At 37.7% G+C, this 253,781-nt stretch overlaps 1 protein-coding gene and 1 pseudogene across 50 annotated transcripts; both read right to left on the bottom strand.

Annotated features, from left to right (window-relative positions):
- Window positions 1-14,645: 14,645 nt before the first annotated feature.
- Window positions 14,646-20,327, bottom strand: LOC127528134 (general transcription factor II-I repeat domain-containing protein 2-like; annotated as a pseudogene).
- Window positions 20,328-47,348: 27,021 nt separating this feature from the next.
- Window positions 47,349-191,732, bottom strand: LOC114659757 (mucin-2-like). Of its 50 annotated transcripts, none has more exons than XM_051934965.1 (57): window positions 191,638-191,732; window positions 190,744-190,770; window positions 183,891-183,911; window positions 182,317-182,337; window positions 181,999-182,031; window positions 180,075-180,306; window positions 177,902-178,031; window positions 174,661-174,724; window positions 174,397-174,497; window positions 165,565-165,793; window positions 165,197-165,316; window positions 161,715-161,835; window positions 161,455-161,593; window positions 161,224-161,313; window positions 159,596-159,665; window positions 158,634-158,771; window positions 155,966-156,118; window positions 154,780-154,874; window positions 153,419-153,545; window positions 148,340-148,583; window positions 143,087-143,130; window positions 140,661-140,746; window positions 140,381-140,535; window positions 140,161-140,299; window positions 135,801-135,905; window positions 135,525-135,716; window positions 133,902-134,138; window positions 133,616-133,772; window positions 132,784-132,909; window positions 128,906-129,050; window positions 119,206-119,237; window positions 112,731-112,766; window positions 111,406-111,441; window positions 108,370-108,405; window positions 107,039-107,074; window positions 104,378-104,413; window positions 101,716-101,751; window positions 99,057-99,092; window positions 96,020-96,055; window positions 85,960-85,995; window positions 84,257-84,292; window positions 82,927-82,962; window positions 81,596-81,631; window positions 79,890-79,925; window positions 75,306-75,341; window positions 73,975-74,010; window positions 67,374-68,000; window positions 67,044-67,276; window positions 65,661-65,847; window positions 62,959-63,289; window positions 61,263-61,444; window positions 58,041-58,110; window positions 56,546-56,655; window positions 49,898-49,929; window positions 49,078-49,225; window positions 48,510-48,624; window positions 47,349-48,052 (listed from the first exon to the last, which is right to left on the bottom strand). In XM_051934965.1, the coding sequence occupies exons 1-57, from the start codon at window positions 191,681-191,683 to the stop codon at window positions 47,875-47,877; spliced, it is 6,372 nt and encodes a 2,123-aa protein (XP_051790925.1). In that variant the 5' UTR covers window positions 191,684-191,732; the 3' UTR covers window positions 47,349-47,874. The 50 variants fall into 50 exon arrangements, with proteins under 50 accessions (XP_051790925.1, XP_051790921.1, XP_051790959.1 ...); XM_051934961.1 differs by lacking the exon at window positions 111,406-111,441 and adding an exon at window positions 110,078-110,113; XM_051934999.1 differs by lacking the exon at window positions 107,039-107,074.
- Between the last annotated feature and the right edge of the window lie 62,049 nt (window positions 191,733-253,781).

Raw genomic sequence — 253,781 nt, 5'->3', positions numbered from 1 at the left:
CGTTTATTTGACAGTATGTAGATCGTGGTAATTACATTCATGGCATTCGTTTTCTGAATCACAATCTGACTATATGGGTGGTTACCTGCCAGGTAACGCTTGTGGTTGGTCAGGAAGTCGCCTTACATCCGCCACGTGCCCTCTTTCTGTTTCCAGAAGCTGATCATAGAATGGTTTTAATAGTTTACTTTCAAATAATGCAAAGAGTATGCTACACGTGTTTCTCCCTAATTCTGGGCTCATACACACTCACTGCATCCCCTCTCGTGAATCGAATCTCTATCGTCAGCGCCAGAGTTGAAGCCCCTAACGTTGCGGTCAGCAAGTCGGCTAACATCCGCCATGTGCCGTCTTTCAGTTGCGAGAAGCAGATCATAGAATGGTTGAAACTGTTGCCCCTAACGTTGCGCCACGGCGTGTGGTTCGTTTATACCTCGTGTCTTCTCATTAAACTTTTATCTCGCGAATATGTTATTGCAATCCGCAGCGGGAGCGTTTCTATAAACTTAATTTAAACTTACGTTTTACACCGTGCTTTGTTTACCTTATGAACATGCTTGTATGCTTCACTCGCTCCCTTCTCAATTGTTTAATGAATTTTTTGCTCTTCGCTGTTTGCGGCTCTTCCTTAATTTCCCCCTACTTCGTTCTTTTATCTCGCGAATATGTTATTGCAATCCTTAACGGGAGCGTTTCAATAAACTGATTGAAAATAGTTTTGCATTTACCTTTTTAGTAAAAGGCAAGCTTTTAAACCTGAGAAATCACCCCGTAAATGCACACGTTTAATTGCACATGTGTTAATATGTATGGTTACACAGTATTAAAAGACAGTGAACAACGTCAGTTACCTTTGTTCCCGCGTTTGATAAAAGGCGAGCTTTTAAGCCTGAGAAATCACCCTGTAAATGCACACGTTTAATTGCACATGTGTTAATATGTATGCTTACACAGTATTAAAAGACAGTCAAAAATTAACGTCATTTACCTTCGTTCCCACGTTTGACTCGTGCTGTAAATCTCTTCCTTGTTTTTAGTTCACGTGATTACGTAGGAGGCGTGATGACGCGATACGTGACTCCGCCTCCTCCATTACAGTATATGGACAAAAAATATGTTCCAGTTATGACCATTACGCGTAGAATTTCGAAATGAAACCTGCCTAACTTTTGTAAGTAAGCTGTAAGGAATGAGCCTGCCAAATTTCAGCCTTCCACCTACACGGGAAGTTCGAGAATTAGTGATGAGTGAGTCAGTCAGTGAGTCAGTGAGGGCTTTGCCTTTTATTAATATGTATAGATTATCATGTCCTAGCACAGCAGTAGCATTTCGGAAGGGGTTAAAGGCAGAGAATGATAGTCAAGACAAACAAATTACCTTAGATATGTTTTCAGAGAGGACCCAGGTGCCGAATCTGTTTGGATGCAGGCCATCTCACAAGAAACAAAAGATTTTCTATTAGGGCATGTGATATGTGATATTGAGGTTTTTAACAATAGAATCACCTACCACTATTACATCACCAGGAGCTGAAGGCGAACTGGGGACGCTTAGAAGGTTGAACCGGTTCTGAGTCACGATGCTTGCCTGTGCCGATGGAGGTGTTCTGGCCTTGAACCCCCGCCTGCATAGCTGAAATACACCGAGGTCATCATCGGTGTCGCTCCTACGAGGCGCGGGGGTGAATTTGACTTAAGCGGCACAACGCGGGGTTGATGTTACGCTGATAACAGATGGCAAGGACGGTTTATCCAACAGCCGAGCCTTCAGATCTCTAAGGTATCTTCGTCTGGACAGGAGTTTCTGAATCTGTTCGTCGAAAGCCTGGGGTTCCTCTACTACCACTGCAGTGCGATCCATCTCACTATCGGCCATTGTCTGCTTCTGCTTCCGCTTCGTGCCCTAGGAAGAATGAGAGAGAGAGAGAGGTTAGAGCATGTTAAGATGCAGTCCTTTACGTCTTGAGTGGTGGCCATTGTGGCGATCATTACCTTCAGTTCGGACAGATCATTTCAGTCTTCATTCTCCACAGGTGAAGTGGCAATCCCAGTTAGAGTCGAAGTTCCTGGCTTGTGAAGAGTAGATGACAATGCGGAAGGCAAGGCCAGTTTCAGTTTGAATTAATATTCTGGAATCGATGAGCTATCGTGACCTAAATCACTTGCACATTCTCTCCCACTCGCTCTCGGCTGGAGACAATGCAGCTGTGCCAGGTCCCAGGAAATCTGTGCTTTCACCTATCTGTTCCAGGTCAGTCTCTGAAAGGCTGTACCTTGAACTTGGACTTGATGCCTGTCTAGGCTTGGATGAAGCTTTAGCTTTCTTTTCTGTTTCTTTCTGAGCCGCTTTCCTAACGCTCATGTTTATATATACTTGCATATACTGTAATAGAACCTCCTCAGGTTGGGTAAATACAGGATACCACAAGATGATAAAAAAATAACAGAAAAAATAACACAATAACACTGCAAACAGAGTTCCACTTCAGACGTTCATCTTCCGTAGCGGATGAGACCAGCTTTTATGCCAGTTTCTCCAGGTAGCCCCTTCCTCCTTGGACAGGTCTCGACCACCTGAGAAGCGTGTGTCAATTAGGTCAAGACCCAGGGGCACTGCACTGTTAGTTCCATGGCACATTTGTGTAGAGTTTAATTATCAAGTTGTTGATGGTAATGAACGATTGAGTATAGTATTTGTGGAGTTTTAACACAAGGTTTAATATGCCCATTTAAAAGATGCTTATTATTTCAATTAAATCAGTCTTCAGCAGTGCATTCCAAGTCAACAGTCTTTTTGATCATTTTATACTTTGACACGTCTGTGTCTCATATGCTTTGATAATTTGAGAATGAATACATTGGCCTCACTTTCTCATTGCTTTCTTTTCAACTTGCCTTTAAGAGAGACATTTAAATTTATGTTGTGCTTGCTCAAGAATTATTTTGTTAACAGTTCAGGTTTAAGGTCATTGTTTAAGTTTAAACTATTTCATTAATTTTTTAAATTCCCAGGCAAGAATGCCTGCCCAGGTTCCCAGATAAAGAGTGTGTGACAGATAGGGGGCGCTATCATCCCCTTGAACCCTTGGACAACACGTACTGACACCAGATAAAAGTCCAAATTATTATTTATTATAATAATAGTGTGCACCAACCACCTCCACTCCACAATACTCCAATAAATCAATAACAATTACAATTACAATAACCAATAACAAATTCTCCATTCCTCCCAGCAGCTCTGTCGCACTCCCTCCCAACTCCAGCTCAATCTGCTGGGGTTTCCCAGAGTCCTTTTAAAGTCTCTGATCCAGAAGTATTTCTTCTCCAGGTCACCAACACATCTTGTTTTATCAATCATCCCGGAAGTACTGTGGGCTTCCGTCCTCGTGACCCCGAAGTACTTCCAGGTTGACGTCCTCATAATATCCCCCTGGATCTTGGTGAGCTCCACCTGGCAGCCCCCACTGTACCCAACAGGACTGAGGATATGGACTCCATGTCCCATGCTGCCCTGCAGGAATCTGAGGAGCCATTTCCATCCAGGGAAGATGCCATCTAGCGTTCTGGGGCATATAGTGTCTTGAAACGGTTGTTTCTTTCAGTTGAGGGATGTCCTGGCCAGACTGAAATGCCGGCTGTCCCTCACAACTGGAATAAGAAAGGGAAGTAAAATCCTCTCCAAATTTTCTTAATTTCTCTGGGAACCACCATAGAACATGGCTGTTTAACTAATATACTCCATTACAACATTAGAACAATCTAGATGAGAACAGGCCATTCAGCCTAACAAAGCTCACCAGTCCTATCCCCTTAATTCTTCTAAAAAACCAAGTTTAGTTTTGAAAGTTCCTAAAGTCTTACTGTCTACCACATTACTTGGTAGCTTATTCCAAGTGTCTATGGTTAAAGAAAAACTCCCTAATGTTCGTGTGAATTTTACCCTTAACAAGTTTCCAATTGTGCCCCCATGTTCTTGGTGAACTCATTTTAAAATAACAGTTTCGATCCACTGTACTAATTCCCTTCATAATTTTAAACACTTCAATCATGTCACATCTTAATCTTCTTTTGCTTAAACTGAAAAGGATCAGCTCTTTTAATCTTTCTTCATAATTCATCCCCTGTAGCTCTGGTCATTAGCACTAAAACATAAGTAATGTGATTGGTGCCACTACCCACCTGCCAATTGGTTTTGCCTGCCTAAGGTAAAGTCATCTCTGATGGAGGATTGCAGGAATCATCGGGTAGACAGGTTCTTTCATTGGATTGGCCGGCCCAACACTGTCTCAGCTGTGGAATGGCCAATTGGGGGAGGCAGCTTGATGGCTGAGGTACATACGCACAAAATGTTGTGTACTCCCATTTCCATGCTGAAATCACAAAGTATAAAACCTAAACTTGGCATAAAGCCACACACATTTTCTCGCCAACTAAATGCTTGGCATACGCAAGTTCTCTGCAAGGCAGAACTTATCGTTTCACTTATCAAGGCAGAACAATATCATTTTTAAGATGAAATACAGCAAAATATGTTTATTACATTATACAGATAAAATGTTAATACCATTTAAATAATCTATATTGTTAATAATTAAACATGTGAAGACACGGTGGCAGAGAATTAGCGACGATCTGGTGCCCCGTTCAAAGATTGTTCCTGCCTCGCGCTGTATGCTTGCTGGGACTGGCGTGACCTTGGATGGACAGATGGATGGAATAATTAAACATGTACTACAAAGATATTTCAATGTTCCTTAAAAGGTTTGAAGAATCGGCGTTCTAAGCTTACAGATGGCTTAACATCTATTACAGAGCTGATTGTGTGGTGATTGGTTAATTGGAGAAAGAAAAGGAAGGACAGGAATTGAAGGTTAGTACGTTTGAAAGAGACAGTTACCTAGTTTTGCCACCCTCTCAACTCTCAGCATGAGCATGTATAAGGTTACCCCTTGATAAATTGGAACTCTGTGGACTTTATGAATTCATCAGAGTTGAAAAAAATAACTACCCTGTATCCTGTTACTCCATGGAAAGGGCATGACTGTTGCTTCTTGATTGCAATCTTGTATTATTATTATTAGTAATTGAAGAAGTAGTATTAGTATTATCTACTTATTATTATATTATTTGTGGTGCAGCCTTGACATTACAATTGTCATAATGATTGGCAGTTTGCGACTTGGGGTGCCATAAAATCGTGACGTCATTTATTCTCAAATGTGGTCATTTACTCCTTCTTGGGACTGAGAGTATGATGCTTTGTAACTTTTCATGTTCTACTCTGAAGTAGGAGAAATTCTTATCCTAGTCAGACTTTTAGTGTAAATAGTAGAAGTAATTCTAAGAAGCTTGATAAATTCAAGCCCAGGTACTGTTGGACTGCAGGTTTTCATTCCAGGGGACAGCTATGGCTGCGGATATAACAGACTTCTTTTGTGTTCATTTAAGTGACTTACTTTACAAGATTAAGAAATCTTAACTGTATTCAATGATGAAATAAACATGATTCAATGCAATCCAACAGATGACCAGCCAAGTTAATTCCATTTCAATTTGTGTGTGCATTGTATAATATCTGATAAAAAATATGAAAAAGAAAAGTTGACAATATCAATCTGTTTTGAGTATCAAAACATTTTGATGGTACTCTGAGGAAAATCATCAGTTTTGGAAATGTTTACTGTGGCAAAACAAGAACACTAACTAGTCATAGAATAAAATAGCATATTTCATTAGCAGTGAGAAATGGGTTTCAGTTAAGAAATTTGTTGCAGCAAGAATGGTGGCCCTCTTTGAATTCACCTTGAGAACTCTGAGTTAGCTGGTCATGTTTTTGTTCATTTTCCATTTAATTATTGTGTAGCTGCTGGTTAATGAAAAACAAAAACAATTAAGGGTCTTAAAAGTAAAGGCAATTAAATTGAAGAAGAAAAAGAGTGTTCCTTTAGAACCAGGAACTGATTGTTGATTGAGAAAGTGTCTGGGATGAAAACCAGCAGCCAACAGGGCCCTCCAGAAATTGAGGTTGACACTGTTGTATTAGAATGTAATATTATGAGGCAAGAAAGAAAAGAAACTGTAGTAAATACTTTGGAATAAATTATGCAAAAGATAAAGTTTATCGAAACTAAACTGAGTAAAAATGACAAAATCAGATTAACTCTGACTAAGTGTTTCAGGAGTATAGTGACAACTCTATAAGACAGGTCAATGTGGGCTTCCAGTTCTACCCCGAACCTGTACTGGTTGTCACAGTAAGTTTGATTAGTTACTGAATCTGGCAGCACATTTCTGTACATTCAGAACTCTGGTGGAAGGCAACACAGACTAGTGTGTGATATATGAGGGGTCTAGGGGGGATCTGGGACTACCTAATTAAATGTTAGGTAGAAAATGAGAACAATAAACTAGTGAATTTGAAATAAAATATTATAATAGTTGGCAGATGACTTGGTGGGAAGGCAGTGAACTGTGAGCAATTCGTAGACTGAGTGGGTCTAAAAGAAGGTGGATGCATCCATTGAAAAGTTTAGGAAGGATTGAAGAAAGTGGACAAAGACTATGAGAAAAAATTCTAATTGCAGCCCCACTCATCTGGGGCTTCTCTTGGGCCCAGTGCTGCTAAAGAGTTTGATGGTGGATAGTATCAGAAGTGATACCTCCATTGTTAGTGACGATGATACTGATTATATAAGCAGTGGAGCACTACTTTACCTTTAAAATGATGTGCTTCTGCCTCTTAACTATCTAGAACTGCAAATATGGTCTGTGGCACATTGGCCCATTGCACACATTTACCTTTGTCAGAAGGATGAAATGTCATTTTCTCTTACTGCACACATCCCAATTTTTCATGATCAGAAGTATAAGGTGGCATGGCTTCTTTTTCCAGGTTTCCTATCACGGTGTATAAGGTGATTTGCCTACTGAAGATACACATATCCTAACTGATAGTATTCTGTATAGCTAATTTGTTGAATATTTCATAATGCTGGAGCTAGATTTCAGTGTTGAGTGTGGACGATCACTTAGACAAGACAGCAGGTGTGGTCATATAGCAGCTTTATTTTCACATCGTCACAGTGAGCAGGTTTCAGAAAAGCAGGCAATCAATATTACATGACAGCATCAGGGCTCTTCTGAACAACTGTTTGTTGGGTGGTTTGGGTGGTTGGTTGGGTCATAAGGGATGTTTTATCAAGTTGCTCATGGATACCTTCAACAGCTTCTTTAGTAAAATTTAAGAATCATTGTTGATTGTAATAGAGGTAATTAATCCAATGAACATTTTTGTTTATAGTAACCTGAGGAAAAATAGACTCAAATCCGGCAGCAACTTGGTCCCGTGCCTTGAACTTATCAGGGACTCCACGAGGGACCCCAATGGAATCAAAATACACCCCAGGGCCATGTAGGGAAAACTGGGAAGGGTCCACAGAATGGGGTCGACAACGTCGACCAGAATTGGTCGACACACGGGAGGCAGTTAAAGGGAGAAGTCGGAAAGACATAATAAGTTGTATTAAAGCACAAGTGCCAGTCCAGTCAGGCGGAAGAAACGTCAAGCAATTTAGACTTACAGCACATCCACCAAATATCGGCTCGTGGAGTATTCTGAGTAATCAGAAAAGTTGATAATTTGGAAGCTAAAGAGGAAGAATTAACCGGAAAAGTTTGGAAACAGAACGAGAACGGGATATTACCAACATTAGTGACACGGGAGGAAATGAGGTTTCTAAAAAAAAAACGGTATAATTACCTTCATGAGGCTGGTACATCGGGGGAGTCATATGAAGAATGGGGGGAAAGAGAAGGGAAAGTGTAATGCAATTAGAGTCGGTTGGAATGGAGGAAGAGATAAAAAGGGCAAGTAGGCAAGGAAGGCCAGTAGGATCAGATATGTTAGAAATGGGAACAGGGACAGTGGCCAAATGTGGCCTAGCAGTAGCACAGGCATAACAATCAGATTGATTTACTTGTCTAGCCGAATACAATACCCATTGCAGCCAACGGTTTTGATTGCCATACCCAGTTTCAATCGAAAAAGTGGAAGAAAGTGTGGAAATATTCATGACCTTGACAGGGGGTGGGTCTGGACCAGGAGTAGGGGAGATGGGTATGTGTGTGGAGAAATGGGAGGTGTTAGTAACTGGGTTTTCAACCTTAATTTGAAATCTCCCTAGAGGATCTGTTCCAGATACATATGCCCCTAAGATATAGGTTCCTGAATCATGTAAAGAGGGGTTCTTCAGAGTAATGATCAAGGGGTTACAATGGTTTTCGGCACATTCATGAGGGGCATGTCCTTTTATAATAGAAAACTGATATTTCAGACCATACTTCTGGGCCTTATAGGGTTGATAACCCCAGTCATCAGTTCCAGTATTAGCAAAAACCCATTCCCACTCATCACAGTTACTTCCGAATCCAGAGTTTGTAACAGTTACACACACATATTTGTCAGACCAGGTCCACTGGACTTGATGACCAGTCCCGCAGTCAATAATAGAACAGAAATCAACCTGAACTGATGTGGTGATTCCGAAAGGGAAGGTCAAGGTGACCAGGGCAGTCGACAAGGGGGCAAGGAAAGACATAGTAGTACCACAATCAAGGGTGCCATCTTTTGCAATGTGAGACGTGAATCCAGACAGGCAGTCCCTCAACTTTAACAGCGTGTGGTGTTGACAGCAGAACTTGGAATGGTCCTTTCCACCGAGGTTGGTGCCAATGTTTCCTTCGAGTATCTCTAACCAGAATCCAGGTTCCTAACGGAATCGGGGAGTCCTTTGATGGAGGATTAGTTCTTCAGGCCTGATTAACCTGCTCGTGGACTACCTTCAGAGAAGCTCGGAGACCTGTAAGACCACAAAGAGGATCATTGTCCACAGTATGCAGTGTAACATTACCTATGACTATGCCGACTGGCATGGGCCGTCCGGTCAGAATTTTGAATGGCGACAGCCCTAATTGTCGGTGTGTCCTCCCTCTTAATCCCATTAAGGCCAGGGGTAGAGCATCAGGCCAAGTTAAATTTGTTTGCTCACAGATTTTAGCCAATTTAGATTTCAAGGTACTATTGCATCTCTCTACTATACCCCCACTTTGAGGATGGTACTTGCAATAGTGATGTACGTTAATTTGGAGCCAAGTAGGCAATTCATTAATTACAGAATTCACAAAATGACTGCCATTATCAGTCTGCAATTTCTGTGGTATTCCCCATCTTGGAATGATTTCCTTTATCAAAGCTTTTGCCACAGTTTTGGCGTCTGCATGTTTGGAAGGGAAGCTTCCACCCATCGGGAGAACACATTAACAATTACTAAACAGTATTGGTACCCCTTTGATGGTGTTAATTCAATGAAGTCCATTTGAAGGTGTTCGAATGGACCCATTGGGTTAGGTGTAACGGTGGGACTTACCTGAATACCCTTTCCTACATTAAATTTCTGACATACTGGACAATGTTTGCAGAATTGCTCTGTGTATCTAGAGAAGCCTACTGCTTCCCAATGTCTCTCAACCTCTTGAACCATTGCATCCTTTCCAGCGTGATCCAGGCCATGTGCAATACCTGGAAAAGAAGCTTTTGGGAGGAAAGGTTTGTTATTTTGCTTATGGGTTCAGACTCCATCATAGAAGGATCCTTCTTTGGACCATTTTCTCTTTTCTCTGTCCGTGGCTGCACTCTGTAAAGAGTTAATTTGATTATCAGGGTCTTTGTCATCTTTCTGTTGAAATAAAGAGATTGGTGTGTTATTATAAGCAGCCTGTTTAGCAAAGTGATCAGCTAATTCGTTTCCTTTGCTGACAGGGTCCTGTTTCCCAGTATGGGCTTGGCATTTAACTATTGCCAGTTTTGATGGCTTGGTTATAGCTTCTAAGAGGGATTCTATTAGTTTTTGATGCTGAATGGGCTTGCCAGTACTGGTCTTGAATCCCCTGAGTTTCCATAATGCCCCATGATCATGGCAGACTCCAAAAGCATATCTAGAATCAGTATAGATAGTTACACTTTTTCCCTCTGACAACTGACAAGCTCGGGTGAGAACTATCAATTCAGCTGCCTGCACGCTTAAACTTGAATAAATTCGGTTTGCTTCCAGCAGTAGGTCACCTTTGACCACTGCATACCTGGTTGAAGGTGTTCCATTTTCCAATCGTAAAGAACATCCATCCACAAAAATTATCTCCCCTGTACCTAAGGGTGTTTCCTGTAGGTCTGGTCTATGTTTTATAACCTTAGTTATTTCATCATGACAGTTGTGGGGCGCCCCTTCCTCTTCAGTTGGAAGAAGAGTAGCTGGATTTAAGGTGGAGCACCTTTCTATGGTAACGTTTGACAACGTACAGAGTACATTATGATAGTGTATTGCCCTAGCAGTAGTGAGATGTGAGGTTTTAGCCTGTACTAAAATGGAGTGTACGGCGTGAGGCACTTTTACCACTAGGGGGCTCATGAGCACTATATCTGCACTGGCTAGCATGGCCTCTGTTGTGGCTGCAACAGGTCTGAGACAAGGTGGAAATCCTGCAGCCACTGGATCCAATTTTTTCGAAAAATAGGCTATTGGCCTTTGTTTTTCTCCATGGAGTTGTTAGAACTGCATTCATTCATAGAACTGCATTCATTCATATATATCCCCCCTTTTCGTCCACGAACAGAGTGAATGGACGAGAAATAGTCAGGGAGAGTAGTGCACTTTTTAAATCACAGAGAGCCTTCTCAGCCTGGCGGCCAGATGGCAGTGTTAGCTAGATTTTTTACAGGCTGTGCTCTTCCTGAAAAATTTACAATCAAACAACTTCTCAGGCTGCAAGCTGGTACTACTTTTAAATTAGGAATTCATCTTACCGTGGTTTTATACGCGCTAATTTCCAGATCATGAAAAAGTCCGTGGCAGAACCGGGTCAGCAACAAACAAGGAAACACTAATTTCCGTGGCGACCCAAGTTCCAGCGACAAATCAAAGACAATCCACTTCGGGAAATCACACAGCACAACTCCACAACAAGAAAACATTCCCATCAAAAGCTATGCAGCCACAGAGAATATCCTGACTTAACCTGTTGTTTTGTGACCGGTCTTGGAAGGTTTTGAATGGTGGTTATACGGCCGCTAGAGAGAGCTCTTGTATCGCAAGAAATGTCATGACCTAAATATTTAATGGTAGTGGGCGGAAGGAAGATTTTGGGAAAATCACCAGTGGCTCACAGTGTGCTATCCTTCCATAATCATTTTTCCCCTGGGACCACAGTGCCAAGGAAACATGGGGAACCGAATCTCCTAAATAGAAAACGCTTTGTGAATATGTGAGGTGAGCTGAAGCAACAACTTTAGTAGATGAAACAAAAATACATGGAATGTGCAAAGTTTCAGGGCATGTGCTGGAGGAAAGAAAAGATTCTAACCAAGGTGTGTCCACTTCAGCAGGGAAATACTGGGCAGTATAATGCTGGGTGTCCGGGACTTGTAAGTGGGGAAATAGGCATGAGGGGAAAGAATGAAGGGCTTTCAAGAGGAAGGTGTGCGGGGAGATGTTCAGGGTCCAGGCTGCAAAAGAGGGCTTGGGGTGTGTAGTTTGGCACAGGAGCTTAGGAATAGAGCAGTAAAATCCTTGTTTAGTTAAAGAAATTGAGACTGACAATTTAGTCATAAGATCCCATCCCAGCAGTTTCACAGGGCACAAATGATTTAACAGAAAGCAATGAGTCAATGATGAACTGTCAGTGCTGAGCTGTAATTGCAGAGGGTTTGAGACCAGCAAAATATGAGGCTGTCCCGAGGCAGTAAGCACTGTTACTGTATCTGTCGAGGCAGGGACCTCCTTCAGCGAAAGGGTGGAACGCGTAGCTCCAGTATCAACGAGAAAAGCAGTTTCAGTGCCATTCACCAGCAAAGTCAATAAAGGATCTGTGTCCGCATGGCAAGTGAGCAAAGGCAACTGAAGAGAGTGGCTGGGGGTCCCTGCGAATTCGTAGGACCAAGGAATGTCATTAGGCGCAGGGAGAGGGGGTGGCGGAGGGCGCTTGTGTGGGCAGTTGCGTCTGAAATGTCCAAGTTCACTGCAGCCGTAACAGGCATATGACGCTGGCGTCTGCTCCGAAGGGTTAGGCATCTGAGCGAAAGGGTTATTAGGGTTTGATAATTGGAACCCGCATCCTCTTCCGCGCCCTCGCCCTCGACCTCCAAAGAATTTTCCGCGTCCTCTCCCCCTAGCCGGGTCAGTTCTTCCAGTATAGTAATTTATTTGTGCAGCCAAAAGTTTGGTCTGTGTGTCTGACTCTTTTAATTTAATCTGTCTCTCAGCATGCTCTGCATGACGCTTGACTTCTTTGAACGTTGTGGTCTCCCAGCCTTATGCAGGACGTACAGACTTTGCTTTGAATGTCACTTCTCAGTCCCGAGACGAATGGAGGCACTGCAGCATGAGTTCTATCATTTGCATTGTCTAGCCCAGAGTGATTAGCCATCAGATCTTGCAATCGGTGAGCCCATTAATCCACTGTCTCATCTTTTTTCTGCTTAGCGGCTGAAATTAGTGACCAGTCTGTGCCCTTTTTATATTTTTCTGCCAGGGCTCCTTTCAAAGGCTCTCACTGGGCGAGGAAAGGACCTTCATTCCCGGAGCCTCGGGGAAGAGCTTCATTCCAACGCCAAGGGGCACCGTTATGATCACCATAATTTACAGTTGCCCATGTGGTGCCCAGCTGTCGGCGGAGCATTTGTTTTATACATGTTATCTAGCTGCTGTAACGGCTCCACAAATTTCAGTCCACCGACCGCTTTGGGGTCAGGCAGTTCAGACACCACATCTTTTAATTCTTGAATGTCCCAATTTCGGTGAATCATTACAGTAGTGGGATTATTATTGCCTGGAGGTTGTGCGGGATCATGTCGGGGGTTGGGGACTTCAATGACGGGGCAAGAGAATGTCGAGCCAGAAGGCTTAGGGGAGCCGAAGGGGGACGTAAAACCGCTCATAGGTTTAGAGCGGAGGGTCTGACTTCTCGTGCGCTGGGAGACAAAGGACTCTTCTGGTTTCTGCCATTGGAACCCAGTAGCACCTTGTGAATGATCTGAATTATCTTCCTCAGGGTCAATATATGAGGATGGGTCATAATGGTATTGTTCATCGTAAAAACCTGCTCCAGACAGTTCATCTGTTAACAGGGTTGCAGTTGGAGGAGAGGGTGCAGGAGGTGGAAGCAGGGGAGTTTGGTAAGGAGGAGGTGGACAGATTACGGGGTATAGGGGGTCTTTCTTTTCGGTCTGCTTTCTTTTACTTTCAGGCTTCGGCGCTGTCTCTACCTTCATTTTCTGCAACGCTAGCAATAATTCTTCCTTTTCTTTTCGTATTTCGACCTCAGCAGCCAGCAGGTCGTTACGCCTCTGCGCCGCTTGCAAGGTCCTATCTTTTATCACCAATTCCCATCTGTCAAACATGTCCATTCGATATGGACCTTTCTTATTCCACTTCTTACATGCCTTTTTAAAATCCAACCCAGTCTGCTTCTCTATTAACTTTCTAGGGGACCCGCCTTTCAATTCCGACGGTGTACTAGGAGCCTGGTGATTCTCTGAAAATAATCCTTCTAACATTAGGTTTTGAGGACCCTGGGGGACCTGTTTGACTGGCTTGCTATTTGTTTTTTCCATAGTGAGCGGCGGGATATCAGCAGAAAATGACTCAACCCTCGTTTACTCCCCGTTCTACCCGCTGTCCACTCCTATCCCCGGATTTCAACTTCAGGTGACTTCGTTTATTCGAGTCAGCAGAATCCTACATCAATACTCAGTATGGCATCTGGACTATGGAGGTTTATACCCCGAGTCCTTCCGCTAAACACACCTTGTATGCGTCAATCTGCCAGGCAGGGACGGATTTTCCTATAGGCTAACTAGGCTTCAGCCTAGGGCCTCACGATCAAGAGGGGCCTACATTCAAATTGTTAGCAAAATTTTATTATCTCTCATGTAATTTACAAACTTAAAAATGGAAGGTGAAAGGGCCTCATAAGTGGAATAGCCTAGGGCAGGGGTGTCAAACTCAAATAATGAGTGGGCCAAAATTTAAAACTGAACAAAGCCGCGGGCCAAGGTTGAAAAAAATTACCTTTTAATTGGCACCCAAACAAGTTTTGCGTTGAAAATTGAACAAGCAAGGCTTATATAACTTTATAATGACATGCAAACCCGAGTTTCATGTTTAAATATAAAAATTGAATGCCTCTTTTCTATTTGCAGCCTTCTGAGGTAAATATCAAAATAAACTTTTTTCCACAGGCTAATAAATACATTTGAAAACAAAATAACAATAATGAATGAATCAAACATTCAAGCCTTGAAGTAGCAAGAGAAGAGTGCATGAATAAAATGTTTTTGCTCAGTTTGCTACACTGATTTGCTTTAACACTGAATATGGAACAAGCCATGCTTATAGCTTAACTTAACTTAATAGTGCAAAATCAACTGTCAAAGAACAAACGAAGAAACATCAATGGCATATTAAATAACATTTAAATAAAAAATGAATGCCTCTTTTCAATTTGCTAAATATCAACATTAACTTTTTCCACTGGCTAATACATAAATCAATCATTCAGGCCTTTTTACTGTTCAGTTTGCGACACACTGATCTAACATGGTGTGTTCAAGCCAGACACCTGGCATCTTTTCTTGGATGCTAGTTCATCAGTGTCGGGGCTCAGGCTTTGAGCTGAGGCAACCTTCATTATCGAACGAAGGTGTTCATCAGTGAGACGTGCCCTGTGAGATGTTTTCGTCATCTTCATTGAGGAGAAAAGTTGCTCACATAGGTAAGTGCTGCCGAACATGGAGAGCAATTGAGCAGCTTGGGTGCGGAGCTGAGGCATTGTGTCAGGGATGTGTTGTGGAAACTGTGCGGCGCCAACAGCATCATACTTTGACTTCAGCGTGTCATCACACTGGAGTTCAATCAGCTCCATTTGAATGTTAGTTGGTGCTTTTTCCACATCGACTGCGAAGGGATTACTAAGCAGTTCAAATCTCCATTTCTGACCATCAAAGTCACCAAATCGTCGGTTAAACTCAGCGCCGAGTACACTGAGTTTTTCAGCAAACTGTGCGCACACGGCGGTAGAGATCTGCGTATTTATGGTTTGGCAACAGGGGAAATGGCCAAGGTTTCCTTGCAGCAGCTGATTCTCCCACAGGCAGAGTTTAGCTTTAAAAGCTTTCACTGACGAGTACATCTCGGTGATGATGCGGCCCCGCCCCTGTAGCTGCAGGTTCAGCGCATCAAGATGGCTTGCGATGTCAGACAGAAAGGCCAGCTCACACATAAACTTTTGCTCCTGGAGTTCTGCTGTGTCCTTCCCTTTGCTTTGCAGAAACTGACATATTTCTTCACGCAGCTCGAAAAATCTGTTCAGTACTTTTCCGCGGCTTAACCATCTCACCTCTGTGTGATACGGCACGTCTGTGTGTTCCGAACCAAACTCTTCCAGAAAAGACTTAAACTCGCGGTGATTCAGACCTTTGGCTCTTATAAAGTTAACAACTTGTGTTACTGTGGTCATAACATATTCCATCTTTAGGGCTTTAGCACACAGTGACTCTTGATGTATAATGCAGTGATAAACCGATAGCTCACCTGCACAGTTCTCTTCCCGCATCTTTTCACGCATCCTGCCCACCAGACCATTCTTTTTACCACTCATCGCTGGCGCACCATCAGTGGTTAATCCCACGAGTTTATCCCACGGCAGGTTTATTTCAGTTACACATTTGCAAACCTCCTCAAAAATGTCCGTCCCTGTGGTTGTGCCATGCATGGATTTAAATCCCAAAAGCTCCTCCGTAACACACATTTTTGAGTCGACACCGCGGATGAAGACTGACAGCTGCGCAGTATCAGACGCGTCAGTGCTCTCGTCCACAGCGAGGGAAAAAGAAACAAAATCTTTCCCTTTTCCATCAGCTGGTCATGCAGATTGGTGGCAAGATCACATATGCGCTCCGCTATTGTGTTCCTGCTCAGGCTTACATTTGAAAAGGCCTGTTTTTTCTCTGGGCACACTTGGTCACAAACTTTCAGCATTATCTTTTTAATAAATTCTCCCTCATTAAAGGATCGGGTTGATTTGGCGATTTCTTCTGCCACGATATAACTCGCCTTTACAGCAGCCTCGTTTTGTGCTGTGGCTTTTTTGAACATATTTTGTTGTGAAACCAACCCTCTCTTCATCTCCTCTACTTTCTGGCTCCTTTGAGTCGTGTCCAGGTCCTTGTACATGTCCTGATGTTTCGTTTCATAGTGTCGCCTAAGGTTGTACTCCTTAGGTACCGACACGTTGGCTCCACAAACGAGACAAACAGGTCTGTCTTTCAGATACGTAAACATATATTCTGTCTCCCACCTGTCCCGAAAAGTTGTTTTCTCCCTTCCTTTTCGTCATTTTTGGTAGGGGTAAAACAGTGACACCTAGAGTTGTAGTATTGGGCCGCAGCACGTCTGGAAAGAACGCTGCTTGCTAGAAATCTACTGACACAAAGCTGGCGCGCCAAAACAACCGCAGAGCATTATGGGATTTGTAGTATTCGCAGTGAATGCGGTGTTACAGCAACACCGCCGCTGTATAATACCGGTGGGCCAGCTCTAATGTTAATTTGATATTGCCCCACGGGCCAAATGAAATTACACGGCGGGCCAAATTTGGCCCGCGGGCCAGAGTTTGACACCTGTGGCCTAGGGCCTCTTTTCATATAAATCCGGCCCTGTTGCCAGGGTATAGTCTCCGTCACCTGAGTAACCCGTTGAGACAAGAGTATGACTAGACAGCAGATGGAAAACTCGACCTCCCGTTTATTTAGACACACACTTTTAACTATGCCCTTTCACCCCCGTTCCTCTTTATTATTTTAGGAGCGTGCCACTCGCCCCTTTCTATTCCACTCACAATGGGTGACTTGCTAACATTCACACTGTGCTGTCACCTTCTGTGAGTCCCAAGAACCCTCCTATGGTTCTGATACAGTATGCTTTCTATTCTTTTTATACTTCTATTACTTCTGGCACACCAGTCAAACCAACGGGAATCCCCCCGATCTACTCACTGTGACTCCGTCCACCTGCCTGGAAATTCCCGTCAAGTCGTGCATCGTATTGGCTAGGAGGAGGTCAGGGACTCCCCACGCAGGAAACGCCCAAGGCAGGCCAGTCCTAACTTTTACCGGAGCTGGTCCTGGATCCGGCCGGAATCGAACATCCTCTGGACAATCCTGCTCGAGGAGTCGTCTGCCCGTCTCCTGCCCCACGTTTGGGTGCCAAAACTGTGGACGATCACTTAGACAAGACAGCAGGTGTGGTCTTATAGCAGCTTTATTTTCACATCGTCACAGTGAGCAGGTTTCAGAAGAGCAGGCAATCAATATTACATGACAGTGTCAGAGCTCTTCTGAACAACTGTTTGTTGGGTGGGGCAAAGTTTTTATACCCCTAGAATTCGTGATTTAATATTCATTATGAAATGCAACAGTTGACACTTTTATTTTACACAATCCTTGAGCCCCTTCAACAACTTGATTTTCTTGGCCCCTTTGTTATGGCGTTCAGATGTAAACTAAGGGAAAACGTGATAAGGCAGTCTCAGTGTGGAATGCTTAGACCTTGAGTCCTTTTGACAAATATTTTTCTGTTTGCTCAGCAAAGCATGTTTTTAAAGCTTACTTCTGCTTAACTCTTTAGACAAGGATTAGTACAAGGGAACGAAGAGAACATTCATCTTCCACATGAGTCAACTTTTCTGTCTGTTACTGAACTTGGTGCCCAGGCATCAACAGGAAAAAATATTGCATGTTCTGCTATTATGTCATTTTAAATCTGTTCTAAATACTGTGTGTGTATATTTTATAAAATATATTTATTTACATATCTACCAGTTTATTTATTTATTTATGTAAAGAGCTTATCCAGTATAAAATCAAAATACATTGGAAAATCCACAAACATGCTTTAAATAGTATAATCTCAATTCTAAAGATGCATATTTGATTCTAAGCATCTTATTTAGTTTCCAAATAAAAATACATATTTACTAATTTTTTGTACTAATGGATACAAATGACCTCTAATGTAAAATCAGCATTATTTAAAAACTTGTGACAAAATAAAATAAAGATGTATGGTAAGATTGGGTACACTATTGAATAACAAGAGACAAATGAAATACAGCTGAACTGATAATGCTATAATGGGTGATATTTAATTGGGTACTATTAAATAGAAATCATTAACAATAAAGCATGAAACTGTTTAAAAGTGGATTTTTTTTGGTTAGAGAAAGTGTAGGACATGCTTATTGATAGTTGTAAAATTCCAAGTTAAAACTTTTCCTTTAACTGTGTAAGCATTCAATATTGACTTAGCATATGTCATGCAAAATTGGAAGTGTATTTTTTGTCAGAACAAGCTTAACTAGTGTGCGTTTTAAGCATGACACCCCTGATGAATGCTGATCCAGCCAGATTAAATAAAAGGAGTTCTTTGGTTTCCTCAATAGACCCGGATGAAGCAGGATGTAAGTTGAATTTAACTTGATACAGAAACAGAAGTCATTGCCCAAGTGCTACTTTAATTGAAATCACAAAAATGTACACATAGTTCTCACAAATGGCACAATGTGTTTCCACATGTTCGTGGAGGAGCCAAACTATAACAAGAGTCTCTGTCTGCAGTGCTGCAAACTATTGCTCATTTATGAAGAATTGCAGAGGATTGTGAAGTGTTTTTCATACTCTCCAATAAAATGAATCCCACATTTCTCAAATTTTCTTCTCGATAGATTGTGTTATCTGTTTTACATCTAGTCAGGTCATGTTCTCTGTGTATAGCTCTCTTCACTAAGGGAAGGCTTACTGAGCTGCAACAAGTTTACAGGTAAAGTACAAATTACATGATATGCATTCATAAAAATATAAATTACATTAAATAGTCAGTAAAACAAAGCAATTTAGAATTAATAAACTTAAATGGATCTTAAAAATATATGTACTATTAATGTTATCATTGAGAGTAGGGTAATTGACACCAAAGGAGAGGAAAACAAAACCTTGGATCAGTAGCATCCCAGGAAAAAAATAAACCTTTGGGTGTACACAGTCATCTATAACAGAAAACATCAAAAGGCAAGTAAGGAGACAGAATGATTTCATGCTTGGATTCCATGGCTTCTAGTGTCTCTGGTGTATCCCATGGGCAGGATCATGAATTATTTTTTTCTTTTCTCCGCCTCGATTTCTTTTATAGCTTGTGAGCAGGGAGGCTGAACTCACTCCTAGAAGACATGGACGCTCCTCAAAAACCCCCTCTTAAAAACACTGATAGACTACCTTCACATTGCTCCCTTACTTGCGACTGCTCTGTCGCGTTATGTGCTTCTCGCACAGCGCTTCGCATACTTAAAAGCCTGAACAGCACCTGTCCTTTTTGGCTCTTTGCTTTCTCTCTCTCTCTCTCTCTCTCTCTCTGTCATCCTCCAGACTTCCACTGCCCCTGTTGGGGGTCCCACTCCTGATGCGCACCCCTTTGAAAGAGAGAAATGTTTGTTTGAAGTGTTTGAATAAAGTTCCTGTCTCTACAATCTCCTATGTTTCTGTGCAAATCTGTGACCCAAGCGTGACAAGTTATATTTGTTCTTCAAAATATTTTAATAAGAGGGCTTATTTGAAGCAGTGGTTATTCTTAGAAAGGTACATATTAGAATACAACACAAATAAAAATGTAAGTAAAGCTGAACAAAATCATTATAGCTTATATCCTTCTCCACCTGGATATTTCCTAACACTCAAAACCTTGACTTTGCATATATTAATATTTCCCTGTTTAAGTAGTCAGATCAAACTGAATTTTTGTTTTATCCATCGCGGCATTCACAAGTTTTTACTTGTACGGGGATTTCTTGAGCCTCAGTTGAACATTTGTAGCCTGAGACCTTGAACTATCTCACCAAGTGGTACAAGTTTGATAGTTTCCAGTCATTTTTCAATTTTTTATTGAATTTAAGGTATCCTTGTAAGGCACAAATTAAATATTAATAAAGCAAACACCTGCAGTTGCCCATGAAGCTGCTTCATTTGCATGATGGAATGCCAGCACATTTTGCTGGTAACTCACCTCCAGGCTGATGCAACTTGTCAATGCTGTTACTTAGCCCTCCCTCCAAAGTTGCTGTCCCCAGAGACAACTGACAAGTTTTTGAAATGGTGCACACCTCTTTGAAGTAGCACTGTGGTCTTTGTTTCTGCTTCAATTGTTTGGCTGGTGAGCAAAAACTCATCAGCAAAGGTCTTGTGTGCTGCACTGCCAGATTTTTTTTTGCATATATACTTTGTTAATCCCTGAAGGGAAACTGTTTTTTTGCATGAGTCAGTAGGTTCAGCAGAGGTGTTAAACACTGCACTTCTGTGTGGTAATAATAATAATACATTTTATTTATACAAGGCGCGTTTCTGAGAACTCAAGGACACCGAACAAACAATACATAAATAAATAAAAGACATTATAAACAATTTAAAATATCAGAAAATATAAAAATTGGTGATGTGTTGACTATAAGTTAGTAAGCAAACCTCCTCATCTGGAGCTGCAGAGGTACTCAACTATTGGCTCTTTTTAACTTCACTAAACTGACACTCCAGGTCTGAATCTCAACTTTGAAACTCTCCCTCTATGTTTACACTGTAATACATCTACGATCAGTCTTGTCCTTTGACTATGCAGTTTTACCACCAGTCCTACATCACACAGCTCACCTGAGGTCAGTGGCAACTCATTCTGCCACACTTTTTCCTATATACATAGATAGATAGATAGATAGATAGATAGATAGATAGATAGATAGATAGATAGATAGATAGATAGATAGATAGATAGATACTTTATTAATCCCAGGGGGAAATTCACATACTCTAGCAGCAAAAAATATTAAAGAGTAATAAAAAATGCAGGTAAAAAACAGACAATAACTTGAAGAATGTTCAATGTTTACTCCCTCTGGTGGAATTGAAGAGTCGCATAGTTTGGGGGAGGAATGATCTTCTCAGTCTGTCAGTGGAGCAGGACAGTGACAGCAGTCTGTCGCTGAAACTGCTCCTCTGTCTGGAGATGACACTGTTTAATGGATGTAGTGGATTCTCCATAATTGATAGGAGCCTGCTGAGTGCCCGTTGCTCTGCTACGGATGTCAAACCATCCAGCTCTATGCCAACAATAGAGCCTGCCTTCCTCACCAGTTTGTCCAGGCATGAGGCATCCTTCTTCTTAATGCTGCCTCCCCAGCACACCACTGCGTAGAAGAGGGCACTCGCCACAACCATCTGATAGAACATCTGCAGCATCTTACTGCAGATGTTGAAGGATGCCAGTCTTCTAAGGAAGTACAGGCGGCTCTGTCCTTTCTTGCACAGAGAATCAGTATTGGCAGTCCAGTCCAATTGTCCAACATGACATTGCCATATCCAAGAGCAGATAAAGAAGCAATGGTGAAGCTGCAAAAGTAGCAGAATCTGAGCTATTTTCTTCCCTGGATTCATGCTGCAAACAGAATACCAGATACTGAATCTAAGCCTTGATACTCTCCAGCAAATTCACAGAAGAGCAAAACAAGTCCATTGCAGGACTCTGCAGCACTTTACTAAATCAGACAGTACATCTTATCCTCAACCTGCTTTTCACACTAATGTAGCGCCAGCACTAAACAAAAAATCATGTTTAATCACCTTTAGTCAGAAGTGCAATTATTTCAAGGCATACTGAAAGCATAAATAGGCAGGTCACCCAGTGTAATGGTGTATGGATTCATGACTGAGAATGCATAAACGTTCAAGCATAATTTCTTGGAGTTACTTGCATTGTTGCTTGCACTGAAGGTAAAGTTTATGTTTATAATGCAACTAGTACTTAAAAATTAGTAAGTAGTGAGAAGGCAGATGATGATCTTCAATCATACTGGCCTAGCAGATTCTATAATTTCAAGGAGGATATCAAACTGGTTAATGATGGGATCCAAGTGTCAGTATGGCCGTCCATGATGGTAGGAAATACTTCTTCAAACAAGTTCTCTGAGGGCACCAAAGTGAAAGAGAAGTCACATGGACTGGTGAGATATCAGAAGAGCCTTGTAGAACCTGTCCCCCTACACTCCAAGTCGTAGTCTTAGATCTACTTATAATTCCAAGAGCTAAACTTAAAAAAAGTGGTGAGGTGGCCTTTTGCTGTTATGCACCTACAATCTGGAATATATTACCAATAGAAATTCACCAGGCTAATACTGTGGAACATTTTAAAAAATTGCTAAAATCCATTATTTTAATTTGGCTTTTTCATAGCTACATTTTCGTAGCATTGAAAAATACAACAACAACAACATTTATTTATATAGCACATTTTCATACAAAAAGTAGCTCAAAGTGCTTTACATAATGAAGAAAAGAAAAATAAAAGACAAAATACAAAATTAAAATAAGATAACATTAGTCAACTTAGAAAAGGAGTAAGGTCCGATGGCCAGGGTGGACAGAAAAAACAAAAAAAAAACTCCAGATGGATGGAGAAAAAAAATAAAATCTGCAGGGGTTCCAGGCCACGAGACCGCCCAGTCCCCCCTGGGCATTCTACCTAACATAAATGAAATAGTCCTCTTTGTAGTTAGGGTTCTCACGGAGTCACTTGATGCTGATGGTCATACAGACTTCTTGCTTTTAATCCATCCATCATTGTTGGAACATCATGGAGCTTTGGGTAGATGGTGGTGGCGCAAGCCACCACCAAAAGGACACCGGAAAAGGAAACAGAAGAGCGAGTAGGGGTTAGTACAGATTTTGAATGAATAGTTATTATAATGAATTGGATATACAGAGTATCAGGATTAAATTACAGTGAAGTTATGAGAAGGCCATGTTAAAATAATGTGTTTTCAGCAAATGGACTGTATTGGCATAGAATGATCATATTCTTCAGGGATCCATACTCTTTACTAATCTCTACTATTCTCTGCCATCTTTTTCAGTTCTTCTCTGGTGGTAATCTGTGCGAACACGGCCTGATCAAGGCACCACAAAGCCACCTGAAATGATGGAATGAAGGTTTGATTTAAGAACATTTATGTTAGGTAGAATGCCCAGTGGGGGTTAGGCGGTCTTTTGGCCTTGGAAGTCCAGCAGATTTTGTTTTTTTCTCCAGCCTAAGTGGAGTTTTTTTCTGTCCTATGTGCCATTTAACTTTCCTTATTTGTTGGTACTTTTTTAATATCATTGCCTTATCTTAATTGTTTTTCCTTTCTTGTAACTTTTTCTTTGTCATCTTGTAAAGCACTTTGAACTACATTGTTGTATGAAAATGTGCTATATAAATAAATGTTTTTGTTGTTATTGTTGACACACATACTACACAATATTCTCTTTCCAGTCTGCTATGAACCTACAGCTCCAGAGAAGATTCATCCTTCAACATAACAATGACCCTAAGCATAAGGCCAAAGCAGAAGGGGGAATATTTTTGAATGGTCAAGTCAAAGCTCTGATCTTAATAATAATGAGAATTGGTGTCTCTCTTTGAAAACTGCTGTCGAGAGGTGCCATCCCACCAACCTAGACGATCTCTATAAATTCTACCACAAAGAATGGGGAAGAATCACCCCTGAACAATGTGCAACACTGGTAAATACACCAAAAGAATTAAGGCTGTTATTGCATCAAAAGGGTTCTCAACAAAGTATTAATGTGTAGGGTTTAAATATTTATGCAAACACTAACTTTTGAGTTTTCTTTTTCAGTTAGAAATCTACAGAAGATAGTTTATTTTGACATTGGAAATGTTAAACTAAATAAAGAGAAAACAGAAATTTTAGTGATTGGTAATAATGGATATAATGAGGTAATTAGAAATAAACTTGATGGATTAGGATTAAAAGTCAAAACGGAGGTAAGGAATTTAGGGGTAACTATTGACTATTGAATTTTAAATCACATATTAATCAGATTACTAGGACAACATTTTTCCACTTAAGAAATATAGCAAAAGTTAGACACCTTATAACATTGCAAGATGCTGAGAAATTAGTTCACGCTTTTGTTTTCAGTCGGCTAGATTACTGTAACACACTCTTCTCAGGACTACCCAAAAAAGACATCAATCGATTGCAACTAGTGCAAATGTAACTGCTAGAATCTTAACTAGGAAAAGAAAATCCGAGCACATCTCTCCAGTTTTGATCTCACTACATTGGTTACCTGTGTCATTTAGAATTGACTTTAAAATCCTGCTTATGGTTTACAAAGCCTTAAATAATCTCGCTCCATCTTATATTTCAGAATGTCTTATACCTTACACTCCAAATCATAACCTTAGATCTTCAAATGAGTGTCTGCTTAGAATTCCAAGAGCTAAACTTAAAAGAAGTGGTGAGGCGGCCTTCTGCTGTTATGCACCTAAAATCTGGAATAGCCTGCCAGTAGGAATTCGCCAGGCTAATACAGTGGAGCACTTTAAAAAACTGCTAAAAACACATGGCTTTCTCAGAGCTCCATCTTAGTTAAATCTTGATACTCACATTCAATTAATTATCATTATTATTCTTGGTGGCTCCAAAATCCATACTAACCCCTACTTTTTCTTCTGTTCTTTTTCCGGTTTTCTGTGGTGGAGATCTGCGCCACCACCACCATATCAAAGCACCATGATGTCCTTACATTGATGGATTAAAGGCCAGAAGTCCAAATGACCGTCATCATCAAGTTCTTCCATGTGAACCCTGAATACAATGAGGACTGATTGAGGTCATTTATGTTAGCTAGAACAGGGGTGGGCAGATTCAGTCCTGGAGGGCCGCAGTGGCTGCAGGTTTTTGCTCCAACCCAATTGCTTAATAAGAAGCCCTTATTGCTCAAGTAACACTTCAGCTTCACTTTAATTGTCTCGCTCGTTAAAATTTTGAACCCTTATTGCTTATTTTAGTCTTAAACAGCTGTATTCTTGGTTTTTAATTGCTCCTAATTAGCAATAACATGCAAATGACAAAAGAGACCAGCATTTCTCCATTTAGCTTGTTTTCATTTACACCTGTGTGTATTTATCACACACTATTTGGTTTAATTAAATACTTGGAAGGAAAGTGAAGAGAAAAAAGTGAAGCACTGAGAATTACTCATCTGTTTTAGACTTAAAATCATTTGGATTATATCCTTAGAAAGGAAAACAAATCTAGGATATGAGAATGACCTGACATAGCAGAGTTAAAGCACTAGCAAGCCATGAAATTAAATAATTGACAAGGATTGGTTTTTAATTAAGCAACTGGGTTGGAACAAAAACCTGCAACCACTGCGGCCCTCCAGGACTGAATCTGCCCACCCCTGAGCTAGAATACCTAGAGGAGGCTGGGTGGTCTCATGGCCTGGAACTCGTGCAGATTTTATTTTTTTTCTCCAGCTGTCTAGAGGTTTTTTTTGTTTTTTTCTGTCCTCCCTGGCCATCGAACCTTACTTTTTTTTCTATGTTAATTAGTGTTCCCTTATTCTAATTTTTATTTATTTTGTCTTTTTTCTCATTCTTCACCATGTAAAGCACTTTGAGCTACATTATTTGTATGAAAATGTGCTATATAAATAAATGTTGTTGTTGCTGTTGTTGTATTGTTACAGCATAAGAGTTCACACTAAAAATACTGAATAAATGAATATGGATATTGTTTTACATGCCACAGTATGTAATTGCTTCTTAATTTTTTTTTTATATATTTTGAATGGCAGAGTTTACGTCATCCAGACAACTGACAAAACAACGTGAATCCATAAAACCAATGCAATATAACCAAGCAGTGACCACTCTGCTCCTGTTCACCCACTAAGACCCTCATATTCTGGCAAACTTGTTGTGCTCCACATTAACCTGCACTCTGTGGGTGACAAGGCATTTAGCTGTATAGCACCCAGACTTTGGAATGACATCCCTAAATTAATTAGATCTGCTGACTCCATTCATTCTTTCAAAAAACAACTTAAAACCCATCTGTTCAGGGAGGCGTTTAACTTTACCTAACATTCTGCCCTTGTTTCAGTTTATCTCTGTGCCCAGAAAGATTTGTGTTTTTACCCCAAATTATGTTTTATGTTCAGGGTTTTCTTGTATTTTTGTATTTTATTCTGTGTTATTGTCCCAATTCTATTTACTTTTCATATCATGTATTTATCATTATTTAGTATTTTATGTAGATATCATTTATATTTAATGTTGCACATGCCCTGTTGTTCGTTCTGAATTTCTGTGAAGCACTTTGCTCATGGAAAAGATGCCATATAAATAAAACCAGTGCAGCCAGAATAAATTAACACTTGACCATTTGAACAAGTGGTATGTCAATATCGCCATCATGTATTTCTTCTTTGTTACAACACAAACTAGAAGGATGTGAGATTATGAAGAAAATGTCCATGGAGGCGTGGAAAGAATGTGCACACTAAACAAGGAATGCAAACAAACCAGGAAAGAATCTTCTCTCCCCGGAACTGTGGGGTAACATTGCTAGCCACCGCACATCTTAAATTTCAGCAGGATTCCTTAAAAAAACAGCTGTAAGACTCTTGGTTATCAAGTATGTAGTTCTCCTGTAGACATGAGATTATCCCAATTGGATAAAAAGAAAAAAGTGGTCTCGTAACGTAATTATACCTCTCCTTGTACCGTGTATTGTACTTGGGGGTAAACACTCTTGTTTCAGTGATGAAAAAATTTTTTAAAAATTCCCTAACATTTAATGTGCAAGATAATAGTTTATTCACTCTACAGTCTCTCTGAAAGAATCTTCTAGACTAGTCAATTATTTATTATTTGGATGAAAGATTTTCATTGTTCAGTTCCAAGAAAAGCTTGCAAAAGTCCTCATATTTATATTTCAGCTACTTGGAATATCAAAGATTCATTTTCACATCAAAAATAAAAGGAAAGGTTCCTGCCCTTATCACATTCCCAGTCCCTGACTAATTCCTGTATCCGATAAGATGATAGCAATATGCTTTGGACCATGACAGTCTTTGATCACACAGATTTTTATTACAGTGTGTCTTTGAAGTCCTAAAAAAATCACAAAACCAACTGAGGACTTGCACATTTCACCTACTCATGTATTGGATTACATAAGCTAAACTTAAGTCACTGGAATCCTTCAGATGAGCTGATACCATGAGGATCAGCCAGAGAGCTGGACTTGGACTTGAACCCAGCATATACTGGTTTAAAAAAGAAGAATATCCAAATAATAAAGACTTTATGACTGACACCTTCCGAACCCCACCTTACTAACCTCCCCTACAACCTCCCCCTCCATCCCCAGCCTTAACCAGTGTAAAAACATAAAATGATGTAATTGAACAAAATGTATGTAAGTACAGAAAATAGAACAGAATGATCAAACTTGTTTGTGTTTTGCGTACGTGACAAAAAGCATATATACTTTCTGGAAGTTTTCTTTCAATGATGTGTGTGACAAGAAAATATACCTTTAGGGTAAGGACTTTACAAATTGGAGTAATACAAAATGAGTCAGGACGCTATTTTTATTGCTTACGTGGTCAACGATCAGGAGACTAGAAAGATATAAAAGAGCAAGGATATCTGCGCTCGAGGCAGATGAAGTGCGGTGTCCTAGGACTGTGTTTCTCTGTCATTTTACCCTTGCCTGGTATGTATCAATAAAAGGTTTTTACTAATTTTAATTTTCTTCTCTGTCTTCAGTCACAAAAAGTGTCCACACCAGCTATATATTGCCCTATTTTAAGATAAATTACTCATTTTCTCCCTTTGTGGATCTGTAGCTACAAATGTGTGTGTGTATATATATATATATATATATATATATATATATATATATATATATATATATATATATATATATATATTTGCAGTTGGAGACCCACAAAGGGAGAAAAAACGAATCACGTATCATAAAATAGTTTTATTCCTGAGCTTTCAACCCCTATCAGGGGTCTTCATCAGAGGATAATGCTTAGACTTACAAGAATCAAAGGCAATATATAGCAACACATTCGGGGGGGGGTGGGTGGAGGTGACTAAGTCTGTATGATCAAAAAGGGGGGGGGGGGTTTATCGTTAAATTAAAGTGCATATGTCCTTCTTAAGTTGGCATATGCTGGGTTTATGTCCAAGTGTCTGTTGATGGCATTTTCATCTGATAGCCAAGACTCGGCCAACTCTCTGGCGCTTTTTGTACTGGCCTTAAATTTTACTTTCACGTTGTCCCAGTTGAATGTGTGTCCTGTCGATTTAGTATGTGCATAGATCAAAGATAGTGCGTCCTTTCTTCTGACAGCGTTGCGATGTTCCTGTACACGTGTTGAAATTCTTTTTGACGTTTGTCCTATGTATACAGCTGAGCAAGAATTGCATGGAATACTATAAACTGCGTTTCGTGTTTCGGCTGTCGATTTCTTGTTTTTAGCATTAAACAGGACCATGCGCAGATTGTTGGTGGGTTTATGTGCTATTTTGATGCCCCACTTGGTCAGGGTGCGTGCCGTGCCTTCTGACACATTATGGTGGTATGGGAGTGAATGCCAGGTGGTGTGGGGGTTCTGATGTACGTCGCTTGTATGCTGATTCCTTTGGCGCCTGCTGTGTAGACTCCGATTAATGAATGATTTTGAGTATCCGTTCGAGGTGAAAAGTTGAAACAGATAGCGTCTCTCATTAATTTTTGTTTCCTTGGTATTACAATGCGTGTGGACTCGTTTAAATAGGGTTTTCACGCAGCTCCGTTTATGAGATACCGGGTGATTGCTGGCGAAGTGTAGAATCTTGTCTGCGTGGCATTGTTTGCGGTAAACACTTGTGGTCAGGGTGGCGTCACTATTTCTTTTGATGTAAATGTCCAGGAAATTGATGTGTCGATTATTTTCTTTTTCCATTGTGAACTGGATTGCAGGGAATATTGTGTTAATATGATTGAAGAATTCATTCAGCTGGTTCTTTCTTAATATGACGAATGTGTCGTCTACATAGCGTATCCAAATTTTGGGTGTAATCTGGGATAAAGCTATGTTTTCAAATCGTTGCATTACCAGTTCAGCTAGGAGTCCCGATAACGGTGATCCCATCGGCATGCCTTCTTTCTGTGTGTAATACTTGCCGTTGAAATGAAAGTGCGTTTTTTATATATATATATTGCAACAACACCATGAAAGCATTAAAATCAAAATTTGGGGCAGTTCTTGAAAAAACATTTAAAAAAAAAAATTCAAAAGCATGTTATGGTGGCCATTAGCCATACCACATGCTTTTCAGAACAGGTCATCCACCTGAAGCTAACCATGTTCAGGCCCAATCAGAGACCATCTAGGAAAAGCTGAAAGAGGTGTTGGTGAGTCCAGCAGGGGGTGCTTACCCTGTGGTCTGTGTGTGGATCCCAATGCCCCAGTGCAGTGACGGAGACACTGTGTTACAAAATAGGGTGTTATCCTTCAGAAGAGTTGTACAGTCACGGTTCTGACTCTCTGTAGTCATAAAAGTTCTCTGCGTATCCTGTGTAAAAAGCAGGGTGTATCCCGATATCCAGGTTAAATTGCTCACCATGGCCTAGTCATTCCGGCCCTCTAATCATTCCCTGTCCTTTGCTGGTAAACTATCTCTCACCCCTTCATCATCTAACAGTTAATGTGGGGTGAGTGTGCTGGTGCAAAAATGGCTGCTTTTGCATCAACCAGGTAGATGCTACACATCAGTGGCAGCTGAAGTTCCTTCCCACCCACTACGTAAAGTGGTTTAAGTAGTGAGAATAGGGGTATATAAATGTAAAGAATTATTATTATTATTATTATTGTAAATCTCAAAGGAAAATATGCACAAATATAAATTTGGAGGAAGGTCAATTGTAGGGGAATTTCCCTTTATTTTATCCTGCACATAATGGCATGTTTCTGACCTCTGAGCTGCAGTTCACAGCACACAGTTACCTTAACTAGTATGATGAAACAGCCATTTTAACCCAACTCCATCTGAAACAGAAAAACAAAACAAAGTTCTCTCATCACAAATTTTGGATTTCCTTTTAAAAATTCAAATAAAACAACAAAAATCGCCCAAATGTACTGCAAGCAGTACTGCTACAGTATGTTGAGGGAATTGTTGGCATCTGCTGTTCCACACAAGTATGTTCAAGTTATTCATGTACAAAGTAGTAGCATTCTATTGACATAATAGATACTAAGGTAAGCTTTCAGGGTTCACACAACGCTGGACTAAGACGACCCCTTTATTACCATGGAGTGTTTCACACAATGAGTTTTTACAACAGCATTTACATCTATTTACTCATTTTCTTCATTCATTAACTTTATATAGCACCTTCATCACCTTTCTTTTAATCTGCCATTTTGTGTCTTTATTTATTAAAGGTTCCCAATAAAATCGAGTACAAGGGACATTCAATAATTTATCTTCCTCAGTAGGAAAGAAAACAGTTTTCAAAAGATGTGTTTTATTTTTAAATATAGTCCTCTGATAGTTCCATCCACTTCATCCACTTTTCCTGCAATCAATTTAACCCCTTTGAAAAATAATCTTCTGTTTGACCTTCACACCAGGACGTCACAGCTGCTTTGATGTCTTCATCACTTGAAAACCACTGTCCATAGAAACAGGAAATAATCTGAGGGAGCCAGGTCAGGACTGTAGGGACGATGGTTTAGCTGCTGGAGCCCATATTCTCAGATGGCAGCCTGTGACTGACGTGATATGTAAACCAGCACATTGTCGTGAAAAAGCAGCACGCCTGCTGTGAGTTTTCGCACAAGGACTCTCCTGATATCCTGTCTGTTGGAATGTGAGACTCACACTGAGCCACAACTGTGCATGAGTAACCTTGAGACATGTCACATCAGGCCCAGACTTGTTTCAACATGCTTGCTACTTTTTTCATACTCATGTAGTTAAATTATTGAACACTCCTCGTATGTGCCCCAGTGTACCTGCCTACCTTTGGCATCACACAAGCTGATACTGAAATATAATTTGATACTTATGGCATTCATAATACTTGAAGGGTTAACATAAACCTACCCTTTCCATCCATTAAGAAACCTGCTGGTTTGTGGGATCCAGGGGTTATGCTGTCACCATCCGATACAAGGTAGGAGTCAAGTGTGAATGGGGCACCAGATCATCGATTACGCAGGGAGAAGCTGTAAACTCCACAAAGGTGACGAATTAAGGACTCGGGAGATGTGAGGCAGCAGTGATAACCACTGCACACATCTGAGTTCTTTATAATGTTCATAATTGTATGTGTATTCCACTTATTACACTGCTGGGAGATATACCATATTTATTATAATTAATTTATTTTCCTTTTCACAAGCTGCTTGCCTGCCATTTAAAGTTTTTGGATACTCTTTAAAAATGAATTACTTTTATTATTGTATCTTTCAGTATTATTGATTTTTATGTTTTATGCACAATCAAAATCTTTTTTTTTTTTTGCTTAAAGCCAATTGATTTTAATCTTGATGAATGAGCACAAACACGCAATTTATTCTAAGAGTAAGAAGTAGAAAAGCAGGAATATCTAAATAAAGATCCTTTACATATTAACATTCTTTTTTCATTGTGTAATTTCTCAAGCGTGAGAATTTGACAAACATTATAGTATGACTGCCATCATTCCTATCTGCTGTGACTTTTAGCCAGGAGCATAAATCAACCGTGACAGAATTATTAAAGTGTTGCTCAGTGTACTTTAAAGGAAGTTCAAATATTAGCTTATTTGAGTCATACTGGACATGATTTGCTTATTCTGGAGACTTGTTTGACAACTCTGACATGCAACTTATCTTTACTATTGACATCTTTCATCAATTTCTGGTTCATTTGGATGCATCTCATCCACGGTTTGTTCCACTGTTGCTCCTCAGGAAAAAACAGATTTAGAAAAAGGGTGGTTGAATATTTTAAGACATATACCCAGTCATCCTATGCTATGCATTATGAAATTACAACTGAAATATTATGTGCAATTTCCTCCACTGTTCATCAGTTTTACAAAATTTTAAGTGTCAAAATAATATGCAGAGTGGAAGTACAGCTCTACATAATACTTTTTAACATAACTCTGTTTCATGAAGGAGCAAACATGCTTCATTCCTAAGTATTTACTTAACCAATAAATCAAGTTTTATTTTAATTTATATTGTGGCAGCATGTACACAAAACTCTTCATTGAACAAACAAGGCCACAGTACCATATTGAAATGAAAAACTAATAGATCTTACCACTAAAATTAGGGATGCCAGGGGCTGGCAGCAACAAGCCAGAGCAGTAACAAACCCTGAATAGAGGACCAAAACGACTCTAAGGGAGGTCTCAAGACTATCTTTGTCCCTGAGCACTTCAGGAAGAAATTGAATCTGAAGATGAGCTCTTAAAACATTTCTGAGTGGATTTGGGAGTTTGTAGTGGCTCATCCAAATTTGTAGAGTTGAGGAGAGAGAATGAGCAAAACAATATAAATTAATAAAGAAATGTTTTGAAGTAATGTTCAGGAAACAGTTTTTAATAGCTATAGCTCGTGCAGGTTTATTTAGTTAGAACTGGAAAGCTTTATCAATTGCACAATGGAAGACCTCCATAGAAAACAATCGGCTTACTCCTAGATATAGCAATAGTTAATCATAAGCCCACACTCTAAAACATCAGCATCTTGTAGAAGAGTCTATGTGTCTGGGTTTCATCTCTCTATGTTCATGAAAAATCTCACAGCTTACTTTAAAAAGAGCAGGAAATATGTTAATGGTTACCATCTAAAACTCTGTATGTGACCACTCATTCTGACCACCTAGCACAACTTTTTGTTTAGGTCACCATCCACATTGACACAAGCTGGTATCTGCAATTGCTGATGTGGAGACAGATTGGTGAGTGAAATGAGTATACCTCATGTACTATTTAGTTTATCACTCGCTCAATCTATATCTTTTGAGAACAGGATCAGCAAAACCTCTGATGCTTGTGGCTTGTTCCCTGTTTTCACATCTCTCCTCAACCTTATCTACACTTCCACCCCAAACCTCCTTGACTGTTGGTGACTTTGCAACCTTTTTTCAGGAAAAGGTGGCTGTCTTCTGCAGTCATTTCTTATCACCCATAATGGCCAGTTTGCTCCCCCCTAAACACACAACAACATTCCCAACTTTCACCCTTCTCTCCATCACTAATGTTTCCAACCTCCTCTCTTGTTGGCCCACTGTCTGTCCACTTGACTCAATACCCTTACATGTCCTTCAGGCTCTCTCTCTCCCTCACTCATTTCTACAATTACACACGCTATCAACACCTTACTCAGCACAGGTACCTACCCTATTGTGCTCAAACAGGCCCTAATAACTCCATTTCTCAAGAAGCTTACAATTGACCCATCTTATATAGGTAATTACAGACTAGTCTATTTACTGTTGTCAACACATACAGCTAGCTAGAGCTACCAACATATCATTTTGCCTCATCCTGTTTGATCTCTCCTCTGTCTTCAACATCGTCAATTATCAGATCTCTCTGGCCACCCTTTCTGAGTCTGGCATCACTGGAACTGCCATCAGAAGGCTTAAATCCTACCTCTTGGCCAGATCATACCATGTGTCCTGACAAGGAGAGATTTCAAGGGTGCACCAGACCAATGATATGCAGCTATGCCTGTAGTTTCCTCCAGAGGATATTGCAACCTGAATGAAGGAGCACAATCTTCTGCTCACCTGGCAGAAACAGACTTTCTTTTTATCCCAGCTCTTTCTGTTCAGCTTTGCTCATTATCACTAACACGTGCCAAGTCTGCATGCAAACTTGGGATGGTGATGATGATCAGTTGCAGCTGGTACTCTTGGTCTTGCAGAGTCACTCTACAGTATATGATGTCCACAAGATCTGGATGTATCTGACAGAGTATACAGCAGAACTCCTGATCCAGGCTTTGGTGTTATCACACCTTGAATACTGCAACTCTGCTAAATCCATTCATCCATCCATCCATCCATCCATCCCGCTGAATCCAAAACTCTGCTAAGTCACTGCAGATAATTAAAAATGCAGTGGCGCATCTGGTGTTCAACCAGTTCTGAAGAACTGACTCCATCGGATGACTTAATTTCCAGTCCACTCCCGATGATCTCACTTCCGCCTTTCCCCTGTGTCACATCTCTGGTTCATCACTTCCATTACGCATGTCATTTCCTATCTGTCTGCTATAAAAATCCCCCTGTTTCACTCATCATTGTCTCTCTTGAAAGTCTGTTATGTATTTGGTATTAGTGCTATACAATTACTTATCAGAGACCTAAAGTATATGAGACGGGGTCTCAAACCTTCACAAGTATCTCTTATATTTTTGTATCTTCAGAACATATACCTGTCCATCTTATGTCCAGATGGACTTAAGACCAGTCTGTCAGAACCTAATATGGTCATAAGTTGTTGACTACCTGTACACTGTATTTTTTTAACTGCTCCCACTGATTGTGATCGAACAATTAAGGGGAAGGTTATTGGTAAGGCCAGCAATGAAGAATGGAGCTGAGACGTGGGTAGTAAAATAGAGCGCATGATAAAAAATTAGGTGTGACAGAAATGAGAATGTTGAGAAGGATGTATGGAGTTATTAAAAAGAAAGAACAAAATAAGTAATGAGACAATCAGAGACACAACAAAAGTGGAAGAAATATCTACAGGAAAGTAGGTTGAAGTAGCAAGGAAAGACAATAAATAAGTGGGCAAAAGAGTGATGGGAATAGAAGTACAGGGGAAGCGAAAGCAAGGGAAGCGAAAGTGGAGGTGGATGGCTAAAGTAAAAGGAGATCTGAAGAAAAAGGGCTTGACTGGTGAGGAGCTGCATGGAGAAGGCTGATCAAGCACATTGACCCCACATTGAAGTGGGAAAAGATGACAGGGAAAAAGAAGCCTGATTGATTGATACAGTTTCACTGACTCCATGTCTTTATTAAAAATGTAAATTTTTACAAAGCTTGTCCTTGGCGGGAGGGCAGAATTAGGTCTTGTGCCTAATGACTGAATGTGGAATGTAGTTCCTGTCATACCACACATGTCGCTAAGTTTGAAGGGGTCCCACAAGGTGTTGCATTTCTTGTGCTTTCCTATTTTTATAGCAATTCAAATGTCATGCAGTTGTATTTCTCATTAGAGTCTGTCGCTCCTGTCATTTTATCTTGGTTCATTTTTTTGTTCAGCAACGTATTTACAACTTTAAAATGCATGTTAAAACGAATTCAAGAAGAGGGCAACATGAAATATATTAATTTTTAAGAATTTAAAAACTTACAAAACCATCTTCACATTAATTTGCTCTTTCTACAGGAATTTTACTCAATCTGACATGATGAGAAAGAAAAAAAAAGATATCTGGATTGAACATTCAGATAACATCACTTGTAGCTGCTGGTAGGTAAGGCAGGATCAAGCATGGGCCAAATGTGTGCCGAAAAAAATCTCTCAGTCCAAAAGTTAATTTTAAAAGATTTAGTGAAAATTAAAAGCAAACAGTCCACACAAAAATAAAGGATGTTACACACATTGAATAAAAAGCAAAAAAAAATGTGAAAAATTGTCTCTTAACTTTTCTTGTCAAGCTTCATTTGTTTCTATACTTAAAGATGCTTTACTTCACCTACAGTATGCTCTAAATGTACGGCACTACATTCTATTGGGCACGTTAAGGCACGGTTTAAAACCGTGTGCCATCCAAGCCTTACACACGACAAGACAGGTCACAAATTGAGACTAATCTATAGTCAGAGAGACAAGAAATGGTTAGAATATACCAATTCTATTCAGCCTGTGGGGGTTACAAGAACCTCCCATAGTCTATAAACTAATATATAGGCAAACATTTAATATAACTTAAATAACTAGCAAATTGACATCACTTCCTACCAGATCATTTCTGCTTCCTTTCAGTGTCTCATTTCCTGCCATCACTCCATAAAAGAACAATGAAGAAAATGTTTGTTGTCACATGCCAGTTTATACAATTTTGACTGCTGAATCAGACATTCAAGACAACTCAGTCTGCCAACATTATGTGGGAAATTTCCCCAGCTCTAAACCCAACAGTCAGATATGCAGGCACAGGGTAAAAGCACAAAAAACATATTTAATATTTTTCGTCTTTAAATAGTGCTCCTTCAGCACCACAGCCACCAATAAAATCAAGTAAATTAACAATAAATCACTACAATTCTCTCCTTCACACCTCCCAGCAAGCTCTGTGCTACTCCTCCTGACTCTGGCTCATTTGCTGGGTTTTTAACAGTACTTTATATAGTCCTTGACCTGGAAGTACTTCTGTCCTTCCATCCACGTGACTTGCTAGCACTTCCGGGTCAAATGGAGAGCTGGCTTTTTCTTCAGCCCGGAAGTACTTTGGGGCTTCCAATAATCTTTCAGTATTATTGATTTTTATGTTTTATGCACAATCAAAATCTTTTTTTTTTTTTGCTTAAAGCCAATTGATTTTAATCTTGATGAATGAGCACAAACACGCAATTTATTCTAAGAGTAAGAAGTAGAAAAGCAGGAATATCTAAATAAAGATCCTTTACATATTAACATTCTTTTTTCATTGTGTAATTTCTCAAGCGTGAGAATTTGACAAACATTATAGTATGACTGCCATCATTCCTATCTGCTGTGACTTTTAGCCAGGAGCATAAATCAACCGTGACAGAATTATTAAAGTGTTGCTCAGTGTACTTTAAAGGAAGTTCAAATATTAGCTTATTTGAGTCATACTGGACATGATTTGCTTATTCTGGAGACTTGTTTGACAACTCTGACATGCAACTTATCTTTACTATTGACATCTTTCATCAATTTCTGGTTCATTTGGATGCATCTCATCCACGGTTTGTTCCACTGTTGCTCCTCAGGAAAAAACAGATTTAGAAAAAGGGTGGTTGAATATTTTAAGACATATACCCAGTCATCCTATGCTATGCATTATGAAATTACAACTGAAATATTATGTGCAATTTCCTCCACTGTTCATCAGTTTTACAAAATTTTAAGTGTCAAAATAATATGCAGAGTGGAAGTACAGCTCTACATAATACTTTTTAACATAACTCTGTTTCATGAAGGAGCAAACATGCTTCATTCCTAAGTATTTACTTAACCAATAAATCAAGTTTTATTTTAATTTATATTGTGGCAGCATGTACACAAAACTCTTCATTGAACAAACAAGGCCACAGTACCATATTGAAATGAAAAACTAATAGATCTTACCACTAAAATTAGGGATGCCAGGGGCTGGCAGCAACAAGCCAGAGCAGTAACAAACCCTGAATAGAGGACCAAAACGACTCTAAGGGAGGTCTCAAGACTATCTTTGTCCCTGAGCACTTCAGGAAGAAATTGAATCTGAAGATGAGCTCTTAAAACATTTCTGAGTGGATTTGGGAGTTTGTAGTGGCTCATCCAAATTTGTAGAGTTGAGGAGAGAGAATGAGCAAAACAATATAAATTAATAAAGAAATGTTTTGAAGTAATGTTCAGGAAACAGTTTTTAATAGCTATAGCTCGTGCAGGTTTATTTAGTTAGAACTGGAAAGCTTTATCAATTGCACAATGGAAGACCTCCATAGAAAACAATCGGCTTACTCCTAGAAATAGCAATAGTTAATCATAAGCCCACACTCTAAAACATCAGCATCTTGTAGAAGAGTCTATGTGTCTGGGTTTCATCTCTCTATGTTCATGAAAAATCTCACAGCTTACTTTAAAAAGAGCAGGAAATATGTTAATGGTTACCATCTAAAACTCTGTATGTGACCACTCATTCTGACCACCTAGCACAACTTTTTGTTTAGGTCACCATCCACATTGACACAAGCTGGTATCTGCAATTGCTGATGTGGAGACAGATTGGTGAGTGAAATGAGTATACCTCATGTACTATTTAGTTTATCACTCGCTCAATCTATATCTTTTGAGAACAGGATCAGCAAAACCTCTGATGCTTGTGGCTTGTTCCCTGTTTTCACATCTCTCCTCAACCTTATCTACACTTCCACCCCAAACCTCCTTGACTGTTGGTGACTTTGCAACCTTTTTTCAGGAAAAGGTGGCTGTCTTCTGCAGTCATTTCTTATCACCCATAATGGCCAGTTTGCTCCCCCCTAAACACACAACAACATTCCCAACTTTCACCCTTCTCTCCATCACTAATGTTTCCAACCTCCTCTCTTGTTGGCCCACTGTCTGTCCACTTGACTCAATACCCTTACATGTCCTTCAGGCTCTCTCTCTCCCTCACTCATTTCTACAATTACACACGCTATCAACACCTTACTCAGCACAGGTACCTACCCTATTGTGCTCAAACAGGCCCTAATAACTCCATTTCTCAAGAAGCTTACAATTGACCCATCTTATATAGGTAATTACAGACTAGTCTATTTACTGTTGTCAACACATACAGCTAGCTAGAGCTACCAACATATCATTTTGCCTCATCCTGTTTGATCTCTCCTCTGTCTTCAACATCGTCAATTATCAGATCTCTCTGGCCACCCTTTCTGAGTCTGGCATCACTGGAACTGCCATCAGAAGGCTTAAATCCTACCTCTTGGCCAGATCATACCATGTGTCCTGACAAGGAGAGATTTCAAGGGTGCACCAGACCAATGATATGCAGCTATGCCTGTAGTTTCCTCCAGAGGATATTGCAACCTGAATGAAGGAGCACAATCTTCTGCTCACCTGGCAGAAACAGACTTTCTTTTTATCCCAGCTCTTTCTGTTCAGCTTTGCTCATTATCACTAACACGTGCCAAGTCTGCATGCAAACTTGGGATGGTGATGATGATCAGTTGCAGCTGGTACTCTTGGTCTTGCAGAGTCACTCTACAGTATATGATGTCCACAAGATCTGGATGTATCTGACAGAGTATACAGCAGAACTCCTGATCCAGGCTTTGGTGTTATCACACCTTGAATACTGCAACTCTGCTAAATCCATTCATCCATCCATCCATCCATCCATCCCGCTGAATCCAAAACTCTGCTAAGTCACTGCAGATAATTAAAAATGCAGTGGCGCATCTGGTGTTCAACCAGTTCTGAAGAACTGACTCCATCGGATGACTTAATTTCCAGTCCACTCCCGATGATCTCACTTCCGCCTTTCCCCTGTGTCACATCTCTGGTTCATCACTTCCATTACGCATGTCATTTCCTATCTGTCTGCTATAAAAATCCCCCTGTTTCACTCATCATTGTCTCTCTTGAAAGTCTGTTATGTATTTGGTATTAGTGCTATACAATTACTTATCAGAGACCTAAAGTATATGAGACGGGGTCTCAAACCTTCACAAGTATCTCTTATATTTTTGTATCTTCAGAACATATACCTGTCCATCTTATGTCCAGATGGACTTAAGACCAGTCTGTCAGAACCTAATATGGTCATAAGTTGTTGACTACCTGTACACTGTATTTTTTTAACTGCTCCCACTGATTGTGATCGAACAATTAAGGGGAAGGTTATTGGTAAGGCCAGCAATGAAGAATGGAGCTGAGACGTGGGTAGTAAAATAGAGCGCATGATAAAAAATTAGGTGTGACAGAAATGAGAATGTTGAGAAGGATGTATGGAGTTATTAAAAAGAAAGAACAAAATAAGTAATGAGACAATCAGAGACACAACAAAAGTGGAAGAAATATCTACAGGAAAGTAGGTTGAAGTAGCAAGGAAAGACAATAAATAAGTGGGCAAAAGAGTGATGGGAATAGAAGTACAGGGGAAGCGAAAGCAAGGGAAGCGAAAGTGGAGGTGGATGGCTAAAGTAAAAGGAGATCTGAAGAAAAAGGGCTTGACTGGTGAGGAGCTGCATGGAGAAGGCTGATCAAGCACATTGACCCCACATTGAAGTGGGAAAAGATGACAGGGAAAAAGAAGCCTGATTGATTGATACAGTTTCACTGACTCCATGTCTTTATTAAAAATGTAAATTTTTACAAAGCTTGTCCTTGGCGGGAGGGCAGAATTAGGTCTTGTGCCTAATGACTGAATGTGGAATGTAGTTCCTGTCATACCACACATGTCGCTAAGTTTGAAGGGGTCCCACAAGGTGTTGCATTTCTTGTGCTTTCCTATTTTTATAGCAATTCAAATGTCATGCAGTTGTATTTCTCATTAGAGTCTGTCGCTCCTGTCATTTTATCTTGGTTCATTTTTTTGTTCAGCAACGTATTTACAACTTTAAAATGCATGTTAAAACGAATTCAAGAAGAGGGCAACATGAAATATATTAATTTTTAAGAATTTAAAAACTTACAAAACCATCTTCACATTAATTTGCTCTTTCTACAGGAATTTTACTCAATCTGACATGATGAGAAAGAAAAAAAAAGATATCTGGATTGAACATTCAGATAACATCACTTGTAGCTGCTGGTAGGTAAGGCAGGATCAAGCATGGGCCAAATGTGTGCCGAAAAAAATCTCTCAGTCCAAAAGTTAATTTTAAAAGATTTAGTGAAAATTAAAAGCAAACAGTCCACACAAAAATAAAGGATGTTACACACATTGAATAAAAAGCAAAAAAAAATGTGAAAAATTGTCTCTTAACTTTTCTTGTCAAGCTTCATTTGTTTCTATACTTAAAGATGCTTTACTTCACCTACAGTATGCTCTAAATGTACGGCACTACATTCTATTGGGCACGTTAAGGCACGGTTTAAAACCGTGTGCCATCCAAGCCTTACACACGACAAGACAGGTCACAAATTGAGACTAATCTATAGTCAGAGAGACAAGAAATGGTTAGAATATACCAATTCTATTCAGCCTGTGGGGGTTACAAGAACCTCCCATAGTCTATAAACTAATATATAGGCAAACATTTAATATAACTTAAATAACTAGCAAATTGACATCACTTCCTACCAGATCATTTCTGCTTCCTTTCAGTGTCTCATTTCCTGCCATCACTCCATAAAAGAACAATGAAGAAAATGTTTGTTGTCACATGCCAGTTTATACAATTTTGACTGCTGAATCAGACATTCAAGACAACTCAGTCTGCCAACATTATGTGGGAAATTTCCCCAGCTCTAAACCCAACAGTCAGATATGCAGGCACAGGGTAAAAGCACAAAAAACATATTTAATATTTTTCGTCTTTAAATAGTGCTCCTTCAGCACCACAGCCACCAATAAAATCAAGTAAATTAACAATAAATCACTACAATTCTCTCCTTCACACCTCCCAGCAAGCTCTGTGCTACTCCTCCTGACTCTGGCTCATTTGCTGGGTTTTTAACAGTACTTTATATAGTCCTTGACCTGGAAGTACTTCTGTCCTTCCATCCACGTGACTTGCTAGCACTTCCGGGTCAAATGGAGAGCTGGCTTTTTCTTCAGCCCGGAAGTACTTTGGGGCTTCCGTCCCCGTGACTTTGGAGTACTTCTGGGCTATGCAGACAATAAAAACTCCCAGGTCCCCCTGCAGTGTCTCCTGGTGGCAAACACGGTACTCAGTAGGACTGTGAAGCCGAACTCCAGATCCCATGGTGCCCTGTGGTTATCCGGGGCACTGCTATGCTGCAAGGAAGTTGCCATCTAGCTTCTTGAGAAAGACAGTGTCCCAAAGTAGCTGCCTTCCCCCCTCCTTCCAGTCTTTGGGCGTCCCAGCCGGGTTGGGCTGCCGGCCGTCCATCACAATATATGTATTATATATATATGTAATCAGAGTGACATCAAAAACAACAATTAAAAAAAAGAGAATCACAGAGTAATCACGAAAGATTATGTCCAAAACGGGACTGTTGGGAATCTGAAGAGGTTGGGTTTTTATAGAGGAAAGGGAGAAAGAGGCGCATCTACTGTGTTGCCGGATGTGATGTTAGAGCCTGTTTGTAGTTGTAATCTGGAAGTGGAGTCTGTGAAGGAACTGGTTGCAGAATTAGAGTGGCTTACCTTCTGGGGATCTGCTAGGGAAAGAGAAAAAGCATTTGTGCACCCAGTCAACCCCTGTCTTGGCATACAACATTCAGTTTAGCCCGTTGACTGCCTTCTATCTGCACGTGTGTGACAATATAAATAAAGTACACACACACACACATTACATCCATCCATCCATTTTCCAACCCGCTGAATCCGAACACAGGGTCATGGGGGTCTGCTGGAGCCAATCCCAGCCAACACACGGCACAAGGCAGGAACCAATCCCGGGCAGGGTGCCAACCCACCGCAGCACACATTATATATATATATATATATATATATATATATATATATATATATATATATATATATACATAGTACTGTGGAAAAGTTTTAGGCAGGTGTGAAAAAATGCTGTAAACAAAGAATGCTGTCAAAAATGGAAGTGTTAATCATTTATTTTCATCAATCAACAAAATGCAGTGAATGAACAAAAGAGAAATCTAAATCAAATCAATATTTGGTGTGACCAACCTTTGCCTTCAAAACAGCATCAATTCTTCTAGGTACATTTGCACACAGTTTTTGAAGGAACTCAGCTGGTAGGTTGTTCCAAACATCTTAGAGAACTAACCACAGATCTTCTGTGGATGTAGGCTTCCTCACATACTTCTGTCTCTTCATGTAATCCCAGACACACTCGATGATGTTGAGATCAGCTCTCTGTGGGGGCCATACCATCACTTTCAGGATTTCTTGTTCTTCTTTACGCTGAAGATAGTTCTTAATGACTTTGGCTGTATGTTTGGGGTCATTGTCCTGCTGCAGAATAAATTTGGGGCCAATCATACGCCTCCCTGATGGTATTGCATGATGGATAAGTATCTGCCTGTATTTCTCAGCAGTGCGAACACCATTAATCCTGACCAAATCTCCAACTACATTTGCAGAAATGCATCCTCCAAATGTTCAAGGAACCTCCACCATGCTTCACTGTTGCCTGCAGACACTCAATATTGTACCGCTCTCCAGCCCTTCGACGAACAAACTGCCTTCTGCTACAGCCATATATTTCAAATTTTGTCTCATCAGTCCAGAGCACCTGCTGCCATTTTTCTGCACCCCAGTTCCTATGTTTTCGTGCATACTTGAGTCGCTTGGCCTTGATTTCCACGTCGGAGGTATGGCTTTTTGGCTGCAACTCTTCCATGAAGACCACTTCTGGCCAGACTTCTCCGGACAGTAGATGGGTGTACCTGGGTCCCACTGGTTTCAGCCAGTTCTGAGCTGATGGCACTGCTGGACATCTTCCGATTTCGAAGGGTAATAAGCTTGATGTGTCTTTCATCTGCTGCACTATGTTTCCTTGGCCGACCACTGCATCTACGATCCTCAACGTTGCCCGTTTCTTTGTGCTTCTTCAAAAGAGCTTGAACAGCACATCTTGAAACCCCAGTCTGCTTTGAAATCTTTGTCTGGGAGAGACCTTGCTGATGCAGTATAACTACCTTGTGTCTTGTTGCTGTGCTCAATCTTGCCATGACATGAAACTGTCTTCCACAACCTCACCTTCGTAGCAGAGTTTGGCTGTTCCTCACCCAGTTTTAAGCCTCCTACACAGCTGTTTCTGTTTCAGTTAATGACTGTGTTTCAACCTACGTGTGACATTGATGATCATTAGCACCTGTTTGGTATAATTGGTTGATCATACACCTGACTATAATCCTACAAAATCCCTGACTTTGTGCAAGTGTACCTATAAGAATTGATGCTGGTTTGAAGGCAAAAGGTAGTAACACCAAATATTGATTTGATTTAGATTTTTCTTTTGTTCGCTCACTTTGCATTTTGTAAATTGATAACAATAAACAATCATTATTTATATTTCTGAAAGCATTCGTTTACAGCATTTTTTCACATCTGCCTAAAACTTTTGCACAGTACTGTATGTATATGGTGCAGTGAAAAAAGTATTTGCCCCCTCCATAATACCCTCTTTCTTTACACAATGAACTTACATCAGAGCTTCAGACAAAGTGAAATATTAGAGAAAGGGAACACACAATACATTGCCCTGAAGCACCTTTAGCAGTATTAATTGCAACAAAATATGTTCTGTCATTTTAATACACTCCTCTTTGCTTCAATTCAAATAAATTTTAAAATCTTGTTTATTTTTAAAGCCTTGCATGGTCTCGCTCCAAAACATATCTGTTACCTCCTTCACCCCTATGTGCCACCAAGAGCACTGAGGTCATCTGGACGACTGCTCCTTGTGCTGCCAAGATCTCGGCTGAAGTCAAGGGGAGACCGAGCTTTTTCAGTTGTTGCTCCTTGGCTTTGGAATGACTAATCTCTGCACATCAGGTCTTCATCCTCGATCGAGGTTTTTAAAAGTCAGCTTAAGACCTACTTGTTTTCTTCTGTCTTTCACTGTGTGTGATGGGTTTGTGGTGGATGTTACAATTGGTTGTTTTATTAATCTGCTTTTGCATGATTGTTTGTATTGTGTTTATTTTAATGCCTTTTTGTACAGCACTTTGGCACAACCTCTGTTGTTTTAAATGTGCTTTTATAAATAAAGAATCTAATCTAATCTAAATTGGCAGGTTTGAAAGTGTAAACTGTTCATGTCAAATCATGACACTACATCTGGATTGGGTTCAAGGTAAGAATAGGCCACTCCAAACCTATTTTTTTTCTTCTGAGCCATACAGTTCTAAATGTGTTTTTGTACTTTGAATTATTGTCCTGCTGCATAAACGAATTACTCTTTAGTTTCAGATCACAGACAGATAACTGGACATTCTCCTTAACAACTTCTCTACAATTCAGAATTCATGGTTCCTTCAATAATGGCAAGTCATTGAGTCAGCCAAGCCTTCCCATACCATTATATCCCCATGTTTTATTGTAGGTATGATATTCTTACAGTCGAAGGTGAGAAGTAGTGGGATGGGTATTATCCAAAGAGTTCTGATTTTAACTGGTCTGTTCGTAAAAACATTATTTGAAAAGGCTTGGAGATCATCCAAGTTTTTCTTTGCAACTGTAAAACAAGTACTGATGTTACTGTTGAATAGCATAAGTTACTGTCTTGCTGTTTTCCCATGAATCCCAATTTTCTTATCATGCAGTCATGAAAACTGGCTAGAGAGGCCTACAGTTCTTTCAATATTCTTCTGGGATCATCGCTGACTTCTTCAATGAGATGTCTCTGCATCCTAGGTGAAATTTTGGCAGGTTGGCCTTTTCTAGGAAGATTCACTACAGTTCCAAATGTATACATTTGCTGTCCAACAGTATTTAGTGTTTGGGGCACTTTTGGTGTTATCTCAGTAATCACATCCAGAGTTTCAGTATTGCCATCTGAACTTCCTGAGGCCAACCTCTTAAAATGTCTCCTACTGGCACTTTGACTCCCTTGCAGTCCTACACCACAGCACACTGTTAAAGGCCTTGACATGGCCAAAGATATCTGGCCAACATTAAACATAGTGGAAGACAATGCATACCAGTGACAGACCCCCATGTTGCCCCAACCAAACTGGGCATATTCAGTTAATTGGTTATAAGTCCTCCATTGTTCTCTCTCTCTTTCTCTCACTGTATCCCTAATGCTCCTGGAATAACAACAGCATGTGGATGTCCTATAAATGTGTGCTCCAGCTTCCTCTCAAGCAGTACTTACTTATGCCGGTTTCCCCTCTTGGATTATAGGCCACCAACAAGAGCTCTCCAGGCATCTCTGTCATGGGCCAGTATCTCCAATTGTCTCCAAGTGTGACCCTTTCTCTTTGCATTGACTTTCTGGTCCTGGTACCAGATGTATCTTGGCCAGCCTCTTTTTCTCTTTCTCTGGGTATTTCTGGTCCTGGTGCCATGTTATGCTTGAGACTGGCTTACAATGGATGTGGGCTATCCACCCAAATGTCATTGAAAAATCTTTTATTCTACCGCCTTTTGTCTTGTCTGCAGACACTTTTTTTTGGTTGCTGATGGTATCAGGCCAGCTAATCCAGAGGTTCTTTCTCAGACAGGTGTTAATAAATATCTGAAACATTTTGGTGGTGGTTGCTGGGGTTCTCTGTGTCTCAGCTCAATAGAGTAGGACTGGCTTCATGTTGGAACTGAACAGCCTGATCTTGGTGGCGATGGACAGGACCTTTGATCCCCAGACGTTCTTCAGTTGGGGGAAAGCGGCCCTTGTCTTGGTGATTCTTGTCAATGATACTGCCAAAGTAGGTGCAGCTTGCCACATCTTCTCACGCTTTGCCTTCCAATGTCATCAGGATTGACCTAACAGAGTTGAATTTGAGGACCTAGCTGTTCCTTCTATGGATGTTAAGTCCCAGGTAAGTGGAGTTGTCTGCAATGACACTAGGCTTTTCCTGCATCTGTTGGGTGTGGGAGAGGAAGGCCAGGTCATCCACAAAGTCAAGGTTATCCAGTTGTCCACTAGATCCTGTTCAGCTTCTGTGCTATGGATGTCTTAATAACACAGTCTATTACCAGCAAGGTGACAGCAAGCAACCCTGTCTAATTCATGTCTGTACTGGGAAGGCATCAGTGAGTTGACCACCCCATGCTTCCTTGCAGTTCATCCCCTTGTAAGAGTTCTGGAAGATGTCTGTGATCTTCTATGGCACTCATAGTGTCTCAGCAGCTTCAAGAAGGTATCCCTGTCCATTTTATCAAGGCCTTCTTGTAGTCAATAATGAATAATCCTTCCATTATATGGGGCCTCCTGGCGGGGCAGTGTTCCTGGATATAACCCAGCTGGGATGCCGGTGTATTCATTCTGGCATTGGCATCCCCTGCCTGTCTTCTGGGCAAGACAGATTTTTCTTTGCCCAGTTTCTTGGAGTGGCATCGGGCTGACCTCCTGTATTATCTTGCCTGAAGAAGGGGCCTGAGTTGCCTCGAAAGCTTACATATTGTAATCTTTTTTTTAGCCAGTAAAATGTGTTGTTTTGCTTGACTTCTCACTACATCCAATGGCTAACACGGTACAACACCGAAGTATTACTTACAAAAAAATAGGGTATACAAAAAGGTTTATGTATTCTATGTATTAGGATCTCCCAGTAACATAATAGAACAAACAAAAATAAATAAATAAATTAAATTACTGCCTTTTCCTTTCTGGACATTGTCAGCTTTTGGTTTTCTGCTTCATCTCTTCCTTTTGTGTCTTTCAGTGTTCTCTATTCCAGTTTAATGTACTGTTGCCCATTACCTTGACATGTGACTCTTTGAGTTGAAGGAGATAAAATGTTGCAACACCAAAGCCAACAATTTTTTATTTGGTTCATACATTTAAAGATTATCACACTGCACAGTTAGCATATGCATGAAAATTTATTGAGTTTTAATCAATATCTATCACCTTTTCAGAAATTTTCACAAGAATCATGTAAACGGCTTTAAGAAGTTACACTCTATAAAATAAAACCATACAAACAAATGATCAATCTTCTCTTTACCATGTCCAACAGTACACACTATAATAGCCAATAATATAAGCATAATTTGCAAATGTATCTGTACTTTATGATATGCATTCTCTAAATGTTTTTAATAAAGTGACTATGTATGTTAGGACATAACCTACTATAATGCTAAATCATTAAACCTTACTGATGATTTACATTCTTGCTATATATTTACTTGTATGTACTTCTTATGCAAGAACGGACAAGCAAAGCCATAAAAGGATTATTAGAAAGATTATTAAAGAATGTGATTCAAATTTAGCATTTTCAGATCTACCACGTATAGAAAAAAAAAACAAAACAGCAGGTGTTATAGGCTCTTAACTTAATTCTGATACACTTTGAAAAATTAAGGGCAAAGCCTTCTTTTTCTTTAGGATTTGTTCTTCACAGAACACAATGAACATGAACAACTTTTAATGTACGTGTAATTGAAGTGTTGGGATTTGCTGTTAGCTTGGTTGCAGGTTAAGGTCACATTTCTCTGCTCTGTTTTAAGAGCCTGACAACACATGCAAGTAGAAGTCATAGTTCCAGAAGAAAGTGAAATACTAAAAAAAAAAAAAAAAAAGGAAATAATGAGAGGCATATTCTTTAGATGTATGGATTATTTTCTCTAATGTTTTTGCGTTAAATGTTATTGTTATACAGTATTTGCTACAAACCTCAACATCGTGCCAGCAAACTGCAGAACACCATACAGATTTAATGGTGTTTGGTAACTGCTTATCATATGTGACATACAAAGTGTACTAAATCAAGTTTATCTCTTTGTTACTCAAGTTACCAAAATCAAGTTACTAAAGTCTAAATCAATATACAAAATGAATAGCACAATGTCAAATAACTCATTTTAGGAAACCATGCTCTAGATGGGACTCGCATGCATCCTTAATGATTTACAGCCACTAGTTTTATATTTAGTGCTTGTTATTGTCCAACCGCTTGGTATTTACTGCACTTTGGCATTAGAGAGCATGAAAAAGTAAATAAAAAATGCATCACTACCTTGTCTCAGATGAACAGTTTCCTTTACAGTTTGCCACTTCAAATTCACCATAGCACGCACCAGTGTTGAATGTTACATTTGACACTATAACATCACATTGTTGTGGTGGTGTTTCTAGAAAATAAAGAGAATGTTTTGTAACTGATCTTGATATTTTGTTGTCGATTCATTGATTTTTGTGACATGTTTTTTTTATCTAACTTGGTATTCTATCGACTGCATCCATCCTTTTTCAAATCTGTTGAATGCATTTATTACAGATTATTCCACCTATCGCAGCAGCAATGGGCACACAGAAGGAGGCAACTTAAGGCAGACTCATTCACACACTTAGGTGTCAGAATAAGTAACACTTTCATAATTTTGTATTGTTTTGTTTTAGTTTTTAATTAAAAGAAACCCTGTCCTCTATACTTGTCTCTTCTGTTATGTATAGGTGGGTCAGAGCCATCACGAAAATAGATATTACTCTTCAGTGTTCATGTTAAAATATTGAACTTTTTAATTTAACACTTCATAAAGTAAATACTTGTTCTCAGACTGACAAAATACTGAAAATTTCCTTACCACAAGTATAACAGCAACCACTGGGATCTGGTACAGGAATTTCATCCTCTGTACAGTTTACATCGCAGATGAACGGCTCACAAACTTCTGTTAGAGTGACGGCATCACATCTGCAGTTGTGACAGTTGGATTCCCATGTATCTCCAACCTAAACAAAATTTAAATACGATCAACAGTTTGAGCCTCAATCTCACCTGTAGGACCATTTATAAATATTTCAAAGATTGTTTATAATATGGTAGTCAATTATTAATCACTGTGTTGAAAGCCTGTATTGGTAATTGGTTATGACTGATAAATATTACTTGACACCTTTATTGTATACTTAAAACCGTTCAAGTCTTTAACACAAAAGAAACAGTCAGTCGACCACATGTGTTAACTTTAAAGCAACTAAAAATAAATTAAAATTATTAACGTATTTCATTAAAATAAGCCAAATATTTTTATTACAAAAATTAGCAATGTAGCAAACATTCCATCCATGTTGAGAGATTTACATTCAGTTTCTAAAGCTTTTTTTTGTGTGTGAATTAAACATGAAAGCTTATTTCCTTATAATAACTGCCTCGTTAGCTCATATTGTGAAATATGTAATGATCAATGCATTTAACAAGTACTGAATGTAACACTGCATGTAAGCCTTCCCTCCAAAAAACATCAGCATTAAAAGTAATTTTTGGAGATTTTTTTTTCTTTTACCTCTAATTTGAATACAAAAAAAGAAAAAAATAAGATAATGTCAAGGGAAAAACTGTCTTAACTGACACCTATTCTTAAGACTGAATAAAAATATGGAGATAATTTATCATTATTTTACCATTTTGGGTTCTCCCAATGGACCTTTGCAGTCTAAAAGAGGAAAAAAATATGTTGATTATAAAAAGTGTGGAATGCACAAATACTCTATAACAAGCATTTAAGTATTTCATTCTATATCAATATATAGAAATATCTCTTAACAGTAATTTTAATTAATAACATAAATATAACAGGAGAGTAGTAATTTGGAAAAATAAATAACACACAGTAGTCAGAGGTCACAATCAGTTTACAGTATGTAAACTGAAGGAGGGAGTCATTTATACATTGTTCTTATTTTACAAAATGCAATTAGATAAGCGGAAAGACGAAAAAATGAGCTTAGTCTACATTATGTTAAGGGAAATGATTTCTGTAGGTTTACTCCTATGTTTAGGTTTAAGAAGGTACATTTGTCCATCCATCTTCCTAAGGTGGAGCCCAGCCAAGCAGTCATCATGCACAAGGCCTGAACAACACCTGGGCAGGGCACCATTACACACGCACACACACTTGGGCCATTTCATCTAAATTGCATGTCTTTGGATTGTGGGAAAAAACGGGGCACCTGGAGGAAACCCATGAAGACATGAAGAGAACATTCATACTCTACAGAGGGAGCACCTAGGAAATTAACCCTGGTTTCCTTACTGTGATGAAACAGCACTACCAATAATAAACCGTAGTGCCAACCAGGTACATTTGTAAAAATATAAAACAGAAACAGTAGATGTTATCAAAATATTAGCCGCATGTAGTTATGAGCAAATCTGATGTTAATGTAAAGTAACAAACGTAATATAGGGGAATGGTAATTTGAATAAACGCAAGAAAAAATCTCCCAAACTGAACTGTTAAAAGATATTAGGGAGCTATGCAACAAAGTCACACCTTTTCTGATCGGTTTTCATTTCAACTCCATAAAAATCATTTCTGTTATGTTGGCAACCTCTGCAGTTTATTTTAGATAATATTTTTTAAGATTTCAATTTTTCTTTGCAGGTGTTTCCTGTTTTTTTCCTATGGCCCTTTACATTTTTGACAAAAGTGTATCTTTTCTGTATCTGTTATTTAATATTTATGATTTGTCTCTTAGAATAATATGTTTACATTACCTCTCAATATGTATAACAGATTCAAATTGGAAATACATTTTGACACTGGTGGAAAATGAAGCAAAACTGAAAAGGACAGAGATCAGAATGATCAAATGGATGTTTGGAGTTTCACAGAGTGCAAAACAACATGAATGAATGATGAGACAAGAGAAAGACTTGGTGTGGGAGTGGTGGTTTAAACATGTGGAGAAAAAGACAGAAAACGACTGGGTGAGGCAGTTAACCAAGACAAAGGTGAAGGGGATGAGGCCCAGAGGAAGATCATAGAAGACATGAGTTGTCAAATGATATGAAAACAATTTGTCTCAAAATGTGCTCAGGATCAATGATTTGGTGAACAATTGGCTAACCTGTGTAAACCCAAAAAATGACCATGAAACTGGTGATGACGATGGTGAATCCCCTCTATAGAAAAACATGTTACTTCTTCTAGGTGGATATTAATTATGTCATTAAAGAATTGCTTCACTTTCATAGTTCTGTAATTTCAATTAAATATACTATACTCCTCACAAAATTAAGAGAACACTTTTTAATCAGAGTATAGCAACAAGTCAATGAAACTTCTGGTACACTGATCTGGTCAGTTAAGTAGCAGAGGGGGTTGTTAATCAGTTTCAGCTGGTTTGGTGTTAATGAAATTAACAACAGGTGCACTAGAGGGGCAACAATAAGACGACCCCAAAACAGGAATGGTTTAACAGGTGGAGGCCACTGACATTTTTCCCTCCTCATCTTTTCTGACTGTTTTTCGCTGGTTTTGCATTTGGCTACGGTCAGTGTCACTACTGGTAGCATGAGGCAATACCAGGGGCCTCATGTATAAACAGTGCGTACGCACAGAAATGTTGCGTACGAACCTTTCCACGCTCAAATCGCGATGTATAAAACCTAAACTTGGCGTAAAGCCACGCACATTTCCACGGTAACTCATTCCTTGGCGTACGCAATTTATCCGCCCGGTTTTGCAGACTGGCGGCACCCAGTGTCAAAGCAGTGCTACTGTTCCTGTGTGATCACTCTTTCTTTCTTAAATCCACATTCCTGGCGTGGCTTTATAAATACACTGAAATTAACTGCATATTGTTTATTAGTGTAATGCATCTGATTGTAATTAACCTGTAGCAATATAATGGTCCAGGGAATAGCCATAGTATTCCAAATACCATAACTGCTTTAGCGTTGTAACTCTCACTGCATCTTCTTTCAGCTGCTCCCGTTAAGGGTTGCCACAGCAGATCATCTTTTTCCACATTACTCTCATTGCACCACTCAGAGTATTTATATTACTGTATCTGAGTGGGAAATCACAGCAGCAGTTGATTGTAAAGAGAATTATCGGTATACAGAATGAAGCAGATGCTGCCTGAGCCACAGCAAACGCTTTAGTCCCTGTACGGACTTCGCGGTTTAGAAACAGTTTCATCCCAAGAACTCTAAACACTAAATCAGTCCATCAACTGCTCCTTATATAATTGTTTACTTATAAGTACAATCACCTCACTGTAAACTTGCACTACAGTTATAATATTGCACAACCTGCGCCACTTTATAAAGCGCGTATTTACATGTGATGACGGTATTCATTTCTAAGACGAAATGCAGCAAAACATGTTGATTATATTATACAGATAAAACTTTAACTTCATTTAAATAATCTGTATTGTTAATAATTAAACATGTGAGGACACGGTGCCGCAGCGCTAGCTAGTTCAGTAATTGTTCCTGCCTTGCGCTGTATTATTGCTGGTGCTGACGCGACACTGGAAAGATAGACGGATATAATAATTAAACATGTACTACTAAGATATTTCAATGTTCCTTAAAAGTTTTGAAGAATCGAAGTTCTAAGCTTACAGATGGCTTCACGTCTATTACATAGCTTATTGTGTGGCGATTGAGTTTTTGGAGAAAGAAAAGTAAGGACAGGAATTGGAGGTTAGTACGTTTGAAAGAGACAGTACTGCTGTGATAAATTATTTAACTGAAGGTTGCGCATGGCGCAGCAAGCCTCTTGCGTGAGACATGAACAAGCACTGCGCCACCGTGTTCCCATGTTTAATAACATGCTTTCATTCCTATCATCATGAAAAAGATATCACGTATACATCTCAGTATTTTAATTATTCAGAGAGCTGTAATATCAAGAATGTAATGGAGTATGTGTCCTGTCGGAGAAAGAGAAAGCCCGTTTAAAAAGCAGGTAGTGATTCATACACATAGAGCACATAGAAGATCAAATACAGAACAAAGCATTTAACATGCCACTTTAGTTACAATAGGATTTGAGAAACTAGTAAATTAAACGATTTTAAGATGAAGTTTAAGATGTTCTACTTTAATGGCAAAATAAACTACGTGATTAAAGTGGAAATTTCGAGATTAAAGTTGACATTTCGTGCTTTTTTCCCCACTGTGTGCCTTTTTTTTTGTCTGTACCCTAATAAGCTTTCATATGACACTCAGACGGTGGGCTACGACTCGCTTTTTCACGGCGACTTTGATATGTGATTTCTTTTTTATTTCGGGCACTGTGCGACTTTGTGAAGTTGAGCCTTCGAGTTTCTCCGACACTCTGTCACTCGATCAGCTTTCTTTTGTTGATTATACCACTGTTTAAACCAACAAATAGTACGTTTTTCCTTTGCCTCCACTTGGTATTCGCTGAAATTCTTATATTTTCTCCCGTGCTTTTCCCATTGTCTTTCACAGAAGGCTATTTATATTGATTTGCATATTCAAAGAGGCGTAATTCTGGGAGGAGTTGGGGCGGGACAGAAGGCGCGTGCACGTGCGTTACTTTTCACGCAAATCGGGATTTATGTAGTAGAAGAACGTGAAAGTATGCGTGCGCACAGATTCCTGCATCTGGATTTTTCTGTGCGTACGCACAATCCCGCTTTTGTGCTTACGCCATGTTATAGTGTGAGTTCTACGCACGGCGTTATACATGAGGCCCCAGGACCCTACAGAGGTTCCACAGGTAGTCCAACTTCTCCAGGATTGCACATCAATACGTGCCATTGCTAGAAGGTTTGCTGTGTCTCCCAGTACAGTCTCAAGGGCATGGAGAAGTTTCCAGAAGACAGGCAGATACTCTAGGAGAGCTGGACAGGGCCGTAGAAGGTCCTTAACCCATCAGCAGGACCGGTATCTGCTCCTTTGGGTAAGGAGGAACAGGATAAGCACTGCCAGAGACATACAAAATGACCTCCAGCAGGCCACTGGTGTGAATGTCTCTGACCAAACAATCAGGAACAGACTTCATGAGGGTGGCCTGAGGGCCCGATATCCTCTAGTGGGCCCTGTGCTCACTGCCCGGCACTGTGGAGTTTGATTGGCATTTGCCATAGAATACCAGGATGGCCTGAGGGCCCGATATCCTCTAGTGGGCCCTGTGCTCACTGCCCGGCACTGTGGAGTTTGATTGGCATTTGCCATAGAATACCAGGATTGGCAGGTCCACCACTGGCGCCCTGTGCTTTTCACAGATGAGAGCAGGATCACCCTGAGCACATATGACAGACGTGAAAGGGTCTGGAGAAGCAGTGGAGAACGTTATGCTGCCTGTAACATCATTTAGCATGACCGGTTTGGTGGTGGGTCAGTGATGGTCTGGGGAGGCATATCCATGGAGGGACGTACAGACCTCTACAGGCTAGACAACGGCACCTTGACTGCCATTAGGTATCGGGATGAAATCCTTGGACCCATTGTCAAAACCTGTGCTGATGCAGTGGGTCCTGTCAAAACCTGTGCTGATGCAGTGGGTCCTGGGTTCCTCCCGGTGCATGGCAATGCCCGGCCTCATGTGGTGAGTCTATGCAGGCAGTTCCTGGAGGATGAAGGAATTGATACTATTGACTGGGCTCCACACTTGCCTTACCTAAATCCAATAGAACACCTCTGGGACATTATGTTTCGGTCCATCTGACGCTGCCAGGTTGCACCTCAGACTGTCAAGGAGCTCAGTGATGCCCTGGTCCAGATCTGGGAGGAGATCCCCCAGGACACCATCCATTGTCTCATTAGGGGCATGCCCTGACGCTGTCAGCCATGCATACAAGCATGTCCATACAAACTACTGAGTATGATTTTGAGTTGCTGCATTGGAATTTCGGCAAAATGGACTAGCCTGCTGCACCATTTTTTAATTGATTTTCAGGGTGACTTTGAATTCAGCCCTCTGTAGGTTGATAATTTTCATTTCCATCAAACGATGTGGCATCCTTTTGTTCTTAACACATTAACCAGTCCATGACATGATTAAATGGTGTGACTCAAACCACCTACACCTGAACACCAACAAAACCAAAGAGCTGGTGGTGGATTTTAGGAGGCCAAGACCCCTCATAGACCCAGTGATCATCAAAGGTGACTGTGTGCAGATGGTGCAGACCTATAAATATCTGGGAGTGCAGCTGGATGATAAATTAGACTGGACTGCCAATACTGATGCGCTGTGCAAGAAAGGACAGAGCCGGTTATACTACCTTAGAAGGCTGGCGTCCTTCAACATCTGCAATAAGATGCTGCAGATGTTCTATCAGACAGTTGTGGCGAGCGCCCTCTTCTATGCGGTGGTGTGCTGGGGAGGCAGCATTAAGAGGAAAGACGCCTCACGTCTGGACAAACTGGTGAGGAAGGCAAGCTCTATTGTTGGCATGGAGCTGGACAGTTTAACATCTGTGGCAGAGCGAAGGGCGCTCAGCAGGCTCCTATCAATTATGGAGAATCCACTGCATCCACTAAATAGTATCATCTCCAGACAGAAGAGCAGCTTCAGCGACAGACTGCTGTCACTGTCCTGCTCCACTGACAGATTGAGGAGATCGTTCCTCCCTCAAACTATACGACTCTTTAATTCCATCCGGGGGGGTAAACGTTAACATTTAACATTATACATAGTTATTGTCTGTTTTTCACCTGCATTATTATCATTCTTTAATTTAATATTATTTATTGTATCAGTATGCTGCTGCTGGAGAATGTGAATTTCCCATTGGGATTAATAAAGTATCTATCTATCTATCTATCTATCTATCTATCTATCTATCTATCTATCTATCTATCTATCTATCTATCTATCTATCTATCTATCTATCTATCTATCAGTATAGATATCCAGCATTATGTTTCTCATTGAGATCTGATGTGTTTTCAAAGTGTTCCTTTAATTTTTTTGAGCGGTTTCTATATTTCAGTGCTTTTTATAAAAGAAAGAAAGTGTATTCCTCTTTAAATTATTTTTTAGATGTACAGTATAAATCAGGTCAGTTTAAATTGTAGGAAGAAATACTGCAAGGCCAGGGATGTGGCCTTGACTAAACAAAAAACACAACCTTTAAGGCAGTATCAAAATACATAATCCTGGAGATTAGATGGGATACTTTCAATGGATTTAAACATTTCTAAATTATAACTTGTTTTTCCAGATATGATAAAATCAAACACCATATATTTATGTAACAGACTTATTTTGTTTTGTCCCTGGCCTGTGCTTCTCCAATGTATACATTTCTGACAGAAAATTATCTTAAAATACTTACTGGGACATTGTGTAATACACTCTTCTTTGTATATTTCTGCTCGCATTGAGCCATCTGGACAAAAACACCCAGAAGTCATTGTTCCCAAGTTGGTTCCTGAGATCACCTCTCTGAAATAATGACAATAAATGTAATTTATAAAAGTCATTATAAAGGTTGCTCATATACCTGAATGATCACCATGTTGTACCAAAAATTATACTTTGATATGGCATGACATGATAGTTTCTATTTATTTTGGTAATTTTTCTCTTTTATATTCCACAGAAATTCTCTCCCGGTGAAGGTACCTGGTGCCATGATTTCAGTCACAAATCAGGCTTACAGGGGTCTGGGTAAGGCAAGCGAATGTGTGGTGTCAGGCGAAGATTTTCAATAATAGGCGTAATTGTGGAGCCATTAGAGGCCAGCAGTTGCATTAATTGAAGCATGCTGGGACACAGCCATCTAGAGTTAGACCAAGATCTAGCAGGTGATGTTTCTAAAGGGTGCCAAGAGTTAGGGGTTTTAATCCTAAAATTGAATCTTACCCCATTTTGATGCATTATGGGTCACTTCCTATTTGGGAATACTAATGAGCTGAAACCAGGAGGCAAATGAAAAAGACCTCTGGCTGGATGATGAACAGTTGAATTTGCTAATTAAGGGCAAAGACTGTGTTAGTGTTTCAAGGTGGTCAGTGGTGAAAGTTGGGTGGGCAAATGGGTGATTTGTTTAGTCCTAGGAGTTTTTATCTGTCCCTTTTTAAATTATCTTTGATGAAAAGCCATTTTTGAAGATCTTAAAATTTGGAGCAATAGTAATCAGAATCTTTGACCATGTTGATTGCAGGCTCAACATGACAGTGTGGTATATCAATGGAAAGTCGCTCACTATTGTGCATTTTTTTAAGATTAGTTAGAACCATATGTTAATCTGTTCTGAGAAGCAAAGAAGCTTATGGACTGCCACACTGCTTGAGTTTAAGTATCATACACAACCAACCACTGGATATTGGGATGAGGACAATTCAATGCAGGTCAACATGACCCATGATGGTTCAGTGGTTTGCACTACTGCTTTACAGCTTCAAGGACCTGGGTCTAATTCCTGGCCCAGTCACCGTCTGTATAATTTTGCACATTCTCTTTGTACTGAAGTGAATTTTTTCAGAGATTTCAGCCTCCTACCACATTAAAGAAATTTATGTCTGTTAATCCAATAATTTATTTGTGTGTATTACTGAGTAGAAGTAAGTGTGTTAGTGTAATTTTCAACAGAATAGCATTCTGATGCCCCCTAGATGGATGGCATTATGTTTTAATAATCAAAGCATTTGATGAAAAGGAATAGATGAATGGATATATATTTACAGTGCACTTACACTACTATGAGAATGGGGTTTTATTATACAAAAATAACAAATAAAAAGTGCTCACATCTATAACAAATTACTACATATAATGTAAACTTTATTGCCTGTTATGATCCACTTGCTTTTGGACATAATACATACCCAGCCTGACAGTAATTATCTGTGTATAACTGACATTCATTAAAAATGGTTCCATTAGGACACTGCACATCTGAAAATAACAAAAAGACATAAAAAATTCATAACCGAAAAATCATAATCACATATTTTCATTGATTAATATTTCTGAAATATTAAAAACAAATGTAGACATCTTTAGATAAGTGACTGAAAGATACGGTTACATGTTTCTTATTTATAATTGGGCATTTTGCACAGTCATGAACGCTCATTTAAAGCATGTCAGTGGCCTTTTACATGACGTGTGTCTAAAATTCTTTACATTAACTCAAACCACCAAACATGTCTAAATATAATTTACAATAGATAAAAATACGCAGAACAAGCTGACATTTGGCAGAGAAAAAAAAAAAAAGATGAAACACGTTATGGTAAACTGGGCTTTTCAGTATTTACGAGCAGATCTCTCCATTAAGTAAAGGTGTTAATCAAGGCAAAGTAACATTTTGCTAGTTTTCTACAGACTTCAGATGTAAGCAATAAGAAGAATGACCCCAAACTCAGCTTTCTAAGACCTGATGGATAATCGTAAGCAAAACATTTCACCAAAACTACTTGAGTTATGCAAACTAAAGAATCAAATAAGACTTCTTTTACTACCATTTTCATTATACGTGCTTGCTTTCTTTACTTGAGCTTGGCATCTTTTCTCCTATCCCTGCCCTTCTGCAGATGTCTTGCTGCCGAGGGCACAACCCTCAAGAAAATACTTGATAACCCCTCTGTGATTCTAGTGTTTAGGCAGCAGACGTGGAATAAATTGAGTGGAAATAAAACATAAAACTCAGTTTAAAAAAATGATCTGTAGTTGATCGATGACACCATTTGAAAGCAAGGAAAGCAGAATACAAACAAAATAATTAATCAGGATTTTAAAAAAAAACAATGCTTTGAAGAAATGTCCAACACCTGCAGTTCCAGTTAGTTCAGAATGCAGCAATGAGAATCTAAATCAGAAAAAGAACATTTGAGCACATCTCATTTGTCTTAGCTTTGTTACATTGGTTACCCGTGTCATTTAGAATTAACTTTAAAATGCTACTAATGGTGTATAAAGCCTTATATAATCTTGCCCTTTCCTATATTGTGGAATGCCTGACCCCCTAAATTGTTCTAATGGTAGAATGCGTATCATTCTAAGAGACTCAAAAATCAAAAATCTGGCATACTTTACCAATAGAGATATGGATCATTTAAAAAAAACTCTAACAACCCAGTTTTTTATTTTGGGTTTTTGTAGGTATATTTTAGTTATACTCTTAATACACTTTTAATTTGGCTTTTTCATAGCTACATTTTAGTTTCACTTCTAATAGACTAATCATGAAGATTTTTCATATCCATCAATGAAACTGTAATTATTAACCTCTTCTTTTCTTTTATGGGTTGTAAAACACCATCTGATCAAAGCACTGTGCAGCAGCCTGTGATGCTTAAATGAAAGCAGATACCCCATCATGTATCCGTTAGATCTCCTGCATCTAATCTCCAAAGATGAAGCCTAAAAATCAATAAGGAACTACTTTAGAACATTTGTTCTAAGTAGAATACCCAGTCTGGGCTGGGTGGTCTTTTAGCTTTGGAACCCATGTAAATTTGCCTTTTCTCTCCAGTATTTTATCCTTGTGCTCATTTTTAAAGACTTATAAAATGATAGTATATCTAAGGACTTCCCTTTTGTACTAATTAGATATCTGTTTTTTGTAAGTGCATATTGAGTAATTTTTTGTATGTTATTATTTATTATTATTACCTAATTTAAATTGTATTTCTTTCCTTATAATTACTTCTTTGACTACTTGCAATACACTTTAAACTATATTCTGTGTATAAAAATATGCTATAGAAATAAATGTTGTTACAATGCATTTAATACTTCTTTGTTATGTCACAGTCAGAGGAATGAAACAAGGTGTCTAAAATTAATACAAAATGAATATAACAAATTCACATGGCTTTGCTTTCATTCCCTCCTCCATATAAATATTCTTTGATGGCCATCATAGTGTATGCATGGGTAGGGTTGCAGGTACTATTATAATCTTTCAATTGTTTATTTTATCAGCTTTTGTAATTTTTGTGGTGAATTCATATGGGAATTTGAATAGACATTTCAATTTATTCAAATCACATATTATTAAATGTTAATTGTGGATTTACTTAATGATTACATGGTTCCCATTTCATTATTAGTTATCAGTTGGGTTTTTTACATATATTACATTTCTCTTATGTAATTTTTTTATAGCATCTTCTTATATTATACTCTACCGTGGCTGTCCGTTTGTCTGTCCAGGATTTTAAGTCACCAGTAGCTCGCAAACCGTTTGACCTATTGACCTGAAAGTTGTTACACATATACTACGTAATGTCTACTATCCACTATCAGGGTGATGATTGACCTCCAAACTCAAAGGTCAACCCAGGAAGATCAAGGTCAAAAATCAAATAACCTGTAGCCTGAAATTTTGTACACAAATACTACGCTGAAACTCTGTACTACAGCTTTATATTAAAAGCAAAGAGTTTTGGAATTATTCCTCTTTTTATTTATATTTTATTTTATTGTAGAATCAACTCACTGGAGGGCCACCAGGGCAGCCCTGCACTGCATGTGTACGGGTGCCGTTCTCATCCCCTACTTTACCTTCGCCATCACCTCCCCTACGTCTTCACATCTTAAATTATTCTAGATGCAGATTGAACACTTAAGTTCCAGCTTAAGTGAAAAATTAAGAATAAACGTACTAAGTAACTGCATCACAAACACTGACTTAATCAATTTTAACGGAACGAAAGAAGAGAAGAAGCAGGCCACTATGGTGGAGAAAAGAAGAGCTGCTCAGGAAGCAGAAAGTGCATCAACCTCTGAGCAAACGAATGTTAAACGTACAGGGAAAGAAAGTCAAGTGTGCGCCTTTAAAGGTAATTTTATAATTAGTATAATTTTTTATAATTGTACAATGTTAATGGATTGTTCTTTCTATACTAAATAATTGGTTTGTATTTTACATTTTCTTCTTGTTCAGTATACCTATTTGTGTTAACCTTCCTGCTTATTGTTGAGAAGTATGATTAATATGAATCCAGACCGTGGAACAGGTGAATAAATTATTCATTTAATTTATAATGAAATGCACAATTAAATCAATTTCTCTGTTTAAATATATGAAGAATACCTACCACATATCCCATCTACATATGGTCTCCAGTTGACACAGACTCCGGCCTGTTTGCAAAGTGACACAGCTTTTGAAATACTGGAACAGGCCACGTCATTACTGTTTGTTAAGCTGGTGTCAAAAAAGCAGGCACTCTCATAAGGCGTAAGATTTACTACATTAGTACATTCTCCAAAAAGTGTCCTAAAAAGTAATAAATCAAAGACAATATATTTTACGTAACAAAATATATTTCAGTACTGTTAATCCATCCATCCATTACCCAACCCGCTATATCCTAACTACAGGGTCACAGGGGTCTGCTGGAGCCAATCCCAGCCAACACAGGGCGCAAGGCAGGAAACAAACCCCGGGCAGGGCGCCAGCCCACCGCAGCAGTACTGCTAACAATTGTTTCAAATTAATTTGGAGAAAAAGTTACAAATCCACAATGATCCAATATATTTAAGTGGAAATGTAAATCTGGCTGTTTCATTTATTGCATTCCATGTAATGTAAAGATACATTTGATATCACTTTGACATTATCAATCTTAGTTTTTGAAAATGTTACCAGGCCTAAACTAAAAAAAAGGTATATTGTATTGCAGTGATTGTCTGTTATATTTGCTATGCACAATGATATTTGTGGTAAGACAACAATGGCCCTCTTCTGACATGCATTTCTGTGATGTTTATTGTTTCCCAGAGAGAATGTAATATACTACAAAAATAAAAACAATCATCCAAAAATACTGCATGGGCAAGTGGCACAGAATAGTAAATAAGAGTTTTCTTAAAACTTTGTGGCATATCTTGGTATATCACAGTGTCATTCTTTTGTAAACAACATTGATTTGTTTCTGGCCATTACTGAACTGAACTCACACAGATAAAGCCTTATAATTCAGCATCTTCTCTTCACACCTTAGGTCTGGGCCATGTGTTGTTAAGATTAGTTAGAATGTGAATGCTAAAGTCGGACATGAGGAAGCTCCTAAAAAAATGAATAAGCAAGATTCTTGCACACAATTCATAATTAATCATGGAACTGAAAATTTTCATTTTTATCCTGTACAATGTTTACTTTGAATTATCTGCAAAAGAAATTTACATCGTGGCTGGTTTGATTTTTTTTTTTTGCCATTTTGCTTTAACAAGCCAAGTTACAAGCATGCTGCATCACCGAAGGCTTAAAAAATAACACCCGCTTTAGGAATTTGAAAGAAAAATAAACACAGTACCAGTCATTTACTCTTAAAAGCAAAACAATTGAATGTTTTTTATCACACACCTGCCATTTTGAAATTGGAATATTTTGATGGTGATGTGAGCAAAAACATGCTAGAAAAATGTTACCATTTGTTAAAGTATACAAGTAAAGAAATGGACATAATACCTGTCTGTGCACACGTAAAGCATAGTGATTATGTTATAAATAGTTCCATTTCATACTTAAAATCTGAAAAATTCAAATGTAATTGAAATATTTACATAACTAATAGAAAGACTGGATGGGTGGAGAAAGCTTTCTCCACTAGTTAGGGGAAACTGTGCTCTTTTTTTATAATGCTGTGAGGACATTTTCATTGCCTTCACCAAATCATCTGGCTGCATCTGTAATATGATTTCATTTTTATATTGTATTTAAATGGAACATTTTTTAAAAACACTTAATTGTTAATATTTGCCATTTTTAAAATGTTGTTGGAAACTTACGTATTGTAAAAGATACTGCAGATTGAACGATTATTTAATGGTGCCACTGGTGGAGAGGTTGTGCTGCCTGTCCTTATTGACATGCTAGAAGAGGAAGGTGTGAAATTTGTTGAATGATTTGTCCATTTTGATGATGTTGAACTTGATTTAGATGATGATGAAGGTCTTGGAGTTAATGTAGTTGATGAAACACAAGGATTATATGGAGGATTTGGTACACAAGATTTTTTTGAAGAGTCATTCGTTATCCAGTCATATGCAGTTATTCCACAGCACGTTTCAGGTTCTGCTTTGCCATTAGGACGTATGCATGAGTTCCCACCACATTCTCCTTAAATAAAAATAATTAACTTGTTCAGAAAAATATTTAGAATCTATTGGTTCCTAATAAAATATAAACATTGGTTTCAGTTTAGATGCCTACTAATCCTGCTATGCACACCCTGATCCTGTACATACACTAGTAAAGTCTATAAAATGATCTTACATTTTTTGTTTCTGATAATGTATATTTGTATATATTGCAGCATGATCACATCTAAAATAATACATATTTTTTAATCAAAAAAATGACTGACAATCTGGGAAGCACAATGGTACAGCAGGAGGGTTCATGTCCTGAGTCCTCCTTGCGTGGAGTTCAGGGGACAATTATTGCCTTGTACTTTGTGCTTGCTGGGATAGGCTGCAGTTTCCCTGTGACCCTGCTCATAATTAAGTGGAATTAGGAGATGGGTGTAATAATGGATTGAGGTTTTAACATGTCTACTCTTTACCTAGTTTTCCCGAAACAATTATATCAAGAATAATGACACTATACAGAGAGAAAATGGGACTAGTTTCTGAAAGTGACATCGCTCGTAATGAAAGGCTTTTCACTGTTTCCTCTTAGTTAACTTTTTCAAATGATGACCGGCTAATAAAAAACAGTAATTCCCTTTTTGTTAAAAAGGGCAATTATTCAGATAATTAAATTATCTTATATTAGAACATGAAGTGGGGACAAAAACATGCAAATATAAATATTTACATAAGGCATAACATTATATATGACATAATATTTAGTTGTTTTCTCCTTATCTCTGCTGAAGAACTTGTTAAAGTAATATTTAGCACTTCTCTTACGTCCTTTAATGCAATTCTAACATCTCTTAGTTACTATTTTGCCCAACCTAAACTAAAAACATTCAGCTCCTTCTTTCTTTTCTAATAGTTTATTAGTCTAATGTGTCCTTTCTTAATTTTCTTTGGCATTGCTATGTCTTTCTTGTAATACAGATATCAAAACTACACACTTTGGTTCATATATTGCCTTATAATGTAAGTGCAATTTAAATAATTTTCTTGATTTGTACTCCCACAGCATGTGTATAACCCAGAATCTTTTTTACCTGTACATTTGTTCCTGTAAGAATAAGTGTGTAGTATCTCTAACAACTTTGCAATATATAAAACTTAACTACAGTTATTTATACTGTTTAATTTGCTATACTTCCCAGATTTCAGTTTTTAGCTGCCCACAGAAATCCTTCATCACCTGCAAATTCAAACATTTTTGACAGATGTACGTAACTTAAAAAACTGTACTACAGTAAAAAGGACTGTTGGCCCTAGCACTGGTTCTTGCAGGAATCCACTAATAATGGTCCTTAATTCATAAAGGTATAACACATTGTTTTCTCTGGTTTTAAAGGCTTTACTTATCTGCATTGTGCACTTACTGCAAAACCCTGAGGTGTGATGATTAGTGTCTCATAAGGAAGCTTATCAAAAATTTTTTGAGAGTCACTACAGTTAATGTCATACATATATCCTAACTTGGGCGAATGCATAAACGACCTGCTGGCTGTGTCTTAATATACCTGCAGTAGATAAACGCTTTTCTGGTTTTCTGATTACTAAGGTCTCCACAATTTCCTTCTTATTAACATGCATTTGGACTATTATTCTTCCAGTACCTTTTGGAAATTTGTAGTACTAGGGTGTTGTACTGTGGTAGCCATTGTGAATGTAGTGAAAAGTCAAGCAAAATGACACCTTTTATTGGCTAACTAAACATCTTGCCTGAAGAAGGGGCCTGAGTTGCCTTGAAAGCTTGCATTTTGTAATCTTTTTAGTTAGCCAATAAAAGGTGTCATTTTGCTTGACTTTTCACTACTTTTGGAAATTTTAAATTTTAAATGTACTCAAACTATACACATGAAGTATTTTTTTTTATCATCTTTCTTCTTCAGTCAGGTGCTGCATTAGTGACTGTATAATTAATCATGTATCTTATTAAGTACACCCCTTTTCACTTTATTCCTGTCCTATGACATTTATGGTTAAAATGTACCTTTTTTAAATTAAATCTATTTTATATTTTTTTCCAGTTGTCATTCCCATAGAATTGGGCAATAATTATGGTAAAGCGACTGCTTTTAAATAGTTCAGTTACATGTACATTCCAAATTCAGCCATAATTACTTTGATACATGTAGTTCTTCCTAATCTAGAGAATTAGCAGTCCTCCTAGAAATGCTCTCTTCTATTACCAGTTTCCTGGTTTTGCTATGGAGATGGTGCCCAGCATCCCATTACAAGAACTTCCATATGGCCACTTGCCCTCAAAATCTCATTCTTATAGTCATTACATACTCTATGTTAAGTGTTTTTCTTAATTTTACATAAGATAATCATGAAATGAGAATAATTTTACTTACCGCATTGACCTTGTGTATTTTTCCCAAAATACAGTAATGGAACTATGATGTTGATAGAACCATATATATTAAGAGACAGTTCACTATAAATCTCACTAATGAAAACATCTACTAAAGTCCCTGTTGATTGCAAATTGATTCCATTCAGACTGTAAGGAGCCTTCACTGTGTTTCCATTAAATGTACTCTGAAATAAGTTAAAAAAAATTGTTATTTGTTACATCCAACAATTAAGATATTCAACGTGATCATAAATATTATTAAATAATTATCCTGGTTGCCTTTTATAACTTAAAAATTAACATGCATAAACATGTCATGTCATTTTCCAACCTGCTTAATCTAGACTAGGGTTAGGGGAGGGAAGGGGGTGAGCTTAGGGGACAGCTGGAGCCCAACCGAGGCTAGTATAGGACACAAGGTAAGATCAAACCATGGACTGGGAGCCAGTCCATCGCAGGTCGAGCATAATTGCACACATCTACACACACCCAGGCCAATTTAGCGCCACCAGTTCAACTAACCTGCATGTCTTTGGACAATGGGAGGAAACCAGAGGACCCAGAGGAAACCCACACAAACACAGGGAGAAATGAAAGCTCCACATAAGAAGGACCCAGGACATGAACCCTGGTCTCCTTAAAGTGAGGCAGCAGTGCTACCACTGCGCCACTATGCACAAACCTGTCCCATTTGATATCTTTATAAATCAGTTCCTTGTCAAATTAGTATGTAATTCTAGTTTAATTGTTATCATGTCTATTGTGCTAAGATCACCCAGTTAAACAAATGTCACTTTAGAGTTGCATTATTGTTTAAATCACTTAGGCAAAAACTGTAACTGGTAGAAAGAGTTTGATTTATGAATGATGCAAGAAAGACTGAAATATCAAAACATTTTCAGGATAGGTTTTGATTTCCTACAGCTCAGTATTAGAAAAGGGCTTTGCAAAATAATGTATAAATCTGATAAGTTTCCATACTACAGCTAATGTTTTTACAATATACAATATCTTCTTGTGTTGTTGGCATGGCTGTATAGAGCTTAGTTTAACGGCTTCATGGATCTAGTGTCCTGGGTTCACATCCAGCAATTATCTGTGTGGGGTTTCCATGTTCTCTCTGTTTCTGTCCACACGTCCAGAAGGTAGTCTAGATTTCTTCTGACATATCTAAAGATGTGTAGGTTTGATTAAATGGTAACTCTGGATTGACCTAGCTCTAGGTGTGCCTGAGGGTCCCTGCAATAGACCAGTACCCTGTATGGGGCCGTTTCCTGCCTTGAACCCAGTGCTACTGAGATCCTGATGTTGATCTTTGAAATGACTTAATTATTGCTTGTTTACCAAAAAATATTCCACAAAAAGTAAAAGCAAAACTCACAATTATTTCATTGTTATTTTGTATGGCGAGTTTCACAGTGTTGTTGCGGAATTTTATTATAATTCCTCTTGCACAAGAAGCTCCTACTAAACAGTAGTAATTGTCAACTGCAACAGAAAACCCATACACTGGATTTTTTTCCTGTACTAAAATATAAGTACAATCCTGCAAGAAGGCATACTGAGTGCCAGTGAATGTTATGTAGTGGGGATCACCAAATACTTGACACTGACCTGTAAATATATGGAAAATAACAGTCAATATATAAAGAATTACATTAAATTGACTTGAATATGTAAAATCAAAATGTTTGAATAATATTGTACTCACAGCCACAGTCCCATGTTTGACAACAGCCATTTTGGATCAATTTTGGAGGCAGCTTATTAGCACATTGTGGTTTTGGATTTGGAGGACAACTGAAAGACATAGACTGAATTGAGCCACTTGGAGTGCAGGTGTGGTTGGCACAGTTTGCATACCATGATTCACCACAAACATAAGTGCTGTTTCCTGAAGTGCAAGTGCAAACTGGAGAAGTAGGTGGAGGAGTAGGTGAAGAAGTAGGTGGAGGAGTAGGTGAAGAAGTAGGTGGAGGAGTAGGTGAAGAAGTAGGTGAGGAAGTAGGTGAAGAAGTAAGTGAGGAAGTAAGTGAGGAAGTAGGTGAAGAAGTAGGTGGAGTAGTAGAAGGAAAAGGACTACAACAAACCCGAATTTCATAATCAGCACATATGCTCATGTCATTTATAGGAATCTGGTCTTCATTTTTGCAAACTAAACCTTGCTGTATGTTGCAAGTTACTTTTTGATTATGATAACTGGGATGTAAAGATTGGCACTGAATGTTTGTAACATTGTAAGGACACAATCCTTCCACTTTTTCGAAATCTCCACCATTTTGTAGACTAGGGCGAAATTTATTAATCCAACTTGTCCAGACTCCAGAACAAGGAAATTCTAAAAAAAAAAAAAAAAAAATTAAAAATTTATTTGCTACTAAATATTCTTACATTTTTATTGTTTATGCATATATATATATATATATATATATATATATATATATATATATATATATATATATATATATATATACTGTATATACGACATACTTTAAAATATATATTAATAATCTGAATTGATAAAAACAGATATGTTCCAAGATTTTATTATGAGAGTTAAATTTAACATAGGAACAGAGATATGTATTGTAACAACTTGGTAGTTTTGGGTGGGTGCTGTAGGTTCATGCCATTTGCCATTACCATACTTGGCTGCCCTATAAGCCTGTGTGACACATGGACACTAGCAGCTTCTCACGTGTGACTCCAATCACTCACATCTGTCCTGTTCACTGCCTAGACATTCATGCCGTTGGTTCCACCTCACATCTCACTTGGGCTCAGAGGCAACATCATTTGCCTCACTTTCCTCAACTTTGTGTGATGACCCAAGCCAAGATTCTTAAGACCATTTACAAATTATTGTACTTTAGCAAAAGAGAAGATTTGCTGAAGTGCTTTCTACCTAACCCCCCATGCTTTGTACAACCTTCTTGTATAAATGACTCAGACGTCGCTGCAAGTGGCAGCTATTCCAGCAGCTCCGTGTATGACTTTATTTTTCTACCTTTTTCTATATTTCACTGTTAACTCCTACCACTTTCTTTTACATGGACTTGTTCCCTGGACACTTTTTACTACTTGATATATTAGGATTAAAAGTCAAGACGGAGGTAAAAAGCTTAGGGGTAACTGTTGACTGCAATCTGAATTTTAAATCGCATATTAATCAGATCACTAGGACAGCATTTTTTCACTTAAGAAACATAGCAAAAGTTAGACCTCTTATATCATTGAAAGATGCTGAGAAATTAGTTCACGCGTTTGTTTTCAGTCGACTAGATTACTGTAACGCAGTCCTCTCAGGAATACCCAAAAAAGACATAAATCGTTTGCAACTAGTCCAGAATGCAGCTGCTAGAATCCTAACAAGGAAAAGAAAATCCGAGCACATATCTCCAGTTTTGATGTCACTACACTGGTTACCTGTGTCATTCAGGTCTGACTTTAAAATTCTGCTTATGGTTTATAAAGCCTTAAATAATCTCGCCCCATCTTATATATCGGAATGTCTGACATTTTATATTCCAAATCGTAATCTCAGATCCTCAAATGAGTGTCTCCTTAGAATTCCGAGAGCAAAACTTAAAAGAAGTGGTGAGGCGGCCTTCTGCTGTTACGCACCTAAAATCTGGAATAGCCTACCAATAGGAATTCGCCAGGCTAATACAGTGGAGCACTTTAAAAAACTGCTGAAAACACATTATTTTAACATGGCCTTCTCATAACTTCACTGTAATTTAATCCTGATACTCTGTATATCCAATTCATTATAATAACTATCCATGGTAGCTCTAAAATATGTACTTTCCCCTATTCTCTCTTCTGTTTCTTTTTCCGGTGTCCTTTTGCCACCACCATCTACTCAAAGCTCCATGATGTTCCAACAGTGAAGAATTAAAAGCCAGAAGTCTGCATGGCCATCATCATCAAGTCCTTCCATGAGAACCCTAGACACAAGAGGACTGTTTCATTTACGTTAGGTAGAATGCCCAAAGGGGACTGGGCGGTCTCGTGGCCTGGAACCCCTGCAGATTTTATTTTTTTCTCCAGCCGTCTGGAGTTTTTTTTTGTTTTTTCTGTCCACCCTGGCCATCGGACCTTACTCTTTTTTTATGTTAACTAATATTGTCTTATTTTAATTTCTTATGTTGTTATATATTTTTTTTATTTACTGTTCTTCATTATATAAAGCACTTGGAGCTACTTTTTTGTATGAAAATGTGCTATACAAAAAAATATTATTATTATTATTATTACTTGGACATGGATATTTACACGCGTCATTCGTCTATTCAAGTAGTCAACTTCAAGCGCTGAGAACAAATGCCTGCGCCGGTGTGGTTCCCTATTTACCTGACAAGGTAAGAAGACGGTATCGTGGCAACAGAGCCGGTGTTAAGATAAAGGCCAAGCGTTTAGCGATAAAGTGGCGCTACAATCCTTTAGTGCCTTCTGTGATCCTGGGAAATGTGAACTCACTACCAAATAAAATTGACGAACTGGCTGCGCTGGTGAAAAATGTGAGGACCTATAGAGAATGCAGTTTGTTGTGTTTTAGTGAAATGTGGCTAACAACTAACATCCCAGATGCTAACGTGGAGCTACCCGGGTTTACCACAGTTAAAGCGGACAGAGACGCAAATACCTGTGGGAAGCAGAAAGGAGGTGGACTCGCACTCTACATCAATACAAGATGGTGCAACTCTGCACATGTTAACGTTAAAATCTCCACTTGCTGCAGGGACATCGAACTGTTGGCCGTAAGTCTGCATCCCTATTACTTGCCCAGAGAGTTTGGACACGTCATTGTTGTTATTGTATACATCCCTCCTCGGGCGGACGTGGAGATAGCGGGTGACATCATCCATTCCGATGTGGCTAAATTACAAACACAACAACCCGAGGCACTTGTACTAATCGCTGGAGACTTCAACCATGTAACGCTTGACAAAACATTACCTGCCTTCTCCCAGTATGTGGATTGTAACACCCGGGGAAATAGGACTATTGACCTACTGTATGCAAACGTTAAAGACACATACAGCGCCACCCCACTGTCTGCACTTGAGAAAGCAGATCATAACCTGGTTCTACTTTAGCCTCACTACAAACCAAGAGTGAGAGAGCTACCTACAACCACACGCTCATTCAGGAAGTGGTCCCCTGAGGCAGAGCAGGCTCTGAGAGACTGGTTTGGAACTACGGACTGGGATATCCTGCAGGGATCTTATAGTGAGAACATTTAGGAGGCTGTTGACTGCACTACTGACTACATCAACTTCTGTATGGACATTGTAGTTCCAGTAAGAACAGTATGCTGCTATGCTAACAACAAGCCATGGATTACAAGTGACATCAAGGGCCTTTGGAACCAGAAGAAAAGGGCTTTTAAAAGTGGTGATCAGCATGAGCTCAAGTGCGTGCAGAAGGAACTCCGAGTCCAGCTCAAGGCGGTGAAGGAGCAGTACAGGAGAAAGCTGGAGCAGAAGTTGCAGAATAACAGAATGAAGGAAGTGTGGGATGGGATGAAGATCATCACTGGCTGCAGCTCGAAGCGGGGTGCCACCATTGAGAGAGACGTGGAGAGAGCAAACCAGATGAACAACTTTTTTAACAGGTTTGACCACCCTAACCCACTCTCACCTCGGAGTACTGCACCCTCCACCCATCCTTCTGCTGATACCAGCATAGGAGAGAGTCTACCCCAACCCACAATCACAGCAGCCCAGGTAAGCAGTGAGCTGAGGAGACTTTGTGCCAGCAAAGCAGCGGGTCCAGATGGAGTATCACCACAACTGCTGAAGGCCTATGCGTTGGAGCTGAGGAGTCCTCTACAGCGTATCTTCAACCAGAGAACAGGGGAGAGTCCCGAGGCTTTGGAAAACATCTTGCATCACCCCAGTCCCAAAGGTATCACATCCTAGTGAGCTGAATGACTTCTGGCCTGTCGCTCTGACGTCGCATGTGATGAAAACCATGGAGCGGCTGCTGCTTCACCACCTGAGGCCACAAATCCATCACGCTCTCAACCCTCTGCAGTTTGCATACCAGGAGAAGGTGGGAGCGGAGGATGCCATCATCTACATGCTACACCGATCCCTCTCCCACTTGGTCAGAGGCAGTGGTGCAGTAAGAATTATGTTTCTGGACTTCTCTAGCGCCTTCAAGACCATCCAACCTCTGCTCCTTAGGGACAAGATGACAGAGATTGGAGTAGATTCATACCTGGTAGCATGGATCGTGGACTATCTTAAAGACAGACCTCAGTATGTGCGTCTCGGGAACTGCAGGCCTGACACTGTGGTCAGCAACACAGGAGTGCCGCAGGGGACTGTACTCTGTTCAGCCTATATACATCAGACTTCCAATACAACTCGGAGTCCTGCCACATGCAAAAGTTCGCTGACGACACTGCTATCGTGGGCTGCATCAGAAGTGCGCAGGAGGAGAAGTATAGGGACCTAATCAGCCTCCTTTGGGCAAAAATGACCATATCGCCATTTTTCAAAAGCTCAGATATAAACAAAAGTTAAACCAAGAAAATCCAGTCTCTCATGAGATCAAACACTGGATAGACCAATCATAGACTGATGATGAGATCAATGTGATTATGGAAGCTGTGATTTCCTATTTTGGACATCTTGCAAATGAAAGAGCATAAAAAGTCATTATCAGGATTTATCCAGAAACCATACATGATGCACTAAACACATGTCTGTGAATATGGAGGATTACAAAGCTGCTTTGTACAATCTAAAGAGAGTTGCAAAAATGAATAAACCTTTTCATTTGTGAATTTTTCTAAAAACAACACAATTTCTAAAAACTTCAGTAAGTCAATTTGGGAAACAATATCAAAACGTCATACTGCATACATTAGATAACAGCTGTTTCAGATATGAAAAATACCTAGAGTATACAATGAAAGCAAATTAAACAAAAAAAGTCAGTATCACAGAAATGGTCTTTGTTTTCCATTGCTACACAGTAGCCATTAAAACATTTTATTTCAATACATAATTTAAATCATTTGTAGTAACTCTACAGATGTAGACACACTCCAAAAAATGATAAAAAGAAGACCTGTTTTACTCTGACAAAAGGAGCAATAAAAGGAAAACTTTAGGATAATAAAGAGATAATTTTAATTCCTACATGAATGGTATATGCTGCAAATTCAAATGTTGTTTATGGGTGAAAAGGTAAATTTAGGCTAAAGATTACACAATATCGAAGGCTATGCTTCTTTCTTGTCTTTCTATCTACACTGACAACTGAAGAGTATATTAGAGTGTATCAATGTTAATTTGCTGTTGCAAATATAAAAAGTACTGTTTCTCAAGTTAGATGTTTAATTTGATACAGACTCCAAATAATGGAAGATAAACAGAAAATAGAGAAAATAACCTAATTTGTATGAGACTAAAGGGTGCTACCGTTCTGACCGATGTTTTTCATACAACACTTCAATGATCTGATTAGTGACCGTTGTGCAATGTCCGGGGAAACTGTGCAAAAATTGGTACTTTCTCTTTGAGACAAGTTGTTAACTCGATGACTCGCATAAGTACAGAGACGTATTTGTTTTCCATTGTTACAGAGTGCCAATTAAAACATTTAATTTCAACGCGAAATTAACGTAATTTGTAGCAGTTCTACTGATGTAGAAACACCCTGAAAAATGATATAAACAACTCCTGCTTTACTCTGACAAACAGAGCAATAAAAGGATAATTTTAATTCCACCATTCCTACTTGAATGATATATGGTGCAAAATTAAATGTTGTTTGTCGGTGAAAACGTAAATTTAAGCTAAAGATTACACAATATCAAAGGCTATGCTTCTTTCTTGTCTTTCTATCTACACTGGCAATTGAAGAGCACATACCAATTAGAATATATCAATGTTAATTTGCCGTTGCAAATATAAAAAGTACTGTTTCTCAAGTTAGATGTTCAGTTTGATACGACTCCAAATAATATAAGATAAACACATAATAGAGAAAATAACCTCATTTGTATGTTTATCTGGAAAGAACATCTTTTGTTACACCTTCTGTAAGTCAATTTGGGAAAAAAGTTGAAGACGTGATATATGTGGGAAATGTTTCAGATTTGAAAAATGCCTAAAGAAGAGTTTACAATGAGAACTAAGAAAAAAAACAAAACGGTGACAATCACAGAAATGGTCGCTAAATTATTAGTTCATTGATAAAGACGGATCTCAGAAATTCATCTATGTTTACCATTTCGATGAAAGACATATGCAAAATGATCTTGATTATTTATTTAATTGGAAAAAGTTTACCTGTTGTTGTCACTGCTGAAGTTGTGGAGGGGGGTTCTGTTGAGAGGACAAACAAAAATGCTTTAAAAGGAGCATGAATGGATCTTTGAACATTTTCAAAGGGAAGTGAACAACATGTGGTGCAGTTTTACTTTCTATTTAGTCTGTCCTAAAGTAGATGTAAAGTGAAGTGAGAAATGTTGACTATCAAGATATCTGACAGAAACATATGAGACTTTTTCTGTTTTCAAGATGTCAATATTCATAAGGACAGTAACTAAAAAACCTCACTTCCAACAGTACTTCGTATTCTTTATCAATATTGCTAAAGATAATAGAAAACACTGAACTATAAATTGCACGCTGTGGAAAAAAATGAAAGGATCTTGACAGGCAGCTGTGTTGTACAAATGTACTCTAAAGGTAAGCAGGTTGTCCAGAGTCCAGTCAAAAGTCTGCCGAGACTAAAGGGTGCTACCATTCTGACCGATGTTTTTCATACAACACTTCAATGATCTGATTAGTGACCGTTGTGCAATGTCCTGGGAAACTGTGCAAAAATTGGTACTTTCTCTTTGAGACAAGTTGCTAACTCGATGACTCGCATAAGTACAGAGACGTATTTGTTTTCCATTGTTACAGAGTGCCAATTAAAACATTTAATTTCAACGCGAAATTAACGTAATTTGTAGCAATTCTACTGATGTAGCCACACCCAGAAAAATGATATAAACAACTCCTGCTTTACTCTGACAAACAGAGCAATAAAAGGATCATTTTAATTCCACCATTCCTACTTGAATGATATTTGGTGCAAAATTAAATGTTGTTTGTCGGTGAAAACGTAAATTTAAGCTAAAGATTACACAATATCAAAGGCTATGCTTCTTTCTTGTCTTTCTATCTACACTGGCAATTGAAGAGCACATACCAATTAGAATATATCAATGTTAATTTGCCATTGCAAATATAAAAAGTACTGTTTCTCAAGTTAGATGTTCAGTTTGATACAACTCCAAATAATGTAAGATAAACACATAATAGAGAAAATAACCTCATTTGTATGTTTATCTGGAAAGAACATCTTTTGTTACACCTTCTGTAAGTCAATTTGGGAAAAAAGTTGAAGACGTGATATATGTGGGAAATGTTTCAGATTTGAAAAAATGCCTAAAGAAGAGTTTACAATGAGAGCTAAGAAAAAAAACAAAACGGTGACAATCACAGAAATGGTCGCTAAATTATTAGTTCATTGATAAAGACGGATCTCAGAAATTCATCTATGTTTACCATTTCGATGAAAGACATATGCAAAATGATCTTGATTATTTATTTAATTGGAAAAAGTTTACCTGTTGCTGTCACTGCTGAAGTTGTGGAGGGGGGTTCTGTTGAGAGGACAAACAAAAATGCTTTAAAAGGAGCATGAATGGATCTTTGAACATTTTCAAAGGGAAGTGAATAACATGTGGTGCAGTTTTACTTTCTATTTAGTCTGTCCTAAAGTAGATGTAAAGTGAAGTGAGAAATGTTGACTATCAAGATATCTGACAGAAACATATGAGACTTTTTCTGTTTTCAAGATGTCAATATTCATAAGGACAGTAACTAAAAAACCTCACTTCCAACAGTACTTCGTATTCTTTATCAATATTGCTAAAGATAATAGAAAACAGGCGGCACGGTAGCGCAGTGGGTAGCGCTGCTGCCTCGCAGTTGGGAGATCTAGGGACCTGGGTTCGCTACCCGGGTCCTCCCTGCGTGGAGTTTGCATGTTCTCCCCGTGTCTGCGTGGGTTTCCTCCGGGCGCTCCGGGTTTCCTCCCACATTCCAAAGACATGCTGGTTAGGTGGATTGGCGGTTCTAAATTGGCCCTAGTGTGTGCTTGGTGTGTGGGTGTGTTTGTGTGTGTCCTGCGGTGGGTTGGCACCCTGCCCGGGATTGGTTCCTGCCTTGTGCCCTGTGTTGGCTGGGATTGGCTCCAGCAGACCCCCGTGTTCGGATTCAGCGGGTTGGCTGGATGGATGGATGGATGTCGGAACATTTTCAAAGGGAAGTGAACAACATGTGGTGCAGTTTTACTTTTCTATTTAGTCTGTCCTAAAGTAGATGTAAGTGAAGTGAGAAATGTTGACTATCAAGATATCTGACAGAAACATATGAGACTTTTTTCTGTTTTCAAGATGTCAATATTCATAAGTAACTAAAAAACCTCACTTCCAACAGTACTTCGTATTCTTTATCAATATTGCTAAAGATAATAGAAAACACTGAACTATAAATTGCACGCTGTGGAAAAAAATGAAAGGATCTTGACAGGCAGCTGTGTTGTACAAATGTACTCTAAAGGTAAGCAGGTTGTCTAAAGTCCAGTCAAAAGTCTGCCGAGACTAAAGGGTGCTACCATTCTGACCGATGTTTTTCATACAACACTTCAATGATCTGATTAGTGACCGTTGTGCAATGTCCTGGGAAACTGCAAAACTTGGTACTTTCTCTTTCAGACAAGTTGTTAACTCGATGACTCGCATAAGTACAGAGACGTATTTGTTTTCCATTGTTACAGAGTGCCAATTAAAACATTTAATTTCAACGCGAAATTAACGTAATTTGTAGCAATTCTACTGATGTAGCCACACCCAGAAAAATGATATAAACAACTCCTGCTTTACTCTGACAAACAGAGCAATAAAAGGATCATTTTAATTCCACCATTCCTACTTGAATGATATTTGGTGCAAAATTAAATGTTGTTTGTCGGTGAAAACGTAAATTTAAGCTAAAGATTACACAATATCAAAGGCTATGCTTCTTTCTTGTCTTTCTGTCTACACTGGCAATTGAAGAGGACATACCAATTAGAATATATCAATGTTAATTTGCCATTGCAAATATAAAAAGTACTGTTTCTCAAGTTAGATGTTCAGTTTGATAAAACTCCAAATAATGTAAGATAAACACATAATAGAGAAAATAACCTCATTTGTATGTTTATCTGGAAAGAACATCTTTTGTTACACCTTCTGTAAGTCAATTTTGGAAAAAAGTTGAAGACGTGATATATGTGGGAAATGTTTCAAATTTGAAAAATGCCTAAAGAAGAGTTTACAATGAGAGCTAAGAAAGAAAACAAAACGCTGACAATCACAGAAATGGTCGCTAAATTATTAGTTCATTGATAAAGACGGATCTCAGAAATTCATCTATGTTTACCATTTCGATGAAAGACATATGCAAAATGATCTTGATTATTTATTTAATTGGAAAAAGTTTACCTGTTGTTGTCACTGCTGAAGTTGTGGAGGGGGGTTCTGTTGAGAGGACAAACAAAAATGCTTTAAAAGGAGCATGAATGGATCTTTGAACATTTTCAAAGGGAAGTGAACAACATGTGGTGCAGTTTTACTTTCTATTTAGTCTGTCCTAAAGTAGATGTAAAGTGAAGTGAGAAATGTTGACTATCAAGATATCTGACAGAAACATATGAGACTTTTTCTGTTTTCAAGATGTCAATATTCATAAGGACAGTAACTAAAAAACCTCACTTCCAACAGTACTTCGTATTCTTTATCAATATTGCTAAAGATAATAGAAAACACTGAACTATAAATTGCATGCTGTGGAAAAAAATTAAAGGATCTTGACAGGCAGCTGTGTTGTACAAATGTACTCTAAAGGTAAGCAGGTTGTCCAGAGTCCAGTCAAAAGTCTGCCGAGACTAAAGGGTGCTACCATTCTGACCGATGTTTTTCATACAACACTTCAATGATCTGATTAGTGACCGTTGTGCAATGTCCTGGGAAACTGTGCAAAAATTGGTACTTTCTCTTTGAGACAAGTTGCTAACTCGATGACTCGCATAAGTACAGAGACGTATTGTTTTCCATTGTTACAGAGTGCCAATTAAAACATTTAATTTCAACGCGAAATTAACGTAATTTGTAGCAATTCTACTGATGTAGACACACCCTGAAAAATGATATAAACAACTCCTGCTTTACTCTGACAAACAGAGCAATAAAAGGATAATTTTAATTCCACCATTCCTACTTGAATGATATTTGGTGCAAAATTAAATGTTGTTTGTCGGTGAAAACGTAAATTTAAGCTAAAGATTACACAATATCAAAGGCTATGCTTCTTTCTTGTCTTTCTATCTACACTGGCAATTGAAGAGCACATACCAATTAGAATATATCAATGTTAATTTGCTGTTGCAAATATAAAAAGTACTGTTTCTCAAGTTAGATGTTCAGTTTGATACGACTCCAAATAATGTAAGATAAACACATAATAGAGAAAATAACCTCATTTGTATGTTTATCTGGAAAGAACATCTTTTGTTACACCTTCTGTAAGTCAATTTGGGAAAAAAGTTGAAGACGTGATATATGTGGGAAATGTTTCAGATTTGAAAAATGCCTAAAGAAGAGTTTACAATGAGAGCTAAGAAAAAAAACAAAACGGTGACAATCACAGAAATGGTCGCTAAATTATTAGTTCATTGATAAAGACAGATCTCAGAAATTCATCTATGTTTACCATTTCGAAGAAAGACATATGCAAAATGATCTTGATTATTTATTTAATTGGAAAAAAGTTTACCTGTTGTTATCACTGTTGAAGTTGTGGAGGGGGGGTTCTGTTGAGAGGACAAACAAAAATGCTTTAAAAGGAGCATGAATGGATCTTTGAACATTTTCAAAGGGAAGTGAACAACATGTGGTGCATTTTTACTTTCTATTTAGTCTGTCCTAAAGTAGATGTAAAGTGTAGTGAGAAATGTTGACTATCAAGATATCTGACAGAAACATATGAGACTTTTTCTGTTTTCAAGATGTCAATATTCATAAGGACAGTAACTAAAAAACCTCACTTCCAACAGTACTTCGTATTCTTTATCAATATTGCTAAAGATAATAGAAAACACTGAACTATAAATTGCACGCTGTGGAAAAAAATTAAAGGATCTTGACAGGCAGCTGTGTTGTACAAATGTACTCTAAAGGTAAGCAGGTTGTCTAAAGTCCAGTCAAAAGTCTGCCGAGACTAAAGGGTGCTACCGTTCTGACCGATGTTTTTCATACAACACTTCAATGATCTGATTAGTGACCGTTGTGCAATGTCCGGGGAAACTGTGCAAAACTTGGTACTTTCTCTTTCAGACAAGTTGTTAACTCGATGACTCGCATAAGTACAGAGACGTATTTGTTTTCCATTGTTACAGAGTGCCAATTAAAACATTTAATTTCAACGCGAAATTAACGTAATTTGTAGCAATTCTACTGATGTAGCCACACCCAGAAAAATGATATAAACAACTCCTGCTTTACTCTGACAAACAGAGCAATAAAAGGATAATTTTAATTCCACCATTCCTACTTGAATGATATTTGGTGCAAAATTAAATGTTGTTTGTCGGTGAAAACGTAAATTTAAGCTAAAGATTACACAATATCAAAGGCTATGCTTCTTTCTTGTCTTTCTATCTACACTGGCAATTGAAGAGCACATACCAATTAGAATATATCAATGTTAATTTGCAATTGCAAATATAAAAAGTACTGTTTCTCAAGTTAGATGTTCAGTTTGATACGACTCCAAATAATGTAAGATAAACACATAATAGAGAAAATAACCTCATTTGTATGTTTATCTGGAAAGAACATCTTTTGTTACACCTTCTGTAAGTCAATTTGGGAAAAAAGTTGAAGACGTGATATATGTGGGAAATGTTTCAGATTTGAAAAATGCCTAAAGAAGAGTTTACAATGAGAGCTAAGAAAAAAAAACAAAACGGTGACAATCACAGAAATGGTCGCTAAATTATTAGTTCATTGATAAAGACAGATCTCAGAAATTCATCTCTGTTTACCATTTCGAAGAAAGACATATGCAAAATGATCTTGATTATTTATTTAATTGGAAAAGTTTACCTGTTGTTATCACTGTTGAAGTTGTGGAGGGGGGTTCTGTTGAGAGGACAAACAAAAATGCTTTAAAAGGAGCATGAATGGATCTTTGAACATTTTCAAAGGGAAGTGAACAACATGTGGTGCATTTTTACTTTCTATTTAGTCTGTCCTAAAGTAGATGTAAAGTGAAGTGAGAAATGTTGACTATCAAGATATCTGACAGAAACATATGAGACTTTTTCTGTTTCAAGATGTCAATATTCATAAGGACAGTAACTAAAAAACCTCACTTCCAACAGTACTTCGTATTCTTTATCAATATTGCTAAAGATAATAGAAAACAGGTGGCACGGTGGCGCAGTGGGTAGCGCTGCTGCCTCGCAGTTGGGAGATCTAGGGACCTGGGTTCGCTACCCGGGTCCTCCCTGCGTGGAGTTTGCATGTTCTCCCCGTGTCTGCGTGGGTTTCCTCCGGGCGCTCCGGTTTCCTCCCACATTCCAAAGACATGCTGGTTAGGTGGATTGGCGATTCTAAATTGGCCCTAGTGTGTGCTTGGTGTGTGGGTGTGTTTGTGTGTGTCCTGCGGTGGGTTGGCACCCCTGCCCGGGATTGGTTCCTGCCTTGTGCCCTGTGTTGGCTGGGATTGGCTCCAGCAGACCCCCGTGACCCTGTGTTCGGATTCAGCGGGTTGGAAAATGGATGGATGGATAATAGAAAACACTGAACTGTAAATTGCACGCTGTTGAAAAAAATGAAAGGATCTTGACAGGCAGCTGTGTTGTACAAATGTACTCTAAAGGTAAGCAGGTTGTCCAAAGTCCAGTCAAAAGTCTGCCGAGACTAAAGGGTGCTACCGTTCTGACCGATGTTTTTCATACAACACTTCAATGATCTGATTAGTGACCGTTGTGCAATGTCCTGGGAAACTGTGCAAAACTTGGTACTTTCTCTTTGAGACAAGTTGTTAACTCGATGACTCGCATATGTACAGAGACGTATTTGTTTTCCATTGTTACAGAGTGCCAATTAAAACATTTAATTTCAACGCGAAATTAACGTAATTTGTAGCAATTCTACTGATGTAGACACACTCTGAAAAATGATATAAACAACTCCTGCTTTACTCTGACAAACAGAGCAATAAAAGGATAATTTTAATTCCACCATTCCTACTTGAATGATATATGGTGCAAAATTAAATGTTGTTTCTCGGTGAAAACGTAAATTTAAGCTAAAGATTACACAATATCAAAGGCTATGCTTCTTTCTTGTCTTTCTATCTACACTGACAACTGAAGAGCACATACCAATTAGAATATATCAATGTTAATTTGCTGTTGCAAATATAAAAAGTACTGTTTCTCAAGTTAGATGTTCAGTTTCATACGACTTCAAATAATGTAAGATAAACACATAATAGAGAAAATAAACTCATTTGTATGTTTATCTGGAAAGAACATCTTTTGTTACACCTTCTGTAAGTCAATTTGGGAAAAAAGTTGAAGATGTGATATATGTGGGAAATGTTTCAGATTTGAAAAATGCCTAAAGAAGAGTTTACAATGAGAGCTAAGAAAGAAAACAAAACGCTGACAATCACAGAAATGGTCGCTAAATTATTAGTTCATTGATAAAGACGGATCTCAGAAATTCATCTATGTTTACCATTTCGATGAAAGACATATGCAAAATGATCTTGATTATTTATTTAATTGGAAAAAGTTTACCTGTTGTTGTCACTGCTGAAGTTGTGGAGGGGGGTTCTGTTGAGAGGACAAACAAAAATGCTTTAAAAGGAGCATGAATGGATCTTTGAACATTTTCAAAGGGAAGTGAACAACATGTGGTGCAGTTTTACTTTCTATTTAGTCTGTCCTAAAGTAGATGTAAAGTGAAGTGAGAAATGTTGACTATCAAGATATCTGACAGAAACATATGAGACTTTTTCTGTTTTCAAGATGTCAATATTCATAAGGACAGTAACTAAAAAACCTCACTTCCAACAGTACTTCGTATTCTTTATCAATATTGCTAAAGATAATAGAAAACACTGAACTATAAATTGCATGCTGTGGAAAAAAATTAAAGGATCTTGACAGGCAGCTGTGTTGTACAAATGTACTCTAAAGGTAAGCAGGTTGTCCAAAGTCCAGTCAAAAGTCTGCCGAGACTAAAGGGTGCTACCGTTCTGACCGATGTTTTTCATACAACACTTCAATGATCTGATTAGTGACCGTTGTGCTATGTCCTGGGAAACTGTGTAAAAATTGGTACTTTCTCTTTGAGACAAGTTGCTAACTCGATGACTCGCATAAGTACAGAGACGTATTTGTTTTCCATTGTTTTAAGAGTGCCAATTAAAACATTTAATTTCAACGCGAAATTAACGTAATTTGTAGCAATTCTACTGATGTAGACACACCCTGAAAAATGATATAAACAACTCCTGCTTTACTCTGACAAACAGAGCAATAAAAGGATAATTTTAATTCCACCATTTCTACTTGAATGATATTTGGTGCAAAATTAAATGTTGTTTCTCGGTGAAAACGTAAATTTAAGCTAAAGATTACACAATATCAAAGGCTATGCTTCTTTCTTGTCTTTCTATCTACACTGACAACTGAAGAGCACATACCAATTAGAATATATCAATGTTAATTTGCTGTTGCAAATATAAAAAGTACTGTTTCTCAAGTTAGATGTTCAGTTTGATACGACTCCAAATAATGTAAGATAAACACATAATAGAGAAAATAACCTCATTTGTATGTTTATCTGGAAAGAACATCTTTTGTTACACCTTCTGTAAGTCAATTTGGGAAAAAAGTTGAAGACGTGATATATGTGGGAAATGTTTCAGATTTGAAAAATGCCTAAAGAAGAGTTTACAATGAGAGCTAAGAAAAAAAACAAAACGGTGACAATCACAGAAATGGTCGCTAAATTATTAGTTCATTGATAAAGACAGATCTCAGAAATTCATCTATGTTTACCATTTCGAAGAAAGACATATGCAAAATGATCTTGATTATTTATTTAATTGGAAAAAGTTTACCTGTTGTTATCACTGTTGAAGTTGTGGAGGGGGGTTCTGTTGAGAGGACAAACAAAAATGCTTTAAAAGGAGCATGAATGGATCTTTGAACATTTTCAAAGGGAAGTGAACAACATGTGGTGCATTTTTACTTTCTATTTAGTCTGTCCTAAAGTAGATGTAAAGTGTAGTGAGAAATGTTGACTATCAAGATATCTGACAGAAACATATGAGACTTTTTCTGTTTTCAAGATGTCAATATTCATAAGGACAGTAACTAAAAAACCTCACTTCCAACAGTACTTCGTATTCTTTATCAATATTGCTAAAGATAATAGAAAACACTGAACTATAAATTGCACGCTGTGGAAAAAAATTAAAGGATCTTGACAGGCAGCTGTGTTGTACAAATGTACTCTAAAGGTAAGCAGGTTGTCTAAAGTCCAGTCAAAAGTCTGCCGAGACTAAAGGGTGCTACCGTTCTGACCGATGTTTTTCATACAACACTTCAATGATCTGATTAGTGACCGTTGTGCAATGTCCGGGGAAACTGTGCAAAACTTGGTACTTTCTCTTTCAGACAAGTTGTTAACTCGATGACTCGCATAAGTACAGAGACGTATTTGTTTTCCATTGTTACAGAGTGCCAATTAAAACATTTAATTTCAACGCGAAATTAACGTAATTTGTAGCAATTCTACTGATGTAGCCACACCCAGAAAAATGATATAAACAACTCCTGCTTTACTCTGACAAACAGAGCAATAAAAGGATAATTTTAATTCCACCATTCCTACTTGAATGATATTTGGTGCAAAATTAAATGTTGTTTGTCGGTGAAAACGTAAATTTAAGCTAAAGATTACACAATATCAAAGGCTATGCTTCTTTCTTGTCTTTCTATCTACACTGGCAATTGAAGAGCACATACCAATTAGAATATATCAATGTTAATTTGCAATTGCAAATATAAAAAGTACTGTTTCTCAAGTTAGATGTTCAGTTTGATACGACTCCAAATAATGTAAGATAAACACATAATAGAGAAAATAACCTCATTTGTATGTTTATCTGGAAAGAACATCTTTTGTTACACCTTCTGTAAGTCAATTTGGGAAAAAAGTTGAAGACGTGATATATGTGGGAAATGTTTCAGATTTGAAAAATGCCTAAAGAAGAGTTTACAATGAGAGCTAAGAAAAAAAACAAAACGGTGACAATCACAGAAATGGTCGCTAAATTATTAGTTCATTGATAAAGACAGATCTCAGAAATTCATCTCTGTTTACCATTTCGAAGAAAGACATATGCAAAATGATCTTGATTATTTATTTAATTGGAAAAAGTTTACCTGTTGTTATCACTGTTGAAGTTGTGGAGGGGGGTTCTGTTGAGAGGACAAACAAAAATGCTTTAAAAGGAGCATGAATGGATCTTTGAACATTTTCAAAGGGAAGTGAACAACATGTGGTGCATTTTTACTTTCTATTTAGTCTGTCCTAAAGTAGATGTAAAGTGAAGTGAGAAATGTTGACTATCAAGATATCTGACAGAAACATATGAGACTTTTTCTGTTTCAAGATGTCAATATTCATAAGGACAGTAACTAAAAAACCTCACTTCCAACAGTACTTCGTATTCTTTATCAATATTGCTAAAGATAATAGAAAACAGGTGGCACGGTGGCGCAGTGGGTAGCGCTGCTGCCTCGCAGTTGGGAGATCTAGGGACCTGGGTTCGCTACCCGGGTCCTCCCTGCGTGGAGTTTGCATGTTCTCCCCGTGTCTGCGTGGGTTTCCTCCGGGCGCTCCGGTTTCCTCCCACATTCCAAAGACATGCTGGTTAGGTGGATTGGCGATTCTAAATTGGCCCTAGTGTGTGCTTGGTGTGTGGGTGTGTTTGTGTGTGTCCTGCGGTGGGTTGGCACCCTGCCCGGGATTGGTTCCTGCCTTGTGCCCTGTGTTGGCTGGGATTGGCTCCAGCAGACCCCCGTGACCCTGTGTTCGGATTCAGCGGGTTGGAAAATGGATGGATGGATAATAGAAAACACTGAACTGTAAATTGCACGCTGTTGAAAAAAATGAAAGGATCTTGACAGGCAGCTGTGTTGTACAAATGTACTCTAAAGGTAAGCAGGTTGTCCAAAGTCCAGTCAAAAGTCTGCCGAGACTAAAGGGTGCTACCGTTCTGACCGATGTTTTTCATACAACACTTCAATGATCTGATTAGTGACCGTTGTGCAATGTCCTGGGAAACTGCAAAACTTGGTACTTTCTCTTTGAGACAAGTTGTTAACTCGATGACTCGCATATGTACAGAGACGTATTTGTTTTCCATTGTTACAGAGTGCCAATTAAAACATTTAATTTCAACGCGAAATTAACGTAATTTGTAGCAATTCTACTGATGTAGACACACTCTGAAAAATGATATAAACAACTCCTGCTTTACTCTGACAAACAGAGCAATAAAAGGATAATTTTAATTCCACCATTCCTACTTGAATGATATATGGTGCAAAATTAAATGTTGTTTCTCGGTGAAAACGTAAATTTAAGCTAAAGATTACACAATATCAAAGGCTATGCTTCTTTCTTGTCTTTCTATCTACACTGACAACTGAAGAGCACATACCAATTAGAATATATCAATGTTAATTTGCTGTTGCAAATATAAAAAGTACTGTTTCTCAAGTTAGATGTTCAGTTTCATACGACTTCAAATAATGTAAGATAAACACATAATAGAGAAAATAAACTCATTTGTATGTTTATCTGGAAAGAACATCTTTTGTTACACCTTCTGTAAGTCAATTTGGGAAAAAAGTTGAAGACGTGATATATGTGGGAAATGTTTCAGATTTGAAAAATGCCTAAAGAAGAGTTTACAATGAGAGCTAAGAAAAAAAACAAAACGGTGACAATCACAGAAATGGTCGCTAAATTATTAGTTCATTGATAAAGACGGATCTCAGAAATTCATCTATGTTTACCATTTCGATGAAAGACATATGCAAAATGATCTTGATTATTTATTTAATTGGAAAAAGTTTACCTGTTGTTGTCACTGCTGAAGTTGTGGAGGGGGGGTTCTGTTGAGAGGACAAACAAAAATGCTTTAAAAGGAGCATGAATGGATCTTTGAACATTTTCAAAGGGAAGTGAACAACATGTGGTGCAGTTTTACTTTCTATTTAGTCTGTCCTAAAGTAGATGTAAAGTGAAGTGAGAAATGTTGACTATCAAGATATCTGACAGAAACATATGAGACTTTTTCTGTTTTCAAGATGTCAATATTCATAAGGACAGTAACTAAAAAACCTCACTTCCAACAGTACTTCGTATTCTTTATCAATATTGCTAAAGATAATAGAAAACACTGAACTATAAATTGCACGCTGTGGAAAAAAATGAAAGGATCTTGACAGGCAGCTGTGTTGTACAAATGTACTCTAAAGGTAAGCAGGTTGTCCAAAGTCCAGTCAAAAGTCTGCCGAGACTAAAGGGTGCTACCGTTCTGACCGATGTTTTTCATACAACACTTCAATGATCTGATTAGTGACCGTTGTGCAATGTCCTGGGAAACTGTGCAAAAATTGGTACTTTCTCTTTGAGACAAGTTGCTAACTCGATGACTCGCATAAGTACAGAGACGTATTTGTTTTCCATTGTTACAGAGTGCCAATTAAAACATTTAATTTCAACGCGAAATTAACGTAATTTGTAGCAATTCTACTGATGTAGACACACCCTGAAAAATGATATAAACAACTCCTGCTTTACTCTGACAAACAGAGCAATAAAAGGATAATTTTAATTCCACCATTTCTACTTGAATGATATTTGGTGCAAAATTAAATGTTGTTTCTCGGTGAAAACGTAAATTTAAGCTAAAGATTACACAATATCAAAGGCTATGCTTCTTTCTTGTCTTTCTATCTACACTGACAACTGAAGAGCACATACCAATTAGAATATATCAATGTTAATTTGCTGTTGCAAATATAAAAAGTACTGTTTCTCAAGTTAGATGTTCAGTTTGATACGACTCCAAATAATGTAAGATAAACACATAATAGAGAAAATAACCTCATTTGTATGTTTATCTGGAAAGAACATCTTTTGTTACACCTTCTGTAAGTCAATTTGGGAAAAAAGTTGAAGACGTGATATATGTGGGAAATGTTTCAGATTTGAAAAATGCCTAAAGAAGAGTTTACAATGAGAGCTAAGAAAAAAAAACAAAACGGTGACAATCACAGAAATGGTCGCTAAATTATTAGTTCATTGATAAAGACAGATCTCAGAAATTCATCTATGTTTACCATTTCGAAGAAAGACATATGCAAAATGATCTTGATTATTTATTTAATTGGAAAAAGTTTACCTGTTGTTATCACTGTTGAAGTTGTGGAGGGGGGTTCTGTTGAGAGGACAAACAAAAATGCTTTAAAAGGAGCATGAATGGATCTTTGAACATTTTCAAAGGGAAGTGAACAACATGTGGTGCATTTTTACTTTCTATTTAGTCTGTCCTAAAGTAGATGTAAAGTGAAGTGAGAAATGTTGACTATCAAGATATCTGACAGAAACATATGAGACTTTTTCTGTTTTCAAGATGTCAATATTCATAAGGACAGTAACTAAAAAACCTCACTTCCAACAGTACTTCGTATTCTTTATCAATATTGCTAAAGATAATAGAAAACACTGAACTATAAATTGCACGCTGTGGAAAAAAATTAAAGGATCTTGACAGGCAGCTGTGTTGTACAAATGTACTCTAAAGGTAAGCAGGTTGTCTAAAGTCCAGTCAAAAGTCTGCCGAGACTAAAGGGTGCTACCGTTCTGACCGATGTTTTTCATACAACACTTCAATGATCTGATTAGTGACCGTTGTGCAATGTCCTGGGAAACTGTGCAAAACTTGGTACTTTCTCTTTGAGACAAGTTGTTAACTCGATGACTCGCATAAGTACAGAGACGTATTTGTTTTCCATTGTTACAGAGTGCCAATTAAAACATTTAATTTCAACGCGAAATTAACGTAATTTGTAGCAATTCTACTGATGTAGACACACCCTGAAAAATGATATAAACAACTCCTGCTTTACTCTGACAAACAGAGCAATAAAAGGATAATTTTAATTCCACCATTCCTACTTGAATGATATTTGGTGCAAAATTAAATGTTGTTTCTCGGTGAAAACGTAAATTTAAGCTAAAGATTACACAATATCAAAGGCTATGCTTCTTTCTTGTCTTTCTATCTACACTGACAACTGAAGAGCACATACCAATTAGAATATATCAATGTTAATTTGCTGTTGCAAATATAAAAAGTACTGTTTCTCAAGTTAGATGTTCAGTTTCATACGACTCCAAATAATGTAAGATAAACACATAATAGAGAAAATAACCTCATTTGTATGTTTATCTGGAAAGAACATCTTTTGTTACACCTTCTGTAAGTCAATTTGGGAAAAAAGTTGAAGACGTGATATATGTGGGAAATGTTTCAGATTTGAAAAATGCCTAAAGAAGAGTTTACAATGAGAGCTAAGAAAAAAAACAAAACGGTGACAATCACAGAAATGGTCGCTAAATTATTAGTTCATTGATAAAGACAGATCTCAGAAATTCATCTATGTTTACCATTTCGAAGAAAGACATATGCAAAATGATCTTGATTATTTATTTAATTGGAAAAAGTTTACCTGTTGTTATCACTGTTGAAGTTGTGGAGGGGGGTTCTGTTGAGAGGACAAACAAAAATGCTTTAAAAGGAGCATGAATGGATCTTTGAACATTTTCAAAGGGAAGTGAACAACATGTGGTGCATTTTTACTTTCTATTTAGTCTGTCCTAAAGTAGATGTAAAGTGAAGTGAGAAATGTTGACTATCAAGATATCTGACAGAAACATATGAGACTTTTTCTGTTTTCAAGATGTCAATATTCATAAGGACAGTAACTAAAAAACCTCACTTCCAACAGTACTTCGTATTCTTTATCAATATTGCTAAAGATAATAGAAAACACTGAACTATAAATTGCACGCTGTGGAAAAAAATGAAAGGATCTTGACAGGCAGCTGTGTTGTACAAATGTACTCTAAAGGTAAGCAGGTTGTCCAAAGTCCAGTCAAAAGTCTGCCGAGACTAAAGGGTGCTACCGTTCTGACCGATGTTTTTCATACAACACTTCAATGATCTGATTAGTGACCGTTGTGCAATGTCCTGGGAAACTGTGCAAAAATTGGTACTTTCTCTTTGAGACAAGTTGCTAACTCGATGACTCGCATAAGTACAGAGACGTATTTGTTTTCCATTGTTACAGAGTGCCAATTAAAACATTTAATTTCAACGCGAAATTAACGTAATTTGTAGCAATTCTACTGATGTAGACACACCCTGAAAAATGATATAAACAACTCCTGCTTTACTCTGACAAACAGAGCAATAAAAGGATAATTTTAATTCCACCATTCCTACTTGAATGATATTTGGTGCAAAATTAAATGTTGTTTCTCGGTGAAAACGTAAATTTAAGCTAAAGATTACACAATATCAAAGGCTATGCTTCTTTCTTGTCTTTCTATCTACACTGACAACTGAAGAGCACATACCAATTAGAATATATCAATGTTAATTTGCTGTTGCAAATATAAAAAGTACTGTTTGTCAAGTGAGATGTTCAGTTTCATACGACTTCAAATAATGTAAGATAACACATAATAGAGAAAATTATCTCATTTGTATGTTTATCTGGAAAGAACATCTTTTGTTACACCTTCTGTAAGTCAATTTGGGAAAAAAGTTGAAGATGTGATATATGTGGGAAATGTTTCAGATTTGAAAAATGCCTAAAGAAGAGTTTACAATGAGAGCTAAGAAAAAAAACAAAACGGTGACAATCACAGAAATGGTCGCTAAATTATTAGTTCATTGATAAAGACAGATCTCAGAAATTCATCTATGTTTACCATTTCGATGAAAGACATATGCAAAATGATCTTGATTATTTATTTAATTGGAAAAAGTTTACCTGTTGTTGTCACTGCTGAAGTTGTGGAGGGGGGTTCTGTTGAGAGGACAAACAAAAATGCTTTAAAAGGAGCATGAATGGATCTTTGAACATTTTCAAAGGGAAGTGAACAACATGTGGTGCAGTTTTACTTTCTATTTAGTCTGTCCTAAAGTAGATGTAAAGTGAAGTGAGAAATGTTGACTATCAAGATATCTGACAGAAACATATGAGACTTTTTCTGTTTTCAAGATGTCAATATTCATAAGGACAGTAACTAAAAAACCTCACTTCCAACAGTACTTCGTATTCTTTATCAATATTGCTAAAGATAATAGAAAACAGGTGGCACGGTGGCGCAGTGCGTAGCGCTGCTGCCTCGCAGTTGGGAGATCTAGGGACCTGGGTTCGCTACCCGGGTCCTCCCTGCGTGGAGTTTGCATGTTCTCCCCGTGTCTGCGTGGGTTTCCTCCGGGCGCTCCGGTTTCCTCCCACATTCCAAAGACATGCTGGTTAGGTGGATTGGCGATTCTAAATTGGCCCTAGTGTGTGCTTGGTGTGTGGGTGTGTTTGTGTGTGTCCTGCGGTGGGTTGGCACCCTGCCCGGGATTGGTTCCTGCCTTGTGCCCTGTGTTGGGCTGGGATTGGCTTCAGCAGACCCCCGTGACCCTGTGTTCGGATTCAGCGGGTTGGAAAATGGATGGATGGATAATAGAAAACACTGAACTATAAATTGCACGCTGTTGAAAAAAATGAAAGGATCTTGACAGGCAGCTGTGTTGTACAAATGTACTCTAAAGGTAAGCAGGTTGTCCAAAGTCCAGTCAAAAGTCTGCCGAGACTAAAGGGTGCTACCGTTCTGACCGATGTTTTTCATACAACACTTCAATGATCTGATTAGTGACCGTTGTGCAATGTCCTGGGAAACTGCAAAACTTGGTACTTTCTCTTTGAGACAAGTTGTTAACTCGATGACTCGCATAAGTACAGAGACGTATTTGTTTTCCATTGTTACAGAGTGCCAATTAAAACATTTAATTTCAACGCGAAATTAACGTAATTTGTAGCAATTCTACTGATGTAGACACACTCTGAAAAATGATATAAACAACTCCTGCTTTACTCTGACAAACAGAGCAATAAAAGGATAATTTTAATTCCACCATTCCTACTTGAATGATATATGGTGCAAAATTAAATGTTGTTTCTCGGTGAAAACGTAAATTTAAGCTAAAGATTACACAATATCAAAGGCTATGCTTCTTTCTTGTCTTTCTATCTACACTGACAACTGAAGAGCACATACCAATTAGAATATATCAATGTTAATTTGCTGTTGCAAATATAAAAAGTACTGTTTCTCAAGTTAGATGTTCAGTTTCATACGACTTCAAATAATGTAAGATAAACACATAATAGAGAAAATAAACTCATTTGTATGTTTATCTGGAAAGAACATCTTTTGTTACACCTTCTGTAAGTCAATTTGGGAAAAAAGTTGAAGATGTGATATATGTGGGAAATGTTTCAGATTTGAAAAATGCCTAAAGAAGAGTTTACAATGAGAGCTAAGAAAAAAAACAAAACGGTGACAATCACAGAAATGGTCGCTAAATTATTAGTTCATTGATAAAGACGGATCTCAGAAATTCATCTATGTTTACCATTTCGAAGAAAGACATATGCAAAATGATCTTGATTATTTATTTAATTGGAAAAAGTTTACCTGTTGTTGTCACTGCTGAAGTTGTGGAGGGGGGTTCTGTTGAGAGGACAAACAAAAATGCTTTAAAAGGAGCATGAATGGATCTTTGAACATTTTCAAAGGGAAGTGAACAACATGTGGTGCAGTTTTACTTTCTATTTAGTCTGTCCTAAAGTAGATGTAAAGTGAAGTGAGAAATGTTGACTATCAAGATATCTGACAGAAACATATGAGACTTTTTCTGTTTTCAAGATGTCAATATTCATAAGGACAGTAACTAAAAAACCTCACTTCCAACAGTACTTCGTATTCTTTATCAATATTGCTAAAGATAATAGAAAACACTGAACTATAAATTGCACGCTGTGGAAAAAAATTAAAGGATCTTGACAGGCAGCTGTGTTGTACAAATGTACTCTAAAGGTAAGCAGGTTGTCTAAAGTCCAGTCAAAAGTCTGCCGAGACTAAAGGGTGCTACCGTTCTGACCGATGTTTTTCATACAACACTTCAATGATCTGATTAGTGACCGTTGTGCAATGTCCTGGGAAACTGTGCAAAAATTGGTACTTTCTCTTTGAGACAAGTTGCTAACTCGATGACTCGCATAAGTACAGAGACGTATTTGTTTTCCATTGTTACAGAGTGCCAATTAAAACATTTAATTTCAACGCGAAATTAACGTAATTTGTAGCAATTCTACTGATGTAGACACACCCTGAAAAATGATATAAACAACTCCTGCTTTACTCTGACAAACAGAGCAATAAAAGGATAATTTTAATTCCACCATTCCTACTTGAATGATATTTGGTGCAAAATTAAATGTTGTTTCTCGGTGAAAACGTAAATTTAAGCTAAAGATTACACAATATCAAAGGCTATGCTTCTTTCTTGTCTTTCTATCTACACTGACAACTGAAGAGCACATACCAATTAGAATATATCAATGTTAATTTGCTGTTGCAAATATAAAAAGTACTGTTTCTCAAGTTAGATGTTCAGTTTCATACGACTCCAAATAATGTAAGATAAACACATAATAGAGAAAATAACCTCATTTGTATGTTTATCTGGAAAGAACATCTTTTGTTACACCTTCTGTAAGTCAATTTGGGAAAAAAGTTGAAGACGTGATATATGTGGGAAATGTTTCAGATTTGAAAAATGCCTAAGGAAGAGTTTACAATGAGAGCTAAGAAAAAAAACAAAACGGTGACAATCACAGAAATGGTCGCTAAATTATTAGTTCATTGATAAAGACAGATCTCAGAAATTCATCTATGTTTACCATTTCGAAGAAAGACATATGCAAAATGATCTTGATTATTTATTTAATTGGAAAAAGTTTACCTGTTGTTATCACTGTTGAAGTTGTGGAGGGGGGTTCTGTTGAGAGGACAAACAAAAATGCTTTAAAAGGAGCATGAATGGATCTTTGAACATTTTCAAAGGGAAGTGAACAACATGTGGTGCATTTTTACTTTCTATTTAGTCTGTCCTAAAGTAGATGTAAAGTGAAGTGAGAAATGTTGACTATCAAGATATCTGACAGAAACATATGAGACTTTTTCTGTTTTCAAGATGTCAATATTCATAAGGACAGTAACTAAAAAACCTCACTTCCAACAGTACTTCGTATTCTTTATCAATATTGCTAAAGATAATAGAAAACAGGTGGCACGGTGGCGCAGTGGGTAGCGCTGCTGCCTCGCAGTTGGGAGATCTAGGGACCTGGGTTCGCTACCCGGGTCCTCCCTGCGTGGAGTTTGCATGTTCTCCCCGTGTCTGCGTGGGTTTCCTCCGGGCGCTCCGGTTTCCTCCCACATTCCAAAGACATGCTGGTTAGGTGGATTGGCGATTCTAAATTGGCCCTAGTGTGTGCTTGGTGTGTGGGTGTGTTTGTGTGTGTCCTGCGGTGGGTTGGCACCCTGCCCGGGATTGGTTCCTGCCTTGTGCCCTGTGTTGGCTGGGATTGGCTCCAGCAGACCCCCGTGACCCTGTGTTCGGATTCAGCGGGTTGGAAAATGGATGGATGGATAATAGAAAACACTGAACTATAAATTGCACGCTGTTGAAAAAAATGAAAGGATCTTGACAGGCAGCTGTGTTGTACAAATGTACTCTAAAGGTAAGCAGGTTGTCCAAAGTCCAGTCAAAAGTCTGCCGAGACTAAAGGGTGCTACCGTTCTGACCGATGTTTTTCATACAACACTTCAATGATCTGATTAGTGACCGTTGTGCAATGTCCTGGGAAACTGCAAAACTTGGTACTTTCTCTTTGAGACAAGTTGTTAACTCGATGACTCGCATAAGTACAGAGACGTATTTGTTTTCCATTGTTACAGAGTGCCAATTAAAACATTTAATTTCAACGCGAAATTAACGTAATTTGTAGCAATTCTACTGATGTAGACACACTCTGAAAAATGATATAAACAACTCCTGCTTTACTCTGACAAACAGAGCAATAAAAGGATAATTTTAATTCCACCATTCCTACTTGAATGATATTTGGTGCAAAATTAAATGTTGTTTCTCGGTGAAAACGTAAATTTAAGCTAAAGATTACACAATATCAAAGGCTATGCTTCTTTCTTGTCTTTCTATCTACACTGACAACTGAAGAGCACATACCAATTAGAATATATCAATGTTAATTTGCTGTTGCAAATATAAAAAGTACTGTTTCTCAAGTTAGATGTTCAGTTTCATACGACTTCAAATAATGTAAGATAAACACATAATAGAGAAAATAAACTCATTTGTATGTTTATCTGGAAAGAACATCTTTTGTTACACCTTCTGTAAGTCAATTTGGGAAAAAAGTTGAAGACGTGATATATGTGGGAAATGTTTCAGATTTGAAAAATGCCTAAAGAAGAGTTTACAATGAGAGCTAAGAAAAAAAACAAAACGGTGACAATCACAGAAATGGTCGCTAAATTATTAGTTCATTGATAAAGACAGATCTCAGAAATTCATCTATGTTTACCATTTCGATGAAAGACATATGCAAAATGATCTTGATTATTTATTTAATTGGAAAAAGTTTACCTGTTGCTGTCACTGCTGAAGTTGTGGAGGGGGGTTCTGTTGAGAGGACAAACAAAAATGCTTTAAAAGGAGCATGAATGGATCTTTGAACATTTTCAAAGGGAAGTGAACAACATGTGGTGCAGTTTTACTTTCTATTTAGTCTGTCCTAAAGTAGATGTAAAGTGAAGTGAGAAATGTTGACTATCAAGATATCTGACAGAAACATATGAGACTTTTTCTGTTTTCAAGATGTCAATATTCATAAGGACAGTAACTAAAAAACCTCACTTCCAACAGTACTTCGTATTCTTTATCAATATTGCTAAAGATAATAGAAAACACTGAACTATAAATTGCATGCTGTGGAAAAAAATTAAAGGATCTTGACAGGCAGCTGTGTTGTACAAATGTACTCTAAAGGTAAGCAGGTTGTCCAAAGTCCAGTCAAAAGTCTGCCGAGACTAAAGGGTGCTACCGTTCTGACCGATGTTTTTCATACAACACTTCAATGATCTGATTAGTGACCATTGTGCAATGTCCTGGAAAACTGTGCAAAAATTGGTACTTTCTCTTTGAGACAAGTTGCTAACTCGATGACTCGCATAAGTACAGAGACGTATTTGTTTTCCATTGTTACAGAGTGCCAATTAAAACATTTAATTTCAACGCGAAATTAACGTAATTTGTAGCAATTCTACTGATGTAGACACACCCTGAAAAATGATATAAACAACTCCTGCTTTACTCTGACAAACAGAGCAATAAAAGGATAATTTTAATTCCACCATTCCTACTTGAATGATATTTGGTGCAAAATTAAATGTTGTTTCTCGGTGAAAACGTAAATTTAAGCTAAAGATTACACAATATCAAAGGCTATGCTTCTTTCTTGTCTTTCTATCTACAGTGACAACTGAAGAGCACATACCAATTAGAATATATCAATGTTAATTTGCTGTTGCAAATATAAAAAGTACTGTTTCTCAAGTTAGATGTTCAGTTTCATACGACTCCAAATAATGTAAGATAAACACATAATAGAGAAAATAAACTCATTTGTATGTTTATCTGGAAAGAACATCTTTTGTTACACCTTCTGTAAGTCAATTTGGGAAAAGAGTTGAAGACGTGATATATGTGGGAAATGTTTCAGATTTGAAAAATGCCTAAAGAAGAGTTTACAATGAGAGCTAAGAAAAAAAACAAAACGGTGACAATCACAGAAATGGTCGCTAAATTATTAGTTCATTAATAAAGACAGATCTCAGAAATTCATCTATGTTTACCATTTCGAAGAAAGACATATGCAAAATGATCTTGATTATTTATTTAATTGGAAAAAGGTTACCTGTTGTTATCACTGTTGAAGTTGTGGAGGGGGGTTCTGTTGAGAGGACAAACAAAAATGCTTTAAAAGGAGCATGAATGGATCTTTGAACATTTTCAAAGGGAAGTGAACAACATGTGGTGCATTTTTACTTTCTATTTAGTCTGTCCTAAAGTAGATGTAAAGTGAAGTGAGAAATGTTGACTATCAAGATATCTGACAGAAACATATGAGACTTTTTCTGTTTTCAAGATGTCAATATTCATAAGGACAGTAACTAAAAAACCTCACTTCCAACAGTACTTCGTATTCTTTATCAATATTGCTAAAGATAATAGAAAACAGGCGGCACGGTGGCGCAGTGGGTAGCGCTGCTGCCTCGCAGTTGGGAGATCTAGGGACCTGGGTTCGCTACCTGGGTCCTCCCTGCGTGGAGTTTGCATGTTCTCCCCGTGTCTGCGTGGGTTTCCTCCGGGCGCTCCGGTTTCCTCCCACATTCCAAAGACATGCTGGTTAGGTGGATTGGCGATTCTAAATTGGCCCCTAGTGTGTGCTTGGTGTGTGGGTGTGTTTGTGTGTGTCCTGCGGTGGGTTGGCACCCTGCCCGGGATTGGTTCCTGCCTTGTGCCCTGTGTTGGCTGGGATTGGCTCCAGCAGACCCCCGTGACCCTGTGTTCGGATTCAGCGGGTTGGAAAATGGATGGATGGATAATAGAAAACACTGAACTATAAATTGCACGCTGTTGAAAAAAATGAAAGGATCTTGACAGGCAGCTGTGTTGTACAAATGTACTCTAAAGTTAAGCAGGTTGTCCAAAGTCCAGTCAAAAGTCTGCCGAGACTAAAGGGTGCTACCGATCTGACCGATGTTTTTCATACAACACTTCAATGATCTGATTAGTGACCGTTGTGCAATGTCCTGGGAAACTGTGCAAAACTTGGTACTTTCTCTTTGAGACAAGTTGTTAACTCGATGACTCGCATAAGTACAGAGACGTATTTGTTTTCCATTGTTACAGAGTGCCAATTAAAACATTTAATTTCAACGCGAAATTAACGTAATTTGTAGCAATTCTACTGATGTAGACACACTCTGAAAAATGATATAAACAACTCCTGCTTTACTCTGACAAACAGAGCAATAAAAGGATAATTTTAATTCCACCATTCCTACTTGAATGATATATGGTGCAAAATTAAATGTTGTTTCTCGGTGAAAACGTAAATTTAAGCTAAAGATTACACAATATCAAAGGCTATGCTTCTTTCTTGTCTTTCTATCTACACTGACAACTGAAGAGCACATACCAATTAGAATATATCAATGTTAATTTGCTGTTGCAAATATAAAAAGTACTGTTTCTCAAGTTAGATGTTCAGTTTCATACGACTTCAAATAATGTAAGATAAACACATAATAGAGAAAATAAACTCATTTGTATGTTTATCTGGAAAGAACATCTTTTGTTACACCTTCTGTAAGTCAATTTGGGAAAAAAGTTGAAGATGTGATATATGTGGGAAATGTTTCAGATTTGAAAAATGCCTAAAGAAGAGTTTACAATGAGAGCTAAGAAAAAAAACAAAACGGTGACAATCACAGAAATGGTCGCTAAATTATTAGTTCATTGATAAAGACAGATCTCAGAAATTCATCTATGTTTACCATTTCGATGAAAGACATATGCAAAATGATCTTGATTATTTATTTAATTGGAAAAAGTTTACCTGTTGTTGTCACTGCTGAAGTTGTGGAGGGGGGTTCTGTTGAGAGGACAAACAAAAATGCTTTAAAAGGAGCATGAATGGATCTTTGAACATTTTCAAAGGGAAGTGAACAACATGTGGTGCAGTTTTACTTTCTATTTAGTCTGTCCTAAAGTAGATGTAAAGTGAAGTGAGAAATGTTGACTATCAAGATATCTGACAGAAACATATGAGACTTTTTCTGTTTTCAAGATGTCAATATTCATAAGGACAGTAACTAAAAAACCTCACTTCCAACAGTACTTCGTATTCTTTATCAATATTGCTAAAGATAATAGAAAACACTGAACTATAAATTGCATGCTGTGGAAAAAAATTAAAGGATCTTGACAGGCAGCTGTGTTGTACAAATGTACTCTAAAGGTAAGCAGGTTGTCCAAAGTCCAGTCAAAAGTCTGCCGAGACTAAAGGGTGCTACCGTTCTGACCGATGTTTTTCATACAACACTTCAATGATCTGATTAGTGACCGTTGTGCAATGTCCTGGGAAACTGTGCAAAAATTGGTACTTTCTCTTTGAGACAAGTTGCTAACTCGATGACTCGCATAAGTACAGAGACGTATTTGTTTTCCATTGTTACAGAGTGCCAATTAAAACATTTAATTTCAACGCGAAATTAACGTAATTTGTAGCAATTCTACTGATGTAGACACACCCTGAAAAATGATATAAACAACTCCTGCTTTACTCTGACAAACAGAGCAATAAAAGGATAATTTTAATTCCACCATTCCTACTTGAATGATATTTGGTGCAAAATTAAATGTTGTTTCTCGGTGAAAACGTAAATTTAAGCTAAAGATTACACAATATCAAAGGCTATGCTTCTTTCTTGTCTTTCTATCTACACTGACAACTGAAGAGCACATACCAATTAGAATATATCAATGTTAATTTGCTGTTGCAAATATAAAAAGTACTGTTTCTCAAGTTAGATGTTCAGTTTCATACGACTTCAAATAATGTAAGATAAACACATAATAGAGAAAATAAACTCATTTGTATGTTTATCTGGAAAGAACATCTTTTGTTACACCTTCTGTAAGTCAATTTGGGAAAAAAGTTGAAGACGTGATATATGTGGGAAATGTTTCAGATTTGAAAAATGCCTAAAGAAGAGTTTACAATGAGAGCTAAGAAAAAAAACAAAACGGTGACAATCACAGAAATGGTCGCTAAATTATTAGTTCATTGATAAAGACAGATCTCAGAAATTCATCTATGTTTACCATTTCGAAGAAAGACATATGCAAAATGATCTTGATTATTTATTTAATTGGAAAAAGTTTACCTGTTGTTATCACTGTTGAAGTTGTGGAGGGGGGTTCTGTTGAGAGGACAAACAAAAATGCTTTAAAAGGAGCATGAATGGATCTTTGAACATTTTCAAAGGGAAGTGAACAACATGTGGTGCAGTTTTACTTTCTATTTAGTCTGTCCTAAAGTAGATGTAAAGTGAAGTGAGAAATGTTGACTATCAAGATATCTGACAGAAACATATGAGACTTTTTCTGTTTTCAAGATGTCAATATTCATAAGGACAGTAACTAAAAAACCTCACTTCCAACAGTACTTCGTATTCTTTATCAATATTGCTAAAGATAATAGAAAACACTGAACTATAAATTGCACGCTGTGGAAAAAAATGAAAGGATCTTGACAGGCAGCTGTGTTGTACAAATGTACTCTAAAGGTAAGCAGGTTGTCCAAAGTCCAGTCAAAAGTCTGCCGAGACTAAAGGGTGCTACCATTCTGACCGATGTTTTTCATACAACACTTCAATGATCTGATTAGTGACCGTTGTGCAATGTCCGGGGAAACTGTGCAAAAATTGGTACTTTCTCTTTGAGACAAGTTGCTAACTCGATGACTCGCATAAGTACAGAGACGTATTTGTTTTCCATTGTTACAGAGTGCCAATTAAAACATTTAATTTCAACGCGAAATTAACGTAATTTGTAGCAATTCTACTGATGTAGACACACCCTGAAAATGATATAAACAACTCCTGCTTTACTCTGACAAACAGAGCAATAAAAGGATAATTTTAATTCCACCATTCCTACTTGAATGATATTTGGTGCAAAACTAAATGTTGTTTGTCGGTGAAAACGTAAATTTAAGCTAAAGATTACACAATATCAAAGGCTATGCTTCTTTCTTGTCTTTCTATCTACACTGACAACTGAAGAGCACATACCAATTAGAATATATCAATGTTAATTTGCTGTTGCAAATATAAAAAGTACTGTTTCTCAAGTTAGATGTTCGTTTGATACGACTCCAAATAATGTAAGATAAACACATAATAGAGAAAATAACCTCATTTGTATGTTTATCTGGAAAGAACATCTTTTGTTACACCTTCTGTAAGTCAATTTGGGAAAAAAGTTGAAGACGTGATATATGTGGGAAATGTTTCAGATTTGAAAAATGCCTAAAGAAGAGTTTACAATGAGAGCTAAGAAAAAAAACAAAACGGTGACAATCACAGAAATGGTCGCTAAATTATTAGTTCATTGATAAAGACAGATCTCAGAAATTCATCTATGTTTACCATTTCGAAGAAAGACATATGCAAAATGATCTTGATTATTTATTTAATTGGAAAAAGTTTACCTGTTGTTGTCACTGCTGAAGTTGTGGAGGGGGGTTCTGTTGAGAGGACAAACAAAAATGCTTTAAAAGGAGCATGAATGGATCTTTGAACATTTTCAAAGGGAAGTGAACAACATGTGGTGCAGTTTTACTTTCTATTTAGTCTGTCCTAAAGTAGATGTAAAGTGAAGTGAGAAATGTTGACTATCAAGATATCTGACAGAAACATATGAGACTTTTTCTGTTTTCAAGATGTCAATATTCATAAGGACAGTAACTAAAAAACCTCACTTCCAACAGTACTTCGTATTCTTTATCAATATTGCTAAAGATAATAGAAAACACTGAACTATAAATTGCACGCTGTGGAAAAAAATTAAAGGATCTTGACAGGCAGCTGTGTTGTACAAATGTACTCTAAAGGTAAGCAGGTTGTCCAAAGTCCAGTCAAAAGTCTGCCGAGACTAAAGGGTGCTACCGTTCTGACCGATGTTTTTCATACAACACTTCAATGATCTGATTAGTGACCGTTGTGCAATGTCCTGGGAAACTGTGCAAAAATTGGTACTTTCTCTTTGAGACAAGTTGCTAACTCGATGACTCGCATAAGTACAGAGACGTATTTGTTTTCCATTGTTACAGAGTGCCAATTAGAACATTTAATTTCAACGCGAAATTAACGTAATTTGTAGCAATTCTACTGATGTAGACACACCCTGAAAAATGATATAAACAACTCCTGCTTTACTCTGACAAACAGAGCAATAAAAGGATAATTTTAATTCCACCATTCCTACTTGAATGATATTTGGTGCAAAATTAAATGTTGTTTCTCGGTGAAAACGTAAATTTAAGCTAAAGATTACACAATATCAAAGGCTATGCTTCTTTCTTGTCTTTCTATCTACACTGACAACTGAAGAGCACATACCAATTAGAATATATCAATGTTAATTTGCTGTTGCAAATATAAAAAGTACTGTTTCTCAAGTTAGATGTTCAGTTTCATACGACTCCAAATAATGTAAGATAAACACATAATAGAGAAAATAACCTCATTTGTATGTTTATCTGGAAAGAACATCTTTTGTTACACCTTCTGTAAGTCAATTTGGGAAAAAAGTTGAAGACGTGATATATGTGGGAAATGTTTCAGATTTGAAAAATGCCTAAAGAAGAGTTTACAATGAGAGCTAAGAAAAAAAAACAAAACGGTGACAATCACAGAAATGGTCGCTAAATTATTAGTTCATTGATAAAGACAGATCTCAGAAATTCATCTATGTTTACCATTTCGAAGAAAGACATATGCAAAATGATCTTGATTATTTATTTAATTGGAAAAAGTTTACCTGTTGTTATCACTGTTGAAGTTGTGGAGGGGGGTTCTGTTGAGAGGACAAACAAAAATGCTTTAAAAGGAGCATGAATGGATCTTTGAACATTTTCAAAGGGAAGTGAACAACATGTGGTGCAGTTTTACTTTCTATTTAGTCTGTCCTAAAGTAGATGTAAAGTGAAGTGAGAAATGTTGACTATCAAGATATCTGACAGAAACATATGAGACTTTTTCTGTTTTCAAGATGTCAATATTCATAAGGACAGTAACTAAAAAACCTCACTTCCAACAGTACTTCGTATTCTTTATCAATATTGCTAAAGATAATAGAAAACACTGAACTATAAATTGCATGCTGTGGAAAAAAATTAAAGGATCTTGACAGGCAGCTGTGTTGTACAAATGTACTCTAAAGGTAAGCAGGTTGTCCAGAGTCCAGTCAAAAGTCTGCCGAGACTAAAGGGTGCTACCATTCTGACCGATGTTTTTCATACAACACTTCAATGATCTGATTAGTGACCGTTGTGCAATGTCCTGGGAAACTGTGTAAAAATTGGTACTTTCTCTTTGAGACAAGTTGCTAACTCGATGACTCGCATAAGTACAGAGACGTATTTGTTTTCCATTGTTTTAAGAGTGCCAATTAAAACATTTCATTTCAACGCGAAATTAACGTAATTTGTAGCAATTCTACTGATGTAGACACACCCTGAAAAATGATATAAACAACTCCTGCTTTACTCTGACAAACAGAGCAATAAAAGGATAATTTTAATTCCACCATTCCTACTTGAATGATATTTGGTGCAAAATTAAATGTTGTTTCTCGGTGAAAACGTAAATTTAAGCTAAAGATTACACAATATCAAAGGCTATGCTTCTTTCTTGTCTTTCTATCTACACTGACAACTGAAGAGCACATACCAATTAGAATATATCAATGTTAATTTGCTGTTGCAAATATAAAAAGTACTGTTTCTCAAGTTAGATGTTCAGTTTGATACGACTCCAAATAATGTAAGATAAACACATAATAGAGAAAATAACCTCATTTGTATGTTTATCTGGAAAGAACATCTTTTGTTACACCTTCTGTAAGTCAATTTGGGAAAAAAGTTGAAGACGTGATATATGTGGGAAATGTTTCAGATTTGAAAAATGCCTAAAGAAGAGTTTACAATGAGAGCTAAGAAAAAAAACAAAACGGTGACAATCACAGAAATGGTCGCTAAATTATTAGTTCATTGATAAAGACAGATCTCAGAAATTCATCTATGTTTACCATTTCGAAGAAAGACATATGCAAAATGATCTTGATTATTTATTTAATTGGAAAAAGTTTACCTGTTGTTGTCACTGCTGAAGTTGTGGAGGGGGGTTCTGTTGAGAGGACAAACAAAAATGCTTTAAAAGGAGCATGAATGGATCTTTGAACATTTTCAAAGGGAAGTGAACAACATGTGGTGCAGTTTTACTTTCTATTTAGTCTGTCCTAAAGTAGATGTAAAGTGAAGTGAGAAATGTTGACTATCAAGATATCTGACAGAAACATATGAGACTTTTTCTGTTTTCAAGATGTCAATATTCATAAGGACAGTAACTAAAAAACCTCACTTCCAACAGTACTTCGTATTCTTTATCAATATTGCTAAAGATAATAGAAAACACTGAACTATAAATTGCATGCTGTGGAAAAAAATTAAAGGATCTTGACAGGCAGCTGTGTTGTACAAATGTACTCTAAAGGTAAGCAGGTTGTCCAAAGTCCAGTCAAAAGTCTGCCGAGACTAAAGGGTGCTACCGTTCTGACCGATGTTTTTTCATACAACACTTCAATGATCTGATTAGTGACCGTTGTGCAATGTCCTGGGAAACTGTGCAAAAATTGGTACTTTCTCTTTGAGACAAGTTGCTAACTCGATGACTCGCATAAGTACAGAGACGTATTTGTTTTCCATTGTTACAGAGTGCCAATTAAAACATTTAATTTCAACGCGAAATTAACGTAATTTGTAGCAATTCTACTGATGTAGACACACCCTGAAAAATGATATAAACAACTCCTGCTTTACTCTGACAAACAGAGCAATAAAAGGATAATTTTAATTCCACCATTCCTACTTGAATGATATATGGTGCAAAATTAAATGTTGTTTCTCGGTGAAAACGTAAATTTAAGCTAAAGATTACACAATATCAAAGGCTATGCTTCTTTCTTGTCTTTCTATCTACACTGACAACTGAAGAGCACATACCAATTAGAATATATCAATGTTAATTTGCTGTTGCAAATATAAAAAGTACTGTTTCTCAAGTTAGATGTTCAGTTTCATACGACTCCAAATAATGTAAGATAAACACATAATAGAGAAAATAACCTCATTTGTATGTTTATCTGGAAAGAACATCTTTTGTTACACCTTCTGTAAGTCAATTTGGGAAAAAAGTTGAAGACGTGATATATGTGGGAAATGTTTCAGATTTGAAAAATGCCTAAAGAAGAGTTTACAATGAGAGCTAAGAAAAAAAACAAAACGGTGACAATCACAGAAATGGTCGCTAAATTATTAGTTCATTGATAAAGACAGATCTCAGAAATTCATCTATGTTTACCATTTCGAAGAAAGACATATGCAAAATGATCTTGATTATTTATTTAATTGGAAAAAGTTTACCTGTTGTTATCACTGTTGAAGTTGTGGAGGGGGGTTCTGTTGAGAGGACAAACAAAAATGCTTTAAAAGGAGCATGAATGGATCTTTGAACATTTTCAAAGGGAAGTGAACAACATGTGGTGCATTTTTACTTTCTATTTAGTCTGTCCTAAAGTAGATGTAAAGTGAAGTGAGAAATGTTGACTATCAAGATATCTGACAGAAACATATGAGACTTTTTCTGTTTTCAAGATGTCAATATTCATAAGGACAGTAACTAAAAAACCTCACTTCCAACAGTACTTCGTATTCTTTATCAATATTGCTAAAGATAATAGAAAACACTGAACTATAAATTGCACGCTGTGGAAAAAAATGAAAGGATCTTGACAGGCAGCTGTGTTGTACAAATGTACTCTAAAGGTAAGCAGGTTGTCCAGAGTCCAGTCAAAAGTCTGCGGAGACTAAAGGGTGCTACCATTCTGACCGATGTTTTTCATACAACACTTCAATGATCTGATTAGTGACCGTTGTGCAATGTCCGGGGAAACTGTGCAAAAATTGGTACTTTCTCTTTGAGACAAGTTGCTAACTCGATGACTCGCATAAGTACAGAGACGTATTTGTTTTCCATTGTTACAGAGTGCCAATTAAAACATTTAATTTCAACGCGAAATTAACGTAATTTGTAGCAATTCTACTGATGTAGACACACCCTGAAAAATGATATAAACAACTCCTGCTTTACTCTGACAAACAGAGCAATAAAAGGATAATTTTAATTCCACCATTCCTACTTGAATGATATTTGGTGCAAAATTAAATGTTGTTTCTCGGTGAAAACGTAAATTTAAGCTAAAGATTACACAATATCAAAGGCTATGCTTCTTTCTTGTCTTTCTATCTACACTGACAACTGAAGAGCACATACCAATTAGAATATATCAATGTTAATTTGCTGTTGCAAATATAAAAAGTACTGTTTCTCAAGTTAGATGTTCAGTTTCATACGACTCCAAATAATGTAAGATAAACACATAATAGAGAAAATAACCTCATTTGTATGTTTATCTGGAAAGAACATCTTTTGTTACACCTTCTGTAAGTCAATTTGGGAAAAAAGTTGAAGACGTGATATATGTGGGAAATGTTTCAGATTTGAAAAATGCCTAAAGAAGAGTTTACAATGAGAGCTAAGAAAAAAAACAAAACGGTGACAATCACAGAAATGGTCGCTAAATTATTAGTTCATTGATAAAGACAGATCTCAGAAATTCATCTATGTTTACCATTTCGAAGAAAGACATATGCAAAATGATCTTGATTATTTATTTAATTGGAAAAAGTTTACCTGTTGTTGTCACTGCTGAAGTTGTGGAGGGGGGTTCTGTTGAGAGGACAAACAAAAATGCTTTAAAAGGAGCATGAATGGATCTTTGAACATTTTCAAAGGGAAGTGAACAACATGTGGTGCAGTTTTACTTTCTATTTAGTCTGTCCTAAAGTAGATGTAAAGTGAAGTGAGAAATGTTGACTATCAAGATATCTGACAGAAACATATGAGACTTTTTCTGTTTTCAAGATGTCAATATTCATAAGGACAGTAACTAAAAAACCTCACTTCCAACAGTACTTCGTATTCTTTATCAATATTGCTAAAGATAATAGAAAACACTGAACTATAAATTGCACGCTGTGGAAAAAAATTAAAGGATCTTGAGAGGCAGCTGTGTTGTACAAATGTACTCTAAAGGTAAGCAGGTTGTCCAAAGTCCAGTCAAAAGTCTGCCGAGACTAAAGGGTGCTACCGTTCTGACCGATGTTTTTCATACAACACTTCAATGATCTGATTAGTGACCATTGTGCAATGTCCTGGAAAACTGTGCAAAAATTGGTACTTTCTCTTTGAGACAAGTTGCTAACTCGATGACTCGCATAAGTACAGAGACGTATTTGTTTTCCATTGTTACAGAGTGCCAATTAAAACATTTAATTTCAACGCGAAATTAACGTAATTTGTAGCAATTCTACTGATGTAGACACACCCTGAAAAATGATATAAACAACTCCTGCTTTACTCTGACAAACAGAGCAATAAAAGGATAATTTTAATTCCACCATTCCTACTTGAATGATATTTGGTGCAAAATTAAATGTTGTTTCTCGGTGAAAACGTAAATTTAAGCTAAAGATTACATAATATCAAAGGCTATGCTTCTTTCTTGTCTTTCTATCTACACTGACAACTGAAGAGCATTTACCAATTAGAATATATCAATGTTAATTTGCTGTTGCAAATATAAAAAGTACTGTTTCTCAAGTTAGATGTTCAGTTTCATACGACTCCAAATAATGTAAGATAAACACATAATAGAGAAAATAACCTCATTTGTATGTTTATCTGGAAAGAACATCTTTTGTTACACCTTCTGTAAGTCAATTTGGGAAAAAAGTTGAAGTCGTGATATATGTGGGAAATGTTTCAGATTTGAAAAATGCCTAAAGAAGAGTTTACAATGAGAGCTAAGAAAAAAAAACAAAACGGTGACAATCACAGAAATGGTCGCTAAATTATTAGTTCATTGATAAAGACAGATCTCAGAAATTCATCTATGTTTACCATTTCGATGAAAGACATATGCAAAATGATCTTGATTATTTATTTAATTGGAAAAAGTTTACCTGTTGTTATCACTGTTGAAGTTGTGGAGGGGGGGTTCTGTTGAGAGGACAAACAAAAATGCTTTAAAAGGAGCATGAATGGATCTTTGAACATTTTCAAAGGGAAGTGAACAACATGTGGTGCATTTTTACTTTCTATTTAGTCTGTCCTAAAGTAGATGTAAAGTGAAGTGAGAAATGTTGACTATCAAGATATCTGACAGAAACATATGAGACTTTTTCTGTTTTCAAGATGTCAATATTCATAAGGACAGTAACTAAAAAACCTCACTTCCAACAGTACTTCGTATTCTTTATCAATATTGCTAAAGATAATAGAAAACACTGAACTATAAATTGCACGCTGTGGAAAAAAATGAAAGGATCTTGACAGGCAGCTGTGTTGTACAAATGTACTCTAAAGGTAAGCAGGTTGTCCAAAGTCCAGTCAAAAGTCTGCCGAGACTAAAGGGTGCTACAGTTCTGACCGATGTTTTTCATACAACACTTCAATGATCTGATTAGTGACCGTTGTGCAATGTCCTGGGAAACTGTGCAAAAATTGGTACTTTCTCTTTGAGACAAGTTGCTAACTCGATGACTCGCATAAGTACAGAGACGTATTTGTTTTCCATTGTTACAGAGTGCCAATTAAAACATTTAATTTCAACGCGAAATTAACGTAATTTGTAGCAATTCTACTGATGTAGACACACCCTGAAAAATGATATAAACAACTCCTGCTTTACTCTGACAAACAGAGCAATAAAAGGATAATTTTAATTCCACCATTCCTACTTGAATGATATTTGGTGCAAAATTAAATGTTGTTTCTCGGTGAAAACGTAAATTTAAGCTAAAGATTACACAATATCAAAGGCTATGCTTCTTTCTTGTCTTTCTATCTACACTGACAACTGAAGAGCACATACCAATTAGAATATATCAATGTTAATTTGCTGTTGCAAATATAAAAAGTACTGTTTCTCAAGTTAGATGTTCAGTTTCATACGACTCCAAATAATGTAAGATAAACACATAATAGAGAAAATAACCTCATTTGTATGTTTATCTGGAAAGAACATGTTTTGTTACACCTTCTGTAAGTCAATTTGGGAAAAAAGTTGAAGACGTGATATATGTGGGAAATGTTTCAGATTTGAAAAATGCCTAAAGAAGAGTTTACAATGAGAGCTAAGAAAAAAAACAAAACGGTGACAATCACAGAAATGGTCGCTAAATTATTAGTTCATTGATAAAGACAGATCTCAGAAATTCATCTATGTTTACCATTTCGAAGAAAGACATATGCAAAATGATCTTGATTATTTATTTAATTGGAAAAAGTTTACCTGTTGTTATCACTGTTGAAGTTGTGGAGGGGGGGTTCTGTTGAGAGGACAAACAAAAATGCTTTAAAAGGAGCATGAATGGATCTTTGAACATTTTCAAAGGGAAGTGAACAACATGTGGTGCATTTTTACTTTCTATTTAGTCTGTCCTAAAGTAGATGTAAAGTGAAGTGAGAAATGTTGACTATCAAGATATCTGACAGAAACATATGAGACTTTTTCTGTTTTCAAGATGTCAATATTCATAAGGACAGTAACTAAAAAACCTCACTTCCAACAGTACTTCGTATTCTTTATCAATATTGCTAAAGATAATAGAAAACAGGTGGCACGGTGGCGCAGTGGGTAGCGCTGCTGCCTCGCAGTTGGGAGATCTAGGGACCTGGGTTCGCTACCCGGGTCCTCCCTGCGTGGAGTTTGCATGTTCTCCCCGTGTCTGCGTGGGTTTCCTCCGGGCGCTCCGGTTTCCCTCCCACATTCCAAAGACATGCTGGTTAGGTGGATTGGCGATTCTAAATTGGCCCTAGTGTGTGCTTGGTGTGTGGGTGTGTTTGTGTGTGTCCTGCGGTGGGTTGGCACCCTGCCCCGGGATTGGTTCCTGCCTTGTGCCCTGTGTTGGCTGGGATTGGCTCCAGCAGGACCCCCGTGACCCTGTGTTCGGATTCAGCGGGTTGGAAAATGGATGGATGGATAATAGAAAACACTGAACTATAAATTGCACGCTGTTGAAAAAAATGAAAGGATCTTGACAGGCAGCTGTGTTGTACAAATGTACTCTAAAGGTAAGCAGGTTGTCCAAAGTCCAGTCAAAAGTCTGCCGAGACTAAAGGGTGCTACCGTTCTGACCGATGTTTTTTCATACAACACTTCAATGATCTGATTAGTGACCGTTGTGCAATGTCCTGGGAAACTGCAAAACTTGGTACTTCTCTTTGAGACAAGTTGTTAACTCGATGACTCGCATAAGTACAGAGACGTATTTGTTTTCCATTGTTACAGAGTGCCAATTAAAACATTTAATTTCAACGCGAAATTAACGTAATTTGTAGCAATTCTACTGATGTAGACACACTCTGAAAAATGATATAAACAACTCCTGCTTTACTCTGACAAACAGAGCAATAAAAGGATCATTTTAATTCCACCATTCCTACTTGAATGATATATGGTGCAAAATTAAATGTTGTTTCTCGGTGAAAACGTAAATTTAAGCTAAAGATTACACAATATCAAAGGCTATGCTTCTTTCTTGTCTTTCTATCTACAGTGACAACTGAAGAGCACATACCAATTAGAATATATCAATGTTAATTTGCTGTTGCAAATATAAAAAGTACTGTTTCTCAAGTTAGATGTTCAGTTTCATACGACTTCAAATAATGTAAGATAAACACATAATAGAGAAAATAAACTCATTTGTATGTTTATCTGGAAAGAACATCTTTTGTTACACCTTCTGTAAGTCAATTTGGGAAAAGAGTTGAAGACGTGATATATGTGGGAAATGTTTCAGATTTGAAAAATGCCTAAAGAAGAGTTTACAATGAGAGCTAAGAAAAAAAACAAAACGGTGACAATCACAGAAATGGTCGCTAAATTATTAGTTCATTAATAAGGACAGATCTCAGAAATTCATCTATGTTTACCATTTCGATGAAAGACATATGCAAAATGATCTTGATTATTTATTTAATTGGAAAAAGTTTACCTGTTGTTGTCACTGCTGAAGTTGTGGAGGGGGGTTCTGTTGAGAGGACAAACAAAAATGCTATAAAAGGAGCATGAATGGATCTTTGAACATTTTCAAAGGGAAGTGAACAACATGTGGTGCAGTTTTACTTTCTATTTAGTCTGTCCTAAAGTAGATGTAAAGTGAAGTGAGAAATGTTGACTATCAAGATATCTGACAGAAACATATGAGACTTTTTCTGTTTTCAAGATGTCAATATTCATAAGGACAGTAACTAAAAAACCTCACTTCCAACAGTACTTCGTATTCTTTATCAATATTGCTAAAGATAATAGAAAACACTGAACTATAAATTGCATGCTGTGGAAAAAAATTAAAGGATCTTGACAGGCAGCTGTGTTGTACAAATGTACTCTAAAGGTAAGCAGGTTGTCCAAAGTCCAGTCAAAAGTCTGCCGAGACTAAAGGGTGCTACCGTTCTGACCGATGTTTTTCATACAACACTTCAATGATCTGATTAGTGACCGTTGTGCAATGTCCTGGGAAACTGTGCAAAAATTGGTACTTTCTCTTTGAGACAAGTTGCTAACTCGATGACTCGCATAAGTACAGAGACGTATTTGTTTTCCATTGTTACAGAGTGCCAATTAAAACATTTAATTTCAACGCGAAATTAACGTAATTTGTAGCAATTCTACTGATGTAGACACACCCTGAAAAATGATATAAACAACTCCTGCTTTACTCTGACAAACAGAGCAATAAAAGGATAATTTTAATTCCACCATTCCTACTTGAATGATATTTGGTGCAAAATTAAATGTTGTTTCTCGGTGAAAACGTAAATTTAAGCTAAAGATTACACAATATCAAAGGCTATGCTTCTTTCTTGTCTTTCTATCTACACTGACAACTGAAGAGCACATACCAATTAGAATATATCAATGTTAATTTGCTGTTGCAAATATAAAAAGTACTGTTTCTCAAGTTAGATGTTCAGTTTCATACGACTCCAAATAATGTAAGATAAACACATAATAGAGAAAATAAACTCATTTGTATGTTTATCTGAAAGAACATCTTTTGTTACTCCTTCTGTAAGTCAATTTGGGAAAAAAGTTGAAGACGTGATATATGTGGGAAATGTTTCAGATTTGAAAAATGCCTAAAGAAGAGTTTACAATGAGAGCTAAGAAAAAAACAAAACGGTGACAATCACAGAAATGGTCGCTAAATTATTAGTTCATTGATAAAGACAGATCTCAGAAATTCATCTATGTTTACCATTTCGATGAAAGACATATGCAAAATGATCTTGATTATTTATTTAATTGGAAAAAGTTTACCTGTTGTTGTCACTGCTGAAGTTGTGGAGGGGGGTTCTGTTGAGAGGACAAACAAAAATGCTTTAAAAGGAGCATGAATGGATCTTTGAACATTTTCAAAGGGAAGTGAACAACATGTGGTGCATTTTTACTTTCTATTTAGTCTGTCCTAAAGTAGATGTAAAGTGAAGTGAGAAATGTTGACTATCAAGATATCTGACAGAAACATATGAGACTTTTTCTGTTTTCAAGATGTCAATATTCATAAGGACAGTAACTAAAAAACCTCACTTCCAACAGTACTTCGTATTCTTTATCAATATTGCTAAAGATAATAGAAAACACTGAACTATAAATTGCATGCTGTGGAAAAAAATTAAAGGATCTTGACAGGCAGCTGTGTTGTACAAATGTACTCTAAAGGTAAGCAGGTTGTCTAAAGTCCAGTCAAAAGTCTGCCGAGACTAAAGGGTGCTACCGTTCTGACCGATGTTTTTCATACAACACTTCAATGATCTGATTAGTGACCGTTGTGCAATGTCCTGGGAAACTGTGCAAAAATTGGTACTTTCTCTTTGAGACAAGTTGCTAACTCGATGACTCGCATAAGTACAGAGACGTATTTGTTTTCCATTGTTACAGAGTGCCAATTAAAACATTTAATTTCAACGCGAAATTAACGTAATTTGTAGCAATTCTACTGATGTAGACACACCCTGAAAAATGATATAAACAACTCCTGCTTTACTCTGACAAACAGAGCAATAAAAGGATAATTTTAATTCCACCATTCCTACTTGAATGATATTTGGTGCAAAATTAAATGTTGTTTCTCGGTGAAAACGTAAATTTAAGCTAAAGATTACACAATATCAAAGGCTATGCTTCTTTCTTGTCTTTCTATCTACACTGACAACTGAAGAGCACATACCAATTAGAATATATCAATGTTAATTTGCCATTGCAAATATAAAAAGTACTGTTTCTCAAGTTAGATGTTCAGTTTCATACGACTCCAAATAATGTAAGATAAACACATAATAGAGAAAATAACCTCATTTGTATGTTTATCTGGAAAGAACATCTTTTGTTACACCTTCTGTAAGTCAATTTGGGAAAAAAGTTGAAGACGTGATATATGTGGGAAATGTTTCAGATTTGAAAAATGCCTAAAGAAGAGTTTACAATGAGAGCTAAGAAAAAAAAACAAAACGGTGACAATCACAGAAATGGTCGCTAAATTATTAGTTCATTGATAAAGACAGATCTCAGAAATTCATCTATGTTTACCATTTCGAAGAAAGACAAAATGATCTTGATTATTTATTTAATTGGAAAAAGTTTACCTGTTGTTATCACTGTTGAAGTTGTGGAGGGGGGTTCTGTTGAGAGGACAAACAAAAATGCTTTAAAAGGAGCATGAATGGATCTTTGAACATTTTCAAAGGGAAGTGAACAACATGTGGTGCATTTTTACTTTCTATTTAGTCTGTCCTAAAGTAGATGTAAAGTGAAGTGAGAAATGTTGACTATCAAGATATCTGACAGAAACATATGAGACTTTTTCTGTTTTCAAGATGTCAATATTCATAAGGACAGTAACTAAAAAACCTCACTTCCAACAGTACTTCGTATTCTTTATCAATATTGCTAAAGATAATAGAAAACACTGAACTATAAATTGCACGCTGTGGAAAAAAATGAAAGGATCTTGACAGACAGCTGTGTTGTACAAATGTACTCTAAAGGTAAGCAGGTTGTCCAAAGTCCAGTCAAAAGTCTGCCGAGACTAAAGGGTGCTACCGTTCTGACCGATGTTTTTCATACAACACTTCAATGATCTGATTAGTGACCGTTGTGCAATGTCCGGGGAAACTGTGCAAAACTTGGTACTTTCTCTTTGAGACAAGTTGTTAACTCGATGACTCGCATAAGTACAGAGACGTATTTGTTTTCCATTGTTACAGAGTGCCAATTAAAACATTTAATTTCAACGCGAAATTAACGTAATTTGTAGCAATTCTACTGATGTAGACACACCCAGAAAAATGATATAAACAACTCCTGCTTTACTCTGACAAACAGAGCAATGAAAGGATAATTTTAATTCCACCATTCCTACTTGAATGATATTTGGTGCAAAATTAAATGTTTGTCGGTGAAAACGTAAATTTAAGCTAAAGATTACACAATATCAAAGGCTATGCTTCTTTCTTGTCTTTCTATCTACACTGGCAATTGAAGAGCACATACCAATTAGAATATATCAATGTTAATTTGCCGTTGAAAATATAAAAAGTACTGTTTCTCAAGTTAGATGTTCAGTTTGATACGACTCCAAATAATGTAAGATAAACACATAATAGAGAAAATAACCTCATTTGTATGTTTATCTGGAAAGAACATCTTTTGTTACACCTTCTGTATGTCAATTTGGGAAAAAAGTTGAAGACGTGATATATGTGGGAAATGTTTCAGATTTGAAAAATGCCTAAAGAAGAGTTTACAATGCGAGCTAAGAAAAAAAACAAAACGGTGACAATCACAGAAATGGTCGCTAAATTATTAGTTCATTGATAAAGACGGAGCTCAGAAATTCATCTATGTTTACCATTTCGAAGAAAGACATATGCAAAATGATCTTGATTGTGCGCCATGTACATGACATGTACAGTTCAAATTCTGTTGGAACAAAGTGCACAGAACCGGATTATAATAATCCCTCATTATAATGGGGATTTCCTTAAAATGGAATTGGCACATAGTGTAGTCTTTCAGCATGTACAATTGGCTGCAGAATTAATGGCTACATCTTTTTTCTTTTTGCCAATCAATTGCAGTGAAAAGCTCCAACTTTTTATGTAAAGGAAATTGCTCTCGTCAGTATGGACCCTTATGGAGCCCCATGGTTTGTTCTCTCATTGTCCACAGAGTGCAGCAGTTAGTATTATTAGACTGTGAGACTGTGAGATATATTCGAGTTGGTGGACCCCTTGTAGTCCAGAGCATGCGCCACTTTAGTTACAAAAAACGACACCGTTTGATTGTCAGAGCACGTGCCCCATAACTTTCATAAGAGGCCCCCAAACAGCAGCCTTTGTCGTCTAATGCAGCATTTTCCAACCTCTGTGCAGCGGCCAAAAAAAAACTGCTCCGTTGATCATGCCCAATTCACCACAGTAACACTGCATGGGGGGACACTGCTAATGACCACCCCCTGCTTTGACGATCATACTCGATTCACCAAAGAGAACAACACTCTGATGATCGCACTTGATTCAACGTGGAGGCACCACAACCGTTCCAGAGTGACTTCTCCCAATCAACACTGCAATGATCATGTTTGATTCACTGACAGAGTCTGGCTACAAATCCTTAGAGCTTTGCAAGTCAAATTTGATAGACATTTATTCTGGCCCTAGATCCGCCCACAATGTCTCCAGTCTGCTGCAATAGCCTTCTTGAGTTGTGCTCTTTTTTAAGTATGTGATGAATGTTGAGTGAACAAACGTGGAATCCAATTGGCTATTCAGCAGACCTCCTGAATCAAGATTTTTGGACCAAAGTCAGAAGCAAATACCATGTTTTGGAAAATCATTTTTCCATAATGAAATTTGCAGATAAAACTGACTTCACTGTAATGAGCTTTTTTTTTTTTTTACATTAGTTCCATAAGAAATTGGCCAGGACAAAAAAAAATCATTAAAGCGGAGTTTGTTCTAATGGAATTTAACATGTATTCAATTGCAGAGTAGTAATGGAAAAAAAACTAATTTTAAAGTCTTCATTATCATTATTTGTGGCATTCTTCAAAAGCCAACAGTTTTTCCAAAATACAGATAAGAAAGAAAAAGTCTGTGTGAAGGGAAAAATGGATGGTGTGAAAAAAAGATCAAAGGATCGACACAGACTGCTGTGTTATACAGGCATTGTGCAAAAATCAGCAGTTTTTAAAGAATAGAGTCATATGTTAGTCAAGAAAAAAGTGTGTTTCAGGTGGTAAGAATTTCTTTCATACTATAATAGAGGAGCATTGAATAACAGATGTCACATACATGCGCATGGGAGGCAGCTAAAGGGCTTGAGTAAGGGCAATTCCGAATCAGACCAGGATGTGGCAGAATGCACTGATTCTTTTTCTTACTTTCCTGCAGAATATCCATGGGAGATTCCACCTGGCCCTGTTGACGTCACTTCCGTGTCCGAGCCTATGGAGGAAGACCTTGCCAGCTCCGGACCCTTTGATGTCACGTCTGGGCTCGAGCCTATGGCTGAAGACTCTTCTGAGCCCACAGCCCAACCCCCCTGGCTTCACTTCCGGTCTTTTCCTTTAAAAGCCTCCACCTTTTCCTTATTCCCTCAGTTCTGTTTTGGACTCGGTTTTGTGCACATCAGTCCTATCATTTACTTACAATTTGCAGCCAGGAAACCAAATATACGGGTGGCTGCACCAAACTTTGCTATGGCTCTTTGTGGAGTTTGTGACACAGGTTACATGCAATGACAAGATAGAAAATGTGCAAAGAGTAACACTGGCATTTCTGTTTGTGACTGGAGGCCATTAGTTGGATCCCTTGTAAATGTACAGAGATGTATTAATTTTCTAATGTTACAATGTGGCAATGCAAGAATACCAATTTAACTGAATCACTGACATACTTTGCTGTTATTCTTTAGGTTGAAGACTGCTGGCACAGAGTAAAAAAATAATCATTTAGGTTGTGTGATTAATGTTTAAGAAACACAGCGTTTCACCTCTTGTAAAATTTACTGTTCTTTCAAAGATTACTTTATCATGTCATTCACCAAGGTTTGTAAAGCTATATTTATCTGTGACAAATACATGCGCTTAAAGTGTAGGAGATTTTACTGACAGTGATGTTTTGAAAAAATGTCATTTTGCCTAATTGAAAACCACATTGATCACAGTCCAGGTGTTTTTATTAAACAGACACACTTCTGCAATACTTTTTAGTCCTACCTAGTACAAGTCTAAAAAGGTTAATTTGATATGTAGATAGTAAATGGAAATTCTTTAATTTATTATGCTTATTAATATGAATATTTATTTTTTATTCGTGTTTATTGCATTTTAATTCTATTATTCTATTCTAGTTTGTCGATATGACCTCTGTTTCACACTGTTTATTTTACAGTGCTGATTCTTGTATATTCTGCAAAGGAGAGTGTCACATACTGTATAAAATAAATGGATTTCTTTAGACAATGACCAGTTTGTCACTCTGGGATATGAAGCTGTTAGTAGTGGGTTGGTTCATGATTTATTATTTTACCTATTGCTTAAGCATATATTGGTTCAAAACAAGGCTAGCATTTTGTTTAATTGTACTCAATTAGGTAAGCAATTCATGAGAGTAATTAATCAAATTCATTTTGTGGTTTGCTGTTCACCAGTTCTCTCATGGACTTAAACAATAGGAAATACTTCCTTGCTCTATTTTATGCGTTAAGTTGTGAAGGAATCATGCATATCTTGCTATTGTTTGTTTTAAAAATTCTAACTTATCAGCAGTTAAACACTGCATGATATAAGGGGGATAGATTTGGGAGAGGGGTCTTAGAACTTTTAAATTATAATTTACAACATAGAAGGTTGTTCAAAACTTATCTTTGATAGGAGCTGAATCCATCCATTCATCCATCCATTTCACAACACGCTGAATCCGAACACAGGGTCACGGGGGTCTGCTGGAGCCAATCCCAGCCAACACAGGGCACAAGGCAGGAACCAAGGGTGCCAACCCACCGCAGAGTTGAATTCATCAATGTTTATTAAGCCTTCTATTTATTAATTAACTTAATATAGCTCATTTTGTTTCCACAATATAGCTTTCTTACATATTCATTTCATTTTGCACTTCTTTATGAAACAGACATTTGTTGCAGTGAAGTGGCAGAGCTTATAACAGCATCACATATCTCAGTGTAGTAACAAGCCATAACTGGGACAACATTCCTTGAGAGTTTACTGTCATACATCACTCCCTTTGGAGGAAAGTGAACTTAACCAGAAAATTTATTTTTGGACATTGGCCCACTAAATATTTTAAAAATCTTTGCTGATTGACATATTATTGATTTGTGATACTGGTTCATTCAAAGGATACCATATTAAGGTATGGAGGTAAATTCAATGATACCATGTAGTATCATATAACGATATTATAAGAGACGTATTTTAGCTAATTCCAAATCATCATGAATATGATCCATTAACAGCTGTTCCAATTTATTAGAAGTATTCTAAAATTAAGAATAAAGAATTCTGCCAGGGAGAACAAAGGCAGATGCAATTTTAAGGACCAGGAGATGGAATTGCAACTGGGGAAAAACAGACAAGACCTGAAAACTGGAAAAAACAAAACTCAGCACCTTAACAGCCATACACATTTCTAGTAGATTATTTGTTGTAGGATTCTAAGCTTTAAAGTCAAAAATACAGTGCACCAAGGTCAAAAGTATGTGTTAAAATTAAAGCTTTAGAAAATAAAGTAAAAACTAAAGAAAGCATATAAAAGTTTTTGACTTATCCACAATCTTGGACAACCTTAGAATACACATTGCTTACTGCAAGGATGACATCATGTGCCAGACAAGGAAAGAAGGTGGCACCCACAGAGAAAAACTCTCATGATAGTGATGCCAACAATAAAATGGAGGAGTATAACAACAGAAATATAATAAGTCAAAACCTAATCAAAAGTAAAACATAACAGAATTAAACATAGTACTAAATCCCTAATTATACCACAGGTTGGCAACATACTGTAGGTGGACGAGAGTGAGGTGAAACAAGATGTTAAAATTAATGAAAGTAATAAAAAATCAGATTCAGGGGTTTTTTGCTTTGAGCTGAGCTGACACCTTTAAAACTGGGAAGAGTATGTTGACTCATAGTTCTTTGTAATAATAATTTAGAAATCTCCACATCTACAGCCCAAGAACCATCCTGTGTATTTCTGAAACAAAAACTAGTGAAACAGTGATAATGCTTTTGCTCAAGCTGACCAACAATATATGTCTGTGCTCATAACACATTTGCTGTGTAGACATTTTTGCCTGATATTTCAATAATTAAATTGAAAATATTGAGTTCTGCTTGTATTTGTCTAACATGTACTTAATTATAAACTAATAAAATGTACACAATACTTCATACAATAAAATTCAGATACATACAGCTGAAACCAAAAAGTGTGTCATATACAATATATACATAAACATATCAAGGTGTCTGTTGATGAGCTAGCATAACTGGAAATCATCTAGGCTCATTTCAGTAAAGCTAATAAAGGCTCACTACTCTGTTGTGTTAATTGATTAAAATATTATATTCCTTTACAGTTAGCATATGTGTAAGTATAAATACAACATACTGACTTCTTATATGTAAATTATGCTGGTTAATCTTCAAATAGTAATAATATAAGTAAACAGGGATGTAAAGTGCCAGTGGCAAAAGAATAAAGGAAAAACCAAATTCAAGACTGCACTGATTGCAGAGAAAATAAAACTGAGAGGTTTAATTTCATAAGGAAAAGGCAAACCATAGTCTATCTGACCCTGGATAGCTGTCCACCCTGCCCAGGCCCACCTTGTTCATCCTGTACAATACTATGGGGAAGACAAGTTTTGGTGCTATAGGTTGAATACCTGAATGTATACCAAGTGGGACAAAATCAAAATAGTGACTGTTTGATCAAGAGTTACTAGACAGTTTAAAAATTAAATAATAATTTTTATAATATCTTCCTTGTAAATAGGATTAATGAAGAAAGCAAGTTTAGGTAGTTAACTTACCAACACAATACATTCTGCCATCTATGCATTTACTGAAAAAAAAAAACCAGAAAGTTAGTGTTATAAGCATTTTGTTTATATTATCTTCTCCCATATTCCATAACACTTATTATCTGTTAAAGAAAGGTTAACATCTCTGGAATAATTAATTACAATTATTCAGTGTTTATAATGTAAATATCAATTTATCCAATTTCTGTACTGTTTGGCAGGAAAGGTGGCATACACCTGGACAGCCTGATTCATTGCATAGCACAGCATCCACAAAATACTACTGCATTTGTGTCTTCACTATAACAAAATCCTCATAAGGATTTATGGGAACGATTCTTGTTTTAACTTTCTAATTTCATTTCATCTTTTGGATTTTGACTTTTATGAAACATCAGCCAGAATTTAGCAGTATTATATCATGTATTATATCCTTGTTTTTTGACCATTCCCTTGCCCATTCCTTTAAGTGAACCTTGGCTAATCTCTGTCTGATTGGACAAGTCCATTTGTTAAATTCAAACACAAGAAATGCTCAAGATGAGGGGACTCAGAAATTAAACTTACACTTGCCAACCTGAAACAGTTAAAGAATGAAATGGAAATGCAGCTGGCTCAAGTTACTGTGCTTGCAGCCACTGTGCAGAATCTTTGTTATGTTAAAGCCAGGGTATTTCAGACATTTAAAAGTATTTTTCCAATTTTCAATCTACCGTCTCATTTTAGGACTCTGCAGGTCCGAAAGTCTGTCACTTGAGTTTAAAGTTAGGCTGCCTTGGGTGAACCCTTCCTTGGGTCAGGCTAGTGAGGTCCTGGTTTGGCCTTTTTTTTCATCATATTTGTATTGCATTCTCGCAGCAAGCTTATGTAATTGTTAAGAACAGTAAATGTTTTATGCCTTAAGATTAATTTCTTCTGGTCATGGGACTTTAATATTTCAAAAGCAAATTGTACATGATTCATTTACTTGTGTGTTTTTAAATTAACATATTTGTTTGATAAATATCTAAGCTTTTTTGTTTATTCCTAAGTGTTTCACGCTGGAATTTTAGAATTTGAAGTAAATTGGTTGCTAGTAAGCATTGAATTGTTGCTAGAAACCATCCCATGAGGCTCCACAATTCAAGTCATGAAAACTTGCACAGCAGCATTAGTACTTTGTCTAAGAATACAGATTTTGAACTGTGAATTAGTATTGGGTTTACTGCTTTAGGTTCTCATTTTCAGGTAATGACTCAGGTTGAATTATTTTCCTCTTGTTGATGACTCTTGACATTTCTCGTTTGGCTATGATAATGGTTAAGCCCTCTGGTGTCTGATAACAATTGTCATGTATGTGCATTGGAGGACCTCCTCACAGGCTCAGCAAAGGTATGTAATAACCTGCTGAGATGAGAGAGGGTGGTTGCTCTAATGTTGCCATCTCCTTCTTTCCCTGCAGTGCCGAGAAGCCGCCTGGTGACAGTGTTAAACCACACTCTCTGGTCCAGCTGCCATAAAACCCCAGGTATCCTGGAAGGAGATGTTTTTACTGGCCAGAGCAACCTGCTGGATGAAGCTCCACTAAGAGACAACTGCATTTGTTGAACCCCTGCAGATGGTCTGCACACTTACAAGTGTTATTTCTTTCACTTTTAGTTTTTCCATTGTCCACAGGCAAAAAAACGGACAACCTGGTTGGGGCCCCAGAAATTCTTCTCAGCATCACAGCTGTCATTCCCGCACATGACTACACAATCCAAGGTCTATTTAGAAACCTGTTTGTTGTTGTTTCTGTCTTAACACTAGAATCCCTGAAGCCTACAAAAAAAACTCATAATCCCAGGCCACCTTAATTTCCTTCGCACCTCTCCATTAGCGTCTTTTGTTTTGCAAATGTGTTGATCAACACAAGCAGCCTGCTATCCCAACCCCCCACCACCACAGCTCAGGCAAAACATTCTCCCAGCTGAAGTCTGTTTATCTGGGTGAGAGGTGCCTGGAGTTGTATAGGGTAAATAATATATAGTTATTTGGAACACATGCATTTCATGTGTGTTCCGTGCCTTCATTAGTCTATGTGAATGTAGGATGACAGGAAATGTGAGGCAAGAAATGTTGAACACATACCTAAAATAGAAACTTTTTTTATGTACTAATTTCAAAATTTTGACATGAAGGGTATAATGTGTCAAGACTGAAGTCCAAATATCAAATAAACACTTTCACAAAAGGTAAAAACAGCATGTAGCTCCTGTTCTGTGGCTAATGACATCAAGCAGTTGCTCTCACTCATTTTATCAGCGGTCTGTTCAAAAAATGGCAGATGGAAATTAAGAGTCAGGTGGAGAATGTCTGCATTGAGGCCCAGCCAAGTCACCTGAAGTATTTGCATTGTACATAACAGTAAATATGACTGCAGCACCACAATCAATTTTGATAAAGAACTTCAACTGCCACATACTGGGGGACTCAGATTGTTGCACAAAGTTTTGTAATGAATTGTTATAATTTGGAACTCTTCTTCTGTGTGTTAGCTTGATCTATTGCAGTGGTTCCCAAACTTTTTTAAGGTACAACACACTTTTGGGCAAGAATTTTGTTTGTAACCCCCCACTACCATACTCAACCCCATTTGTGAACAAATAGCAGCTGAGCAGCCGTAAAATAGGTATCAAATAATAGAAATACTGGTGTCATCTGTTTTCCAGTAACAGATTTTGTTTGTCTTTGTTTTTTGTGTTTACTGGACTTCCCACCATTGTTCAAAAAAGAACATCCAAATTATTTTTAATCCCTGCATCGTTGCTCGATGGCACTGGAGTCTTCTGGAAATTTCAATTTGGCTTTATTTATATAAGCAGCGAAGTATGATGAGGAACCATTTCCAAGCTGTGCGCTGTGCTGTTGAGTGAATATTCAACAATAAGTACATGCCCATTTTGCTAAAGTTGGATACATTTTTAAAAAGATAATTGGAACCTTCTGTGTCTGCCAGTGACAAGAGTAAATAGAAAAATAGATCATATGGTGATGAATATCTCAATTATGGTTTTACTGTTATTTTTACAGGTTGCTTCCAGTATCACAGTGTCTTCTATCTGATATTTATAATTGGTATTTCTTTTGCCCATGTATGGCACTTTGCATTTTTCTACATTAAACTGCATTTTCCAGTTTTTTACCCATTTCTAAAGGTTGTCCAGGTCATTTTGAATTCTTTTTGCTGCCCCCAGAGTGTCTGTGAATTTGACATATTTACTAACTATACCAGAATTAATGTCATTAATATAAATACAGAAAATACTGATATCCTTGCTCCATATGAAAAGGGCATTACTATCAAGTTATCGAGTTGCATTTCACATTGCAAAAGGCAATAAGCCATATACAATTACCGAAAATCTGATTTGTTTATGTTTCTACATTCAAAATAAATATTTGTTAAAAATGCATTTTTTGTTTTATTTTAGAAATCAGTTGTGACCTCCCAGCTCTGAGGGGTTACAACCCATGCTGTGGAAACCATTGATCTATTGTATCACTTCTCTATGTTTTTTTGGGGGTTATATCTAATAGAATTTGATCCTTTCATTAATATGTTGATTTAAGCTGTTTTTCTTAAATGCTTAATATTATTTCAGGCCTTAGTGTGCTGCCGTTTTGTTTTCTCTCAGCTTCAGCATTTTGTGGTTGTGTTGCTATTAAGCATGTCAGGTATTGTCATTGGTACAGAATTTACATCATCCAGTATTGTGGATTCTTATTAAAAATCTTTTGCAGTGCTAAGGGGTTGTATTAGTGTTTCAGGGCATAAAATATGGAAGGTTTTTTTTAATTAAATTTTAGGATTACATTTTGGATTTGGTTATTTTACGCAAAGTGACTTTCTGTATTGAATCCAGCTTGTTTTGGCCACAATTTTGGCTGTTCCTCTCTTAAAATTTAGTAGAAAATGTTTACTTTCTCCTGCTATTTGTCATGAACACAGAATTATCTTTCATTTACAGCCAAATGACTTCATTAAATGTGTGAAAGAAAAATTAACGGCTTGCAAGCTACTAAGGGTTAAAAGCTGACAAAGCTGTTTTGCTATAACGGCAGGTTATTCATACAGGCGTATGTCATAATACAGGGTGCAATAAGCTGACCTAGGACAACGTCCTCTTTAGGAACATGTCTGTTAGACACAGGAAAGATAACCTTTCCTTCTTTAGGACCTCCTCAGACACATACATAAAACAGAAATGGTTAGCCGATTTGCACAATATAAAATGAAATGCTTAGGTAAACAATATTATGCTTTTTTATAAGTAAGGAGAAGGGTGAGGTAGAAAATTTTAAAAAGCTGACCAAAAAGCAGAACTTCGCTCTTCTGCCTTGCAATGCATGAATCCTATGTACTCACTGGTGAGTGAATAAAGACTGATTGATTGAGCTATTCCTGTCTTCCTCAGGTGTTACTTCCACAGATGACAAGTATAAAAATGCTTATGCAACTTCTCTCTTAACCACAAACTTCTTAAATAGGTGTCTGCCCTGTATGATAAGGGTCTTCCCTTTAGTTCTACCTGTGAGAGTCTTTTAACCCAATGACAGCCACAGTGACAATAGGTCAATTTGTTTCTGACACCACTGTAAAATCAGGCTATTATTTTAATATACTAATTAAATGTGTTTTGTTACTGAGCAAAACTCACAACAGAAATGTATTTTCTCTATAATTCAAGTTAACTCATGGTGCATGAACTATAAAATTCTTCCAACCTGTAGTTGCCACTACATGGTATTTAGAGTGGTGTAGTAAAACCCAATAAAGGCCATTAATGGCTACTAGACATTTGATGAATTTAAAACAGGGCAGCTTATCATTTGGGGAGTTTTCGTATTATAACTGTATAAAACTGTACAGGGAGACACTGTGTAGAATAAGGCAGTGTTCATTTTTTACTTTCAATAATGTAATGTTTGAGAAAATGGAGGATGAATTGACAAGTCTTGGTTAAACCCGGGATGAGGTGATTACTTTGAATTAACAATCAGTTATCCATATTTTGAAAAGGAAGTAGGAGAGTAGTCCTCAGGCAAGTTAAAGATAAGGACAGGACTATTTCAAGTGAGCTGGAATTTTTTATTTAAAATTTACCATACCATCTTCTAAAACTGCTTTATTCTGTGCAGGGTCATGGGGAATGGAACTTATCCTGGCAACCAAAAGGTATGCATTTACATTTATTTGCCTAGCAGTTGCTTTTGCCAAAGAGTTTTACAAAAGAGGTCAACATAATCATGTAACATTTGTCTGGGGACTGTATGGGGACAAGTGTAATAGGACAAGGGTACAAAATTGATAGTCACAAGCGAAGAGCTCAGAACAAAAAACAAGTGACTTACAAGTCCCAGATTTACAAAACCTAACAACCAATATCAGTTAGGTAGAAATTCACCAAACAAGAAAGTCGTCAAATGCATCTTGAACACATTCAGACAGACACAGGGAGAAAATGCAAACTTCATGCAGGGATGACTTATAATAATAGTAATAAGTTTTATTTATGTAGTGCCTTTCATACACTGAAGGACACTTTACAATTCATTAAACACATTAACAAGACAACAGAAATTACATACAAGAGTATGAATAATACTCATTGAAAAGATGTGTTTTTAACAGGAGTTTGGAATGAATAATAGATTTTTCCTCATGAAGGCTGAGAGGAAGAGCATTCCAAATTTTAGGGGATTGCACACTGAAAGCTCTGCCACCCATAGTTACTAACCTGTATTTAGGTACAGTTAGTGTCTGATTATCTTACTGCATGGGCAGGATAGTAAGGAAGCAGCAGCTGAGACAAATAATAAGGGTCTGAACCATGAAGGGCTTTAAAGGTGAGAAGAATAATTTGATTCTTGAAAAGACTGGTAAGAGAAGAATAATTTGATTCTTGAAAAGACTGGTAACCAATACAAATCATAGAGGACAGATAAAGTAGACGAGCAGCAGAATTCTAAACATACTGTGATGTATTGATATATTTAGTTGGGAGTCCATAAAACAAAGCATTGCAATAGTCCAGACGGGTAGTAATAAAAGCGTGAATGAGTGTCTCAGTATCTTTCACACTGAGGAAAGAATGCAGATGAGCAATGTTGTGGAGATAAAAAAGCTGTCTGTACTATTGAGCTAATGTGTGGTTGAAAAGTAAGAAGCTGATCAAAGATGAAACCCAAATTACAGACTGAAGCTGAGGGTTCAACCAGGATCCCATCAATGTCAATTATTAGTCCACAAAGGGTAGAGAGGACAGATTTGGGATGTGAACCCTGGCCATGTTACTGGAATGCAGTAGCACGATGACTGTGCCATTTAATTAATTTTTTTCTAAAAGAACCAAATTACTAGAAGTCGTTTAATGTTTTTATAGTTGAGGAAATAGCCATTTAATAAATAACTTTACAAGGCTAATCAGTTAAACTCATATTTAGGTCCTTAAGATTAGATTTATTTGTCCCAGTAAACACATTATTATTCAAGCTTTAATTGATTTTATTAGTACTGCATTTTTCTGTTATTTAAATATGGTCAGTGTCCCCTTAAAATACAACAGTAGTATAAAAATTATTGATGGCAGACCCATTGGAAGAGAATACAGACATTCTAGGGCTTCCTGTGGAACTATTAATAGGAATTTATTTATATTTATTATATCATTTTAAATCTTTGATTCATCATTTCTGAAATACTGGGGTTTCCTTGGTGGTAGCCATATAACCTGGGACATAACAATAGAAGTGACATTCAACGCCTCTTTTCAATGTTTTCACAGAACTTGGAATACAAAGTACACTTCCAGCATCTATTTAAAGTGGGGAAAAGAGAACATGTGAGGTGGCACATTGTGGGTGGATCATGCTGCATGTAAAGAGCACAGCACTGGATAGTGACTTTTTCACATTTCCACAGACACTGGATACCAGAAAATGTATGAAAATGCAAGACTAAACAGTCTACCAACATTATACCACTTTTCCAAGAATATCCCTACCAGATCTGTAAATAACGTTCTTGTGCCCTGCAAAGGACAGGCATGTTGCTGCTTCTTGCCTTACACACATGCAGACCCTTGAAGCATGAGTCAGGAATGCTGGCTTTGTGCTACCATATGCCTCTAACTTTTATTCAGTTAGTGTCCTTTGATTGCAAGATACTTGCTTCCTTCATTTCTCCCCCATGCATATGCCCAATGTAACTAGCAGCAACAAATTGCTTTTTGCCTTTCACTCACTGGATTCCCTGAGACTATATTGTGTGGATTAATTTTTACCTCTCAGCACATGTAGAATTAAATGGAGTCTTATTACTTTCGTTCACTTCTAGTCACTTGATATGGAAAAATAATTTGAGTATATATTTGAAGCATATACTGTATTAGGCACTTAATCTAGGTATATATCTGAGTAAGCTAAGTATACACTTGACTATGTACTTTTAAGATGAGCACTGGAAGTAATAATTAAATCTGGAAAATGACACCGGAGATATACTGTATGAAACTTAATTACCTGATTATATACAGTTACTCACTTCCTGGGTCCTCCCTGCGTGGAGTTTGCATGTTCTCCCCGTGTCTGCGTGGGTTTCCTCTGGGTGCTCCGGTTTCCTCCCACATTCCAAAGACATGCAGGTTAGGTGCATTGGCGTTTCTAAATTGTCCCTAGTGTGTGCTTGGTGTCTGGGTGTGTGTGGGTGTCCTGCAGTGGGTTGGCGCCTTGCCCGGGATTGGTTCCCTGCCTTGCGCCCTGTGCCGGCTGGGATTGGCTCCAGCAGACCCCCGTGACCCTGTGTTCGGATTCAGTGGGTTGGAAAATGGATGGATGGATATACAGTTACAGGTATTTTTTAGATTTATTACAGATATTGTCTTACTTATATGTATATTTTTATATGAACACGTTGAGCACTTTGATGAGCAGATAAGTTTATATGATACTTTTTTGATGCTACTTTTTGAGCACTGTTGAGCACTTGTTATATTAAGTACTTATTATATTTTAAAAAAAGGGAATTACTGGATTTGGCAACCAATATCAAAAAGCCATTAGAAACTGGCAGAACTAGAGTTAACCTCCTAAAATATTACCCCAGAGGACCGGGTGAAGGATTAGCAATAAGGGTGTATGGTTGACAAAGACAGGAGACAAAGGTGGCAAGCTGCCAAAAGGTGTTGATTATCGGCATAAGGGGTGTAATTATTCTGTGGGTATGGATGAGCAAGCAGGGGATAATAGTGCTGAAAGGCATTGGTCATTAGCACATGAAGGAATGGCCAGAATATTTAATGTGAAGTCAATTCTGTATAAAACATGCTACTCTGTGTCACCGTGTTGGCTGTTTTCATGAAACTAGTATGGCTTTATTATGTGTTTATTGAAGTCTCACTGAAACCAAATGCCTCCTGTCCTGGTGTCAATTACTGGCTAAGAATATTCCACAATATTGATAGCACATGTGCACATCCTTAATGTATCCATGACTAGCCGTTACAGGATATGCAGATCACCTACATACACAATAATGCCAACCAGATTAGGCAAAATGTTTTGCATAATAATGCAATACTTTTCAAAAATAATGGAATACTTTTGTGAAATAAGCTTAACTAAGCTAAAAATAGCCCTAGACCGGGTGGCAGTTCATTTCAAGGTTCACCAATACTCAACTTGGACCAATCTGGAATCATCAGAATGTCATGAAGCAAATTTACGCAAACACAAATAGAATGTCAAATGTAGCATAAACACAGGAGAAAAGAAAGCACTACAGAAGAAAAATGGTGTAGGATGGTTGGTTTTCCAAAGTGTACGTAAAACTTGCTCAGGTTGCTCCATCAGCTTGAAGCAGAGTGTGTGTGCAAGTAAACGGAGAAATGTTTCTGTACAACTTCAAATACAGATTCAAATTTAGCTTGAGGGGGATCACAGTATTTTTCTCTTTTACAAGTTGTTTAGCTACTCCTGTCGGCAAACACATCCTCAAGCAGTCTGAGCTGTTGAAATGGCCGCAATGTTGCATGCACACTGCAAACAGCAGTGCAGCGGTCTGAGCAAACCTATATCTCAAGTCATATACACTCCTTTTACAAAATATTTATCAATCAAAATGTCTCTTTGATGAAGAAAATATAAAATTGAAAATGCTTTGACTGTCCAAACAGTTAGCCAAATCCCAGAATGCAACCGAAATTTTATACCATGTGTATATTTTCTAACTTTCTTAGAAATAAGAAAATAAGTATTTTGCCACAATTACAAAACATTGACAAACTTAAAAGAAAAAAAATCAACATTTCCTGTCATTTAAATTTTGCTAAGCTGTACTTGTGAACGTTTTTGTAAATTTCAAAGTTTTAAACATGTCAATTACTGTAACATAAGTGAGGTTTAGTTTATACTGTAATGTTATATTACAAACAATTTATGATATTTGACTTGGATTATGATGTAAATATGTAACAATACTCTGAAAAGTGCAATCATCTTGTATGGTTTGTCTGCGCCACTACCGCTAGCCTAAAACTCTGCTCATGCTTAGTTTCTATACAGCCCTTGGCTAGATTAAGTGGATTCAGCAAATGGACAGATAGATGAATGGACTTTAACATGGATTTTACTGCAATATAAAATGGCACTTAATAAAATATCCATTAAAGAAAAACACCCCACGACTCACCAGGTTGTATATGCAGAAGTCGGCATCACTTGGCCTGACCCATAAACGTTTCCGTTGTAGGAACAGGTACAGTTTTCCAGACTTGTACATGTCATTGTATTTTCATCAAGATAGGATGCCTCATCTGGACACTTTGCATAGCAGCCTGTGAATCAGTGAATTTTATAAATTGTTAATGAATTTGTGATCTTAAAAATTGAAAAAACAGAGCAAATTTATGCAAACACAAATAGAATGTCAACTGTAGTATAAACGCAGGAGAAAAGAAAGCACTACAGAAGAAAAATGGTGGAGGATGGTTGGTTTTTCAAAGTATAATGAAAATATTACTCATTCATTAATAGAAAAACAGATCTAATGACAGGCTGTACTCTAGTGACCAGGATAAAAAAATGAATTTCCAATTGGATGAGTTTATTTTTCTTTAATGTTTTCTATTGGGTATATATGTGTGGTGTGAACATGCAAGTTAAAACAATGAACAAAAAAATTTAACTAAGCAAGTCCCTCCTAGACATTAGTGCTCACCTGTGAATCCAATAGTTTACTCAAGAATTATTTACCCACTTCATCTTTGCACTCTTCACTGTAACATTGTAAAACTGCACGTTTCCCTAAATCACTTACTGACTAAAGCTCATATTAATGTTATTATGCATACTTCTTTGAAGTTTCATGATCAGTTTTTGGTCACAGTATCTCAGCTCACATCAGGACGTTATACTGTAGACTTTGTTGTCCCCCTGTTACCATGGAGGCTTTGTGTGTTAATTTTCAAGTAGCCTCTATAATCCTCCTTGAGGATATATTTTACTGATTAAAAATATGTTGTTAATTATTGCTCCATATTGTAGATGTTATTTTACAATTATGATGTTTACCTGTTTAATTACTACTTTAACAGAAAAGCTGTCTCCAGAAACAGTGACAAAGGATCAAGAAAATACAGTATATAAATGAGTGTTTATTTTATATCAAAACACACAGGACAAACGTGAATAATGAAAAAACAGTACAAAGCTCAATGGAAAAGACCAAATAATAAACCTGCAGCACCTATAAAAGATAGTGATGATCCTATCGATTGGCTGCTGATTACAACTGGTTGTTTTTCACCCCAAATAACTTATCTTTTTTTGTACTGTTCATGGGGTGTTACAATATTTAACATGAGGTGTTACAGTATTTAAGAAATCAAATGTGATATTTTAGTGCCAATTTTTTTGTAAGCAGAGAGTGAAGGCAGGAATATTGGCTTTTACATTAAGCAAAGTGGAGTAATAAACTGAGAAAAGGGAATCTGAGTAGTTATCCTGTGCATGGAGAGGAACGACAGGGTGTAAGAAAAGAGAGGCACATGTTCAGCAGAACTGAAAAGCCAAGAATGAGTTCAGACCTTTTAATGTTGTCATGTAATTAAAATAAACATTACTTGTGTCAAAAGTGGGCAAGCTTGTGTTTAGTACAGGAGTTTACATTTTTAATTATAAAAAGGACAGATAAAGAGAAATTTGCCTTATATTAAACAATAGTTGTCAGCTTAAGACAAATGTCTTGATTTTATGTGTAAACTTGTTAAGTATGTTAGCCTTGTATCTTGTTGAGAAACATGAACATTTTATTAGAATTGTGGGTTGCAATAATGACAAGAAATGTGTATTATAGATACATATTTATGTTTTGGTATGTTTTAAAGGGGTTTTAATTTATTTTAGTATTTTTGTGGTTACTGAACAATAAACCTACAGAATTTTGTGGTCTATAGTTTAATTACAAGAATATCATTTTAATGTAGAACATATTGTTTCTACATGGCTGGTTTTGCAGGAGCTCAGTGTAAAAAAAAAAATCAAAAGGAAAAAGAAAACAAATCAGCATTGGTATTGGAATCATCCAGTTCTAGTAAAATGAAATCAGCTCTACAAAAACCTGATCAGAGCATCCTATGGCTTAATCTTTGTCTAGTCAAATGTTTCAGTCCAATATCACCAGCCATTCATTAAGGCCATCCTTTCTCACATCCTACCGCTCCACTCTTTCCATCATGACATGGAGTAGTTTATAACCCTTTCCTACAGTTACTGTTGAGGAACAACAGTTTTTGTTTGTTTGTTTTTTTGCATTTTGCTACAGGATACCAATTCCTTTACTCTTGAGTAATATGAGTTATTTGCAGTGCTCAAGGGCCTGTCCATTCCTAAGTAGAAGGTCAGATATTCCTGACCATTGCTGAGTTGTCTAAAATTCTGGGGGAGATCTTTTGTGATTCTTCTTTTGGCCTGACTCTCTTCTCTATCCCTCTATCCATCTTTTTCTGCTTATCAGATATATTTTTCAACTATGGAAATTCACAAAAGAAGCAATAGTGATTACAAAAAAAATATAGACAGAAAAATTGGGCTTCACTCAAAATTCAAATATCGAGATACATTTGCCTCACTAACATATTTTTCCTATTTTATGTTAAGTGATGTTTTATAGTGCGGGTATGTATATCACAGTATGTTAGTGACCATTGCTCTTATTATACTGTTTAGAGTATATTTCACCATACTAATATGTAGCAAGGAAAAATAATTAAAATTCAAATTATACCCTCTCACACATCATCACTTTTTTATATACAATTTTATATTGTTAATATCAGCAAATAGAATATCCCTTGCATGTAAAAGTTAATATTTTAAAATGGATTAAAATAAAATACATTTTCTTGATAAATGCATTTGAAAAGGAAAAAAATATAATTTGAAGACACAATAATTATACCCCTTCAAAGTTCAGCATTTTTAATATTAACTTCAGTTCTTAAGAATAAAGTTATTTTCAATGTAAAAAATCAAGAAGCCATAAAATATTGAAAAGTCACGGGAATGAATGTGATGAATTGCTACTACCCATCTATCCTTCTATTTTCTTATATTTAATCCTAATTTAGTATCATTTTGGCCAGAGGCTAAAGGTAGAACTCGTCCTATACAATAGCCACTTGCTTGTCAAGTATACACTCATACAGACATGTATGCTACACCAATTATACAAATAAACTAACACACGTTTATTGGATGTGGGAGGAAAACTGTAGTAACTGCAGGAAAATATATGGAGAAAGATGGAACAAAGGAAAATGGAAACTCCATTTAAGTTAAGAAGAACAAGTATTTAACTTAAGACTCTGAAGCTTTTAGCAGCAGCCCTAGAAATTGTGACATTGTGCCCAACAGGCATTATTAATAGAAGAGCAAACATTTTATTTGTACTTTGATAAAATTGAGGTATATTGACATAGCGATCAACACAGCAGTCAAAACCAAATTTACCAGCCCAGTACTGCGATCAGAAAAACAATTCTTATTCAGAAATGTTACTATTGCCTTTCTTTTCACCAAAGTGAAAAATTCAATTTTTGCTTGTTTTAAGATGGTGGCTGCCTTAAAGCACAAAGTGCTTAGTTTGATACCTAGCCCAGAAACACTGTCAATGTGTAGTGTGCATGTTATCTCTGTGTTTGTATATTTTCTTTGCACACCCGTCTTATACATCTCAAAATATGAGCAGGTTAGGTTAATTGGCCATTGTATATTGGCCTATTATGAGTGAGTTTCTGGATTCCCATCAAGATTCATTTCATTGTGCCAAGTACTGAATAATTCTGGAATAAGAACTTATTGAACATGCAGGATTGAAGGGGTGTTTGTATAAAATGACCCCTTCTTATTTGAATGTGGTGATATACAAAGTCATAAGTAGTACATTTACAATATACTGTAAAGTTTTGCATAACTTTATAATACCAGCAGAACTGTGAAATACTATAATTTTGCAACTAAGCATTGACATTTCTGAAACTGTGTTGAAAATAGAAAAATATACATTACCTTCAAGTTTTGATGAATAGAACATATTGGCACTGTTACCGCTACATGTCTTCACTGGTAATGTTCCACAAGGTTCATAATGCCAACTGAATCCGCCAGGCTGATTGTAGTAGTCACAATACACAGCTGCAAAGGAAAGCTTATATGATTTCTAAGCACTGAGTTCTTTATTCTAGAAGATGCTAATACAACCACTCTTTCTTTGTACAGTAAGACATTAATAACATTTTGTATTTATTAAAGATATATCATTAAATTCATGTTCTGTATAAACATAATAATTTGTTGAAAATTAAAATGTTGTCTTTGTACAGTCAAGTAATGTTTTTATTCCAGAATACAACAATATATCTTATAATAAAAACATTTCCTTTTTAATATATATGCCTTATACTCTACATAATGTACAGTTAGGCATTGTCTTGCATTTTATTTGGCTGCATATTCAACTACTGTAGTGCTCCGTTGCAACTGATTCCTGAATAGCTAATGATGTAAGAGACATGTAGGTGTCTCTTTTACTTTACTCTTTGCTCTTTTCAAGAATGTTACTATAAATAATTTAAAAAAGATTATTGTTTAATAAAGAAATTTTTTCCTGGTGGCAAATTATTAGATAAAAACCCTATACCCTTGCTTTATTTGTCTTTACTTCAATTACATGTTGGCATGAAATGTGTAAGGATGGTTTTTCACATTTTAAATTATGTGCATGGAATTTCTCTTTATTTTGCACTGATTATTAAATGACCTAAATATGAGTGTCTCTACTATGTTTGTACAGTACTATATTAATGATGTTTTTGCATTTTTCATGCTATGCTGTACATACGGCAGAGGTCAGGTGTTCTCCAGTTCACACAGACATTTGCTTCATTGCAGGCCTCAGCATATGCAGCCACAGCAGTGCAGAACCCCAGGAACCTTCCTTCCATTTCACATGCACATGACTCTTGTACACACACATCATAGTATGGCTGAGGATCCACCTAAATTTAACAAAATGCGGTTAGTTTGGTGCATTTTTGTCATAAATGAAGTAGAACAATTTAGTAAACTTAACTGAAATAAACAGTGACAAAAATTCAATATTTATCAATTGGTATTTTTTGTTTTACCTTTGAATGACATTCTTGAAAGGTTCTTTGGTTAATAATGCTGCACCTTCTCTGGGCCCAGGCAGAACAATACCAGTGCTTCTCACAAGGAAATGTTTGGTTTACAACGTCAGAACAACTTTCAACTTTCCAGCTGTTTCCAAATTCCAGGATATTTGCCACCACTGAGTTTGATCTGGTCTGAAGTTCATTCTTTGAGTTTCCATCAAAATTACCACAGAGGCCGCATACTTTATTCTGCAACCAAACCAAATATTATTATTATGCTAAAGTTTTTGACAGTAGTGAAAAATATATTCCAGAAAATTTTCATGATACCAACTTGTTTTCATTCTCTGTAAAGGTAGCTGAATCAAAATAAAACATTGTCCAAGTATACAATTTTGTGATGCCGTCTATCATCAACAACTATTGTATGACTTCTAAATTACCATATGTGATTCATTTCTGTTACTGATGAAACTCATCACTAAGTACTGATTTGTGCAATATAAAACCATTCTCTCCTTAATTATTTTTTGGCTATGAATAATAGTGCCCAACAAATGCTCCCAATTTATTGTACCTCCTGTGTATCACAGACTTTATCTTATCACTGTGCTTCTTTCCTAAACATTCATACTATGAATATGAATAGAGGTAGAACGTTTATCTGCTCCTTATTACAAACAAACATATAAATACAGAATTAATACACTTGGTTATCACTACTTTAGAATTGGAAGGGCTCAATAAATGGATTGTTCTTCTTAAATTCATTAAGAGAGAAATAAAAACTATGAAAAATATTTATCTCCTTAATTATACAATTACAGAGTATGACAAAGTGTATCCTCTGGACAGATTCAATATATTTTTCTGCCTAACAGAAATTTGAACAGTACCTGTCTTGATTTACTATGATTTAAGGTCGGTTTATGGATAAAGGTGAACGTTATGCATAAATAGAGGCTGTATCACCCAGAATATCAATAATGTTATAATTATATCTCAGCAAGATCTTGAAAAAAACAAAATCATCCATACACAGGTATGGATGCTGAAATAACAAAAAGTCAAAGTAAGGCCATCCAGTCCTCCATTATCAAGCCTATCTTGTGCAATGAAGCATCAAGGTGACCAGAATCTATTCTGGCAGCATCAGAAACAAGACAGAAAAACCAGTGGTCCATTGGGTCCATACTCATGAACACACCAAAAATCCTCACTCCAGGCCAAATTATGCTTAGCAAGTAACATGACATGCAGATTTTTGGATTGTAGGGGAACTAGAGAAAACCCAGCAAATACCATAAAGCCAGTGAAGGGATCTGGGAAAGTTTATGAGTTAGGAAACCTCATGAAAATCGACACAGAATTTTACATAGAAAAGCTAAAAATATTGTTAAGGGAATATTCTACAAATGTACTAAAAATGTTCCTGCAAATGGGTAACACCGTGATAAATGTCTGTATGTAAAATAAAGTACTGTAGGTTAAACATCTATAGTAAAACACAAATTACTTAGCTATGTGAGAGAAGGCGTATGGATTGACAATTTAGTTAATACTTGTTACTTTAAAATACAGTACATTTACAAGCCAGCCAATAATGATTAATACCACAACAAAACTGTCACTTACCCTCCACTGAGACTTTAGTATAACTGTAATTCGTGTGTGCTTGTCCCATATTAGTGTTATTCCATTGGAGATCGTGACAATCAGATAGAGCCCAACCGTGTCAACAGAATAATTTATGATTCCTTCTGAAATGGTGTTCTGACCAGCTGTCTTCTCTGTCAGATTCAAGTCTCTCAGGACTAGTTCTGTGTTCTGTATAGATATTTATAACCATATTAATGTAACTGTATTACTTTTAAACACAGAGCTTAATGTGGGTTTCTAAAGCATCCTTACCTTGAATGTTATTTTCACAGCTCTGGAACATGTCAGTGCTTCCTCACAGCAAGGAACGCTTTCTACTGTTATCCGGAATGTGCCATTTAAGTTTCCACAGTAATCCTATACCAAAACATGTGTAGTGATGTTAATTATTTCACATTATTTGTTTAAGGTTACACAATTTTAAATTTTCGTTTCAAGGTCTCCACACAGCAAGAAACCATCATTGGGTTGTGGAGCATGTCTTCATATATATTTCCCATTGGTACAAACAGTGAAGTGCAAAACAGAAACTAGTTTTTTTAATAGGATGCCATGTATGATGTTAGTAACCAAACCACATTTATTAGGTGTAAAGAGGATTTAGTTGTGATCTCCCTTTGTCCAGGGGTTTAATCCTGAGCATGAATTTTATATGTTTCAGCTTGCTTGTTTAAAATCAACTGTTTAATAAAATATCCTTAAAGTTAACTTACAGCTTATTTGGTCACTTGTCCTCCTCGGGCAGTAGAACAATTTCTGAACCCTCCATATTTGCATTGTAGTGTCTCATGTTTAAGTGTAAAACGCTGAAATCAAACTTAAATCTTCAGCATTTGTTTTTTGAGAGTAAATGATGAAGGAAAGCAGCTTCATCTGAGGACTTTCTTCAAAACTATTAAGAACATTCTTCCCACAAGCAAAAGACAAGACTTTTCCTTTCAGAAACTTGTCTCAGCTACATTCTTTCTGTCATTTAATTTCTCCTTAATCTGTTTCAGTTAGATTCTCCTACTACTTATTTCACTGCCCTTGATCCTCTTCTGTCTCACATCCTTCAGAGGTGTAGCTAGGGTTTTCAGCGCCCAGGGACAACAGAAGATTTCGCGCCCCCTCCTGTTTGCCAAAATGCAACGGGGAAGGGAAATTTGGTGCCCCCTGGATGCTGCGCCTGGGGACAGATGTCCCCCCTTGCCGCTCCCCCTAACTACGCCACTGTCATCCTTATGTCAGGGACTTTACCCTTAGATCACATTATTGCCTCTCTTTTTTTCAGATCTTGGTTTGTTCCCTTCATCATGGATACAATCACTTTCTCTTCAGTTTAGCTCTGTTCTTGCTGCTCTCCATCTTGTGAGAGTTGTCCCAGTACTGAGGAAACCAACAGAGGATCTATTTGCAGGTTTTTAGCATCTTTACAATCTGCATTGCACCCTGAAAATAGCACCAAAGTTCCCATTGTCACAATTGTAAACAACTTTCGCTTCAGTGCTGATAGGGTTTGACCTTCTGCAATGCTATTTGTTGGTTTTATTGGCGCTTTGGATCACTGAACCTTTCTGGTACACTGAAAGAATTACATTACACTAACATAAGCCTGCTGCCACTAGATGTCATTTTACCTCCTGTAGCATGTAGTCCATTGTCTTAGCAGGTGAATTCACCTCCTTGTAGGTTCTCCCACATCACATTTTGTGGCTACATACATCTAATAAACCCGTTAGACAGCTAAGATCTCATTACAGTTCTAAGACCCTCAGAGGCAAATCTTTGAAAATCCTCATTGAGAATGTGGAACTTTTCTCTCTGCAACTCATTTTCTAGATTTTGTTGCTGACATTCAGTTGATGTCTGCAGACACACCTGTCTACTCTCTCTCTCTCTTCTACTGCTGTCCATTTTTCTACTATGCATTGTAATAGTAATGTTAGTTTCATATGGTAAAATTATAATAATGTGGACTGCTAGCTTTGAAAGCTCTCCCTATACTTTTCAGTGTACTTTTTCCTTGCTACTGTGTCTGTACTCCTTTGTAGTTTTATGCTGTAGCTGATCTATAGATATAGCTCTTTAACAGTCACTATTTAAAATCTTTCAAATGTGCAGTATTATACCCCCTGGTGTTTTTATTAGACTGCTCATTTTTTTACATTTGACACTTCATTATGATCATGTTTGCTCTACAAAATGTTTTGAGATGGAGCATGCTCCTGAAGGCAGTCTGTAAAATAAAGACTGATTGATGATGCTCACTAACATCTTTCAGTTGATTTTGCCACTAAAATATGATAGTCAAAAAAGAGTATTTTTGCAGCAGTAAAAATTCAAGTAAAGGTTTATGAAAGGCCGAGTTGAATAATATAGTCATATGAAAAAGTTTGGGAACCCCTCTTAATTCTTTGGATTTTTGTTTACCATTGGCTGAGCTTTCAAAGTAGCAACTTCCTTTTAATATATGACATGCCTTATGGAAACAGTAGTATTTCAGCAGTGACAATCAGTTTATTGGAGTAACAGAAAATATGCATCATAACAAAATTATGATGGGGTGCATAAATTTGGGCACCCCAACAGAAATATTATATCAATACTTAGTAGAGCCTCCTTTTGCAAATATAACAGCCTCTAGACACCTCCTATAGCCTTTGATGAGTATCTGGATTCTGGATGGAGGTATTTTTGACCATTCTTCCATACAAAATCTCTCCAGTTCAGTTAAATTTGATGGCTGCTGAGGATGGACAGCCTGCTTCAAACCATCCCATAGATTTTCGATGATATTCAAGTCAGAGGACTGTGATGGCCATTCCAGAACATTGTACTTCTCCCTCTGCATCAATGCCTTTGTAGATTTCGAACTGTGTTTTGGGTCATTGTCTTGTTGTAATATCCAACCCCTGAGTAACTTCAACTTTGTGACTGATGCTTGAAACATTATCCTGAAGATTATTTGTTGATATTGGGTTGAATTCATCTGACCCTTGACTTTAACAAGGGCCCCAGTCCCTGAACTAGCCACACAGCCACACAGCACCACAGCATGATGGAACCTCCACCAAATTTGACAGTAGGTAGCAGGTGTTTTTCTTGGAATGTGGTGTTCTTCTTCTGCCATGCAAAGCGCTGTTTGTTATGACCAAATAACTCAATTTTTGTCTCATCAGTCCAAAGCACTTTGTTCCAAAATGAATCTGGCTTGTCTAAATGAGCATTTGCATACAACAAGCGACTCTGTCTGTGGCGTGAGTGCAGAAAGGGCTTCTTTCTCATCACCCTGCCATACAGATGTTCTTTGTACAAATTGCGCTGAATTGTAGAACGATATACAGATACACCATCTGCAGCAAGATGTTCTTGCAGGTCTTTGGAGGTGATCTGTGGGTTATCTGTAACCATTCTCACAATCCTGTGCATTTGCCGTTCCTGTATTTTTCTTGGCCTGCCAGACCTGGGTTTAACAGCAACTGTGCCTGTGGCCTTCCATTTCCTGATTACATTCCTTACAGTTGAAACTGACAGTTTAAACCTCTGAGATAGCTTTTTGTAGCCTTCCCCTAAACCATGATACTGAACAATCTTTGTTTTCAGATCTTTTGAGAGTTGCTTTGAAGATCCCATGCTGTCAATCTTCAGAGGAGAGTCAAAGGGAAGCACAACTTGCAACTGACCACCTTAAATACCTTTTCTCATGATTGGACACACCTGTCTATGAAGTGCAAGGCTTAACAAGCTAATCCAACCAATTTGGTGTTGTAAGTAATCAGTATTGAGCAGTTACATGCATTCAAATCAGCAAAATTACAAGGGGACCCACATTTTTGCACAGCCAGTTTTTTACATTTGATTTAATTTCATACAACTAAATACTGCTTCACTAAAAATCTCAGTTTGGAAAACACCCCAGTACTCAGGTGTTCCTAGGAAATGAAAGACATACCGCTGTTATCTTTTTTGTTGAAAGGAGAGTATATTATTATGCAAGCTGAGAGGGGTTCCCAAACATTTTCATATGACTGTATATTATGAATTATCCCCCATAACCATTCTCAGTATTAATTAGGCTTAGAAAATGGTATGGTATATTATGGATTAAGTATTAAACAGTTGTGTTTAAAGTGCTTTGCAATACTAACCTTAGCAGTTTTTGGGGCTGCTTGTATCCTTTTGCTATTATTTTAAAAAGTTCTATTAAACTGACAAAAATATGTAAGGTCTTTTTATATGCTAAAAATATTTCTTAGGTATATTATTTTGGTGTGCTGTATACAGTAAAAAAAATAATTTAACTTTATGCTTTCATAAAATATTACCCTCACCCTGTAACCCTACACAGGATTAAGCAGGCTAGATAATAGATGGAAGTATGGATTTTTGGAAGGAAGTATGGATTTTTTGGGTGGGTTACATTTATATATTTGCTTAATGATCCATTTATTCTTAAACTGCACAGCTATCCATTTTAATTGTATATTTCCTTTTAAAGAGAAGCAGAAAGAGAATGACGTTTATGAGAGGGAAACACAGTTAAGTCCTGAAAATAAGTAGGACTAACGCTGACCCAGTGTTAATAGTGTGGATATTTCTCATATTCCTAAATATCTCTGCTGTTCCTTACCTCAACAAATGTGTATTCACAGTTTCCATCAAAGCTGTACCATTTCATATCAAATGTTTGATAATGTCCATCACCATAAACCTGGCATTTTCCTGGGCAGTCATTATGAGTGCAACTCCAAGATGCATTCATGCAAATACTAGAGACCAAAAAAGAAATGTAATTTACATTTAATTAGTTTTAATGTTATGAAGTACTTATGCACATTGTTTGTTCTTACCATGTATTGCAGTCAACTTGAACACTGTCACCAGAGTTGTAGACTTGGCCTCCAAACATACACGGACACTGATCTAGTGGGACACAGTTGCCAGCATTGTCCTTATAAAATCCATCTTGGCAATAACACCCACTTACACATGTGAAAGACACATTCTGTGAGCATACAAATAAATTTGTATTACAAAATGAGTAGACACATAATTAACGCAACTTTTAAAAGAAAATAAATTATGATTAAAAAGTGGTGGTTAATGCATTTTTAAAACTTGTAAACTTACAGATATGGACACTGAGGAGCATGTTCTATAAAACTGGAAACTGGGTGGATTCATGCAATCTACATATACTTGGTTTTCCTCACATACTAAGAAAAAGAAAATAAAGCAGTTTGTCTAAACTATTAACATCAATTTGTATAGCCTAAAGCAGCAAACAAAACAATTTTTTCTGTCTATAGAGCAAAAAACAGGCAACGATTATGTATTTTGGAATGCATTTAACAAATATGATATATACAGGGCCCTTTTCAGAAATCTGAAATATATGGAGTCAATTTTGAATCTACAGATCCTTGCCATTCCATTTAGTGAAATATCACATACTGTATAGTGAAAAGTCCAAAGTAGGCAAAAACACAACTTCTTCTTCTTTTGGCTGCTCCTATTAGGGGTTGCCACAGCGGATCATCTGTCTGCATATGGATTTGGCAAAATTTTAGGATGCCCTTCCTGACATAACACATCAAATGCTTTAAATAAAAGGTACCTGTATAAACCTTGTGTTATTTTGAATCAGACATACCACTTTGTAGTAAATCTAACACAGAAATTTCTTTCTGCAGATCCCTGATCCTTGAACACAGAGCCCTGATTTTTTTAAATTTAAAGTTTGTCAAGAATGCAGTTGTTCTGATAGATAGACAATGAACATCATATCCAATGCCACATGTTTTGCACTTTGAGCTTAATATTAATTTATTGTATCATGTAGCATGAGGGAGAGGTGAGGTCATTGCTGTTAGTCACACAAATTTACTGGCAGCAGGTTTGTAAATTAGCACACGACCACCTTTGAGGGGGACATTTGGGAGCAGAGAAAACACTACCGTGGATTAAGCTCCAATTTTTTTGGCCAGGTATCAATGAGGAGGTCCACTGCTTTTGCAGTTCCTGTCCAGAATTAAAACTACATCATTTGGATTGCATTGGGCACCGGTGACCTTCCAGCTTCTGGTGGATAGAATGCTGCATCCCCACCATACCTATAGTGTTGCCTACCCGGATTACATCGTCCTGTGTCCCAGAACCTGGGAGGAACACATCTGGCAGGTGCACATGGTGCTCCTGACACTAAGTGAAGCAGGTCATTGGATCAACCCAAAGGAGGGTAAATACTTAGGCTACTTGGTGAACAGAGGTACAGTATGACCACTCCCCCTCCCTATTCCCCTGCTAGCCTGCACGCACACAGCACAGTAACATTCCGGGCCCAGGCATGCTTTTGTCATCACCATGCGAATTTGTGTAATGCCAAAACAAGATCTGAACACAAAGTGACAGCATACATGTCAAAATAATTTTCCTTATTTTGTGTTTATTTTGCAGTTGTGTAGGGCTGGATAACGCTCTACCCTCTTAAAGATTTATTGAGTGTGCAGCGTTTTGCTATTAATCGTGCTTCACGTACGAGAAGATTCTTACAGAATCAAATGATGTTAAGTGACGAATCTGCAACTTTTCTTGCCAACTACAGTTCACGTTCATCAGTAAGGTGAGAATAAAAATCTATTTTTAACTCAAGTGGTATCAAATGGAATGATGTTGCATCATTGACGTTATGACTGTGTTCAGTGCTTGGGCACATTTAGCGATCACACGGTTCCTGAATTCTAGTAGGCCAGGGCATGGTATGGTTGGCCCAGCACAGAGCGAGCCCACTAGAGTAGACCGTCCAACCCCATCACTGATCTCACTACCAGGTGCTTCACTAAAGACACGCCTCTTTCTGCCTCCCCTCTATAAAACTGCCACTCCTCTTTTTCTCCCTCAGTCACATTTTGGGACTCAATCACAAGAAACTACTCATTCTATACTACTCTTTAAATTTTGAGCACTATTTTTTCAAGTATACGGGGTGGATCCCCAAACCTTTATCTTGTCCTTGTTTACTGTCTCATTACAACATATTAATCTACACATGCCATATGCCAAACACAAGTTGCTTCATCCAGTTAAATGAAAAGAGCCTACTTCTAAAACAACTTCCTCTAATATTTGCATGTGTGGCAGGACTGGTAGCAGTAAGTGCCTGGAAACAATAAAGTAAAGCCAGTGAATCTAAAACACAACAGAAGTCTATTAAAACAGACAAATATAAATAAATCTTTTAAGTTTACACATTAAACTTTATACAGTATACACTGTATATTCAAAACAGACAACACATTTTTTAAATTGATTTGGACTTTACATATTCAGAATTAACTCCATATATAAAATTTAACTCTATTTATTATAAAATATATCCTATGTGCCTGGTTGGAACCCCATAGTTCTCTTAATGAATACACATTCACAAATCCACATTGGACACTTTTATGTTTTGTAAGAATCTTCCACTGAACATATAAAATAGTTTAAACAGTTAAACCAGAAAAATGCCACATTTTTCACAACAGCTTTGTCAACTAAAATGGGACACTTACCTACTACTGGCTGAGGACATGAAAGAGCTCCATATTGACAAACACTTCAAAAGAAAAAAAAATATATATTTTTTTTAATTAATCCAATTTATCACCTTCAATGCTATGCTCAAACATATTTCATAGGTGTTATTTAGTGAGTGCTTTTTAAAGCTACATCTGTGCAGGCCCTGCTTCTGATTGTAGCGCTTTTTACTGCTAACATTTGGTCTAAACATGCAGGCTGTTTCAGGAATTTACCTACTAACTGCTAGCTGGTGACATTTGCAAGTAAAAGGTGGTCTGAAGTTAAATTATTCTCCTGATATCTACTGCCTTGATTTTTATTTAAACAAAAATTGCTGGGTCAAGCATGCAAAATGGCTTTATGTTGGTTTTGCTGACAATATTGTGAGTAAACCATTTACAGCACATAAGTCTGTGAATAACGTACGAGTTTTAACAAACAAATGTGCAAGGATAATTATTAGATAAATAACTAAACATTAGATAAACTCTGAACTACGGAGTGGGAGTCACCATCCATCATTGTTAATTCTGGTTTCTGCTGGGGGCAGCAGAGTAATGTCAGATTCACAGCTACGTCTACAGAAGTATGGTAACTGCACACATCTTCCACAACAAGGAGTGAACCTGTATAAAATCTACACTGAACCTGGTTTGAAATAGGGCTTAAAGTAATTTTTCTGGAAAAGTAAAAGATGCAATGATAAAGATTTTCAAATACTTGCTTTTTCTAATTTTACTGTGTAGTTTTTCATCCATAGTTGTGTTGGGTTTTAAATACATTATGCAAAAAAAATGTCTTTGTCTGGGATATGGGAGTAATAAGAGAAATGCAGCACTTGAATTCCACTGCTCACCAATTTTCTTTTTGGCAAAAGTGATGTTTGCAAACCTTTACAAATCTTTCAGGACCCCCATTCCTTTCCTGGGACTATTATGTATGAACTTTATTATTTCTCTCCAATAAGAATGAGAAAATGTGCCTTCAGCTGCATAGACTGACCCAGCTGCTGCTAGCTACAATTAGGATGAATAATTAAGAGAATAATTATGGGGTGCCCAATTCCAGAGGGTCTCGTTGGCTCAGGTTTTCCTTCTAACCATTTTTCTAAATAGTGACTAGTTATTTCTGCTAATTAACTTAATTTAATTGATGAGCTTTTTAAGACTCAGACCCTTTAAATCAGGGATGAGTAATGTCTGTCCTGGAGGGCCGCTGAAGCTGTAGGTTTTTGTTCCAATCCAATTGCCTCAGGAGAAGTCATTTATTGCTGATGAAACACTTACTTCTCAAGTGACACTTTTCTGCTTCATTTTGGTTGTCTTGCTTGTTAAGATTTTGAACTTTTAATTTCTTATTTTAGTTTTAAATGGCGGCACTCACTGTAATTTCTCCTTATTAGCAATAAGATGCAAATGTTAATGGAGCTGGCATGTTTTCTATTTACATTTGTATATTCATAATGTACTATTTGGTTTAGTAAAATACTTAGAAGGAAACTGAAGAGAAAAAAGTGAAGGACTAAAAATTACTCATCCATTTTAGGCTTTAAACCATTTGGATGATATCATTAGAAAGGAAAATAAATCTATGATTTAAGAATGACCTGACATTTTGTAGTCAAAATACTAACAAGCCATCAAATTAAATAAGACCTTTTATGGGCAAGGACTGTTTTCTAATTAAGCCACTGGGTTGGAATGAAATCCTGCAGCCACTGTGGCCATCTAGGGCTGACACTGATCACCCCTGACTTGCAGTATCAAGTGTTGTAATTTTATTTTTCACTTCTTGGTCTTTGACCTACTGTGTACAAATGTAAGTTTTCTTTAGTTCTATGGCCAGTGTTGTTTAGGTTGTTCAAGTTCTAACTCCTGCATCTTCTAACCATTCCTATGTTTACAAGCTATAACACAATTACTGGGAAGGAGATTGACCTCAAACCAACATTAACAGAGACAACTCCCATGTGGCCTTATGTAAAAAATCAAACACACCCAATGTAGTTATTAACTGCATATAGTGTTTTAAGAAATCTGATTTTCCTTATTAAAACTAGACAGTACTGCCTTTTCTGTAATGCTGTCTTCAGGGCAGAATCCATCTGTTTTAGTCTCCAAGACTGTGGTTTTAACGCTGAATTGGGAAAAGACAAGTACTGTATTTGGTCTCCCAAGTGGTTTGAGGACATTTGTGTCATCATTAATAAACATCTTGAACCAATGCACTATGACTATAAGGAACAAAAGATGATTTTTTTTCTTTTTGTGAAAGGCTCTCACTAATTCACAGTTTGGATCTTTTGCTGGTTACATTTTAGATAGTTTACCACTAGATGATCTTAGGGAATGATATGAAATGGATTTGTCAGTCTGAAAAAATAATTAAAATTCATTTCTCTTCAATTGGTGGAAAGTATGCTCTAATTAACACTAGAATTAACAAAGCTTACAAAAAAACTTGTAAATCCAGCACACCTTAAATCCGCTTGCACCTCTCCGTCGGTGTCTTTTGTCTTGTAAATGTGTCGATAAGCCCAAGCAGCAAGCTGCCTGTTACCTTGATTTATTTACTTATCTTCCCACAGCGTAAAGTCACAAGTAGACCGCAGAGCTTCCTCTGTTTGATCGACAAGGGCATGCTCACAAATTACACGTGCAATGCCATGAAAAATGCCAGCTGACACTTCAGTACGCGATCAATGGTATGAGAGTGCAGTCAGACTTCTTTTTTGGGCACATACACTATCCAGATCTAAACACTAGCATGGAGAGTCATTCGTGTACTGACGAGTCTATAGCTGCAGGTGGAAGCTGCCATCGGAGTTTTGCAGTCACTGTACTTTCTATATAAAAGTCAAATCGAATGTTATTTACCTTAATTTATTTACTTATCTTCCTACAGCGTAAAGTCACAAGTAAACTGCAGAGTTTCCTGTGTTTTATCGACACGGGCACGCAGACACAGTACATCTGTACTGAAGTGACTTCAGCTGCAGTTGAAAGCGCCTGTCGCACCCTACGCAACTGTGTTTGATCTTATTCAGAAAAAGATCCCAGTCGCCCCACGGGAGAAAGACTTTCTGAGACTAAGGTCATAAAGCTTATGAAACCGTTTCTGGACAAATGCAGAGCTGTAACAACAGTTGCATGGAGCTTCCACCTGCAGCTAAAGTGACTTCAGTACACATGTACTGTGTCAGCGTGCCGTGTCAATCAAACATGGAAGCCCTGCAGTTTACTTGGGACTTATGCTGTAGGAAGATATGTAAATAAATCAAGGTAAATAACATTCGATCTGACTTTTATATACAAAGTACAGTGACGGCAGCTTCCACCTGCAGCTATAGACTCTTCAGTACGCAAGCAACTCTTCACACTAAATCAAGGTAAATAACATTCGATCTGGCTTTTATATAGGTAACATATAAATGTTTCCTATGTAAAGACCATCACAAAATATAATCACAAACAGAAGTTTGCACGATACGTTGGCGAGCTCTGTAAGCCATGCTGTTTCGTTGAAGGACAGGTGTGGGGCAGACTGACTGGCAGGATGACACCCGACCTTTACACCTGGTACAGCTGCGTTGTTCTTATATGTGAGTGGACATTTCTTGCAGGGAGGGCTTCTGTTCTCTTTCTCTGATTTGCAGCTCGTCTTTATGTGAAAACAGCAGTGTCAGATTGGGGTGAGCGTGAATGCGACTGAGAGAATAAAACTGAATTTAAAAAAAAAAAGCTAACCTTTACAAGGACCATACATTTACACCGGCTGTTACAGACTCAAATCAAATGTATGGTTTTTATTGTATAATAGTAACAATAAGTGCAGCTCACTACTCAAAACGTATTTTCCAGGACACATGAAGACTGAAACCAGCGACCTCTTGAATAGGAGTCAGCAGCTCTTACTACTGTACTACCAAAGCAGTCGCTACAAGGACATACACTAACACAATTTCTTTCTCTCTGGTTATAGTCTTGAATAAAAGCGCACTTGTTCTGTTATATTTGTACCTTTTATGAAAGTGCTTATTTGATATTTGGACTTCAGTCTTCACACATTGTACACTTCATGTCAAAATATTGTCGTTAGTACTAAAACATGAAAAAAGTTTGTCTTTCAGATATGTGTTCAACATTTCTGTCATGCTACACTTACATAGACACAGAACACACATGAAATGCATGTGTTTCAAATAACAATACATTTTTTAGCGTATACAGCTTTAAGTACCTGACTCCCTGATAAACAAGGCTTCAGTTGGGAGAGGTTTTTGCTTTTTCTGCAGTGGTGGGAGGATGGCATAGTAGGCTGCTTGCTGCTTGGGCTTATCGGCACATTTACAAAACAAAAGACTGAATGGAGACGTGTGAGCGGATTTAAGGTGGGACAGATTTACAAGTTTTTTGTAAATGGACATTACTAACTTTGTTATAGACCGACTAAAATGTGACGAGTAGAAGATTCAAATTGGGAATGATCTCATCAAGTATCCACTTCCCTGAATCATATGTTTTAAGAATGCTCTACACTTACACTATGCCATTTTGCTTTCTCAATTTTTGCATATCTCTCATATAATCAAAGAGCAATATACAGAGTAACACAAATTGGGATAACTTTATGTAATAAAAATGTAATATTCTATTACCTTTACAAATATTTATTTTCAACTGAAAGTGTACTAAACTGGCTCACAGAAGGCATAGAAGAACTCATGTCTTATACTAACATAAAAACAAGGAAAACAAAAATACCCTGTGTGAGAAACAGTTCAAGACTCTAGTAACTTCTAATCACTTCTACACTTTGTTTTGCTTATAAGATGATCTCCTTTACGTCTTAAGCTTTGGATTTCTTGCTCAAGTACTCTGACTCCAAAGTTTACTTAGCTATTTCGTTCTTAGATTTGTTAATGTAACAATGCTGCTGTCTTTCATCTGCCTGTGGAGTTGTCTACATATTGATTTGTAATCTGTTTTACTAAATCCTGCAGTTGGCTTTATTGTAAAGTTCAAATCTACACCCTTTCAGATGATGCACATGCTCAACTCATAGTGAAATTCATGAATTTAATGAAGAAGATATATATGCAGGTTTAAACAGTAGAAATAATTATGCAACAATATGACAAATAGGTAATATATTATAAAAGGAACATTTTTTTTTCTTAATTTGTTAATATTTAAATGTAAAAAAAAACAGATTTTAATTGCAAATTATGAAATGCAACGACTTACCATTCATATCCATTAATTTGTGTCATCCCTGGATTCAGACTTTTTCCTTTATAGTAACATGGACATTCTATATTTGATACACATGTTCCTTCATCATTCATATATTGTCCATTCAAGCACCCACAGCCATCAACTGGATGGCCCTTCACATCACAAGAAATGTCATACTCTGATAAGGACTGGCAGGTATGGTTGCAGGACACCATGTTGTAAATGAATACCTGATTGGAAGGGCACTGTGGAACTGGGAAGAAAAATGAAAATTTGTTAAAATGAATAGACTGAGAGTAAATACTTTTATGTGAATTTAAGATATTTGTAACATTTTTAATAATTACAGTAATCCCTCACTCTGGAACGTAACCCCCGCGATAGGTGAAAATCTGCGAAGTAGCGACCTATATTTAATTATTTATACATATTTTAAGGCTTTATAAACCCTTCCCACACTCTTATAAACCTTTCTCACTCTCTTGTTAACCTTTCCCACACTCTTATAAACACTTCCTATGCTCTTAAACACTTTCTACATTCTTAAACACCGCAGACCAACACTGCACGCAGCAATCAGACGTCAATGTGTCTGCACTCGCTTTGTGAAGGGGGGCAGCTGAACTCACACTGAGCAGAAATGGACTTTGTGCTGCTTCTGCCAAAATGCCTGCTTGTCGCTCTGCGCGTTTGGAAGGAGGAGGAGTGTGTGTGTGGGTATGTGAGGGCTGAACGCACGTTAGCTCAAACCCCCCTCCCCGGAGGCGCAGTTCGCATTATCAAGGGGGTGGGGAGCTGAATGAACGCTAAGGAGAAGTGGACTTTGTGCTGGCTTTGTGCTGCTTGTCGCTCTGCCTGTCAATAATTTAAAAGCCTGTACATCACCAATTTTCCTGTCTGTGACTGTCTTGTCTTGCGTGAAGTTAAAATGTTTTATAATAGTGAGATGTTACTCATATCCTTAGCCCGACATCCACATATCATATGTGTTAACAAAGTGTGTTTTATAAGTTTACATGTGTTTAAAGCATGTGGGATGGGTATTTTAAGGCTTAAACTATAAAAATGTTTATTTATATGGTCTTTCTATATCGCAGATTTTCTCCTGTTGCTGATGGGTCTGGAACATAACTTCCGCGATAGGCGGGCAATCACTTGTATTTAAAAACCCGCGAAGTCGTGAATCCGTGAAAAGTGAACCGCGAAGTAGCGAGGGATTACTGTATAGTAATATTTGGAATCCTTCAGAAAAGAATTTTGGGTCACACTACCAACAGTCTGGAGCTTTTGAGGACATAATTCACCAAAATATATGACTGAAAGAGAGGATGTGCAAATGCAAATATTAAAAGAGGTTGTATTGCTGGGTCCTTTAATACTGTGTAATAAGATTAGGCTCTGGCCTTTTCATATTTTGTTGTAACACAACTTTGATTTTGAGTGGATTTAATTTAGTTTTTTGACACTGATCAACAGAAAAATATTCTTTAATGTCTAAGTAAAAACAGATCTCTGCAAAGTGATCTAAAATAATTACAAATTAAATACAAAATAAAAAGGGAACCCATTTGTAAGGGATTTCAGAACTTGGAAGGATGCAGAGGTTGTTCTGCTTACTTTGATTTCTGACACGCTGAACATGCCTCTGAACATTAAAAGGAAAACTATGAAGAACAGAGATACCCATGATGGTCTTCAGGGAAATAAGGAGACCTGTCTCTTGCAGTCACGTAAATCTTACTTCAGGCATCAAAGAATGAGAGCGGGATTTAACGATAATAATTCACAGATGGTCACAGGAAGTGACAGAAGTCTCAAGAAGGGTGGGTTTTGCTTAACTTTTGTTTCTTTTCCACTACCGGTAGAGTCTCCCTCTCTGCTAACTAGGATTAGACTTGTTAGGTTGTCAGAATTCAAGGAATAAAACATTTCTTGTGTTGCTTTTAGTTTTCTTTATTTTACCATTCTTTTTGGTGGTATCTGATTCATTGCCATTTTGTAAAGCTGGGGACTAGAACACTGGATGTTGCTGTGCATGTGGGCCCCACACAGTTTGGAATGTGACATCATGTTGGCCACCCTTTTTAAGGTGAAGCTGCTTGTTTATACGCATATGGATTTTATTTAAAATAAAGGAAAGACTAAGCAAAATAATTTCTTAAGAAATTCATTTCTAAGGGTTAATTAGGTTTAGGTCCTTTGATTGTTTAGTGACTTTAAATTGTGTTTTACCCTGTGTATTTGTTTGCTGATCTCAGTCTTTTATTATATTAATCCCTGATGTCATCTGATTACCCTGTTGGCTGTCTTTAATAAATCTTCACCACTTGATTTTCTTATCTGTGCCAATTCTGCTTCTCTTTTGATTAAAGTGAACATTACAGCTTTTACTTTTCTGTTGTCCAGCAAGAATTATCCATCCATCCATTTTCCAACCCGCTGAATCCGAACACAGGGTCACGGGGGACCGCTGGAGCCAATCCCAGCCAACACAGGGCACAAGGCAGGGAACCAATCCCGGGCAGGGTGCCAACCCACCGCAGGAAACACACAAGCACACCCACACACCAAGCACACACTAGGGCCAATTTAGAATCACCAATCCACCTAACCTGCATGTCTTTGGACTGTGGGAGGAAACCGGAGCGCCCGGAGGAAACCCACGCAGACACGGGGAGAACATGCAAACTCCACGCAGGGCGGACCCGGGAAGCGAACCCGGGTCTCCTAACTGCGAGGCAGCAGCGCTACCACTGCGCCACCGTGCCGCCCCAGCAAGAATTATGTTAACTTTAATTTGTTTTGATATAATGTAGTTATATTAGCAGTAGTTGCACTAATTTGGTTCCTCTTAGATAGTCGTCGCCAACTTAATATCAGAACAATATTAATTGCTTAAAATAACCTGCAGCAACCCATCACGAGACACTTTAAAAACTCTACATAACCCATTCCCATTAAAAACCATACATGACCCAACAGCAGCAAACCACAACCCATAGATTAAAAAGCTTTGCTTTGATCATCTGGAGTTCTTTTCTTGAGTAAAGTTACCCCTGTAATGTGATTTAACTCAAGAATAGACAGAATTCATTTCAAATATATACAAGATGGTTAATAACAAATTTGAATGGGGGCCAGACAAAATATGAACCATTTATTATCATCATAATAGAAATAAAAAGAGTGCAAGAGGCAGAAGAATCCACACACGTAAGAAATGCACATGGTCCGTAATACAGTTCCGCATTCAGTTGAATACTCCAAATTTTACTTTCTCACTAATTTCCTCTCAAACACTAGTAAGATGCAAAACCCAGTATTAGAGGTGCTTGGTGCTGGTATAAGTCACAGAGTGACAATATAACCTGTACAGTTGTCTGAGTTTCCTTTCCGGAATGCATTAAGATTAATACTGAATTAAGCTAAAGCTCTCCTTAGAAAAGATCAAAGGGCTCTGTTGAAATCACCATTGATAACTCTGCTACTTGGAAATGAAGTATATCCATTTTAGAAAACTAATACTAGAAGCTACAGAAACATATGGAATATTTAATCTTTATGACCTGTTGACCAGTTTTCAATATCTGCTTATGTATTCGATGAAAGAAACTTAAATGAGATACAGATTAAGATATCAAAAAGCTTCATATATTTACTGCTTCAACAATCCCTCACCAAGTCCTGCAGGTGGTTTCACATTTCTAAAAAGGTTTTTGGTTTCGTCAGTGTGTTAATATAAAGTTTTTGAGAAATAGCTTGGATGTACTTTCCTGAATCTCAGTATTGTTGGAACAACATTCTTCCTTCAGATCAGTATAAAAAGTCCTGCTGGTTATTCATCTTTTCAATTAGTTTTTTTGGTTCAAGCCACCAATATCAGCAGTAATTTCAGTATTCTCATTTCATCCAAGTGTCACCTTAATCCACAACTCAATGATAATTTGAGTTTATAAGAACAAGATGAAGACCTGGATGTTCAATAAATGGTTCTTTAACAATACATGCTAAAGACATCATGAATATATGGTGGGTCAAAAAGTTCTCTCTCTCTTTAAGGACTTTGGGCTGAAAGGTCCATCCTTAAAGCTAACCCCAAGGCACATTAGATCACGTAGGATTGTGAAACAGCAAGAATTTGTGGTTTATTGGTTACATTCACCTTTTTTTTATCGTGTTGTGGCTAAAACCAAAAATAATGCATGTTTTTTGCATCATAAGTCTGTTCCTCCCTAGTGAAAACTGATGATTCCCTAGACTAAGGTTCAGAAAATGTCAGAATTAATTCAAGAAAACTCTCATGTTCAGGATTTGGCACATTAGTGGAAATATGGCTGGAAAGATCAAGCCTTGGTACAAAATAGTTCTTGGTATAGAATAGCAATAGCAATATGATTTGCATTTGTTTTTCTTCATCAGAGCTGTTTCAGATGATTTAGTGTCCTTTCTGTCAAGATGCTCAGTGTGGTGTAATTCCAACTGGAAATGGGTAACTGTCAATACTGTATACACAGACCATTGATTGCACAGTTTTGCTCTTTTTGACAACACCAAAAAAGATAACAATGTGGAAGTATTATCTCCAGGAAAGGATTGATATTTAAAGAACAAGTTGTTTTATCAGTATATTCTATAGTTGCCAGAGTGAGAACAAGATAAAAGAAAGAAACTGTGAAAGAAAATCAAAATATTTTGTACTAAATTATGAATGAAGAATTAAAGACTCACAATCTAATGGTGTTTACTCCTGCTATTGTGGATTAATAGTTGTAGTTAATTTCTTTATTCAAATCATGCTTGGTAGCTCTTGCTGTCTTGTTTACAAGTCAAAATCTTTCTGTTGCAAAGGTCTTGAATTGCATATTAATACACATTTTTTCTTAACTCATAATTGCAGAGGTTGTTAGATGTACAACAGTGTAATCTCTGAATAATGCATGACACATTTTCCTTTGTGCTACTGTAAGATGAAATGAACACTTAAGTCTTTTAAACTTTTACCTTGAGGCTGAAATTATAGTATTATAGTATTTTTAGCTGTTTAAGCAAAAACTGCACCATAGTTAGGGACCAAAGTGAACCACATACCACACTCTTCACCCCTCCAGTGTGTCACATTCTGGCCATTTGCAGAGCAGGCTTTTACATAGTTTTCCAAAGCAGCACACATGCATTCTTGAGGCTTGTCACAGAGGCAGGTTCTGGTAATGCATTGCTAAAAGTTGAACAAAGCATATGAATGGTTTATTTAAAAGATAAAAGTTCTTAATAAGAATTTGTTCTTCAAGAATTTTATGAAGGATATCTCTAACAAGCGAGGACTGGTACTTCTTTCCTGTACCAGTGATTGTTTTCTTCGTGTTTTGACTTGCATTAGGATTATTACCAAATTACTAAAATCAACAAAACACACTGTGAGAATAAAATCTTGAATAACTGTACAGTGATTTGTCTTAATTGTTGGCATAGCAATGTGTGTTAAATATACAACAAATCAAAATAAGCTATTTGATAATTATCAGTTTCAAAAGATGTAAAAAATTCAGAAAGCCTTCATGCATTGTGTCATAACAGACACCTGCCCTAAGGACTGGTTTGACTTTAAGGCTGTGACTTCTCGGTCTTGTCTAAAATAATGCAGTTTTTAAAAAAATGTTGGAAATCTTGGGTGAGTCTCAACATTTAAGTGTTAAAATGAAACATAAAAGCTGCTGGTTTGTGTGAAGTAATTATATTGTGTAATGACTATAATTACATTAGAGCTTGTTTATGTATGCAGTTGTACTCCAGCTTTCAAAAATATACGTTTCTCAGAGAATATTGGTTTCATGTTTCTTTTTAGTCTCCACCCTAAAACGATTTTGTATGTATTCCCATTTCTGTTTCAGAAATGATTAAAGGTGTTGTAAAACTCTTTTAGTTATTTTTCATACATTATTAGATTTTACAATTTTAAATAATACTATACTTAGAACACTCAGTTATTATGGTAAAATCTGCTCAAATGGTCAATGGCCATTAAGGTTCAGTAAAAGAGCAAAATAGCTCAGGTTATTTATAAATGGCACTGGTGATGCCTCTGTGTGGCATCAAACCTCAATCCAGACCCTTTTCATGTGTAGCTCCTAGCTAGTGGAGCAAGCCTCTCACCAAAAGCGCCATACACATGTAAAGAACTATTAATTTTTAATATTACCTGAAGAGTTTCTTGTTTGGTGAATTTCTGCCTGACTGATATCAGCTGGGAAGTTTTTGTAATCAAGGAATAGTAAAAACTTTGTATTTTGATCTGAACTTTTCACTTGTGAGGATCAATTTTGTGCAAGAAATCATGTCCTGTTACAGTTCTTCCCAAACAATACCCCTGACTGATGTTTACTTAATTCTGTTGACCTCTAATAAGCAAATATATGTACACTAAAGGTAAAAGTGAAAATCAAGGTACTTACCTTATAATAATTGTCATATTCAACAAAGGAGTGGCACTGGGCAAATAATCCTAGGGGATCCTTGAGCACAGCACAGTGTTCCTCGGCATATTTTGCTATAAAAATATTTATAATTATTTATTGAACTATTCATAACATTGTTAAAAACAGGCACAGAAAATGTAGGCATTGTATACTACAAGCATTACATACATCCATTCATTCTTTTCTTTTGTGAAGGAGCATCAGGCAGTCTAGGGAGATGTATCTCCTGTGATGTATACAACAGTGTATGCTGTCTCACAGAGTCAGCTATAGGCTCAAACTTATTAATCTTCAAGAGAGCGCTATGTTAATATAAGCCCTTTTATTAAGTGTACTTTCTTTGTTTATTATTATCTATTGTGTCAGTCACAGCGATTTGTGCTTGGCCCAAAATAATGGTAACATTCAACTATTGAATTATCATAATGGCATACCAATCATACCCATAACATAAATGTGAAATGTAACTTAATTATTATTTCCTTTTGTATGCTTCACATCTTGATGGTATAAGGTATTTTTTTGTGCAATTTTTAATAGTTAAAGCAGGATCCAAAGTCATAATATTATTAAGTGGGAACCCCTAAATATGAGGTGTATTTTCATATTGAGCAATCTACTGGATGATCCTCCTTAAGTACAGTATTTGAAGTTAATAATTGTATATCTACTCTATGTATATGAAATCCTAAGCCTAAAAGTGCAACCATTTTGTGCAACGATTTTATGTGACGTTTTTATTCATTTTTTTGTCACGCTTTAAATTGGGCTTATTTTAAATCCTACATATATATGTTTGGTATCATTCTTTTCAGAATTTATCAAACTTTAATGTGATGTTGTTAGATTTTCAGATTCTTATTCCATTTTTAACTTATAAACTAAAAAACATCAAGAACTCTCACCCTGTGAGATGAGACTTAACCAAGAGTGCCAAGAGATTTAACCATACCCTGGCAGTTTAAAGCACAAGGTTGACGACAACATCTAATAGGACATCAGTATATCTTGTCCTTCCTGATACACACAAAATGTAATTACTGCAGTCACCTATCTATCAGTAAAGCCACTATCTTTCAAATAAAATGGTTAGCACTGTTGATTATTACTTGAATTAGAATGTGTTTAATATACATTCTGAAAAGAAGAAAAAAAAACTTACCATAATCTGATCTGGTACACTCTGGGAATATGTTTTGGCATTGCTCAGACTGTGTTGCCCAAGACATGGCAAAGGAATCAGCAGTTGGTTCTAAAATTCCACTGCTTGCCATGAATTCATCTGTAACTATGTCATTGTAGTTGCCACAGAGGCCTGTAAGTAAATAAAAATATGCCAATGAAATATGCTTTGAAATGCCATTTTCTTCAAATCCAAAGGAATACCCTGTTTAATCTACATTCAATCAATCAATATTTATTTTAAATAGCATCAACACATTACTGAGCAAACAAGACTACAATGCAATATCAAATATAGAAACTGAGTGTTAAATATTAAAAATAGTGTAATGCTAGGTATCAGGATTCTGGAAGCATTCTTGATAAATTTTAAACAATTATGTTTAAAGGAGCTATACATGTCATGCACAGTTACAGTATAGAACTTCAGGAGTATAGACAAGAGCATACAGTATAGACCCAAAATTGTGACTGAAAAAAGAAACTGAATGCATTGATAATTATGGACAGGGCTTTCAAAACATATATTGAGGTAGTGACAGTACAATTACAATGAGTAGCTGCAGGTCTGGAAACTTGTAAATGTAGAGATAGCAATTAAAAAGTCAACGTGAACAGGTAAGAGTTCAGGTGGGACATACAGAGCATCATGAATTGACCAAGAGACAGAGTTGTTTCTGATAATGGAAGCCACAAAGCTGAATGAGCATTTACCAAGAGCTGGGTAACATAAAATGAAGGAGGACAGCATTACAAGATCTAAACTGTCTGATGGATTTATTTGGTGTAGCAAACATACTATAATTTTATAGAGTATTAAAAGAAATAGCTCTATTTGTTGTAATACAGTTATAAAGTAGATTTTGATATCTGATAGAAATCCAAAGTAGACAAGTGACAGACAACTACTGTGTTTCTTAGTGTTTAATTTAAGTGTATACTTTGGCAACTGTCTGAACCTGTTGAGAATCTGCACAATAAGACAGAAAAAGGAAATAGCAGTAGTTCATTCAGTGAGTGATAAAGGCTGGGCAGAATACTTCAGTTGAAATACCAAGTCTGTTGTTTCCTTTCATATTGAGCAGGAATGGTACTGCTACAACCCCAGCTCTCTCTCCCTATTTTGAACAATCTAACATTCGGTGAATTCTGTTACACAGTGCTAGGAAGGTCCAACCTCAATGGATCAAGAAGCTATGTCACTATGTACACTTGGCCACCACAAACCAATTACTTCCATAATAACTTTTTAAATACCTTTTGCCTAAAACAAAAAAGGATAAAGGATTGTGAGGCTTCCCTTTTTACAAGCTGCACTCATACTAAAAATCAAGATTAAGATGTTCATCAAGATCTTTTCAACAATGATGTGTTCAGCAGGATTCAGGGAGAGTAATAGTGAACAAAGGTTTACCGAACAGCTCTTTCTTGGGGGATTAGTAAAAGAGTTGTTAAAATTCGTTCGAAGTATCGTTACACACAGAAACTTTCCTTAATCTTTCAACATGTTAAACAACATTCCTAAATTCTTTAGTAACAAAAGAAAGCAATATTTATATATTTTGTTACCTAGCAATATGACACAAAATGATGGTGCCCATGGTTACCTGGGGGACAATGTACTGTAGATGTTTAAAGGAAATGCCAATGCACAAAATGGTGACATAATAATGTAATCTTGTAATGACAAAGATGTCAAAACAAGACAAAAACATCAAAAGACAATTAATTGCTAATGTTTTCCTGACACTGGGTGGTTTCTGGCCTTATTGCTATCATTTTAGGACACTTGTGTTATGGTGTGACAGACGGCCTACCCTGTCAAACGTCACTCCAGCATCCTTCTTGGAGCAGTTTGCACACAAGAAACAAGAGTGCTAAATGGATTCCCCTCCTATCTCACCTAATGACTGAGAAAACAACAGGATGATGTCTCTTTCATGAAAAAAATACATTTTCACTACAGAAAAGATGCAGAATTAAAAAGACAGCTACAATCATGTGAACGTCCAGTGCTGACCACAGTGGAATACTTAAAAAACGGATGATTATTATTCAGTCTTCTTAAAAGAACTTACTCTTTATTAATAATCACACTAAGTATTGTGACCACAAGGAGGCGCCAAAGAGGCCCAAACCCTAGACACAGTAAAGCACCAGACGTTTTGGAATAAAAAAAAATGAATTTTATTCTTCACAAGCACCTCTTCACAATCCTCCAATAACCAGATACAGTAATATTACAAATAAATTCACCAATTTTTCCTCCTCTCTACTTCCCACTGAATATTTCCGGGCATTTCCGGGTTGTGTGGAAACCAGGGCAGTCCTCCCCCATGGCAGCTCCTTCTAGTGGTCCACAAAGACCCCAACAGGGCTGCATTTCCAGATTCCAACTCCCATGCCACCTTGCAGGTGACCTGATCAGGTTTAATTCAAAGGGATACTGCCACATGTCATGTGGGTGAGGGTGATCTGCTCCCGGCAGTCTGTTCGCCCACTCCTTCCATTATGGCCTCCTGGCCAGGCATAAATCCTTCCTTTATCCCAGCCAGGATGCCTGCCCTTTGTCTTTCATATTTACAGTATAAAGTACACAAATGAACAGAAAACACAAGTAATTCTGTGTGGCATTAAAGGTGATCTACCTTTGATTAGGCCCTTTGCTTCCACAGGTAACGTCACATAGAGCTGCATGACTGGAGCTATCTGAACCTGTAGCTTCATAGCAAAGGATGTTTGCACATAAATATATTGAGAAGATTGCCAGAAAATGGCCACATCAGCTGAAAGGTAAAAAAAGTAAGGGATTAATCCTTAACTATATTATTACTATAAAATTATGTTTAAGGAAAAGAGGTTTGTATCTGACCTAAATAATGAAATCTTAACCATTTGTTAAAATGTAAACATTAACAATACTTTTAACTGCATTTCTTTAAAACCTTATACAAAGAATTAAAAAAATGCCCATAATATTTGTATAAGATTTCATTAATTACCTCACTGCTATTTGGTGGAGGTTGAAGTGGTCCCCCACTGTCTATTTATAGTGCTCTGAGTAGGTTAGAAAAACACTGTTTAAATTTAATTTATTATTATTATTATTATTATTATTATTATAGTTGACCAATGTAGTGCTAACTTAATTCAGATATGTTAATGAGCTACAATAACATGGAAATTGCTTTAAATGTAAGACAGAAGTAGTATGGCTGAAGTTTAATGCAACATATTTTAAGAAGAACACACTAATGAATTCCACTATACTACTGTAGGTAAAATGACATATGTCTATTGTGGAACAATCTGAAGAAATTGTATTGTATATACTGTATTTTGACAGAAATAGACCAGCTCATATAATATCTAGTAATGCTTGTAAACTCATTGATAAATTCAGTTGTTTTGTAATTTTGAAGAGGCTTACCTGATACTATTATTAATAACTTTGACCATGTACATAACTGAATGTGATGTATTAATCACTTTTGGCATATACCTGAAGACAATTCATCAAAATTGTATGTACATATGCGGATAGGTAAACATGACAAAAAAAATTAACTTATAGATATCATGTTATTTGTAACCCGATTTTTTTTTTTACCTGATTTGTAGTTACTTGTGATTATTGTAGAACCAACTTCAACTTTTTCACTAGAGAAACTGTATGTAATCTGTTAAAAGAAGAGTGACTTTTTATCACATAATCATATTTCTGAATGATGAACATGCTGCTTCACAGGGCATTTTTAAAAGATCAATCAGCATGGGCTCAGATGGGGGTATTCAAAAACAAGCATTTCAAGTTATGGATGATGCATTCACAAAGGAAGAAGTTCTTTAACAAGGCATATGAAGAATCAGAGCAACAATTAAATCATTAATATTATTAAGATACATTAACACTGAGAAAGGAAAAATGAACCAAGTTAGAGACATCTGAAATTGTGATTTGAAGTAACACTAAAAGGATCAATGAGCAGGACTGTGAGAGTAACAAATACTTTTTGATAAATGGTAAATGAGACAGAGAAAAGAAAGGCCTGTACCTTCTTGAATCAATCTAGTGAGAAAATTCAATAGGACTAAAAGATAACAAAGATGTTAAGAAATGTCATAATAGAAAATGGATCATCTTGAATTCTGCTCTTCAAATAGAACACAAGTGAATGAACACAATAACAACTGCTATATCCTATTATATCTAATCTTTCAATTATCCTTTCTTTCACCCTGTCACTTTCTAAAGCTCCTTTTTCCAGTCGGTTTCATAGAGAGGTGGACTCTATATAATGGCAAAAATGGACAAAGATCAAGAATCGGCATAGGAAATCACTATACTTACATACATGCCCATTGACAGTTGTGTAATGTATTACTGCCTTAAGAGAACATTTTTTTAACTAATGGAGAAAGCATAAATGACTAGATGATATCCACATTAACACAAGCGCATCCTAATTCCAGACACACTGTACCCTACCCTGGAACTAAACATTTAACCAAACACTGAAATAGATGTCATAGTACTTAATCCCTAAAACCCAATGGCACACATCATGTTTACTGTATTATCTACTGTGACGGATGGCCAGAAACATTACCTGGCTTGGACACCAGCTGGTTGGAAGGCCCAGGAGAGAGAGCATCCACAAGGCATTACTTTCCCCAAGACGCTAGAGGGCAGCCCCCCTGGGTGGTTGTGGCACCACAGATTCCCATAGGACACACTAGGAGTTGGAGCTTGAAGCAGTCCTGTTGGATTCCGTGGGGGTCGCTAGGGGGAGCTGCAGAGACAGCAAAGCCCTGCTATGTTGGGCTTTCACCTCACCTGGGAGTGATTCTAGGCCTAGCTAACGAACCACCTGGAGCATTCCCAGGTGCAGCATGAAAGAAGCCACCTGCCTTCATTTGGGGCCAGAGTCGTGAGGAAGAGGATGAAGCTCGCTAGAGAGGAGTGGAAGTGCCAAAAGAGAGAAGATGAAAAGAAAGTATTGTGTACTGTGCTTACTGCTGTACTGGGCTGTGTTGCAAAAAGCTCTTCCCTCAGGAATAAACATGTGCTCTACCTGGAACTCATGTCTCTGCCTATCTGTGTCAGGTTGGAGTGGTTCACACCACCATGGTAAACGTTAAGAAATATGTTGACTGCAATTGCAATTTTTTTTTTTTTACTACCACTTGAAAACCACCAGCACTGTATATATGTTATAGAAAAAGTTAAAAACTTACTGAATTAAATGAAAGTTGCACCCCTGTGAGACATATGCTCTGGCCACACTGATCCAAAGTACCAGTTAGAGTCCACACGTGCTCCAGGTTCTTCATTTAAAACACAACCATTCAAAAAAATCAAGTGATCAGTGAGGATCTATAGTACAGCGCTAAATATACCAAACAATGCAACATATAATTCAGTAATCTTACATGCATATTGTGATAACATTTGTTTTTCATACTCACTGTTGCAATTACATACGTGCAGATTCCATTCACTGTGTAGGATCTCCCATCAAAAGTTGTGAAGAAGGAGCCACTTTCAATTTTACAACGAGATGTGCAGTTTTCCTGTACACATTCCCATTTTCCACTTCTGCACAAACTATAAATAAATTTTAGCAGAGAACTGTCATTAAATCATAATGTACTTACTTTGTAATGATTTAATTAATCTTTAAACCACTTATTCATTATTATATTCATTTTGTTTATTTTCTACTTACCATGACTCACATAATGATTCACGGCTTTCTCCGGATTGATAAACAACACCGTTATATTCACAAGGACACTGTTCTATTGGCACACACTGGGCTTGTTCTTCAAGGTCATTAACAATTGTGCCTTAAAAAATAAGTGTCCACAAATTAATGATTCAGCGTGAATGGAATTTGATGTTTACTGGCTAGTAAATAACACTTTATGTTAAGTAAACTTCATAATTTGGTGTATTTATTTATATATTTGCATTACACAGAATAATTAGTCCAACTATAAGGACCCAGGTGACAATGAGCTGTAAAGAATTTAGCATTCCTCAGCCTAAAGAAATGAGCACAATTTTTAGTAAGTGGTCTGTCTAAAGGTGTGTGGAGCAAGTATGGGAAGGGATGCCACATTCTGAATAACTGGATTCCCTGAAGCAGATTCACAGGGGTCCTCAAACTGCTGTATGTATGGCAGGGCATAGTGTCAAAAGTATTCTTAGTTTTTATGCTGCTGAATAAGGTAGCTCAGCTGATTATCTTTTCCCAGAACATTTTCTTTTCTACATTCTGTCGGTCAGTTCATCATTATGTGATAAAGAGAGAAATTTACAAAGAGATTACAGGGGTCCTGATACCCATAAGGTGAGACAAGCTGCCCAATTTCCAGGTAGTGTACAATTTTAAAATGACGGCAGTATACACCAGCACCATATGCAGGTAACATCAGGTTCAGAAGGCAACCCCATAATCTTGCATACATAACAACAAGAATAGCTGTTTCTTAGAACTCTTGTGTGTTTTACTGTTTTGTACTGATGTTTCTGCACTCAATTTATTTGTATCTTTATGTATTTATAAGCTATAAAAAAGTTACAAAAAAAACATAAAACATATCCCATGTGACACGCATTTAGTATTTTTATGTTTATTATGTCAGGATTGTGAGATCCAAATGGGAGTGCATTCTAGTAGTGATTAAATTACTCTGAAGGATAACAAAGCAAGCATGAATATGTGAACTATCTCAGTATCCAGGAGATGTGGCTTAATAACTGCTCCTTCAGACTTGCAGTTTTAGAAAAATGATCAAAAACAGAAAAATATATAATACTATAGCATAGTGTGATACTATTTAACAATGGCAGTAATTATGATTTATGATAGTAATTTCCACGGTGTATAATAAACATGCAAAGTATCCACAAGATAGACAGGGACTCTGTTACAGAAAGTTCAACTGTGTCAAGTAATGTGTTTTTAAAATATTATGGCTTTATTATTATTTCTCTTTGAATGTGAATTTGTTAGTCTCTGTAAATTTCAAAGTGAAATAACAGAACAACTGAGTGTGGCTTCTATCCATTGGCTGTAGTCAGAATTAATGGTTCAGCCATCTAATATCCAGGAAATGCACAAGTTACCCAGTTGATCTTAGCATTACAGAACTGCACTATAAAAAGAAGGTTTGCTGGTAATATCAGAAACAGAATCAGAATTCACTTTATTGACCAGTTAAACTAATGTAATAGGAATTTGTCTTGATAGTATTGGTGCAAAAGGCTTTGATGATGCACTGCAAATTGGTCTTAGTCTGAACAGAGGCAGCACCAAACCAGCCCGTTACAGATGAGGTCACAATGGAGTCAATGATGGCTGTGTAGAATTGGACCAATATTTCTTGTGGGGGATTGAATTTCTTCCACTGACGCAGAAAGAACATTCTCTGATGGGCTTTCTTAATAATGCATTTGATGTTATTGACCCACTTAAGGTGTTGTGACGGCACAGTGCCCAGAAACGTAAATGATTCTATCATCCCAATGTCTGAGCCATTTAAGGCAAGTGATAGGGGAGCAGGTGTCTGTTTCCTGAAATCTATCATCATTTCCTGATTTTTTTGAATGTTAAGGTTCAAATTATTATGACTGCACCACAATGTCAGATTCTTCACCTATTGTCCGTATATGGACTCATCATTGTTTGAAATGAGGCCTATCAGTGTGATGTCATCTACAAATTTAAGAAGTTTGACAGACGAAGCTCCAGAGTTACAGTCATTTGCATAAAGTGAGAACAGTAGTGGGGAAAGCGCACATCCCTGCAGTGCACTGTTTATTAACTGTAAGAAAGTCTTTGATCCAATGGCAAGTTGAATTGGGTGAGTTTCTTATCTTGGAGCTCTGGGATGATTGTATTGAAAGCAGAGCTAAAGTCCACAGACAAGACCCTCACATATGCCCCTGACTTATCAAGGTGTTGGCACATAAAGCTCAGAACTAAATTCACTGCATCATTCACAGACTGGTTTGCTCTGTATGCAGACTGAAATGGGTCCAGGAGGTCTTTTGTAGGTTGAGGTAATTCAGAATAAGGCGTTCAAAGCTCTACATTACCACACAGGTAAAAGCTACTGGTCCGTAGTCATTCAGGCATTTTTGTTTAATAGCATGATGGTGGAGGTCTTGAAGCAGGCAGGAACACTGCACAGATGCAGAGATTGGTTGAAAATGTCTGCAAATACTGTAGACAACAGTGGAATGGGAAATAACAGTACAGTGCCTGAGTGTGGAATGGAAAATAAAGTCTGGGCCTGGAGATTTTTATGATATTTTTGATTAAGCTGCAGACATCTTTTGCAGTGATGACAGGAGGGAGAAACTGAGGAGTGTAGAGCAGTAACACTGAAACCTTCAGGTAGATTTATGTCCTATTGTGTTTCAAAGTGGCAGCAAAAATGATTTAACTGATTGGAATCAGCAGAACCGTTTGTTTGTTTCTCGTAATTAGTGTCCTGTTTAACACCTCTCCAAACTGATGTGCTGTTGTTTGCAGACAATTGTTCCTGTAGCTTAAATGAGAACTTTGTTTTAACACCTTTGATCCCTCTCTCCGAGATATACTTGGCTTCATGTATTCCTCAAGATTGCCACATCTGAAAGCACGCATTTTTGCTCTGACGCAGTTGTCAAAGCCCTAGGGTGAGCCAAGGCTTATCATTTCTAAACTTCACAATTGTTTGTTGGAATGCAAACATCTTCACAAAAAACTAATATATGAAGTTACAGCATCGGGACATTCATTTATATTGGAGTTCGCTGTTTTGAAGGCACTCCAGTCTATACAGGCACAGCAGTCCTTAAGCTCCTCTATTGCCTTGCTGGTCCACTTTTTAACTGTTCTTTTTACTGACTTTACAGTTTTCAGTTTTTGTTTGTAAGCAGGAATTAGGTGAATGATAGAATGGTCAGAATTACCAAGGGGGTCATGGGAGAAGGCATAATAAGCATCCTTAATAGCTGCATAGCAGTGATCTAGAATATGTCTAACTCTGGTAGGGCAATTTATTTACTGCTGATATTTAGGAGAAACCTAGTTAAAACTGACAACATTAAAAACACCCAAATTAATGATTTGTGAGTCCGAGTTATCTTTTTAAATCCCTCTTAGACTAAAATAAACAAATACACAAATAACATTTTTGTCCTTTTTCCTCTTACCATCAGGACATTGACAAGATATTGTTTCTGTTATATCAGAAGGTGACGGGTTGGAGCAAGTTGGGGGTAGTGCAGGGCCTGTTTCTGTAAAAATCATGTCTCCAGGGCAAGAAGGAGTTGCTGCAAGAAAAAAGAAAAATGATAGCACTAAATTAAAACTGTACAATTTAAAAGATTCCAATCAATATTTTATATTAAGCACAAATATATTTAACTGAGGAAAAAAATGAAATAGTTGTATAACAAGATTGAGTTATTTTTGCATTTTACTGACTTGACATTGTATGTTTTTATTCAGATACATTAAGAATATTTCAGTGACTATAATGAAATACAAATATGGTTATAATAATTAAGTTATCTCTTACGGCAGTTGGCTTCTTCTCTCCAGTTCAATGGGATACTCTCATAAAGGGCTGTGAGATGTTCAAGAGGGCACTGACGAACTACTTCTTCAAAGAATGCACACAATGCTGGACATGGAGTTTGGTCAGCACAATTGCAAGAATCTACTGCACACTGATTTTCATAAGCCTCTGCTTGTGGTGCTGGTATGCAGAAGTTAATGAAAAACTCTGAAACAATCATTCTACATGTCTAAAAAAAAAAATGTGAATGATATGAAAAATCAATGTAAGACATAGTGTGTTACTTCACATGTACAAGTTACAAACTATATTTGGAATATAATTTAAAACTTTCTCAGAATAAATCCTCATATACTTTCAAGTTTAACAGCATGCATTGATCATAATATTTGCATTTGTTAATGTGGAATGCAGAAAATCACAAACCTCTTCCCTTTGCCTGTGGATGAAAGACAGCTTACCACTGAATAGGCCTAAACAACTAAGACAACTAAGATATATACATAGAAGCTCTGTAAATAAATAAATGGATAAATAAATAGATATACAACACATAATGGTCTCAAAACACACCTGAATGACTAATGGCACACACATTCACATATATATATGAATATTCCAATCATTCTGTATCCCTGATCACTGATCTGCATTCACAAGAAACCGGACAGCCCCAGTTTTCTCTACACAAAGAGGGCCCATCCTTTACCCCTTCCTGATCTCGACCACTCTTAAATGAAACACAGCCAATAAGGAATAACAGAAATCACTGCATGGCTTTCTGTCAATGATAAATTAATGTTTCATGTAGAGAATAAGCGATCACCCTTGGCAGATACATGTGTGTGGAAGTGATTTCTCTGTGTGATGTGTCTCTTAAAATCAGAAGAAAGAAAAAAAAAATGAGATTGTGATTGAGGTATTTGGTGAATTGGTACATTCAGTTAGTACAGACCAACTAACGATGATTTCTGAATGCTGATCAGTGATCAGGAATACAAAATGATTAGAATATTTCTGCTTCACAAATAACTAATGTTTATTTCTGTATATTATATTGTAAACCACCCCCCCCCCAAAACACAAGCGCCAATAGACACACACAGTAAAAAGTAAGTGATATCTTGCATTAAAGTGAGAAGGAAAAAGTAAAAACCCAGAGTGGTTATTGTCATCCTTTACTTACTTTTCAGAATCCTTTTTGAGTGTAGCATATACAGGAAGAAACTTGTCGCCTTTTATTAACTACCATTTTAATATTTTGCTTTATTCTGTTGTACCGGTTTGGATATATATTTTTGTTCAGATATACAATATATACATCTGGTTGAATATATATACATTGGTTTGAATATATTTATATGTCGGTTCAGTGGGTACTTATTAGTCCTTTCTCATGTTAACACAAGGTGGCTATGCCATGCCTGCGAGTAAAACCATTCTATTCACACCGATGTATATATCTGAACCAACCTGTATATCCAAACAGATGTATCTCAGCTGATGTACAGAATATATCAGAACAGATCTTTGTATCTAAACTGATCCTTTAAAGCCTAACAGACCTCAGCAAACAGTGTACTCCAACTCGTTCTCCCACCACACTTACCACACCCTCCCTTATCATTGTGGCGTGTCTGAAAGTACAGCAGGCGTACTGTCCAGATCTGGGATTAAGATAGCACACAAACTAGCAAATACTTCACAGACTGTCCTTTTCAATGCTTTTTTTTTTGTCTGTTTTTCACTTGCATTATTATCATTCTTTAATTTAATATTATTTATTGTATCATTATGCTGCTGCTGGAGAATGTGAATTTCCCATTGGGATTAATAAAGTATCAATCTATCTATCTAAAAAGCAAAAAGTCAACCACAGAGACAAGAAACGTAGTTTACAGCATTCCATGCAATGCATGCCCAGCGGTATACGTGGGACAAACATCTAAAAGACTTGTGACACGCATCCAGGATCATTGCAATGCTATAAGAAGGAAAGATGCATGGTCGCTGATTTACACACATAAGGTTTCACCGGACACACGTTTAACTGTGAAAGTAAAATTCAGGGCCAGTACTAAGAGTTCCAGAGAGCTGGCTGAATTGTGGCTCTCTACTGAAAACACCATTAACAGACAATTGGACTTGAACCCAGCTTATGCAGGCTTAAACAGAAGAACATCTAAATAATAAAAAAGACTTTATGACCAAACCTTCCAAACCCCACTTTATTAATCCACCCCCCCTTACAACCTCCCACTCCACCTGCTATATACTGCCTTTGATTCCTGTATGTCTAATCATTTTCCTCTGATGAAGACTCTTGTCAGGTTTTGGAAAGCTTAGAAATAAAAAACTAATTTTGTGACTCATTTTCTCCCTTTGTGGATCTCTAGCTACAAAGATTCAACCCGTATCACAGACCTTCTCTTCCATATATATAGTGGCAGACAGCCAGGATCCTTGTCCTGGGGAGAGAGCATATTCGAGACATTACCTCCCCCGGTACACTAGAGGACAACCCCCCTGGCTTGCAGCGGGGCCATGGGTTTGGAGCATGGAAGATTAACCCTACTGGGGCCTGTGGCACCTGCCAAGAGGCGCCTGGATGATTGCTGAGCCATTGGTTGTAGCACTTCCATCACGCCCGGAAGAGCTGCCAGAAGAAGGTCATGGAGCACCTGGAGCACTTCCAGGTGCCCTATAAAAGGGGCCACCTCAATCCATTCAGGGAGCCGCAGTTGGGTGGAAGAGGATTAAGCTTGCTAGGAAGAGGGGAGGCACACGTGCAAGTAGGAGGACGTTGTATGGATTAAGCAAAGATAATTCCATGCCAGGCCAGGGGGTGGTGGGGTGCACTAAATCTTCTGTTACCTCTACAGACCAGCCATGGGAAAACCTGTTTGATTCAGAGCTGATGATGTCGCTTCTGGCACTCAGCATGATGTCACTTCCAGTTCCGGCACCCAGAAGAATATCACTTCCGGCGCACAGACTGACATCGGAAGAACATCACTTCTGGTTCCCTTACATCACTTCCAGTCTGATTCCTTAAAGCCGCCATCTTTGCAAACCCTCGGCAGTTCTGTTTTGGGCTCAGTATTGTGAACATCTCTGTGCTATTCAAACCCATTTTGCAGCCAGGAATATTATAAGGGAGGCTGCCCCAAACCTTTTTAAGTGTGTGGAATCTGTTCATTTCCACAATAATATATATATATATATATATATATATATATATACATACATACATACATACATACATACATACACTGCTGAAAAAAATTTAATGGAACACTTAAATCAAACATCAGCTCTCAATAAACAAAATATTGAAGTGGAAAATCTTTACTGAGTAATACTGTGTAATTCGTTGAGAAAAAATGACGTAACAACAGTCAAGGGCTGGATTCAACATCACACTGAAAGTAAAAGTCAAAAATTGAAATCACAGGCCGATCCAACTTGCATGAATTTCTGCACGACAACTTATAATGTGACTCAGTAGTGTGTATGGCCCTCAAGTGCCTGTTATCTTTCCCAACAATGTCTGGGCATTCTCCTGATGAGACGGTGGATAGTGAACTGAGGGATCTCTTCCTGGACCTGAATCAGGGCATTATTGAGCATGGGAGCATAGGTCCCACTAGAGGACATCAGGCCCTAAGGCCACCCTCATGAAGTCTGTTTCTGACAGTTTGATCAGAAACATGCACACTAGTAGCCAACTGGAGGTTATTTTGTAGGACTCTGGCAGTGCTCCTCCTGTTCCACCTCACACAAAGGACCAGATACCTCTGCTGATGGGTTGATGCCCTTCTACGGCCCTGCCCAGCTCTCCTCATGTAATGACCCAACTCCTGGTATCTCCTCCATGCTCTTGAGACTGTGCTTAACCAAAGCTTAACCAATGTATTGAAACCAATGTATCTGAACTGATATATATTATACATATATGAACCAATTTATGTATTTACATGCCAAACCTTTTACCTGAACAGTGCTACGAGAGGGAGTGCAGTGGAGTGTGTACACCTGATGAGCCCAGAATGAGGGCAAAACACGTGTCGTGTACTCTTTGGATTTATTTGACAGTAAACTATTTCAACCATATATATATATATATCTATATATATATATATATATATATATATATATATATATATATATATATATAATTTTATTTTGTTATTTTGGTAGTGATTATAGGTTTTTGTGATTCTACAGTCACTAGTATGCTGCCAATGTATTGTCACATTCACCTTGTCATTTAACTGACACTATGTAGTTTTTCCAACATACTTGAACACTCCTAACTCACAACCTTTTTTAATACACTAAGTGTTACCGCTGTCATTGCTGCTCCAGACCAGTGATTAAGCTGTAAAATGTTATAGTATAATATCGGCTCTAGAGACCTGACCTTCTCTCTCTCTCTCTCTCTCTTCCTTTCTTTTCTAGTACACGAAGCAGAAGCAGACAATGGCTGACAGTGAGATGGAGTGCGTTGTCGAAGAACTCCAGGCCCTCAGTAACCAGATCCAGAAACTCCTGTCCAGATGGAGGAAATGAGGGAACTGAAGGTTCGTCTTCATCTGAGATTGTCACAGCAAATCACATCTCAGTAACCTCAAGTCCACACTGTGCCTCTCACTTTCAAGGCCAAGCATTGTACAAGATCTAAACATTTTATTGCCCTAAACAGAAATCTTTTGTTTCTTGTTTTCCCATTGCTCATGTTCAAGAGGTTATGAGAAGAGTGGCGATAGTTTGAGAGATTCAGAAAACAGGGCAGTGGGATCCATCGCAATATACGCCAGGGTAAACAATATGAGATATCGACAGTCGGAGATTCTTAAGGCGGACTTCATGGCACTTGCTAATGCCACGAAGGAGTGGAACCCGGCTGCAAGAATCTTCATCCCGGGTCCCTTACCTCTTATTAGAAGTTTGAATGAGTACTACAGTCATCTGCTGGCATTAAACATCTGGCTGAAAGGCTTCTGCGAGGGACAAAACATCGGGTTCATGGACAAATGGGACCTCTTCTGGGAGATGCTGCGTCTCTTCAAGCAGGATGGTCTGCACCCTAATAGATTTGGCGCCCAGGTCCTCTCTGAAAACATCTTTACGGTAATTTGTCTCTACTGACTATGTACTTTTAATCCTAATTCCTTTTATAATTTCTTGCTAGGACATGATAATTCTGTAACGAAATCTTCCTCAAAAGTACACTGCATCAATACTCTAATAACTAACCTCAATTCATGTAAAAAATCTAGAGAGTGCGGCATAAATGCAAATAATTTAATTGCCATTTCACCTCTAGATGAGCACTTTAATAAAACTATAACAACAGACTATAGATTAAATAAAAAATATGGACAAAGCGGTGCAAATACGAATAATTTAATTACCATCTCAAACACCCATAATGCTCCTATAATTCAGTGGTCTTCCAAGACCTTAAATATAGCCTTATTAAATGTTAGAGCATTAACGAACAATACATTTTTCATTTATTGTATTAAGTGAAATGTGGCTTAGCTGTGATGGTGCCGCTGTTTTAATCAAATCTGCACCTCCAAATTACAGCTTTACTAATGCGGATTGCCAAGGTAAGAAAGGCGGCAGTTTAGCAAATATTTACTCGAGCCAGTTAAAGTGTAAAGATGTTGGTTTTGGTACATTCAAGTCCTTTGAATATCTTGCCATTGTTATTCAAGGAGTTTCTCAGTTTCTAGTATTATCCATGTATAGACCTCCTAAATACAATATGTCTTTATTTGAGGAATTCTCAGACTTAGTGTCAATTATAATTACGAACTATGACACGTTCCTAATAGTTGGTGACTTTAATTTTCATATCTATAATCAATGTGACTTGAAAGCAAAATAATTCATTAACCACCTTCACTCTTTTGACTTGAGCCAGCACATTAATCAGCCAACACACAAAGCAGGACACATGTTTGGTTTAGTGATTACTAAAGGATTCAAAGTTGATGTGAGGCAGATCGTTGGTATTGGTCTATCAGACCATTTTCTCTTACTATTTAATATAGAAATAATGATAGAAAAAATTAATGAGAAGCGTATTGTTATAAAACGCTTCCTTGATTCATCTGCAGCTTCAAAGTTTACAAACATTTTAAGCAACCAGTTCATTTGTAGTGCTTACTACAATAGTAAGAATAATGTAAATAGTAAGGTGGAAAATTTAACTACTAAAGTGAGAGCTGACATAGTCGCTCATGAAAAGACAGTTAAAAAATCCTCCAGCGCTGTTACACCATGGTAGAGCCAAAGAGTGTCTGATCTAAAGAAAATATGCTGGAGAGCTGAGCAAAAATGGAGGAAAACTAAACTGATTATCCACTATGAGATATTGAAGGCTACTGTAAAATAATAGAATACAACAACATAGTTTGTCTCAAGAGGCAGTGCTATTTCTCTAAAATTATAAACAACAATGCTAGTAATCCAAGAGTTTTATCTTCTACAATTGATCATCTACTAAACTCAGGTCACTCAATGGAATGCCTCCAAAAAACTTCCAGTGAAATGTGTGAGGCTTTTACTATATTTTTTAATCACAAAATTAATGATATTAGAAATAATATATTACATCTCCCCAATATCCTTTTAAACCCCGGTACTCCATAATAAACAAATTAAATTCTTTTACCAGGATAGATTTGCCTGATTTATATAAAATAATTTCTCAACTGAGACCCTCCACCTGCGTCCTTGATCCAATACCAAAAAGTTTTTTCAGAAAAGTATCTGATGTGCTAACTGAGAGTGTTCTTGACATAGTAAACACATCATTAGACACGGGGGGTTTTCCAGACTGCCTTAAGACTGCTATTGTTAAACCCCTGCTCAAGAAAAATAATCTTGACTCCTCTGCTTCTGAAAATTTAAGACCTATTTCTAACCTGCCTTTCTTAAGTAAAATCCTAGAAAAGGCAGTCATTATGCAGCTAAATGATCACCTGAATAAACATTCTGTTCTTGACACGTTTCAGTCAGGTTTTAGAACAAGTCATAATACAGAAACTGCGCTAGTTAAAGTAGTAAACGACTTGTGAGTAAATGTAGACAGAGGCCGTTTATCTGTTCTCATCCTCTTAGATCTGAGTGCCGCATTTGATACCATTGATCACAATATTCTTAGAAATCACCTTAGTCAGTGGGTGGGCCTCTCTGGCAATGTCTTAAATTGGTTTCAGTCTTACTTAACAGGTAGAAATTTGTTAGTTATGGTAATTTTATTTCGAAGACACCTGATATTCTATATGGTGTTCCACAAGGATCTGTCTTGGGTCCACTGCTCTATCTACATGCTTCCATTAGGTCAGATTATCTCATGGCAAAGCGTGAGCTACCACAGCCATGCTGATGACATGCAACTGTACTTATCAATAGCACCTGATGACCCCGACTCTGGTGATTCATTGACACAATGTCTTACTTGTGTTTCTGAATGGATGAGTAGTAATTTTCTCAAACTAAATAAGGAGAAAACAGAATTCTTAGTGATTGGCAAAAATGGATATAGTGAGGGGATTACAAATAAACTTGATCCATTAGGCTTGAAAGTTAAGACAGTTGTAAAGAATTTAGGGGTAATTATTGACTCTGACCTAAATTTTAAATCACATATTAATCAGATTACTAAATCAGAATTTTTTCACTAAAGTTAGATCCCTTATAAATTTTCAAGATGCTGAAAAATTAGTTCACACTTTTGTTTTTAGACGACTATATTACTGTAACGCACTCCTCTCAGGACTACCAAAAAAAGACATCAGCCGATAGCAACTAGTGCAGAATGCAGCTGCTAGAATCTTAACTAGGAAAAGAAACTCCGAACACATCACCCCAGTTTTGATGTCACTACACTGGATATCTTTGCCATCTAGAATTGACTTTAAAATACTGCTTATGGTTTACAAAGCCTTAAATAATCTCGCTCCATCCTATATCTCGGAATGCCTTTCACCTTACATTCCAAATCGTAACCTTAGGTCTTCAAATGAGTGTCTGCTTTAAGTGGCACCTAAAATCTGGAATAGTTTACCGATAGAAATTCACCAGGCTAATACAGTGCAGCACTTTAAAAAAACTGCTAAATACTCGTTATTTTAACATGGCTTTCTCATAGCTTCATTTTGGTTTATTCTGTATATGCATTTAATTTTCATTTTTTTTAATGGTTCCGAAATCTGTACTAACCCCAACTTTCTCTGCTCTTCTTTTTCATGTTTTTTGCGGTGGCAATTTGCTCCACCACCATCCCATCAAAGCACGGTGCAGTCCCTACATTGATGGATTGAAGGCAGGATGTCCACATGACTGTCATCATCTAATTCTTTCATGTGAAGCCTGTAAACCATGAGGACTGATTGAGGTTATTTATGTTAGGTAGTTAGGTAGCCCAGTTGGGGCTGGGCGGTCTTGTGGCCTCGGAACCCCTGCAGATTTTGTTTTTTCAATTCTCCAGCCCTCTGTTTTTTTTTGTTTGTTTTTTCTGTCCTCCCTGCCTATTGGACCTTACTTTATTCTTAGTATTGCCTAATTTTATTTTTATATTTTTCTTTTTTCATCCTGTAAAGCACTGTGAGCTGCATGTTTTGTATGAAAATGTGCTATATAAATAAATGTTGTTGTTGAGCTACTTGTCTTGCAAGTGATCCTAAATTGTTTGTTCATCCATATTTCCTCACAAAGTAACACACATATCAAAGTCTATTCATTACGGCAGGCAAAAGACCAAAAAGAAAAATTATTCATACAATTAGAGCATGTTTACTAGTTTAATCTCACCATTTCAGTTTGACAGCTGGATGGTTCAGGTTCGTTTGAAGTAACACAGTAGCTTTCACTGGGAAGTTTACTCTGCTGAAGTAATTCTGCAACATTATGATCTACAAGAAAAAATGTAACAAAACAAGAATGCTTTGTTTCTAAATACACAGTCTGAAATGAATGCTGCAATTCTGATGAATTCAAACATTTCCTTTCCATGGTCTGAGTGCCTACTATGATTATAGAGTATAAATGACTAACAAAGTGTAAAAATATATTTACCATCTTCATTGTAATTTCCACACAATCCTGTTGTTTTGCCACGATAATCCTTACGAAGCTGCACCTAAATAAAAATATGAAACAAGATGAGTAAACACTTCTCTTTTGCACTATGCATTTCATGCTTGTGTACTTCATTATTCCATACAGGAATTTCATTCAAATAAATCCCATTGCTAGGTACTATTGTATAATGAATAAAATTTTGCATTATGATAGAGCAACTATTGTTTATAATTGTATACTTAATCACTCTGAAACATGAAGCTTTAGATAATCCATCCATTATCAAACTTGTTTAATGTCTATTTCAACAGTTTTGAGTACAAAGCTGGAACCAACCCTTGAGAAATAGCCGGTCCATAGCAGGACACATCCACATTCACTTTTCTACTTAGAGCTGTCATTTAGCCTAAGCTGGATGTTCCTGAAATGTATGAGAACCTCTTGACAAAAACTTCATTCTGACATGGAGAGAACATGCAAACAGATTTTAATAAGAACATTTTTTAAGCGATAATGAATATATTGTCACTACCAAAATATATAAAAATTAATGTATAAACTTTTAAATAGCTCATTTTTCTGAAGACCAATTATTTTAGCATAGCATACTCCTGGCAGAGCTGATAGAAGTTATTGATATTGCTTTTTAATTAACTATATTAATTTATTGGCAACTACTAAGTCTTAGTTCTGTTCTTTTACTTGCCTGTGTTTTGGTGGCACTAGGTCAGCCTTGGACTGGCTACAAATGATGGACCTATTTTCAGCCATCTTCATATATATATATATATATATATATATATATATATATATATATATATATATATATATATATATATATATATATATATATGCTACCTGTGTACACCATGCTGTAAAAAGCCTGGGCTCTCCTAGAAACCATGGATTTTGGCACTTCAATCAATCAATTGCATCGGTTGTGTATTAGTGGCTAAGCAAATTTCTCTTTTCTCTGTGCTTTCATTTTGGCGACGGAGTCGCTTTCTTTAAACTTCATGCTGTAGCCTCGCACTTCCGGGCTGAACAGACAGACACACACACTTCCACTCTTAGACGTTTATATATAAGATATATATACTGTATGTGTATATATATATATATATATATATATATATATATATATATATATATATATATATATATATATATATATATATAAAAGATGACAGCATGGTAACACAATAGGTAGTATTTGCCTGTGGTGACCTCACAGATCTAGCACCTTCGGTTCAAATCTCATGGCCACTGTTGTCTGAGTGGAGTTTATGTGTTGTCTCTCTGTTATGGGTTTTTCTCTGGGTGCATTGGTTTTCCTTCCAAATCTCCAAAGATGTATAGTTTTAAGTTAACTGCAGATTCCAGACCGGTCTAGTGTGACTGTGGGTATGTGCATGAACTGCCCTGTCATGGACTGGCACCCCATTCAGGTGTTGTAAGGATAGGATGTGCCCTCTAAGATCCTGAACTGGATTAGCAGGGTTTGAGAATTATATTTTTATACACAATTGTACAGTTTTATACACGGTATATTGCATAATGTCCAATTGCATTGCATCCTGGACTCTTCAATATACATGATAAAAATATATTAAAACTGAAAACTGAAACCCTTAGCAAGCAGTTATTTAATTGTATTTAAAATTATTCATCCATCCTGCTTCGTCATTTCAAAAACATAAGGGAGCAATGGATGTCCCAGTAGCACTTAGTACAAAATACAACTCAGACAATTCAAACTCACACAGTCATTCTATTAGGGGGTTAGACAGAAAAACAAAGTATCTTGAGGATAGACATATAGAAAATGGGAGACTATGCAAGCTCCACAATCTGATTTGAATATAATACTTGCTAGTCATGGCATTGGTGGGTGGTGACATGTTGAATGTTGGTTAGATAGATAGATTAATAAAGTATCTATCTATCTATCTATCTATCTATCTATCTATCTAACCAACATTCAACATGTCACCACCCACCAATGCCATGATTAGCAAAGGCATGCAAATGAGAATTTTACTGTTCTATATACATGCAACAGAATATTTCGATTTGAACTTGGATGTTTAAAGCTGTGAGGCAGTAACACTAGCTGTGTTGATTATAAGCTACAAAATTCAACATCTCCGGTCATGGTAATCTTCTTAAACATGTAAAAGTTTGGACTCAGTGATGAGCTTAATGAGACAATAACATTATAAATACCCAAACAATGTAGTTTTTGATAAAAGTTTAAAAGTAAAATTGTTTAGCATATTTATCATGTGTCATAACCAAGTAAAAATCGTAATTCTCTAAATGAGTGGCTTTCAAGTTCAGTTCTGGGTCCGCTTTGGCGGAATGCTTTTGGTCCAACCAATGCCTTCTTTTAATTGGACCCCTAACCAAACCTGTTTGATTTTATGTAAATTAGACAATAAAAGGAATTAAAAGTAAAAATAACTCATTAATTGTGAAAGTGGTTGGGACAAATGTTTGCAGCCAAACTATTACTATCTCAAACTATCTGTTACTTTTACTTTATTTTCTCTCATACATTTGCCCCAAGGAAAGAGGTCAGCAAGGGAGCCAACAAAACTGTGAACTCTTTACAAAACAAAGTCTACATTGCACACTTCCAGACCAGGAGTGACAGATTTTTTATTTAAACACCAAAAAATCATTCTTTTAGTCAATATTTTGGACTTTCTACCAAGATCATTGAGCAACTTTAGACTGTTCCCTTCGATCTTGGAGTCACTTCTGGGTAAATGCTGGCCTCTTTTTAAAGTCACTTTGAATAGAAGCAAAAAAAATGTAATTGGAATATGGAAGAAAATTAATCTAGGACTAGGCATCACCATAAAAATGCAGAAGATATCATACTACATCTCTTTATTGCAGCTATTCAGCTAGAGTCATCTGGCTTTTGTACAAATGGCCAGGCACGTATGATTGCTCAATGACTGTTAACATGGTAAACCTTCTATGCTTCCCACTGTACTTCTCTCTTAAGTGTGCCCCGCAAGCCAACACAGACACTCCGATGTCACATCTATTTTTGAATGAACTGCCCAAACACACATCTAGATGTTGTTCTTCTCTTGCCAATCAAAACAGGCTTCCCTATTTTGCCCTTTCTCATTTTGCTTACTGGGTTATTGCTTTGGTCTTTGAATTTAGATCCACATTTTGGGTTGGGTAACTTATGACAAAGAGCTTAATGGCGGCTTACCCAGACTTTATCTGTTATGCTTCCTTGAGTTTCCCAAAACACTGAGAGAAATCCTCTCCTACTTTGCAGTCTGGTGAAAATACCATACTTATGAATATGGATGGTCTTTTGATCATAAGGAAGAGAAATGCTGCAAAATAAAATATACTGTATATTAAAAGATGTATTGTAAAATGATGCAAAATAGATAATCACAATAAAAAGTTGTTTGTTGTATAAAGACAGCAAGCAAAATATAGCATACTAGTCATTTAGCCCGTTACAATAACGGGCGCTAGAACAGTAGTGCATAAACATTAGTAGGAACAGTCTATATTAAATGGCAAGGGACTTTGACCTCATTCTTTTTGTTGGTCGTATTTTTCTTTCTTTCAGCCTTTCTTTTGTTGATGTTTACTTGCTGAGCTGACCGTTCTTCGTGGGCTGCCGCCGTGTATTGTGTGTCTTTAATTTTCTGTGACAGTAATACTGTCTTATACGTCAGCTGGCTTGAACGTCCGTAATATACCTTTGATTTTCTCTGGCGGTAATACAGGCGTGCCTTTAATCTCCTGTAACAGTAATACTGACTTGTATGTGGCTGTAATATGAGTCACTGTATTGTGTACCTTTAATTTCCTCTCGAAGTAATACTGGTTTGTATTTCCGTAAAACGCTTGTAACTTTCTCTGACAGTAATATCGCGCATAGCACCGTGCCTCGCGCATGCGCACTTCACTAAAAGACACACACACACGGACACCTGGACGCACACAGGGATTTTATTAAAGAGGATTAAATAAATATAAACTCATCAATGCTTTGTAATGATAAAAGGTAATGTAATTATCTGGAAAAAAAATAAATCTCTACACCCATATAAAAATGCAAAAATGCAATAAGTGACATATGCTGTTAGGTGTTTAGGAGGTCTGCCTAATAATAAGTAAATATGCATTATAAATTTTGGAAAAATTGGACTTCATTATCTTCACTTCAAATGCTCATTTGTAGCTGGGCACGTTCCGTTTTCGTTCATGAAAGTGTTTTCCAGAAATTACTTATTTAACAATATCTTATTAAAAATACATATGTTTGGAATGTTGTGAGCATATGACTGGATGACTTCACATTGAGATTATACGACATGGATGTTTTGATATTGTTTGTTGTTGTCCAGCATTGCTCACCATTAACTTATATTGCATCAGAAACTTTTTTTTTATCTCCATTCTGCAGGATACAATTACATAATTTTTTTCTCACCCATCCGTACAAACAATGGGGTAAGTAACATATAACAAATATTTTCAGGTGTAGTATTCCTTTAAGGTGATATTAATTATATGTCTTCGAAAAGGTCTGACTATTCTTCTTTGCAAATATAAAAACAACATAATAAGACATGTTAATAGAAATGTAAAAATTCCTGAAGGATAAAAACATTTTAAGAGGTAGCCACATCTCTGAACTGGTATTACACAACTTAATGCAAAAAATAAATAAAAATGCAACATGTACCAAATACCATGTATTTTGGTACTAAGATGGTAAAATTACAGCTTATGTTTTCACGGCATGTACTTTCCTTTAGTAATCGAATCCAGACAGCTGAATGTGTGTTTATGTGTTTTGAACCCAACTCTGCCAAATGCTGTACAGATTCCTCATTTACGCAGGGGACAATCACAGACCATGTTTTGTTCTGAACGTTTTCCCCTAGGGAATTTTATTTAGTAATCACACATGCACTTTATCGGAGAAGTGCCCCAATAAGGCATTTGTGGGAATTCGCACAGGGAGGCAAAGTTGACCCCCACAGTTGGTTTAGTCAGTGAAGTTTTGATTGTACAAATTGTTTTCCCTCTGAGCAATTTATTTATTGACCAAAACTCCACTTATTCATATACTTGTTCTGGGTACTCATGCTAGTAAATGATAAAACTCCATTTCTCCTATCAGCATTGCCTTAGCAACAGGAGCCTAAAGTGGTTGACTGTTTTTAAGATACGGGTAATATTAATAAATCATACAATTTTTCGCTAATATTAAAATGATAGCATTCCACATCAGAAGTTCCTCCATATTATATTAAGTAGTGCTTTAATGTAACTAGTTCTTTCTTCCTCTTAAATAATGCTATTTTTTAACATGCCTTCTTATGAGTTGCCCAGAAATAAAATTCAAGATTTACCTTTGTCCATCAACTGATATTGTACCATTTTCAATTTCTGTGTCAACCTTGTCCACGGTAATCATTATTTTGATGAAGTGGCCATTCTGATCTCGCTGAATATTGATGTTAAATTCAGAATTGGATTCTGGCGATTGAAAACGGCTCAGCGTTAAGTAGCAAGTTGACGACAGGTAATAGAGAGTTCCTTGAAAGGTTTGGTAGGAGCCAGTTCCAAAGGCACTGCATTCATCTAAGATCAGAGCAAAAACATTATATGAGCAAAGTGACTTTAAATTTAGAGGGATGTTTTTGTTGTTTTTCTATTTTTCAGTGTGTTTACTTCATTGGTACATTTTTGCTTCTTTATTTCCTAACTTAAAGCTGGAGAATCTGTGGTGGAGAGGTACTGATAATATTCTACAAAGAGACAGCAACATACAATGATGACAGATTAGAATATCATATATTAGTAATATATGATATATAATAGTATAACTACAGGGGCCTCATATTAATTGAATTAGCAGGGTAGGACTGGCAGAACATTATCTGAATTCTTTCAAGTCATGAGAATGTAGCTGAAAATTAAAACATGGAAATGCTGGGATTATATTTGTTATGGTGGAGTGGCCAAATCAGGGTGCCCAGCACTTTAAACACGGATCAAAAGTCAGGACTGCAGTGCTAGTGGAGGGGTACAAAAACCTCACCCATTACTCCAAAGAAAACACCTGATAAGGTTTAAATTATGGCACCATGCCAGCGTTTCATACATCTAAAATGGTGATAAAATGGGATGGTGTGAGGAGACTTGAGTTAAAGAGAGAAACTGCAGCCCAATTTACTTAAACAGAGAAAATGGCGAGTGCACCAACAATTTCACATTGATCTGTGTAGTCATCCCTTCTTTATCTTCTATGTAATAGAGAGGCTATTTTTATAGGCAGCCCAATTTGCAATAGGTTTTTGTATGCAATTGCAAGCCACAATGGCAATTAAAGAAGTCCTGTAAAAATCAAGTTGAAATTCAAATTTATTGTCATGTGTACAGAGTACAGCCTATGCAGGCAAACTGAGAATGCCAGACAGTGGTACCTCTTGTACATATAATCTCTAGGTGCATCAGTTTTAAAATGTATTAAGGAGGGTTAGCAGGACATTATTAGAATTTATCTCAGCCACTAGATGGTGGGATATAAATCCAATGAGACTTAGTTCTCTGGATCTCTGAACAATAAGCAAGACCTGGAACCATTAAGGGACTTCACTGATCAAAGAGGCTGATAACACCAAGGCAATCTGAGAATGGTTGCTGCAGAATTGACCTCATTCTGGTATAAAGTTCGCCCCACCTTGCTAGCTCTAATTTAGTCTAGGGTCAAAAGGCTCTGTAACTTTAGTGAAGGTTCACTGATGGGAAGTTAATGCTGCAGGACAAAGAAAAAGTGATGAGATCAAATATTTTTTGGTGTTTTTGGATATGGACGTGAGAGGTTACCAACCCTTGAATGTAATACTGGCTTTTATGTCTGTTAAGGACTTTATTTACCTTCTTATTATCTTCTATCCTTTGTGTTTCTTCTGTTTAATAACATTACTTATAAGTTGATGTAACTAATAAGAGGCACTATTTTATTATACAGTATAAAGGTCTTTTAGCGACTAGTCTAGCATTATTAGTATATTTTGAGAGTAATGTAACTTTTTTCTCCTGTCTATTTGGTACTGTTGGTCGCTGGTGTAGTGCTGCCAGAAATACCTGACCACATGTCTACTCTGATTACATTGCCACCACTTCATATTCTCTTTTGGATTTATCAGTCTGCAGCAAAACCCACTGAGTCACCCATACATTAAATTTAGCATCTTAAAATGAAGAGATTAGTAGACAAACAAACAAACCCATCTGGTGCATGTAAATAAAGATTTCCTTAAACCTTACCAAAGTCAACAGCTTGTGAGGTACTGCCAGTAGCTGAAAAATAAAGATTGTAATGTTAATCAGTGAACATGACAGCATAGACCTATGGGTATTCAAAGATGCTGTAGACATACTGTAAAAGCAGAAGACAGTTAAAGGCACTTGTTTAAACAGTCATAAAATTCTATACATTATTATTTAATGCAACTAATAATTATTCAATTAAAAAAGCTTCAAAAACAGATGTTATATATTTAATAATTATTGAACAAAATAAGTAGGAGATTATCTTATGAGGTTACAGTAAAATAATAAAGAAAAATATACTGCTGTACTTACAGTTTGTACTGGAAAATTCACCTATGATAAACAAAGTTCAAGTATATATATTACATTACAGAGAAAAGTACAAAATGTACAACCTAAAACTAGTCAAATCACCTATTATTTTTTTATAATTTTAATTGTATATTAAAGCTCAAGTTTACAGCCATGTCTACATAGGACAATGAAATTCTTACTTCTCAAAATGTTTAACAATAATGCAACTTCAAAACATATATATGAACCACTTTATATATTTATGAACTAGTCTTCTTCTCCTGAATGGCACCTACTGTACATATATATGATTATATGTATATATATCATCAGTAACCTGATCACTTGTGGGTAGAAACTGTCTCTGACTGTTGGTATGAGAGCCATTGGTATTGTGCCCTTTGCCAGAAAGAGCGAGAACAGCAGCTATGCAGGAAGGGTGAGGTCTTTAATAATCCTGTTTGTAAGTCATCAAATGTTGTGTATGTCTTGAACTGAAGGCAGTTGAGTGCTTGTAGTGTTCTGTGCTGCCTTCACCATCCTCTACAGTGCGTCATGTTCCTGAGTCAAACAGGTGCCTTTCTATGATGTGATGCATCCAGTGAAGATAGACTCAAATGTGCGCCTACTGAAGTTTCTGACCACAAATGAAGAAATGTGAGCTGCCTCCAGACATCTGAGAAAGTAGTGGTGCTACAAATCTTTTGGGGCATAAGATAAAATGCGTTGTGTTCATCAGTGACATGTGTTCAGTTCGTCTTTGAATGGTGGTAGCAGTAGTAGTTTAAATTAATTGATCATCTTTTTGAAATGTGTTACTAAATGAAATAAAGTATTTTACTCAGAATTACATTCTAGTTTTTAAATTTTAATTAAGATTAAAGTGCCTATAATATGCTGAGATATATTTTATATTAACATTATAAACCCTCATAAGTGAAAATTATTTTATCTGTGGCAGTGTTTTATTTTTCCCTATTTACTCCTGATATGTGATCACTTCATATTAAACAGTGTATAACATTTTATGTTATCCATTTTTATTTCAGAGGATAAGCTTAATAGCTAATGTATCTCTATGTCAGTAAGGCATTACGCTAAAATATAATCTAAGAATAAGATAGAGAAGTTAACTTGTTTGATATATAATCCCATTAAGATGGGTACTGAATGAGATGCTTTTTACTGAGCATCTATGTACAGTATAGCACATGTGGAAATGCTTTTGAAAGTTAGGCTCATTTGTATATGAAGAAAGTATGAGAACTATAAAACACATTATAAGAGGGTCACGGCACTGCATCCTTTGCAGGTCATTCTGTATTTGGCTCTGAATTACCTCCTGGATGGTGGAATTCAAGTGACGATTCTTGCAGAGCTGTAGAACTTTCCTTTGGCTCTGTCAGCTAGTATTGTACTTCATTTGTGCGAGAGTACACATGTCTTTGTACATCGGAAACCCTTAGTTATCTCCTGATTAACTGATTCAACTTATGCATTCCCTTATTTATACAAAATAGTCATTCTAAACACATTGTATGACACTCATTTTAAAACTGAAATGGCAAACTACATAATTGTCAGAAACTTACCACTGCCTCCATCAGATTCTTCTAAAAGAAAAAAAATCACAACCAGTAAAGTTATCTTCATGTTTACATGATAAAGTTTTCAGTTTCTAAAATATCTTTGATAATGCAATATGGACATATGCTTTATAGTTATCTAATCATTTAAACATGGCTATTCAATAATGTAATAAATTTAAATTAAAAAAAAGCATAAGAAAAAATAAAAATATATCTGTATGTATAGTAAAATCTTATATATGGAAAATAAATCATTCTTTATTAACACCATTGTAAATGGTAGAAGATGATTTAATGGTGAATGAGGCAACATTCTGGTATCATAGAATTCAGATCAAAGTTAAATCAACTGTGTTGAATATTCCTGATTTTTTTTTACAGGCAAATACAGTATATACAGGTAATGTTTTGATGTCAAACAAACACCACTCAGGCTAGGAAAGCAGACCTTAACATAAACATCGGGACATAAACACAGAATACAGATGCATCTTATTCTCTGGTGTCCTGGTACAACCAATCAGTTGTTTACTATGCTGGCATTGCAGACATGCTCTTTAATCCAGGGATGTAACTATTTGTTTTTGTAGTTCTTCTCCACTGTAAATATGGCTGTCTTTACAGGAGCATTCAGTGTTCCTGCTTGAATAACAGGCTCCAGCCCCACAAACCCTGAATTGGAGTAAGTGGATTGAAGGATGTTATTTTATGTTAATAATGATGTACTAGTAGTACTGACACATGTCATATGATATACTAATCGTTTATTATTTGAAAATCCAGTGAAGAAATTGACTGTAATTAATAAGTACATTGTAACCTACAGTTTGACTTCACATTAACAAAATATTTAAATATATATTTTGCAAATTTCCTAATAATTTTCATTGACTGTTACTTTCACATAACCTGAATGACAGAACATACATTTCTGTGAAGTCACATTTAATTCTGGTGTAAGTTTATCAGTCAGCAGTTAGCTGCCTTCTGTGAGTTGGAACATTTCTCGTATGTGTACAGCGGCTGGTGAAGGAGGGCGGCTGTTCACACATCATTTGCGGTGACAGAGCAAGCTGAGTGCGGGTGCGTAAAGCGTGTGAAATAGAAAGCGATTTGCGTGCTGCCTTTCTTTGTGCTTGTTGTATATCAAGATGTACTTCAAATGGCTGAAATCAGAATATGCTGGTCAACAAAACGTTTACCATATGGACAGAAAAATCATGAGTGAGTAACGTTTCAGTGTATTTCCCAGGTGACTGCTTTTTGTTGACAGCAATTCACCTGCCACTTCGCACAGTAGAAATCGTTTTTACTTTCTCATATACGAAATATATAGAAAGTATAGTAATCATGAAAAAATTCTACCTCGATATTTTGATGAATCTTGACATTATAGACTAACAAGTGTCCAACAATATTGTGTTTTGTAATTGTGTGAGTGTGTGTGTATAAACGTGATAACTCAAAAATGCAACTAGATAGATGGATAAAATTCGGCATGTGGCTGTTACACCACAATTGTAGATCTGTATTAACTTTTGGGCCAAATCCATCACCCAGAACTGGTACTTTAACTGAACACGTACTCGATTTTTTTTTTTTTTTTACAGCTGCAGAGTCCGATTTATTCAACTTTACTTTTATAATAATTGTTCAATATATTATTAATTGGAATTGTTTGTTGATGGTTCCTTAATGTACATAATATAAAAATATAATCATTGTCTTGTGATTTACTCCTCAAATATCCATCCCCATATCTGAGTATACAAGAAAGTCGAGGGGAGGCCACTCCCGGTTTTTGACAATAAAACGGCACTGATCGAGAGACTGACTAGGTCATCATACAAGATCAGCATATTGTTGCTGACCAATCACTTTTGCTTTAAAAACATTGTTTAACAACGAAGCGATACAAACAAAGGTAGAGAGTCTGACGAATGATGAAAAACTAAACATACTGATGGGTTTTTGTATTTGTTCCATATTTATTAATCTATCTTTTTTAGTTCATATTCACAACTCAAAATACCTGATATTGTGAAAGTAATCCATTAGCAGAATTATATTTTAAAATATTTGTCTCCCTTTTGTCAATGTTTTTCTCTCTCTCTCAAAATAGATAGTTGAAATAATAAACAATTCTTTTTGTTCTTAACATCAGCCTTATCATACATATTGCACACCAGGGATTTTTCCTGCCTTGCATCCAAACCTGCTGCTGTAGACTCCAGATTTCCTGCAATCCTACTCTGGGTAAACAGGTTTAGATAATGTATACTGTATGTTGTTCTTAATTTCAGACGCTGTCTCTCTTGTTTTATGCCTGTCCGTACTCCTATTACCTGCTCTTGCTCTGCTCATTAAGGGTTTTCTGTCCTTTATAGTGGTCTATTCAAGACTCACTGCCCCTAACCTTGACACTACATGCTTGTTGTTCTTTGTTTCCCTCAATACAGCTAGATAGATAGATAGATAGATAGATAGATAGATAGATAGATAGATAGATAGATAGATAGATAGATAGATAGATAGATAGATAGATAGATAGATAGATAGATACTTTATTAATCCCAATGGGAAATTTACATTCTTCAGCAGCAGCATATTGATACAATAAATAATATTAGATTAAAGAATGACAATAATGCAGGTGAAAAACAGACAATAACTATGTATAATGTTAAATGTTAACGTTTACCCCCCCGGATGGAATTAAAGAGTCGTATAGTTTGGGGGAGGAACGATCTCCTCAATCTGTCAGTGGAGCAGGACAGTGACAGCAGTCTGTCGCTGAAGCTGCTCTTCTGTCTGGAGATTTTACTATTAATTGGATGCAGTGGATTCTCCATAATTGATAGGAGCCTGCTGAGCGCCCGTCGCTTTGCCACAGATGTTAAACTGTCCAGCTCCATGCTAACAATAGAGCCTGCCTTCCTCACCAGTTTGTCCAGACGTGAGGCGTCTTTCCTCTTAATGCTGCCTCCCCAGCACACCACTGCGTAGAAGAGGGCGCTCGCCACAACTGTCTGATAGAACATCTGCAGCATCTTATTGCAGATGTTGAAGGACGCCACACTAATTCAAGTCTAAGAGTCTAAGTCTAAGATTCAAGACTCATTCAAGTCTAAGAGCCCTGTTCTTCCTAAGCCCCTGTGATTTTCATGAGAAAATATTTTTAAAATTATAAAATTGTGTAAAATTGTTCATATTCAGTGTCTAGTTTTGATTATGCTTGTTTTTATCAGACAAAAACAAAACCAGATAGTAAACCAGGCAGTGTAGTAAGCTTCCACTAACATTAAACTCATATCCAAATCTGTTACAGTTGTACAGTGTACAGTTCTGTCTGATTGTGACACAAAACTAACTCCGTAGGCGCTCCATGCCATAATTACTAAAACTAAAACTGAAACTAATATATATATAAAAATAAAATAGAAATGTCTTTGTGAAATAAAAACTAAACTAAAACTAAAAATACACGATGAAGGAAAACTAAAACTAAACTGAATTTCCAAGTAAGGTCAGAGAAAATATAGAAATAAAAACTAATATAAAAAGGCAAAACTATAATAACCTTGGTGTGAAGTACTATTGAGACGGTTTTTCCTGTAGGTGAACTGATGGTTGTCAAATCCAGCAGGGATGGCATCCTTGATGTACTTTAGGAGGATTCTCTCAAAGCACTTCATTATTACTGGGGTCAGAGCCACAGGGCGGTAATAATTAAGGCAGGTGACTGCTGATTTTTTAGGCACTCCACGCAGGGAGGACCCGGGAAGTGAACCCAGGTCTCCTTACTGCAAGGCAGGAGCAGCGCTACCCACTGCGCCACAGTGTCGCCCTATTAAAAAGAGATTTTTCTCTTCTACTTCTAATAGATTATATGTGCATTGCAATATCATATACTTCATGGATGTCCCATCATTATTAACCCCTACTTTTTTCTGTTTTCTTTTCCAGGCTCTCTGCGGTGGCATTTTATGTACCACCACCTGATCACAGTACTATACAGTATAGCCACTTGTGATGATGGAATGAAAGTACATACTCTAATTGTCTATGAGACTCTCTGCATTGAATTCTCTAAAATGAAGATTAAAAGTAACAAGGCTGACTTTAGCACCATTATGTTAGGTAGAATGCCCAGTGGAGACTGGGTGGTCTTTTGGCCCTGAACCCCTTTAGATTTTGCTTTTGTTTCTCCAGAATCTAAGTTTTTGTTTGTTTTTTCTTTCCTCCCTTGCCATCTGAACATAGTATCAGACTTATCATAATAGACTTTAAAAACTTATCTTCTTTCCTTGTTCCTTCCAAGATTTGCTTTGCTGTCTGGCTGTCCGCTCTTTCTTTTTTTCTTTTGGGTGATTTTGTTAACTTTGGTTTGATTGTATGAATTGTTATTTGCTTGTAATTAAAATTAATGAAGAAAAAAAAAACTTATCTTAAAATTAGAATTATACAAGTGCATATTGATTCTTCATAAATTATTTTTATATATTTATTTAGCTAAATAAAACAATCTATTTCTAACTTGCTGTTTTTTCCCTTGTAACTCTTCTTTTATATTGTGTTAAGTACTTTGAGCTACATTCCTCGTAAGAAAATGTGCTATAAAATAAAAAAAATGTTGTTGTTATTTACTGAGACAATTCAAAGGCTCCAGTTAGAGGAAAGTTGGAGAACCCATAACAGAACCCACACCACCACAAGGAGAAAGTGCCAACTCCACCTGGACCTGGAGTCAAACTTAGAACTGTGGAGCTGGGAGGCATCAGCACTATCCACTGTGTCACCCAAAAGCTACAAAAACCACCGGTTGTCAGTGAAGATTTGAAGCTCTTCTTGAGCTTGTCGTCTTTCATTTGTTTAATGTGAAATTATACTTATATTTTGAACTTTTCTACGGGTGTAGGTAATTGATTGATAATGACTGGCTGATGATATCTATGTTTACATATATATGTCATGTATGTATGTCTGAAAGGTTTATCTATCAAAATATATATAAGCTTTCCTTTGCTTGCTTACTGTTGAAATAGATCAACAGAGTCACTTTTGATTATTAAAAATATGTAAACATTCATTCATGGCAGTCACCATGACCATCACTTCACGCCCTTTTAAGTTGTCTCATTGTGCTGTATTACTTAAAGCTTTCAACAAGCATTAGTGTATTTATAAACATGTCAGTCAAACACAAATTTTTAAGGTTGAGTTGGAGTTATATTTGACAGTTGCATTTTATTTATTTTATTCATTCTATGAATCATCATACAATGAGGGAGACAAGGATTCATCAAGAAATCAAATAACACTACTTCTGCACATTTAGATTCAAATCAAATAAGTTCAACAGCCAGTGGGAGAGCAATGGGAACAAAAAGCCCAAATATATTGTAGTTTCTCCAATATGTTGTGACATCAACAGAGACCCTGCTTGTTTATTTTAGTATAGAAATTTAGATTTTTTTTCTTGATTATAAGTAAAATCAGATATCCTTCTCCCACTGAGTTTGGGAGGTTGGCATAGGATTTACCCAAATGAGTACAATATGATGATAAGAAAGTGTGTAGTGTAAGATGCCACAATGGATTCTTCATTAATAAAAGTTGTTGTGTCTTAGAAAAGTGTTATCCCAGCATTTGGAGTAAATGCAAAACTATCTGACAAACAAGTGTTTTTTTCAGAATAGGATTTAAATGATTTAAATGTGCCCAAACAAATGTCCTAGTAAGGCAGGCACATCTCACCTTCATTCACAATTCAGAAATTGTCCAGGGTATATTTTGGTCAATCTTAAAATAGGTACTTGCACTGTACCATTTTTAATTGGAAAACACATTGTTTACACAAGTTGGTGGAGAATATGTTGTTAGTAGCTAAATTTCATTCTTAATCTGCCTCATCTATGGGTGCAACCTTTGAAAAAAGTTAGTAAAACGTGCAGATATTACTTATGCCTTCATTATCACTAAATAGAAGGTGCAGCCATGGATATTGAAAGAGATTAGGAAAGTGGGCTGGCTACTCTTAAAATAGTTCCTAACTTGCACATACTGTAGTAAAAGTAGAGTCCTACTGGGAGATTATATCTGACGCGTAAACTGTTATAAGGATGCAAACATATTTCCAGTATATTGGTCTCTAAAGGAGAAGAGACCACGCGACTTCCACACATTAAAAGTTGTAAAGTTGATAAATGTTTGGTGTCGGAGCAACTGATAGCTTGTATTGGCACCGTATTTTGACTGCATGTTACACCACCAAATTAATTGCTAATTGGCAATAATTAGTAAATCCGGCAGTGCAAAGCAAGGCTTACAGTGAAAAGTTTGAAGACGTAGTCATTCCCTTGTCTAAAAAAAGATGACACATTTTTACTACTTTCTGCTTCCTTGCATTATTTTAAAGTATACAGTACACATGACCTGGTGACAAAATCAAAAATATGGTAATGCCATGTCCCCATTTGCTTTAGGTCTTTGACTTTTTTTATATGTGGCCTTCTTGCATTAAAATGAATGAAGTAACATTTGCATCTAATAAAGAAGAAAAAACAAATAGCATATACAGGAATACTTTGAAAAATATATAGAAACTGGTGGAGATATTAATTTTAACAATATTAATTCTCTCTACTTATGTTTCCACAACCTTTTTATGGATGTTTGTATGATAAATGAGAAAATATTAAATATGACTAATTTTTATATAAGTACATCAAGTATTGTGTGGATCACCTAGTGCTGGTATTATGAGTCAAGTAAATTATGATAATCACTGGTTAAAATAAAATGGCAGTCATCATAATAGCTGTTTCACAAAAAGTAGCATATGTTTGCAACTTACCGCCATTTCCACTCTGAGAGTTGATTCCTAGTGTAAAAAAATATTTAAAAATATGATGTTGTATTATAAAGTGTAGTATATTTAAGAAGAACTTTAACACAGAAAAAACATAATATCTAAAGTGATAATGAGAATATTTTTCTACTGACCAAATGAATAATTAGCACAGTTTATTCTTTGTTAATTAAGCTTGACCAATACTGAATTTTCTGGCATCAATGTAAGGATCAGAGAATGCATACCATTGCAGTAGAAAAGAAGTCAATTAAATTGTTTTATAATCAAGAAGACAGGCACTAAAGTATATTTATAAAATATAAACTTAAGAAAACAGAAGAGACATGCAGTTGTGATATCTCCAATTGACAAAATATTCTTTGAGCTCTGTGGCTAAATTTATTTCAGCATAAGTTGCAATCACTGGTTGAGAAGGATAGAGCTGTAGCTAAAAGATAAAGAAACTGCTCCTGGGCACAAATAGTAAAACACAGTTTAACAAAAAAGAAACTCATTATGACATTAGGAAATTCTTTAGCACCGCTTCCTCATCAAGAATAAACTGCAGCATCTGAATACCATCATCTAGGAGGTATATAAGTACCATGATACAAATAAAAATATTTCCCTTCAGTATTTCATAAAAAAATTAATATAATTCAGTACAAAGATAGTACCTTTATATTAAAGTGCAAAGTAAGAGCAGAATAGTGCTTCAGCATTTCATAACAAATAGTCTTAAATAAATTGTCAGATGGAGCCAGGAAGATGCTCTTTTGCATACATATATATACACATATACATATACATATATATATATATATATATATATATATATATATATATATATATATATATATATAAAGACAATGATTAAGAATTTTTGAACTTGTTTACCTGTGATCACAAAAACCCCAAGGAGAAGTACAAGTGAATACCTCATGTTGCTATGAGGTTCAACTTCTAGGAGAGTCAAAAGTACTGCAGCACCAAGTTGTTGTTTATATATATCTCATCATCTGTAACCCTCTTGTTAAAAGCATGAGGAAGTATATGACATAATGTATGCAATACAATGTAAAAGGAAGTTGCAGACTTTTTACCTTAAAGATGTCAATTTGATTAAATATAAGGAAATCCCCAGATTTGTATTTATTGGCTAGACATTTTGGACAGGATTCGGATGGCTAAAGATAATTAAAGATTTGAGATGCTTCAAATTCTGATTGAATACTTCATTTCCATGGAGATTTTTATCTGTATTATACTTACCATTCTGAGTTTAGCAATTATTTATCAATGCAATGCCATTTTAAATTACCCTTTCAATGTCAGAGAAATTGTGAAATTTTAGCTCCTGCTACCCCAAACATTACAAACAGAAATTTTTGCTAATGAGCTGCAAACCACAAAAACACTCTTGAAATCTTATATGGGATTATAAGTGAACTTTATTAACTTCATAGGCTCCATTTACTAAAGAGAATATTTGACAAACACTGTAGTGATGTTTCCTTTGAATTCCTAAAACAAAGAATTTACAGAGTTTCACACAGCATACAACACTATAAATGGAGGCTGACAGGTTTCAGCAGAATTTTGTACAGAAATGCGATGTCTAACACAAATCAGGTAAATGACAGTCACCAAAAGGGAGTAGAAAATGCAGAAATAATGGAAGGAAAACAAAATCATATTTGACAATGCCCAATAATTTACAAATAAATTGCAGTAATGAACAACAGCAGCTGTGTTAGTGACTAATCAGAATGAGTTTAGTTGGGGAAGATGGCACAATTGGCTTAAACACAGAAAGCAAAGTGTGAGAGAAAGGACGCTTGTGAAAATTTGCGGCTGTGGTGGTGCTCCTCAGGGATTACTGTTGCGACCCTGTGCTCATGTTACAAATGTTACTGCTCAAAAGAATTAAAGGAACAATTTTTTTTTTTATAGTTTATAGGGTTTTTATTTGTCACAAGTACAGAGTACAGTGAAATTCCTATTTGCATGTGTTTTTTTTTATATTTTATCATATTAAAATCAAAAGACATTCCATGCATGCAAGTCAAGTTTAACAAAACTGGTTTGAAACAAATTGACTCCCACCCATGAAAATGAGAGCTAGGTCAACAGAGTAGCACTTTAATAATAGTAAAAATATGTAAATAAATAATTAAATAAAAATTGAATAGAAAAAAGAGGAGAGAGAATCAATTTCCTCAATTTAAAAGCTTATTCTAAAATGCTATTGATTAGATCCTGCCAGGTTTTGAAAAATTTCTGCACAGATCCTCTAAGTGAGAATTTGATTTTTTCCAATTTCAAATAGTATAAAACATCAGTTACCCACTGACTTAAAAGAGGAGAGTTAGGATTCTTCCAGTTTAGCAAAATAAGTCTGCGTGCCAATAGTGTAGTGAAGGCAATCACAGTTTGTCTGTCCTTCTCCACTTTAAGCCCATCTGGAAGAACACCAAACACAGCTGTTAATGGGTTAGGAGGGATTGTGACACCAAGGCTATCTAAAAGGCAATTTAAAATGTTTGTCCAGAATGATGTTAATTTGGTGCAGGCCCAAAACATGTGGCCCAGTGAGGCTGGAACTTGATTGCAACGTTCGCAGGTTGGATCTTGCCCTGGAAACATTTTGGCCAGTTTTAAACGAGACAGATGTGCTCGATATATAATTTTGAGTTGAATAATTGTATGCTTTATGCATATGGAGCTCGAGTGAATTCTCTGCAATGATATTTTCCATTCCTTTTCTGATATGTTAAGTGAGAGATCCTTTTCCCACTGTACTCTGGGACCTTTGAAAGGGAGGGAGTATAAAATGTTTTATATGTTACAGAAATGCTGTTTGAGTCCTCAAGACTGATCAATATTTTTACGGCATAGAGGTAGGTGGGATGTGAGGAAAATTGGGCAGGTTCTGTTTAACAAACAAAGTTTCTAATTTGAAGGTAGTGAAAGAAATGTGTTGCTGGAAAATTAAATTTGGAAAGTACTTGTTCGTAGGATGCGAAGACGTCTATGTACAGATCTAATTTAATCCCGAATCTTTTCCAGACATTAAAAACTGCATATGTTTGAGAGGGTGGAAAAAGGTGGTTCTCATACAGAGGTGCCACAAATAAAAGATTCTCCATCTTAAAATGCTTTCTACATTGGTTCCATATTCTGAGTGAGTGAAGTACAATTGGGTTGTTAGTATATTGGCGAAAACTTGTACTTATTGGGGCATAAAGCAAAGAATATAAAGAAGTACTGCAGGATTGTATTTCTATTATGGACCAAGCCTGTGTATGTTCATCTATTTGTGTCAATGTTCAGGTTTTTATAGCTTGTATGTTTGCCACCCAGTAATAAAATTGAAAGTTAGTTAGAGCCATGCCACCTTCTTCCTTAGGTCTTTGTAGGGTTGCCTTTTGGATATATGGATGTTTTGAATTCCAAATAAATGAGGTTATGGTTGAATCTAATTGCTTAAAAATTATTTATTGATGTATATTAGAATGCTTTGAAATAGAAAATGAAGCTTAGGAAGGATATTCATCTTAACAATGTTAATTCTTCCACCTAAGGTTGAGATGAAGGGTTGACCATCTATGCAATTCTTGCTTAATTTTTTCCATGCAGGCAGCAAAATTTTTCTGATAAAGAGCTTTATGTTTACTTGTGATGTTTACCCCTAGGTATTTAAACTGATCTGCGATGATAAAAGGGAAGGTGTCCAATCTAATATTGTGTGCTTGAGAATTCACTGGAAAGAGCACACTTTTGTTCAAATTAATTCTGAGACCAGAAATCTTTTTAAATTCTGTAAGGAAAATGAACACTTTTTAATCAGAGTATAGCATCAAGTCAATGAAACTTCTGGGATATTGATCTGGTCATTTAAGAAGCAGAGAGGGCTGTTAATCAGTTTCAGCTGCTTTGGAGTTAATGAAATTAACAGCAGGTGCACTAGAGGGGCAACAATGAGATGACCCCCAAAACAGGAATGGTTTAACAGGTGGAGGCCACTGACATTTTTTCCTCCTCATCTTTTCTGACTGTTTTTTCACTAGATTTTCATTTGGCCACGGTCAGTGTCACTACAGAGGTTCCACAGGTAGTCCAACTTCTCCAGATGGCACATCAATACATGCCATTGCCAGGAGGTTTGCTGTGTCTCCCAGCACAGTCTCAAGGACATGGAGGAGATTCCAGGAAACAGGCAGTTACTCTAGGAGAGGTGGACAGGGCCATAGAAGGTCCTTAACCCATCAGCAGGACCAGTATCTGCTCCTTTGGGCAAGGAGGAGCAGGATGAGCACTGCCAGAGCCCTACAAAAGTACCTCCAGTGGGCCACAGGTGTGAATGTCTCTGACCAAACAATCAGAAACAGACTTCATGAGGGCGGCCTGAGGACCCGACATTCTCTAGTGGGGCCTGTGTTCACTGCCCGGCACTGTGGAGCTCGACTGGCATTTGCCATAAAACACCAGGATTGGCAGGTCCACCATTGGCGCCCTGTGCTTCTCACAGATGAGAGCAGGATATCCCTGAGCATATGTGACAGACGTGAAAGGGTCTGGAGAAGCCATGGAGAATGTTAGGCTACCTGTAACATCGTTCAGCATGTCCGGTTTGGTGGTGAGTCAGTGATGGTCTGGGGAGGCACATCCATGGAAGTACAAACACAGACCTCTACAGGCTAGACAACAGCACCTTGACTGCCATTAGGTATCAGGATGAAATCCTTGGACCCATTGTCAGACTCTATGTTGGTGCAGTGGGTCCTGGGTTTCTCCTGGTGCACGACAATGCCTCATGTGGCGAGAGTATGCAGACAGTTCCTGGAGGATGAAGGAATTGATATCTTTGACTGGACCCCACTCTCGCCTGACCTAAATCCAATAGAACACCTCTGGGACATTATGTTTTGCTCCATCCGCTGCCACCAGGTTGCACCTCAGACTGTCCAGGAGCTCAGTGATGCCCTGGTCCAGAGCTGGGAGGAGATCCCCAAGACACCATTCGTCGTCTCATTAGGAGCATGCCCCTATATTGTCAGGCATGCATACAAGCATGTGGGGGCCATAAAAAACTACTGAGTATGATTTTGAGTTGCTGCAATTAAATTTCGGCAAAATGGACTAGCCTGCCGTGTCATTTTTTCACTTTGCTTTTCGGGGTACTTTGAATTCAGCTGTCTGTAGGTTGATAATTTTCATTTCCAAACAACGATGTGGCATCCTTTCATTTCTAACACATTACCCAGTCCATATCTGTATAGATATCCAGAAGGATTCTTTTCCCATTGAGATCTGATGTGTTTTCAAAATGTTCCTTTAATTTTTTTGAGCAGTTACACCATATATATGGATTCTTTAAATTCTCTTAACAAACAGGATACATGGTTAATTTAAAAATTGTAAAGAGGAGGCCACCACAGTGTCAGTCCAGTTGATATTTGAATTCATGGACATTTGCTTCCACGTGGCCTACATCTACAGTAGTAGAGAGGGCAGCCATTTTGCAACAACACATCAGATTCACTGTACTTGAGAGGAAAGTAACTAGTCTTTGCTGCCACGGAATAACAGAAGATTTTAAGTGGATGCTCGTTCCAAAAAAAGTGTGTACACCTAACATGACACAAGGGAAATATCCAGTTTGGTGAGGTAGGTAAAAGTAAGTCACAGAAAGCAAAAAAGAGAAAATGCATGCTTGTACCTTGAAGAGGTGGATGGCAAACCTTTGTGTCATGGGTGGTATGCAAGAACAATAAGTCCCAGGATACAGACACGTTAAAGTGGATTGGCACTACCAACAAGGAATATTGTATTTTCTGTAATCTTCCTGGTGCACCCAAATTGGTGCAAATGCTGTCCTTAATGTCCACATCTGATCAAATGACATTGATGTAGTAGGCCAGGTTCTTCAAGGCAAATTTAAAGAGGTGGGTGTAAAACAAGGTGGTCTTCGCTGATATTCTATCTGTACAAAAATATCAGCCCAGGAAAGGCTGAGGAAAGGAGAAGAGAAGGTTTAATGTGTGGTTTAAATCTTGGTGGATAAAATGGAACTGGTTTTTGGAATATTGGGGTGCATGTCAATTACCTGTGAATTAGAAGGGCACTGTTGTACTAGAACAGTACATGTAGAATATGTTGTGAAAGGGTGCGTCCCGCACACAGACAGGCAGACACGTTCCAGTCCATCACCACACGTTTATTTACACAACTCACACTATATACAAAGTCACTAGTGCACCTCACCAAACCCCCACAGTCTCTCACAGTCCTCGGCTCTTCACAGGCCGTCTCTCTCTCTCTCTTCCAACACACAACACTCAGGGCCTTTCCTCGCCCCCTCTGCACCGGCCTTGTCCACCTCCTACCCGACTCCAGCCTTGATTGTAGGGAGGCAGCTCCTTAAATAGGCAGGTGGCTGCAGACCACACCCAGCCACCTGCCACAATGTTAATGACTGTTTTAAGAGTTTTCAGAGCAGAGGTCTCAGGATATACTGGGCTTGCCACTCTCAACAGGGAAAGATTTACAAAGACAGAAAGACAAAAAAAAAATTTACAATCTACGGGTAATAACCAGACATAAAATAATTAAGAATTGCATGATTAAATGCAAGTATTACAAATTAGAGAAACATTCAATGGAATTATTTAGTGATGCTTATAAATGTGATAAAATGTAGAAATATACTGTATAAAAATAATAATAATCGAAATTGGCTGAATCATAGGGACAGGATTTTTTTTTTAATATACCCTAACATACCATTCTCAAACCTGCTTAATTCAGTTTAGGATCATTGAAGGCCTGAGCCTATCCTGGCAGTACCAGGCACAAAGCAGGAAACAGTCCTAGACAACATGTTAGCCCATCACTGGGCCCACCCATATACATACCCACACTCAACATCACAAATATGCAACTACCAACTAACCTGCCAGTCAAGTCATTCAGGAAGTAGGAGGAAAGCTGAAGTACCTGGAGAAAGACCCACTAAGGCATGGGCAATGTTCAGAGGTGGGATTCAAACTCAGGATACACTGAGCTTATTTATAAGGTGGCCACACTGTTCACTGCACCACTATGTCACCCACCCATTTGGCCACCTAGCTGCCTTTTTAAGTAATGTGTTTTATTGCATTTTAAGACTGCATTCCAGTAACTAATTTACAGGAACCTAATTTGAGAGTATAATAAATAGACAGGAGAAATCAAAAAGATGGAGGAATGACTACATATTTAGAAAAGATATAAGAACGATTCTGCCTAAGATAGGGCAGTGATGATGTTTGGGTTAGAATATAAAAAATTAAGGACAGACTCTTGAAATATGTTATAGACCCTGTCCCACCCCTGTAGTTTTATTAACTTGGTTAAAAAAATTGTGTTGCTGCCTTATATATTTACTTTATTTAGTAAGTTTCTGTTTTAACCCGCTGATTTATAGCCTATAGGTATTTCATTTTTTATGTTATCTTATTTTTAATTTGTAAAAGCTGCTAAGTATATCATATTAACACATCACATCAATGACCAAACATAATAAATTTTTTTAAATATCTCAATATAAAAACATAATGTGTGCCGCAAGATAAAAATACACATTTACCTAGTACTGTATGCATAATTATTTAAAAATATTATCTGCCAATGTGGCCTGCAGTTATGAGTAATAAACCTTAATATAAGCAACTCTGATCATTATTCTGACAGCTAAATTGTAAAAAAACAACATCAAGAAAAAAATATTCTAGCAGCACACACGGACTGATTACAGAAACTACCTTGCCACAGGCTCCAGTTTACCTTCACATCAACTCACTTTATAAGTTTCAGTTTTGTTTTCTGCCCCAGTCACAATACAGAAACAGCATTGACATACATTGTCAGTGTGCCATTCTAGTGCCTTCTGAGGATGAAAAGGATACGGTTATTATTATTATGTTACAGAATTCAAGAAAAGCCTTCTGACACCATTGACCACTCTGTTGTTTTACACAGGCTTGAAAATTCTTTTGGGCTCTCAGGCATCATCTTTTTTGGTTTAACTCACACCCATTCAATTAAATTAATAAACATCATTAAGATGTTAAAAGTAGATATGGAGCTCTCCAGGCTCAGGATTCAGACCTTTGTTATTCTTATTATATGTGATGCTGCTGGGAGATACACTTAAAAAATGTAACATTCGCTTTGCTTCATTGTGTTTTTGTGTTTTTGAATTATCTTTTGAATTAAAAGAGCAGATAACTACTTTCTTTTGAATACAGAAAAAAACAAAAGTGTTATTAATTGATGGAAACATGCAAACAGCAACGAGGTCCTGACACTTTTTCAGTGAGTTTTACTAACCCAGCATGTAATTTAGCCATTAAGCACAAAACATCAGTCCATGTTTTAAAGCACTTGTTACAACTAAACTATCAAAAACTACTTTTTCCAGCTAAAAATATAAGTTAATTAAAAAAATTAGTCTGTAAGTAGGATTGACAGAAATTCACGCATGCTTTTATTTCTAGTAGAACTGATCAGTGTTATTCCCAGGCTGTTCAAACTGTTCTGTTTGTAGCCTTCAGTTAATTCAAAATGCTACAACAATAATTATAAACAGAATTAGGAAGTATGACCAAATAACTCCATTCCTTTAGTCAATAATACCCTAGTTTCCATGTAAATTTAGACCTAATTTTTCCCTCACATTTCAGACACTTCCACTTTAGGTTGATACGATGACCTTACATAAATGAGAATGGTTGTACGCGACTGCCTTTTGATGAATGGACTACTTGCTTACGGTTCATTCCTCCCTTTCATCCAGTATTGTCAGAATATTTTCTGTCTCCTCCAGCCCCATTAAAATTATTAGATCTGGAAAATTAGTAAATTTGCATAGTTGCACAATGTGGTTTCTACATTTACATTTAAAATCACATTTTAAAAACTCTTCTTTTTAATTTTCCTGGACAAGACACTAGTGTTCGGTAAACTGAAGTATTCCACCTAGTGGAAGTGTTTAAGTACAATCAGGGTCTTGTCGATTAATTAAGAACTATCGGATTGGGCAAGAGCTACAGGACAGTTGTATTGGACCACTGTAATGAAATGGAGTTGAAGTTATTAATAATTTACATACCCATCTTTATATATGGTCATGTGGTTGGAAACAAAACGAATAAGACTGTATATGTCTCTTCTCCATATGGTTGCCGTGTTTACTTTATCCATTCAGCCATCCATTTTCCAACACTTATCCAAAGCCAGGTTGCAGGGGCAACAGAATTAGCAGTGAAGCCCATACGTCCTTTTCCGCAGTCACACTTGCCAACTCCCAGTGAAGTATCCCAAGGCATTCTCAGGCCATCTGACAATATAATCCTCCCAGCAAGTCCTGGGTCTTCCCTGGGGTCTCCTTCCAGCTGGCCAAAAAAACACTAAATGGAGGCATCCATAACAGATACAAAAGCCACCTCATCCTTTGGGTCAATACCCAAAGCTCATGACCATAGGGGAGAGCAGGTACATAGATCGACTGGTAAATCCAGAGCTTTGGCTTCTGACTCAGTTCCTTCTTCCCCACTACAGATCAGTGTAGTGATCACATACCTGTGCTCTCCGCCCCAATCCATCTGTCGATCTCACCATCCCTTTGCTCCTCACTTGTGAAAAAGAACCCAAAGTACTTAAACTCATCCACTTGAGATGGTAACTCATCTCCCATTCTGACAGGACAGTCCACCTTTTTCCTACTGGGGACCATGACCTCAGATGTAGAGGTGCTGATTCTCATCCCTACTCCTTCACACTCTGTCACAAACCGTGTCAGTGCATGCTGGATTTCACAGCTCAATAAAGACAATGGGATCACATCATCTGCAACAAGCAGTGACATGATTCTAAGGCCAATGAACTGGATTATCTTCCCTCCACGGCTGTGCTTCAATATCTTGTAGACAAAGCACATAATTACTGGCATTGAGACCCATCACATGATCACTGTCTAATTAATTCTTTTTTTGGTTTGGTAAATCTCCTTGTTAGTTCTGGTTTCTGGATGTTTGCTGCAGGCTTTTTGACCTTTGATTTTTGCAACTTAATTTGAAACTGACGTAAGTTAGCTTTGCCTTTTTGTTAATGACCTTAACCTACCATTTGACCTCAGTTTAGCTTTCTTCCCATTAACAATTCATCTGCAAGTCATCTCTTTATGCATGTGTACACATTTTTTATCCATAGTACACACAAAATAAAGAACTAGAGTACAAATGGATTTATTTAGTTTTTAAGGGGTGTGTTTTTTAATGGCTGATCCAAAAGAGTAGTCAGTCAGAATAATCAGAAAATGTTAAATTTATTAAAAGAGATAATTAGAAAACACAAATTCTTTAGGAAGCAATTTATCAAAATCAGAAGAAAACCTGAAAACAAATGAAATTGTATAAGAAGCTAAGCTGCTAGTTCCAATAAAGGCCATGTTACATTATGTGACTTTTCCAGTGATTTGCAATCATAGCTTTCATTTACATAATCTTAGTGAGTGGAAGGAAGATGGCAGTGGGCTTCCATGAAACCTGTTTATTATGTTGATCTGTGAATCAATTTCCATACAGGAAGTGGTAGTAGGAATTAGAATGTTTGCAGAAGTTGTTCAACAAAATGTGTCTATGATGGTTCAAGTAAAGAGTTACAAGTTTTCCAAACAAAGTGTTGCTGAGTTATTTGCGCCAACAATAAAAACAATACACTGGTCGCCTAATGTGACATACCCAGCGACTCATTCCAACAAGCCTATGACTCACTCTGATAAAAATCAAACAGTTCTGATTCTGTCTTTAGTTGAGGAGACCCTGGAGAGGTGGAGATATGCTCTAGAGAGGAGAGGAATGAAGGTCAGTAGGAACAAGACAGAATACATGTGTGTTAATGAGAGGGAGGTCAGTGGAATGGTGAGGATGCAAGGAGTAGAGTTGGTGAAGGTGGATGAGTTTAAATACTTGGGATCAACAGTACAGAGTAATGGGGATTGTGGAAGAGAGGTGAAAAAGAGAGTGCAGGCAGGGTGGAATGGGTGGAGAAGATTGTCAGGAGTGATTTGTGACAGACAGATATCAGCAAGAGTGAAAGGGAAGGTCTACAGGATGGTAGTGAGACCAGCTATGTTATATGGGTTGGAGATGGTGGAACTGACCAGAAAGCAGGAGACAGAGCTGGAGGTAGCAGAATTAAAGATGATAAGATTTGCATTGGGTGTGGCAAGGATGGATAGGATTAGAAATGAGTACATTAGAGGGTCAGCTCAAGTTGGACAGTTGGGATACAAAGTCAGAGAGGCGAGATTGTGTTGGTTTGGACATGTACAGAGGAAAGATGCTGGGTATATTGGGAGAAGGATGCTAAGGATAGAGCTGCCAGGGAAGAGGAAAAGAGGAAGACCTAAGAGAAGGTTTATGTATATGGTGAGAGAGGACATGCAGGTGATGGGTGTAACAGAGCAAGATGCAGAGGACAGAAAGATATGGAAGAAGATGATCCGCTGTGGCAACCCCTAATGGGAACAGCCGAAAGAAGAAGGTGGACAACCAATGAATGTTCATCAATTCATATAATGCATCAATAAGGAATAAGAAACGCAGGTGTTTTGGACCTCACATACAGGAAAGAGACTTGTCCCTTTGATGAATTGTGTTTACCACGGCAAAATGGAAAAGGAAAAAAAGGGGCTGAGATTGCAGCTGAACTTGCCATACCATTTAACCCTTCATACAACTCCACCTTCATCAGGCAGTACATCATTGGCTCTCACAGAAATGGGTGGCCATGACTGCGCTGAAAGGTCAGAATGCAATCACTAGACATGACATGCCTGAGAATTTTCAGTTATGTAAATTCACATGGTCCAGTAATGAGATCAGCAACTGCAATCGGTACATCTGACATACCCTGCAACTAGAATTAACAAAATGTGACATCGGCTCAGGTTGTCTTCATTGCAGAAAGTCAGTGTAGACACTTTTTGAGTATGTCACCCACTTTATGAAGAGGTTTGCCATGACCACGTAACACATATATGTAGGCCACAACCTCTAATGACATGTGGCATAACACAAAATTTATGGTGGATACATCATTTACCACAGCACCCAAAAAAAATTACTTCATTCTTGACACTATAAATAAAAAATATTTATCTATTTGAATAATTGCATTCATGCAATTTATACTCTATTTTGTACTTGTTACAAGTACATGTCCAAAGCTAAATAAGAACATTTCTTCGGAGCTGCTTTAACCTCCTTAGTATTAGACCCGAGCATCACTTGGGTTGTATGAGCAGTGCTAAAAGTGTTTGGGCAACCGTATAGACGTATCTTGCATAAGCGTTAGACCTGAGGAATACTTGGGCTGTAAAAGTGCCAATAGTGCTTGTGAAGCTCGGGAAGTGATGTATGTGTGTCTTGCATAAGAGACAGGCCTGAGCGTTACACAGGTATTAGTGTAGACACATTTTCTCCTAGCATCATCATGGCATCTCGTAAGAAATGTTTTTCAGCAGCCCAGGTGTTGCAAGCTCTTGTCAGTGATATGAGCAGTGATGAAGAACTGAATCTGTCTTCAGGCAGGAAAATTGAAATGGAAAAGTGAAACAGAAAGTGATTCTGATGAATCTGAAAGTTGACGCTTGTGTCAATCACACTTGTGCAGTGTGCTGTTGAAAACTGATCAGTTTGGAAAGAAAATCCACAAAGAATCATTTTTATTATTATCAGTCATTATTATCATTTGTATCATTGTTATACTTTCTATGTTTTGTATGAGATTTAACAAATGTGTAATTTTTCAAGCCAAAAAAATGCAACACTAAGGAGATTAATTTACACCTAACTCATTTCAGATGACTTAACTTGGCCCTCGCTTACACTTTTGCCTACTAGGCTTCCGCAGTCACCATTTTGTGCTCTCACCTTGTCGTTCTCTCTTTTGCGCTTTCCTAACAGATTGTCCTAACAGTTCAGCATCATGTCACACTTGTAGGTATACTGACTTTAATAAATAGAAACCTAATAATGAATAATTGAGAAAAATATGTATTTATTGTATGTTGGTTGCCATTAGTATTTCATTGGATTATGGCTGTGCTGTTTTTTATATCAGAAAATTGATTATGAATCTGAGGATCAAATTCTTACCTGTTGACTTTATCTGTTGCTCTGTTTTGCCCTTGTAAGGATTGCAACTGCTTTTACCACAGGTATTTTGAAAATGATATGTTTTTAAGGATCATTTTACTATCCTGAAGGTTGTTGTTTTTTGTGGTTACAATTGAGAATGTATTGTTTATTTTGGGGTTCTCCTGTAACACATTTTGAGTGCTTTTATTTGGTTGTTGTTATGCAGTTTCTAATGTCAGAAGTTACAAATTACGTGATTTTGGAGGTCCTAGTTTTTGACTTCCATTTATCTCCCACTTCTTTCATTCTTTCTGAAGGCTTGCTTTTTTATGTCCTGCCTTTCATTCTCTCTGTTTTGACTAATATTTTTTTTTGATTATGAAGATATAAAGATTTTTTCATTTGAAGTTTGTTTTTTCTCTTCTTAATTTTTGTGACGTTATGGTTATTTTGACCTTCTAACAACTTTAGCCTCAATTCTAGGACCGTACAGGCCAAAGCCTTCATTTTGAGCAGCAGTTAGGCTGCCGAGGGTGAAGCCTAATCCAATGAGTCAGCCTGAATTAAGGACAGTTCTGATGTTTCATGTGGGTTTTTGGAGGCCTGCTCCCCTTGTTGTGCTTTGTTGTGACAGGAATTGACAACAGGAGATAGCTGTACAACTATGATTGAAAGGAACAGCCTGCTTGTTCCGAATCCGAGGGGTGAACTGTTTGTGGATTTCTGTGGTAGACAGGGATTATCCACAACTAACACCATGTTGGAACAAAAGCTTTATCGTATGTATACCCGGTTTACTTAGTTCGAAGGTCAAAGACTATCTTTACAGATGTGTTATCTGATTTAAAGCTATATGGTCTGGATGCTTGAGCAGATGACTGGGTCACCCAGTAGACGGACCTAGAAGACCCAAGGTAGAAATTATGGAAATGGCTAGCATATGTGTCTGATTAAATAGAGGTTAACCCATGGTTTTGGAAGAACTTTGGAAGAGATTTTTCTGTGATTTGGTAGAAGTCAGGGCAGCCAGTGTGGTGTAGTGGTTAAGGCTGTGAACTTCAAATCCTGAGGGAGGGGACTCATATCCCGCTGCTGACACTATGTGACCATGTGCAAGTCACTTGACCTGCCTGTGCTCCAATTGGAAAACCAAAAGAAATGTAACTAATTGTATCATAAATGTCATAAGTCAACTTGGATAAAGGTGTCAGAGAAACAAGTAAATGTAAATGTCAGGGACACAAAATGTAAATGGACTCTGAGCTGTGACCAAAATGTTGTTAGCACCTATGATGAAAACAACGTCTAGAACCTGTTTGTGAATATGTGGAGTAAAAGCAAGTATCCAACTGAAAAGGTTTTCCGTGGAATATTTTCAGGAGGACCATGTGATGATGCGGGTTTGCTCCACACTCCCATCTTGCTTTTGAGAGCCCTTAAACCCGACACCGTCGGTAATGTCACCGATGAGCTTGGCAGTGAGGCACAACAATGAAACAAGGGGATGGTGCAAAAGTGCCAAGTGCTTTCATTTTAAAACCAACAAAACAACAAAACAGTGTCCAAATAAATAGTGCAGTGCATCGATTCCTTAAATAAATAATCCATAAAAACAGAAGTGAAAGTGGATGTTAAAATCCAATAGAAGAAAGCCTTTCAAAAAACAACGATGAAGTTAAAACAATGGTTGGAAGCAGTCTCTTTAAAAACACAAAGCCCGGTGCCTTCTATTACTGGTGACTCCCCCGTTTCTCCTATCCAGGCTATGCACCAGGGGAGTCCCCCTACATGCAGCTAACCTTCTTTGCTGTACTGGTCTGGTGGCCTTCCAATTCCTGGCTCCGGTCCTGCTCACCCAGACCAAGACTTGGGCTCCCCAGCGACTAGAACGCTCACACTGGGGCTTCTATTCCAAATCTCCGATTCCCGCTGCCTTCGCTGCGGCTAGCCAACCTTCTCCCAGTCACTCCTGCTCCAAAGAATTGCTCAGCAGGAGCGACCACTACCATCGGCCCTTGGGTGCCGGCCAAACACCCCACTCAGACTCGCCTCTCCCAGCTGCTTGTTATTGGTGCGAGCCTGCGCTCGCTCGTTCTTCTTCTCTCCTGCACCTGTTTTCTCTCCCTCCTGCTTCCTGCTGTCTTCTCCTCCCTAACCTCCGTCTTTCTTTTCTTCATTTTTTTTTTCTCCTCCCTTACTAGCCGCCTCGCACTTCTATATATCACGGGGACGTGGATCAGCTGTGGCAATCAGCAGCTCCTGGGAACAATTACGGATGCGGACGTCTCCTCACCTGTGCACTTAAATGAGAACCGTCCGCATCATGAATTCCCCGGGAATAGCTCGGCCACAAACCACCACGCCCCCCTCGCGAAGCCGTGATTGCGGTGATTACTTATTTTAAAAGTGGCCTTTTTGACTTGAGCTGTGGACCCGCTACACCACAGACTACTGATTTGAACTGAGAGTTTTTCTTTTGAGGTGAACAGGAATGAATTTTGGACATCCTCAAAAAGATTTTGCTGTAACGTTCAATGACTTAGGAAAGGTAGGATTTGGACTATAAATTTCAACTTAATCATGAACTTGATGGTACTATGAAATGGTGTAGAATATTCAATATCAACTGTGGATATCTTTGGGAGGAGTGAAGAAGCATTTTGAGGAACTCCTAAACCTGGTGGTAAACACTCATTGGAGCAGGCAGTACCAGAAAATTGGTTGGGCTGAGTTGGGTCTATCTCCATGGCTGTGGGAAGGCCTTAGGGGTACTGTATATGAAATACGAAAAGCAGTGTAATTATGAGAGTATTTTGACTAACATGCTTTTGCAGTATTGGCTGGAACAGATGGCGACAGTGCTTGTGGGCTGCCAGAATGGAAAAGGCACAAGTGGTTTTGTTCCAGCCATCGAGGGATCGCACTGCTCGGTCTATCTGGGTAAACAAGTGCTGGGGTACTGGAAAGTACACATCTGACTGTATTTAGCTTGTATAATGTTTGTTTTTAGTAGACAATATTTTCTCATCTCCCATAAAACAAGTCAAAGTTACCATGCTACTAAGAAACAACAAATGGTTCCAAACTCAAATATCACTTAGTTTATGTTAAGCACCTAAATATTACCTAATTCAGCATTTCTTAGACTTTATAGGACTGTGGAGCTGCATACAAAAAATGTTTGACCCATGGAGCTACTATGAAAATATAAAATAAGAAAAACAGAAAATTAGGCAGTTATGAGAATATTTTAATCAAGAATATATTTCTAAATAAACAGCATATATATTGTGACGAGCGGTAAGGAGGCAGTGAGTGGCAGGGAAAAGTTGGGGTACCACCCCGGTAACCCCATTTAATTGAAACGAAAGTCCAACAAAAAGCAAAACAATTGTAAAATAATGTGGGTAAAATAGAACTGAAAAGAAGCTGAAACCATGTCAGGCTGCTGTCGATCCTGTGTCTTTTCTCATTCTATCGGTCACAACATCTTGTGCTCAGGATTGGTTTGAGAAAAAAAAAAAAAAAAAAACGCCATCTTTCTGGCTCACTGTTTTTTATGGTGAACTGACCAGAAGGAGAGTGACTTATTTGTGACGTCACAGGCGTTTGTGTACACCCACACCGTGGGCTGTAGAAAAAGAAGAGGATACTGTTAGTGACAGCACGCCCTCTTGCCCATGAATGATAGTGCTTACCTCAGTTGAACTTGTCAGGGGACACATGTGTGACAATATTTATACAAAAAGACATAATGACAAAAAACTATTAATGTAAATGAGAAGGATGTGCTGGTATTGTATGACAGAAGTCTTCAATATGTGGTGTAAGGTTTGTTAAAGATAGCCTTTATGGAGGTGTCCTATTTTGATATCTTTTTCTTTTCATTGCAGTGCCAGTCAAAAATGTTTCACATAAGCATGCACAAGCAATTAAGAACCTAAATGCTTTCTTACTAATTTAAAAATGCACGTTCACTGTATTTTTTATCTAGAATTTATCAAGAAGTAAACTAGTCTTCAAACTTTTTAATATAACATATGATGACAGATCATTCAACATATCTGCTTCAGTTGTAGGCAGATCACTCTTTACTTGTTTACAAAGATTAAACAGATCCAGAATTCACAAAAAAAAATTCTCTTGAGTCCTGGCTTTTAGGAAAACAGTCTTCTAATGTAACTAATGACATTTTGTAAATGACTGATCACTAAGTTTTAGGTGGTTACAATTATAATCTTCGTTTCCTTTGCCGTCTCATTCATTTGTTCAGTTAAATTTTGAGGATATTAATTAAGTTGTTTTCAATTCTTTGTGTGCATAGTTTAATCTTTTTCTTTGGGTTGCACACAAAATAGTTTCCCCCCCAAAAAATAATAAATTGCACCATGTCCCCTCAGGAGTGCTGTAAAATTTTATTATAACTGATAAATATTCTTTTATGCTTTTCAAAGCAGAAGAATGTCTGCAGGCTAACATAACTTTGTGTTCCAATCTGTATCTTTCAAGAATTGCACAAGGTCGCAGTTTTTGTTTGATAGGAAAATGATTATTTCTTTTCTTATACCATCACTAAGTCTTTTCTTTTTAAATATGACCTCACAAAAAAACAGCAAACATCTGCATATATTAATAAAAATTGTAACTTGAGTTGTTTACTTGGATCAGTAATAAAATTTAAAGAAATAACAGCCACAGTAATATTAATATGTTCAGCTACGTTAATACGCTCAACTATATGCAGTTGACAAAAGCAGCTCAGCATGTATCTAACAACAGAGACATTTTGTAACTACTTTGACAAACAACAGAACCTCTGTTTTTCTAGGTTGGGTCAGATCAGATTAGTGTGACAAGAGATGTAATCAGTGTTGCTTTAAATGCAGACTAGGTTCTGTGGCTGATGAGGTACGTTAGTTGGAACAGTGACACGTCAATCACAGTATTTCAGACCAAATCTCTAACAAGCATAACTGTCTTTATTAATCTTGAACTTACATAGTTTGAAGATGTTGTTGCCATGTCTGTGATTTTTGACCCTCAGATCTTGCAGAAGGGCATTCCATTCTTTGCATTTTAGTCTGCAATAAATTAAAAATATTCAAAATTGATCATCCCTGGTGTTGATCCCTCCATTTCTGTTGCCCTCCAACACACTGATTAGTCCCGATGACTTATGCAGTTATGGAGAGATTAGAGTATATTAACAAAATGTAAATTAAAGGAATGTAATTCAAAAAATAATGAGTGTACAGTATTACTATAATTTGACACAAAATAAGTTATTTATCTTAAATCACTAGTTACTAAAATTAAGACTAGAGACCGAGTCCAGTCAAGATATTTTGAGAACAGAGGTGAATGACAAATTAGCACATTGGCAGAAGCTTTATTCAATATATGTTGTATGTTGACCATGATTGGGCAAAGCTTTAACATATTTTCACAAGCATTGACAAGTGACAAAAAGAATGAGTTTATGCTAAAGATTGTTCATCTCACTCTCTGTTATAGGATGAGGAGCTCAGGAGGAACTACTGCTTCTCCAGACTGAAAGTAACCAGTTAAAGTTAATTGAAAAAGAAACTGGGATCGCCACTGGGCCCCTCCCATGGGAGGTGTAAAAAGTACCACCCACTGGAAAGAAGAATTCCAGGCACACCCAGGATATCCTGGTAGGACCGTACTTTCTGACGTGTCTTGGAATGTGTGGAAGTTCCCCAGAAGGACCTGAAAGAAGTTCTTGGGAATAAAGGAACCTGCTAGTCCTGTTCAGGCCATCAAAGTAGGAGAGCAGAAATACTTTAAGAGGGCCCAGGAAATGAGAACAATTCACTAAATAAAACCAGAGTCAAAACCAGAAAAACGCTGATCTTTCGTCAAGCCAAATAAAGACATCAAGAATTCAAAGTCTAAAGAAGAGAATATTAGCTTGTTTGACAGGTGATCATTTAGAAAAGATGCACAAAATATACACTACTCATCCACAAACTTTGACAATGAGATCTACATTGTGTTGGCTTATAAACAATGCCGACTCACATCTTAGCAAAGAAACCCCAGAATGATGGCATCTACAAAAACAAAATGGTGTCACGATATAACTAAATAAGGTGGTGCCAAATTTCATTTACCAGAAAGCAACTTTAAATCAAGAAAAACACTTTATTCCCTCATGTTTAAAATATAAGTAAACCCAAGAAATCAGTTAGAATTTTTATTAAGCCCGGAAAAAAAAATTAAATGCAGCAAAATCATAATATAAGCTATCTCTGTATGTTACACCATTAGTCACACCAGGAGTGGTGAAATGAAAATAAGGGTGTAAAAGCCAACCTAGAAAGTAATGCTTTAAGTTAAACTCATAATAGTGTTTTCTTAGTCATAGCCATAGACAATACAATGGTGTAGTCTTTTACCCCCTGTAAGTTAATAAGAGAGAGAACTTTCTTGCTGTAACTGAGATACAGCGTGTTAACTGAGTCAGTTGTTGTTTAGAACAGGTCCCAGTATACGGGGACTTCAAAGACACATATTCAATATAGAAATGGGATAGGCGTACAGTTTTCTGACCGTTTAGAAATGGTTCAGAAATGTTTAGAAGTAATTTTGTAAAGATTAGAAATGTAACAAGATTTAAGCTTTGAACAGAACTCTTAAACAAGAATTTTTTTACATTTTTTGCTATTTTTGCTTTTTTGTATGAACTGTTTTACTTTGAATTTTAACTAAAACTTTTAAAAAACGAAGATATTTTGCCTGTGGAATCATTTCAGCGTGTCAGGCTTTTGTTGAATCCCATTGTGATGGTTAGAGCTGCTGAACTTTGGTAATTTTGGGAAAACGCAGCTACAAAGGATATTACTGATGGAGAATATCTATCGAGATAGCATTATTATGCATTGCTTCACATTCTTTTGTTGTAACAGTTTAATTAATTGTACCCAACAAGATAACTGGGGTAAATAATTACCCAATGAAAATGTCTTAAAAATCCTAAAAACAGGAACCTCACACTGCCATTGCATGTCAAGATAAAGGTGCTTTCCAGATCTAGATTTCATTTTTGTAAATAATCTTGTTCTGTTCAGCTTGTGTCACTGCTAAGATTTATGGAAGAAGGTAGAGAAATAGATCTAGTAGATAAAAGCTGACATTTTTGATTTACATCTTGGAAAGAAACAGGTGAGTGACAGCATTTCTAGGGTCTCCCTGTTGAAGAGATTTGCAGTCTTCTGAAGCACCAACTGGAGAACACACAGAGTTGTTCACATCACAATAGCTGCCAAATTTAATCTCCACTGAAATTCTAAAGATTCATTTTTTTACCTTCGAGACATTCATTATCTACTTGACAGATGGGACTGGAGGCAAATCTTGCTAAGGAAGAATTGAAAAGAGACATATTTAGAAACTAGACACCAGAAAAACTTGATTATCCACAATTAAGAGAATGCATATCACAAAATGAACAACTGTCATTTAATTAAAACACGCTGCAAGGTCAGGAGCACCTTCAGAAGTTTTTGAGACATTACTTGAAAGAGCACTTGGCAAGGAGTTCATACTGCAAAGATTATGTAGAGTAAACTGTCAAAGAGTGTATTAGATGGCGTGCCCACACACAGTTTAATGAGGTAGCTAATTTACTGTGAAATTCACATTTGTTACGCAATGATATGAATGAAAACCTATTGTTTGAATATACAGCACAAAAGAATATTTTTTCTGAAGTAATTTTCTTTCTAGTTTTATTATTTTAAATGGAAGATTATAATGTGCTATTTACTTTATGCTTCAGGTCACTGCATTGGCTCCCTGTAGAAGGACGTGTTAAGTTCAAACCCTTGACGCTTGCCTACAGATTAGTCAATGGGTCAGTACTTGTGTATAAGGAAACACGGGCAAGGCCCTATGCTCCTGCTAGCCCACTCATGTCTGCCAGTGAACAACATTCGGTGATGCCACCTCTGTGTGGCATCAAATCTCAATCTAGAATCTTTTCATATGTAGCTCCTAGTTGGTGGAACGAGCTGCCCGCCTCCATCTTAACTGTTGATTCTCTCAATGTGTTTAAAAGGTGATTGAAAACCGTACTGTTCTGTGAATATCTGTCAAATTGATAATGAATGTTTTTTGCTCTATGGATATCTCTCATATGGTCAATTGATATTTTTTGTTATGCTTGTTTTATAGCTCTACACTTGTGTTCTTCTGCTACACTTTTTCAAAAAAGTCCGTAGATTGATGTTACTCAATTATGTTGACCTCCTTTGAAAGTCACTTTGGATAAAAGCACCTGCTAAGCAAATAAATGTAAATGCAGTTTAACTGATTATAAATTAAAATGATGCAAGGTTATCAGGGAAGACTGTAATTTTACCACTCTTTAATATACTAGTAGTATAGGAAGGTTGCTGGTTCGAATCCTGTAAAATGCCAAAAGGGACTCTGCTCTGTTGGGCCCTTGAGCAAGGCCTTTAACCTACAACTGCTAAGCGCTTTGAGTAGTGAGAAAAGTGCTATATAAATGCAAAGAATTATTATTATTATTATTACTGTACATCTTGCACCAGTGTTCCCTGGAAACTAATTTGCTTGTTTGGATATGGCCCCGGGAGCTCTTTGTATGCCTGCTGCGAGCTGTTTAACCTGTTGGGTGTTTTTGATTTTGTACTAAATGAAGCAGTTCTTTTTTTCACTCACCCTTCTGATGAAGGTTGGAACAAATGCAGAATCCAAATACAGTGAGTAAATCACTACTCAGTAAGCTACAATGGGTTCCAGTGTGATTTTCTTCAAATAACTTTCCAAACTCTGCTAGAGACAAGACATTGTAAACTCCAATATACTGAAACGTCTGTCTACAATATGAATCTGTTAAAAAGCTGGCAGATCATAAAGAAATAATGTTTTTTTTTTTTTTTTTTAAAAAAAAAGCTTTGCAAAATCAATTATTTCAATGGGTACACTTTAAATTGTTCATAGTCTGACAGGCACTGCAATAAGAATGCCACGGATAAAACAAAATGCCAGAATGCAATTCTAGAGAGAATTAAAGACAATTAATATACTGATATTTAAGGTGTTTAAGTACCTACTGTGTTAAATACTTGTGTTTCCCAAATTGGAATCCAATATCTAAGACTGATATAAGTCCTGGAATGCACATGTAAATGTATCCACTAAGCAGAGCTTAATGAAACATTAACGAAAACACAAGGGACATTATTTAACAAACCAGCACACCAGATTTACATGTTTGTTCATATATATCGAAATCTGATGCTGTTAAGTGTGCCTTCCAATTATTTCAGTGCCTTATTGTTCTATCGTCTGCACTTCTCTTTCTACAGCACGTTGTTTGGAATTTAACAACCAACCTGTGGTTAAGATCTTATTACTTTTCTAAGCATCACACTTCAGGATTTGATAATGACTTCTAGTCAGAGTGAGAGTCACATTTATTGGCCGTTGTTCCTTAATCTTGTTTCCTCTGTGGGTGTCCTATCTTATAACCAGGAATTGCTGGGAGGAACTTATTACCCAATTCCCTCCCAACATTTTCACAAGTCTCCTTCTGTGTGACAGAAATACTGTAAGGTCACTTCATTTTGGCAGCTAAATGATATGGGACACATTGGACTAAGAAAGAGTATTGCACTGAAGTCAACATGAAATTATTAACAGACATCTTTGGTGGCTCCAAAATTCAACAAGATTCTCCTCCATTTTCACAGTCCAAAATACTTACTCACTTTCCTTTTTTTCCTTACAGCCAGCATTTGTTAAATTTAAACCAGGGTTCCTCCCCTGGCTGGGATTCAAATGTCGAATTTTGTTCATTGTTTATGTTAATACAAGGCTCACCTGCTTTTTAAGGCGACTGACTTTTATCCTCAATTTGTGTGCGCTCCATGTGTACATCAGGCATATAAGTGTAGGGAATGAGAACATCAAAGTGCCCATTCATAACATCTCCCGAAAACCTAAGTTTTTTTTTTATCCCCTTGAGTGTCTGTCCAAACTTGGAGTGTAGGACTCCATAATAATATACTTGAAACTCATTGGGGAACAACTCTCCCACTGCCATTAGCTCAGAAATGGTACCATAAGATTGAGACTTTGACATTTCAGTGAGATACTGAAGCTCATTTGTATATGAGATTCCTGATGGCATCATTGTAAATGGCTGAAACCTTGACCAATTACTTAAAACATGTTGTACAATGTCAGCCCGAATCTGTACCGCTAAAGATGGAGTTTCATGCACTAAATAAGCTATAGATGAGAATAAGCAAGCACCATCTCCCTGATATTTACTACGCGGTGAGGCATTTATATTCCATCAACATTAATTATTTCCAGAGACATAATTTTGTCTATTTTTCCAGCACATGGCACACAAAAGCAAGGGAACGATGGGAGCACCAGAACTCTGCTCACATCACGTCGCTTCGTACTGCAAGCCGCAAGTAGTAAGTCTGTGATAAGCGGAATACCGCTACGCTTTGCACTAATGGGACAGAAGGACAATCCCGACCGCTTTTATATAGTAGGATTCTTGATTATTTAGCTTCTTTATATTTAAACATCTTTTACTATGTGCCATGTGTTTTGTGGGCGCTTCCTTAAGGAGTGGGGCCACATGCCTGTCATTGTTGAGGGACTGCCCTTATCTCTTTAATAGATTGAAGAAAACCCACAGTCCCTTGTGGTTCATTGAGAAAGTTTCTTTTGAAATATTTTGTGCTTTGCTGAATGTCTACATGTTCTGACCTCTGTGCACTGTTTTATGGACATTGGTTTAGCTTCAGACCTCTGCAGTTCCGTGATTCAGTAGCTCCACTAGACAGGCAATTGGATTGCAGGATTTGTCACTAGGTTTACTTGAATTGAGCCAGATATCCCTCCCCTGACCCTAATCTTAATCATAGTGTAACCCAGGCATTATCACTGACGTCTAAAATAAATCGACAACCTCCTCAATGAACTGGAGCTCTGGAGGTCTTCACCTGGAGTCTAGTTTTTTTTTTATGACTGTTAACTCTCACATATACAAGATGCCATCCCAATGCCTTGTGACTTATTACGGGAAGATGAGACCAGTTTGATTTTGTTGTGGGAGCTGTTAAGAGTGCGATGACTAAGGAGACTGCACTATGGAACCAACAGCAACAGGCACACACTATGCCTGCCTCTGACTTGCAGTGATTAATTTAAGATTATGTAAATTATGGTGAGGTGAGGTTAGGAGCACGTGCTGATACAGCGCATTGCTGCACCCACCACACGACAAACCAACTCAAGGTACAGATTAGGACCCGAATGCACCCATGCAACGGGTGACACCTCAGCACCACAGAAGTTCAGATGGAGTGGAACAGTGTGAGGTTTTTTATGGTGGATGGAGTGCCAGTTCTGCCACCAACCCCCAAGTGTTTCCCTGCAGGTTGGAGGGCCTACATGCAGATTAACGTCATACTCAGGATGGAGGAATTGCAGGTTAAGGGCCTTGCTATGTCTGAAAATCATTGAAAAAGACATATAGTGTGATACTGGGCTAAAAAACTACTATTTTTCTATTTACTTTTTAAACTCTTAAGTAATAACGTTAAATTCAAAGTGAATTCTTTAATTAGAAACAATGCAAAATATAAACTTATTCTGTATAAAATATTGCGGTGTTATAAACAAATATAATATTTTGCTACTGGGAAATAAAATGTATAACTTGAAAGAAAGAATTATTTTATGAAAGGCGGGGCATACTCACACACACCCAACAACATACATTTAATTGACTCCCATACAGATCATTACCAGAGTTCACAAACAAAATTTCACTAAACACTGAGACATCATGATGTTTTCAAAAAGGCAGTTATCATGCCAACAATTCAACTCATCCACTTACCTGCTTTGCCAATTAGGTTCTTCATCCCAATGATGCACGCCATCCCGTGACTCAGAGCTGCTCACCAGATGTTACTGAAGGTGTTGGTAATGCTCCAGGTGTATTTAATTATAAAAGCAGGTGTTCCAATTGCTACACGGCATAAGGTAACTTTTTACTTAAGCCACAAAAATCTGCACTACAAGGTTAACCAAAAGAGTACTGCGGAAATGAGATACTGTATTAGAAGTGTAAAATTCAAGCACAACAAATCTTAACATTTAGCAGCAAGAATACATGTTTACAGAAAATGGTAAAACTCTCTCTGATTTTAAATATGCAATCTTCTCTCCACCTACAGTACTGTGCAAAAGTTTTAGGCAGGTGTGAAAAAATGCTGTAAACAACGAATGCTTCCAGAAATATAAATAATGATTGTTTATTGTTATCAATTTACAAAATGCAAAGTGAGCGAACAAAAGAAAAATCTAAATCAAATAATATTTGGTGTTACTACCTTTTACCTTCAAACCAGCATCAATTCTTATAGGTACACTTGCACAAAGTCAGGGATTTTGTAGGATTCTAGTCAGGTGTCTGATCAACCAATTCTACCAAACAGGTGCTAATGATCATCAATGTCACACGTAGGTTGAAACACAGTCATTAACTGAAACAGAAACAGCTGTGTAGGAGGCTTAAAACTGGGTGAGGAACAGCCAAACTCTGCTACCAAGGTGAGGTTGTGGAAGACAGTTTCATGTCATGGCAAGATTGAGCACAGCAACAAGACACAAGGTAGTTGTACTGTATCAGCAAGGTCTCTCCCAGACAAAGATTTCAAAGCAGACTGGGGTTTCAAGATGTGCTGTTCAAGCTCTTTTGAAGAAGCACAAAGAAACGGGCAACGTTGAGGATCGTAGACGCAGTGGTCGGCCAAGGAAACTTAGTGCAGCAGATGAAAGACACATCAAGCTTATTACCTTTCGAAATCAGAAGATGTCCAGCAGTGCCATCAGCTCAGAACTGGCTGAAACCAGTGGGACCCAGGTACACCCATCTACTGTCCGGAGAAGTCTGGCCAGAAGTGGTCTTCATGGAAGAGTTGCAGCCAAAAAGCCATACCTCCGACGTGGAAACAAGGCCAAGCGACTCAAGTATGCACGAAAACATAGGAACTGGGGTGCAGAAAAATGGCAGCAGGTGCTCTGGACTGATGAGTCAAAATTTGAAATATATGGCTGTAGCATAAGGCAGTTTGTTCGTCGAAGGGCTGGAGAGCGGTACAATAATGAGTGTCTGCAGGCAACAGTGAAGCATGGTGGAGGTTCCTTGAACATTTGGGGCTGCCTTTCTGCAAATGGAGTTGGAGATTTGGTCAGGATTAATGGTGTTCTCAATGCTGAGAAATACAGGCAGATACTTATCCATCATGCAATACCATCAGGGAGGCGTATGATTGGCCCCAAATTTATTCTGCAGCAGGACAACGACCCCAAACATACAGCCAAAGTCATTAAGAACTATCTTCAGCGTGAAGAAGAACAAGAAGTCCTGGAAGTGATGGCATGGTCCCCACAGAGCCCTGATCTCAACATCATCGAGTGTATCTGGGATTACATGAAGAGACAGAAGGATGTGAGGAAGCCTACATCCACAGAAGATCTGTGGTTAGTTCTCCAAGATATTTGGAACAACCTACCAGCTGAGTTCCTTCAAAAACTGTGTGCAAGTGTACCTAGAAGAATTGATGGTGTTTTGAAGGCAAAGGGTGGTCACACCAAATATTGATTTGATTTAGATTTCTCTTTTATTCATTCACTGCATTTTGTTGATTGATGAAAATAAATGATTAACACTTCCATTTTTGAAAGCATTCTTTGTTTACAGCAGTTTTTCACACCTGCCTAAAACTTTTGCACAGTACTGTATATACCCAAATTTGTCACACTTGATTATATAAAACAAAACCTCTGAAAGCTGGTGTTTATTATGTGAGTAAGCACAAGGCAGTAACCGACACCACTGATGTTGCTAGTTAATGCATATGAACTCTGTGACAATTCACCAGCATCTGACTTGGAAACATATAAAGCACAGCAAAAACACACACACACACACCAACTATAATACTGGAAGAATTTGCATACAATGCATAGATGATGCCACGTGTTGGAATTAAACTAGAGCTGAAGCACTGTAATTAAACAATGAAACTCACTAAACCTCTGTTCCACTATAGTGCTATCACAAAGACATTTTGTTCATTTCTGGGAGACATCATCAATGTGTAAACTTTCTTCAGGTTATCAGCAGAATCACAAAAGAAGAACTTCTGTAGTGTCCCTTTTTTCTCAGATTCTAAACAAAAGAATCCTTGCCAGAGTTTGAATATCTTTCCAGATGATAAAACATAGAGAAGAAGAAGGATGCAAGACTACAACTGATTTACCTTGTTTGTTCTATATTACCATTTACTGACGTCTGAAACAGAGTTAGCTAATATTAAATAGAAAAGGCAGGTTAGCTGAAACCGCGAGAAAATTAGCATAAGACATTTGTGAATTTAACCAGGAAAATTTTAATCTTTTTTTCCAATGTCAATCCCTTTGTTGTGTTTTGTTTTTCAACAATACTTCTTACATTGCAAAATATGATTAGTGGAAAGGAGCTAGAGAAATGGAGTAAACATGATCTATTTCTGGCTACCTTACAGGAAGTAGATTTACCCAGGGCTGTTTCTGGTCATAGGCGGTCTAGGCAAGTGCCTCACGTAGAGATTCCTATCTTTATTTTGTTTAGAAGCATTTGTCCAGACCAGCCCGGAACACAAAGAAATGTATGTATGTTGTGTGCTTCAGCAGCACCTGCACTGCCTGCACTATGCGCAGCACAATCAGTTACCTAGAAAAGAACTTGGGAGACGCAACATTTCTTTTAAACAATGCAGACCTAAGAACACTCAGACTCAAAGTGAATGTCTGATTATATTGTTTTAAATTCACATACTAGCGATGTTTGTTCTTAACGTCTGATTACCAATAATGAATGTCCAATGATGACACGAGCAACAACAACGATGATGATGATGCTAATAATAATAATCCTCAAACTGTAGCATAGAAGAGACAGACATGGCAAAATAAAATTAAATGATCAAAATGACTATAGGACTGTAGCTCATAAGTTAATTGCTAAAAGCTGATTTAACCCAAACTATGATCGTCTCCCAAATAGACATACATTAAAACTTGTTCTAAAACTTAGCAAATATCATCCTCTGTTGCTCACCACCATTGGTGAGAAAGCAGTTGTGCATTCTTTTGCAGAGGTAGATTGCATTATTTGCATTCATGAGCATATGGTAAATAGGAATTGTGGGTAAAGATTCCTATTTAAATATAATCATTATATTCTCAGTTTCACTAAATGTTGTCATCATGCTAAGTTTTCAATTAATTGTATTAATTTAAACGACAAGTATATGTTAAGGCAATGTCTTAGTTTAAAAAAAAAAATTAAATGTAGAATGTCACCATCATAAAAAGGCAGATGTTTATCTGGTGGTTTAAATAGATAACTACAGAAATTGCACCATATTTTTAGCAATAACTTAAGTGTTTCTTAATTGTCCTCTGAGAAACATTAACAGCAATAAATAAAAACTACTAATGCAGTCTGATTCCTACTTATTTTCTGAAATGGCGTAATCTTCTGAGACAGTGTCGTAAACAGACGTTACTACAACTTGACATTCTCAAATTGAATTCAAGGTCCTAAATTCATTGCTGTCCCAGTCCTGTCTCCAGGTCTCAATGTACAGTTCTGGCAGTGATGATTCCTCTCAAAGCAAAGGGGGTGGCAGGGTGCCATTTACAGCTTTGCCTAGGGCAGCACAAATCCTAGAACAGGCTCTGGATTTACCCAACGATGTATCTCTTCTGAATGTTGTGAAAAGAGCTAAAATACATTGAATGTGATCCCAAAATTGAGGTATAAATGACAGTACTGTAGTGATTACAATTATTAATAAAAACATTAAAAATGTAACAGACTAGTACTCAAAAAGAGTGGCCATTTTAATTAGAAAATAAATAATGAATGTGCTTGTGCTGGGGAGTGGAGCAGGTGCGAGCAAACTGCTGGGGTCTGAGGCAGTCAGCCGGCCATGTGATGCCTTGTTAGCACGTGCAGGCAGTCTGACTGGTAATCAGGCAATCGCACCTGCAACAGCTGCCCAGCCTATAAAGGGGGCACAAGATCAAAAGAAAGGGAGGAAAGAAGGAGTCAAGAAAAGAGAGTGAAGAAAGAGAGGAAATAACCTGGTGAACAGAATGGAAGCAGGTGGATGGGGGTAGAGCCTCAAGGAGGAGCGAGTGGCCATCACTCAGGAGGGTGTTGTGGGTTGCTCCTATTGAGCATCTTTGAGAGCAGGAGCAATCATTCTGCTCTGGAGGTGCCTTTGAGACTGCAGTGGTGGGAGTATAGAGGCGTCAGTTTTAAAGGCAGACACCAGGGCTTGTGGATTTTTAACAAGTTTCCTGCACTGTTTTGTTTTGAGGATTTTTTTTCTGTTAATTGATTTTAACCTCCACAGTTCACTTCAATTTATGGATTACTTATTGAACATTTTTTGAGCAAATCACTTGGGACACTTGTTTTGTGGATTTTTATTTTATTTTATAAAAAAAGCACTTTTCACCATCCCCTCGCTTGGTGTGTTTTGTCCTCATCTGTGACACTCATCTCGGTTACAGTACTGACAGTGTCGGGTTCAAGCGGTTCCCGGTTCCCGGGAGCAAGGAGCTGACCCGCACTGTCACAGTGACCTGAAATTGAATTAAGAGTTTTCAGAAAAGAAGTGAGATAAACCTGAAAAACCTGACTGACTGTAGGGCACAGTTGGGGGGGAAATTAATAGGAATAATTTGTTAATAATGTTAATTTACAGGATGTCTTACATTACCTGCAGGTATGGACTGGACATTGGGACTAGTGGCATGTTCCCATTGTGCTCCCTCTCTGTGCAGCACTGTTGAGACTCAAGCTGTAACCTGTGAGAGAGAGAGAGAGAGAGAGAGAGAGCGCAACATGACTTGATTGGCCCACGCTGCAGCCTCAGTGCTCCTGTCTGTCCAATTAAATGATCATGCACACATCACAATAAAACTGTGAGAACATTGAAAAATGCCTAAATAAAATTACTTTCAGTTTTGGATTAATCCCCTGCTATTTCCTTCTTTTATATCTTGTCTTTTCTGATTAAATCTGCCATACACACAGTGCATCCGGAAAGTATTCACAGCGCATCACTTTTTCCACATTTTGTTATGTTACAGCCTTATTCCAAAATGGATTAAATTCATTTTTTGCCTCAGAATTCTACACACAACACCCCATAATGGACAACGTGAAAAAGGTTTACTTGAGGTTTTTGCAAATTTATTAAAAATAAAAAAATTGAGAAAAAAATTGCTGTAGGACTGAACCTGAGTGTGCTACATGACTGAACTTAGAAATCAATAGAGAATACCATGGGCACTGAAGTGTGCTAGAATAACAGTAGTCCGGCCATTCTGGACAAAAGTTCAGGGCCATTTTTTGATGCCAGTTCATCTCTGATTACTTGTCACTAATGCCAATGAAGAGTCCACTTTATCAAAGCATGCTATGGCATAAAATAAACTGTGGTCTATGGTGGAACAGGAAAGACTCAACAGTCTAACACTGATGCCCCTTGAAAGTGAGATCCTTCAGCAAAGGGATTCTGCAGGACTTATTATAGAGGATTTTGCTGCAAAACACACTATAATAAAAAGCTTATGAGGGTAGGAACATTTATTTCACTGTTGTTCTATTTTGTGTTACGCATTCCTTTGAGGTTTCTGCATGCTGCTGGTTGAATGGCTACAGAGCAGTGGGCCTCAGTGTTCACTAACAGAACTGACCTTGTTGTTCATATTGTGTTGTTTGTAAGTGATTCTCCCTGCTTATTCCTTCAGTCACTGTTGCTGATATCATACGGTTGGTCTAAAAGCTGCATTGTTGTTTCGTAGACCTTGTTTCTATGGCCCATAATATATTGTTACATTAGTATGTTAAAACAGATGTGTGATTCAAGCAGCACACAGTGATTTGTATTTCATGCTTGCTACGGGTTCCTTCCTGAAGGCAAGGCACAGAGAGTTGTTTGTATTATCAGGCTCCCAAGTTAGTTCATGTGCCCCTGCTCTTGATCTAAACAGACTCATCAATGCCAATAAATCTTACCACTGTATTTATTGACTCTAAATATAAACAGAACACTTTCTATCTGACCCCTTTAAAATGAAATGCAGAGATTTGCAATTGATATTAGAAACCTCTTTCATTTTCTAAATCTCTTTTTTCAGTACAGGACAGAAGAAAGCAAGAACTATTCTGGCAGAATTAAGCATGATCAAAAAAAGCACTTAGGATGAGCTGGCTGTTCATTGCAGTCATGCACACATCACCTACTGGACCACTTTACAGTCAGCAAAAAGCCAGACCTGCATGTCTTTAACCTGTGAGAGAAATACCAGAGGACTTGGAGAAGAACTAGCAGACACCACAAAAATGTTGTTCTGGCCAAGGTTTGAATCCTCTACCCTAACTACTGGGCCATTTTGCTTAAGTAAACGCAACAAAGCAAGAATCAATGAACGTTTATGCCAGAATATTTGAACACATCCATTCATGCAGTAAATGTCAAACACTAGCAATAGCTAAGCAGCCTACTTATTTCTCTTTGGATTTTATAGTTTGGAGTTGCTGATAACAACATGCAGTTGCAGCAGGAAACGTCTCAGGGCAGAACATCTTTATCTTTACACCATGCAATCATGCACAACAACATAAGGAACGTTTAGCTTAAAAATGTTTGGAATGTTGAAGGAAACTAGTGTATCCAAAGAACCCACATGAACAGTAAGGAAGTTTGTGCAGACTCCACCAGAGCCGTGTCCAGGATTTGAATGCGCACGAATTCCATTTACAGTATAGAGTCCCAGTACTCGTTTAACAGTTAATGGTAATGGGCTGTTCACAGGGAAGAAGGTCTATTGGTGCTCAACTGGTGTGGTTCTAATGCAATGTGGTTTGCAACTTCAAATATTAAGGAAGAGAGGAACCACACTTAAATCACTTTCACTGTTGTGGGTTCCTTCAGACATAAAGTGTGAGTGTTAATCCAACCATTGAATAATCCAGTAAAATAATCGTATTCACTGGCTTACATTCATCCATGTTTCTTCCCTGGTTATCCTGCTTATGGCCTAGAGGTGACATCAAGAAGCTTGCAGACGCAAACACAATAAATTCATTTTGGATCTGGAGGCCTGGGTAATAACATTCTATGTGGTCTGGTATTAAAGAATCTATATAAAAAAAAATTTTACTTAATCCCTTTCATTAGTGTATTTTTCACTTTAAACATATTTTCCCCTTAGAATTTTAATCTCAACTTTCACTACAGGGTTTATATATTCACCAGTTTGTTCTCTTTTATTTCTTCAGGTGCTCAAATTTCCTTTCCCTTTTGAAGAAAATGCTTTTAAATTCCTCCACTGAATGGTGTAATTGTGTTACCTATTTGGACTATAATCCATTTAACTGTGGTGTAATTCACCTTTTGATGGTGTGTACTAAAAAGAGATTAGACGAAACAAAAGGGTGATTGACTGATGTGCCACCTAAACTGGCACAAGTCCCATTCAGGTTAGATCTTGCCTCGTGCCACTTGCTTAACTTCCCAGACATCTCAAATATAGTCTACACATGGATGTCTGACTTTAAAAATTCTATTTATTCATCCAGTTTCTGATTCAGCTTTTTCATTAGAACACAAAAACATAAGATGTTTGAGAAATGAGAGGAGACGTTCAGTCCATCAAGCTTGTTTGATTAGCTAATAGTCCCAATAGCTCACCCAGATACCTTTTCTGCTTCAAGTACTTGATGATGAAGTTTGTTTCAGATCTCCATGACTCTTTGTGTGAAGGAGTGCATTCTGGCTTCAGTTTTATATGCATTCTCTCTTAAATTTTGCTGGTGTCCTCAAATATGTGATTCCCTATTGAAGGAATTCTGCTGGATTGACTTTATCACCAGCCTTGTGAATTTTCAATATGTTCATTAGGTCTAAATACAAACTTCTTGCTTCAGGACCAAAGAGTAAAACTTTAATTGCTTAGCCTGTTAGAGTGGTCCTGGAATGTGCAGTTTCTAGTGCTGCTGTGTCTTTCTTTTTATGTGTTTGGACTTGAACTGCACACAATACCCCGCATGAGGTTTCACTGCTCATTACAGTCTGAGCATAAGGCCCCTTGAATTACAGTCAGTATTTTTTATAATATAACCTAATATTCTGTTAACCTTTTTAATTGCTTGTGCACATTTCCTTGATGATAAGAATGATGCAGTAACATAAATGCCTAAATCTTTCTCAGACGTTGTTTCCTGTAAGACAGTATCTTCCATCTTGTAATTATTAATATTAATGTTTCTTTTTCCTGCATGTAGCATTTTAGACTTTTTTTTTTTTACAGTAAACTGCATTTTTGTCTGCCCTGTTCTGATGTTTATTCAGGGTTTTTAATTTTTTGCTGCCTCCTCAGTATCTGCTACCCCTCCAATATCAGGGTCATGTGTAATTATGTTATAACTTTGCTAACTATACCAGAATAAATGTCATTAATATAAATTAGAAAAAGAATCAGTCCAAGGACAGACCCTGATATACTGGGGACCTCACCCCACATGGAGAATTCTCCTCTACTTTCTATATCAACAGCCAATTAACCAACTTGAAATCTCACTTTGTAAGTTACCTCAGCTGCCAACTGCTCCTATTTTTACAGTTAATAATCTGTGGTGTAAAACTGCATCAGAGGGCTTTTTGAAAGTCTAAGTAAATGATGTTGAATATTTTTCTACTGGCAACTATTCTGGGAGACATCTTGGGCACAGCAATCGGTAGTGTGTCTGTCTGTGGAGAGAATGTCAGCCTCGTCGAGAGCTTTACTTACCCTGGCCACAACATTAATGACTCTTCCACTGCAGTTAGTAGACAGTTTGAGAGAGCACTGGGGGTCATGAAGTCGTTGGAAAGGGGTTGCGAGACATGGACACTATCCAGTAACCTGAGAAGAAGACTAGACTCCTTAGGTACTGTGTCTCTTTGAAGAATCCTTGGGTACCGTTTGACTTTGTGTCGAATGAGCTTTTGCTCATGGAGTCCCGAATGAGGCACATTACCTACATTGTGCGGGAGCGTCAGTTACGGTACTACGGCCATTTGGCACGTTTCCCCGAGGGTGATCCGGCTCGTAAGATCCTCACTGTTGGGGACCCGAGTGGCTGGACCAGGCCAAGGGGATGCACACATAACACCTGAGTGCAGCAGACAGATGGTCATTTCCAGAGGGTTTCCAACCAGGATCCCAAGCTGTTTCGTTGTATGGTGGGTGCAGCAACAAACTGTACCAGAGTATGTTCCCCAACCTGACCTGACCTGATTATTCCAATTCAAAAATATCTAACAGACAATGACCAGGCAGATATCTGAATTAAAAATTGGCAGCCAAGGGGTCAAAAAAAATACCACAGTCTTGGCCTAGCACTGTATACTAGTCATTCTTAAATAAATCAGTCTAAGTGTTATATTCATTTCCAGTTTCATAATCTATTTACATATCTATTTTCTCCTGGGTCACTTGGTACGAGCATACATATCAAACATAAGGCAGATAAACCAGAACTAATCATTATTAAATAAATGTAAGTACTTTTAAAATTAACCTGCACAATCTCCAACACATTATTTATGGTTTATTAAGTACTTTAAAAAAAACAAAACAAAACAAAACAAATACAGTAAATCTCTCAAATGTGTCATCTTTGGCATGTCACCACTTTCAGCCTGCATACAATTAACATGCCACCTGCCTCTGAAACATTTGCTTGAAGCACACATTTTATGTACGACTTACCTGTAGGTTTCTGGCACACCCTGCTGTTTCAAACTGCCCCTAACACGAATTACACGACAAAAAATCAAAGGACGTCAACTCTTCAAGAACTTCAAACTTCTGATCCACTTTGATGAACTGTGTCTTCTACAGATGCTGTAAGCGGTATCAGATATGGGGATTTTCAAACATGGGAAAGAAGAACACTATTAACAGTTACTATAATGAAACATAAATTTTCTACCACTGATGAAAAAGTAAACATTTTTGTTTCTTTGACATTTATTTTTTGATAGACAAAAATTGAAAATCTGTCAACGAATGGCTTCTCAATAAATAAGCTCATCTTCTATTAAATGTCGCTGACTCTAATTGTGTATGGGTATTGATAACCTGTTATTGCAAATTCTTTGATGGGGAGCACCTTTACGAGAATTTAAAGAATAAGTTTGGTATTTTTGAATCAAAGTTACTGTATTTCTTCATAATCAAGGTATATATACTTATTTGTCACATGAAATGGTGTTCTAAGGGGAAGCATTTTTCACAAACTTTCAAAAATGCCTAGCCTGTTCTTGCATTTTACAGTGGGGCTGAAAGTGTTTAGAGGTGAAAAAACACCAAACGTCTCTTTTAATCAGATTTTAAGGTCTGAACAAAACAACAGAAGTCCTTTTATCTGACCATATATGTGGTATCACATTTTGAGTCACCAGGACAGGTTCCAACAGCAGTGGCCATAACCCAGGACGCAGCCATGGACAAGCTGTCTGTCCAATGCAGTGTACACTCACTGGAGTGAACTTCAATATTTCATCCAAATGACTATGAATTGGCTGCAGTGGGTTGGCACCCTGCCCGGGATTGGTTCCTGCCTTGTGCCCTGTGTTGGCTGGGATTGGCTCCAGCAGACCCCCGTGACCCTGTGTTCGGATTCAGCGGGTTGGAAAATGGATGGATGGATGGACTATGAATTGGAGTTTGTCACTGTTGCATTTCAACATCTTTCCTGGCATTTTATCTATCTTCAAAACTTGACTTTGCAGAACTGGGTGGTGTTAGAGTAGCAGTGTATCTGAGCTGTAAAAGCACAATGCAGGGATCAACTGTATGGGATACCAGCTGTTATATAGTATTACTAGCAGCAGCACCTGGAATTGCCCAGATAAGAAAATTTTGAGGAAAAACAATCTAACTTCTGTAAATGGAGTTCCTTAAATTGTTCCCTCCCAGAGACAAATTAAATGTAACCTTTTTCATGGCTCAAAATCTTGAGCTTAAAACCTTAAAACTAAGTAAAAAGGACCCCCAAAGGTGCCCCCAGGGTCAAAATTTTGGGTTCCAAACTAGTCTATTGTCTCTTCCTAACAAAGTGGGATATGTGTGCAAATTGTGTTTAGATTGGACCAAGGGTGTGGAATTGTATAACAAATAAACACAAACCCCCATTGATGTTACATTTTGGCCATGGAAACTCCCTTGGCTGGGGTTCTAAGCCATATCTTGCATCCTTTTTGTTCATCATTAAGCTGCTTATTTATAACGGTGCTTAGCCTGTGTTATGTTCCATGTCTTTTGTGGGTGGTCCTCCAAGAGGTATGGTCACCGGCCAATATAACGAGAGGGTCTCCCACAGTTCCTGGCCATTCATTGTGAATGCAGTCTGAAGTTGTCAAGTTCTTGTATTTTGATATTTTTGTGTGATTTACTGGATTTTGACTTCATGCTCTGTTTTTAACTTCATATTTGGATTCTGTATTGGGATGGTGTTTGCCTTGGATTGTCTTACTGTCTTTAGGCAAGTCGTTTTTGCCTGTTGTGCTCCATGGAGCTTCTTTTATGCGACTAAGCATCAGGAGAAAATAAATCTTTTCATTTTTATAAAGATTCCGTGTTTGCCCTTATTCTAGCTGGAGTTTGGTGGGCATTTTGGGAAGTGTTTTTAAAAGGTTTAGGACTATGTGCTTTAGGACTCCTAATTCATAACAATTGAACTTAATATATTAGATATGGTAGGTCAGTTTAGATTAAACAATCCATTCTTCACACAGAAATATTGTGTGAAGAGGCAAGCTGTACATGAAGGACACATCATCCATATATATATCCACATATATATATCTATCCATTCATTATCCAACCCGCTGAATCTGAACACAGGGTCATGGGGTTCTGCTGGAGCCAATCCCAGCCAACACAGGGTGCAAGGCAGGAACCAATCCCGGGCAGGGAGCCAACCCACCGCATATATATATATTGAAAGATTGACGCTATATAGTGCCTGACCCGACACAGATTGGACATGGGAGGCACGTGTAAAATAAAATAAGTACTTCCATTTTCTTCGTCTGTGGGCTACGCCTTTCTCGTGCCCACAGACACAACACAGTCCCAAGCTCAAGCACACCACTAATACACCACACTTTCTCTTCCTCCTTGGCACCACCACTCCTTCCCAGCAACCTCGTCTTCCTCCACCCGACTCTGGCCACTGAGTGGTGATTGCTGGCTCCCTTGTATTGGGTACCCAGAAGTGCTCCAGGTGTTTGATTGCCGACATCCGGCTGCACTTCCGGGTAAGGCGAAACCAATGTCCAAAAGGGACCAGCAGCCCCTGAGTACAGCACCCCCTGGCGGTGCCTGCAGAACCCCACAGAGCTGCACAGAACTCCAACCCCCATGAAGCCCTGGGGGAGTCTGAGGCACCGCTGCAACCCAGGGAGGCTGCCATCTAGCGTCCAGGGGGAGATACTGGGCTTCCCACCCTTGTCTCCCTGGCAGATATGGTGAAGGGGCGTTCCGGCCAGGCATGGGCCCCGGCCATCCGTCAAAATATATTGTGGCCACAAGGGTGCGTTCCAGCTCCTCAAACACCTGCCACAACAGATACAGGCACAAGTCCAGTAACACACAAGGCTTTATTTTCAAGGGGGAAATGTTTTTCCTTCATTCCTCACCAGCACACAGCATAAAGCACACAGCATTTTATCTTCATTCTTTCTCTTCCTCTTTTCTGTCTCTCGACCTCCAATCCCCTCGGCAAACATCGCCTTCTCCCTCCCAGCTCCTTTTATATAGAGCACCTGGAAGTGTACCATGATCTCCTTCTGGCTGCTCTTCAGTGTACTGCAATAAAGGGCTCAGCAGTTCTCCAATTCAGCCCCCTGGCAGTGACCACACACCCCAACAGGGCCCTTGGCACTGTACTAAGCTGGGGGTGGCCCTCTGCCATTCAAGGGAAGGCATTTCTCCATACAAGATCACTCCCAGGTCCTGCCATCATCTTATAACGAAATACGCATGTGTCAGGTTAAAGGACATTGCATTCTTTTGATTTTTTTGTAGATATGTACTCTACATTTTTACATGGCCTTTGCAGACGTGTTTCTCAGGATTTCTTTTTGACAGATTTTTCCATGTCTTTGAAATTAAAATGTTAGCAAACAGAACAGAAACAATACTGTCAACTAAGAATGGAATAACATTCTAGTCTCCTTCAGTCAGTGCCTGATACGGCACTAAAACTGTTATTTAAACAAATATAAATGAAAGAAGAGTATATTATTTGAATGCTTAAATGACATTCATATTGTGACAAAAAGGCCTTTGGCAAAGTTTTGCCCTTTAAAAGTACATCTTACAAAGGTAAAGAAAGTTTTCTTTTCATCTCCAGAGACCTGTTTAACTCTTGGCCTGAACGTTGTGTTTTTTCTACTGGTATTCCAGTGTTACTCTCACACGTTAAAAATAAGCTGCTTAGGTTAACTGGCAGCTCAAAATTAATGTAATAACTTTATAAATAGCAACAGTACGCACTACCATCCCAGAATCTACTTAATGATAACATGATTTTCACTTAAATTAGATCTATTAGATATCTGGTTCTCAAATTATGTTTTGACATCTTCATAACTGCAAGTTTTTATTTTGACATATTCATATATTGACTGCTTTGGAACACTTGACACAAAAAGACTCAGAACATCTTAGTTTTGAAGTTTATACATGCTTGAGAACTTATTTTTCATTTCCAATTAACACAGTGAAGCCTTCTTTTTAAATAATATCATATTGGTAAGAAAAAGCCCTGTCAGTAAATCATGGATCAGCCACTCAAACCAAGTTTTTTCCTATAAAGGCTAAGTCACATTACATGACTTTTCCATCAGTTTTCAGTTGCAGCCTTCATATACATAATCTTAGAGGGTCGGCCGTCAGCGACACACTCCTGTGAATTCAATCGACTAATGTGACATACTCAGCAACTCTGTTCAACTAGCTTTATACTCAATCAGATAAATTCAAATAGGTTTGATTTTGTCTTTGGTTGTAGGGGCAGGCTCTGTGTGAACACTCATCTGGAAGTACATACAGTAGCATAGAATGTAGCGATGACGAATAAGGAAGATGCATGTTTTAAATCTTGCAAAAAGAGGACATGTTTATCTAATGTCTCGTGTTTTATATACTAAAACAAAATGAGAAAAAAACCCAAAAGGGTCATTCATGTTAACACTAGAATCTCTGAAGCCAGTCAAAATACAGTATTTGTAATTCCGGGCCACCTTAATTTTATTCGCACTTCCTCATCACTGCATTAATTGTGCGGTGATGCCTTTATTTTGCAAATGTGTGAATCGGTGGCAGGTAGGCAGCCTGCTATTCCATCCTTCACTGAGGCAGCTGAAGTCAGACACAAAATTCTCACAGCTGAAGTCTGTTTATCTGGTAGTGAGTTGTCTGGAATTGTATAGGAAAATAATATCTCGTTATTTGGAATACATATGTTTCACATGTGTTCCGTGTCTACTGATCTGTGTAATTATTAAATAAACACTTTCACAAAAGGAATAACAAAACAAATGCACTTTTATTTAAGAATAAAACCGAAGAAAAAGAAATTGTTCAATTTACATGTTGCTGTCAATGTGTGAAAACTGAAACCCAAATATCAATCGATATGAAGTAAAGACATTTGTATGCATGTGTGTGTTTGCGTTTTTCACAGTGGAAACGCGGCTGGCTCACTGATATCTGTTTTGGTGGTGCAAGGGTAAGATCTGTTGCTTCGTAACTGAGATGTTGCCAGTTTGAGCTCTGGTCTGCCGTGCATTTAGCGCTTTGAGTGGTGGGCTGCTATATTGTTACTATTATATAATAAAAATGTACATTTGATCTGACTCTCTAAAAAATTAATGAAACAAAATGTGCTTTTATTCAAGAATAAAAATGAATAAAAACCATATTAAAAAAAAATCTAACATAAAAGCACACTTTGTGAGAAGCACCAATTCTTGTCAATTTCTTTCAAAAGTAAATTGCACAGAGTTTTTATAGCAGCATATTACATACAGGAAAAAGGAGAGCTTTTTAAGATTGTTGAGGTAGTTAAGGTAAAATTTAGCAGTCAATGCCCCCTAATTAATTTATTAATGTGAAAAAAACTAAAATATTGGTAACTAATTACTGACATATAGTAATTTAGCAAATACCCTGCAGTCATCAGAATCCCAGCAGAAAGGACTATAAAGACTTCACACTTGGACAGATACTGTATGTGGTATGCAGTTTGATGTAAATAAATGTAAGATTTCACACAAAGGAAACAAAATATTAGATGTTGGGGAATAGAAAAGTTGCATGTTATAAAAAGGACCTAAGGAGTCACCTTAGACTTATCACCATTCACACTAGGACAGTTTACAGAAGCAATCAAGAAGGCTAATAAGTCAAGGGAGGTTATGCTTAAGTTATATAGTGAGACGGCACCTGGAGTACTGTGTTCAGTTTTAGTCTCCATCTTACAAGAAAGGTGTAACAGCTCAAGAGAAGAGCAACTCCAGAGAAGATTCCAAGACTACAGAGGATGAGTTATGAGCAAAGACCGATGCAGCTACAATAATTCTCTTTAAAACGACGAAGAGAATTAGTGCAGTGGAACTCAGCTGTTACTTTAAAATGAGTTTATTGACAGGGACGCAGATGGAAAATGCTTAACAGTAAATTTTGCTAGCAAATATTTAGTTCCACAGAGAACTACAGATACATGGAATGAGATATCAAGTAGTCACCTTAAACATGGCATCTTGAAGGCTTTTAATTCCTGAATAAATGTTTGTAACATTAAGGGAGCAGAAAAGAACAGGCGTTGTAAGGATGATTGGACTATTGAAAAATTTGCTTAAGTTGTTACATTTTGAACATAAAGCAAAGAGGAGTCACTGATTAAAAAAAAGGTTTCAAACAAATTTGTGCAGGCTCAGTCACATGCAGCAATGGGTCTGAGAAGCGAGGGTTCAGATGTTTTTTAACAGATTAATTTGATGAATATAAATTGTAGTAAATTATTAAAATGATGTAAATAGCCAAAATAATGTGTATGTGACATTAAAAAGAACACAGGACAATGAGAAAGCTTGAGATCTGGACTGAAATCAGAAGATCTGGAAATTATTACTTTTTTTAAATGTTCTGTGGCATTTTGACAACTACATTATTTCATACATGTCATCTTCTGACCTGGAGGTTGTCACGTATCTTATTAAATTTGTTGTGAAATGCTCTTTCAGGTGATGATGCAGGAAACCATTATCATCCTAACATATTTGCATTTGATGATTGTGAGAACAAAGAAGTACCCAGCCTTTGTATTTCACAGTTATTTCCTGGTGTTAGATGATATATCATGTCTTGAAACATTACTGGAAGACAGATTCATTGTCTGATAGAAAAAATGAAAGAAAATACCGATCCTATTTCACACAAGTTATTAATGGTTAAACAAAGACAATAGACAATAATTTATAAATCCAGCAATAGAAATTAGAATAATGGTTGAAGCTAGCTAAGCTCATGTACACTCCTACAGTTGGTAATGCAAAAATAACTGGCAAAAACAACTGCTGCTATTAAAAAATATTTAAAGTGTTCCAGTGGGAAGAACTGATTCAAACTTCAAAAACAGTGATTTTCCTGATCTTTATATAAATAGAAAAAACAACAAAGATAAATTTCAAGGTTACTAGGCTACTGTATCATATTTACTATATGAAGCTGCGGTGGGCTGGCGCCCTGTTGGGGGTTATTTGTTCCTGCCTTGCGCCCTGTGCTGGTTGGGATTGGCTCCAGCAGACCCCCGTGACCCTGTGTTAGGATATAGTGGGTTGGAGAATGACTGACTGACTGACTGACTGACTGACTGATTATATGAGGGATTCTGTTGAAATAGTTCGCCTTTTAAATGATTTTGCAGTCTCAGTGGCATATAAATTAAATGATCATCATTTGGTTTTATTCAGTTAGGAATGCCTGCTAACCTGAACCTGACACTGCCGAATATAGTGTTAGGATTTTGGCATTTAAGAGATGCAGAATCCATTGTTTAACATATTTTGCAATGTCTTTTCATTTGAGGGTTGACATTTGGTATTTTGTTTTTTCCCCATGATATTTTGTTTGCTTTATTGACAGTCACAACCATATTGCTGTTGATAACTTTGCTCTTGCCCTACCATACGGTGATGGGACATTGGAGCGCATGATGCCCTTACTTAAAATAGAGGGGTACCGTCAGCGATATCCATAGGGCGTTAGGACCCAACGTACTTCGACTCTGGTTCATAGTTAATGGTTTGCCTCTGACTCCGAGTGCTTTTCACTTCTTGCGAAGTATTGTGAATTACAAGCAGCCTCTGATCCCTTGGTGCTTCTGCTAAAAATGATCTTTGTGGTATAGTAAGTAGACTTCACCTCACTCTGACCTCATACTCTGACTGGAGGATGAAGATTAAGGAAATAAATGAGAGAAATAATGAATGGATTAAACTAAACTGAAGAGCCCAAGCATTCAAATCTGTCTGTTTTATGTTCAAGGAAGAAAATTATTAAAATTTTTAAAAATAAAAAATCCCCAAGAGCATACCATTTAAGACCATCAGGTTTAATGCTACTTTGTTTTTGTTTTAATTTCTCCATTTTTCCAGCACAAAGATATGTAAAATAAGCACACATCTACAAAGTCAATTGCGTGATGAAAACTCATAATGAACAGAGATACAAAAACTAAATAAATAAATCAAAGATAAACAATATGGTTAATCTTATTGCTCAAGAATCATAAGGCAATGGACTCTGTAAAGTTACCTTAATTAAATAATTAATTAAATCTTAAATACTATATACAGTATCTACAGTATGTCATAATCTTAAAACCATTTACTCCAATTTTGAGCTATGGGAGGCTGGAGCGTATCCCAGTAGTGCTGGGTGCCAGGCAGCAAACAGCTCCAGACAGGTGCCAGTCCAACACTGGGCATACTAAATGCACATGCGCTTGGTCAGGCAGGTACTATTCGGCCTCCCAATGAAACAACCCTGAATTTGTTACTTTCTCGAGATGGAAGTCCAGCTTTTACAATCTCACTATGTTTAAAAAATCATCCACAAGGATCAATGGGCTATCTCTGCTGGCTTTGGCTCTGTTATTTTTTGCCCTAATTTTGAAATCCAATAAAAAAATTAATCAAAAAAACAAAAAAAAAAAAAAACCACAAGAAGGCGTATTGCTTATCCAGCCAAGGGAACTCAAGCTCTGTAGAGTGGTCACAGAATCAAACTGGAGCTCCACTCAGCAGTCTGCACTTCCCAAAATGAGACAACAGAGTGTAATTGCAGACTGCAGTACCTATGAGGTCAGTTATGTAATGCCCTCAATGTCAGTCACGTAACACCTATCACATTAGACTGCAGTTAACATTAGGGCCCCATTACACTATGGTTAAGATTAGGGTTGTAGGGGGGTTATAAATAAAATGTATTATTATTATCTGACTCAAAGGGTGTTATGTGACTGACATTGTGGGCACTACCTGACCTGTGTCATAGGTATTGCAGGCTGCAGTTCGACCCTTCTCAAATGACCCTGTCATATTCCGTGTAGTGGGAAAGTGGCCCCAGCCTACACTCTGGACATCTGATAGTTTATGAACTGAACAGGATCAGCGGAGAGATGAGTCACAGACAAAAATTGAAGGATGAAAGGTGCAAGTTTATTCACAAGAGTGCTGTACAACAAAAATACAGTAGTGACAGGTGGGCTTTGTATATACAAAAAGAATAACAATTGCACCAATCCTGAAATCAAAAACTATTCCAATACCAAATAAGTATATATACCTCCAACAAAAATTACCACTCGGAGATATATAACTATATGCACAAAAGAATATTTACAAAGCCGCCAAAATCACAACCAGTCCTCCAATTGCTCAGCAGAGCTTAATCCTACCTCGCCTTTAGGCCCATTGACGACCCCTGTTGGCCAGCAACTCCTTAAATATAACTGGCAAGATTATCCAGCCACTCTGCCGCCCATCTACCCCATGCACCCATCCATGTAGACGCTAGCACGTTTGCAACACACCCTGAGCAACTTTGTATTTAAAATCGAACCCCTGCTGGTCACACGCGTGTAAGCCACCCCTGAACAGCCAACAGCTATGCTGAGCTCAAGCACACTAATTGGTAAATTGCATTGATTTACAATACGGGATCCCCATCTCAGACTCAGCTTTTTCATTCAGGCGCTGCACACCTTAAACCACCTGAGCTGGGCAGGCTGCGAGGACACCGGTGTGTAAAACTGAACACATGCAGAGGAGCCTGTACTGGCCATTATACCGGCTTTATGTGTGTCCAAACTCACCTCACCTCACAGTGAACACCCGCTAAACATCCACATGTTCCCGTAGCAGCGCCTTCAACACACAAACGGTAAGAGCCCTTCCTTTATGCTGCAATAATTTTACACTTATAAATAACACTGCTCGTTTCAGGTTTCTTTAACTTAAATTTGATAATGTGCAGGACTGTCTCTGTTTTATTGACCAGAATGGGTAACATGTGGGCAGACTGTGAAAGAAAACTAGTAAGAATATTTGGGGTGCCAGCCTGGCTACCCTATTTAATTGTTGGTGTTGCTAGAAACTAAAAAGGAAACAAAGGTGTTTCAGTGCTCTTACATTCATAAGCAGACAAAACAACAGCCCAAACTGGCCAAGTTAAGCAGTTAAGGAAGAGAATTAAAAACCTCTCAAGCCTGTTTCCATTGTGCGGGGCCATCTCAGAGCTGAAGGCTGGTGCTAAATGTCATCCTGGGGCTGCCTGTCTGCACTGTGGGAGGGAAAGAAGACAATGTTAGCGACATTGCTTACCTTGCCAAAACCAGGCATACATGTGTCACTATATATATATATTATATTATATTATATATTATATATTGTAGCGTCCCAGCCAGGTTGAAGCCTTTTGTTTTTTGACTGACTGTTAGGTCTGATTGAGGGAGGGCGGAGTACACCATGGAAGGCTGACAGCGGGGTATTGATTGAGGTGGTAAGAGGGGGCAGGACCCGGGATGGGAGGAGCGGTTGGAGAGGGTGCTTAAAAAGGGGGTGTGTTTGGGGTTACGAGGTCGGCGTTCTTTTTCTTGATTGTTTAAGTAAAAACTTTTTGGTGAGACTTTATTACATCTGTCTGTTTTTTTTTTAACTTCTTCTCTTTTCGAGCCTGAAATGGATGTCACTACAATGTTATATATACTATATATATATATATATATCCCCTCCTTTAACCGCCACCTTATCGTGGTGGAGGGGTTTGCGTGTCCCAATGATCCTAGGAGCTCTGTTGTCCGGGGCTTTATGCCCCTGGTAGGGCCACCCAAGGCAAACTGGTCCTAGGTGAGGGATGAGACAAAGAGCGGTTCAAACCTTCTATGATGAATGAAAACTTTGGACGCCGTTTTCCCTTGCCCGGACGCGGGTCACCGGGGCCCCACTCTGGAGCCAGGCCTGGAGGTGGGGCTCGATGGCGAGTGCCTGGTGGCCGGGCCTGCACCCATGGGGCTCGGCCGGGCACAGCCCGAAGAGGCAACGTGGGTCCCCCTTCCCATGGGCTCACCACCTATGGGAGGGGCCAAGGAGGTCGGGTGCAGTGTGAGTTGGGTGGTGGCCGAAGGCGGGGACCTTGGCGGTCCGATCCTCGGCTACAGAAGCTGGCTCTTGGGACGTGGAATGTCACCTCTCTGAAGGGGAAGGAGCCTGAGCTAGTGTGCGAAGTTGAGAGGTTCCGGCTAGATATAGTCGGACTCACCTCGACGCACAGCTTGGACTCTGGAACCAATCTCCTTGAGAGGGGTTGGACTCTGTACCACTCTGGAGTTGCCCCCGGTGAGAGGCGCCGGGCGGGTGTGGGTATACTTATTGCCCCCCGTCTTGGAGCCTGTACATTGGGGTTTACCCCGGTGGACGAGAGGGTAGCCTCCCTTCGCCTTCGGGTGGGGGGACGGGTCCTAACTGTTGTTTGTGCGTATGCACCGAACAGCAGTTCGGAGTACCCACCCTTTTTGGAGTCCCTGGAGGGGGTGCTAGAGGGCATACCTTCTGGGGACTCCCTCATTCTGCTGGGAGACTTCAATGCTCACGTGGGCAATGACAGTGAGACCTGGAAGGGCGTGATTGGGAGGAATGGCCCCCCCGATCTAAACCCGAGCGGTGTTTTGTTATTGGACTTCTGTGCTCGTCACGGATTGTCCATAACGAACACCATGTTCAAGCATAGGGGTGTTCATATGTGCACTTGGCACCAGGACACCCTAGGCCTGAGTTCGATGATCGACTTTGTGGTCGTGTCGTCTGACTTGCGGCCACATGTCTTGGACACTCGGGTGAAGAGAGGGGCGGAGCTGTCAACTGATCACCACCTGGTGGTGAGTTGGCTTCGATGGTGGGGGAGGATGCCAGTCAGGCGTGGTAGGCCCAAACGTGTTGTGAGGGTCTGCTGGGAACGTCTGGCAGAGCCCCCTGTCAGAAGTAGCTTCAACTCCCACCTCCGGCAGAACTTCGACCATGTCCCGAGGGAGGTGGGGGACATCGAGTCCGAATGGGCCATGTTCCGTGCCTCTATTGTTGAGGCGGCTGACCGGAGCTGTGGCCGTAAGGTGGTCGGTGCCTGTCGTGGCGGCAATCCCCGAACCCGTTGGTGGACACCGGTGGTGAAGGATGCCGTCAAGCTGAAGAAGGAGTCCTACAGGACCCTTTTGTCCTGTGGGACCCTGGAGGCAGCTGATAGGTACCGGCAGGCCAAGCGGAATGCGGCTTTGGTGGTTGCTGAGGCAAAAACTCGGGCGTGGGAGGAGTTTGGGGAGGCCATGGAGAACGACTTTCGGACGGCTTCGAGGAGATTCTGGTCCACCATCCGGCGTCTCAGGAAGGGGAAGCAGTGCAGTGTCAACACTGTATATGGTGGGGATGGTGCGCTGCTGACCTCGACTCGGGACGTTGTGGGTCGGTGGGGGGAGTACTTCGAAGACCTCCTCAATCCCATTAACATGCCTTCCAATGAGGAAGCAGAGCCTGGGGACTCAGAGGTGGCTCCCCCATCTCTGGGACTGAGGTCACCGAGGTGGTCAAAAAACTCCTTGGTGGCAGGGCCCCGGGGGTGGATGAGATACGCCCGGAGTTCCTCAAGGCTCTGGATGTTGTAGGACTGTCTTGGTTGACACGCCTCTGCAACATCGCATGGACATCAGGGACAGTGCCTCTGGATTGGCAGACTGGGGTGGTGGTCCCCCTCTTTAAGAAGGGGGACCGGAGGGTGTGTTCCAACTACAGAGGGATCACACTCCTCAGCCTCCCTGGAAAAGTTTATTCAGTGGTCCTGGAGAGGAGGGTCCGTCGGATAGTCGAGCCTCGGATTCAGGAGGAACAGTGTGGTTTTCGTCCTGGTCGCGGAACAGTGGACCAGCTCTATACCCTTAGCAGGGTCCTGGAGGGTGCATGGGAGTTTGCCCAACCAGTCTACATGTGTTTTGTGGACTTGGAAAAGGCATTCGACCGTGTCCCTCGGGGAATCCTGTGGGGGGTACTCCGAGAGTATGGGGTACCGGCCCCCCTGATAAGGGCTGTTCGGTCCCTGTACGATCGGTGCCAGAGCTTGGTCCGCATTGCCGGCAGTAAGTCGAACCCGTTTCCAGTGAGAGTTGGACTCCGCCAGGGCTGCCCTTTGTCACCGATTCTGTTCATAACTTTTATGGACAGAATTTCTAGGCGCAGCCAGGGCGTTGAGGGGGTCCGGTTTGGTGGGCTCAGGATTGGGTCACTGCTTTTTGCAGATGATGTTGTCCTGTTTGCTTCATCAGGCCGTGATCTTCAGCTCTCTCTGGATCGGTTCGCAGCCGAGTGTGAAGCGGCTGGAATGAGAATCAGCACCTCCAAATCCGAGACCATGGTCCTCAGCCGGAAAAGGGTGGAGTGCCCTCTCAGGGTTGGTAGCGAGATCCTGCTTCAAGTGGAGGAGTTCAAGTATCTCGGGATCTTGTTCACGAGTGAGGGAAGAATGGAGTGTGAGATCGACAGGCGGATCGGTGCGGCATCCGCAGTAATGCGGGCGCTGCATTGGTCTGTCGTGGTGAAAAAGGAGCTGAGCCGCAAGGCGAAGCTCTCAATTTACCAGTCAATCTATGTTCCTACCCTCACCTATGGTCATGAACTATGGGTAGTGACCGAAAGAACGAGATCGCGAATACAAGCGGCTGAAATGAGTTTCCTCCGCAGGGTGTCTGGCTTTCCCTTAAAGATAGGGTGAGAAGCTCAGTCATCCGGGAGGGGCTCAGAGTAGAGCCGCTGCTCCTCCGCATCGAGAGGAGTCAGATGAGGTGGCTCGGGCATCTGATCAGGATGCCTCCTGGACGCCTCCCTGGTGAGGTGTTCCGGGCACGTCCAACCGGGAGGAGGCCCCGGGGAAGACCCAGGACACGCTGGAGGGGACTATGGCTCTCGACTGGCCTGGGAACGCCTTGGGATTCTCCCGGAAGAGCTAGAAGAAGTGGCCGGGGAGAGGGAAGTCTGGGCATCTCTGCTCAAGCTGCTGCCCCCGCGACCCGACCTCGGATAAGCGGGAGACAATGGATGGATGGATGGATGGATGGATGGATGGATATATATATATATATATATATAATATATATATATAGAAATTAAGTCTAGCATTATTGTACAGATGCAGTGATGTTTATTCATGTGTAAAACTTGAACAAGTATCTTGTATCATGATGAAAAACAAATTAAGTGATTTTTGAAGGTTTACTCCTCAGTTAGTTATATTTAAAGGCTCTAGTTGTTCCTAAATCTTAGCACCACTGAATCACAGCTCCTCTCTGTTAAATACCAATGAAGTGTATTGTAAAGTTCCTTCAGGTTCTTAGCTTTATTAGCAGTCATACAACTTTCAGGGTGAGGATCTACTGTATTTGTACAGGATCTGTATCAGTTTGTGCCCTGAGGCAAAGTGAAACTCCTGCAGGTTTTGATCTCACATGTAGCTATTTGTTTATTGTACTCATTCAGTTGTTAATCTAAATGAGGAGATTAAGAAGATATGTCAATATACTGCCATGTACAGTACAACTAAAAAGGAATTAAAGCAAATACTAACAAATCTTTAAACGGATAATTAAATATTGTAAATACTGTGTATAAATATACAGTGTGAAGGACAGCCGGGTCCCATGCCCGGCAGGGACGCCCCTGCTGCATCTATTCCGGGGGAGCCACCATGGGCAGCTCAGTACCTCCCCCGGGACGCTTGGTGGCAGCCTCCCTGGTGGATGATGATTCCCCAACCTGGCGCAAGGCTCCATGGGAGATGGAGTCCTCCACAGCCTGGTTGGGGGCTTGGATGGCCGCCAGGGGGAGCTGCATGGACTTTCCAGCCCAGCTGGTCGACTCGTCAGCCCCACCCGGAAGGTCAATTAGGGCCAGGTAATCAAGCACCTGGAACGCTTCCGGGTGGGGTATAAAAAAGGCCAGCCACCACCACTCGAGAGAGCCAGAGTTGGGAGGAGGAGGAGGAGGAGGAGGAGGAGGAGGAGGAGGAGTAGTAGTAGGAGTAGGAGTAGGAGTAGGAGTGGGAGTGGGAGTGGGAGTGGGAGTGGGAGTGGGAGTGGGAGTGGTGGTGGTGGTGCTGCTGCTGCTGAGGTGGAGAGAAGTGTGGTTTGTTGTGCTAACTGTGAATGTATTTGGGACTGTGTTGGGCCTGTGGGACACGGGGAAGGCGTGCCCCACGGCTGAAGAGAAATAAAAACTGTTTTATTTAAGTACGTGCCTCTGCCTGAGTCTGTGCCGGGTCGGGTGCTATATAGCGCCTTTTACAACAGACATTATAAAGTCATGTCTTTATTGATAGAGTATACAGTAAATGCAAAGTCCGTCAGCATACATATAAAGTTACAAATATGACGATCTTAAAAAAAGAAAGAAAAAAATATAGCAAGGGCGGCACGGTGGCGCAGTGGGTAGCGCTGCTGCCTCGCAGTTGGGAGATCTGGGGGACCTGGGTTCGATTCCCGGGTCCTCCCTGCGTGGAGTTTGCATGTTCTCCCCGTGTCTGCGTGGGTTTCCTCCGGGCGCTCCGGTTTCCTCCCACGTTCCAAAGACATGCAGGTTAGGTGGATTGGCGATTCTAAATTGGCCCTAGTGTGTGCTTGGTGTGTGGGTGTGTTTGTGTGTGTCCTGCGGTGGGTTGGCACCCTGCCCAGGATTGTTTCCTGCCTTGTGCCCTGTGTTGGCTGGGATTGGCTCCAGCAGACCCCCGTGACCCTGTGTTCGGATTCAGCGGGTTGGAAAATGGATGGATGGATGGAAAAATATAGCAAAGATAGGCTTGCTGAAGGGTTTAGCCTTCTAAATGTCATTACTTTTCAAAGTTTAAAATGGCGCAAGCCTTTCTTCACCTTTAAAAACATGGAGGTGCAGGGGTTATGGGTGCTGCATTCCATTTTCAGGAGAATGGACTTGTTTTCTAGTTGTGTTTGCCAAAGACTTCTCTGTGTACTCTTGTTTGCTTCTACATATGAACATGTTCATGTTATTTTATTTTTTTCTGGTTCAAACCTCAGCACTGACTAGTTCTTTGACCTAGAGGAAGTCACTCAAGCCATCAAATTGTAAAAAAAGTATGTAAATAAGTGTGCTGTATTCTGATCTTGTAAATCATCTTGCGTAAAAGGTGTCAACTAGCTATATCTTAAAAATAATACATGTCTCCTGCAATTGAATCCTTTGTTGTGATTAAGGGTTTACATGCATTAATGACACCAAAGGCTATGCCACTGGAGCACTGTCTCCCAGCAGGGTAACCAAGCTGGACAGCTGAAAGATCCATTCTAAGTATGGAGTGCGGTGAGACAGGGCTGGCTTCTGTCACTGGCGATTTTCTTACTCGGTGTTTACTGCATAACAAGAAACTCAGGAACTCAGAAGCCCAAGTTAGAAATACAAATATACTCATTGGACCTTCTCCAAGCAGAGAGAGGACATTGACTACACAAATGACATACAGACACCAACATCCATCCATCCATTTTCCAACCCGCTGAATCCGAACACAGGGTCACGGGGGTCTGCTGGAGCCAATCCCAGGGCACAAGGCAGGAACCAATCCCGGGCAGGGTGCCAACCCACCGCAGGACACACACAAACACCAAGCACACACTAGGGCCAATTTAGAATCGCCAATCCACCTAACCTGCATGTCTTTGGACTGTGGGAGGAAACCGGAGCGCCCGGAGGAAACCCACGCAGACACAGGGAGAACATGCAAACTCCACGCAGGGAGTACCCAGGAAGCGAACACAGACACCAACATTCACAATAAAAATTCAATCAATTGCTTATGCAAGCAGGAAAGAAAATGTCTGAAAATGAACATCAAGAAGACTGATATAAAGAAAATAAACAATAAACCCAGTTCAGAAATGAGGGGATCAGAGACACCCAACAGTCTGTCAAACAGTTTAACCAGCAAAGAAAGAGACATCAAAAGCAGAAATAACAAAGAAAGACATGTATTGCTAGAGATGATTTGGAATTCTGCAGCCCTGTTCTGTCAAAGGAAGATGACAATCTTCAACACGAATGTCAAGTCTGTCATTCTTTATGAATCATAGACATAGAGAATTACTGAATTAAGCATCCATAAACTCCAGACCTTTATCAACAAATGCTACCTTTACAGCCTCGACATCAGATAGCCGGTATTCTGCTAAAACGCAACAAATAGCAGGCCACAAAGATAAGCAGAGGTGGGTAGTAACGAGTTACATTAAATCCGTTAGATTTACTTGAGTAACTTTTTAAAAAAATTGTACTTCTAAGAGTAGTTTTACTGCACCATACTTTTTACTTTTACTTGAGTACATTTGTGAAGAAGAAACGCTACTCTTACTCCGCTACATTGGGCAACACTCGAATCGTTACTTTTTTTCCATTATATACGCTATATTCCAAACATGCACAGCGGAAGGCGGCCGCCGCGTATTCTTTACCTAAAACTCTATAAACCGTTTCCCATTCATTCTCTAAGGTAGTAGTAAACCACTACCGATGCGATCTATTTTCTACCACTTCCATTTTGGGGGGTGTTGTTCTGCGCTTTTTGCCGCTCTGCCTACCTGCCTGCAGTGTCTGCCTTCATAGACTTGCTGGGGCGTTTTTCTTTTTTTTTCCTTAAGTAAATCGTTAAGTTTAAAATGTTGATCGCGGTTATTTCTGTTGATTAATTAATGCTTTCATTGATTATAGCTAATACTGTTATCAAGTGGTCGCTGTTTTTGCCTGTTGTATACAATCTATCTAGCGTCTTTTACATCTATCTCCACTCTCACTGCCCGCTTGCCTGCGTGCAGCATGTGTCGATTGATATATGATTTAATGTACAGTATTTCTTTTTGACATAATTTTCAGAGTTGTAAAATACATATACATTATATATAAAACAAAACTACTATATAGCTAATACTGTTATGTATCTGTCTATTGCCTTCTCTGTCTGCTTATTATATAAGTGCCTTCCCTATCTATCCGTTTATCTAGTGCCTTTCACATGTCAATGTACTCTCACTGCCTGCTTGCCTTTCTGCAGCACCTGTTATATAGTGCCTTTCACATGCATCTATCTATCTCTAGCTGTTTTTTTCTCCTGACAGTTTTATCTCTTCTATTATACAGTGCCTTCCCAGTTTATCTATCTAGTAACTTCTCTGTCTGTGCATTATTCAGTGATCTGACTGACAGTGTATGTCTTACAGAACTTAAAAATAAGAACAGCTATAAGGACACTTGTTCATGTTAATTGCAGTCTCAATTTAAATTTTTTTTAAAAAGAGCATCCCACATCTATTATACAGTGACTGTGTCAACTATCCGCGACTGGCCAGTCAAGGTAAAGTGAGACTTCGTGTACGTGTACAAGCTGCCTTGTTTTAATGTTATTTTCTATTAGCTGTGCTATTTGGAGGGCAAGTGAATATGCAATATTATACTGTCAGTGTACAGTATATCTTATCACTGTAAGTAGTTTGCACTGTTCAAACATACATGTTACCTACTGTAGGTATTGGCTTCAAAAGCTTTGTTGTGAAAAACTGAGATTTGGAACTTTGTGTTATTTTTGCATCTTTATTTTGTAAAGATGTTATTTATTTTTACTCATTTTTATTTTATTATTTGGAAATAGCAAAATTTGCACATTGTTTTATATTTTTGTCTGTCTTATTACAACATTTCTAAAAAATAAATAATTTATTGTGATCAAACAGTTACTCAATACTTGAGTAGTCTTTTCACCAAGTACTTTTTTTACTCTTAGTTGAGTAATTTTTTGGATGACTACTTTTTACTTCTACTTGAGTAATATTATTTTGAAGTAACACTACTCTTACTTGAGTACAATTTTTGGCTACTCTACCCACCTCTGAATATAAGGAATGACACATCAGAAGACGGAACACAAGTAAGAAAAGAGGAGAGTCAATATGTCACCAGAGACAGATAAGCAGGGGCCTTAGTTCACATACTAGCAATCAATACTAAGAATCACAGTAGACTTAGGGAATAATCCACAAACTTGGACAACGAGTTACCCACAATCAGGGCATGTCTTAACGCATGGGCAGTTGCCTGGAGGGCCCCATGCTAATCTACATATATTGTGACTTGCGGAGTGGATGTATAGGTAGGGGCCCCAGTGCAGTGCTTTGCCTGGAGGCCTATAATAAGGTTAAGACTGCCCTGTCCACAATGCTGGCTTGTGATATTTTTAGAATCTTCGTGGTTCAAAGCATAAAGAAAAAATAGTAGTTTGGACAAAAAATAATGTATAAAATAACTGTTATAACAGCTAAAAATGATATCAAATGCCAGCCTATAGGAGATATCAAACCAAACTCCTATTAAAAAAATTAAAAAAAAGCGGATGGGACTTCATAGACCACACCTGAGTGAGTCCCACAGTAATATCAGCATACAAGTCCAAGACTGAAATGACCAGGGAAAAGTAAGCTGGGCAGACCAAAACAAATCTAGAAAAGGCAGTCTGAGGACAAAATGGAGCCAGCAAGCTGGACGTGGACCCAGCTGAAGAGAACAGTCAAGAACTGATTCTTATGGAAGAGTGCAATTGTAGCTCTGTACTCATCAGAGAGCCAAACCTAACCCTAACTGACCTGCAATGGACTGGCATACATTACTGCTGTAATGGGCTCTGGTTTCCCATAAGCATGAAACATAAAAATCAAATTTAAAATAATAAATGTATGGCTGGACAAAGGTACCATCCATCACTTTCTTGTCACTAAGTTCACATATTCTTCTCCTATCTGCAAAGGTTTCTATAGGTACCTAGTCTTCCTTGCATGTGCTCATTTCCAGATAAGAATCTTGGCTCACTGCTACCATCAGGATTTCACAGAATTCATCAATGCATTTCAAGTGAAGAGAGACTCATAGCTTTTGGTTTTAGAGAGCAGGTCTCCAAGGTTTTCAGTCATTTTAGACAGCAAGAGCAGAGTTCCCATGAAAGTTCCCTCGGAGTTCCCTTGTGAGAGTCAGAGAGTGCCCAAAGAAGATCTTCAGGATGGTGCAAATAGTTTTAAGGGAATGTATAACTTAGTCAGTTCCAGTTACAAAATCATTGTCTCCTTACAGGCAAATTCTTCTGTCCATTGGAGTTTTCATTCCTTAATTTACAACTCTTTGTCTTTGCTTGAGTCCATTCTGCCCCTTATGGCTCAAGACGTTTATGGAGGGGCCTGAACTCTGATTTATACTTTTGTTATCAATGAACTACAGTCAGATGTCTGAACCAAGAGTTCAGTCACTTACTTTGCAATGCTAGCTGGGGGAAGGTGAAACTGGATATGTCCATCAATGTTAAATCTGCTTTCTTAACAGGGCTTGGGTTTGTATTAAGCCTGTTTATAGACAACATTTAACACTCTTGTAGCATAAAAGCTTGCCACCAAACTAACTGTTTATTACCCCACCTTCAGCATATGCAGCAACATCACAAACTCCCACACTGATCCTTAACTCAGGCACTCCACAGGGTATTGTGCTGAGCTCCCTTCTCTATGCCTTGTTCACCTATGAATGCATGACCTGACACAGTTCCAACTCAGTCATTACATTTGCACATGAACAACATCTCTTGCCAAGAAGGCTCGCCTGTCTAAGGACCACTCAGATTTCGGCATCTGTTCATACAAATTTCTACAGGTGCACAGTGGAATTCATTGTTTCTGGCTGAATCACATCCTGGTATATGACACCTATTCAAGTCATTACTGTAAAGCAGGGCAGAGGGTGGTGAAGGCAGCACAGAATATTACTGATACTATCAGCTTTTTGTTCAGGAGATATACAACACTTGCTGTCTTACATAGGCAAACATGATCATTAAAGACCATAGCCATCCTACACTCCTCTCTTTTTGGCACAGTACTAAACCATTGACACTCACATCAGCATATTCCGGGACAGTTTGCAACCATCCATCCATCCATCTTCTGCCACTTATCCATGTCTGGGTTGTGAGCAAAACAGTCAGAGCAACGATGTCCAGATGTCCCTTTTCCACCTCCTTCAACTTCTATGGGGTGATACCAAGGCATATCCCTCCCACCTGAGAGATAAAAGTCTGAGTCTGACCCAAGGCTTCCTCCCAGATCGACATGCCGAAAACAGTTCCCTAGGGAATCACTGAGGAGGCAGTCTAATTCGATGCTCAAACCACCTCAACTGGTTCCTTTCAAAGTAGAGGAGCAATGGCACTACTTTGAGCTCCTCTTGAATGTCTGTTCTTCTCACCCTCTCTCTAAGGCTGATCCCAGACATCCTGCAAAGAAAGCTAATTTCTGAAGGTTGTATCTACAATCTAGTTCTTTCAGTCACTACCCAAAGCTGTTGGGCATAGGTGAGGACATGAATGTGCATTGATCAGTAAATCGAGAGCTTTGTTTTTCAGTTCAACTCTCTCCTCACCATGACTAATGGTACAACATCTATATGATTGCAGACATTGCTCTGATCCGCCTATCAGTCTCCTGCTCTTTTTTCTTTCACTCATGAACAAGACTCTGAAATACTCAAAGTCCTCCACTTGAGGCAGCACCTTATTCCTAGCCTGGAAAGAACTGGAGGTGCAGGTTCTTATCCTAGCCAGTTCACACTCAGCTGCAAACCACCCCACTGCGCATCTGAGGTTAAGCCAGATGAAACCAATAGGACCGCATCATCTGCAAAAAAGCAGAGATGTAATCCTGTGGTCACAATGTTTTACTTTAATGACAAAATAATCTACAAGATTAAAGTTGAATGTTCCACTTTAATCACAAAATGGACCAATTTTTCATCACTGTGTCCCTAATTTTTTTCTCTGTGGCTTCTGTATATTCTAATGCTGTTGCAAAAGTTAAAAAAAAAAAAAAGACGGCACAGAGGATAGCATGTGAGACCTTTAAAATGTATTGTGTCATTACAATGGGGAATATGTGATGTCTATGCGGGAAATAAATGAAGAAAACCACCATAAATACATGTCAGCATTTAGGTTTGATGATTTGCTTCACTGCATCAAACCATTCATCAACATTGAAGCACACACATTGATCCCTTAGGATCTGCAAAGTGGCTTGCTGTCACATGTTGATAGTAAACAGATACTTGGGTGTCATGTTCCAACTTGAACACACTGTGCCCCCAATTTTTTTTACTGACATTGCAACTTGCATGTATGTCACGTTAATTTCTGAGAACATGCTCAGAGAATGCGTCAAATGAATGTGGTAGCCATGATGCATGTACCAGCATCCATCATGGCAATGATAATTAGATGTCATCCGATTCCAGAGCAGTCCGACTCTTCACACAAAAGTCATGTCAAACAAGCTTGTCTGTTTTTTCTTCCATTTTTGAGGCAGAGTTCAGGGATCAAGTCTTTAAGATGCAATTAAAAGTGAGTTTGAAAATCTTATCATTTCTCCAAAATTGTGTGACCAGTTACAGGATGTTTTGCAACTTCTGTAATAAAGACAGAACTCCAATAGCCTAACTGAGGCTAATGTTAAGTACAGAGGTAGTCTGAATTTGCTACCTTATTTCTATTATTTTTTCCTCCTATATATGTTTGTTTGTTACCTTTTGAACACATTTTACCAGATTAAATAAATAAATGACACTTTTTCAAAATTTATAACTACAGTATAGTATACTGTTCCCTCTGGCATGAGCAATTATTTCTAATGTAAGAGGTAAATATTTAGACAACAGTAAGGCAATGACAAGTTTCAGGTTGTGTTTTCTGTGTGACCTATCCCCTGACACCCACTGTCTAATTTTGCAAGTATTTTTAATAATAGGATATCCTTGATGAAAAGTTGCTAAGCAGGATAGGGTTAGTTTATGGTGTAAAATATGCACAAGATGGAATGAAAACAGCCTTAAAGAACAATTGATGGCTTATTTCCTTGTGGCTTTATCAAAATAACCATGCATACTTTCTTTTAACCACAAGAGTAAGAAAAGCAAAACCAGAATAAACCAGCGACCTGAGCACACAAAACAAGCAGATCTATGCGTGAGAGCGTCCCCTTCACAATGCATCTCATTATCATGCACATGTGCCGTAAAATGGAGTCACACTTGGCATGAAAGTGTGAAATTTGTTAGGTCTCACCCAGCAAAGTGCGGTGTAGTGGGTGGCATGGTGGCCTCACAACTGCAGAATTTAGGGTTAGAATTCTGTTCTGGTCCAAGACTATGAACTTGTGTATTCTTGTGGGTTTGCTTCTTGGTACACAGGTTTGCCTTTGTCTTCCCAAAGAAATGCACTTGAGATTTTACATTAGTCTGGTGTAAGTTGCGTGCCCTAATGGATTGACCAGTTCTGAGACATTGACCTTCTCCTACACTGAGTATTCGCACATCTGTGAAACAATCCCTGAAGGCCAGGATTTATTACTATATAAACTACTACTATAAACTGTAGTGACCAATAAATAATTTGTCTTAAATGCATGTATGGTGCATTCAAACTATACAAAAAGTAATTTAGATGCACACAGGTAAGCAACAAAGCAAGTGCCATTGAAAGCAAATCCAGTATGTTAGAATATGTTTTTCTTCTGTCAAGGCTGACCAGTCAGAGAGAGAGATGTTGTAATGAGTAGGGCCCAATCAGAGAAGAGTCACATAAAAAGCACAAACAAATGCAAGCACCATCAGAGTCTACATTTTCAAAACTGTACGTTTTTGTCTGTGTGCACTAAAATGCCGAGCTAGCATTTTCAGAAGTACAGTGCTTTCAAAAGTCTCTGTTTCTGGAGGTTAAAAACACTGACATAGTGTGGATGGAAAATAAAAATGAAGACTAATGTCTGCATTTTTAAATGAAAATGTAGCGGTTTGGACGTAACCTAAAGGGCAGCAGGCTAGCCAGTACTTGGCTCTAGCTTCCATCTTTATGGGACTTGCATGTTCTCCCAACAACATGTCTGAGAACCCACATAGCAGGAATGGCAAGAAAAGTGAGGATCACAGCCCCTAGCTGCATCTTACCCATATCAGAACAGGTGTAGAAACAGAAGCTTTATATTCTGTTAGAAATATGACCGTTGTATTGTTAAAAGTGGATAAGGTTGAGGAAAAGGGGCACCATATCTGTGTAAACCTCCTTCAAGGGCTGGAGTCACCAACCCAGAAGAGAAAGAAGAATAAGAAGGGTTTTAATCCTAACGTGCCCAGAGGATGACTGGGAAAACTGGAAAAAGAGATTAAAAAGAAGAAACATTCCCTAGTGACCGTGTATTAAACTGATTGCAACTGTCAAAAAAGATGAATTCAACAGGATTTTTTTCTCAGCTGGAACCCCAAACTTTATCCTTTTCTTTGTGTTTCTTTCCACAACAGACTTCCAAAGAAATAAAAACTGAATGCATACTCAGGACATTAGCGGTCTGTATGGAGCTTGCTCATTTTCTTAATGTCTGTGTGACTTTCCATTTGGGTACTCTTGTTAATTTTCTCACATCTTAAAGATTTAAGCCGAGTTACCTGATGATATTAAAATGGCTACGTGTGAGTGGTTTGGAGCTCAAATATGCCTTGCAATGGACTGGTGTTCCACGTTTGGCTTCTACCTTACATCCAGAGCTGTCATCCCTGGTGTTTATAGTTGGATTTTATGAGTTACTGAAATAGGTTAACAGGGTCATTATGTGTGATGTACAGGAAATTTCTTACTTGCACGTGATAACACATACAATATGCCACCATGGTTTGTCAAATGATGGTTGGAGTTTAAGAATTCTGAGTAGCCTAGTCTCTACCTGTTCAGAAGGTGTAATTCTACCAGAGCACCTGCTGTAGGGAATCCCACCAGCAAATTTTCCAAAAAGATTAATTTGACTGAATGTAAACCCAAGAGCTGGAAAAGTACATCAGAGGAGTTGCCTGGTATTTGCAACATTCCAGCCTGTGACGTGACATCCTGATAACCAACAGACATGGCAGGTTTCTAAGCGGATAGTTTCTAAACAAACAAGCGGATTGTGTTGTGTAGAAATGCTTTGAGGTGTTAGGATAGTAAAAAAACAAAACATAGTACAAATTAGAAAGGTTAAAGATTTTTTGTTTCCTTTAGAAAACAGTGCATTATGCAACAGGAACATTCAACACAAGAACTGGCAGAGTGATAATAAAAGCCAAATACCAGAAGTCGCAGTCCCCCAGCAGCCCAGTTTAAGGTTGGGTTGTCCTATCTGCCACTGCCATCCCAATCTGCCACTGCCATCCCAATGTCAGCTTGATGAACCTTGTTTGGGTCAAGAAGCTTAAGGAGATGAAACTTGAATAAATAAGAAAGTTTTACGACAGAATACAATATGGTATATGAAAATCAACTCACTTTTCATATCTGAAATGTCATTTTAATAGCATTTTTACAGAAGCAACATAGCTCTTGTAATTAATCCACAAATGTCTTTGGGCAAAAAATAAGTCCCAACCAGGATATCCTGGTTTACACTGAAAATGAGAAAAACTGGAATAAACCAGAATCTGAAAGAATGCAACAACTTTAGCCATATTAACAATACACGTTTACAATTGCAACAACAACAACTGAATATTTAGCCATATTAACAATACCTCATTCTTTTTCTTTTTTTTTAACCAGGCCATCTTGAAAGAAACTATAAAGCAACTTACAAGTTTTTACCATTAAAGTGTGTGGCCACCACTGGGTGAATATTAAAAGCTTCACTTAAATCGGTGATAATGAAAGTAAAGCACCTAACTGTAGTGACTGCTTTCACTCTTTTACTTTTAAGACAGGATCTTTTCTCACTAATAGATTTATTTTCATTCTTACATCATAAAAATCATGTTTTAAATGGCAGGCTACAGATTGCTCCAAGTCATTTGGGAAGCCTGGCTGACACACAGAGGTGATTTAATGTCATTTAATAATACAGTGTGTTGTGCTGGCATAGAGGACTGTGTCAGAGCGGCATGCCATGTTTCACAAAATCATTTCGCTTTATTAAGAGAAACAGTTTTTAGTTTAGAAGATGAAGCAACTATCAACATCTGATTAAAATAAGGTCCAGTTTTAATCTATTCATCCATCCACTCACTGTCCAATCCCATTTATCCAGGACTGGGTCACCTGGAAGCTGAAGCCTATCCCAGCAATCATCAGCTACAAGACAGGAACAATCCCTGGACAGGGCGCCACATCATCACAAGGTAATCACACACTTGCAAGCTCAAATACACTTTACAGCCACTTTAGCAACACCCTCATTTCCTTGTTGCAGCTTATAAAAGAAAACCTGCTGCATGAAGCCTTCATTTTTTCATACTTGTCTTACAGGATGCCTGTGTAATTTCCACATTATCATAAAAATTAAAAAACAAAATATAGAGGTTGGCACTGAGCCGCAAACCACAGACATAATGTCACCCCACACAACTCAGGGTGCAAATAAAGTTTTTTTTTTTTGTTATTTTTTAAATATTTGTCACCAACCTTCTCAAGTGAACACAGCTAATAAGTACACAGCACAATGCTCTTCTACTGACCTTCGCCCACTGCCTCCTGACACTGCTTCACCAAGGCGATGCGGTGGGCATTCTTTTAAACCAGAGCTGTGAATTCTTCCCATGTTGCAGTAGTGGTTATTCGGAGCACTTACAGGTCATACGGAAACCAGGGAAGGCTCCCCAGACAGCTCCCTCTTGTGGCACCCAAGGACCCTGACCAGGCTGGTCTCTTCTTCACTTTTACACTCCAACTCCCATCCAACCCTGCGGGAGCCCTAACTAAAATCAGCCTGGACAGACATTGCCATCTAGCATGTAGGGAAATGAACTGCCTGTGGCATCCATGTTTGCCCATTCTAATCATTAGCAACCGGGTAAATGATCTCTCTCCATCGGGATACCAGTCCATTCGCCTTGCCACCTATAATCTTTACATATAAAACTGTAAGGTGATTGACTAATAGATCAATGCACAGCATAAACTGCTGGAGCTAGAAACGTGAAGTTTGGACAGCAGATACCTTTGGTGATGTAGGCACCAACTAAGAAGGGATTTTTCGAAATTCAACCCCTGGGGGGTGAAAAGGGGGGTTAAACTTTTTTAAAGTGACACCCATATATCAGAAACTACTTAACTGAGAAACAACAAAATTGGTATACAGACACTTCAGTAAAAAAAAAACAAAAAAAAACGTGTTTTTGGATTTTTCAAAATTCAACCCCTGTAGGGGTGATACAGGGTGTGCAAGTTTGTATGCAAAAAAAATGAAAATAGGACTTTGGTCTTCAAACTTGATAAATATGCTCTGCAAAAGTAACCAATGAGGGGGTGAAAAGGAGGGTTAAACATTTTTAAATTAACACCCGTATATCAGAAACTACTTGATTGAGCTTAGACAGAATATGCAGGCAGTTCCTGGAGGATGAAAGAATTGATACCATTGACTGGCCCCCGTGCTCACCTGACCTAAATCCAATAGATCACCTCTGGGACATTATATTTCGGTCCATCCGAAGCCATCAGGTTTCACCTCAGACTGTCCATGAGCTCAGTGATGCCCTGGTCCAGATCTGGGAGGAGATCCCCCAGGACACCATCTGTCGTCTCATTAGGAGCATATCCCGACATTGTAAGGCATGCATACAAGCACATGGGGGCCATACAAACTACAGAGTATGATTTGGAGTTGCTGCAATGAAATTTCGGGTAAATGGACTAGGCTGCAGCATCATTTTTTCAATTTGATTTTCGGAGTGTCTTTGAATTCAGTCCTCTAGGTTGATAATTTTTATTTCCATCAAACAATGTGGCATCCTAACACATAACCCAGTCCTTATCAGTATAGATATCCAGCATTATTTTTTTTTCCCCATTGAGATCTGATGTGTTTTCAAAGTGTTCCTTTAATTTTTTGAGCAGTTCCTCTGTTCTTGCTGGATCCATTTCTGATCTTTTTCTGTCTTCACCTATTCCATCAACACTAGATAGTCTTGTTGACCACTATAACTCAGCCCTTCACTCAGCGCTTGATAA

The sequence above is a fragment of the Erpetoichthys calabaricus genome, chromosome 1 (genome assembly GCF_900747795.2).
Source record: "Erpetoichthys calabaricus chromosome 1, fErpCal1.3, whole genome shotgun sequence".
In the NCBI taxonomy this organism is placed as follows: domain Eukaryota; kingdom Metazoa; phylum Chordata; class Cladistia; order Polypteriformes; family Polypteridae; genus Erpetoichthys; species Erpetoichthys calabaricus.
The sequence above is the reverse complement of the archived record's forward strand: the minus strand, read 5'-3'. Positions and strand labels throughout refer to the sequence as shown.

Bases quoted from the DNA above. Each gene is read 5' to 3' on its own strand.
- LOC114659757 (XM_051934965.1), bottom strand. From the start codon at position 191,683: ATGAGGTATTCACTTGTACTTCTCCTTGGGGTTTTTGTGATCACAG. The intron at 174,498-174,660 runs GTAAATATATTT...TTTTTCTTGTAG, and splicing joins TGGAAATTACAATGAAGATG to ATCATAATGTTGCAGAATTA. The intron at 107,075-108,369 runs GTAAACTTTTTC...CCTCTCAACAGA, and splicing joins TTCAACAGTGATAACAACAG to ACCCCCCCTCCACAACTTCA.